Genomic DNA, 257,580 nt, shown 5'->3' with positions numbered 1-257,580 from the left:
TGCCTTCTGCTTGTTGTTCGGGCTCGACCGAAACACACTCGCTGGGTTTCACAGTGAGGTGTGCTCCGAGACTGGGGGGCCCCGCGGCAGCAAACGTCAGAGGCTGCGGGAGGCCACTCAATCTATCACCCCCTTAGACAGGACACAGGATAACAGGAATGAAACCATTTGATGAGGAAGTTTGCTGCTTCAGATTCTCAGCCTGCCACGGCTACATCACGGAACTCGCATGGCCAATTGGCTGGGACATTTTACTCCTCTGCTAACTTGATAATTCTGTTCAAAGAGGCACCTAGAGGCTAGCATGACATTTTCTTAAAAAACAAAATCACACAAAAAAACCAACAACAACAAAACCCAAATGCAAACCTTAATTAGAATCTTTCTTGCTCAATCTTCTCTTTCTCATGCATGTTCTGGACAGAGTGTATTTGCTCCAGAGAAGAAAGGAGTATTTGAGCGGAATCCTTGGAGACAAATAGCGGCCCACCTTATATGAATGTGTGTTATACTTCACGGGGTCCTCAAACTATTCAGCGTGACGGGTTCCAGACGCACGAGGTGTCCTCTGCGAGGTGTGTGGCAGCAAAGGCTCTAGCCTGTGAGCTTTTCAGGAGCCAGGCTCTGCTTCCTGAAGGATGTTTTCTTGTGGCTAGGATTGTAAACCGTGTGCTGCAAACCCGCTTCAGGTTTCAGCGGCACCTGTCAGCTCCTTTCAGGCAGGCAGAGGACAGGCGGTGGACTGTAAACGCCTGGGAGGTATTTTGTACAAAAACACCTGCTACTCCTGCTCGGGAGGACCCCGGGGACTCAGAGCCAGTCTTCTGGGCAGCCGAGCTGCTCGCACAAATGCGGCCTTCCACTCCCAGCTCAGAGCTGAAGAACAGGGCCAGAGGGATGACTGTTGCTGGTAGCTGTCCTTGAGGCAGCTCGGTAGTCATGACAACCCCACACCCAACAAAAGGCTGTGATCCACAGGGTCTTCACTGTCTGGTTTTCAGAAATTAGCACCAGACCTTTCTTCCTTAATCAGTCCTGGTTTGGAAGCTCCTCTGGAACCTAGCCAATCTCATAGCGACGTACACGCCTCCCCGGCTGCCCGTGAAGTGAACCCGGGTGTCGTGCATGGGAGGCGAGCATGCTGTCCTTGGCTCACGTATGTCTCTTCATAGGGGACTAGCACATACCAGTCCATCTGTTGCTTGTGAGGCGGTCTGCATGGCCCTCAATGGAGCGGGCTTTCGTGTGGAACCTGCAGCTTTGGCAGCTTGAAGACTTGTGACAGATCATTTTCTACATTCTAAAAACCCCAGTGCTTTTCAAAATGACAGCTCTAGAGATCATGTCCCATTTCTTTTCTTTTTAAGAGTCAGACTCCAGATCATTTTGGTGTTGCTTGTGGTGAGGTGCTCTTCAGGCCCTTTTCGCCCCTAGCAGGCCTACATGCAGAGTTGGTGCCTGCTCCCACACCAGCCTCCTGATTGTTGTCACGTTTGGCTGCAGCGACGGTGTTGATCCATCTAGTCCAGGGTCTTCCTCGTTTGTTGCTGCCCCTCCGCTTTACCAAGTATGATATCTTTTTCCAGAGACTGGTGTCTCTTGGTAACATGTCCAAAGTTCATGAGATCAAGATCCACCATCCTCCTTCGAACAAGCATTTTGGCTGTACAGAATTGGTTGGTTTTTTGGCAGTCCATGGTATTTGCCATATTCGTCACCAGCACCACAATTTAAATGCATGGATAGTTCTTCAGTCTTCCTCTCCTCCACTTCAAAATACTAGAAATAATTCTTTTAGAAAGAGCATTTTACTTATTCATCATTTGCCTTTTCAGCTCCCTTTTATTTATTTTTTGAAGTTGTCACAGATTTCTTTATTTAGATCTACACAATTAAATTAGATAGTGTATTGCATTGGACAAATTTGTTGCAAAAGAGCTTTTTAAAGTGGAAGACCAAAAAGAATTGATGCATTTGAATTATGGTGTTGGCAAGGAACATTGAATATGCCATGGACTGCCAAAAGAAAAGACAAATCTATATTGGAAGAAATAAACTTGGATGTCAGGATGGTGAGATTTAGTCTGAAGGCGTTGGAACCTAATATTAGGAGGAACCAAACCCTAAATAAGGACATGACATCGTGCTTGGTAAAGTAGAAGGTCAGGAAAAGGAGAAAGACTCACAAATAAGATGGATTGACACAGTGACTATAGCAATGGGTTCACACATAGCATTGACTTTGAGGATGGCACATGACCATGACCAGGCAGTGAATGCTTCCTTCTGTACAGTCAAAGTCAGTCAGAACTTAACAGCAACACTCCTCTAACCTTCTTCTCAGAACCAGTCCTATGTCTTTTTAAAAAAAATCATTGTACTGGGGGCTCGTACAATTCTTATCACAATCAAACATACATCCATTGTGTCAAGAATATACGTACACTTATTGCCATCATCATTCTCATAACCTTTGCCTTCTACATGAGCCCTTAATATCGGCTGCTCATTTCCCCCTCCTCCTCATGAACCATTCATAATTCATAAATTATTATTTTGTCATAGGTTACACTGTCTGACGTCTTTCCCCCCACCCCCCACCGCCTTCTCTGCTGTCCATCCCCCAGGGAGGAGGTCATATGTAGATTCTTGTAATCGGTTCCCCATTTCTACCCCACATTCCCTCCACCCTCCAGGCATCGCCACTCTCACCACTGGTTCTGAAGGAGTCATCTGTCCTGGATCCCCTGTGTTTCCAGTTGCTATCTGTACCAGTGTACATCCTCTGGTCTAGCCAGATTTATAAGGTAGAATTGTGATCATGATGGGGGGGGGGCATTTAAGAACTAGAGGAAAGTTAGATGTTTCATCGTGGCTACGCTGCGCCCTGCCTGGCTCATCTCCTCCCCACAACCCTTCAGTAAGGGGTGTCCAGTTGGCTGCCGATGGGCTTTGAGTCTCCACTCTGCACTCACCCTCATTTACAATGATCTGATTCTTTTGTTCTCATCCCCCTTTTAACTACAGGAATTTAAGCTCTTTTCTAATCTCCTCACTCTTTCTTTTGGATCCGGAGCCCCATGCAAAGCTATTGTCACTTCTGCCTCCTCACCAGCATTTATGAGGAAACGAAATGTGTTTCTAAAGACCTGGATTTCAAGTCTTCTAACCAGACACATGGGTTCTTCCTGCTGCCGAATATTTGAAACTCATCTCTGTATTTTTCAGGGGCTTTCTTATTTCTCTCGGAGGCCCAGCTGCCTCGCATGCTCCCATTTGGCGTAACTCCTGCATAGAAGTACATAACTTTTTTATCCTATTGAAATTGTATAGAGAATATAATAGTTATAGTTGTCCTTCCTAGATAAGTGCCCATTGATGTGTCTGCAGATGCCTTGACTTCTGCTACGGAAATAATTTACGCTCCATCCTTGAGCTACAGAGATGTCAATAGAAATGTACCATGTGAGGAATAGGTCCATGCACATTTAGAAGAAAGGTATGAGGAAGGGAATAAGTGTAATCAGAAGACGGTGAAAAGATCCCCAGTGTACTACCCAGCCTTTCCTGCGCTACTGTAACGAATTACCACAAACTTGATACCAGAAAACAACATGCTGTATATACTCGTGTATGAGCCGAGTTTTTCAGCACAGAAATGTGCTGAAAACTGGGGTTCAGCTTATACACGGGTCAGTGGTACCCCAGCAAGGTGTAACATCTCGCTACCCCGACCCCTTGAGGTAAGGGGACGAGCGCCCGTTATCTCGCAGGTGATTGCCATTTCTCCACTGTTCATTCAAAGCCCCCGCTGGCACTTCAGGGCTTTGAATGTTTGTTTACTCACATCTAACCAATCAGAGCTGTCCTATGATATGGACGGCTCCAATTCGCAGAAGCACCCGCTGGCAGCTGAACTGGTAAGGATGTGTCTGTGGTTGCGCTCCGTCTCTCCCCTCTGGTCTCTGTGTTAATTCACATCCTGCATCACCTGCCCGCACAGACTCCCCTCCTGTCCTCCTGGCTAACACGTTGCCGGGGTGGGGTGGGGAGGGGGGTTGTGCGCGGGCATTACCATGAAAGTCTTTTTTTCAAAGTCTTGTTTTTTTATCCTATTAGAAATGGATACTCTTGAACCAAAACAAAAACGCTGGTCATATGAGGCTGGTTTCAACATGAAGGTTGTGTCAAGAGCAGAAGAGAGCAATAACAGTATTGCAAGTAGGGAATTCTGTTTTGACGAAAAGCTACTGAGGGAGTGGCGGAAAATGAAGGCTGACTTGGAACAGATTCCAAAAGCTAAAAAAGCTCATCTTGATTTAACGTCTTTTTATGGGGCTCTAGAGAGTGAATTGCATAAATGGGTTATGGAGTGTCGTCAAAATAGTTACTGTGTAACACGCATGGGAATCCGCATATGTGCTCTACAAATGGCTAAGGATGACAAATATAAAGCACCAGGCATTGAAAAATTTGCTGCGTCAGCAGGATGGTGTACCTGCTTCATGTATAGGTTTGGCCTACTATGTTTGAGACAAACAACAAAGATTTCCCAGAAATTGCCACAAGAACTTGAAGAAAATATTATGTCATTCCAGTCATATATTATAAAACAAAGGATTTATAATCATGACCTGGCAGATATTGGGAATATGGACGAAAATGCCATGACTTTTGATCTTCCAAGCAACAGAACTGTGGCAAGTTTAGGAGAAAAAAACATTTTTCTCAAAACCACAGGAAATGAAAACAAACACTTTACAGTTGTTCTATCATGTTTGGCTAATGGAATTAAGCTGCATCCTGTCATTATTTTTAAAAGAAAGACCTTGCCTAAAAATATCAATTTCCCACCAAGAATTACTGTGCGTGCACATGTTAAAGGCTGGATGGATGAACACTGAACCAAAAAATGGCTGGAAGACATTTGGAACCGACGACCAGGAGCAGCCTTAAAGAAAAAGCCATCGTTACTTGTTTGGGATATGTTTAGAGCCCACCTATCGAATGACATAAAAAATGGGCAAAATCTAGTAAAGTTACTTTAGCCGTTATTCCAGGTGGGTTTACATCTGTATTGCAGCGTCTGCATGTATCTTTGAATAAGCCTTTTAAAGACCAAGTGCGAAGGATGTGGCATGAATGGATGTCATCTGGTCAAGCCCGACTAACAAAAGGAGGAAATCTCATGAAGCCTGACATAGAGTTAATAGCAAAGTGGGTTCGAGATGCATGGGAAGACATTCCAGAAGACATGGTGCGATGTGCCTTCCAGAAATGTAGTATTAGTAATGCTATGGGTGGCAGTGAAGACTGCGCTTTGTATGAAAATGACAGCAGTGATGGTGATGACGGCGATCTCAGTGAGGACAGCGTCTATGATGACCTCACACCAGCTGAACCTCTGCATTGGGATACGGATAATAACAAGGAATCCAGTTTTGAAGGATCTTAACTCTTTACATTTTAGCTCGGTTGCTGATTGAGCTCAGGGAATAGTACTCTTAAGGTATCATTGTTGATACCTTATTGTTTTTGTTGAACCTATTTTCCACTTACTGTGCTGGTTTACTAATGTTAAATGACTTGTTGTCCTTTTATTTATGCTTTTTATTTAAAATAAATATTTAAATACTTACCCCACTGATGTCTCAATTTTTAGTAATTTTATTTTCATTTGTTTTGATTATTGAAACTCACCAATAGCTTCTGCCTTTCCACCCTAGGCTTAGACTCGAGTCAATCAGTTTTTCTGATTTCCCAGATAATAATTCGGGTTTCCCAGTCAATCAGTTTTTCTGGTTTCCTGGCTTATACTTGGGTCGGCTTATATTCGAGTATATACGGTACATATATTTTCTTAGAATTGTGGAGGGCAAATGTCCCAAATCGGGGTATTGGCATTGGCTGGCCACATCTCTTCTGATTGCTCTTGGGGAGATGCTGTTGCTTACACTTTCTGGCTGCTGATGGCTGTCAGCATTTTAGACTTGTGGCTGCATCATTTTGATCTCTTCCTCAGTGGCTTCTGCTGCCACCCCCTCTTCTGTTTGCTGAACATCCCTTGTGTGTTTCCAGCGAGGACACGTGTCTTTCGATTAGAGTCCACCCAGATAATTCAAGATAGTCTGTTTATTTCAAGATTCTTAACTGCATATGTAAGGATCCCTTTTTCATGCATAATAACATTTTTCAAAACAATATTAATTAAAACCAAATCCACTGTCATTGATTCCAACTCAAAGCAACTCTGTAAGACAGAACAGCACAGCTCTTAGAGTTTCTCAAGCTGTAAAACTTGACAGAAGCAGACAGCCTCATTCTCTTCTGGTTGGGCAGCTGGTGGGATTGAATTGCCAACCTTGAGGTTAGCAGCCCAATGATCACCCCCAAGACATCACCAGGGCACCTTGTAACATTCACCAGTTTGCAAAGGAAGGAAATGGCCTAGGCCATAAGGATATCAAAGACCCAACCAATCTACATGAGCTGGAAGATTACCTGTGGTACTGGATCCTGAAATTGCTGGTTAAATGTGATGGGCATATAGATTTGGAAAATGTATTTTATTCATGTGAAACTACTTTCATGATTTTGGATTTAATCCTTTCATAGGGATCCCAGAAGTCCATGTTAATGTGCTTCTAGGAAGTTAGGAAAAGATTTTCTAAACTCACAAGTTAAAAAAATGGTATAGGTAATAGTAAATGAGGTAGAAACTTAGAGCTGCCATGGAAAACAGTGAAGGAAGGGGTTTTAATGCCAAAATGAACAACAAAAAACCCTTTCACAAAATACCAGCAAGCAGAATGTGAAAAGGATTACACATTGTGACCATCAGGGATTTACCGTATTGTAGGAATTCAAAAGTGCTTCACCATATGGAAATGAAGTAATACACTCTATCAATAGAACCGGAAAGGAAAAAACCAGCAAGATCATTTCAACTTACACAGAAAAGGCATTTGCCAAAATTCAACACCCTTTCAGGATAAAAACACTCTCCCTAAAGTAGGAATTGGAAGGAACTTTCTAAACAGGATGAAGGGAAATTTTGTAATGCCTGTAGCTGTAGCTAGCATTGCACTCACTAGTGAAAGCTCTTCCCCGATGATCAGGCACAAACAAGGGTATCTCATCTTACTACGTCTAGTCAGTATTGTACTAGAAGTTCTGGCCCGAGAAAATAGGCAGAAAATAAAGGAAAGAAAATATATCAGAATTGGAAATAAATGAATAACCAATTCACAAATCACACGATCCTATGTGTAGAAAACACGACGGAATTCACAAGAAACATATAAGAGCTAAGGAATAAGTTCATCTGAATGGCAGGGCACAAGATCAATACATAAAAACCAGTTGTGTTGCTATACTCCAATAATAAACCATCTGAAGAGCAAATTAAGAAAAAGAATTCCATTTATAATAGTTCTAAAAGAATAAACACCCTAGGAGTAAATTTAATTAGAGAGATGAAACACTTGCTCATTGAAAATTATAAAACACTGCTGAAATCAATTATAGAATACATAAATAAGTGGCAAGGTGTCCCCTGGTCATGATGTGGATTAGTTAATATTGTTAAGAATGAAAATATTACCCAAAATAATCTATAGATTCAATGAAATCCCTATAAAAATTGCAACAGCTTTTTTCCAACATGGAGAATCTAGTTTGCTAATCCATATACAAGGGGCCTCAAACAACCAAAGCAAGTTTGAAAAAGAACAAAATAAGAAGACTTACACTTTCTAATTTCAAAAGCGACAATACTCAAAACAGCATGGCACTGGTATCAGAGTAGACATATAAACCAAATGGATCAGAAATGAAAACCCAGAAATAAACTCCTGCAGATGATCCATGGCTTTTGACAAGGGTGCCCGGTTCTTTCAATAGGGAAACAGTCTCTGAATGCCTGGTGCTGGAACAGCTCCATCTCCACATACGAAGAGGGAAGTTGGACCCCTACTTCATGCCATATATGAAAATTAACTCAAAATGGATCCGTGATAAAGATGTAAGAACTAAACCCATAAAACACTTAGAAAAACAACAATAACAAAAATGTTTGAGATAGTGGATTCATCAATACAGCACCAAAAGCTTAAACAACAAAACAAAGTATGTAAACTACATTTCATCAAAACAATATGAAATGATAACAACAATATACAATTGATCAAGGATTCACAAGAGTGGAAGGGTGGTGGAGGGAAGGGAAAAAAGAGGAGATTATACCAAGGGGTCAAGTAGAAAATATTTTGGAAATGATGATGGCAATATACCTACAAATATGTTGGATACAATTGATGTATGGACTGTTAGAGAACAGTAAGAGCCCAAAATAAAATGATTTAAAAAACAAAAACTAAAAACTTTGGTGCATCAAATGACTTTATCAAGAATTGAAGCAACAACTCACAAAATGGGAGAGAATATCTGTTACCATACGTCTGATAAGGTTATAATGTACAGAATATATAAAGAGCTCTGGTAACTCAACAACAAAAGACGACCCAATTCAAAAATAGGTGAAGAACTCAAGCAGGCGTTTCTCCAAAAGAGACAGCTAAGATGATCAATAAGCACCTAAAAACATGCTCAATGTCATTAATCGTTGTTGTTGTTGATTGCTCTTCAATCCACTGGTGATCTTATATATAATAGAACAAAACATTGCCCGATCCTGTACCATCTTTGTGCTATTGGTATTTTCCAGTACATGTAAATCACTGGGGCCATGCAAATTAAAACTACAGTGAGTGCTACCGCTTCACACCCACTAATGAGGCTAGTATGAAAAACAATGCAAATAACAAGTGGTGACAAGGATGTGGAGAATTTGAACCCTTGTTCACTGCCGGTAGGACTATAAAACAGTATACCTACTGTGGAAATCAGTCTGGCAATTTCTCAGAAAACTAAACACGAAATCACCATATGACAGGGCAGTCCCACTCATAGGTATTGACCCAAACACTCGACAGCAATGACGGAAAAATACTCACACATCAAGTTTCGCTGCGGCGTTTTCATAATCTCTGAAAGCTGGATGATGCGAGTGGAAATGACAGCTGTTATTATAAAATGTGTACTGAGCTTCTAAGGTTAAAAAACTATTCAAAAATGTGAAAATGAGGATTGTTGTACATCATGGTGAATTTAACTACTGTCGCTAAATCATACACTTAAAATTATTAAAATGACAAATGTTTTATTATACCTACATACCATCACAATAAAATAAAACAAAACTAGAACTAAACAAAATTACATCTCAGAGAGGAATAGTCACTGGCTTCTTCACCGGAAGATCAAGGCCACCAAGGGCTCTGAGAGAGCACGAGGAGGCTCTCTGCCCCAGTACAGATTTATAAAGTCACAGAAACACCATATAAGGCTGATCTGAGTCAGAACTGATGAGATGGCAGTGTCTAATTTGAGGACTGAAGACTGAAGAGAAGTAATCATACTATCTCATTTAATTCCTTAGCAAAGTCCTGGCAACATCTAAAATATCCTCAGGAAAGAGTACTGAAAAATCAACTGAATAGAAGCCATAGTAGCAGGCAGGTGTGGGATTTTTGCTAAAGCAGATTAACATGGCCTCAGAACCCTAGGATGTGGTCCTTAATCCCATCCGATTTTTACGTTCAGGAGAAGGACCAGAAGTAGTCCCCATTCACATGGGTTACCAATGGTTTGTATTTATGGGTTTGCTCTGGGACTATGTTACGTAACTCTTCTACCCTGGTTTGCGTATATGGGAAATGGGTCGTCTGGACATTCCACAAGAACATCACATTAGTCCACTCTTGTGGAATCAAGTGAGCTGGATGAGAAAACAGTGACACATGTACTTCACAGACTGATAGATGAGCCCACAGGGATCCCCAGCACTAGTACAACTATGGCCCTCCCGTTGCCTAGGGCAAATGCTAGAAAATGTCCAGAGCAACGTCCGTTTCTGTAAGTCCATCTGCATTGGAACACAGCCGTGTCCATGCGTGTGTACTGTACATACAGTTGTCTTTATGCTCCAGTAGCAAGCAGCCTTGAATAGATGCAACCGAGATTGTGTGGCCCACAAAGTCTACAATATTTATTCTCTGGTTGGGAACTCTGCTCTGTGGAGCTTACGTAAGCTCTAATAAGAAAAAGCACATACTCAGATTTTAGAGTAAGGCCATACACATGTGGCATAAAATTATGCACCATTTGCAAAACAGCTCCAGGTATGCTACGGGGAGCTTGGTAGAACAGAATCTCTGACCAGGGGACATCTAGGGACCTTGGGGCAGAGCTAGTCGTCATGAGTTCGGTGGTCTCATACACCCTAGGGAAAGGCATGGAAGAAGCCCAGAACCCAATACCAGGAATCCAGTGAGAGTGATTAAGATTTTAGGCCACAAATGATTTAGATTTAGGCCAAATTATTCTCAAAACAACAAACCATCTGTTCCCAGCCCATTCCACAGTCTGAAATCCTAGAACATGTATACAGGAGAGATAGTCAATGCTGTGAGACACAAAAATCAAATGATGGGATTCTTAGAAGACCATAGGGATTCAGTGCATCAATAAATGTCTATTTGGAGTTGTTTACATGTGAGGCAATGGGAGTCAGCAAGGTTGAGAGTTGCCCCAGGTTGTGCTGGGAAAGCAGTAGCAGATCTGGGACTGGAACTCAGGTCTCCTGACTCCCAGTGCTGTGTTCCTGTTTCTTTCCCAAATGTGATTTCTAGGTCCAAATTTCCTTTTTTTCATTGCATATTAGACTAATTTGAACTGACTCTACATTTTGGAAGCACTCCATAGAGAGGGGTGACAAAGAGCCTACCGACATTCTGGTGGCTGAAGAAGTCACCTTAGCATTAAAAACCTCATTATAGAACTCTGCCCAAATAGGCAATTAGGCACACCAGAGTCAACTTAATTGGCTCAAATTAATTGATGCAATTCCATTCAGAATTTTTTAAGTTTTAAATTTAGTTTTTACTATTTTTGACTCACACATGTCTTCGTTAAAATCCAAAAGATAATATTAGAGGTTTCCCTTCCATTCGTCTCATAAAACAATTTTAAATGTCACTGAATGGTCATTTTGGACTGGGGACAGGACATATTTAGAATTCATCAAATGCTTCAAACTAAATTCTCTACATCTTTGGAGACCAATAAAAATATGTGCATCTTGCTCAGAATATTTCCCCGAACTCAGTGTAATACATTTTCAAGGAGCTTAAATAATGCAAATATTTTTGTTTGCTTCATTGATTTGTCCTTACGAGGATACAGCAGCTGTTCTTAGGTGCCATCTAGTTGGCTCCTATGCATAGCGACTTCATACCCAACAGAGCAGCACTGCCCAGTCCTGCGCCATCCTCACCATCGTTAGGTGTGAGCCCGTTGTTGCTGAAACTGTGTCGATCCACCTTGTTGAGGGTTTTCACTGATGCTCGACTTTGCCATGATAGCCTTTTCTAGGGGCTGGTCTCTCCTGACACCTGTCCAAAGCATGTGGGACCAAGTCACACAGCCTCACTTCTTAGGAGCATTTTGGCTGTACTTCTTCCAAGACAGATGTCTGTTATTCTGGCAGTCCGTGGTACTTTCGATATTCTCTGTCAACACCGGAACTCAAATGCAGCCATTCTTCTCTGGTCTTCCTTGTTCACGGTCCACCTTTCACAGGCATATGACACCATGAAAACCGTCATGGTTTGGGCTGAGGTTCCTTAGTTCTCAAAATGGCATCTATCCTCTTTAACACTGTAAAAAGGTCTTGAAGGAGGTCCTGCAGGGAGTTGTGGCCAAATGATTCAGTTCTTGTTCCTGGACTGCAAGCGAACGTTCCACACGGAACAGGTGTCTTGATTTCCCTCTCCCTCTCCTTGGTTGGAATACAGTGATAACTGGTCGTAAGGCAGTTACCTTGGGCCTCACAGGCAGGTATGTGTTAAAGATGGTGGAGTAAAACACTAGAAGACGGAGTCTGAGAAACCATGCAGGCCCCACACTGCTTACTTTGTCACTTCAACAGATGATAGAGAATTAGTGTTTAAGTCGCTGCTCTTTGGAATTCCAGGTGAACACTAACCCTAACCTATAGATTAGATCTGCACTAACGTAGTTGAGATGGGCCTCATGTGCGTTATGCACACTAGATTCTAAAGACATAGTGAGATGGTAAATATCTCATTAACAATGTCCTATGAAGTACAAGTCAAAAGGATGCCATTTCAGATGTATTCTTTTACATACATACATTATTTAAATTAACCTTGTTTCTTTTCACCTTTTATGTAGCTGCTAGAGAAATTGTGAGTGGCTCACAATATGGTTCTATGGGAGAGTGCTGCACTAGGACTGCTCTCCTCTGCTCTGTGAATGCACCAGAGAATAGAGAAGTCTAGAGCCAAAGAGGAGCCACCCCACCTCCTCCTGCCCCACATCAGCTCATGGTGGGGCTGTATGCAGCTTCATGTCCCCAGCGCGTTCCCTGACTGCATGGCCGGGCTTCTCAACTGAGCTCATTGGGTTTTAGGCACAGAAAGGAGAATCCTATACCACTCACAAATTCCCAAAGGCAGACTCTTCTGGGGCTTAAAGAGTTTTACTGGGTGTTTCTCAAAATGCTGATAATCTGATGACTTCTATAAAATTAAAATCCCATATTTCCAGCACAAGAAAATAGAATGAAGACCACTTGGAGGTAAAAAAGAGAAAGAAATGAAGTGAGATGTATGGCCTGACTCTACTACCCTTAATTCAGAGAGGATTCTATCATTGAGAATTTTGCTATCGATGCGTCCCACAGATGGCAGAGCTGGGGAACCTCACAGCAAATCTTCCTTGGTTGCTTTACTTGAACTTTCTGGAAGTTTAAGAACACCTGTGACAGAATAGAGCCCATGGGTGGTGGCGGTGTGCTAGGAAAAGCTATCTCACAGCTGATTTCCCTTTATCTGTTGCTTAGCTAGCTATCTGCCTTGGGCCCTGGCCTCCTCTACGAGTGCTAAGTATGTTCAACATGATTTCCACCTTTACTCTCTCACCTCTTTCTCCCCTCTGCTGTGATACAGGCAGGTCTGCCCATGTAATCCACTCACAGTAGCGCGGCACACTTTCTATTTGGAGATTACCTGGCAACGTCAGCTTTTCTAGATCTCTCCCTACAGGGGATTACAGGAAGGCACACTCTTACCTACTTGTGGCTCAGAGGCATAGATATTAACTACCGGCTTGTGGGTAGTCACAGACTTTACTGGCAGGACCCTCCATTGTCCTGCCCCAGGGGTAGGCTAGAAATAGTTCTTTTCATCTTCACGTGTTTTCGAGAGATAAGACAGTCAAGCCACCAGATGAACATGGACACAATCATTTGAATCTCTCTCTCTCTCTGTACTGCCACTCCTGGCCGGAAGTGGTACCCAGGCTACTTAATTGCCCATGGAGCTGCGCGTGAAACTAACGAGCTGTTCATCGCTCACTCTCTCCTTCCTGTGGCTTCTGTTCCTGCTTTAGAAACAGAATTAACAAGTTTTCTCATAAGAGGAATATTTTTCCTGCTGCAGTCAGCTCTTTGAACATTGAACTTCATCCACCAAATCATTACCGAAAACATTTAATGGCTCTGGGCCCAGACCTGACCCCTGCAGATCCCATTTGCCATGACCATCAAAGGCGATGACTCACCACCAGTAAGTACTTTCTGCATTTGGCTTCCAAATACGGAAGTAGTTGGGCAACTGTGGGTTGTTAGACTTTTCCAAATTAAATTCCTCCAAAGATATATTTAACGAATACAAAGAGATGACAGCACATGCCCCTGACAGTGTACAATAAGCTCAGAGAAAAAACCAAAATGAACTATGTTCACATAGGATATTTATTGAAAACAAACCAAGGACACAGTGTCAATTGGTCTTTTTATTCAAATTCATCATGCCCACTAAGTATAAAAAATGATGTTCAAGTATGCCTCATATTCCACTGCAATAGACCAGCTGGTTTTTTTTCTCAACTAAATATGCTTGTTATCTCTAGAGCTTGAATTAACTTACTACTACCAAGAGGTTGTCTGGCTGTTCTTTGCTTGAGGTCTGAACCAAACTCACTGCCATCGAGGCAATTCTGGCTTACAGCAACCATGTAGGGCAGGGTAGACTTGCCCCTGGGGCTTTCCAAACATGTAACTGTTTAAGGGCATAGAATGCCTACCATCTCAAATGCTTTCGGAATCTAGACCCTTTAAAATTGTGAAGTTTCTGGTTGTAGGATAGTGGAGCATGAAGAGACTGTAATCTATTGGAGCTTTGGATTCCCGAAACTGTACATCTTTACAGGAGCAGCAAGCGTCCTTGTTCTCCCTCAAAGTGGACTGGTGGTTCTGAACCACTGACCTTGTGCCCAACTTCAAACCCACCAGCCCCCATTCAACAGTTTCCACATAAACCTTGGTTACAACATAAGGTGGCATCGGGCCATGTTCCTTCCCACTCGTACTCCTGGATGTGCTGCTAGTTACAGACTCTGATCACAGGAGCAAGACTCCAGTGTCATCTGAGAAGGAACCAGGGGTCTTTGATTTTCCCAGCTGTCTGCAGACAGAGGCTGTTACCGGCTGAATTTCAGATACAGTTGGCTTTTGAACAACACTGGTTGGAAGAGCACGGGCCCATTTAAATACGTGGATTTCTTTTCCTGGTGTGTTATTTTGGGTTAAGTAAGTGCTTCCAATACTGGAGCTCACCACAATAGCAAGAGGAAGTTGACCACCAAGTTCAAGGAATAACTACAAATTATACTCAGATTTTTTAGCAGTAATTGGATACCCCTTCTCCCCAGGTTGTTCAAGGTTCCATTGTAACGTATTTCCAGGCTCCCTTTGTGGTCTACTTCGATCACACTGCTCTTCCCCGGGGGCGTACAAATGAGAACATCTACAGTGATTGCCAAGCCGCTTGGGCCTTTCCCAGGAGACTAAGTCAGCAGGCTATCTATAATTTGGTCATTTTGCCCAAAATCTGTCAACAGAGGCTGAAGCAATGATTCGACCTTTTTCTGTTTGCTTTTATCATGTTTCTTCTTCTTCTTCTTCCATTAATAAAGCTGTCTGAAGATTAGTTGAGTTAGGTTAGCGCTAGTTAGTGAACAAAATTTCCTAAAGTTGTGGGAAGTTTGAGATGAGGGGTACCCCTGTCTGCATCTTTAAACTCGAAACCTTATATCAAAAATATCTCCTGAAGTTTTCTTTCAGCCAAACAGTAGTTTAGCTGAAGGAATAATGAATGCCTGCCTTGAGCATTGTGTTCATGTGAGAGTAGCAAAGCGAGAGTGTCACTAGGACACGTCAGGGGCAGTACGTTTATGAGAGTCGGGGAGGAACAATTCAGAGGAGGAGTGTGAGAATCACTGAGCAACTTGAGAAACCTAATCAATCTCCCTGAAATGTACATGTTGAATTGGTGTTATATCCTACTGGGCGCATTCTAAACAACAATGATAAAAAGTCCAGAGAGTGAAGGGAGTCTGAGGCCAAGCTCAAAGGTGGAGAGATGCAGCTTGGAGCGCACAGGGACTGGCAGGCCACGAGGAGCGCAAGGTGCCTCCCAAACTTCCCTCTCCTTCACCTACAGAGTAGGACGACTTTGGAATTGCACTTGGGCCACCAAGAAAAAGAACGATTTCACAGCTCCCATCGCCATGACGGTGTGTCCATGCAATTGAATTCTGATCTATAAGACATAAGGAAATATGTAGAATTTCCTGGACGTGTACTGAAACGGAGGCGGCATATTTCTGTAGTTCTCTCTCTCTGGTGGTGGGAATTCAAATAGTGATGGTGAGAATCTGAGCAACTTTCTTGGGATATGAAATTAGGATGTCATGCATCATGGCGCAAAAGACAGGAGGAACTTACGTCCCTGGCATCACACGATTCCTGGAGGCCCTCGTTGGGCATTCCGAGCGAAAGTAGCAAGCTTTGGTCTTGTTTCATTACCTGGTCTAGGGAAGGCACTTAGTTTGAGCAATTAAAGCCACATCTACTACAGAAGCTATCGGGGATGGGGGGGGGGGCACAAAAGCAGGAACCAGATTTTTCTCACATCACTATTTTACTATTGGAACACTCCTTCACAAAGCTAATTAGGGTCGATAATCCATATTCCTTATCTTTGATCTCTCACCCCTCTGCCTACAAGGTCATCTAGCCAATAAGTCCTTCCATTTTAGATAACTTCACTCGCTGCCATTGAGTTGATACCGAGACTCATAGCGACCCTATAGGGCAGAGGAGTAGAAAGTCTCATCTTCCCTCGGGGGCAGCAGCTGGTGGTTTCAAACTGCTGACATTGTAGATCACAGCCCAACACATAACCACTACATCACCTGGGTTCTTCCTTACACTGCTTATATTCTGCCTTCATTATTTCTTGTGTTTGGTGCCTCAGGTAGACTATGACAACTTGGATGGAATACATCTCTTATTACTCCATCTCCCACTTATACTACAATACATTCTTTTAATTTCAGAAATGCCATAAACCCCATAATGAAATTAACTTGGATTGCATTTTTGAGCCCCATGGATTAGCTATACAATTTCCTACCTTTTTTTTTCCCACTCTCATCTTCTATCTTCCTGTTCTTTAGAGATGTTATCTCCACAGGGGAATGAATTACACCCTCTAAAATAGAGACTTACTGAGGAGCTTGAAACTTCAGGTAATCCATGAAATCTCTGAAAACTTTTGTATGTGGAAGTATGAATTTCTGGTCGAAGGAGAGGTTTATCACTTTCATCATAGTTAACAGACAAAGCAGCAAGGAACCCAACTAGCCTAAGGCAAATAAAGAATACTTGGCTAAATCAGTACACTCAATTGTTGAAGGGAAGACATAAGAAATCCTTGGGTGATTCAATTTTAAAAGACCATATCCGTGTATCCTTCCCCAGCACAACCCTGACAAGTTGCCCCCCCCCCCCGCCCCCAGCCAATTGCAGTTCCACTCAGATGGAAATGACCCCTGTTCCACAAAGTTTTCAAAGTAGAGCACAAGGCTTTTCTTTTGAGCTGGCTCTTGGCTTTGGATTTGAACTTGGTTGAGCATCCCAACTTTTCAGGTAACTGTTGAGCATGTCAACCATTTTCATCACCCATAGAGTCCAAAGCTACATATCAAAGCAAACCCATTGTTGTCATGGAGATTCTGATCCATATTGACCCTAAAGGGCAGAGTAGATGGCCCCACAGAACTTCCAAGGCTGTAGTCTTTAAGGAATCAGATTGCCACAGTGTCTCCCTGGTGGGTTTGAACTGCCTACCTTGAGTTTATCAGCCAACAGATTAATCACTGCACCTCCCCCCTCCACAAACACACAGGCTCACAAATCCACAGAGATTGATATAAATTTTACAGCTTCAATTTTGGTTTGGTTTTCTCTAAAAGGATGAATTTCCATCCAGTTTCAAGGAGAGAAATAATTTCTTAATCCCACTAAAAGCAACCAAAATATCAAAGGGACACTGAGAATAAATTGAAGCAATGCTTTATTGCAACCACAAAGCACCAATTCAACAAGGCATTGACACACAGATTGAGGAAATGTCTCTTTGAACAGAGATGTAGATGGTCCACTTTTTCAAGTTCTCATATAAACAAACACTCAAGCAAAGTATCTGAACAATTAAAAAAATATTACACCATCATGAAGATATGTATATATAGATATAAAAATATTCTGTATTAGGAACAAGGCTTTTTGAAGTGTAACATTTGGCAACTTTCTTCAGAAGCAAAGTATTATAAACACAGATCATAAGGTGAAAAATGCTTTCTTCAGAAGCAAAGGACCAATTTAAAAGCAAATCTATGCAGAAAATACCATGATCCGCCCTGTGACAGCTAGCTGAATGTGGATGAGAATCCCCAGTACCTCAAAAGAGGGCTCTCTTTTCAGAGCTATGGTTCTGCTCCTGAAGGGCATTGGTTTCAAACATCACAGCAAATCCCAATGAAACTTAAATAAGGTCAAGTGGAGGACCCTCGATAAAAAGAGGGTGTGGGCAATTCCATCTAAGGAACACAAGCTCAAATGAGCAGAGGAATTTGGGGAAGACACACAGCTCCTTTCTGTCCCCCACCCTCCGCCCACCAAGTTTTCTGGCTTTTAATCCTAAGTCTACAACAACAAAAAAAATTCATTAATTTTTTAAGAAGGATTTTGTGTAAGCAACCCATGAAGGTAACCATTCTGATTTCAAAGTCTTTGTTGGGGAGATGCCTAATCATGTCAAAGTTCATTCTCTTTGACAGACTCCACAGGAATAAGCCCTTCAATCCACATTGTGTCCTTGCTCCTGAGCTGAGTGCCAGGCAGCAGATGGATTGCCTAGTCTATCCAATAGGATAACATCATTTGTATAGAAATTCTTACATATACACATGTATGTATTCTCCTTACAAAGTTTCATCACATGAAACCAAATTATGTGTTTATTTTATTTTTGAGGCTAAGCCCTCAATTTGACACCGCTATGAAGAACTGTTCTTTAAATGCTTTGTCTGCAGAGGTTTTACATGATACTCATAGATTTTCAAGGCAGGCCCCAATTTTAACTGAAGTCCTGTCAACACATCATTCCTTGTCATCAATAGCAGGGATTTTCCATCAATTTCCTGGAATATAAGCAGAGGGTATAGCCAACATTTAAGTCCCAAAGTGCAAGGATAATGAAAATAAAAAGTCTTTCTTTTGAAGTTCCAAGGAAAAAGTCAGAGCATCTTTAGCAAGCTAAAAACATAATTTTCAGTTGTGCCAAAATTAAACAGAAAAAAGGATCTTCTATTTTTATTTCCCATCTTCTACTTGTATTTTTAAATTAAATATAATCTATAGGTGGTCCAACTTTCAGACACAAGAATATCATATCTTAAAACACTGGTGGCAAGTTTAGAACAGATATCCTAAGGATAAAAACATTGCTTCTAATAGGAATAGCATTTGTTATTTCTAAAAGATGTTAAGGCATATTCAGAATGTCTTGCCTATTTCTTTCCTTAAACAACTCTATGAACTAGAAAGAGTAGAGATTATGGCCCTTATTTTACATGCAAATCAAGGATTAAGCAAGAAATTAAATTTTACCTAAGCTAAAGGAAAAAAACCCCGTTTATCCTAGTTAGCAAAAAAAAAAAAAAATAGCAGCATAGGTTTTCCCTGAGTACAACCAAAGCCAGTGCTAATTTCATAATTCCCTTCTGTTTCCCTTGCAATTAGAAGTATGTGCTGGCTTATCTAGTCACACTGGGAATAAAATTTCAGGTTTTCTGGAATTTCATCAATCATAAAAATGGACACTTGAAAATTTACCCTCCTTGAGTTTGTTTTTTTTCTTTAAAAGGAAAACCATCCTGCCTCAACCTCAACATCAACTTCTTTATGCTTGAGAGTCAAGGGGCTCTGGTGGCATAATGGTTACGCATTGGGCTGCTACCCCCAAAACTCAACAGTTGAAAACTTACCAGCCACTGCTCAGGAAAAAGATGCTGAAAGTCCTTACCCATAACTTTCTCTCACTCACCACTCTCTCTGTGGATCCTCAAGAAATGCAACATGGGCATGACAGCCACATAATTCCCTCCCCTGTTCTTCTACTCTGCTCTCACACATTTCTCAGGCACCTTGGAGACTGCAATGTTTTGGGGCAAAATGAAGACGGGCGTGTTTCATGAAAGAGACGAGCATGTCAAATATACAAAGTGGTTTAAGGAAGCACTGAATGCCACTGTGGCATAATCTCGTCAACTTTCCAAGGGGTGGAGTCTAGCCTGTCATTCAGCCCATAGCTAATGAGGTGCCCGTGTGGGCCTAGCCTTCTCCTGCATATTCTGGCAACTCCTATATTCCTCCCTGGAGGCGAGAGGCACTCTCTGCTTCGTCTTCCTGCTGACAAGGCCACATGGAGCTATACTGATGCAGCCAGACCTGGAACTGGAGGACCACATGGAGACCCATGCCAGTGCTGAGATGCTTCCACCCACTGGCCGGTGATCTTCCGGCATTCAGCATCATTGCATAGCTGCGTGTGTCTAAAGAGGAATTTATAGACTAGTATTGACATATGGGCTAATATGGGACTTATGGACTTGATCTGAACTGAACTGGGATGTTTTCTCAATGTAAAATTTCTCTTGATATCAAGTTCTCTCTTGAACATATGAGAGCCTCTGGGTTTGTTTTTCTAGTCTACCCAGAGTAACACAGCTACCTTATTTTTGTTTACTGTGAAGAGAACTGAACTGATTCTTAGGAGACCTGGGTCCAAGAGTAGAACTAGCTGTGTGTGGTGAGTCTTGGCATCCTTGTTCATGATTTTACTCACATATTTCTGGACCCATCTCCTCTACTGATAGACAGGTACACAGAGTGCAACTTCAAAGAATACCTATTGTTTAACCTTAGGCAAGTCCCTTCCTCTTCTGTTTCCTGGGTGGGTGTGGCATTTACATAATCTCCTGACAACTTGAGAAGGGGTGGAGTCTAGCCTGTCAATCAGGTCATAGCCAATCATAGCCAGTCATGGCTTTTTTCCTGAGGATTCTGGGAACTCCTGTTTTCCTTCCTGTAATTGGGAAACTCTCTGTTAAGACATTTAGAGAGCTTGATGAGCCATGTGAGGTCCTGTTCCAGCATTTAGATGCTTCCATTGCCACTGGATCCACAAGACTGTCTGCCCACTGGCCTGTGATCTTCCTGCATTCGGCATCATTGCACATGCTGCGTGAGTCTAGAGAGGAATTTATGGACTAGTGCCAGACTTATGGACTTGATCTGGATGGGGCTGGGATGTTTTCTCAATATACAATTGCTCTTTTATATAAATCTCTTACTTATACACACACGAGTGTCTATAAATTTGTTACTCTAGTCAAGCCACACTAACACAGTGAGTATTGTGGGAATTCTGGGATTCTGAACGGATTCCATGAGATACCCCTTTTGCAGATAATCCCTCTGCTATAAATTTTACAACTGCTTGGCAGTATCCTCTCCATCATCATTGACAGGATTATGGTCTTCATTTCACTTTGCCCAGACCAGAAAAACAAAAATTACTTTGAACTGATCTCCAATATTTTTGAGCTTTGGAAACTTTTATCTATTTAGTTGACTACTAGAAGACAAAAGTCATATTAATTTGTGAGAGAAATCTATTCTAAAGCATAACATAGAAAGGCTGATAGGGGAAGAGTAAGATAGGGCAGGAGTGGGGAATTATTTAAGGACATAGGAATTGACCTTTTAATCCTAGTGAGGGTTTTTTGGTGGTGTGTTTTTCACTTTTCACTTCTCACTCCCATCAAGTCCATTCTGACTCATAGTGACCCTACAGGACAGGGTAGAACTGCCCCAGTGGGCTTCCAAGGTTATTCTTTTCAGGAGCAGGAAACCCCTATTTTTCCCCCCTCTCTGAGCAGCTTTTGAACCTCTGACACTGCGGTGAGGAGTCCACTGAGCAACCACTACGGGGCTATACTTTTTTTTTTTAACTTAGGCAGCAAATAATGCTAAAGATAATCCATCAGTGAAAACTGTAAGTCTGAAAGAGGGCCGAGGGACTTTCGACAGCTGGACATGAATGCACAAGTCTGAAGGCATGGAAAGGCCAGAGGAATGTGAATTTTAGGTACCTACAAGTCTCTTTATATACAAGCCTCCTTATAGTCAAGACTTCATCCCACATACTTTGGACATGTTATCAGGAGAAGCCAGTCCCTGGAAAAGAACATCATTCTTGCTACAGTAGCAAGTCAATAAAATAGGGGAAGAGTCCCCACAAGATGGGCTAACACAGTGGCTACAACAATGGGCTCAAAAATAATAAATGTGAGGCTGGCCCAGGACTGGCGGGCAGCCTCTCACTCTGTTGCCGTGGGGTCGCTCTGAGGGGGAACTGACTGGACAGCAGCTAACACCGCCACAAGCAAGGCTCATGGCCCCTCATCCTGAGCATCGACATGCACAGTTTCACTTGGAATACTTTTTTTAATGGTAAAATTCTTCCTGCTCCCCTTTCCATTGCTCATACTTATTATCTGTTTTAAGCAGGCATCAAGAAGAGATGACACCACTTTCAATTTCACATAATAAGAAAGCAGCCCTGACTAATGGAGAAAGGAATTTAAAACTCCTTCTACAACTCAGCATTTTTATTAACAGCCAAGTAATTCTGTGAAAAATGCTGAAATTTTGATTTTACTTAAGAAAACATGGAAAATCATGTTTCATGCTCCACTTTGATTTTTCCTTTTGTTCGGGGACACACTGCAGTTCACTTCAGACCAGGGTTGATAAAAGAAAATTCCATCTAGAAAATCCTCATTTGAGAATCCTTGAAATGCATTTTGTTCACTCACACTTACCACAAAGCCTTCTTCTTTCACCATGATGACAGCAGCTGAGATTGTGGGCTGGAAGATGGGGTAATGGGAATGGGAGGCAAGACTGAGGGAGGCTGAATCGTGTCTCCCCAGGGGACTAGGTGAGGTCCTGGGGAAGCTCTTCAGTTTGCCAGAGCCTCGGTTTTCTCGCTTATACCCCTTCAGGAATTTCAGAGATTGGAAGTGATTCATGTCAGGTACTTAGCACAATGTCTGACATATAGGAGGTACTTGATTACAATTAAGTGGGAATTTATAGACTTAAAAAAAAAAGAATGTATTCAGTTTCCAAATCTGCCTTCTGCTCCCTTTCTGGAAGTGAGCTCAGTGCGTGAGTGCTATCCTTTGCCAGAGGCATGCATGAATATTCTTGTTCAAGTTCAGAAAATTTAATGAGCTTAAAGAGGTTCAAAGACTTCATAAAACACTTGTCTCATAAAAAATATGAATGTAGGAAAATCCCTAGATTAAGAAATCTAATAATTTATTACAATATTTCAGAAAAAGATTGTGATGAGAATGAAAGCTAAATTTGGCCAGAGAGTCAACGGGGTACTGATGGTGGAACTAGAGTGAGCACAGGAAGGGGAGTGGGAGACAAGTGGGTCTAATGCTGTCTGCGTCTCACACTGCCCTCCAGACTTCAGTCTGCTTACTGTACAAGTGGAGGGGCAGGCCTATGACCAGGTCCACTTAGTAATAAAAAAAGAACCCCATGATTCTGCATGTGTACCATGTTACAGCCCAAACAAAAAGTAACTCGCATTTCAGGGACCCTGTTTATTTTCTGTTGAGTGAAATCTTTGTGAAAGCGAAACTTTTTACATTGATTTTATCGCTTGACTATGTAAAACATTTACCTTTCAAGTTCCTGTTGGGTAATAAGATACAGAATGTCGGCACAGTTAATAATTTCCAAAAAGGACGCATGCATTGATGTTAGGTTTGGAGATGGTGCCTGTAAATTTCCAATGAGGGCAAGATACTAGATTTTACACTAACAAATAAGTGAGATCCACAGATATGACAGTTCAGTAGACAAGCCGGCACCTGAGAGTAGCCTGCTGTGTTACCAATGATTAGCTGGAGATTGGGGCCAGGTACTTATTCTCTCTAGGCCTCCTTTCCTTATCCACACAGGCGAGGAGGCGAAGAGGAATAGCAAAGGCACTTCTTTCCTGAAAGAGTCACCGAGATAACACGGGTTAAGTAGATGCCTGACATCTACTGAGCACGAAATGAAGGGGGAAAAAATCAACCAGTTTAACATGTACTCTTGTCTCTGCCAGCATTACTCCCCACCTAGCTATCTCTTTCCACTGAGCGTGGAGTGTCGGACAGAAAGGGACAGTGGGAGAGAAACAAGTGAAAAGAGGCGAGTGGATATTGAGAAAGGGGTCATTAGGAAACTGAGAGAGGGGGCGGGGGTGTAACTCCGAGAAGGAAATGGGATTCATGATGATAGGGACTGCCACAGACTCTTAGACAGCCTTCTTTGGGCAAGATCTTCACGATTCCTCATGGGGAGTAGGAGAAACACGGCTCAAATCAGAGTGAGAAGCCTTGAGTTGGTAACCCAACTCGGCTGCTTGTGTCAACATCTGGTTCATTCCTCCCCTCTGTGAAATGAGCGTTAGGGAGCAAAGTGACCTCTTTTCTATTCCAATTCAAAACACTCTATGTCTTTGACAAGCCTCAAGACTCACCAGCTTCATAGGAGCCTCTCTGTAAAAGAACACAGCAGCATCTACTTGTACGTAGCTGAAGTCATCGGATGAACTCTTCTTTCTCTTTTCATTTCAATCCGCCCCCTTTACGTTCTCCAGCACCTTCTTTGTGACAACTCTTTTGCCATCGACAATGTGGCTGCACGTGGTGACCAGTCGGAAGTTCCGCATTCCACTCCTGACGAAGGGCACAAACGTGTTGGAGGAAGCGGGACTGGGTCCAGAACCCAAGGATACAAAAGTGGAAAATCCCGTGTCCAACACCGGGGTCACATTAAAGAAGGAGTGGAACCTCCTGGCCCTGTCCACACGGCCAGCGGGGAAGCAATCTCCAGAGAAGAGGGCTTCCCCGGCAAAGCCATTCGGCCTCTCAGAACATAGTTCTTCCTCCGGGTGGATGTCCTCACAGCTGTCACCCCTATTTTTCTTACTGACGAGATTCCCTCTGCAGTTGTCATAGTTACTGCGTTTCTTGGCATCAGATAACACTTCATAGGCCTCTGCTACTTGTTTGAATCTCTCCTCGGCAGCCTCTTTGTTCCCGGGATTCTTGTCTGGGTGGACTTGTAGTGCTAATTGGTGATAAGCCTTCTTAATATCAGCAGAGGAAGCATTTGGAGGGACTCCGAGTACTTTGTAGTAATTCGCCATTACACTTCGCAAGGCCTTCCCTCTCACGACACAAAGATGGCTTTCTGAAGAATCCCCACATAACGTCAGAAAGGAGGACGATGAGCAATTTAAGGCTACCCCCAAGACCCTCTGAACTATATCACATGGTTCTTGGGGTCAAGTTTCTCGTGGGGGGAGACAGGCTTCCTTCTCAGTCCACCCACTCTCGCACTGCCTACCATAGCTCATGGTGGCTGGAGTGATTATGATCTCAAAATGTGTAGCCAGTGACTCACTGATGACATACTTGCCTGGTGAGCACATTGGGGATGGGAATTATCCCTATTTAAGAGGCTTCCTCTGTTTTAAACTTCACGAAGAACAGTTTGTTAACAGAAATAACTGTTTGGTGTGTCTTTCCCTTACGTGTTAAATTAACCAAAACAAAACACATTCCCATCGAGTTGATTCTCCCTCAGAGCGACCCTCCAGGACAGGGTAGAACTGCCCCCGTGGGTTTCCACAGTTGTAGCTCTTGCCGGCAGTAGAACGCTTCCCTTACGCCCTTAAAGAGGCTGGTGGTGGTTTCAAACTGCTGACATTGCGGTTCGTGTCTCAACGTCAACCCCTATGCCAACAGAGCTTCTGGCAAAGTAACAAACCAGAAAACCAAACTCACTGCTATCAAGTCCATGCTGACTCATGTGACACCAGGAGTAGAACGCTGCTGGGGATGTCCAACATGTCAGCAGACCGTACAGACAGATTGCAGCTCAGTGCTTCACCACCACACCTCCAGGGCAGACGCACGTAAATCGGGTACAGAATCCACTGTGACTCTCTGAGAAAGTGCCTGCCTGCAGAGATTTAATGGGTGTGTCTTTGTGTAACAGCGTACTGTGTGTTGCTGGCAAATGATGGAGCGTAAAGGGGCTGTATTAGCCATCTTGGAAAGTCCTGCCTGCTAACTGAAAGGTCGGAATCTTAACCCAGCAGCCACTAGAAGGGAAAAATATGGGTCAGCCTGCTTCTGTTAAGATGCATAGATGTTTCAGGGGTTTTTTTGTTGTTGTTTTTTAAGTGAAGGGGAAACACACGTGAATTAAGCCACTGGTGGACCAGGGATGGGAAAAGCCTTACTAACATGCACAACGCGCTGGAAAGTGGATTGTTGCAGATGCGGTTAGCTTAAAACTTAGCACCCTGTCATTTGATCTCCTTTATGATCCAACTAAAGTTGTTCAAGTTCTAGTATTTTCTGATTTCTTTTCAAATGAGGCTTTTATCTGCTTCACTTTGCTATTCTTTCAGGGGTTTTTTCTCCTTACAATGTCTCTCTGCATGTGAACTCCAGGATAGGTAATTTACAGAGACAGTAACTGGATCGATGGTCCTTGGGGGATGGCAGGGAAAGATGGTGGTGGAGTAGCTGATGACGGTGAGAAAAAGCTTAAAGAAAATGCTCCAAAACGGGTCGTGGCGATGATCGTACAGCTCTTCTTGACATGACTGAGCTATTCAATTGCACAATATGTGAACTATATGCCAATAAAACTGTTGAGAAAAAAGGATGTATAGGCTGGAAACCATAGGTGATCATAGTTCTAAGCTGTGTGCCAGACTTAACTCAATGGTTGCAGAGTTTGTTTTAGAACCTTGTCCTATGGCATCTTCGACCTGAAGATTCCTACTTCTGAAACTCTGAAAGTTCAGTATCCTATTTTCTCTGTCATTCCCCACTTTCATTAAACCCACATTTTCTTTTCAGCTCATCTGAAGTTTCCGTCAGACTCCTCCACATCTGCACCCTATGGCAGACCACGGAAACCTTCCTTTAACTCACTCTTTCAAATCCCTAGGTGCCTAATCTTCCACTTCACCTACTCTACAAAGCCCCCCAGAGGAACAGTCCAGTAATCCAGCTTCTTTAACCCCTATAACCAGGACAGCTGGAAGAAGCAAAATCAAGTAACCACGAAGGAAAAGCCTTCCATATTTAAAGTGTGCCGATCTCAGTCGTTTCAGCAGATTACATCAGCAATTCTTTTATTTATCCTTAGTCAGCTCCTTTTCCCATTCCCTCTGGTAGCCAGTCTTGAGCTTTATTGCTCTCTGCTGTGTTGTTATTAGGGGTGCCATTGAGTTGCTTCTGACCCATAACAACCTCAGGTACAACTGCACAGAATGACTTCCGGCCCTGTGCCATCTCACAACTGTTCTCATGCTTGAGCGCACTGTTGCAGCCATAGTTCCACTCCACCTCCTTGAGGGCCTTCTTCCCCTTCACTGTGCCTCCGCTTTACCAAGCATGATGTCCTCCCCCAGGGACTGGTCTCTCCTGACAACATGCTCAAAGTACATGAGATGAAGTCTCCCCATCCTCGCCTCTAAGGAGCACTCTGGCTGTATTTCTTCCGAGACAGATCTGTTGGTCCTTTTAGCCATCCGTGGTACTTTGAATATTCTTCGCCGGCACCATCATTCAAATGTATTGATTGTTCTTCACTCAACGTCCAACCTGCAAGTGCAGATGGGCAACTAAAAATACTATACCATGGCTTCGGTCAGGTGCATCTTAGTCCCCAAAGTAACATGCTTGCTTTACAGTGCTCTAAAGAGGTCTTATGCAGCAGCTTTACCAATGCAACTCATCTTTTGCTCTCTGGACTGCTGCACCCATAAGCATGGATTGTGGATCCAAGCAAGACAAAATCCTTGACAGCTTCAACCGTTACTCCATTTATTATGATGTGACCTGTTGGTTCACTTGTCTATCATACTGTGATGGCTTGTGCCTTTATGTGATGCTGGAAGCTATGTCATGGTATTTGAAATGCCAGCAGGATCACTCAGAATGAACAGACTTCAGCAGGGCTTCCAGACTTGAAACAGACAAGACAACAAAGAAGAACTCAGCTCCTCACTTGGGAGGAAGAATCTGCCATACTGCTTCTGGGTCGGGGTTTCGTACGTAGCAGAGCAGCTCCCTCGCTGCGATCTATTGAAAGTCAGCCCTCAACACAAGGGTTTGTAAATAAATAAATAAATAAATAGATAGATAAAAAAGAAAAGAAAAAAAAACCAAAAAAAAGAATATAAGAAAAAAAAAAAGAATCTGCCATAAACCTTTAGCATAGCTTCCATGTCCTTGCAACTTCTCTCCTCTAGTTCCTTTTAAATCTCTACCCTTCTCTGTCCACTGCAAGCAGAGGGAATTGCCTCCTGTTTAGCAAAGGAAATATACGTTGTCAAGAGCTCCCTCAAAATTTTCTTGCCTCTAGCAGATGGACATTGGACCTCCACTCAAGTACTTACTCAATGAAAGAACACTTTGTTCTAATAAACTGGCATTCAATGATGCACACCTTCCCAATATGATCACTGAAGACAAATGTGTGCATAAGAAAGTGTGGTGAAGAAAGCTGATGGTGCCTGGCTATCAAAAGATATAGCGTGCAGGGTCTTAAAGGCTTGCAGGTAAACAAGCGGCCATCTAGCTCAGAAGCAACAAAGCCCACATGGAAGAAGTGCACCAGCCTGTGTGACCACAAGGTGTGAATAGGATCAGGTATCAGGCATCAAAGAACAAAAATCATTTATTTGTACATGGGGGTGAGCATAGAGTGGAGACCCAAAGCCCATCTGTAGGCAGCTGGACACCCACTTACTGAAGGGTTGTGGGGAGTTGACGAGCCAATCAGGTTGCAGAGTAGCAACGATGAAACATACAACTTTCCACATTATGATCCCAATTTTACCTTACAAATCTGGCTAGACCAGAGGATGTACACTGGTACAGATAGGAACTGGAAACACAGGGAATCCAAGACAGATGACCCCTTCAGGACCAGTGGTGAGAGTAGTGATACCTGGAGGGGGGGCGGAAATGTGGGGTAGAAAGGGGGAACCGATTAAAAGGTCTACATATAACCTCCTCCCTGGGGGACAGACAACAGAAAATGGGTGAAAGGAGACGTCGGATGATGTAAGATATGACGAAATAATAATAATTTATTAATTATCAAGTGTTTATGAGGGAGGGGGAATGGGGAGGGAGGGAGGAAAGGAGGAGCTGATATTAAGGGATCAAGTAGAAAGCAAATGTTTTGAGAATGATGATGGCAACAAATGTACAAATGTGCTTGACACATGAATGTATGTATGGATTGTGATAAGAATTGTATGAGCCCCAATAAAATGATTTTTAAAAAATTTTCTTGCCTTTATTTTTTAAAATGTTTTATTGTAAATTAGGTGAAGGTTTATATCCTCAGTTTTACATTCGACAATCCATGCATACTTTGTTAAACTCATCCACTGCAATCTCTGTAATGTACCATCCCTTAACCCTCTTTCTTCTCTGTTTCCTGCTTCCCTCCCTTCCATTTCCCTAAATCTCTGAATTTTGCCATTGGGTAAATGCTATGTTTTGATTTTAAGTGGCTGGCTTTTCTAGTACATGGTTGAGTTTAGTTTGAGACCTACAGGCAGATTAAGGGCCACAGTCCCAGGGGTTTTACTCATCTCCATCTGAACAATGCACCTGGTCTGTTTTACAATTTTTGAGCTTTTGTTCCATATTTTTCTCCTGCTCCAGTCAGGATTTCTAATGTCATCATGTTCAGGGCAGTTAGTAGTGGTAACCAGGTACATTTAATTCTTTTGACCTCAGGGTTGTAGAGAGTGATGTTTATGTGGTCCATCAGTACACTGAAACCATTGTTTCCATGTCTTTTGAAAGACCCAGAGTTGCACCTTAGATGGTAATTTATGAGCTTTTAAAAGACCCCAGCCAGGAGCAAAGTAAAAGGGAGAGACAGAGAGAGGGAGACAGAGAGAGAGAGAGAGAGAGAGAGAGAGAGAGAGAGAGAGAGAGAGAGAGAGAGAGAGAGAGAGAACACCGCATCCTGGCTCACCACAAGACACAGCTTCCCCTTACTGACCCACAGTGCTGTGGGGGGCAGCACCGGAGACACAGTGTGGAAAATGTGCCTGGTGTGACACCCCCCCACCCCACAACCAGGGCATAACACAAAGGGAGCGCAACAGAGCAGCAAGGGGAGCAAAGCAACAAAGTCCCCGAGGAATTCTAAAAGTAGACTACGGACTGGAGGGTAGGACTTGGTACTGCATCAGACCCAATCAGAAAACCTTCTTAAGTGTCAGCAGACAGACCAGGAACTGTTCGTAGCCTTCTTTCTTCTTCTTTTCTTTCTTTCTTTCTTCCTTTCTTTCTTTCTATTTTTCTCCTGTCTACCTATATAAGATAGGCAGGATAAACAATCCTGAGGAGAAAACAACAGGACTCACAGTTCCAGGGAGACAGGGAGGAGCCAACAAACCCAGGGGCAACAACAAGAGATGTAAAATTTATGGTGAGGAGGACATAGAATGCCTGGTGGGGTTTGATCAAGTGCAATGTAGCCAAAAGGAAGTGTAGAGAGCTGAATGAAGGTCCAACATGATACTGGGGCAGGAGGAAGGTAAAAGGAAACATAGGAAAGAACTAGGAGGCAAAAGACATTTATATAGCTATAAACATAGGCATGTACATATGTAGATATATTAATATATAATGATAGGGATGTAGGTCTATGTATATATATTTATAGGTTAAGTATTAAGGTAGCAGATGGACATTGGGCCTCTATTCAAGTTGTCCCTCCAGCCAAGATCACTTTGTTCAAATAACCTGGCATTCTGTGATACTCACCTTTCAGACATAATCACTGAAGCTAATGTGGTAAAGAAAGCTGATGGTGCCCAGTTATTATAAGATAGAGCATCTGGGGGCTTAAAGGCTTAAAGTTAAACAAGCAGCCATCTAGCAGGGAAGCAACCAAGCCCACATGGAAGAAGCACACTAATCCGTGTGATCACGAGATGTCAATGGGATCAGGTATCAGGCATCAGAAAACTCAAAACAAACAACCATTTTGATGCAAACAAGGGTGTTGGAGTGGAGACACAGAGCCCATCTGTAGACAATTGGGCATCCCCTCACAGAAGGGTCACAAGAAAGGGACAAGCCAGCCAGGGTACAGTATAGCATGGACAAAACACACAACATTACTCTAGTTCTTTAATGTTTCCTCCGCCACTATAGAACCCCATTTCTATCTTACAAATCAGGCTAAACCAGCGCATCGTCAGTATGAATTTCTCCATACTCTTCATCTCATCTCTTTCCATCTCTGCAAAAACCTTGCTTCATTTTAGTGTCCCAAATTCCTAGCAATTTTTAACTTGTCCAATACACTTGCTCTGGTGGTGCAGTGAGTTAAGTATTGGGCAGCTAACCTAGAGATCAGCTTGAACCCCCACCAGCCACTCCAGGAGAGAGACGAGGTAATCTACTTCTGTAAAGGTTTTCCTCCTCCGACACCCGAGGGAGCACTTCTTCTGGCTTCTCTGGGGTCACTGTGAATCAGAAGAAACTATATGGCAGAGTTTTGCATTTGTTTTAAATGCTTTTGACGACTTTCCTGCCTATAAATGAGTACCTCTCGCTTAAAGAAGAGTAACCCTGTCTATTGGTCCTAGAACTACTGATTTCTCCTCACTCCCCAACTTGGAGTCAAGGATCCTCTGCTTCCCAAACAGCAAACTTCATCATCGATCTATTAATTTTTGCTGTTGTTGTTGAAGTATTTGGTCTTATTCGCTGTAGTGGGTTGAATAAGTGGGCGTGTTCTCCAGATTCTTGACCCTCGGGAATCTCACAATACGACTTTATTTGGAAATGTACTGTTTGCAGACATAATTAGTGAGGAATCTCAAGGTGAAATCATCCTGAATTTGGGTGGGTCCTAAATCCAATGAGCCAATATTCAGTGAAGAGGAGGAGAGGACACTGAAAAGACACACAGAAAAGGTCCCTGACCCCGGAGGGAGGCTGACACAGAAGTCCTGCTACCACCAAAGCCAGGGGAGAGCTCGGGTATTAGAAGCTAGAAGCAGCTTCCTTCCCTAAAGGTTTGGGGCGCATGCCCTGCTGACACCTTGATTTTGGACTCAAGCACCTACAGCTATGAGAGCATGCATTCCAGTTGTGCGGCCCTAGGAAACGAATTGTTGACCGTTTCATTGCTCTTGACACACTCTTCTCCGCTGACTTCTGTAAAACCTTTCTCATGGGTTCTCTTCCCACCACTGTGTGCTCCTTCCCTGTTGATTTTGCTAGCTGTGTTTTCTCTCCTCACAAAGAAACGTTGGGGTCCCTCAAGGGACTGGTCCCTAGGGGTGTTGTCATTGACCCTGCTTTCTTCTCTTCTCTCTCCTTCTCAAGCACTCTTAAACTACTGATGCTTCTCAGATCTCTGTTTCTGCGTCTCATTCTTTCTTCTGAGATGTCTGCTACATGTCTTTACTTGAATGTCTTACCAAAGCAAACACCAAACCCAGTACCAGTGAGATAATTTCAACTTAAATCCTCCCTATACAGGGCTTTTGAGGCTGTAAATCTGTATGGAATCGGATAACTTTGTCTTTCTAGCGGAGCGACAGGTAAATTCAAACTACTGACCTTACAGTTAACAATCCAAAATTTACCTGACAGGGCCACCAACGTCCTCAAATTTAATATACCCCAACCTGTGCGCTTTATCTTCCTTTTAAAATTTACCCTCCAAAAACGTTCTTATCATCCTGGCTAGTGGAGCCACCTTACAATCAGTTATTCAACCTGAAGATCTGGGAGTTATCTACATCCTCATATTGGGCTCACTGCTGGGATTGTCTCAGAGAAGCAAGACAGAACAAAACTTCACCCTCCATTGCCAATCATTCACTAAATTACTTTGAACTTCATCCCCAAAACTTTCTAATCTATCTCTTCTTTCCAGCATCTTTCTTTATTACCAGACTCCTTGTTCTTCCTGCCACTTTCCATACTGCAAGCAGTATAGAAAAAACACAAGTTATTCAAAAATGCAAATCTCACAATACAATCTCAGGCAACGTCTCTCTCCTGACAGGAAAACCAGACCTCTGTGCTCTGGGCCTCAGCCTACCTTTCTGTCTTTTTCCTCGGAACTCCCTGTTTCACAGGTCCTACTCTAAGCAGATTAATTCCCAAGAGAAAGCATGTTGGTTCACATCCCCATGCCTTTGTATCTGATCTTCCCTTTGCCTGGAATCTTCTGAGCTTCCCTCTGACAACTATAATATAGGAATGAACATTATTTTAATACTATTTTATTCTAATCAGCATTAGAACAAGTTGTGGTAACTGCAGAAACAAATGGGTAAGCCAAAGAGCACTGCACACTTGGGCAGCATGGAAGGTCCTAATGAAATGATCTATACAACCATTTTGGCACTGTGTGTGTGTTTTCCAGAAATGCTTTCCCTTTCAGCAAAAAATTTAAAAAGATTCCTTCCTTATCAGTTTTGTATTCATTTCTCGGGGCTATTTTACTGTTGTCAGCATTACCTGTTTGCTTGTTATTTTGACTCTTTTTTCAATTTTCATGTGCTGAAAGAACACATCAGCAGAATTTGAAATGGCACATTTCCTGTTCAACATGCTATAAAATATTTTAAGCACTTTCATAGCTTCCAATTTTAAAGCATCTTGAATACTGGGTAATATTAAATGCTGATAAAGCGATGTGATCTGTAGTCTCTGAGGTTTTGATTTGGTCTAATTCACCGTAGCAATGTTGTATTCGTAATTTTGTAATTGTATAAGCTACAGCAACCAACAAGTCTGCGTTTTCCCCAGGTCTACTAAGAAATATCTATCAGAATCACTACACTTGAAAGACACCCTGTGCTCAGAGATGCTCTGACAGGCCTTCTGTGTCCCCGCCACTCACAGTCACTTGAGAATGCATAGCAATGAGAAAGGTTGTCTTTAGTAAGTAAAAAATAAGCGTTAAGTGCCCCCCCAATAAAGTGTCAATCTTTGCACTTCAAATCAGTGTTTAAAATGCCAGATGGGCATTTGAGAGTAAAATAGTGTTATCATTCATGTTGTTCTGCCATACAAGGAGATTATACAGTAAAATTAATGTATCACCATAAGTTGTATATTATTTTTGCACAATCTTCTGAGGGGGAAAAATCTCAAAATACATTTGTTCAAGAAATAAACTTGATGTCACTCACTTGTTATGTTCAAGAAAACTTGAACATAAATTATATGACTGATTAAATAGAAGATCTTTATCTGTATCTTCTTCATGTGCAGTTGGAATCGATGTGGTAAGCAGACTGAGGTATAACAATTAAGTGACTATGACATCGCAACAGGCAGAATTGTCTTTGTGACCTACAAGTAGGGTTTGCTTCGGGTGGTGCAATTAATCTACTGGGTTGTCAGAATCCCTTACCTGGCAGTAAAGCACTACCAATAGAAACAGATTCCATCAGATAATGTAGCTCATTTAGCTCTCAAGTCTAAAAAAACACAACTTTCCCTGAACGTTTTCTGTGAGATGGTGGAAGATGCTTTTAAGTAAACAGGGTCAAAGGTTCTTTCTTAAAAGTAAAGCTCTTCACAAAGTCAAATTCCTGAGGCACTGTGGACTTCTGAAAACCAGCCAGTCCACATGACAGACAAGTGCCAATTCTTTATCATCTCTCAAAGTAATTCACACTCTTTACAAAACCTATGGTCTCAAGTCATGTTTGTGACATGCACCATGAATTAAAGTCTTACTTCAATAGAATCAGTTTTAAAAGAGCATTTTTTTGGCTCAAAGCAGGAAGGTGGTCAATCAAGTGTTTGTTGAACTCAGCAGTCACTATAGAAACCTGAGTCCTAGGAGAGAAAATTGTACAGGATCATCAGTGACCACAAGTCAATTAAGAGAATAAACGACAAGTTCTGGTTCTCATTAACATTATTCACCATAGGCTGAAAGAACGCACTAGGCAAAGTAGCCACCCTGCCACTGTGTAGATGGAATGAAATTGCTTGTCGTGACTCTTTATCCACAATCCTTGTAAGTCCCACCAAGCGACTGGTGGAGTGCATGCAATAAGATATAGAGGCCTCTAACTTGGAGATGTCAGTTTTATTCTTCTTCTGCGTACAAAGCAAGCCATTTCAGGAGCAGTGACAGAGAATATTACGACCTTCAAGAAAAAAGAGCCAAGAGCGGAATGCATCTAAGATCCTCCATGGAGACCCGCAGTGGCACGCAGAGTGGCACGCAGAGTGGAGGTCTCCCAAGTCACAGAACCAGCAAAGCTGAGGGCCTTCGCTCAGGAGGCTGGCTGGCAGAGTGGAGTGTCCTTATGGAATTTAAGAGCACTAATGGAACTTTGTAAGACTTTCCCAAGCAGGGAAGAGGTCAAAGGGCAGCATGGCTGTGGGGTCAAGGACCAGACAGAGAGACTTTCCTGTTGGCACAACTGAGAAGCCATCCTGAAGAGCAAAGAACTGTATCCGTAATATTTCTGTTCCTGGCTTGTAATCTGTTAAATTCCCTAATAAATCCCTATGATCATGAGCATAATCTGTAGCTTCTGTGCTCTGTAAACACTCACCCATTGCTTTCTCTAGGAAGGATTCCCACTGCCTCCTGCTCTTAAGGGGCCAAAAAAACCTAGTTGGGGTACCATTTTAATGAGGCCAGCAAACCGGACTCCCTACTGGACAAGCTGTTTCACAGAGTGAACAGTTTCAGCCTTGGTGACAGACACTACAGGTCAACTGAGGTAGAGAGACATCATTGTCAATCAAAGGAGACTGATTAGAACAGTAAAATAATCCAAGTCCCAGACACACTATTGACACTGGGCCACTCACAAGAGGCTGTGCAGGGATTTAGGTCTTTCTACTTGGCGTGATAGTTCTTTAGGCTTGTAGTTGGGTGGCACAGCGGAGACTTGGAAACAGGTTTGCTGGGGGTAAACTAGAAGAAGATAATTAAGCTGCCTGCCTGCACAATTCAAAACTATGCCTTCAGAGGGAAAAGGAGGTTATGCAAAGATTACCAGCTTAATACAGCTGTGCCTCCATCCCCCAGGAAGACAGGAAACCATTCCTGCCCTTTGGACAAATCTTGCTCAGTGGACTAACATCTTCCTAGGGCACATGGCTAGAAAGCTAGATCTGAGTCTGGTTGCTACACCAACACAGCATCCAGTAATGTACTGTGAGACCAGAATGTAAGGACAGGCACTCTCCTGAAAGCTGGCCCATCTGATGGTGGATGTGTCTGGCAGCAATCTCAGTCATGAAGTCATGCAGCATAAGCTCCCTAGATCACTGGTCACTGAGCTGCCCTTTAGGCCCTGCCCTTTTCAGAGCCACAAAGTGGCAGGGTAAAGGATTTAAAACCATACACACTCTGATTGCTCTCCAGAGCTATGACCCAGAAGTGTGACACGTCTGGGGTTGCGCTCTGGTTGCCTGAGGTCTGAAGTCATCCCCGGCAGGCTGTATCCGGTGAATGATTGCCAACTGCGGGGAGACTGCAGGGGCAATGGCGGGAAGACCCTTGGTGGTGAAACAAACCCTGTACCATGATGATGAGAGGGGAAGGGAGAGGGCCTGCTCCTCCTCCTTCATGAAAATCACGGTACCTACGCTGCCTTGGTCACCTGACTCTGAACCGGGCCTCCCTTCTCCCCATCTACCTCCCTTAAAGTGAAGAGAGAAACCTGATGGGGGTCTCATAGTGGAAGAAATATTCGAGAACAACTCAAGTTTGCCACTCCCCCCGTGTTCTAATCCTTCCACGAGAAAGAAGACATTTCAGCTGCCGGGCTATGTTTGTGAAGTCCCCGTCCCCTGAGGATTCATTTCTCAGGCTCTGAACCGGCACGCTCAACACAGAAACTCCTTTCCCCTTCTGATGTTTGCGACAGGCCTTCGGAGAGTTTGCTCCCCGTTAACAAGATTACTCCTTTCTCTGTGCAGAGCAAGGTCTGCACAGAATCTGCAAGGTCCATGGAAGCTCTGCCCATGTCCACCCCAGTCTTGGGTGTGTGCCCCAGAAGAGTCGGAACCAAAGCTCAACCTGGAGGACCTGCATGGTTGGGAATCTGGCCAAAAGACCAGTTAGTTCAGTCAGTCCCTTTTTGTGCTAACTTTTCACAGTATTCTTAAACTCAAGTTTAAAAAGGAGCTACTCAACTGCACTGACATAAATGGCATTATACAATAATCTCAACTGCAGTGGCATAAATGGGATTATACAATAAAAACTAAAATGAAATCTGTTCCAGTAGGTCCACCGGCTATTTCCCAAACAAGGCTGTGGTTTATCTCTAGCCTTTTTGTTTTTGATCTTTATTTATTTTTTTAATTAAATACTTTTATTGGGGGCTCTTACATCTCTTATCACAATCTATATAATCATCCATGTGTGAAGCACATTTTTACATATGCTGCCATCATCATTTTCAAAGCATTTTCTTTCTACTTGAACCCTTGATATCTGCTCCCCACTTTTCCCCTCCCTCTCCTGCCCTCCCTCAGGAACCAATGATAAATTATAGATTATTTTCATATCTTAAATCATCCTCTGTCTCCTAGTCTTTTTATAATAAAAATTCTCAAACAAGAGGAAAATTTGTACAGAATATTTACAGAGCTAAGCACCTATATTCCCATCATGTAGATTTTCCAATCAATATTTTAGTGCACTTACTCCGCCACACATCTATCCCTCTAGTCATCTTTCCAGTCAGCCATCAGTCCCTCGTTTTAAAAATAGATTTCAAAGAAAGCTATACACAGTATTATATTTCTCCCTAACTACATCAGCTTGCAATTTCTCTGTATGTGTTGGCCATTCTTTTCCATTGGAGGTACAATGACTGAGATATGTAATGCACAGATCTTAAGTGAACGAAATGCCCATACAACTGTGGACACACAGTGGCCATTGCCTCCACCTGTAACCTGCACCCTTATTGAGAAGCGCCCTCGCCTGGAGAGCTCGCTCATTCCCGCACCCTCCTATGTTCCCATCAGAGGCAACTCGTGTTTCCATTTCCTTCCACTATTGAGTCCTTTCCTCTTCTAAAACTTGTCAACGGAACCATTCAGTATCTTTGTAAGGCTTCTATCACTCCACTTATTTTTGAGATTTAGCCATGCTATTGTAAATATCAGTGGTTCACTTATTTGTGTCCACATTCCTTGGAGAGGTGCAAATGGCTAGGCATTTGACTGCTCACTGGAAGTGTGGTGCTCTGCAGCCGTCCAGAAGTGCCTCAATAGAAAGGCCTAGCCATCTGCTTCAGAAAGGTCACCGCGTTGGAAACCCCCCTGCAGCAGGTCTACTGTGCACACATGGGGCCGGCAGGGACAGGAATTGACTTGAAGCCACCTGGCTCGTTCGCTTGGTTTCGGCACATTTACTCTCCTACTGATGGACACCTGGGTTTCCAGTTTCGAGGTATTTTTGCTTGTGCTAATTTTCCACAGTACAAATGAAAGCTCCTAAGAACAATCCTGTACAAATCACTTTGTGGTCATATCTTTTCCTTCTCCCTGGGTAATGCCCCGGGGTGACATTGCTGGGTCGTGGAGATGTATGAGCCTGCTTTACCTTCCCACCAACACTTTGTGGGAGTTCCGGCTGCTCCAGAGCTTCATGAACTTCTGGAGCTTATCAGTCTTTCTAATTTTAGTTGTTCTCGTGGATATGAAGTCATTTAAGCTGTTATTTTGGCTAATTTTCCAAACCAACATAGGAAATACACAAGAATTTATTTGGAGGAAAGCTACTGATTGGCAAATCCAATACTAGAAAACATTATTTTATTCAAACTCAGATCAGGCAGCCAATCACACAACAGAATAATAAACAGCAGAAGGAATGTAGAACAAGCAGTCAGATCAGCCTCTCTGGTCTATAGCTCCTTCAACGGTATTATAAAATTAGAAAAACAAAGTTGGTGTTTAAGAGACTACTGCCTTCATTAACAGAGAGAAAAGCTTTTTCTACAGAGCTAGCTCTTGTAGAACACAATGTGTTCCTCAATTTGCCCCTTCTTGCTCAAGCCTCTTCAGCCTCATCCCTACCTCTATTTTCCACTTTCTAATGGGTTTCCGTTGAGGACAGAGCTGTCCGCCCGAGGTCCCTGCTCCCCTGCAGCAGCGGCGGCGGCGGCTTTTGCCAAGATGCAGCTACAAATGCACTATATCCCTCCTCTCCGCAGCGGTGACCATGTCTAGGGCTTTGGGCTGTCTTTCTTGCAAGAGAGTCATTAATCTGTAACTTTCACCCTCCCTTTCCCAGCCCCAGCAACCGCTGCAGTCCTGGCATCAGCAGGAGTAAAGTGGAGGATGTGGAAGAACAAGGGCACCAGTCCCGTCTCTCACTGCTCCTTCCTCATGCCCTTCTTCCCTCGGCCGACAGGTAAGCGGACAGGTCCATCACCATTGGACTGACTTACCTGTTCTTGAAAAGCTCTAGCTTGCTCCTCAAATCCCACTGTTCGGAAATAGTTGACGACATCTATCACAGCCCAGTCTGCAGGGTCGGGTGGCCTTCCATTCTCCATGGAACTACAAAACAAGCACGGCAGAGGTTGTAGTAGACCACACATTCGTTCCAATTCACTGAAGCCATGACCCTCGTTTCCCTCAAGGCCCAGACCCCAGACTGCCTCCCTTGGGACTATAATCATTTTTGTGTTTCTTGGGCTCAAGTGATCATTGCTCTCGTTAGCTCAGTGATTGCTTTCGTATTAAACTATTAGACCTTTTATATACAGTATTTCCTCAGGGACAGACTTTTTATCCAGTGACAATGAGAGCAACTTCTGGTGGTCCAGAATGATAGCCATACTTCTACTTCAGTGGCAAGAACACTAGGCTCTTGACAACATGGATCAATACAGTTCTCCTTTTCTCCCTTTATTAGCCCCACGGCTATCCATCCAGTGCCAAAGTCATGCTATCCCAGGCCCTTCCATGGCCCTGGGCCTTTACTTGCCTGCATCTAACAAATGCTACCATCTCTGGTTCTGACGCCGCCTCCTCTATTGGGCACTTTTTAGACCCACCAGACAAATGCTTTTGTTATAAGCTGTTCTAAGTTATTCTAGAACTTTATTCTAATATGTATTACAAAGCACAGTGTATTTTATTCTAATGTGTACCATAGGACAGGCCTATTAGGATGACCTTTGCTAATTAGACAGCCTTCCCACCTCAGGCCAACAGGCCAACAGCCTGAGCCAGTTCTCATTTTATTATTCCTAACATCAAGCACCATGCAGGATTTGTTCTGTGGTGCACAGGGTTGCTATGGGTCAAAACCAACTCGATGGCACTGAACATCATCGTCATCAAGAACACTAGTACAAATGCAACTGCTATTTCTCAAATGGTTGTATGTATGATAATCAAGCACCTGTTGAGAGGGTCTGTGGCTAACTTCCCTCACTTGCTTGGCAGAGGAGGGCAGGAGACGTGGGAAAGAAAAAGAATGGCAAAGCTCTCCAGTTAGTGTAACTGTGCTTTACTTCTGTTCAGAAGTATTTGGCTGGTTTCTATTTTATATAACTTGTTTATGCCTAATCAAGTCAAGGGATCTCTTCAACATAATTTCAGCTGGAAGGACTCAGTCCAGGTTTGGCTCTGTCACTCACTGACTTGGTGACGCTGGACTTTGAACTCCTTCAGTTTCCCTCCTGTAAAATGGTAGCAATCGATCAGATCACAAGTCTGTGACTGACTTATAAAGCATGTTTTCTACGAAGACAATCCTTCTTTACAGGCATCTATTTAGTACATGCAATCAATAAATAATAAACATTTACACATGGAAGGCAATAGTGATAAGACTCCCTGGCACATAATTCATGAGTATCAAATTGTTACAGGTGTTATGATAGAGAGGGTGCAGGAAACATAAGCGCTACAAGGAAGGGCTGGTATGTTCTACATTGTATGAGTGAGAAGGTGGAAAAGAGGGGAAGGGAGGGGTCAGGTCAGGGGAAGCTGCTTGGAAAAAATTTATTTGGTGTTTGGGAAATATATTTCATTTTTCCAGGCAGAGAAGGTTGCCTGAGAAAAGTTACTGTTGTTTGTCTAAGAAAAGAACAACCAGGCATCTCCTTATCAGATGCCTCCCAGAATTTTGATTTAGCCTCTGGTTTAGGGCCTTTTCACTCAACTCTTCCTCTGGATGATCTCATTTGCCTCCTTGAGTACAGTTACTGAAATCTCCCCCTTGGGTCATATACACAAGAGCCCACTTGTACTTCCACTCGGGTTCTTGTCATGTGCTTTTGGCCCAGCATGCCTAGTGCGAAATTGCCTCCTGTGCTCCATCTCCCTCCTCCCCAAACCCATTCATCACCAGTTTTCCCAAGTAAATGTCATCACCTGCTACTCACTACTCCAAACCAGAATCGCAGGGTAATCTCCTCCCTTGTCTGTTACTTATATCAATCAATATATCCCCCCAAAGCCCTTGAATCTGTCCCATTTTATCCACCAAATGCTGTCATTTATTTTGTTCCAATCCTGTGGTTTACTGTGTAGCCTCCTATCTTAACCTCTTCACCACAAGACTTGCTCGTTTTCTAGCATTTCTAGACACCCCATCCAAGTTAAGGATTTGTCTCATCCCATTGTGCGTCTGCTTAAAATGCTTCCTTTTGGCCATAAGGTAAGTTCCAAATAGCTTAATCTGGTTTAGAAGATTCTTTAGGATAAAACCTAGCCCATCTTCGAGCCAGGGAATAGACATCAGCCAAATAATCAGACAATCATCAAATGTCTACCTGCATATTGTGGTAAATGGTATGAGGAACAAGCAGACAATGCTAGGGAAGGCTGGTACACTTGGATACAGAAGGCTAGGGGAGGTTTTTTTGTAGACATTTCATTTGAGGTGAAGTCTAACTATATGCAGCTAGGAGCTATCTGTATGTAAATGTCAGGTGAAGGTTATTCCAGAAAGGGCTATGTAGAGCAAAGAAATCACGCAGGTCCCAAAGGCCACATTAAGGATTCTGAATTTTTGTCTAAGAGCAATAAGAAGCTGTTGAATAATCTTACTTTAAAAAAAAAGAGTGACCAAGCAGATTCACATTTTGAAAAAGAGGGTATTGTACAGAAACAAGAGAAGAATAAAGGCTACCAGTTAGAAGTCTATTCAGCCATTCAAGCAACAGATTACAGTGTCTCATATTAGAGAGGCCGCTATGGACAAAGAGAAAACTGTGCGGATTTTGAAGATATTTAGTAAGCAAAAATTAGCATGACATGGAGAATGAAGGAGATTGGCGAGCCAAAGACAGAGTTTAGGTATCCCATTTTTGGAACAGGATAGATGATATTATCTTCACTGGAAGGGTAGCACACGACTTCACTCAATACACTAAATTTGTGGTACCAGTGACATTCGAATAGAGCTTTAAGATTCCAGCTTCAAAGGAACATGGCATGAAACATGGGATATTATTGAAGATGTCAGGTAGATCTTGGCTGAAAGCAGAGCATACCAGAAAGGTTTTCCTGTATATTATTAACTATGGAAGGCATTCAACTATATGGATCATAAGAAATTTTGGATACCTTTGCAAAGGATGAAAACCTGTATGTAAGCCAAGAGATGGTTGTTCAAACAGAAAAAGGGGGTCCTGTATGATTCAAAGTAAAAAATATGTATATGTGTGCCAAGGCTTTATCCTTTTGTCATAATTACTCAGTCTGTATACTGAGCAAACAATCCAATAAGCTAGGTTATATGAGTAAGAATGGGTCATCAGGAATGGAGGAAGACTCTTTGACAAACTGCAGCCACGGAGGACAGAAAGAACCTTGCTTGCTGAAAGTTAAGACGACTTGAAGCATTTGCTGGTTAAGATTACAGACTTCAGTATGGATTACACCTCAACATAAAGGGAAAAAAATTCTCACAAGTGGATCAATAAGTAGCATCTTGATAAATGGAGAAAAGCTTGAAGTTATCAAGAATTAATTTTACTTGGATCAATAACCAGTGCAGTCAGAAAATCAAACAATGTATTACATTGGGAACTATCTCTTTAGAATCCTAAAAAGCAAAGCAGCCACCTTGATGACTAAGATGCACATGACACAAGCCATGATAGTCAATCACCTTATATGCTTGCAAAAGTTGAGCACTCAAAGATGACCAAAGTCTTGAATTATGGTATGGGTAAAGAATACTGGGTCTATCATGAGGTGCCAGCCCAAACAACACTGGCTTGGACGAAGTACATAAAAAATGCTTCTTAAAGTGGATGGCTTCCATTTGCTTACTCTGGACATGTTTTCAGGAAGGTCCCAGTGCTGGCGAATAGCAATAATAACACGTGCTATATTGTAATTTGGGGAAGTAAGGGTTTTCTTATTCTTCTTGGAATGAACAGAATCCATCAGGGAGGAAAACCCCAATGGGGTCGATTGACACAGTGACTGTAAGAATGGGCTCAAACATACTTACCGCTGTGAAGATGGAGTAGGACTGGGCAACAGTGCTTCACGTGCTTTACATTAGGTTGCCAAGAGTCAGCATCAACTTGGCAGCACCTAACAACAAGTGAATCCCAAATTCAAAGCATAGGAGTGGGCTAGAGATAAGACACTTGGGAGACAGAGCTATTTAGATGGTAACCAAAACCTTGGTAGAGGTGAGAAAAGATAGGCCTAAAACTAAGCCTTGGGAAGATGTAGCAAATGTTGAAAAGATTCATGTTACTTTCAAGGACATTTCACAAATTTGGGGATTTCTGAAGGTCTTCAAGCATCCAAAAGTCAATGGTCTAGCCATTCTTAAGCTTCACTCCCAGCAAAATGTTTTGCTCATAACAGGACACTAATAATAATATGGCTTTGTCATAGTCAAAGAAAAAGGGAGCCACTGATCAGGTGGCAGTCATATTTGTCTTAAAACATTTATAGTCAGTGCTTACTAGTAAAAGGTGTTTTCCATTTTGGGAATAGAGGCTGTGAATCTGACAATGCTGCATACATCCTCATGTACACACACACACACATACATACACACTTATGCATAGATATACACTTCCCACTTAATAGGCAATATTTATTGTGGACAAAATAAAATTTCACTCAAACATGACCAAGTATTTGATTATCTATTTTGAAACCAAAAATTATATTTAAAATTAACACCAACTCAAGTTTTTAAAGACTATCCACAATCTGGATTTTTCCATCATCCCATTAACATAGGCAATCATGGGAAGACATTGGGGATTCCCTTCAGAATAACACCTATCTTCCTGTGAGCCTAGAGGATTCCCAGGAAACATCTGTAATTGATCTCTCTGTGGTTGACTTCAGTTTGCTGCCTTTCCTCATAAAGAGTCACAATTTGACAGTAATAAGAACACATGTTATAATGTAATTTGAGTATGCAAGGCTTTCCCGATTCTTATTCTTCTAGAAAATAAAATGATAATTTCCATAATCCTTAAAGTACTCAAAGTGCAGCACAGAGTAGATCTATTGACTAACTGTTGGCAGTGTACCATAAAGAAGAGAAATTCCAAACAGAGTCCTCCCATGCTCTGGGTGAGGGAATCCACCCAGAGAAGGCAAAGGCTTAGAAAACAGGGAACACATTTAATGACTGACCCACCTAAATTCAATCCTAGAAGCAAATTAACTTAAAAAAATTTCATTAGACCCTCATATCAGAAAAAGGTGAACTTTCTACTACCACAAAGAGTTATAAACTTGATGTGAGGGTAACCTGGCTGCGATTATCTGTCACCCCATTGATGGCCAGGGTTGATTCAGCTGATCTGGCTAGCTAGGCGGGTGTCCTCTTCCTCCCTCAGCACTCTGTGTGCATCCCTCCCAAAGCTGCACATGCTCTGTGGAAGTGGATGACCTTCCCAGATAGGAGGACTCTCCTTTGGTCAAGTGTATATGAGTAGCTACACTCTCCTCCTAGAACCTCCAAACTAGAGTTACAATCTTAGAAAACCAGAGGGCATTTCTGCTCTGTCTTATAGGGTGTCTATAAGTAAGAACCAACTGGATGGGAGAGAATTTAAGTTTGAGCCTAACAAAGAATGGCCCTACATCTCTGTCACTCTCCAGCACCTACCAATGGTCTGTTAAATTCATGTGCTACCCACCCGAGAGTACTTCCAGACTCCAATACACTTTTCACACATTAGCCTCTCAAATCCTGTGGACTGGCCCCTGCAATGCCCTTTTGGAGATGAGTAAACTAAGGCTAAGAACGGTTCGGTGACACACCTCAAATCACACAATGATAAAGCCAGGCTTAAGAACCCAGGTACACTTGACTCCAGTGCTATGCTTTTTCTGTTAATCACAGATTCAAGAAATATTTACTGAAAGTCTACTGTTTCCATACTGCGTTAAGCGCAACCGCGTTAAAAGGGTGGAGAATGCACGGGCTCTGTCCCCAAGGAGCTGGGGATCTGGCAAGGGAGAGTAAACACTTCCAGAAGTAATGAAGTCTCACGAGAAGTAAGGGGAAACCAGGTGCAGTTGACGAGGCACACCGCCAAGGGCCCAGTATTGCAGGGATTTAGCGCAGCACGTCCACACTGAAGTAGGCCCTGGGAGGAGGTGGGTGGCTTGCAGAGCCACATACGTGCAGGAGCGCATTGTCTCGTTCTGGTTGTCTATGTTAATGTATGATGAATGATTTTCTGGGTCCTTCCAATGTTTTTAGCAGCAGTTTTAAGGAGAAAGCTTAAGATTAGCTAATGGATCATGATGGTGGGAAGACAAGGGGAGCCAGAGTATCATAGAAAATTTTGGAGGTTAGAGTTTAAGTGTCACCTTGCCCTCTGGGAAAACAACAAATCTCCTCAAGGGCCAATTTTGTGGCACTCTGTTCTATAAATGGACATGTCTCTCCAAGTAGCTTTTATAACGTGTGCACGTCAGCTTCCAGAAGGAATTTTCACAGTGCTGTTTAAAACTCCTCCCAATCGGTGATTCCATTGTGGCTACTAATTTGTCACGGATCAAATGAGTTAACAGATGTAAAAGTGCCATTGTCACTTAGCATTTACCATTCACAATTCTTACAGCAAGATGTTTCTAATATACAATATAAGCATATACTTAGTATTCAAAATGGTAATTTAGGGAATCTCTTTTAAGGTGCAGATTGTTAAAATAATTTTGTTTTTTTACCTTATTACAAAAACAAAACTAGCAAGCTATCACATCAGTGTTTCTATTTAACCTAATCATCTATTAATCCCTGCATACATGGACAAAATGAAATCATGCATGCATAGCTCACGCTAGGAGACAATTCCATCCCTCATCTGTGAAGTGAGCTGTCAGACTCTGGTAGCTGACAGGTTGCGATGATGCTCGAAGCTGGGCGCCTGGTACCAGCAGGTCACCTATGGTGGGCAGGGTTCAGAGGAGTTTCCCGACTAAGACAGACTAGGGAGAAGGACCTAGCAACCTCTTGGTGTAGCAATTGGCCAGTGAAAGCCTTATGAAGAGCAGCAGAATCCTGGCGTGTGCTGCATCAGCCTGGTGGATGCTGGAAGCTGAGGTGGAAGTCACCCAACTACAGCTGGAGAGAGCTGCTTCCTCAAAGTAGAATTGATCTTGATGTGAATAGAGAAAAGCTTTCAGGATCTGTACTTGCTGATGTGGCACGGTGCAAAATGAGAAGAAACAACCATGAAGAATCAGAACTTGGAATGTACAAAGTGTGAATCTAGAGAAAGTTGTAAGTCATAAAAAGTTCAGCGGAACAAATAAATCTTGATGTCCTGTGTATTAGTAAGCTAAATGGACTGGTATAGGAGAGTCATTGAAAAATAAGTCCTCAGGAGGGACTGTGGGGTGGAAGGGGGAACCGATTACAAGAATCTACGTATGGCCTCCTCCCTGGGGGATGTACAACAGGGGGAGGGGCATCGGATAGTGTAACATATGACAAAATAATAATAATTTATTAATTATGAAGTGTTCGTGAGGGAGGGGTGAGTAGGGAGGGAGAGGGGAAAATGAGGAGCCGATATTAAGGGCTCAAGTGGAAGGCAAATGTTTTGAGAATGATGATGGCAACAAATGTACATATGTGCTTGACACAATGAATGTATGTATGTATTGTGATAAGAATTGTATGAGCCCCAATAAAATGATTAAAAAGAAAAAGAAGCCCTCAATGAGATGGATGGACACAGTGGCTTCAACAATGATGATTATATATTAGTCCTGGGCAGTATTTCATTCTGTTGAGTTGAATGAACTAGGATTTGAACTGACTGAATGGCATCAAGCAAAAGGAAATAACTCTCTTAATTAAACAATCACTCAATTTAAAAAGAAAGCTCGAGAGACACCAAAGGACCCTGGAGGCATGGCAGGTGAAGCAGTTGGGCTGTTAACTGAAATGCTGGTGGGTGGAAACTGCCAGCTGCTTTGTGTAGGGATCCGTAGACCGTCTATTTCCGTAAAGATTTACAGCCCTGGGAACCGGACGACTGAACCGCTCTCCTCTGCCCTACAGGCTCACTCCAAATCTGACTCAAACTGAAGGCAGTGGGTTTTGTTTGTTTGCGTTTAGGGGAACACACGCATGGGGATAGAAATGCAACAAATAACACATTTGGCAGATGTATGCAGATGATTTGGGGCCGTGTTATGAGTGTTTTCATGCTGGCACATTATAATTTTAAGTGTTAACTGCAAGTCTGTTTTCTTTTCATTCTAAACTTAAGATATGCATCACACATGAAGTCCTGGCTTATGTGTTCAGCTGCTAACTGTAAATTCAACAGTTTGAAACCACCGGCCACTCTACGAGACAGATGGGGCTGTCTATAGACTGTACAACCCACAGGGCACTTCTACCCTATCTTGTAGGGTCACAATGAGTTGACTTGACTCAATGGCAGTGAGTTTTGTGGTTTCTTCTTGAGAGTTTATAAGAATCAGTAAGGGCAAATGGGAAATGATTAAAACTCTTCTCCAAATAAACCAGGTATAAATTTCATAATATTTAGGACATTACAGAGGAGCCCTGGTGGCATAGTAGCTACATACTGGCCTGCGACCCACAAGGTTAGCAGTTCAAAATCACCAACTGCTCCTCAGGAGAAAGATGGGACTTTCTATTCCTGTAACAAGTTACAGTATCGGTAACTCACAAGGGCAGTTCTACCCTCTCCTACAGGGTCACTATGAGTCAGCATCAACACAATGGCAGTAGGTTTGAATTTTCGTTTATTTGTTTTGGGTTGGGTTTTTTTGTTGTTGTTGAAGATATTAAGGATGCTAAGGATTGATCAAAGGAATGATCAAAATAAATATAATCCATATGCAATGTCAGAGCTGCATTTTATTCTTTCATTGCATTCTTGCTTTAAAGTTCAGAGCACAAGTGATTTTAGATTTCCATATATACTCATGTATAAGCCGAGTTTTTCAGCACATTTTTGTGCGATTTTTGTGGTAAAATCAGGTGCCTCAGCTGATATTCGGGTCAGCTTATACTGGCGTATATATGGTACTAGTTAACATACTATAATGATATGTTTGTCACATCTCTCCTTTTATAAAAATAATCCGTTACTTTATCTTCAGAAGTGCACTATAACTGGTTGCTGCATTGATCTTTAGAACTTATTTTCAAAATCAAATTAACCTATTCTTTGTCTCCTGTCTTAAAACAACCTTTGGCTAATGGCAATTTAATTGATTCTAATACATTAATATCTATCTCTTTGCTTGTGACATGGTTAAGAAAGATCCAACCAAATGAGGTTTAGTTTTACCTTATCCTTTCTCCCTCTCCCTTCATGCTAACAAACAGAACTCCACCTACAGGGCTCCAAACGAGAGGGGATGCTTCAAAGGAGCTTGACAGGATGCTTTTCCACTTTGGATATTCAGAGGGGTACCGCTGCCTGCATCTAGCTGAAGCACGGCCGTGGGGGAACGCGAGGAACTCAGAGCACTCTTCTTCTGCATCTTGGCAGTCAGAGGCTTGCCTCAAATGTAACCTTTGATGCTTCCTTCCTATTCCAGTCTTCTGAAATCCAACTGGACAACACCCTGTGTTTTCCCCAAATCCACAGTTTGGTCACTCCAAATCATGTCTAGGATCTTCCACTTGTTTTAAAACACACCCGTTCTACTACCTGCAACTAATCTTTTACTCTAATCAAGAATTAACTCTTAACTTGCCTACTATGTATGAGCCATGTACTTGATAGGAACTCCGTATGGTGAAGAGTATAGTCTCAAATCAACAGTGAGAAGAGGAAGGTGATGCTTGTTTCCTGCTTTATTCCATAAGGGAATAGAGGAATCCAGAGATGGAGAAAGGAGGTTGCAAAATGAAATGAGCATAACAAGGCAAGCAAGGCTTTAGTAGGTGTGTGCAAGGAGCAACAGCACAGGAGCAAGTGCACAGACAGTTGGGGACACCCTCCTGTCGACTTTCTCTGCATTGGCAGTGTGCCCTGCTGTACCACTACCAGTGACCATCGAGCAGATACTGACTCATGGAGACCCCATGTGCACAGAGTAGAACTCCACAGGGCTCTCAAAGCTGTGACTTTTAAGCAGTAGATTTTCGGGCCTTTTTTCTAAGGATGCCCCTGGATGAGCTTAGATGGCCACCTTCCTTTTTTATTTTTAAGGAAAAAAATATCATTTTATTGGCATATACTTCACCTGTCATGAAATTTCATCATTTAATTATATTAAGATTTGTGCCATCATCAATTCAACCAGTTTCAGAACATTTTCTTCTCATTCTTGCTAGTGCCCATTTTCCCCGCATCCTCTTCTGCCGTAGTCCTGGGTAGTTATTAATCCAGTTACTGTTTCTATACATCTACCTATTCTGGATTGCAGAGACAAAAAATAATTCAAAACACAAACAGAAAGCAAGCAAACAAAAAACCTAACACCAATGATCATTTAAAACATACAAAGGCCTCAATGAAAAAGAAAGCAGAAACTATTAAAAACAGAAACCATTTTAGAGTGGGTCAAAGGGAAATAAAATGTTTAGGTATTACATTTTAACCTAACTAAATGGAGGCCTGGTGTTGTAGTGGTTATACGTTGAGCTATCTATGAGACCAGCCGTTCAAAACCACCAGCCACTCCTTGGGAGAGAGATAGGGCTTTCTACTCTCATGAAGAGTTACAATTTGAGAAACTTCCTGCAACAGTTCCACCCTCTCCATAAGGTAGCAAGGAGTGCTTTGACGAGGGGTGTGTGTGGGTGTGTGTGTGTGTGCGAGAGAGAGACAGACAGACAGACAGAGAGGTGGCATAATTGACCATCGACATTACAATGATCTCTTTTGGTTAGTATTCCAAGCACTTAACATTTTTCAAAACCTAGTGGTGTCCCAACATTAGACCATGGAATACCTCTGTCTATAATATCTCCCACTTCATCTTTTTTTAGGGGATAAAAGTGTTTGCATCTGCGGGTCCGGTCCCAATACCACCCTGAGAAGAATGCACTTCAGAGGATAGCACTGGAGCTACAGCTTGGGGAGAGGGGCACATCGGATTAGAGCACACGGGAGAAACGAAATGGGTTGGAGAGGGGTAGAGGAAGGACATCCTGGCCCGCCAAGCACCGAGGATGATGTTGTTGCTTGGAGCAGACAACGCACAAGAAGGACTGTAGGGCTGGTCCCACCAAGGGACACAGCATCCCTCACCGAACCATGGTGCTGCCGGGAATAGCACTGGAGACACGGTGTGGGAATAGTGCACGGTCTGGCCCCATCACGCTGGGGCGAGGCACTGAGGGCACGCAGCAGAGCAGCAGGGGAGCAGACTGATGAAATCCCCAGGGAATACCAAAAATAGACTTTGGAGACAGAATGTGGCTCCCCATCAGACTGGACTGGACAACACTCGTAAAGTCCAACAAACAGACCTTGAACTATTTATAGGCTTCTCCGTTTTTGTCAGTGGCTTTCTTTTTGTTATTTTTATTTTGTTTTTTGTTGTTATTGTTTAATTGGTTTTGGCTTTCTTTGTTGCTTTATTTGGCTTTGCCTGGTTTTTGCACTTATTACTGTATCTTCATGTCTGTCTAGATAAGATATGCTGGGAAATTATTCGGTGATGAAAAGAACAGGACCAAGGGTTCCGGGGCGGACACGGGAGAAGGGGAGGTGGGAGAAAGAAAAGGTGGGAGCAAACCAACCCAGGGGCAAGGGAACAAAAAGTGAACTAAAATCAATGAAAGGAAGGTAGTAGGATGCCTAGTGGGGCTTAATCAAGGGCAATGAAGCAATGAGGAATTACTAAGCCCAAATGAAGGCTGAACGTGATGGTGAGACAAGAGGAAAGTAAAAGGAAATAGAGGAAAGAACCAGAAGGCAAAGGACATTTATAGAGGCCTAAATCCAGGCATGTACATATGTAAATATATATAATGAGAGTGGAATAGAACTATGTACTCATATCTATATGTCAAGAATCAAGGTTGCAGAAAGACATTGGGCCTCAACTCATGGACTCCCTCAATACAAGAACACTTTGTTCTAATGACCTGGCATTTTGTGATGCTCAAATTCCCAACACGATTGCTGAAGACAAAATGGGTACATAAGCAAATGTGGTGAGGAAAGTTGATGGTGCCTGGCTATACAAAAATATAGTGTCTGGGGCCTTAAAGGCTTGAAGATAAGCGGCCATCTAGCTGAGAAGCAACAAAGCCCACATGGAAGAAACACACCAGACAGTGTGACCAAGAGGTGTCGATGGGATCAGATATCAGGCATCTAAGACCCAGGACAAAACTATACCTAGTGTGAATTGGGGCAGGGGGTGGGGATGGAGTAGAGACAATGCCTATGTGTAGAAAATTGGACATCCCCCTCACAGAGGAGTCACAGGGAAGAGATGAGCCAGTCAGGGTGAAGTATAGCACTGATGAAACACACAACTTTCCTTTAGCTCTTTGGTGCTTCCTTTACCCCACTATCATGACCTCAATTCTACCTTATAAATCAGATTAGACCAGAGCATGATTAGACCAGAGCATGCACACTGCTACACGTAAGAGCCCAAAACACAGGGAATCCGGGATAGATAAACCCCTCAGGGCCAACAAGGAGAATAGACATACCTGGGGGATTAGGGGAGGGTGGGGGAAGAAAGGGGGAATCAATCACAAGGATCAATCTAGAACCCCCTCCCAGGGGGACGGATAATGGAAAAGTGGGTGAGGGGCGATGGAGGATGATGTAAGATATGAAAATAATAATCTATGACTTATCAAGGGTTCTTGAGGGAGGGCAGGTGGGAGAGGGAGGGGGAAGAAATGGGGAGCTGATATCAGGGGCTCAAGTGGGAAGAAACTGTTTTGAAAATTATTATGGCAGCTATGTTCAAAAGTGCTTGACACACTGGATGAATGTATGGATTGTGATAAGACATGTAAGAGCCCCCAATAAAAGTATTTTGGGGGAAAAAAGTTTACAATTGCTTCCTCTCCTATCTGCTAATTTTCTAGTAAATAAAGTCCTATGAGCTAGTATAAATAAGGACACTGTTTGAAGAGACTCAAAGACATCTTATTCATTTTATTCTCTCTCTTACTGCCATTGAGTCAACGCTGACTCACAGAAACCATACAGGAGAGAGAAGAACTGCCCCCGTCGGTTGGCAAGACTTTACTAGAAATGAAAGCCCCTTTTCCCGCAGAGTATGTGGAGTGGCTGATTGTTTCGAACTGCTGACCTTAAGCTTAGAAGCCCAACGCATAACCACTACGGCACCAAGGCTCCTTCAAATAAAGTTCATGTGTGCCAAGTACAAACTTATTATGAAAGTTTCATATCCTAATTATGAATAATAAGGACAATGGCCTGAAGAACTTTCCTTCCCTGCTGAATGACATCACACTGTTCACCATTCCATAGGACTTAGGTGTGGCTTTCGTGTTCAAACACACTTGCTTTTCATTCTGTATGGATCTCAGTAGCAAGACAAAAATTACGAGAAAACAGAAAACTGTCTGGGCAGCTAACTGACATATAAGAGATCTGTAGTGCATGTCTGGAAATCCTCTGGCATCGGATTTAAATTCCTTTTGTTTTCCCAGCTAAGATATAGTGTCTGTTAAGAGGCCTATCACACCCTATCATTGTGTGCATTTAACACTTGAATTTTAGAGCATTTGACCATTATGGCAGTGGACAAAATGGTATATATCAAAAGAGGAAACAGATTCCATTCTTAAACAAAATGATCACTTAAGGGAATAATTAAACAGTAAGTTGTTCATCATAGGACCACATATGAGAATAACCTTAAAAGAAAAAATAGTAAATTTTAGCTAAGAAAAATAAAATTACAAGTTGCAACTATCACTGTTAATGTTGTTGTCGGGTGCCATCCTGTTAGTTCCGGATTCAGTGACCCTATGTAGAACAGAATTAAACGGTGCCTCGTCCTCTGCCATCTCACAGCTGCTCTTCTATTTGAGCCCATGGTTGCAGCCATGGTGTGTGTTCATCCATCTAATCAAGGGCCGTCCTCTCTGTCGCTGCCCTCCACTTTACCAGCCATGATGTCCTTCTCCAGGGACTCATCTCTCCAGACATATGTCCAAATATGTTAGTCTCACTATCCTTGCCTCTAGAGAGCATTCTGGCTGTACTTCTTCCAAGACAGATGTTTGTTCTTTTGGCAGTCAATAGTACTTTAAATATTCTTCTCCAACACCATAGTTCAAATGCAATGATTTTTCTTTAATCTTCCTTATTTAATGTCCAACATTCAAATGCATAGGAGGAAATGGGAAATACCGTGGCTTTGTCAGGTGAATCTTAGTCCTCAAAGTAACATTCTTGCTTTTCAACGTTTTTGAGAGGTCTTACACAGACTTACCTTGACTGCTGCTTCCATGAGCATTGCTTGTGGATCCAAGCAAGACAATATCCTTAACGACTTTAACCTTTTCTCTCTTTTATCATGATGCTGCCTATTGGTCTAGCTGTGAGAATTTTAGTTTTCTTTACATTGATTTATAACCCGTACTGTAAACTGCAATCTTAAAGTGCTTTTCCACTTTCAGCAAGCAAGGTTGTGTTGACTGCTTATCGCAGGTTGTGAATAATAAACCTTCCTCCAAACCACATGCCACATTTTTCATCATTTAACCCAGCTTCTCTGATAAACTGGTCAGCATACAAATTAAAGAAGTATAATGAGAGGATACAACCCTGACGCACATCTTTTCTGATTTTAAACTGTACAGTATTCCTTGTTCTGTTTAAACAACTGGCTATTGATGCTTGGGCAAGTTCCAAATGAGTAAGTACAATGTAGTGTTCTGGAATTCTTGATATTTTCAAGGTTACTCATGGTTTGTTAAGACTCACACGGTGAAATGCCTTTGCATAGCCAATGAAACACAAGTAAGCATCTTTCTGGTATTCACTGCTTTCAGCAAAGATCCATCTGACATCGGCAATGATATCCCTTGATCTCTGTCCTCCTCTGTATCCAGCCTGAACCTCTGACAATTACTAGTGCAACTGTTGTTGAATGATCTGCAGCACAATTTTACTTGTTTGTGATATCAGGGATATGGTTCTATAATTTGAGCATTCTGTTGGGTCACCTGTCTGTGGAATGGATATAAATATGGATCTCTTCTAGTAGGTTGGCCAAGTAGCTGCCTTTCAAATGTCTTAGCAGAGGTTAGTCGAGCATTCCAGTGGTTCATCAGCTGTGGAAACATTTCAATTGATATTCTTCCATCACTTCCTGGTGTCTCATTTTTTAGCTAATGCTTTCAGTGCCATTTAGATTTCTTCCTTTATTACCATTGGTCCTCGCTCATATGCCACTTCCTGAAATTGTGGGCCTTAGTTTACTATTTCAATCTGTTTTTGATGCTTCACGCATCATTCAATATTTTTCCCATAGAATCTCTCAATAGGTCAACTCGAGGCCTCTTTTTCACTTTTGCAGTTTCAGTTTAAAATATACTGCGCATGTTCTTCCTTGTTTGTTTCCTAACTCTAGAGAGATGCGCATTTCATTATTATGTTTTTACTTGTTTCCTCAGGTTGCCCTTTAAAATTTTCTGTTCACTCTTTTACTTCATCATTCCTTCCATTGCATTTTCTACTGGATGATTAAGACTGAGTTTCAGAGACTCTTTTGACATCCGCTTTGTTTTTTTTTTCTTCTTTCCAGTTTTTTTAATGACCCTTTGCTTTCTTTGTGGATGATATTCTTGGTGTTATCTGATAGCTCATTAGGTCTTCTGTCATTAGTAGTCCATGCATCATATCTGTTCTTGAGATGTCCTCAAAATTCGGATGGAATGGACTCAAAGTCATATTTTAGCTCTCACGACTTGTCTTAATTTTCATCAACTTCAATTTGAACTTGCCTATGAGTAATTAATTGATGGTATGGTTCCACAGTCAACCCTTGGATTGGTTTTACTTGCTGATGTTGAGCTTCTTCGTCATTTCTTGTCACAGATGTAGTCAATTTGATTTCTGTGTATTCCATCTGGAGAAGTCCATATGTATAGTTACCTTTAGTGTTGTTGAAAAATGGTATTTGCAATGAAGGCGCCGTTGGTCTTGCAAAATTCTATCATGCAATCTCCAGTTTCATTTCTATCACCAGGACCATATTTTCCAACTACTATTCCTTCCTTTGTTTCTAACTTTTGCATTCCAATTACCAATAACTAACAATCCATCTTTATTTGGCCATTTTCTGATTGTTGATAGAGTTTCTGATTGTTGGTAGAGTTCTTCAGTTTCCACATCACTAGCTTTTGTTGGTGCATAAATTTGAATTATAGTTGTATTGACTAGATTTCTTTATATGGGGAAAAGACTCCTATTGCAGACAACATTGTACTTTAAGACAGATCATGAAATGCCCGTTTTGAAGATTAATGCAATACCATTCCTCTTGATTGTGACATTCCCAACAAAATAAACCATGATTTTGTTTCAAAACAGCTAGTATCAGTCCATTTCAGCTCACTGCACCTAGAATAAGGATCTTCATGTGTACCATTTATTTCTTAATGACTTCTGCCCTTCCTAAATTCATACTGTGTACATTCCAAGTGCCAATGATTCATGAATGTTTGAAACTACTTCTTCTCAGCTGGAGTGGTGCCAGTGCAGGACGTGCAGGCTCCCCTCCCTCTGTGTCACTATGGTCGACTCGACTTTGAGGGCTAGAGTTTCAGTGCCCCCAACCCGAGGGAATGTTCTGTTCCTGTTCCTTTGGTTTTCACTATTAATACCCACATAGTATCCACAGTCACGAATCCATCTAGCTCTGTAACTATCCCAGCAAACGCTGCTGCTAAAGGGTTACCTAAGATCGTGAGTAGAAAGACTACGTTAAAGGAATTCTTGTCTTCATTTACTTTTTTTACACCTTCCTTCCTTCCTTCCTTCCTTCCTTCCTTCCTTCCTCTCTCCCTTCCTTCCTTCCTTCCTTCCGTCCTTCCTCTCTCCCTTCCTTCCTTCCTTCCTTCCTTCCTTCTTGTCTTCCTTTCCTTTTCTCCTACCTCTTTCCTCTCATTAACAAACTACCTGTTAAGAGACATCTAGTATCAGCCATTTTGAATGTTTTGCATTTCATTAGTCTAGAGCCTCCTCACCACACCACCATAAGAACGGTATCCGGCAAACCATCAGGTCACCTCTTGCAGGTGAAGTCAGGAGAGTGTGGCGATGGGGATGTACTAGGGAACAAATATGGGATGGTTGAAGAGTATATGGACTATGAATATGGGCACAAGGGAGGGGGAGCATTCAGGAAGTAACAAACAAGCTGTATAAAATCCCCAGATGGTATTGTTTTCAAAGAACATCATTCGAAGACTTTTGATTATTTATGTGATGTGTCAAGGGGACAGGAGTAGGTGTAAACCAACAAGCTGAAGTCCCCATGATCAAAAACAAACCAACAAGCAAACATTCACTGGTGTCAAGTCGATGCTGGCTCATCGCAACCCAAAGGTCAGGATACAACTTCCCCTGTGAGTTTCCAGGACTATCACTCTTTACAGGAGTGGAAAGCTCCATCTTTCTCCCACAAGAGCAGCTGGTGCTTTCTATCTGCTGACCCTGTGGCTTGCTCCTTAACTTGTAGACCACCAGGGGACCTGAAACCAGTGATCAGACCTACATTATGCCTCCTTCACTTTCCCATGCCTGCTTCCTCAAAGGATCAGAGTAAGGCTTCCAGGAAAAGATCCATAGATCTTGTGAAGTTATTTACACAACCTATATAAGCTTTTCATTTTTCAGTTGTTCTTTGTGGGTGTAGGGTTAAATGATCACTTCCTGAGGGATGGAGACCTAACTTATGTGTGGATTGCTATATGTATAAACATTGCTGTTTTTTATAAGTGGTTATGATCGCCATTATTATTGTTATGTGAAAAGCTCTCTTAAGTAGTTCTACAATGAAGTCAGAGTTTTGAAATTCTAGCAATACCAAGAATAGCACCTAACTAACCCTACTGTAATATTTTACTTCCACCATTGACCATCTAATCATCTCATTCATATGGAAAAATTTAATAAATTTTAACTTCATAGCTACATAGTTTTACAGTGATAAGCCTACAGAAGCTATTTTAATAACTTAATGTTATAACTTTAATGTAAATTTAAGTTTGTTATACTTATAGATACAATATTCAATACCCCCTCCAAAACAACAACAAAAACATCAAGTATTGCTTTGTCCATTAGGAGTGGAATATTAGTTCCAACAAAAAGGAAACATTTGCTTCATAATGAAACAACAATCGCCAACTGAAGGCTAAGGCAAAGGGATACGGTCAGATATGCATGTTGAAGAAAAGATGTGACATTCAACAGAAATAGCTTCTTCTCAAAGCCCTTGCTAAATTCTGTTCTGTGCACTTCCTATTGTGGTGCAGCATCTCCACTGAGGGGGCGAGGGGTGTGGTGGCGGTGGGGAGATAAACCTCTTCCTGTTGAAAGCTGCTAATATATTATAAGCATCTATCATGTGGGAAACATGGGTTCCTCTTTCTTCCTAGGACAGAAGGAACAAAAAGACCAGCTGATGGAGAAGGAAGGGAAGGAGACTAAGTGACCACCAGAGAGCCCCACAATGAGTGTGTGTGATTTGTACAGAGATGCACGTCCTAGAATATGTCAAATGCATAGGTCTCTTTTTTAGCAAGTAGTCAAACTAAAGATCAAACAGGAATGAAGGGTTATGATGAATCCAAAATCTGTGGATCTGAAATCCACAGTAGAGAATATCATGACCCACTTGTTAAAAAATGTCCATTTATATGTGTCCCTGCAAATAACTTCACATAGAGGTGGGCGTATAGATTAAAATGTCTAGGAGGATATGTTGCAAACCATAAAAATATCTCATTCTTAGCTAGTGTTACTTATTTTTAATATATAGTATGCTGCCACCAACCCATCAGGCAAAAACAAAAGCTGTATTTTGGCAATAAGTACATCTATCCCTATGGTTCAACTCCCCATCCCTGCTTCCTCTACCCAAGGTAATCGTCATCTTAAAACGCTGCTTATTTTGACTTTTCTCCTAGTGCATGCGTGTGAGTTCCTCTTTGGTTTATCCTCATGACACTCAATAGGGTCGCCATTAGTCACATGTGAAGAGCATTGAGCTAGTAGTTCAAAGGTCATCAGTCCAATCTCACTAGCCTCTCCATGGGATTAAAATGAGGCTGTTTATTCTCCTAACAATTTACAGTCTAGGGAGCAGTTTCCCCCTGTCCTGGAGGGTCACTATGAGTCAGAATTGACTTGACAATGGTTTTTGGGGTAACCACATGTGCTTCTGAAGCATTTAAAAGTTGACTAAGTTACTGGGTTTAACTGTTCAATTTAATTTTGATGAACTTAAATTTTAAACCACAAAGCAATATGCAATGCTTCTGTGAAGTACAGCATCACTGCCTCAGTATGGCTACACTTGATTTTCATGTTGCATCACACTTACGACTGTTGAGCTGTAGCTCTGTCTTCAAGTGTATGTACCATCCTCGGTAGTCTCTCACAAAAACATACTGTTAATCTAGTTAGTGTTATTAGACTGACTCAGTTCAAAGGATGTTTTCCTATGCACCATATCATATGAAACTGTGTTTGTAGAACAGTTCATGTAGACAGCACAGAGTATGGGGATTCACTTTTATATTGTAACTGGTCATTAAATTGACATTCTTGTTATAATTTAAAACAAGTTAAAAAAAGAACCTAGATAAATTTTAAAATTTAAAACAGTGCTGAACCTAATCGAGATGTAGAAAGGAGTGTCTGGACCGGAAGTCTAAAGGTAAAAGGGAAGTGGAAAGGTATGTTGCAAACATCACCAGAGATGGCACATGCAGCTTTCCAGAGCCACTCTCACTGCCATCCAGGAGACGCTGACTCATGGCAACCCTATAAGACCCCAATAAAATGATTTAATTATTTAAAAAAGGATAAAAAGAAAACACTTAACCATGTGTGGAATTATTTGGGCATGTGGTTCTACTTTTTTAACCGTAAAATTTATTAATGTAAGTTTTATATCTGAATTGACATATTTTCTAAATATGAAATATTTAGAATGGTTTAGAAATTTGGTTGGTATGGATATGTTAAATACTTCACTAATGTGTTATATTGACTACATGTTGGTAACATTATGGACACAATTGCTAGCTAAAATTTATTATTAAATTAATCTCATCTTCTTAATTTACTTTTAAAAATATTACTAGCAAATTGAAAATTATATACATGGTTCAAATTTTATTTATGAGCAGCACATGTTTATATCTAGAAATGGAGTGGCTTGGTTATGGAATATTTAATTGCTCTACTCCAGAAGCTAATGACAAACTGTTTTTTAAAAGTTGCTGTACAATTTGCACTCCCACCAGCACTATAACCTACACATTTTTGTACTTTCTAATGATTAGTATGAACAGATTCTTAAATATTTGTTAACTGACCTTGAATTGCCTTTTTTGGGTCACTAGTGATATTAAAAGAAGATCTGGTGGCAAAGTGGTTACAATGCTTGCCTACGACTGCAAAAGCTGGACTGCTTGAACCCATGAGCATCTTTGCAGGGTGAAGAGATGACACACTGCACTCACACAGGGTTACACCCTTGGGAACCCTGGGGCAGTTCTACTCTGTCCTATAAACACAACAACAAACTGTCACTGCCACCAACTAGCTCCTACTCATGCACTGCCCCTGTGGGTTTCTGAGATTGCAGCTCTTCCTGGGGGTAGAAAGCCTCCTCTTTCTCCCAGAGAGCAGCTGGCGGTTTCTAACTGCCACAGGGAAGCCCTCTCCCCTTTGCCTGTCGTGTTCACTGAAAGGCAGAATGCACTTGGCAGCAACAGGTTTGCTTGCTTTGTTTGCTTTTGTTCATGACCTTCAGTAACTCTTCACATGGTTATTGGTCAAATGTGTTTCCTCTTCTGTGAAATATTGGCTCATATATCTTTCCATTTTTCCATGGGGTTGTTTGTGCTTTTCTAATTGATTTGTTGCTAATCACTGTTGAAGACCCTAAAATTAAAATTAAAATATTATTTACAATAGTATAAAAATCCTGAAACATTTAGAGCTGCATCTGAAGACAGACGCACAAGCTGTATACACTAAAAACTGCAAAACATTGCTAAGAGAAACTCAAGAAGAGCTATGGTCCATTCATGATGGGTCGGATGTTGATTTGAGTGATATTGGTGTGAACAGAAACAGAGAATCATGGAATAGAGCACAGAGAGACTGATAACTAATTTTTGCAAAAGTGTGAGAGGGTAGTTTTAGCAAATGGTGCTAAAATAAATATCTGTAGGCATAATAACAAAAATGAAACAGCAACCAACACTTTAATCCTTACCTCATTCCATACATACAAATCAACTAAAAACCATAGATCTAAATCTAAAACCTGTAAATATGAAAACTTTAGAAGAAAACATGATATATAAAATCTCTGTGACTTTAGGACAGATTTTTAATCATTACCCACAAAGGAGAAATTGATCAATTAGATTTTATCTAAATTAAAAACTGTTATACTTTGGAAACCACAGCAGCACAAATGAAAAGACAAGTCATGGACTAGAAGACATTATTTTCAATCATTTGTCTGATAAAGGACTTGTATCCAGAATATATAAAAACTTACTACATTGTCTAATAGAAAAACAAAACAATAATGAGTAGGCAATATGTCATCCAATCAGATGTACAGATGGGAAATAAACACCTAGAGCTGCCTTCAGGAGCCAGCCATTGATTCTGCTAACTTGTATGTGGTTCTGCAGAAATCTAGAAAAAGCTGGCAATAGCAGTGAGGCCATGTTATGAGCCTTAAGGATAACTGAGATCATTAAGGTCCCTGAAAGTGACTACATTATAAAAAAAAAAAAAGCTATCTTCAGACACTAGGGAAATGAGAATGAAAACCACAAGTAACATAAAGAAAACTTTGAGGAAGACTGATCATACCTGTGTTAATGAGGTTAAGGAACAACTGGTGAATTCGCATACTACCGAAAGGGGTACGACCAGTTTGGGAAACAGTTGGGCACTTTCGTAAAATGTTAAATATGTACTGGGCATCTGGCCCAGCCCGTCTACTCTGACATACTCACCCAGGAGAAATGAGGACATATCTATACAGGACCTGTGAACAACATCCAAAGTGGCTTTGTTCATAATAGCTAAACATTAGAAACAGCAACCAAGTATGTGCCGACAAGTAAGTAGGTGAACAATAAAAAATTGTTATGTCAATTAAATGAAACATTATTGAATACTAAAAGGTAATAAAATATGGATAAACAAAATAATTCAGATGTGAGGCCAAGAAAGGACAGGAAGAGCTATCAGAAAGAGGGATGAGGAAACTTTGGGGTAATGAATACATTCATTATCTTATGATCAAGGTTTCACAAGTGTGCACAAATACCAAAGCTTTTCAAATTTCATGCTTTAAACATATGCACTTTATTCTCTGTTAATTATACTTCATTAAAGTAAAAATTGGCCAAGATGTATTGAAAGTTTAGTTCATCAGTTCCCCCATTTCCAATGGCCTCATTACACGTTTTCAATGGCCGCTTGTGGTAGCGGCTACCATAGTGGACAGGACAGGTATAGAACATACCTATCATGACAGAAAGTTCAATTGGACAGCACTATTCTAACTCAGATATCAAAAGCATTTTTTTCTTTCTTTCCTCCTACATCTGCCTCCCCCAAACTTCAAGACCATGGTGGGAATCAGTGATGCAGTAAAGCACGAGTATATAAACTGAGGATTTTGAAAATCAGGGCCAAGTTTATTCTAATGTGACTTTGCTTGGAAATACAATATTCCTTTTATTCGTAAACATACTGCATACTATCTCCTTAATTAGATGTCACAGTTTCTATAGATTATATTTAATTACTTTTCACCAAAACTCAAATGGAGGGCAATTTTAAATCAAAGAAATTGGGGAAGATATGAAGCGGTTGGAAAAGCCTTCGATTACATTGGCTATAGTTTCCATATAGTCCATAAGAGAGAATATAAAGTTTTTCATACATTCAGTTAAGTGATCTTCTGGGTTTCAGAATATTGTACATTGTATATTGCATACATCAAACATATTACAACCAGATTTTCCTATTTACAATAATCAAGCACATAATCCTTATACAGAAAAAAATCAGAAGCCTCAAACGTAAGAACAGACATTATAAAATAAGAACACTACAGTACTCTAGAGTGCACTGTTTAGTATAGTACACTGCACTATCATACTATAGTGTAAATATATATGTGTGTATATATATAAAACAGACTATTATAGCATGAAACATTTCACGTTCAACCAACAATTTAAAAAATTAGAACAAAGAAGTTATTTAACTTGGTGTTCTTACTACAGCTTTTTTTTTTTTTTGGTCTTCCTTTAGTGTAACTCTCAGTTTTGAGAGTTTTGGATGATTTTTATTTTCACAAGAACCCCAAACTCTGTTTTCTGTCCCAACCCTGGTAGCCTTGTGGACGTGAAAGGCAGAATCTATGCTTGCTCTGTGCTCAATATGCAGAATGCAGGGCTCCAACTCACAACTGCCCTGGCAGTTCCAAAGCTTCATCTACAAACCGTGCATGCACATTTTGGCAGCTGAGGAATGGAATCCAGAAAAAGGCAAATGGAGTTAAGGGGAGGAGGGAGGTTGGTGGCCAGAGCAGACCAATCAAGACAATCCCCACACAATGTATTATCGTAGATGAGAAGAAGAATAAACAGATACCAAGTCCCTCTGTTATTTGCAGAGGCAGAACTCAGAAACCAGTTGCACTTACTTTTTTACACCGACAGAGCCATTTTCCTTGTTTTCCATGTCAACAGATAGCATGGGAAGGCTGCAGGGTTCCTTTACTTCCGCAACTAATCAATAAGGGAGAAAAGCTCATATTTAATGCTTAGAAAGTGAGAGGATCTGTATTCTATGTCGGAAACACAATGGTGGCTTTGCAGCTTCACACCAGTTCACGGATGTTTGTTTAAACCTCCAGTTCCCTCGGCGATTGGCGAGATGTGATTGAACCTACAGAATTGGAGGAGACGGACGGACGGGGTGCTTTCAGATGTGCTGGCACTCCCTGCCTCAACAAAAAGCATTTGCAAATGAAATCGAATCCCCTTTGAAAACAAGTGCTGTGTGAACTGGGCACTGCTTCCTGTGGGTGCCAGGCTTGCCCACCGAAGACACTGCAACTCATAAATGAGTGAAAGTAAAAAATCAGAACAAAAAAGGCACCCTGTTCCCCCAGCCCCTCCACGATGGGCTATGATTTGTTTTTTCTTAATGCACTTATTTTCTTGACCGGTCCCACTGCTTCTATAGTTTTCCATTACAATGCAGAAGGGCACTTAAACCTTTTGTCAGCAAGTATTTCCCTACCTCACCCGTTTTCAGGGAAAGCCTCAAAAGCCCGTCTGTGAGATGGTCATGCTGTAGCAAAGCTGGACGCCTACAAAAATGTCAGATAGTCCTTAGCACAGAAAGGTGGTGCTGGGGTGTGTGTGTCTGTGTGTGTGTGTGCGCGCGCGCGTGTGTGTGTGAGAGAGAGAGAGAGAGAGAGAGAGAGAGAGAGAGAGAGAGAGAGAGAGAGAGAGAGGCTGACTCTGACTTACAAGACTTGTGTAAAAATAATCAAAACATTCAAGAAGATATGGTAGTATCCAAACATCTATCACTTTGCTTATTGTTCAGTAGGATAAGGACTGTGAAGAAATAAAAGCCTCCACAATTAAGATGCAATTAGCAAGATGAAAAAGCTCTGAACAAAACTGCTTTAAAGAAAGAAGAAGAAGAAACTAGTCCGGAAACGTGCTTGCTCTTCTACAGCTGAAGCCATAAATTAAATACATTTCCTCTCAAATCACTTTATATCCCGGCACTCCTTCTCTGGGGTTACTCTGACAGCACAAGCGCATCGTTTAGCATAATCACAAGATTGTACCACGGTTGAGAGAAGTAGATGATTAACAAATAACACTGGAAGTGTGGGATAATTTTCACTCAGGTACACACACACACACACACACACAGAGAGAAACTTCCAGCTGCTAAACGGCCGATAGAGAAACTCGACATTTACTCCCCACAGAGATATTCACATACATCCACACCCCGCTACAGAGTCCACAAGAAGCCTGTGATGCTGCTCCATGCCAAAAGAATGATTTCACTTCAGTTAGAAACTTACACAGTCACCATTTTCTAAGCATCTCAGCAAAAACAAAACCAAAAGCACAATGAGACTCTGCAACATCACACTACATGGTCTTATTGTTATTTTGGTGGAAGAGTAAAAAGAAAACCTACCTATAAGCAACTAAAACATATTTTTATAGGCTTATCAAGAATAGCCAAAGAAACCCCAATGTTTTCTTTCACAAAGTAGGCTGGCAAAGGAATTCAATAAGGAGGTACAATTTGACACAGTGAAATAAAACCAGGCTGGCTCTCAGCCAACATGACGTTAGGAATCACATACAAGCTGCACCAACAGCCTTCTGGTTCATGGCTGACTTTTTAAAGCTACAGTGTGCCTGTTCACTTTTGCTAACTATCGTCAGCACAATTAGTGGGAGTGAATGAATCCCCGGTCCCAAACCCCAGAATTCCCTCTGCACCTGTCTTGTACAAGGAGCAGCAAGCTCTATGAATAGAGTTGTATTTTCTCCCTCCCCTTCAGGGTCGCAGCATGCTATGGTTCTGCTGTTGTTCTGAGCATGAATGTCATGTTTCAGACTATTTCTTCCCCTCTCTCCCCTGTGGTAAAAATAATAGCAGGAGCCCAGTGCTCATCAGACTATGACCAGTGAAGGCTCAGAGGCTGTATTCCCGTGTTACTCTTTATTCCTCATAGAGATTTGTGGAACAAGTTCCCAGGCCTGGCTTCTAAGTAATGTCTTGGTGGGAATAAGGACAGCACTGCCCACAAGAAAAATCCTTTTTGCTTCCTTATGCAGGAGGTAGCATAGTTCAGAGTGGATGCAAAATAGATGACCAGCTCTCCTGAGGACGCCCACATGATTTTACTTTGGCATTCATCCGACTAAATGAAGTCAGTAGAAATCCAAACAGAAAGAAAACAGAAGTATTCTAAAAAATGAAAGCAATCTATTCTGGGAGGTTTAATTTTTGGTGTTTATCCAGTTGTTTACCCAAAAAAAGGCATAATTCAACCTACATTTATTGAGTACCTATGAGTTCCTGGTACTGTAGCAGTGAACTCTAAATGAAAAGACATCGTGTCATCTGAAAAGTCATCGTGTCCATTCAGGAAACTGGGAGACTGGGTCAAGCGGCTGGTCAGGATCTTTTGATTGAGAGCTTCCAGGCTATCTGACTGTCCTCTTGCTTGGCTGGGAACCAGTGCTGAAGAACATTCCCACCCCATAAACACTCCGCACACGCATAGGAAACATAAACGGAGCCTCTTGATTGAAATAAACACCAAACGTCCAAAACTCCTTGGCCAAGATGTCTAGCAAGCCACCCAAGCCAGGCCAGAGAATGGAGGTTCCCATGCAGGACCCTGGAAAAGGTACCTGCTGCTGCAACGCTGTGTGGAGTTCCGGCAGGGCTGGAACACTGCTCACCTCCCTGTCATCTGGAATGTTTAAGGGCACCAAGAGATTGGTAACTGTCATCTAAATTTGGAGTCTGAATTTCAAAGTCAAATTTTGCATTTTCTCTCCCTACTATAGAGCAGGACTATTAGGTGATTTGTCATCCTTAAAACCACCACTGAGAAAGAGAAGCTTTCCAGGGTTCTCTCTCCTTGTATTTACTATTGTCAGGCTAGTGATATTGACCGAGGAACAGATTCTAAGTGCTTAGGGGCTTTTCAGTATGAAACCCAAACCAAACCCCCTTCAATGGAGTCTGTACCAGCTCTTATCAAGTCTATTTAGGATTTCCACAGCTGATCTTTACATGAGCAGCTTCATCTTTCTCCTGAGAGCAGCTGGTGGGTTTGAACCACTGACCTTGCCTTTAAAAGAAGTTCAACTCAGGCATTAGAAAAAAAAATCACTGCTGTTGATTTCTTCTCATGCAGACGCTGGGCAGAGTAGAACTACTGTATTGAACACAGTTCCGATTCTCCTGGTTTTATTGGGCTTTGCTTTGTTGTACTTCACCAAAACCAAACTCACTGTACCGAGTCCATTGTGGCTCACCGAGAGCCTGTAGGGCGGGCTAAAACGGCCCCTGAGTTTCTGAGACTGTAAATCTTTATGAGAGTAGGAAGCCTCATCTTTTTCCTGCAGACCAGCTGATAGTTTCCAACAGCTGACCTGGCAGTTAGCAACCCAACACTTGACCACTACCCCACCAGGGCTCCCCTGGTGTACTACACTGGTACTTCATTTTTCACAGTTGGAAGGTCTGTGACAACTTTGTGTGGATCAAGTCTGTTGGCACTATTTTCCAACAGCATGTGCTCACTCTCTGTCTCTGTATCACATTTTTTAATTGTCATAATATTTTGAACTTTTTCATAATGCTATGGCACACTTAATAACTACAGTACAGTGTAAACATTATTTTTAGTGTGACTTGTATTGCAATATTCGCCTTATTGTGGTGGTCTAGAGCCAAACACACAATTGTTTCTGAGGTATGCCTGCACTATTTTAAAACATAGGCCACCCAAACAGATCCTTATAGCAACACTTATTAATACAGAGCTTGCTCGCCAGCAGATCCCATAAAGTCTTTCTATTTTATTTAAGAGTCCTTCATGGGCTCTCTAACTAAGGGGCCCTGGTGGCATAATGGATTGCACACTGGGCTACTAACTGCAACATCAACAGGTCAAGCCAATCAAACACTCCGCAGGAGAAGGAAGAGGCGTTCTGCTCCTGCCAAGATTTACTGCCTTGGAAACCTCCCAGCCTTGTCCCCACCCCCTGGCCAGCCCCCAAATTAAAACAAGCTCACTGCCATCAAGTTGAACTGCCCCTGTGGGTGTCTGAGACTGACTGAGTCTTTAAGGGAGAGGAAGCCTCATTGTTCTCTTGCAAGGTGACTTGTGGTTTCAAATGACTGGCTTTGTGATTGCCAGCCCAATGCACTGCCAGGGCTCCTTTGGAAGCCCAAGGGGCAGCTCTATCCTGCCCGACAGGGTTGCTATGAGTTAGAAGGGCTCAATGGCAGTTCGCTTGGTTTTTCGATTTTGGGTTTTCTAACTAAAGTCAAGTGGTGGGAGCTGGACTTTGAATCTTGAAGACAGGCGGGTGGGTAAAGGAGTGTCCTGACAGCCTCTCCTCAGAACAGGATCGTTTCCATGTTCAGCTCACCCCTCTGGAGGAGAGAGGTGCCGAAATGCAGTTACAGCCAGTTCTTTCTGAGACACACTCAGAGGAAGGATTAGCCAAGTTACTGTGCACGTGGAGAAGGACTTCCCCTCCCCTCTTCCATGCAGTGAACCAAGTTTGTCTGTTAGGCGCGTGCGGGGGGCCTGAGACGGTGTAGGCGGGAAATCAATCCTGTTCTATAAAATGGGAGCCCAAAGCATTCTCAAATTGTGATAACAAGACGGCTCACTTATCCGCTAGTTTCTGACTTTGATGATAAGCTGATGTTTACATATATATTTATATGTTGACATATAGGGAGCGCTGTGGGCAAATTTGGGGATGCATTTGGCTGCTAACTGCAGGAACCTCTGTTCAAACCCACCAGAAGGAGGCCATTTCCTCGGTAAACATTTACAGCCGCAGAAACCCGGTAGGAGATCCCTGTGACTCTGAGTGCACTCAGCAGCCCTGAATCTGTCCCTCAATACCCACTGCGTCAGACTGCCTCACATCAACTGCCTTGTTTAAAATGATGCTGTGTGCTGCGTTGCTTACGTGAATGTGGTTTGCTTACACAGTGTCAGGTGTGTATTTTATGTGGTATGTTGGTGGCGCATGTATTCTCTATCTGCCCGGGGGTGTTGCCCATGGTGTTGGTGGAATGAGTAGTATGTGTGGTATGTTTGTGGTGTGTGTAGCGGTAGCGTATGTGGGGTGTTTCTAGTTTTGTGTGGTGAGTGTGAGCCTGTGTGAGAGAGATGCAAACATGCTAGATTCATGGAATGTGCCGAAAGGCCTCTGGAGTTCCTTGGGGCCGCCGGGTGTGGCCTCAGGTGAGGAGAGGCGGGGTTGCCCATAGGGGGCATTATTGACTAGTGCCCTCCTCCAGGCAGGACTGCATGGCAGTGCACTTGGTGATTGGTTTTCCAAGCAGGAAGGAGCCCTGGGGAGGATGGGGGTTATCGGCCCTCCCTAAGAAGTCTCTCTTCCTAGATGGCACCCAGACTTGGGTGCCTAAGGCGGCAGAAGCAGCCTCAGGAAAACCACTGAGGCGCAGGGCCCATCCACGCTGATAGGCGTCGCCACACGGAGGAAGGAACCTACCGGAGAGGGGGCGGTGGGGGCACAGGGGGCATCTCTCTGCCTCTCCCTGCGGCTCCAGCGACAGAGGGGCTTTGACTTGGGGGTCTTGGAGGCTGGGGGCCCTCCGGGAGCTGGTTGGGGGAAGGGCTGTGTGAAAGCTGTGGCACCTGCCAAGCTGCGTCACCCCAAGGCCCACTCGCGAGCGCAGCGGCTTCGCCTGGGCCCCCACGGCCAGTCGGGCTACCAGTGCACGTCGTGGGTGCCTCACGCGACGGGGCGGCGGGTGCCCGGCAGAGCGGCGGGCCGGCAGGGCGCTGAGTCCCGACTGCGCTTTCCTCTGGTGCCAGGGAGGGGGCAGGCGCGCCGACTCAGAGCGCCGCCGCACCAACCGACCACTTACCTCCCGCGCGGCCCCTGCGGGAGGATTTGCCGGAGCCGCTGGGTGGCGGTCGGGCGCAAAGCCCCACGGGAATTGTAGTCCCCGGCGGCGGGGCGGGGCCGAGGGGCGGGGCCGGGGCGGGCACAGCGGCGAGGTGTGGGCAGGAAGGTCCCTGCGGTGCGAGGGAGACGCCGGGGCGGTGGCCATGGGAACCTGGGCGAAGTCATTTGCCAGAATTGAAAACCTCCGAGGAGCCGGTGGAATGAAAACACTGTTAGACCAGATTTTAACATTGGTAACGCGGGCCACCATTGATAAAACTCATATCTCCTGGCGAAAGAGCCACATGGCAGCCGAAAACCGTATACCCTAGCTTGTCGTGCATTCTTTCCAAAAATCGGGACTTTTTTAAAATGCCGCGGGTCGCAGGAAAAGTTGTTCAAAATCGGGACGTCTGGTCACCTTATTTTAGAGGGGCTTCAAGTGCGGATCGTGATCCAACTCTGCTGTGGCAACCCTGATGGAGTTTTCCCGGAAAGTGGAGATTCCCTCCGTCCAAAGGAGTGCTATTCAGGGCCCTGCTCTCCCTCATCCGCTCCTGCACACAGTAGCGATAGCATCTCTTGTTCACCGGACGACTCCCTAGAGGCTGTGAGCATAGAAAGGGAGCACTTTAGAGTTGACAAAGCGCCTTTTCACTGAATTGGTTCATCCTATTAGAATTGTTAAACAACACTGTGAATTGGGGGGAGGGAGAGAGAACTAAAGATACAGGCAGTTTTGTGTACCTGTAAATGCAGAGGTTGGGGTCCTCGGCAATCTTTATTTCCTTCTCTATTTGAACAACATTGGCAGCTGGGAAGAGAAAGTTGGGAGAGGGGGCCCCTGAGGACAGATGTGGGTGAACAGAAGAAGGGGAGCCTCCTATGCAGGACTTCCTTGAAATGGCAAGTGAACTTAATTCTTTTTAAATTGGGGAGGTAAGCAAAACCAAAAGAAATAGCTTAGGGATTGGAAACAACGGGACTTTTAAAAGCCAGTAAAACATGGAATTCGGGTGTCACTTCTGAACTACCTCTGTGACCCTAGATAATTTGCACAATTTCCTTAAGCCTCCTTTTCCTCATCTTTAAAATGTACATAGTAGTTTCTGCTTTATAGCATGACTTCATGGATTAAAAGAGATGGAAAGCACTCAGTGTAGTGCATGGCCCAAAAGAAGCGCTTATTTTTAGCTCCTATCATTAATATTATTTGGAGAAGTTCCTTGTGTGACTATATAAAAAACATATTGGAGCATAAGTACCCTTGGGTGGCTGTGCCAATATTCTAAGATATTTGTAACAACCACTTGAACTATGGAGCTACAAGATACCTCAGAAGGAAACTGGACCGAGCAGTACAATCCATTAGTTGTGGGCAAGGAGGAAAAGGGATCCGAGATGGCTGCCATTTTGAAAGGGAGTAAAGAAGGATGTTGCCCTTCACGTACATACAAGTAGACACGACTGCAGGACTAACAGGGTTGGGAGGACATAGATTTGGGACATAGTTGTCTTGAGGCTTCCTGTTAATGACCAAGTGGCAATTCAAAATGTGGATTTGGATATTGTGGTGGTTAGATATGTCGACTAGACAACCCTGACCAGGGACCTAGTTCAACCCGTCAGTCAGGTCATAGCCTGGTGATGCTTGCTTGGAGGTGTGCCCTTTTTTTTCAGGGTAAAACTGGGAAATTCCCTCTTTCTCTCTGCCCTGTTGTGTCCCTCCTTCACTGGGGCTGTGTCTGCCTGCAGGGGCAGCCTCATGTGGACCAGCAAACCCTGAGCACTGTGGGTGCCTTGCTCTGTTTCAATAACCTTGAATCCTTGCAACTCTGCCCCCACCAGCCTCTGATCATCCTGCATCCCACTTCACCTTTCTGGGTCATCAGCTCACCACCAGCCTGTAGCTCTGTGAGACTGAAGAGGACCTCAGCTAGCAATGGACACGTAGACTTAAGCTGGACTGGGCTAGGATGCCTTCTTAATATGAAGTTCTTCTTTATACATCTGTGACTGTCACTGATTTATTTCTCTAGACTAATCTCTGCCAAGAAATTTGGAAAACAGTTATCTGGCTGACTAACTGGAAGAAATCCATATTTGTATCCATTCCAAAGAAATGGAGTTTCTTTGACTCATCAGAATGTTCAAATCATAGGACAATCTAATTTCTCTCAAATGCAAATACAATGTTGCTGAAGATCATCTCACAATGGTGGCAGCATTACGTTGACAGGGAGCTGCCGGAGGTTCAGGCTAAATGCAGAACAGGGATATCATTGCTGATAGCAGATGGATCTTGACTCAAAGCAGTGAATATCAAAAAGATGTTTACTTGTGTTTTATTGACTATGCAAAGGTTTTTTTTATTGACTATGTGGATCATAACAAAGTACAGATAGACTTGAGGTGAATGGGAATCGCAGAACACATGCTCTTGCAGAATTTGTACATGGATCTAGAGGCAGTGGTTTGAACAGAACAAAGGAATAGTGCATGATCTTAAAGCAAGAAAGGTGTCTGTCAGGGTTGAGTGCTGAGACCATACTAAATGGATGTAAATGCTAAGCAAATAATTGAAAAACTGGATTATAAAGAAGAGGCTGTGGCATCAGGGTTGGAGGAAGGTTTATTAACAACTTACAATATGCAAATTTCAATTAGCAACACACTCTCACTAGCTGCATGTGAGGAGGGCTCGAAGCACTTGCTGATGAAGATCACAGAGTGTGGCCTTTAGTGTGGATGACACCTCTATGTAAGGAAGACCAACATCCTCCCTACTGGACCAGCAGATAACATCACAGTAAAGAGCATAAAGCAGTTGTCAAACTTTGTCATCTTGCTTGCCAGATTTCATTAGTGCTTGTGGAAGCAGCAGTCAAGAGATCAAAGGACACATTGCACTAAGTTTGCCGAGCAAGCCCTCTTTAGAGTGTTGGAACGCGAGGATTTTACTTCTAAGACTAAGGTCCTTGGGCCATGGTGTTTTCAGTCACCTTACATGCAGGTAAAAGTTGGACATTGAAAAAGAATATAGGACAAGAATCAATGCATTTGAATTATGGTGCTGGTGAAGAATATTTAAAGTATCATGAACTGCCAACAATCTATCTTGGAAGACTTTTTCTTACCTACTTTGGCCATGTCAGGAGAGACCATTTATTGGAGAAGGACATCTTGCTTCATGAAGTACTGTGACAGTGAAAAGGTGGGAGACTGATCCAGGCACTGCAAGGATGGGCTCAAACAGGAGAGAAACCGTGAGGATGACACAAGATTGGGCAGGGTCTTGTTCTGTTGTACATTGGGTGGCTATAGGTCAGAACTGGCTTAAGGGCACCTGACAACAACAAAAATGATCCCGCCACTCCCACATGAATGCAGATTCTTGGACAGGATACTAATTCATTGCAACAATGAACTAAGCAACAATCTGAAGTCTGCCTACACACCATCAGCATGAAAACATCCATGTGGCTTGGTCAACAGGACAATACCAAGCAGGGACCCTCCCCTGTCCCTTGGGGCTGGCTCTGGATATAGGCATTCCTGGATGGCCATATTATCTTACAATCAAGCAGGCAGGTATATCAAGGGCAACCCTACACCCCAAGACCATGTACAAACATTTACCTGTAAAGCCCAGCAATTGGGACACATTTAATACTACATATCACCAAGAAAACTTCAGGGCTTGGCAGTTTTGCCTCCTTAACGTTTTTCTGCCCTGCTGCTGTCTGTGTCTGCTGATGTTGGATGGTAGGTAGAGACACTGACCAAGTACAGGGCTGCTGCTGAAAACCAGACTTGACCCACACCGACCTTATTACCCAAATAAACCAAACAGTGCAAACTGTAGTGTTACCAAACTGTATGGCATTAAATATTTTGACTGCTGTCCAGCGGGAACGCTGGCCTCATCCATGTGGAATGTTCTGTGGATACATACCCTCCTGCAGCCACACCATTTCCCAAGGCCTACAGCAAAGGCAGGGCCACCTTTCTACCATTTACCAATTGTTGGTTAACCCATTTTGTAACTGGCTTACTGCTTAATCCCTTCGTTGGGGAACCGCCCTAGTATCTATTGTGGGAACTCGGCATTGGAATGGTCTTCCATTGCAACAATTATTGCTCTCACAGTCCCTAGCTGCAAATCTCTGATGCCTACGTCCAAGAAACAATGCGAAAGACTGGTAATAACACTGGAAAGGCCATTTAGGGCCATTGGAGAATAGTGTAGAAACACGAACTAACATTCCAAAATGGCTGAACTTGAGCTCAGTGTTCAAGTTGGACCCCTCCCCACATATAGTCAGGCTGGAGCACAGCCAGACATACACATACAGGAATGATTCCCTTTTCTCTGTTAGCACAGAGGTTACATTATAATGTCTGTCTCTCTCTCTCTCTGTGTGTGTGTGTGTGTGTGTGTGTGTGTGTGTGTGTAGAGATGGTGGGCAAACTATAAAAAAATAAAATAAAAGATATAATCCAGTGCACACAATGGCAGTAATTTAACCATAAATTCCAGGTCTCTAAAGCACTAGTGCAAATAATTTCAGTAAACTACCTCACTCAAAGTTGTTTATTAACTAGTATAAAAAGCACCCTTATTGATTCCCCATTAATGAATCCTTTCCTGTGCAGCTGGGTGCCACTGATTCAGAACTACTTTCCAGGCAGGTGAGCCCCATAATACAAATAGATGGCTGCTTCTTAATTTGCTCCAGATCCATGTAGCAGCCTCGCAGTCTCTACCCAATGGGAATCTCCTTCGTTTGAGCTTGAGCCCAAACAAGAAGTAAGGAGAGGGTCAATAGTGTCAAAGACTACAGAGAGGTGGCCAAGGACATGAGAAAAGTCGCCTCCAGAGTTGCAGTTTAAATGTCATTTATTTCCCTATGGGTTTACACTGGGGTGGAACGGCCCACAGGGAAATTTACCAGAATGGTTTTACTTTTCATCATGACCGTAGAGGCTGCGGGGACTGCTGGCTTTTAGTTGGTGGGGCCAGGGTTAGCAGACATCTTGCGGTGACTGGAGAGTCCAGGCCCACAGAGAGCTGTACGGCGCCCTGTGCAAGTTCCGACTGTTCCACCGCCCATTTACAGACCCGCTGCTGATGAGCTAAGGGTGTAATCTGTTGTAAGTGGATTCTTTTAAGATGGAATTTTCCTGGGACGCAGCTACCGTATGGATTGAGGGAAGCATGTACTTTATTTTGTGCAGAATGTGACCACTCCCTTAACTGTAATGTCTATTCATGGCATTTGAGTCACCAGGGCAGTCCATTCTCTGAGACATGGGATTCTACAGAGGGATACAAACGTCTGACTGCTTCATTGTATCTTTTCCGCTGCCTTATTAGTTTCATACTGAACCATGCATTATTTTATTATAAATTACTTCTTTGAGCTTGTCTTTTATGTTAAAGTTAAATCATTGTTTTGATTAAAAAAAATCATATATATTAGTAGGTTCTGACATGTTTGTTATTTTAAAAAAGGTGGGAGGGACACTGGGTTTGACAATGCTCAAAACCATTTATTCATTGACTTTAAAACTATCTTGAGTGCCTATTCTGTATTGGGTGCTATTGAGATCTTCAACAAGCAAAACAGAAAAGGTTTTCTGCCATTAGGGAGATTATATTCATGTGTGTGTGTGTGTAACTATAAACAATAAATATACACGAAATAAATAGACTGTAGCCCCACTATATTAGTGATTAATGCTATGCAAAACAGAGTCATGTGAAGGGATTGACGGAGAGGACAAAGGTGGAAATTTAGTTAGAGTGATTAGGTCCAAGTTCACTGAGAAGATGGCACTCAAAGAGAGATCTGAAGACGGTAAGAGGATGGCCTTGTGGATATATGAAAGAAGAGTAATTAGGCATAGGCACAAAGTTTTCAAGAAACAGCAAAGTCTCCAAACCAAACTCACTGCCATCAAGTTGATTCCCCCTTAGAGCGAAACCCTCTAGGGTAAGGTAGGTCTGAGACTGTCGCTCTTAATGGGAGTACAAAGCTTCCTTTATGGCCTCAGGAGTCACTGGTGTACCTACAATGCTACCAGGGGTCCAGCAAGGACTCAGAACCAAACTCACTGCCTTCGAGTCGATTCTGGCACATGGTGCCCCAACAGGACAGGGTAGAACTGCCCCTGTGGGAGTCAGAGACTCTAACACTTTAACGGGACTACGAAGCCCTGTCTCTCTCCTACAAAGTGGCTGGTGGTTTCAAACTGCTGACCTTGCAGTTAGCAGCCCAACACATAACCACTACAGCACCAGGCCCCAAGTACGTCTCAATCAGAGTGAGTTAAAGGAAACAAAAAAACCAAACTCCTTGCCACTGAGTCGATTCTGACCCACTGAGAGGGGCTCGTGATGGAGGACTTGCAGGGGATTGCAAGGACTTTGGTGTTTACTCGGAAGGACAGTTTGGAGCAGACACGCCTTGACATTTTTAAGGGCTTATTCTGGATGCTTTATTCAAGGTAGGTCATAGTGAGTGATGGAAGAGTAAGCAGAGTGCTAAGAATCCAGGCCCGCGACAATAGTGAGCTGGACCGTTAGCAGTGAAAAATGGCCTCACTTCAATCTGGCGACGTGGTGGGGTGGACATGGGAGAGGAGGTCATAATTCTCTGCACATGGTGGTAGAAGGGTTTCAGAATTAGGGAGGGGAGGAAGTTGGAGATAGATTTAGGGGTGTGCAAAGCCTTGTGGGAATGAGTGTGGGAATGACCACAGAATCTGTGGTGATTGACACAAACAGACAGTGCAATGAAGTCAGACTCGGAGGAGTCAGGATGACAGGAGATGTAAGTGTGGAAGGAAGGAGGTTGGCGTGCTTTCGCTCCTTGACTCTGTGGCTGGAGGTGAAGAAGTCTAAGACTTAGATGCACTCCTGGTCCATCTTGATGGAATGTTGAAGGCCTGGGGATGGGGGTTGTCAGTCCCAGCTGTTGTTGTTAAGGGCCATCAAGCCAACCCCGACCCATAGCAACACGACGAACAAGTGAATGACGCACGGCCATCCTCACCGGTGTTCCAGTGCCCCATTCTGTTGTTGCCGCCACTGTGCCCATCCATCTCACTGAGGGCCTTCCTCTCCTTCACTGCCCCTCCACTTGACCCAGCATGATGCCACCAGGGACTGGTTTCAGGGGTACTGCTCATCCATGACTCATCCCAAGAGAGAGGGTGGTCCCTGCCCCTCTGCCCCTCTGCCCTTGATATTTTTTTAATGAATTTTACCTTTTTGATGGAGGTCATAATTCAGAGCCCAAGCTGGTAGTTGCGCTAAGCACAGAAGGCCATAAATGCTGATACAATAATGTGTATGTATATCTAGAACATAAATGGAGGTGAATGACAAAGTATGCAAATGAAGGGCTCGGATTACTTGACCAACAGGAGGAAGCTGATGCTCCAGGATTGGTCATAGGGAAAGGTGTCATTGGTTAGGTGGCGTGAAGAAGCCAATGGAAGCAGCAATAGGAACATTCAAACTCAAGAGGGTCACTCGCAGAGTAATATTTTAGAGACAACGGAACAATGGGGCCATGGTTTATCCCTGGACTGAAAGTAAACCAGTTCTTAGAAGAAAAGCAAGAAAAGAGAATGAAAATTCAGGGAATGGCTGAAGGCATGAAACACTTAACGTTCTTGTCTGTGCACCGTGAAGGCAAACTAATCCTGTGGTAAAATTAAAACAATAAAAAATAAATAGTAGAAAGTGAAAATTCCCAAGAAATTCTCGCTAGGTAAATGCCTGCTAAATGTTTGGTGCATATTGTCTGTCATTTTTCCTGTGTGTGTGGTTTTGTTTTGTAGGTTTGTATGAGCACGTTGCTAGAGTGGTTTGTCTTCACGGAGCCTGTGCCTGCTGTTAGCTGCAGGCGACAGAATCCTGATTCACGACAGTCATCGTGGGGATGGCGCAGGGTTGGGCAGGGTTTCCTTCTGTTGTGCGCGGTCACCATGAGTCAGAACTGACTGGACAACCACTAACATTGATCCATTTTTCCCTCTCTCATCTACTTTTGATCCATGTTTTTACCTTGTTCTCTATCGTGTCATTTGTGTTTCTCTGTTTTTGTTTTGTTTTGATCTTCTTTGTGCTATTTAACTATTGGTGTATATTAAAATAAAAAGCACGCCTTTATTACTCCATATTTTCTGTGAGTCTGGAATCCTAACATGGGTTAGATGAAATCCTGGGCTTCCAGGTTCCTCACCAGGCTGTAGTCGGAGGGTCGGTCCAGGCTGTGTCTCAGCTGAAGGCTGCCCTGGGGAAGGACTGGTGATGGAGCTAGCGCATGTGGTCCTTGGCAGACTGTAGTTCCCTGTGGGCCGCTGAGCGCAGGACCTGCTCCATGCCATGCAGAAGGGCAGCGGGCAGCTGGTTGCCTTTGAGCAGGCACGTGGAAAGGGCTGGGAAGTGCCAGCCAGACCGGTTAGGGATAGCACTACTTTTCTTCAATATTCATGAACCAGTCTTTCATTTTCTTTCAATATTGGCTATTGCTTGGGAGAAGTCTCATTTCCTTGTTTTTCAAGACTACCCTTCCCCGTCCGGATGACCGTAAGGTTCTTTTTATTTTGTTAATGCTTAAAGTTCTAGGGGGAAAGTCTGTATTAAATTATAGTGTAGTGGGCACCTATAACCGGCAGTTGTAAGGCTTTCTTTCTTTAAGGAAAGTGCTACATTATGAAAATTCCCAGCTCCATTTGTTCCTTCTCCTCTTCGAAGGCAGCAGTCATCATGTGGGGCCTTCTGTTGTGGACGGTCCACTGCTCCCATCTTCTCGTTGATCACCTTCCCGCCACAACGTGCTATTTTCCACAAAATGCCATGACTTTTTCACAGCACGCCCTCATATCAAGCTTTTCACAGTTTATGTCCCACTCTTTGGCCCCCCCTAAGGTGACTTTTCATTGATCTAATATTTTTCTCATTTATTTAATCCATTTTTCTAGTTTGTTTTATCTTGACAGTGTCTCTCTTCTTGATCAATTGGATTCCTTTTTAAAAAAATCATTTATTGGGGGCTCTTACAGCTCTTATCAAAATCCATACACACATCCATTGTGTCGAGCACATTTGTACATATGTTGCCATTATCATTTTCAAAACATATTCTGCTTGGGCCCTTGGTATCACCTAATTTCCCCCCTCCTTCCCACTCCACCATCATGAGCCCTTGATAATTTATAAATTATAAAATTTTAATCGTTTTTTAGGGGCTCATACAACTCTTATCACAATTCATACATCAATTATATAAAGCACATTTGTACATTCATTGCCCTCATCATTCTCAAAACATTTGCTCTCCACTTAAGTCCCTGGCATCAGGTTCTCATTTTCCGCCCTAAAATTTAGATTATTGAAGTATTTTTTCTATTTTCTGGAAATAGTACCTTCCACTCATTCATTATTTCTCATAAGCTATTTTTCTTCTTTTCTTGGTTTTGCATAATATTTTTGCGTGGGTCCTAGGAAATTTGTTTTTCTGCAATTATGTATATGTGTATATAATTAATACATGTGACTTTAAAAATTGTGTGTATCTACATATATCTCTAATTGAAGAAAATCAGTGAGGTCTGCTTGATATGCTTAAGATTAATCTGATGATGCTCGTGCTCCTCTCTTCTTAATTAGAAGAAAAGATGCAGATACATAATTACAGAAAATTAAAAACGCAGCTACGTAATTGAAGCATTCTACAATATTGCTAAAATGAATTTATGGGTAAATTTTAAGCTTCCTGGCAACCAATTCAAGACGGAAGAAGTTGAATTAGATATGCGATTTTTATTGCCCTGTAAAGCAAACCTTCCGGTTATTGATGGAAAGAAGCTTTGAACTCTTGGGGGGTGGGGGCGGGGAACTCCCTGCCATCAAATCAGTGCCTATAGGAAAGGGTAGAACTGCCCCTGTGAGTCTCTGAGACTGTAACTGCTTAACGGAGTAGAAAGTCCCTTCCTTCTCTTTGAAACACCTAGTGGTTTCAAACTACTGACCTTTCTGGTAACCACTACCACACTGTGGTGGAAATGTGTGTGTGTGTGTGTGTGTGTGTGTGTATAAGACCCACATATATAGGTATATTATATATATAAACCAAACTCTGTGCCATTGAGTGAATGACAACTCAAAGCGATCCCCTGTCGGTTCCTGAGATTATAACTGTTTACAGGAGTAGAGAGCCCAGTCTTGCTCCCACAGAGCGGCTGATGGTTTTGAACTGCCAACCATGCAGACCACAATCCAAAGCATAACCAAAGTGTAACCACCACACCACTGGGACTTCTTATAATATATATAGATTGTATATATTATATCTATACCTATGTATGCACACATATAGAAGCATATGGGTATATATAGTGTGTGTGTATACACACGCACACACACACACACACACACATGGAATTGAGTTGCTCTTTAATGAACTTGATTAGAAAATGCAATAGTCACTCATTAAGCTATCCTCACAGCCTTAGGTAATGAAAGCTGAAAACCTCCCATGGAAGCTATCCAGCTGAAGCAAAGTCGTGCAGTCTCAAGGCAGCATGATCCAAGTCTGTTCAGAAGATAAAATCTCTCTAGAAGAAAAAATGGTATCTTTTCCTTCAACAATGCTTCATAAATTTCATATGAGTTGGACAGTAAAAGTTTGATAAGAGAATAAAATAGGTCTTATTTTATATATGCTGCTATTGAGAATGGATCTCTATGCTTGAAGTGAGAAACTTGGAACTATCAGTAAGGTTGATAGCGCTTTGTAAACATTGCAGCACATGAGATTCTCCTGGGATGCTGGATGTCACACCTACATGTTGAGGATGGCCCGCAGTAAACATATTTTAACCATGTGAGATGTTTTATCACATGAGATACATGAGCGTTGCTGAGATTATTTAGTCTAGAAGGTTTACAAAATAGGTGATACGTATTCCTTATTAAAATAGCTGTTCTGGTACATATTTGTTACCCATAGATCAGCTTTTACAATTTCAGACCATTTTAGTTGTTGATAGTATACCAGGGTTCATAGCAATGAGTAGATGTTGGGACCAGGTGTTGGTTGAAACTATCCCTGATGGGAGTGCGTTTGACCTCTACAGCAGGAGGAGATATATATATATATATGGATTTTCCAACCACTGTCTTCCATCTTTCTTTTTCTTCTTCCCAAACAGATTTTTGTTTCAATTCCCCAATAGATGGTATTAAATAGCAAACGTTTGTACAGTCTAATTCTCTTATCAAAAGGTCAAACTTTTGGACATTCTCCAAAATACAGCAGCAGAGTTAGGTCTATGAGAGTTAGAAATAACAAGAAGATAAATAACCCCTACATTTAAAAACATGATATTTCCAGTATAAGGATGATCAATAAAAGACAAGCAAACCAGCTTGGTGCCTTCAAGTGAAAATTGCCTCATGCTGACCCCTGTGGGTTTCCGAGACTAACTGTTTAGGTGAGTAGAAAGCTCAAGTCGTTCTCTGCCAGAGTTGCTGGTGGTTTCGATGTAGATCACAGTCCAACACATAACCACTATACCACCAGGGCACCTCATTTATACTGTGGACTTCCCAAACACAAATAAGTCTGACTTGGAAGAAGTACATCCAGAATGTGCCTTAGAAATGAGGATGCTAAGACTGCATCTCATGTGCTTTGGACATGCTTTCAGGACAGAGTCATCTGGAGAAGGGCATCATGGTTGGTAAAGTAGGGGCTGATACAAAGAGGAAGACTCTCAACGAGATGAATTAGCACAGTGGCCGCAACAGAGGAACTCAAGCATAGGTCTCGAACATCGCTGGGATTGGAACAATGCCCCCCCACCTCTAAAAACAAACCAAAACCAAGTCAACCTCACTGCCATCGAGTCAATGCTGACTCATAGTGACCCTTTTAGGACAGGGTAGGACGGCGCCTGTGAGGTTCTGAGACTGTCACTGGTTACGTGAGTAGAAAACCCAGTCTTTCTCCCACAGAGCTGCTGGGGGTGCCAAACTGCTGACCACGTTCATCGTAGTCCCAAGTGTAACCATGGCACCAGACTCGGTAGAAAGAGAAAGACACAGTAAATAGTAGATATAGGGTTGTGTTGGTTTCGTTACAATATAGGTATTCCATAGTTATGAACCCAGAATCAGACATTTGGGGGCAGGAAGAGAGCCATACATAAACACCTTCAGCCTCTACGAAGGTAAAAACAATTTAATAAAAATAGAAATAAAAAATACAAACGACTTGTGCTTTAAAACACTTACCCTATGTGACAAAAGATATAAATCATTTAAATTCATGGATAAATTTAAATAAATAAAATAATTAAAAAAGCAAAGTGTGAGGAAAGAGAACAAAGTATAATTCTACCAGTGAATTAAAAATTAAGTGAAAGAATTAACAGTAGAAAAGACCATACAGCTAAAGAAAGAATTCAAGACCTCTTAAGTATATATGTGGTCAAAAACATACCAATAATCATGAAGCTGGTGCATATACATAAATTTGTCAAGAATTAGAGAACCAACTTGAACAAGGCATTTACCAACAACATGAAGTAGAGACCAGAAAATCTTACCCAGAAAGAACAGAGCTGAAAAACACCATGTTAAGAGTCTTCAATAGAGTTTCAAGAAGTTCAATGTTTTGATAACCAAAATGATAAATGATGAGAGAGGAAGGAAATCCGTAATACTTGAATGGACAGTGAGCGAGACATTTTTTATTATTGATGAAAGATAGTAATTTCAAAGTTCCCAAACCAAAAGGATCCCCAAAGATACCAGTTTAAACACACATGAGCTCTCTCTCTCTCTCTCTCTCTCTCTCTCTCTCTCTCTCTCTCTCTCTCACACACACACCCCTAAATAATTTTCAAATTCCAGAATGCCAAGACCAAATATATTAAAATGTTCCCCAAAAGTAAAACACACAGAACCACTGCCACTGAGTTCATTCTGACGCTACAGGACGGGGTGGAACTGCCCCTGAGAGTTTCTGAGGCTGTGAATCTTTCCAGGAGTAGAAAACCTCATCTTGCTCCAGCAGAGCAGCTGGTGGTTTTGAACTGATGACCTTGCTTTTAATCCCCAATGTATAGCCCAGTATGGTACCAGTGCTGCCTCTAAAGAGAAACTATAGGTTTTTAATAAAAGAATGCCAATTAGTTGATTTCTAAGGAATAAAAATAATAATTTAATGGGTAAATAACTTTATCTTATAATTGTTTTAGTAACATTACAAATACTTTCCCATAATCTTTGTCTTACATTTTTTATGCTACAAATTTTAATTCTAAAATTTCTGTGACTTAAAGTAACAACCCATCCACATTATCCATGCAGGGTGGCTCAAAGGGAGGTCTGGTCCACAATGCTTTTCAGGGATGCAGGCTTTTCAGGGATGCTCAGCTCTTTCCACCTGCATCAACTGGAGCTACATGGCCTCAGAAGCCCCTGCAGAAGGGAAATGGAGACTTGGAAAAACATAGACTCTAATTTATCCCCCACTGGTACTTGTCACTTCTAACTGCAATGTCCAAAATTAACTGCGAGGAAGATAAGCAAACGTGGAGCATCGTACATCGACTGTCTAATGCATTCTGGAGGTCAAGCACAGAAAGACAAGAAAAGGAATAACAAGTTAAAAATTACAAGATAAAACAACAAAAGCAAACGCATTGCCGTTATGCACAGATAATGTAATTATCTATATAGAAGAGTCAAAAGAACCATGAAAAATGTTTAACAACAAACCAAACTCGCTGCCAACCAGTCACTAGTGACTCATAGGGACGCTGTTGTTATTGGCAAGTGCCACCAGGTTGGCTCTAAGCCACAGCGACCCTATGTACAACAGAACCAAAGCCTGCACCATCCTGCAGCCCTCACAATCGTGCCCATGACTGGGCCATCGATGCAGCCACTGTGTCCATCTATTTGTTGATGGTCTTCATCGTTTCCACCACACCTCCATTTTACAAAACGTGATGTCCTTCTCTAGGGACTGGTGTCTCCTGCCATGTCCCAAGTGTGTAAGACAAAGTCTCGCCATCCTTGCTCCTAACAAGCACTCTGGCCTTACGTCTTCCAATACAGATCGATGTATTTTTTAAACAGCCCGTGGTACTTTCAGCATTCTTCCCCAGCAGCACAATTCAAATGCATCTATTCTTCTACGGTCTTCCTTATTCAATGTCCTACTTCCATATACATGTGATGCCGCGGAGAAGACCACCACTTGCTGCACTGTGGCAGCTTGTGTGTTGGTGTGATGCTACAAGCTAGCTGTCTCACTGGCATTTCAAACACCAGCAGGGTCACCCAAAGTGAACACGTTTCAGCGGAGCTTCCAGACTGAGAACAGACAACAAAGGACTTGTCTCCCCACTTTGGTGAAGAGGCTGCTGAAAACCTCATTCATGGTTTCAAAATAGACCTGAGCGTGTATGGAAACTTGAAATATAATGGAAATGGCTTTGAAAATGAACGAAGTTGGCACCAAGAAGGCCAATTATCCATGTGGAGGAAAAGAGAATGTAATTGGATTTTTGCCTTAAGTCATAGAAGAAATTCATTTCGTGTAAATTTAAAACACACATAAGCATAGCAAAATTAAATTTTCTGGAAGAAAATTTGAGATGTTTTAATGCCCACAAGATAATAAAGGATTTTGTAAGGCAGACACAACAATGTAATTTATAAAGAGGAATATAGAATAGACTTGATTGTCATAAAATTAGGAACTCTGCTTCTTCAGAACACATCACAAACTGGGAGAAGGTATTTGACAACACTGTTAGTATCCAGAAGAACTGTAAACTATAAAAAAATTAAACTAAGCAACCAAATAGAAAAAATAAGCATTATTAGAAGAGGAAACCATAAGGCGAATAAACATATTAAAATACTCAAGCTTGTTGTCATTATAATCAAATCCTAAAGTACGGTTTTATACCCACCAGCCTGAGTAAACTTTAGAGTCTGAATGCACTAAATGTTGGTGAGGCCATTGGTTTACCCTCCTGGAGGGAATGTAAATGAGTTTGATTGGTTTGGAAAAGCATTGGCATTGCCAGTAAAGTTCAAGATCCACGTTTTCGCCTTCATTCAGAGCCTCCACGCCTGTGGGAGACAGAAAGATGCCCTCCCTCCCCACATGTGTCCACAGCCTAATCCCCAGGATGTATAAATATATTAGGTTATATGGCAATGGGGGATTTTTGACAAAGTTTATATTATCTCTGATCTCAAAATCATTTTGTTCCATGGCACACATTGTTCTTGTCGTTAGGCCTTGTTGAGTTGGTTCTGTCTCATAGTGACCCTATGTACAACATAATCAAACATATACTCTTCTGTATGTTAGCTATGGCGGGCCCACGCCCTCCTCAAAATTGTTCTTATATTTGAGCTCATTTTGCATCCAATATGTCAATCCGTTTACTAGAGGACTGTCTTTTTTGCTGCTCCTCCGCTTTCCCGCACATGAGCTCCCTCTCCGGGGACTGGTCTCTCCTGAGAAGCATTCTGGCTGTACTGTCAGGGGAGCCAGCCCCTAACAAATCATCACAGGCCCGGTGATAATAAGTAAAGATTAAAGTCATAGAGAATAAGAGAGATAGAAGAGAGATTGAAATAATGGAGTCAGACACATTTCATGGTAGCATGCTCACCTCAGCTCCTCTTGATGGTCCACATGGAGATGGGAGATGAGGGCAGGAGAGAGGGGTAGAGGGAGGAAGACAAGGGGAGGGGGACAGGGGAGCTAAGACAGTGGAGGGGGGGCAGGGAGGGGAGGCAGGAGAGCACAGGGGAACAAGAGAGGACTTTATTTCTAAGCAAGGCTTATATATCTTTTGGGGGGACATGCAAATCCCCTAATTACAGGTAAAGACATATGTCACAGGAAAGGGTTATACTATAAGTGATACAGTAATTGGAGGGGGACAATCTAGGGGTATACGTGCAATAGGAAGAGGAGGGATTAAGGGTATACATGTGACAAGATGGGTGGATCCTTGATTCATGATGGTGGCCTAACCTTGATTGCCCTTGAGCTGGAGACTTTATTTAGCCTAACTTTTCAGGGGAAGCAATCCACTGTCCCTAACAGCAGGGAGTGAGCCCCACCTATTGTGGAATAAACAATGGTGTATGCTTGCTCAGGATGGCTGGAGTCTTCAGGGAGATAACTTGACAATCAGTTACCATTAGTTGCAAGCAGTGTCCTAGGTCTGACATGCGTATTTGGGGGAGTCGAGCTGGGGAGCAGTCTCTGTATATCCCACAGCTGTTCTTCTTCCAAGACAGATTGACTAGTTCTTTTGGCAGACCATGGCAGTTTCACCATTCCTCACCAGCACCACAGTCAAAATGCACTCATTCTTCTTTGCTCTTCTTATTCATTGTACAACCTTCACATGCATGTGAGGCAATTGAAAATACCATGGCTTGGGTCCGGTATACCTTAATCCTTAAAGTATCATCTTTGAATTTCAACACCTTAAAGAGGTCTTTTACAGTGGATTTACCACCGAAAGTGCCTTTGTGTGTTTTTGTTTTTGAAGTCACCCTAATGAGACTAAGATGGTGTATTACTGAGAGAACTTGTCATCCACTGATCACATTGACCTGTTTTTTAAAGTTTTGTTTGGAACAGACCCCTAGTGGCAATACAGTTGGCTTACTCTCATAAATGAAAGCAAAGCAATGGCAGACACATCATTAGACTGAGAGGTAGCTTCTGGTGGGCATGTTAGGCACACACATTGACTGGGCCAACTAGGGAGCTTCCACTCTGATGAAGCTCTGACACAGTGGCTGGGGTTTGTTTCATTGTTATGGTTTGTAACATACATAAGCGCATATATTGCATATGTTATTGTGTGGGGGATGCAAAAGGGTTTTCCCCTAGGTTGTACTCCAAATATGTGCCAAACCTAAGAGGCTGCTTGCTATTTTTTAGTGGGTGGTCTGCTGCTTTGAAGTTTTCTCCCTGAGGGTATCAGCCATTTAGAGCAATCAGATCCTATTGTCTGTCCCACCATAGGTGGGGCCTATTTCCAGGAAGAAGAGCCCAGAAACAAGGTAAAGCCAACTCAAAGGACAATATTTAGGCTAGAATGCGCCCATCTTGTCACATATGTACCCCTAGCTCACCCCCTTCCTGTCGTGCTTACACCTTTTAGACAGCCCCTTCCCATTATATGTGGGATTACCTAGAATCGGGGGACTTGCATGCCCCCAAAGTATGTATGAGCTTTTGTTAGAAATAGACTCTCTCTCTGCATAGGCCTGGCTGCTGAGATCAGGTCCCAGAGGTGAGCATGCTACTATAAAATGTGTCTGACTCCTTTATTTTACTTTCTCTCCTGTCTTCTCTGACTTGACTATGATCTTTATATATTATCACCATACAATCGTGCTTACACACCCCTCAGTTGTCAGAGACTGGTTTACTCTGACAATTGTGTAGACATCAAACATCTCATATCAGAAAAAAATAAGAAAAAAGTTTTAAAAAAAAAGAAAATCTAAATATAGCTTTGTTTATGGTGTTTGGAATAATTAACTAAATTGACTGAGGTGTTACATTACAATGAACCCTGATTCTCGAATTAGTATTAAAAATGCAATTTTTACATAAAATCAGTAAAAATTTTATTTTAAAAATTTAACAGAGTGTTAGGTGGCAATTGATCCTTGTCCATTGTATATTGTATCAAAGCCAAGAAATGCACAAAGATAGTATTCTCATGGAGATTACCCTGAAGGTCAAGAAGGATTTCTAGAATCAACTCTGCTCCTAAATATGGACAATTTTCTAGTGCAAATAGCAATCTATGTTCTAGTTACATAGAAATCCCCACAATCCTATGAAACAGGTACTACTATTATCTCCATTTTGCACACAAGGAAACTGACACCCACAGAAGATAAATCCATTACCCATTGTGTTAGGCCAGGTTGATTAGTGACACTCATGTATGTGCTTTATATGGAGATGTAGTTATATATCAACACAGTCCAGATCAAGTCCCTAAGTCCGATACTAGTGCATAAATCCCTCTTCAGACTCACACAGCCACAAGCAATGATGCCAAATGCAGGCCCGTGGATGAAAAGTCTTGTGGCTCCAATGGCGGTGGAAGCATCTCAGCACAGGCATGGGTCTCCACATGCCTCCTCCAGCTCTCTGAGTGTCTCAACAGCTGGAAGGTGAAGCAGAGAGGACTCAGAAAGTCTCTGAGTGACTTGTAAACAAGAAGGTAAAGACAGAGAGAGAGAGAGAGAGAGAGAGAGAGAGAGAGAGAGAGAGAGAGAGAGAGAGAGGTCAGCCTCTAAAAAGTCATTTATCTCTGTCACCCTCCAATCAAAATGGGACCTGATTGACAGGCTAAACTCCATGCCTTCACTCTTAATACTACACCCATCTAGGAAGTGGCAGAGCTTTGACTGGAACCCAGACAGTCTAAACCCAGAGTCTGTCTGTTATTATGACTCTAGTTCTTCCAATATAATCACTCTATGCCTGGAATTCACATTGTCGATAAACAACTTAATCATTGGCTACTGGTTTGGTCTCTATGTGATTTATTTCTCTCAAAAGTCTGAACATATGCTTCTATGCTTAAATTTCTCCCATGTTTTCCGACAGTATTAAGAATCAAATTCAACCCTCTTAGCACACAGGATCTTCTTGCTCTGGCCTTGACCATCCCTGTGTTAGTCTGGGTTGACTAGAGAAACAAATTCAGACACTCATGTGCATAAGAAAGAGCTTTATATAAAAGAACAATTGTACATTAAGAAACCATCTCAAACCAGATCAAGTCCATAAGTCCAACATTAGCCCATATGTCCAATACCGGTCTATAAATTCCTCTTCAGACTCATGCAACAAATGCAAATAATGCTAAACGCAGGAAGATCACAAGCCCGTGAGTGGAAAGTATTGTGGATCCAGTGGCAGTGGAAGCATTTCAGTGCCTGTGTGTCTCCAAATGGCTTCTCCAGCTCCAGGGCTCTGGCTGGGATCAGCATCGCTCCATGTGGCTTGTCAACAGGAAGATCAAGCAGAGAGAGTGTGTGTCCCAACTCCAGGAAGGAAAACAGGATTTCCCCAAATCCTCAGGCGAGGCCATGCCCACACAGAGGCCTCACTGGCTATGACCTACCTAACTGACAAGCTAGACTCCACCTCCTTGCAAGTTGACCGGAGATTATATAACTGGCACGATTCCTTAGTGTCACATCATTTCTCTCCCCAAATCCTTTTTGCGTGTGTGTGTGTGCGTGTGTGTGTGTACTTCCCAAACTATCCATAATGGAGTTTCAAGTCACCTTTTATGTCTTCGAATATTCTCATTTTTTTCTGCCCAGAAATGCTCTGCATACCCTTTTCAACTAGCTAATGCCTACCAACCCTTCAAAGTGCTGGAACTTCATTTTGCATATTCCCTCAATATTGTTCTCTGTAATAGCTCATGCTTCCTTATACCATGGCATGAATAAACTGCACAGGAACGTGTAGTGTATTTCAATGTTTCCTCTTCGAGTACTCTGCAATAACAATGAAGCGTTATACCGTTTATCTCTAATTCTCAAAGACTTCTCCAGAATGTACCACTGAGCTGAATTTTAAGGTTGGAAAAAATTGAGGCTTAAAGGATCACATCTGATTTTATGATCTCTGTAATGTTTATCTAAGCCTGTCTTCCCTCTTACAGTGCCTGTACTTTCCTCCTGAGATGTATGTAGACAGGTGAATTGTGATAAATCCTGGTTTATTAGGAAGAAAAACAAGAGTCATATTGAGAGTCAGAGTGAGACCAAAAAGGCCTGTATTTGATGTCTGCCTTCGCCTCTAACCAGGTGCTATGATAGAAACATTACAAAACAGCTGAGCACAACCAGAGGTGATTAGCGTAGAAAGCAGGATTGAGAAGAGTTTGGCACAAGAGCCTGTAGATCAACAGGGAGGACAGAAGAGGATCTCAGCGCAGAGGCAGATGCCATTGCAGCAAGTTTTCTTTGCAGAAGGGCTCTGTTGTCATGTAGTAGTTATCTTGCTTCCTCAGATGGGCAGATAGCAATTTGCTATCTCTGTGTACAGCTGTGACTAGAGAGATTGATGTGGGGATTGGGTCTCAGTGCATGTACTCCACCTTCCTTTTGGCTTGTGTTCAAGGTGGCTGGTTTCTGAAAATAGAACCCGATGCTGCCTCTGGCTCAGTCCCTTTTCACCTCATGTTCTTTTGTCTAATTGATCTAAGAGAATCAACTCATCTCTGATTGCTTGCATGTTAACATGCCAGTTTGTACAAAAATTCTGAAATGTGAAAATTATTGCCAAGAGATTTGAACTTTCCCATATTAATGAAAGAGAATCATGTGAATCAAGGTAAATATGTGTGTGAATGAAAAGGCTTTAAAAAGTTCATAAATAATTTCATCATGTTAATAACTTGACTAGGCATTTATCTCAGTGATCAACCTAGGTTAACTGCATTTGTGGGGCAAAGGATGTACCCAGGGCATAGCATAATTGAGCCTCAGTTTTCTGAATTTATGCTTTGGGAGCCTAAGATACTTGCGCCCATCCATGGAGCTTTCCAAAATGAGAGACTCCTGTGCCTCGTCGCCCCAACACTGAGTCAATAGATTTAGGGTAAGGCCCAGATCTTGATACTTTCTAAAATAACATGCCTGATTTTATGATCAGCTCGATTTGAGAAGGCCAAAGATGAAAATCTTCTGGCAGAATTCTATTTGTTTAACTTCCCCTTTCTAAAGAAAGGCAGCTGGGAGGGTGTTGGTGATCTTTCCTGCTGCAGAAACGACCAGTCTTAAGCAAGTGTGCTTACCAGACATTGTTGCTCCTCGGTCGCTGGTGGGCTTCTGGGCGGCACACATTGTCCAGCTCTCAATTCCTAGCGCCGAGGTTGGTGCTTCAAGCCTTCCTTGACAGCCCTCTGGAGCAGTTCTCCTCTGCGCACATGGGATTCCCATGAGTTAGAAGAGTTTCCAAAGCAACTAACAATACAGATAAAATATGGGGTGATCTTCCTAAGTAGGGAGGAATTCTGATTTTGTTGATCCTGAATCTTCCACAATCTGGAGAGTCCTGGTTTAAGGAAAAAGAAAATCAAAATGCAAAATTAAGTACATCGCCTAAGAAGAAGCTCATGTGAGTGAGAGATCTTATACGTTTAGAAAACATACCTTTATGGAAGATCTGTACAGCTTTCTCATACTGGAGGAAGTCAAAAGATTCTGTTACTTGACGTATTTTATTGTTCTTAGCTGCCATCAGGTGCCCCCCCCATGATGTGTCCATGCCCAAGGGAACTAACCACTGCCCAGTCCTGCTCCATGCCCATGACCAGCTACAGATCTGACCAATGTGATCTATAGGGCTATCACTGACTACACCTTTCTATATGTCAAACAAACAAGCAAGCAAGCCTACTGCCATTCAGTTGATACCAACTCAGAACAGCCCATCAAGGGACACCAAGACATTAAATCTTCGGGGGCAGTAAACAGCCTCTTCTTTCTTCAGACGAACAAATGAACTGGTTCGTTTGAACAACCGACCACTCTGTTGGTAGCCCATCGCCAGGCCTACAGTGTTACCAGAGTACCTTTCCTTTTTATTAGGTCAACTGACTTGGGGAGGAAAATGGAATTTAATTTGGCACTAAAGAACCAGGGGCTGAGTGTTTAATCACAAGATAGTGCCAAAGGGTTTGTGGCTTGTTTGATTGCTGTTGCTGATCTTCCTGAAAGTGTGGAAGGAACATCAGGGTTCCTTCACCAGCACATGCCCTCCTTCCCTGCGTCTCCTCAGGCGCACGGGCTTCCTTGCTCTTTCCAGAACATGCCCAGCACGTGCTCCCTCAGGCTCTCTGCACTTGACGTTCCTCTTCCTTGGGGACGATAGATCCTGACATGATCTCCCTCCATTCTACAGAAATGACCCCTCAGGGTTGACAAAGCTAAGTGTGTTGACCGAGTGATTAAAAGCCAGGAAAATATCTTTTCAAAAGGTTCCTGAAGAAAGTCCATCATTTTTAATTCAATTTGTTAACAAACTATTTGAAAACCTCTTACATAGTGTTTTATCCATTAACCTCACTTTTGACTCCCCTTTCCTCTCATACTCCATCCAATCTGGCAGGAAAACTTGTGGGCTTTACCTTCCAAACACATTTAGAGCCAGTTCTCCCAGTCGCCACCTTACCACTAGGTGGGGGCTATCAGCATGTGTTGCCTGAAATGCTACCACAGCCTTCGACCCGGCTCCCTACTTTTCCCTTTGGCCCTGTAATCTATTGCAACGCAAAAACCAAAGTGGTCCTATAAACATATAATTCACATCACACCACTTCTTTACAGATAACCCTACAGTGGGTCCCTATTTCCTTCATAGTAAAAGTTAACGTCCTCCCTAAGGCCGGCAAAGCTATACAGCGATGCTGTCCAATATAGTTAACTGCTGGTTTGGGATAGAAACTAGTTTATTTATTTGATTACCCCACATACATTTATTCATCATTACTATATATAAATACATGTGTATGTATGCGTGTGTGTGTATACCTCACTAGTTTTGTTCTCTCCTGCTCTCTCGTCTCACACACACACACACACACACACACACATACACACACAGAATTATAGAAATACAATTGTGTGTCAGATGCCAGGCTGGAGGCTTCTCCTGACTCAAATACCTGAAGGGGCTGAGGACAAGAATGACAAAGTCACACAGCAGGCTGTAGAGGCAAATGAGCCCAAGGTCAGCAGTAACATGACAGGGTCAGTGAGCAACCTGCAGACTACTGGCTCAAATCCAAAGAACTCAGACTTGGGATGGAGACCTACCATGAAGGAAGCAAGCTCTTCCAGAGTGTCCATTTAGTTTGGAAATTGACCACATCCTAGAGAGGATCTCATCACGGGAGAGATTACCGGGTCTTAACTTAAAGTCGAAGTTCAGAGAAAAAGAACACCTTCAATGAGATGGATTGATGCAGTGACCAACGATGAGTTCAAACCTAACACCAATGGTGAGGGTGGCACCACCCCGGGCAGCGTTTCATTCCGTTGTGCCTGGGGTCACTCTGCGTCAGAGTGGACTCGAAGACACCTCGGAGCAACAGCAACTGCCAATCTGCTGAGGATGGCGGCCCAGGGCGGTTGACACACAACCTTCCCCAGGGCACGCGTGGATTATACGTTGGGCTGCTAACCACAAGGTCAGCAGGTCGAAACAACCAGCTGCTCTGCTCGAGCCTTTCCACTCCTGTCAAGCTTAGTCTCGGAAGCCCAAGGGGTCAGCGTTGGAACTGACTTGACGGCAGGGAGTTTTCTTCCATTTCTGCGGTACACTTGGTTTGTAGCCCTTTCCTTCGTAGCCAAAGCACATTGCTCAATGTCTGCGCCTGTCCTCACATCCCCTTCTCCTTTTGCTTGGATTCCTCTCTTATAAGGACAACTGCTATTATGTCAGACACACCCAGACAATCCAGGATAGTCTCTCCACCTCAAACAGTTTAACTCCCTCACATATGTAAAGTCACTTTTGCCATGTAAACATGTTTGCCATCAAGTCTGCTCCGATTCACGGAGACTTTGTATATAGCAACCCCAAACATGGTTCTGTCCTGTGCCATCTGCATGATTCTTGGTGTGTTAAAAGTCCACTGCCATCAAGTTGATTCTAACTCAGTGTAAACCCATGAGACAGAATAGAACCGCCCATAGGGTTTCCAAGTCTGTACATCTTTGTGAAAGCAGGTTGCCAGATCTTTCTTCTGTGGGGCAGCTGCTGGATTGACCTTTCAGTTAACAGTCAAGTGCTTAACAAGTGCACCACTAAGATTCCTTGGGGGGCACTCTTCAGCATAACACCGTGCACAGTATGACAATTGCCATACTATAGTCAGTACCAGATGCAATATATGCACAAATGACAGGGATTATGGGCAACAAGGGAGGAGTAGGGTGTTCTATAAAGTAAGGGGCTTTTGAGCTAAGGCTTGCATGGTGGAGTGAGTGGTTAAGTGTGGTTGCGTGTAATGGAAAGGAAATATAAAGAGGGCATCTGCATTAGTTATTTATTCTGTGACAACAAATTGCCCCAACGTTCAATCACTTAAGACAACGAATATTTACCTTCTCACCCAGTTTCTGAGGGTTAAGAACGCAGGATCTCCTTCACTGAATGGTTATATCCGAGGATTTCTCAACAAATTATAGTCACATACATATGCTGCAGTCGTCTGAGGGGCTGGAGAATCCGCAGCCAGGCTCACTACTGTGACAGGGGGCTTCAGTTCTTTGCCACACGGACCTTTCCATAGGGTTGCTCACAAGACATGGCAACTGCCTCTCTTCGATCAAGTGACCTAAGACTAATCCTGATGTACCGCGGAAAGTGAGTACATACGGATAGGAGCATCAGGTGGCAGGGATTGTTGAGGTTCATCTTAGAAGCTGGCTATTATTGCTGGAATTAAGAGCAATTCCCCAATGCTGGAATGTAGGGCAATAATGCAGGACTAGTAGGAAATTAAGTTGGCACAGGAAGGGATAGCTAGAGCATGATGGGACTGTACACTTGGACAAGAAACTTGAAGGTGATATTTTCAGTGACAGGAAGCTATTGCCAAGGCTTAGTTGGTGGGCTGGAAAAACATCTTTGCTGCAAACAGAAAGGTTGGTGGTTCAAATCCACCCAGAGTCATCTTAGAAGAAAGATCTAATGATCTACTTCAGAAAAAGCATTCACTGAAAACCCTATGAACACAGTTCTACTCTGCTACACCGGGGCTAACTTTAAAGTGTAATTCACTTATCGGCAACAGGTGGTGGTGATTAGTCAAGGAATTTACATGAACACATGACATTTTAGAAGGATCTCTATGATAAGGCTGTAGATGGTAGAGCAAAGAGAATTGGGAGAGAGAATGACTACAAAGAGTCATAGATAGATAGATACATGATTAATGATTAAGAGATGATGGATAGATAGATAGATATGTAGATAGATAGATAGATAGATAGAATTGGTAGCATAAGAGTGTATTCATGAGGTGGTATGGTTAGAGAGGCAGAAATATCTTAGGATGACTGCCAGATTATTGGAATAACTAACATTAAATTAATACTGAAAGAAGGGCAAGGTTGGCATGGAGGGTGCACAGAGTTAAGATGTTCAAATTAGGCTACACTGAGTCTGAGAGGCCTTTGGGACAGAAAGAATGACTGGACCGTTAGAATGGATTAGACTTACTGGTTGAGTGCTTGACTTCGAGGCAAAGGTCAGCAGTTCAAGCCCCCTCAGACCTCCTCAGATAATAGGCCTGAGGCTTGCTTAAGGACAGCCCCAACCTTGAAAACATTGGGGAGCAATTCCACTCTGCACGCATGGGGTCACCATAAGTGAGAGTCAGCTCAACAACAATTAACAACAACACAACTAACTGCTCAAACTCACTGCCGTTGAGGCAATGATAATTCACAGCAACCCTGCATGACAGGGTAGAACTGTCTCTGTGGGTCTTCTAGACTCTACTCTTTAAGGGAGTAGAAACCCCATCTTTCTCTCTCTTAGGGCCTGCTGGTTTTGAACTACTGATCTTGCGGTTAGCAGCCCAATGTGTAATTACTAGGCCATCAATGCTCCTTAGGACTAACCACGGCAAGGGCTTTTAAATGACTGTCAAGAGGGACTGTGCACTCAGGTCAGAAAAGAGTCTCTCTGTGTTGGTGCTTTGTTCTGAAATCATGTCATTTTCTAGACACCATTGTCAAGTTATCGTCATCACTGAAATGACCGTCAATTGAACGTTTGTGTGAATCCCACTGAACAATCACTCTGCATCTGTCTATGGCCTTTCCTCTTCCCACTGACCTGTGAGATGTGCAGTGTTGTTATCCTCATTGTTCAGGTGAAGACTCAGGCTGAGGTGGCTTAAATACATTGTTTCTGGTTAGATGGATAATAAGTGACGAAGACAGGTCTCACACTGGGGTCTTTGGAATGTAGACCCTTACCCTTAGTTGAATAGTCCCCTACTGTGTGATTTACAGAATGGCAGACACTTCCCAGCAGGGGTGGAGTGGCGTGGGATGATGGTTTACAACCTGATATATGCGAGATAGCAGATTAATAAACTAAGAGCAAGGTCAAGGTTCACGTATGTGGTGGTGTGAAAAACACTGCAAAAGTCCTCTTCCTGTTTAGTACATAGAGAACTTAGCATATTTGCAATGTTTTCCTGACCCCGCCCCCAGGACTTTCTTCCTGTTTTGTTTTGTTTTGTCTCGGATTTCTGAATAAAATGCGAGGAATTGCTTTTATTCACGTGTTGAACATTTTTAGTTTTCTTGTCATAAGAAAGTGCCAGTGTCCTGTCTTGGCCAGATGGCTTGCCAGCGTTGGCCTCTCCTCCTAAGGGAGTTGTACCTTAGTGGCATTTTCCATTAGAAAGGCAAGAGGAGCGTGGGTGGCAGAGAATGTCAGGCGGAGCCAGTCTTTCTCTAGAGTGGGTTCCCACAAAGGCAGAGAGATTGGTTTGGAAATAGCGATCAATCTTTTTTTTTTTTAATGTCAAACTCAAAAGTAAAAAGGAAAACAGGAAGGTTCCCACAGCCAAGGTTACACAAGTTCTGTAGGATTTAAGAGAAAATAAAGAGACCAGTCATACAAGCTTTTGTAAATGGCTGCTAGACTAGCCTCCATCCAGAGAACATCCATTCACTGCACCCCCGGCTGGGAGCCCAGGGTCCCAGGGTCCCAGCACCAGGCAAGAGAACCTTCACAGCTTCTCTGCAGTTGTCTGGAATTTCCCGAGAAGGCAAAAGATAAGGCTAAATATAGCCTTTCACCTTGAAATGTCATAATAGTAATAAAAACAGGGCATGGTGGGTGGTGACAGGTTGGTTTGTAATGCTCCCACTTGACAATTTATGTGGGTTTCCAAGCAACAGAGCTTTTTGAAATTAGAGAAGTAGAAAAGTGAGTGATGAGGCAACCAGGCAGAGGTTTTCCCTTTGCAGGCATCCGACACCTTTGGACACAGAACAGCAGGCTCCATCCCTGCCCCTGCTGTACAGTGAGACCCATCTCCCTGGCAGATCCTGCCACCCTCCACCTTTATCTGCCTCTTCATCTCGACCCCACAACCTCCAAAGCCTTGGGAAATCCGTAGCACAGATTAGCCACCCAATCTCTACTTGTTTCCTTTTCTGTCCTATCTGTACTATCTTACTGTATCCAGCAGCCAGTGTTAGTAGCAAAATTTATTTCTTCTTCATTTCCTTCGTTATATATTGGGTAAGTAGATAAAGTGGCTCAGTTTAGGGGAGGCCTATGTTCTAGTTAAGCCATGATTCAACTTTGGGATACAACTCTCCCTGTGGGGCATAGTCAGTTAAACTCAACAGAGTTTCTGCTTCCATTATAGGGCTATAATGCATTAGTGCTTAATTAATGCTGTGATGTGTGTGGGCATGGTCCTCCTGGCTGTCCATCACTGGGATGAACCATATTATCAAATATTAAACAAAAACTCCCAGTAGGTTGAGTTAGAGATTATTATGTTTCCTCTTCCACCACCTGTCTGTCACTTGGCTGTTCTTTGGTGGCTTGCATGCTATTATGATGCTGGAAACCATGTCATTGATATTTCAAATACCAGCAGGGTCACCCATTTGGAAGAAGTTTCAGCAGAACTTCCAAATGGATACAGTCTAGGAAGGCAAGTCTGGCTTCAGGAAAGTCATGTAAAGATTCCATTACCTCTTAATTCCGTGTTTCCATGAACGGTTTGGAGTCCCCTTATACTCCTGAAAAGTGACCACCCTGAGGATCACAGAATATTGTTCACATTTGGACTCACTTATTGGAGTGCATCATCAGGAAGACGGGTCACAGGAGGATGGATTCGTGTTTGTTACACTGGAGGGCCCGTGAAAGCAAAAAGACCCCTTAGCACAATGGATTGGCTCCACAGCAACAATGGACTCAATAATATCCACGCCCATGGAGATGGCCGGGCCAGACAATGTTGCGTCCCAAATTTCCACTCGACAGCTCTTCATAACAACCCCTTCACCAACTCAGATTCTTTTCCTCAATTAATTTTAAACCACGCTTTTTAATGTTCAACTTGCATTTTATCATTAAAGAAAATAGATATTAAAAGAAAGAAAAATGATAAAATCTCTACTCTCAGGATTAGTGAGTAATATGGTACTTAGGTGCCTCTCATTATATTTGTTTATAGGAAAATTGTGAAGATGAGTTGTTTCTCAGAAATGGGATAAAGGAATAAACCCAATATTTATATGCTTACCTAGAAACTAACCTGCAGCGCAGGAGGACCACAATAGTAAAGTCAAATACAAAATATATGTTATAGGATGTGTTAACACATGATTCCCACAAATTATGTTCGTAAACCAGCTATGGAAGACTATTTCAGTGGGCAAACTCAGTCCTCCTGGGGCACCGTTTAGGTCCTGGTGGTCAGTGGCCATGGGGCTGTAGGATAAGGCTATTAGCAAGTGTTGCCAGGGTTCAGCCACTTTGAGTTTATTTTTTAAAAAACTGAGCAAGAGATAGTAACAATTTTTGTTTGCACAACTTGTTCATGTTTTCTTTAATTGATCATCTTGCTAGTATAAACTTTCCACTGTCCATCTGTCACTTGGCTGTTCTGCCATGGCTCTCTTGTTGCTCTGATGTTGGAAGCTGTACTAGTGGTATTTCAAATACCAACGGGGTCATTTACGGGGGAGCTCCCAGACTAAGCCACTAGGAAGACCTACTTCAAAAAAAAATTAACCAATGGGAAATCTATGGATCAAGACAGCACGCTGTTCCGCATCATGCAGGCCGGTGAGCCCCATGTCGCCACAACAGTGCTCTCACACATACCCCGTCATTATGAAAAAGGCAAAGGGCCGGGCGGTGTTTCATTCTACTATGCATATGGTCACCATGAATTCGGATAAACTCATTGACCACTAAGGACCATATTATAAACTTATCTCAGGGATTTGTAGGGATCTATGATGGCGTCAATCCTCCCTCTTCTTAGAAACACCTCCATCCCAGGGAGAGGTAGCACCAGAAATACAGACCTGGGAGGAGTAACCAGGTTGCTGTTTCATGCTTCTGAGTTCCAAATGGAACAAGCTAAGCCATAGAAGCCTTCACACCTCACTCTGCTCTAATTTAACTCATATTCTATTTCTGGGTTGGCATCTTGTTAGTTTTTCCAATTGCAGCTCTTTTCCGACGGATGAGTCAGTCCCCTTTGCTGCCTTCTCTTCTAAGGACTGTTTGGTCTCCCCTTCCTCGATCTTGATAATTGACTTCTTCTGCTCAGCCCAGGATATCTCTGCCATTTCCCCTTGGTGTCACTGCTGCTGGCCCACGTCAGTGTTTTATGGACTCCTCTGCTGGTTCCTGGTTGGGGAATTTTGTACTCTCCATGGTGTTTGACTCCTAGGTAAGACATCACATGTTCTATCAGTGGTCTTCCCTCTAACCAGCTAAGTCCAGAAGGAAAACACTCACATGTAGAAAGATTTCTCTGCTCAGAAAGCATGGTGGGACACTGTTTGAGTTGGGCCGATGTACCACATAGGTTCACTGGTACACATTGTAGTCTAGGAGATAAATTCTCACCTGGCCAGTCACCAGCAAGGTGAGGATTGGCAGAGAACACACAAGACCAGAAGAAATACCGAGAGCCTTTATATTGCCATTTGATTCACTTTATCACCTAGAGGAGTCGTGACATCATCATGGGTTAAGCATTTGATTCCTCTCAGAAATGTTAGTGGTTAAACCCATCAGCATCGCTGCAGTGGGAAGAGGAGGGTGTAGGCTCCTGGCAAATCTAAAGTCTCAGAAACTATAAGTAGCAGTTCGACTTGGCCATCTAAAGTCACTGGGAGTCAGAATTGGCTTGATTGTAGTGGGTTTGCTATGGGTTTTGTTTTATCATCTAGCTATTTTTCATCTCCCTCTGATTTCATTGCTTATGAACTCCTTAAGTAACAGAGTAATCTGCTGCTAGTTCCGCCTTCAGATGCCTGCTCGGCTGTCCTGGGCCTGCTGACAAAGACGGTCTCTTTGTTTTCTGTCCTTGATGATCCCAGATAATTGCTCTCAGGTTTGTTTAAATGGCCTCCTGGCTTCCCATACACATCGTTTTGAATGCAGTGGTAGAAATTATTTTCTACTTCTATATTCTCTTAAAGGGATTCCATGTCCACATCTTCTCGGCCTGCCCTACAATAATGACCATGTGAAAAATTTCAAAACCCTATAGTTAGCCCTATAATATAAATAATTCTACCAACTTCTTCAGTTTGAAATTGAGCAAACAAGCGATCAAGATGCATTGATAATTATTGGAAATTGGAATGCAAAAGTTGGAAACAAAGAGGAAGGAATAGTAGTTGCAATATATAGCTTTATATATAAGCAATAAATAATCCAATATAGCAAATATATAGCCTTATATATAAGGAACAAATAATCAAATATATATTATATTTGATAGGAACAAAGCTAGAGATTGCATGATAGAATTTTCTTTTCTGAATCTCCCACTGCTGTTTCCAGCAGGTCTTTATTCAGAATAAGCGTCCAAAGACAACTTCCCAGGTTAATCACATGGAAGTGTTTACGCAGCGGGCTTCTTCTCTGCCGTCTGCTTCTTCTCAGCAGCGGGTTTCTTGCTAGCTGCAGCCTTCTTTCCTGCCACAGGCTTTTTCGGCTTCTTCACCATGGCTGCTTTCTTGCCCCCTTTCTTCCCCACCAGGGGCTTCTTGCTGGGAGCTCCCTTCTCATCCGATTTGACTTCTAATGCTGCTTCCGCCTTAGCCACCCTGACCTTGTGGTTGCGGGCTTGCCGGAGAATGGTGTTCCTGCGCGTGGTCTTTGCATATGGATTGAGCTTCAACATAATTCTCCGGTTTCTCAGTGGGTTCTTCTTCAGGACTCTGCGATGAATCTTCTTGCGTGGTGCTCGGAGGGCTCTTTGAATCTCAGGGCTTTTCAAGATTCTGCTAAGGTCTGTGTCGGTCATCTTGTGCATGGGGAGGTTACAGCGGCTCTTCAGGGAGGCGGCTTTCCTCCAGGTGCCCTGCAGCTCATCCAACTTGAGAAAGGCACCTTCAGTCCAAATGAAGAAACGCCCCACATGCCCACCAGGAGCAAGTTTCAAAACGTTCAGTTTGCTGACATTGAGCAGAGTAATTCCGGGAATGTTGCCTTCGTTGTAGATAATGCTTGGTCCCCTGCGCTGGATCCACCAACGGTTCCTCACTGTGCCCTTGCCCACTCTCATTCTCTGAGAGGCATCGACCTTCTTGATATCATTCCAGGCCTTAAGTTTCTTAAGAAGCACAATTGCCTCTTTGGTCTTCTTGTAGCTTTCTACTTTGTCTTCGACCACCAAAGGAAGTTCAGGAACTTCCTCAATACCATGCCCTTTAGACATGACGAGGGCGGGCAAGGCAGAGGCAGCCACGGCCGAACAGATGGCACAGCGCTTCTGAGTTGTGTTCACTCTCCGATGCCAACGGCGCCAGGTTTTGGTTGGTGCAAACATGCGACCTCCACGACACATAGTTCCAAAAGCACCTTGGCCAGAGCGGCGGGTCCACCACCCCGGACTCTAGGAATTCTCGCCACGGCTTGGTCAGTACCCCAAGCCTCAGCACTGGTCTGATGACCTGCCAGTTCGCTGACAGCACAGGGCTGCCTGTTCTTGCGCAGGTTGGTGTGAACAAAATTCACGATATCTGGTCGGATGGGAGCCTTGAACACAGCTGGCAAAGTAACATTTTTGCCAGATGATTCGCCCTTTTCAGAGTACACTGATATCAGTGGACGAGCAAACGCCATGGCGAAGAGAGAAGGCCACGCTCCGATAGAATTTTCTAAACCAGCAACTTGTTCATAGCAAATACCTTTTCTCAGCAACACAAACTGTTATTCTTCACGTGAGCTTCTCCAGATAGAATACACGGGAGTTAAATTGAGTACATCTGTGGGAAGAGACCATGGAGAAACTCAATATCAATGCCAGAGATTCAAGCCAGAAAAAAGAAATAAAGACAAAACTCAAGCCTCAACTGCAACACTGAAAGAGTCTACAGGCAGAATACTGAATGGAGCAGGAAGCATCAAGAGAAAATGGAAATAATACACAGTCACCGAACCAAAAAGAACTAGTCAATCGCCCACCATTTCAGGAGATAGCCTATGAGCAAGAACCACTGGGGCTGAAGGGACAAACTGCACGAAAAGCATTATCCAAAAACAAGGCTCCAGAAATTGACGGAACACCCATTGAATGGTTTCAGAAAGTTGAAGAAGCACTAGAAGTACTCACTCGTCTGTGCCAGGGAAATTGGAAGCAAGCTACTGGCCAATTGACAGGAGGCGATCCATATCTGTACCCATTCCAAAGGAAAATGACCCGACAGAATGCTCAAAGTATAGAAAAATATCATTGGTGTAGCATGCAAGGTAAATTTTGCTGACAATGATCCTCCAACGGTTGGAGCAGTACAGTGACGGGGAGCTGTGACCTTCAGGCCAGATTCAGAAGAGGATGGGCATATCACTGCTGACAGATGGGTCTTGGCTGAAATGAGAGAATACCAGAAAGATGTTTGCTTGTGTTTTATTGACTCTGCCAAGACATTGGACTGTGTGGCTCATAATAAACTACGAAGGACCGTGATATAAGTGGGACTAGTAGAACAACACCTCATTGAGTTCCTGCAGACCTGCACATGGGTCGAAGGACAGTTTTAGGAATAGAACAAAGGAATATTGCATGACTTAAAGGAAGAAATCTGTGTGCCTGGGTTGTATCGTCTCACCAAATTTATTCAATGTATATTCAGAAAAGATAATCAGAGAAGCTGGATTATAAGAAGAAGAATGGGGCATCAAAATTGGAGGGAGATTTATTAACAACCTTTGATATTCTGATGACACAACATTGGCTAAAAGTGAGGAGGACTTGAACCACTTGGTGACAAAGACCCAGGACTGTAGCCTGCAGTATGGATGACAACTCAGTGTAAAGGAAACCAACTCCTCAGAGCGGGACCAGTAGGTCACCTCATGGTAAGCAAAGAAAAGAGTGACGATGTCAAGGATTTGTATCTTGCTTGGATACTCAATCAATGCTCCTGGAAGCAGCAGACACAATGTCAAAAGATGCGTTGGATTGGGTAAATCGGAGACCTCTTCAAAGTGTTGAAAAGCAAGGATGTTACTTTGAGGCATATGGTGTCCGTGACCCAAGCCATGGTATTTTCAACAAGTCATATGCATGTGACAGTGGACATTGAATAAGTAATACTTGCAAGGGATATCACGAGCTGTCAAAAGAACAAACCACGTACTTATAGTCCCACCAGCCGTGGATGAGAGTTCCTGTCTCCCCACAGCCCCTCCAACACTTGTTGCTTTCTGATTTTTTGAATTGGGCTACCTTTGAGGGTGTCAGGTGGTACCTCATTGTTGTTTTAATTTGCATTTCTCTTATGGCTAAAGATCGGGAACATTTTCTCATATGTTTGTTGGCCATTCGGATTTCTGTCCCTGTAAAATTTCTGTTCAAGTCCTTTGCCCACCTTTCAAGTGGGCTATTGGTTTTTTTCCTTTTGGAAATCAATCTGGCGATACCTAAAACAGATGAAAATAGAGTTACCATATGACCCAGCAATCCCCCTACTGGGCATATACCCAGAAGAGGGAAGAAACAAACCAAGGCCAGAGTTGGAAGCAACCGAAATTTCTATCAACTGACAATTGGATTAAAAAACTGTGGTATATACATACAATGGAGTACTACGCATCACTAAAAAGCAGTGATGAATGTATGAGGCACATAGCGGCATGGGAAGAACTGGAGGAAATCATGCTAAGTGAAGTAAGTCAGGCACAAAAGGACAAGTACAACATGAGCCCGCTGAGGTAAGAATTAAAAATTTTTAGAAAAAAGTAAAAGTGGCATAGGGGAAAAAGCTACTGTATACAAACATTTGTGGGGTGAAGACTGTGTAGTATGGCAGAGACCAGACCAAAACCAGGGATGCACATGGTAGACAATGGTGGAGGAGGTGGGGAAAGGAAAACAAAAGGATGAATATAAGGAAGAAAAGGGAAGTGGGGGCATGGGGCACTAATCCACCCAAGGGGAGGGTATTGTTTATATCTCCACAGGGAAAGTGGGACCAGACTTCAACCCAGTGCCGCAAGGTGTGAATGCAATATCCCAGCGTGGAGTAGGGAACCAGTGGAGAGGTCTGGGAGGCTGGCCCCAGCACCATAAATTAAGTGGATTCCTACCCCTCCCCCGAAAAGAATTTGTTCCAAAGGACGACATTGACTCTGAAGCTCCGGGAGATGGACATATCTGATCAGAGCACATGGGAGCAGATGAAGGGGCAGGAGGAGAGAGTGGAACACAGCCTGGCCCACCAGGCCGTGAGGAGGATGTTCCTGAGTAGAGCAGCCAGTCCACAGAGAGAACAACATGGCTGGCCCCACTATGAGAAATGATGACCCTCAGTGACTAAGGGCGATACAGGGGACAGCACCGGAGACACAGTGTGGGAATTGCACCTGACCTGATCCCACCACACCGAGGCAAAGCACTGGGGGAGTGCAGCAGAGCAGCAAGGGAATGGAGTGGCAAGGTCCCCAGGGAATGCTGAAAGTGGACTTTGGGGCCAGGGCGTGGTGCCCCAACAGACTGGACTGGAAAACGCTCCTAAGGGCCAGCAAACGATCCCTGAACTAACTACAAGCTTTTCTCTTGGGAAAAAAAAAAAAAGAACAAACCAACCTGTCTCGGAAGAAGTATAGGATACGTACAGAATTCTCCTTCGAGGCCGGGATGGACAGACTTCTTCCCATGTACTTTAGACGTGGTATCAGCAGAGACCAGTCTCTGAAAATGGACAGCATGCTTAGTAAAATACAGGGGCAGCGAAAAGATAGCTGTGTTGACAAAGTGGCTGTAACAATGGACTCAAGTATATGAACCCGTCTGAGGATGACGCAGGATAATGTTCTGTGGTACATCGGGTGACTGACTATGAGTCGGAATGGAATTGACAGCACCCAACAACAGGAAGTGATGTGCATGGGCTACCAATCCAGGCTTTATCTTCCACATCTTTTTGTCCCTTCTTAAAACAAGTCTGCAGCACTGTCACCATAACCATCATAAATTTGCTGCTGTTCTTGCTTCAATTTTAGTATAATTCATGTTGTTCTGATAAGATCTTTTACAAAGTAGACATCTCATCCTTCATAGTGCCTCAAATCAGATCCCGTTCAGACATGTGATAACTGGTTCCCAACTCAAAATCACTGTCATTGTGTCAATTCCGAATCACAGTGACTCCGAAGGACAGGGCAGAACTGCCCTGGTGAGTTACAAGACTGCAACGCTTTACAGGAGTAGAAAGCTCCACCTCTCTCCCTTGGAGCAACAGGAAGTTTTGACCTCCTGACTTTGTGCTTAGCAATTCAATTTGTAAGTACTATGCCACCATGGCTCCTTATGACAAGTTAGTATGAGTTTATTTTGGTGCAAAAATATCGAAACTATTCATTTTTAAAATAAAGCACATTTTCAAGAGCCCTCTGAAACACTCTTAAGACATCTTCTTGAGAGTGATCTGTTAAAAGAAGGTTGGTGTTATGAATTGAATTATGGCCCCAGATAAAGATATGTTGCAGTTCAACCCCTGTATCTACGAATGTGAACATTTTTGGAAATAGGCTCTTTGAATAAGTTATCAGTTAGGTTAACATGAGTTCATATAAAAGTACTATGGATCCTAATCTTATATGTCTATTGTCCTTACAGAAAAGAAGCAGGGAAACAAAGGACACCATGTGACCTTGAATTGGTCAGCTAAACAATGCCTAGAGCCGGCAGCAGAGAGGCCTGGAAGAGGTGATCATTCTCAGAAAGACTCACAATGACTAATCCAGCGAACTGAGCTGTTAGCCTACAAAATAGTTAAACAATCAACTTCTGTTCTTATAAGTTACCCGATTTGTGGTGTTCTGTTATGATAACATTGTACTCCAAAGAGCTGGACAGCCACAGCTCAAGAAAGGAGAGAAGCGGGACGGAGGGGTTGGAGGAGCCCTCTGTTCTCTCATCTGCTGCTCTCGGAAGCTTTCTCTCTTTGCCTCTGTCCCTGTCTCCCTCTCTCTGTAGCTCATGCTCACGCTCCACTTTGCTTCTTGGTTTTCAAATCTCCATTCGGAAAAGTGATATAAGTACTTCTGGGCGTGGCCTGTTTCAAGATCAGGCATCATAGAGAAGTCCTCGAGTGCTAGTGGAAAAAGACATCTTCCAAATTCAGGGAGAAGGTTCCCTTTGTTCCAACTTGACTTTGGCTTTACCCCTTGGCCAACGAGCTAAGGATCTGGGGGGACCCTGACCGTTAATACTGTCTTGGGGACTCTGTCGTGTCTCATAGGCATAGCTGGGTCATATGGAAGTCTGAGGAAGGGGGAATCCTAGCCGAGGGGTGCTGGTCATTCAGCATAGTAGAGGCATCATCTCAAATGCCTAATGGACGGACAAGTGGTAGAGCTGAGTCCTGTAGGCTCGGCATAAGACAATAAAGAGTGGTAGGTATTCTGGGAAACAGGAGTTGAATCTTAAGAGCCACTTGATACTAGGGTCTAGTCGTTATTACTATGTGTATCCCGGTTTGGTGACTCTACATTTTAGTATGACTGAACCTTTTCTTTTCCCAAGAGAAAATAGAAATCTAATTTTTAAAGGGGCCATTCCTAAATGTTAAGTCCTGGTTACTCATTAAACATTTTACAAATGCCGTGGATACCAAAATAAATCACATTGTGGGGTGGCTCTGTCCTGGGGTTCCCAGTTTCCCGCTCTATGTCAGGGGGGTATGGCAGCACTGAGGAGACTGTCGAGAAAACCAAGCGTGGTGGGGAGAACCAAATGATGGGCGTTTCCATTAAGGGCCTTCACCATTTAATCAAGTGGTGCTTTCCAGAGTCCAATTTACTTCCTCTTTATGATTAAAATAAAAAACCCGTGCTTGTCAATTAAAGACAATGATATATTTGGCATTATTTAAGGGAAGATCTCACCTGGTGACAAGAGGCAGTGAAACTTCCTATCAGTTAAATGAGAGCTATTAACGACCGTACCACTGCTTTAAAGAAATGTTGTCTTACTTTATTAGACATTTTTAGTATTCTTTAAAGCAAAAAAACTTAGAAAAGTGAGAAGAAGCCTTATTTCTATGAGCGTTAAGAAGTCACTAAGCTCCTTCAGGAACTAGCTTCGTTGATGCTCTTTTAATTTCCTAGGCCAAGTTGTCTTGAGAAATAAATCCAGTGACACTCATCTATGTATAACAGAGTTTTAAACCAAGAAGCAATTGTACATGAAGAAGGCACCCCAGCCCAGGCCATCTCAGGTCCTTAAGTCTCATGCTAGGCCCTCTTCAGTCTCATAGCTGTATGCCAGTGATGCAGAATGGTTACAGACTGGTGGGTGCACAGTTGTATGGATCCAAGGTTGCTGGAAACTAGGCAGGGTGCCAACAGTGCTCAGGCTGGGTGGCAGGGGCCAAGCAAGCAGGAAGACAAAGAGGCAGAGAGAGGGAATTCCCAGTTTCCTGGTTTCTTCGAAGGTCCCACCCCCAAGGAGACATCATGAGGCTGGGAGCTGATTGACACGTTGAATTCCACCCCTACCCTTTCAAACATTTTCAGGATGCCAGGCAATATTCACCCTCTGTAGCCAAACCCAGAAAGGTGCTCTGGTACTTTAGTGAGGTCCATGTGGGACTGCTTACTGCAAGATCAGCAGTTCAAAACCACCAGCCATTCCACTGGAGAAAGATGCGACTTTCTGCTCCTGTAAAGAAGTGCAGCCACAGAAACCCTATACAGGGTTGTTCCAGGTGCTCTTCAGCCCTCTATAGCTCTATAGCTACCACAAAGGCAGAGAACCAACCCCCTTTTAAATCCTTCGAACAATGCACGGACGCAGAAAACATTGTTTGCAAAGTCACCCATGTATTTTCTAACTTCATTATTTCCCAGGGCTCCCTTATCCATGTACAATCAAATTCACCGGGTGTGTTAGTTACATAATATGGTGTCAATTCTGGACTTGAGAGGATTAAGAATAAACGGGTGGAGTTTAGCCTGTCAATGAGGAGATCGCCAGTGAGACCCCTTTAGAAGCATGGGCTTCTCCTGAGAATTCTGGGAACTGCTGTATTTTCCCACTTGGAGACAGGAGACACTTCCCTCTCTCTGCTCACTCCCTGGGAAACTTTGAAGCTGACAAGACACATGGAACTGTGCTAGGGCCCTGAGCCAGAGAAGCCACGTAGAGACCCCTGCCCGTGCTGAGATGCTTACTGCACCACTGGATCCAGAAGACTTCCAACCCACTGGCCTATGATCATCCTACATTTGGCGCCATTGCATGTGTTTTGTGAGTCTGAAGAGTACTTTATAGATCAGTATTGGACATATGGGCTAATATTGGACTTATGGACTTGGACAGGACTGGGTTGGGATGTTTTCTTAATGTACAATTACCCTTTATATAAAACTCTTTCTTATACACATATGCGTGTTTACAAATTTGTTCCTCTAGTCCACCCGGACTAACACACCTGGCTAGCTTCTAATGGCACTCCTTCTGTCTCCAATTGTTTAAAATCTGGAATTTCTATTCCACTATGGCCATGTCTACACCCATGTCCAGGGTCCATGTCAAGATGCACTATGAATTCAATCCTCCAGCTACTGCTCCACTGGAAATGGCTTCTTCTTCTTCTTTTCTTGTCAAAGAATATTCATTTGTAGAAAATCTGTTGACTCACTGTTTACAAGAAGAAGGAAAAATTGTACCTGGGTCTGAAAGTATATTAACTAGATAAGTCAAAGAGAGATGGGGCCACTGACCTGCATCGTGCTGTCATCTCTTTCAGCTCCTCCTGAGAAAGGCACATCAACCAGGCTCCGTGGAAATGTCCTGGACTAGAAGGCCCTGGGACTGATTTCTGTCCTTTCCACTGTATTGCTGTGTGTGCTTCCAGTTCTGAGCTCAGGCTCTTCCTCTATAAAAATGGACCTAATAACACCTTCTTAGTGAAGTTTTCAAAGAATTGAGTATGATTTTTTAAAGTTATATTTAAAGGTAATGTTTCCTGCAGCTCTAACTTCATTTGCCCAGCTGCCCTCGGCCGGCCGGAGGTCCTGATTTTGGGAAGGAGTGACACTTCTAATGGTGTTTGCAATGAACCTCTTTTGCTATTGTGACTGAAGCTCCAGGGACTATGGGCCTTGCCCTTTGGAGGCCACTGACACTTGTTTCTGCTGTGATCATTATTGCCCTTGACATTCCCACTTGGCAGTGCGAAGGTCTCCTCCTGGCTTCTTCGTGGGCAACAGTAACCCCTGCCTAACCCCTTCCTGCTGAAAGCACTGCTGTGATGAGCTAGCACAGTGTCTGCCTTTGCTAAAGACACCAGGATCCTTTTATTGGGGGCTCTTACAATGCATAACCATCCATACATCAACTGTATCAAGCATATTTGTACAAATGTTGCCTTCATCATTTTTTAAATATTTACTTTCGATTTGAGTCCTTGGTATCAGCTCCTCTTTTTTTCTCCTCCCTCCCCCATTTTCATCTTCTTTGTGACCTCTTGGTAAATTATTATTATTTTCATATCTTACACCAACTGGACGGCTGTCTCCTTTCCCCCGTGGTTTCTGTTCTTCTTTCTCCCTGAGGGGTGGAGTGGGGTGGTTATGTGTCAATCATTGGGGTGGGGGGGTGGGGAGGAAGTCAATCTCTTGCAATATAAAAGAGACTAAACAAGCCAGCAGGGCAGAGTGGGGGTGGGGGTGGGGGAGATGCTAAGCAGCAGATAGGTAGCCTAGTAGCAGAGACCCCAAGAGACAGGGATCTCCCTTTATAGATCAAAGCGAGAGGAAGCTTCCCGTAGAGCCCGTCTCCTGAATTCAGACTTCTAACCTCCTGAACTATGAGAAAACAAATTCCTTTGTAGAACTTCTCATTTGTGGCATATATCTTATTGCAGCACTGAATAGCTAAAATATCTCTTTTCATCTCTTTCCTGAAGCCACTGCAAGCTGACTTCTATTGCATCTACTTCAACACTGTCATAGTCCCATCTGACATCAGTGACATAAAACCACGTGGTCAGCACTTTCTGTCCGTCACTCTTGAGATTGTCTGCACAGCCCATGAGCCTCCTTTTGTCACGGGCAGTAAGATGTCCTTGGAAGTCTCCTGCATCCTCCCTCTGGATCTCCACTTAGAACTCTTCCTCTTATCGAAGTTTCTGTTTGGATTTCTGACCTTCCAGGAACAGAGTTTGGGGAAATTACACACGCACACATACACACACACACACACACACATACACACTCACACAAACATTCTGTCCTTGACCTTTGCAATTTGTCCCAGATGGCGCAGGAGGCTAGGTTATCTACCATCCAGGGTGTCCGAGGCCCACGCTGATGTCACGTCCGGAACCACGGCATTAGGCAAGGGGAGCATGGCTATGGGGCTCAACCCTCCCCCGAGACTGGTGCTTTGGGGCTCAACAAATGTCAGAGGACAGTTTCTGAGGTCAGCCAGTTGCTGGGGTCAACCAGAATAGTCTCTGCACTTTCCAGGATTAGGACTGAGTTGGATTTCATTTTAGTTGGACTAGTGTATCAATAGGAGGCACAAGGAATTAATATAATGGATTTTTACATTTCAAATAGGCTTTCTTCTCTTTAAAGGCCACAAGGAGTTATAAGCAAGGGAGAGCGTAGGTCCACAAGGATACAGTGCACATTTATCCGGTAAATGCCGGGTTGTTCCAGGCTGTGGTGCTCCACCCTGGATGCACATGAGAACCATGCCATGTGTTATGCTGGGCCTGGAATTTCTGCCACTGCCCCTGGGTGATTCTCATGTGACCTTAGGTTTGGACATTATTGTGGCAGTTTGCCCTTTACCTTCAGAACTGGGCATAACCTCTCAGTGTCACCAACTGCGTAAATTCTCCTTTCCTATTTGAAAACAACCCACTTCTTGCTTGTATAACTGTGTCCCCTTGTGGCGTTCTCTCTTTTTCTTTATATATCAAAATTTCTTTATTCAGCCTTCTTTTTAAAAAACATTTTATTAGGGGCTCATACAACTCTTATCACAATCAATACATACATCAATTGTGTAAAGCACATCTGTACATTCATTGCCCTCATCATTTTCAAAGCATTTGCTCTCCACTTAAGCCCTTTGCATCAGGTCATCATTTTTTCCCCTCCCTCCCTGCTCCTCCCTCCCTCATGAGCCCTTGATTTATAAATTATTATTTTGTCATATCTTTCCCTGTCCGACGTCTCCCTTCACCCCCTTTTCTGTTGTCCGTCCCCCAGGGAGGAGGTCACATGTAGATCCTTGTAATTGGTTCCCTCTTTCCAACCCACTCTCCCTCTACCCTCCCAGTATCGCCACTCACACCCCTGGTCCTGAAGGTATCATCCGCCCTGGATTCCCTGTGCCTCCAGCTCCTATCTGCATCAGTGTACATCCTCTGGTCTAGCCAGACTTGCAAGGTAGACTTCGGATCATGATGGGGGTGGAGTGGGGCAAGGAAGCATTTAGGAACTAGAGGAAAGCTGTATTCTTCATCGGTGCTACATCGCACCCTGACTGACTCATCTCCTCCCCTAGACCCCTCTGCAAGGGGATCTCCAGTGGCCGACAAATGGGCTTTTGGTCTCCACTCTGCACTTCCCCCTTCATTCACTATGGTAAGATTTTTTTGTTCTGATGATGCCTTATACCTGATTCCTTCGACACCTTGTGATCGCACAGGCTGGTGTGCTTCTTCCTCGTGGGCTTTGTTGCTTCTGAGCTAGATGGCTGCTTGTTTAGCTTCAGGCCTTTAAGACCCCAGATGCTATATCTTTTGATAGCTGGGCACCATCAGCTTCCTTCACCACATTTGCTTATGCACCCGTTTGTCCTCAGCAATCATATCATGGAGGTGTGCACCCAATGATATGATTTTTGTCCTTTCTCTCTCTCTTTTTTTTTAACCTCAATATTTTTCCTGTCCTACTCCTTTTGCCACCTATTGTGTATTATTTTTATCTTGCTGTTATCACAAAGGACTTCAAACTTAGTATGCTGCTTCAAATTTGTTGTTTATCCTTCTGAAGGCAGAAGTTGAAAATTCATCTCACAAGGGTCATCGGAAGGTATCAATACTCTGAACTTCCTGGAAACTCCAGGGGAAAACTTCTTTTTCCTAAATTTTTCAAAATTCTAGCTGCCTCCATCCCTTGGCTTGTGGCCTCCTTCCATCTTCAAAACCATCAATGGCTGATTAGGTACTTCTCAATTGTTTCACTCCGATATGTGTCCATCAACACAAGGTTTTCTCTGGTTCCACTCTTCTCTCCCTCTTCAGCTTTTTTAGGACTTGTGTGATTATACAGCACCCACCTGGGTAATGCAGGATAATTTCCTAGTTTAAGGTCAACGATGGGCAACCTCAATTCCTCTTTATCATATGATGTATAGTTCAAAGCTCATGACTTCCAGGGACTGAGCAGTAGCCATCCTTGTGGGGTCCTTGTACAGCTACGACAAGCTCTTTGGTTGCTGAGGCTCTGTGGTCTTTTCTTGGCTAATTCAGGGGGCGAGGATAAAGCTGCTCGGGAGACAAGAGTGGAGTCTCTTTTGACAGAGCAGACTGCCCCATAGAGTTTTCAAAATTGTAAATCTTTATTGAGGCCGCCCGCTACAACTTTCTCCTGCCGATAGCTGGTGGGTTTTAGCCATGAACCCTTCAGTTCACAGCTTAGGGCTTAGCAACTCCTCTACCAGAGTCCACTCCGGCTCATAGCAATCCTGTTTCAAGTTTCCAAAACAGTAAATCTGTAAGGGAACTTCCAGCCAATCGCATCTTTCTCCCCTGGAGGTATGAAACCACTGATTGTGGTAATCAGCCTAACACCTAACTCTAGCCACTAGGTCTCCTTCAGGTAATGATTGACCTTGGCTAATTATAGCTATGTGAGATGTGGGCCCAGTGTGCCGTATCTGGACTTTTTTCCCTCAAGAAAAGCCAGAAATTTAGACTTTCTTCTTGTAAATGTTGGCAACAGTTTAACGTACCACCCAAACCAAATGTAGGAGAGATCTTTTAAAAGTTTGTAATGAATTGGAATGAAATGATAATGCAATTTTTCTGTGAACTTTTTAAATTCCTCTCATGTTTCACCTTGGGCTTCTATTTGGAATCTCTGCTCTCTCTATTCTCTCTGAATGATGATCTCATTCTGTCCAAGCATTCAACTACTACATCTGCTATTACTCCTGAAGCCTATAGGTCCATCCAGACCCCTGTGATGACCTGAGAGCCTCTCCAACTGCATGCTAGCAGGCACTCAGACAGTGGAAACCTGCTTCCTAAGTCGAAAACCTGAGGGTGCCTCACCTTCGACTTCAATGGCCACAGGTCTACAATCTGCTGCCTCCTCTGCACTGCCGTTGCCTCTTTACTGGACCATGACAACCCTCCTTTAACTCATGTCTTATAGTTAACTTTTTTCAATTCCATTCTAGTCTTTAAAATGCAACTCATGGGCAATGAATGTACAGATGTACTTTACACAATTGATGTACGTATATGTATGGATTGTGATAAGAGTTGTATGAGCCCCTAATAAAACAAAAATAAAATAAAATGCAACTCAGATCAGATTGTGTCTTTATTTTACTTACCGCTCGTCAATGGTTCAAAGTCCTTGCAATCACATATGCAAGGAACTAGTTGGAGATCCTGCCCCCACCTTTGCTTCTTATCATGTTTGAATCATAAGCACATAGCCTGGAGCCTTCGTAGCAGAAACACCTAGTGGTATTTCTGAACAAACACATGTGTCAGTAGAGCAGCCTTGCCAGACAGATGGCATCTGTCCTATTTGTCATCAACATTCTCCCCAAGGAGTTGTACTTCTGTGATGGGGTCCTTGATTCTCTCTCCAAATAAGTTGCTATTTTCTGCCAGCTGCAGAAGCTCTTTGAATGAAATGCAGGATTCAAAATTGACTGTCGAGAAGCGTTACTTCATTTCCTTTCTAGAATCATGTGATTTTTCCCATCACCCAGCCAAAACAACAACTCTTGTCTAGTGTTTCATGACAATAAGATTTTTGGGGGGGAGAGGGGGAGGAGAGGGTTAATAGGAGCTTAGCTTTGCTGGTTTCAGAGGTCTTCCTGGGAGCTTTGCAGGTGTCCTGTCCAGCTCCCAAGCCTCCTGGTTGAATGCCTAGAGGAAGTCTACACTAGGCCAGGTTTTAATTGCATGATGATGTGTTAGCACCGTGGAAACCTTGCAGGCTCCTGCAATACAATCACAGATCCTGGCAGCGACAACAATTTATAAGGCATTTCTCTCTCAGACAGCAAGCAGATTAGTCATCTTTCTGAAAATAGAAGGAACAGACACAAAGGGGCACTTGACCCCAGGAGGAGCGCAGCCAGGAAAGCCTGCTGACCAGCTAGGAGAGTGGGGCTGCTCTTTTTTGTTTTGCTCTATTTTATTTTATTATATTTTTCTTTTAAAAACATTTTATTAGGGGCTCATACAACTCTTATCACAATCCATACATATGCATACATCAATTGTGTAAAGCACATCTGTACATTCTTTGTCCTAATCATTTTCAAAGCATTTGCTCTCCACTTAAGCCCTCTGCATCAGGTCCTCTTTTTTTCCCCTCCCTCCCCGCTCCCTCCTCCCTCCTGAGCCCTTGATAATTTATAGATTATTATTTTGTCATATCTTGCCCTATCCGGCGTCTCCCTTCACTGCCTTTTCTGTTGTCCGTCCCCCAGGTTCCCCCTTTCCAACCCACTGATCCTCTACCCTCCCAGTATCGCCCCTCACACCCTGGTCCTGAAGGTATCATCCACCCTGGATTCCCTGTGCCTCCAGCTCCTATCTGCACCAGGGCACATCCTCTGCTCTATCCAGACTTGCGGGGCTGCTCTTCACCTCAAAGGCTGCCTCATTCTCATTCACAGCCAGCCTCACTGGAGGGCACTTAGTCAACAGCACAGCAAAAAGCCAGCCCAGTTCCCCAGCAATTGCTGGCGACTCCTTTATCTGGGCTCGGTTGGCGAGTGCTCGCAGCTTGTGGAGGGACAGCGCAGCGGAACTGCCGGGCGGGTTTCCCAGACTGTAACTGTGGAAATGGAGAGCCTCCTCTTCAACTCCTTCTCCTTTTGATGAATACTTCGTTTGCTTTCTCCTTCTCCTTCTCTTTTTAATTACAAATGATATTTTGATGTGTCTCTTAATCTCAGGGCATCAGCAGAAGGAATTTTAGTAGAATTTATCAGTTAGCCTTCCAGCATAGTTAACTAGCTGTCATATGAGAGCTCTTCAAGGGTTCGTGGAAAATTCCCTCATCTGTCCCAAGAGCCAAAGATGAGATTCTCAATCGCTCCATGTCTTTACAGCACATACATCGTGAAGCTGTTCAGATGTGTCCTACTGCTGTGCATGCGAGGAGCCCTGGGGCATGGTGCTGACTCCGGGGGCTGCTAAGAGAGGCTAGTTTCAAGCCACCAACCTTTCCGATGGGGCTTTCTACCTCCCAGAGGAGTTACAGTCTCAGAAACTCACAGGGGTAGGTCTAACTTGGCATCCTATAGGGTCACTGGGAGTCTGAATTGACTCGATGGCACTGTGTTTTGAGAAAGTGCATGCTAGAATCTTCCTGTGGTTTTAACCATTGTATTCATAACATTTATATACTGCTGTATAATCAGCACTTCCAAAATGTAGCCTCTTAAAACAACTAGTTTATCTGTTTTCATGGATGAGAAATTCAAGCAGGGAAGAGTAGAAATGGCTTGCCTCTTTGATGAGATGTCCGGGGCCTCAACTGAAAACAGGTACAGGATGACTGGACGGATGGGAGCTGGAAACATCTGGGCACTTGCTCACATGCATGTCTGGTGATTGTTCCATATTGGCTGTCTATGGAAACCTCGCCTGAAAATACGAACGCAAACACTTACTTGTCTTGTCCTCTCTAATTGTGTTCTGCGCTTCCTCACAGCCAGAGGACTTCAGAGAGCTGAGCTTCTTACATGGTGACTCAGGACTCAAACGAGGTAGAAATTGCTTTTCCTTTTATGATCTAGCCTTAGAGTTTCCCACCCTTACTTCCACTGTCCTACATTGGTTAGAAGCCAGTCACTAAGATAAGGAGAAATTCAAAATACCTATGGAGACCCTACTTCTCAGTGGGAAGAAGGTCAGAAAACTTGTGGACATATTTAAATTTGCCTGAATACTCTAAATGTGATGTTTGTTTTTTGGCTTTTTGTTTTCTTTTTAATGTTATAAATAAAATAACATTAACAAGGTGGAGTTTGTTTTGAATAACATTCTTATATTAATTTCATGAGCTGGCTCTTTGTCAAATTCCATATTTTATTGTTCCAACTGTATTATGTCTCTAAATGGTTTATTGAAGTATGAAAGTAGTGATGAAAATGACAAACTAAATAACCTCATACATCAAACTTCTAAATTGTGATTTGAATTCTAGCAAGAATATTAATATTATATATTGGGACAAGTAAACCTGTTAGTTTGATGATTTCCAACAAGCAGTTGACAAAATAAATGTGGGAAAAGGAAAATAAACAATAAATCTTTGGATGCAAGGTTTTGCAGGATTAGTTGATTAGCAGCTCCTAGTTCGTGGGGTGAGGAGGCCTGGTGGCATAATGATTACCTGCTGGGTTGCTACTTGCAGATCAGCTGTTCAAAATTACCAGCTGCTCTTCAGGAGAAAGATGAGGCTTTCTACTCCTGGGAAGATGGACAGTCTCCGAAACCCACAGGGGGCAGTTCTACCCTATCCAATAGGGTCACTAAGAGTCCGAATTGCTTTGATGGCAGTGCGTTTGAGTTTATTAGGATCATTTCCTTGGGTGTGGTGTGCTGAAAAAACCAAAACTACACCACCAAGCTGAGAAACAGGCACACAGAGAGAAACCCTAGGATCACTGGAAGAGGAGCGCCTTTGTGCTTTGTCTGAAGTGAGGCAGGCGGAGAGCAGAGGCATCAGAGACTATGGTTCAGAGACAATTGGTGATAGCAAAGGATCTGGGCAAAGACCAGAGGCCGAGGCAAGAAAACAAAGAGGCAGAACAAAGGGCATCGCTTAGAAGATTCGACTGCTAGGCAGGTAACAGGTGGGCTTCCTGGTCCATGGAGGCAGAGGCCAAGGGGCTATATGTCTGAGAGGCTGAGGCCTGGAGAGAGACTTGATTACTAGATGCTAAGGACTGTATTCTTACTGATCCTGACTTTTGGTAACTTGTTAACTTCCCTAATACCAAAATCCAAACTCACTTCCATCGAGTCAATTCTGAATCATGGCAACCTTATAGGACAAGGTTTCTGAGACTGTAGCTCTTTATGGAATGCAAAGCCTTATATTTCTCCCATGGAGCAGCTGGTGGTTTTGAACTGCTGAGCTTGCGGTTAGCAGCCCAACGCTTAACCATGAGGCCATTGCAACAGAACATCAAACCCCGCATAGAAATAGAGTGCAGGATAGGGTAGAGAAGGATGGAGGATCAAGGCATATCTCACCCAGCACGTAGCACTAGGGAAGCCAGAAGAGGTCAGATATGACCCATCCTTACCTTTTAGATGATAGCAGCCAAGAGGCTCTCTCTCCTTAGCAAATGGCAGACAAATGAAGCAGTTAACTTGCCTAATCTGGAAGCCTCAGTTCCTGGTGGCATAATGGGTAGAAGTTAGCCTCCTAACTGCAAGGTCAGTAGTTCAAACCTACCAGCCACTATGTGGGAGAAAGATGAGCTTTTCTACTCCCATAAAGATTTACAATCTCTGACCTTATATGGTCACTCGGAGTCAGAGTTGACTTGATGGCATGAGAGATAGATAGAAATAAAGACAGAGAGGTTGAGAGTCCCACTGCTTCAAGAAGCGTGTAAAAGTAGACGCCAAATAAATGACAAATATTATGCATGGGGGTGGGGCAGGCAAAATGAGCAGAAAGAATGCCAGTGACATGCAATCGGGAGAACCATGCATTTTATTTTAGGGTTTGATGAAATGACTGATGAGTTGTTTTTCTGAGAATCCCTTCCCTTCTTTTCTTTTGTGTGTTTACATGTTGAGTATCTGCAAAAGTCCTCTGCAGCTCCTGTTTATCACATGCAGGAACATTTCATTCGGTTAGTGACTCTCCTGAGCCATAGTGGAATCTGAAATGAGGTTATCAACTGACCAACGGGCAACACAAGGAGGACATGACCATGTGAATAAAAGAGGCTTTCTGGGGATGCCAGTTATCCACGCTGCTGCATTCAGAGCACAGCTACGTGCTTCCCGACTGTGACTCAGTATTAAAGAACACAGGATGAAAGTGAACAGCAGCGCAATTTGGCTGTGATCACTGAGTCTTCAGCATACTGAGCTGAGAGAAGATAAGACATGAATACAAGAATCTTTCCCCCATCCAGTCGATCATAGACTGGCTATTGAAAGGAGCAAGTTCCTTTCAATAAGGATGAAGGGAACAGCATTTTATTGCGGCAATGATAATGCAGCAAAGACATTTCCGTGATACCTGGTGGCTCTCTTAAGGACATATCTCAGTGATACAATATCTCATTTGCAATCCTGAAAGGGTTGGGATGTCTTTTTATTTTCTTGTTATGCAAGTGCACAATGGCATTAATTATGTGCAACATGTTGTGCAACCATGACAAATGTCTCTTTCCCCACGTTTCCTCACCCTTCCTAGGAACTCCATGCTCCTTTGTCAGGTTGTCCCTATTTCCCCTTTTTCCTGGTCATCATAATTAACTTTAGTGTCTATGTTTATTGGCCTACCTACATATATGAGTGGGATCATACCATAGTTGTCTTTTTGTGCCTGGCTTAGTTCATTTAGCACAATGTCTTTAAGGTTGACTCATGTTGTAGCAAGCATGTACCAAGACTTAGTTTTTCTTTATGGACCGATAGTATTTCATTGTCTGTATGATGTGTTAGTCTGGGTAGACTAGAGAAACAAATCCACAGAAACTCATATGTATATAAGAGAGAGTTTTATATAAAGGGTAAGTGTATATTCAGAAAGCTTCCCAACCCAGTGCTGGCCAAGTCCATAAGTCCAACATTAGCCTATATGTCTGACACCAATCTACAAAGTCCTCCTCCTTCTCACAAAACACACACCATGACTCCGACTGCAGGAGGAAAGTTGACTCAGTGAACATGTAAGCATTTCCGTACTGGCAGGGGTCTTCACATGGCTGCTCCAGCACCCAGGGCTGCATCGGGGTAGGTCCATGTGGCTTCTCCTCAGGGATGTCTCACAGGAAGTGAGCCTTGCCAGCTGAAGCAGGGAACTGGCTAAGGCAGCTGCACCCTGGTCCAACCATCACAAAGCAAGAGACCTGAGAACTAGAAAGGCAGAGGCTGACTGAGCCATTTATCCCTCCGCCCTTCAATTAACCCCACCTGTGTTTATTGGCCAGGTTGACACAATAAACCTATCTCAGTATGTATCACATTTTATTTATCCATCCATTTTTTGATGGACACTTGGGTTGTTTTCATATGTTAGCTATTATGAGTCATGCTGCAAAGAACATTAGCGTCTGTCTTTATTTGAGAGAAATTGGATTTCTTAAGAAGAATAAACTTTGTAAATGGCTTGCTTGCTAACAATAGAGTTCTTGAAATATTTTATTTTAATTTTAATGGATAAAGACAACAGTACTATTTTACTGAGCTTATGCATTTTATTTTTTATGAATTATCCAATTACAAAGAATACAAGCAATTCAGCAAAGTATAAAAAAGAAATTCTAAAATAACCCCAAATAACCCTTAGTAATATCATTCCAGACTCGGAACAATTGTATGATGCCATGTTAATTTTACTTTCAAATTTAATTTACTAGTAAAAACAAACAAAAAGAAATGTGATTGATGCTAATAGAAGACAAAGAAGTTGAAAGGAAAATTAAAATTGCTGATTAATGTTCTTTTCCCACAAAAGAATTCCAAAACTACGTTAAGAGGTTAGAATTATTATATTATTAAACCACATGTAGATACACCATGGACTGCCAGAAGATTGTTAAATATGTCTTGGAAGAAGCAGAGCCAGAACGCCCCTGAGAAGTGCAGACGGTGAAACTTCGTATGGTGTCCTGTGGACCAGCCCTGGAAAAGCACATGGGTGGTTGCTAAGTAGAGGGTCCGTATAAAAGAGGGAGCCCTTGCATGAGCTAGACTGACACAGTGGATGCAGCAGTGGGCTCACACATCGGGACAATTGTGAGGAAGGCACAGGACCATTGTGCATGGTTTCATACTAGTTGGAATCAACTCTATAACACCCAACAATTAATTTCAGATTAAATTAGCTTTCTAACATATAAGGTAAGCAAAATTAGCAGTCATGACTTTTGTTACTTCCCTTACTCTGTTTTAATTTTATTCATTATTTTTATGAAAATTTGCCAACGCTTATAACATCTTACATATAATATTTACCACCACCCCCAAAATTTAGACTTCTTGCTATCAAGCAAATTCCACCTTACAGTCGCCCTGCAGGACAGAGTAAACCGGCGCACAGGGTTTCTAAGGCTGTGTATCTTTGTGGTGCAGGCTGCTGCAGCTTGCCCCTTCTGAGTGGCCTGTGGGTTCACCCCCATGTTTCGGCTAACAGTCCAGCCTTTAGGGTTACCACAGTTGTGTATAATTCATACAAATTTAGGCACATTTGTGTCTATCCTGAGGATTTCTATCTCAATGACAAAGTTCTTCATTTTGACTGCTGCTTAGCTGGGTGTAAAGGGCCCATAAGACGTCTTCTCCTTTCATCGGTTACTTCAGGGTGGACGCCTGTGCCTTTCATTTTAATTTTTAAACTTGAAATTTAAGCACGTTGCCTTTTGGCTTTGAGGACTACTGTGTGTGATATTTCTGAAGCCAGCCTGATTTCCCTACTTTGGAGACAACCTTATTTTTTTCAAAAAATTTTATTGTGATATTCAAGATATAAACATTAAACTTCATTTTAGCCACTTTTAAGTGTGAGATACTGTGGCAATCATAGGGTTTATAATGTTATGGAACCTTTACTGTCATTTTTTCCCAAAACTGGTGAGTTCATTCCTGTGCATGGACTTTTCATCATTGAAGTTCCGCACCATTCGGAAGCCATGTCTTGGTGTGGATAGTTCAGTGTCCATTTTTCCTGAAGAGTAAATAAATAAATAAAACAATGGAGTGTCCTTTCTTCATGTAAATCTCGATCTGCTTTTACTTTAGGGAAATGTTTCTCTGTGATAAATGGGATCTATTTTTCCTATTTCATTGAGTGGGCTCTTGATCTCAGGGCACCAGTAATGGCTTTTCTTTGTCCTTGGTGTCCATTTTCATTACATGTCTGGACTTCTTTGACCCTCTGAATCATCCATTACCCTCTGCATTCCCTATAATGAGACCACCTGAGTAACAGCCTGTTCTCCTGGTAGTAAGCTTGTGGCTTTAGTGCTCCCTCACCTTGCAGCTTTCCATTCTGTTTCAGATTTGCGGAGATCTTGATCTTCTTTGGGATACAATGTATGTCCTTTGAGATACTTTGAAATATGCTCTATAACTACTATTCATTTCAGGAGGAAGGTTGGAAGGAGGAGAAGAGAGCTTTAAATTTTCAACCCCGCAACTCTCTTTTAATTTTTAAAAGCTCTTGGTGTTTATCTGATTTCTTATTCCTAATGTTGTTTCTAGTAATTTATTATTCCTAATAATTAGGAAGATATCTACATGGTTAGCCTACTAAGGTGAATCCATATTTGTGAAAAAGTGAAATAGAGAAATTTTCCAACAATATCATCAATATCACATGCAAGTAAATTTTTGGTAACAATAATTTCTAAATGGTTGCAGCCGTACAAAACAGAGAACTTCCTGAAATCCACAGTGGCTCCAGGAAAGGATGTGGAACCTGTTATCATTGTTAATGTCAGAATGATCTTCACTAAAAGCACGGAGTTAGGGAACAATGCTGACTTGTGTTTTGTTGACTATGCAAAGACTTTGTATGGATCATAACAAATTATAGATAACATTTGCAAAATTGGAATGTGGAATCTGTGCACTGGTCAAGGGACAGGTCTGAGAACACAGAACTCTGTGTGGTTTAAAAAAGATGTGTCAGCTTTGTATCCTGTCACCATAGTTACTCAATCTGTAGACAATGAAGAATGTGGTATCAGGATTGGATGGGGACTCATTAACAACCTTCAATATGCAGATAACGCAGTCTTGCTTGCTGAAGGCCAAAAGGACTGGAAGTGCATATTGACCAAGATCAAAAGATGACAGTCTTAGTATGAATTACACCTCAGTGTAAAGAAAACGAAAATCTCCACAGCTGCAGCATTCAGTAACATCAAGATAAATGGAGAAGAGATGGACATTGTCAAGCATCTCATTTTTCTTGGATCCATAATCAATGGATCAATAAGCATAAGCCTTATTTAAAGTGTTCAAAAACAAAGATGTCGCTTGGAGGACTATGGTGAGCCTAAACCAAACCATGGTGCTTTCAAGTGCCTCGTTCATGTGCGTGTGCAGACAGGACAGTCAGACAGGAGACTGAAGAAGAATTGATCCCTGTGAATTATGGGGAAGAAAAGTAGTAGACCCAGGGCCTCCAGAAGAATGAACAAATCTCTCATCGAGAGTACAGAGAGGATGATCCTTTGAAGCGAAGCTGGCGACACTTGGTCTCACATCCATTGGCACGTTACCAGGAGAGACCAGATGCTGGAGAAGGACATCATGCTTGGCAAAGTCGAGGATGAGCGAAAAAGAGAAAGACTCAGCGAGATGGTCTGTCATAATGGCTCCAATCACGGGCTCAGGTAGAGCAACAGGTAAGCTTTCATTCTGATCCACCTAGGGTTATTCTGAGGTGGTGCCAAGTTGAGGGCAGCTAACACCAACAACAATGATGCTTACAAGAAATCTGGTGTCACAGTGGTTAAGTGCGCAGCTGCTAACAGTAACATCAGTGGTTCAAACTCACCAGCTGCTCCATGGAGAAAAGATATGGCAGCCTGACTCTGCAAAGATGAAAGCCCGGGACATTCTATGGGCCAGGGCTACCTGGTCTTATGAGGTTGATGAGTCAGATTCAACGAGACGACACTGAGGTTAATGATGTTGACCTTGGGACCTGTGGTAGTTGCACAATTTCAAGTCAACTTGATAAAAGAATAAAAGGGTGGAGTCTCATCTGTCAATCAAGCCAGAGCCTGATTGGTCCCTCCTTGTGGGCGTGACCGTCTTATGAGGATTCTAGGAACTTCTCTCTCTCTCTTATTTCTGCCATCAGAAGAGGCGGGCTGTAAACAAGCTGCCATCTAGCTCAGAAACAACAAAGCCCACATGGAAGAAGCACACCAGCCTGTGTGATCATGAGATGTCAAAGGGATCAGGTATCAGGCATCAAAGAATAAAAAATCAAATTATTGTGAATGAGGGGGAGTGCAGATTGGAGACCCAAGACCCATCTGTAGGCAACTGGACATCTCCTTACAGAAAGGGTCACATGGAGGAGATGAGCCAGTCAGAATGCAGTGTAGCAACGATGAAACATACAACTTTCTTCTAGTTCCAAAATGCTTCTGCCCTACCCCCATCAAGATCCCAATTCAATTGTACAAATCCAGCTAGACCAAGGATGTACACTGGTGCAGATAGGAACTGGAAGCACAAGGAATCCAGGGCGATGATCCCTCAGGACCAGTGGTGAGAGTGGCGATACTGGGAGGCTGGAAGGAAGGGTGTGTGGAAAGGGGGAACTGATTACAAGGACCTACATATAACCTCCTCCCTGGGGGATGGACAACAGAAAAGTGGGTGAAGGGAGATGTCAGACAGTGTAAGATATGACAAAATATTAATAATTTATAAATTATCAAGGGTTCATGAGGGAGAGGGGAACAGGCGGGAGGGGAAAATAAGCAGCTGATGCCAAGGGCTCAACTAGAAAGCAAATGTTTTTTTTGAGAATGATGATAGCAAACAAATGTACAAATGTGCTTGACACAATGGATGTATGTATGGATTGTACGAGCCCCCAATAAAATGATTAAATAAAAAATACACACAAAATGAAGAGGTGGGTCACTCTCTTTCTCTCTCAGCTTCACATGCCTGTTGACAAGCCATATGGAGTCTTACTGATGGCAGCCAGAGTCCTGGAGATGTGTCCACCACCATTGTATCCACAGGACTTTCCACCCACCGGCCTGCGATCTTCCTGCATTCGGCATCATTGCATTTGCCTGCGTGAGTCTAAAGTGGAATATATCGGACCTATGGGTTAATATCAGACTTAAGGACTTGATCTGAACTGGGCTGGGATGTTTTCTCAATATATAATTGTTCTTTGATATAAAGCTCTCTTGTACACACATGAGTGTCTCTGGAATTGTTTCTCTTGTCTAGTTGAACTAACACAGGACCGTTTTTCTTTTTTCATTTCCTTAGACTTCTCAAAGTCAGACTCCTTTGATCCGTCCTGAAATAAAGCAGATTTTGGTTTTATTCATGAGTGTGCCAGTGTCGGTCTGCTTACGGCTCCTCATTCCATTTGGAACTACTGCCCCCACCAACCCCACTTTCAGAGAACAGCTGAGTAGTTTGGTGGATGCAGTCATCATTGGGCCTGACACCTGGCGTGCAAAAGACTCCGGCTTGACAAATAATAACCTCTCAACGAAACAGTCAGCTTTTAAGATTGAGCAATGTAAACGAAATGCATGACATTCAGTTTGTGCAGGTCAGGGCCGTTCACAACTGGTCCTTGGAGAAAAGAGCACTTTGTACTTGAGTCTCAAATCTGAGAAAATAAACGTGTTTTTAGTGTGTGTGTCCCTCGTCATGGAAATATCCTGGTTGCAGTAATTGAGAATGAAGCTAACCATGAATAGTAGAGGCAGTGAAAGTAAATCCTGACTCCAACTGCATATACCTATTTAGCCAGTAGGCGCCCTGGTGGTGCAGTGGTTATGCCTTGGGTTGCTAATAACAAAGTCAGCAGTTTGAAACCACCAGCTGCTTCTCAGGAGAAAGAGGAAGCTTTCTATGCCCACAAAGCCAAAGGGGCATTTTTACCTTGTCCTGTATGGTCACTATAAGTCAGAATTACTCAATGGCAGTACGTTTGCTTGCTTGTTTGTTTTTTATCTAGTTGATATCTTTTGATCCTTAATTCCTTGGATTTTCCTAAAATTTCTTACATTTTCAATTGGTTTTTAGTCTTTCTTATGTGCTAGTAAATGTTTTAAGGAAAAACTATTTTCTTTAGGCGACGTTTTTCCCAATGTCATGACTTTTCTTCCTCTAGTGCAGCAGTTCTCAATCTGTGGGTCGTGACCCTTTGGGGGTGGAAGGACCCTTTCACAGGGTTTGCTGACTCATAACCGTAGCAACATTATAGTTATGAAATAGCAACGAAAATAATTTTATGGTTGGGGGGGTCACTACAACATGAGGAGCTGTATTACAGGGTTGTGGCTTTAGGAAGGTTGAGAACCACTGCTGTGGTGTTTCAAAATGAGAATTCTTTCTAAGGCACTGTTTAAGGAGTCCCCCCCCACCTTTTTTTTTTACTAAGGAGCCTAGTGGTGTAGTTGTTTTAATCAGGTTCTGCTTAACATTTTGGCATGTTCATGTATAACGGAGTCTACGATTCATCCATGCCTAGTTCCATCTCAAATAATACAAGGACCTTCACATGCCTGTACTTCCGCCACAACGTGCTCTTATGTTTCGGTCGGCATCCTTACCCCAACGCCAGCCAAATCCTGGCGATTGGAGCACTGCAGTTTCACGGAGTCAATGTGGGCTGGAATCCACCGCATTTCTGAATAACTATGTTCACTAATGCTCCATTTTGGAACTTTTGTCCTTGTTCTCCCCAATGAACATACCTGTTGGTAGAAAAGTTTCCCAATTTAATTTAGTTGAGATCATCATTATTTGACTTTAAAAAAATTAAAAGTCCATTTTATTGGGGACTCTTGCAGCTCTTATAATCGATACATCATTTGTATCAAGCATATTTGTACATATGTTGCCATCATTATTTTCTAGACATTTACTTTCTATTTAGTCCTTGGTATCAGCACTGCTTCCCCCCCCCCCACTGCCTCACCCTCATGACCCCTTGATAAATTATAAATTATTATTTTCATATCTTATACTGACCACTGTCTCCCTTGCCCCATGGTTTCTGTTGTTTGTCCCCCTGGAGATGGGGATGATGGTGTGGTTATGTGTTGATCATCACGATTGGTACCCCCTTCCTCCTATATAAAAATAGAGGTATTGGCCTCTGTACATATGTTCATATGGCAATACACTGAGGTAGTGGACGGACTTCGGGCCTCTGCTCATGCCCTCGCTCAACGCAAGAACACTTTTTTCTAACAATCTGTCATTCCGTGATGCTCACTCCCCCAACACAATTGCTGAAGACAAAATGGGTGCAAAAGCAAATGTGGTGAAGAAAGCTGATGGTGCCCGGCTTTCAAAAGCTAAAGCGTCTGGGGTCTTAAAGGCTTGAAGTTAAACAAGTAGCCATCTAGTGGGGAAGCAACAAGCCCACATGGAAGAAGCACACCAGCCTGTGCGATCATGGGGTGTCACTGGGACCAGGTAGCAGGCATCAGAAGACCCAAAACAAACTAACAAAAAACCAAACAAACATTGTTGAGAATGAGGGAGTCAGGACAGAGACCCACAGTCCATTTGTTGACAGTGGGACATCCCCTCACAGAGGAGTCACAGGGTAGGGGTGAGTCAAGCAGGGCGCAGTAAAGCACTGATAAAACACATAATAATCCTCTGTTCCTTGAGGTTTCCTCGCCCCCCCCACTATCATGACCCCAGTACTGCCTATCACTTCAGGCTAGACTGGAGCATGTGCACAGGTACCGGTAAGAAATAAGAGCTCACGACACACGGAATCCAGGAACAGGAATGGGAGGAGCGATTATTTGGCTTTTAGGATCACTGGGATCACTTAGTACAAGGTAAAATAGAATTGGTGATAATAACAGTACAAATCAGGGTCTAGTCAGGAAAATAGAAACCATTTTAGGTAGTCAAACCGATGAGATTTAATAGAAGAAACTGGTTACACAAGTTAAGGGGAAATAGAGAGCCAAAAGCCATAAAAAATAAGCATCAGGCACATTATTACTAAGAAGTTTAATAAAACCAGGCGAACATAATGGCAAGTATTGGGATGGTGAGCACCCTAACACAAGGACTGGAAGAAGAAAGGCAGAGCAGGGTTCGCAGGACCGGAGCTGGTCTACCAGAGGGACATGAAGGCACTACAGCAGCCAGGAGTTGGGGCAATGGGAGAAATTGTGCAGAAGCAGAAAGTGGGAGAAATGGTACAGAAAGCAGAAAGTGGGAGAAATGGTACAGAAGCAGAAAGTGGGAGAAATGGTGCAGAAGCAGAAAGTGGTAGAGAAAGAAGCACACTAGTGCTGCCTTTCTCTTATCCTCTAGACAGGTGGTTCTCAACCTGTGGGTCGCGACCCCCTTGGGGGCTCGAAGGACCTTTTCACAGGAGTCGCCCGATCCATAACCATAGCAAAATTGCAGTTATGAAGTAGCAATGAAAAGAATTTTATGGGGGGGGCGTGTCACCACAACACGAGGAACTGTATTAAAGAGTCGCAGCCTTAGGAAGGTTAAGAATCACTGCTCTAGGCTTCTACCACTACCTCTCAGATGGCCAGGCTTATCTGGAAACTAAAAGGTCAAGGTCCTTGGGAAGTAGAATTTCTTGGAAAAGAAAGCAGAACAAAATAGGGTGGGAAAAATCTGAGAGCAAAGGGCAAATGATCTGCATCCTTTATCATTCCTTTCCTGGAAATATTTTTCAAACGAATCTGTTTAGATAGCTGACAACACCTCCCTTTTTTTTTCCTTCCCCTCTTCTATGTCCTCAAAGAACTGTCCTTTCAGGTCCCCCCTTCATTCACGGAAACAAAAAGAAGTCACACGGAGTGAGATCAGGTAAGGTGCACGCTGTTTTTTGCCAAAAATTGTCGCACTGAGATGGCTGTGTGAGCAGGTGCACTGTCCTGGTGGCAAAACCAGTCCCCCGACTGCTGCAATCAGACCTCTTGGCTCACATACTGTTATGCAATCTTTTCAGAACCTCTAAAAGGAAAGCTTGATAAACAGTCTGACCTGGTGGAATGACCTCCAAGTGCACTACCAGTCAATATTTTTGTCCATTCAGGAAGTTGACGGACATCAGAACAAGGTTTGTCATCAAGTGGCATTTCACCTCTTTTGAAACAAGCAAACCACTCGAACACTTGAGGTTTTTTCAGAGTGCTGTCCTTGTAAGCTGGGTTCAACATCGTGACAGATTCTGCAGCATGTTTCCCAAGTGGGCAACAACATTTCTCAGCCTCACACGTTTCTTAAATCGACCCTCACCAAAAAGCGAGGTTCGAGTGACTCTGCTTTTACGAAAAAATTCACTGTGACCAGAGAGAACCTTCTCAGGTGACGCCACTTGGTGTATTACCTCAGAGCGAGTTGCTTGATGCTACAGTGCATCCAATGAAAGCTCTGCTCGGCCCGCACAATTCCAGGTTTGGGGTGCTCATCCTCACGGAGGCCGAGTGCCACAGCTTTCTTCCAGCGAATCTCTGACCTTTCAGTTAGCTTTAACCACTGTGACGCCAGGATGCCTGGTTTTAGGTAAGAGGGAAATATTTGTACAAACTTTACTATAGCTGCCTCCCATGACTATACTACTAGGAACATAAAAATTATGTTTTTTTTTACCACCTGGGATGCTGAGAGTTGGCCAAAAATGGGATAGGTTTGTCCTATTTATTACATCACCCTGGCAGCAACACACCTCTGCATGTCACGATTGATGGTTTTGTTCCTGCTACTGCATTACGTTGGGGGTTACTCCGCCCACTCTTGCCTAAACGACCACATCAGGCCTGATTTTCCTACAAAACCCCGGAGGGATCATTCTCATCTTGAAAAGAGAGATGGCAATCTTAATAGAACACAAAATTCATAAATGAGGGAAGAAGGGGGTTAAGATGAAACTAAGTAGCAATTTTGTCCCAAACTAGAAGACCCATAGTCTTTGGGTGAACTAATGTGGGGCACAACACACCATTTACAAGTAAGAGTGGAGGTGGCCTTGCATTGCAAACACTGAGAAGGTTCACGGTGGAGAAGAATTTTTGTGGATTCCTAGTTTAATTGAAAATGAAACAAGGAGAAAGTGAAGACAGTAATTAGGGAAATAGCAGTAGAGCGATGAATGGTTTTGATTTTTTATTAGACCGAGGTGGACTTGCAGGTTGTTCAGAGGCCTGGAACTTCTTGAAATTTAGGAATTTTTTTAGACTTGTCCAGTGAAGGTGGTTTTAGAATAAACTTTTGTGAAAATCATAGTTATTCGGAGAAAGTTCCCCCATTCTTGATTTACCACTTACTTCTTGCTTCTCTGTGAACCCCTTCTTTCTACTATTAGGCTCTCTGAGCACACCGCCAGGAAAAGGTAATCCTGTATGAGTCAATAAAATAATTGAGGGCAACAATATCAGCCTTTTAAAAAAGAAATAGGATTTAGAGTCATATTTGCTTGTAAATAACCAAACCCAAAAGTTCCTAGTTCTTCCATTTTTGTTTTCACCTGGATTGTATTATATATTTTAAGAACTTGCAAACTCAAAATGATTTTATTTTTACTGAAGTTTAGCAAGTACATTTTAACAAAGGTGTACTTTAACCTAATATATGGCAGACCAAAGAAACAATACATGTAAGATTCTAGTTTCTAACACACTACTGCATTTTTTATTGAAAGACAAGAAGCCAAGCGGAACTGAACACGAACGACGACGAGTTGGTTATTGTAACATTACTTTAGCCATGAAGACCCGGATCATACTCTTGGACGGGCCAATCTAGCGCAAGAACAATGTTTACATCATTGCTCTGAAATGCACACACACATTCTTTTTCTAACTTAATAAAAATAATATCAATTGGACATTTGCTTCAGTAAAGAAAGCGTTGCTGATGACCACATTTGAAATCACTCCATGGTGAACAGTATCAGAGACACACTGGAATCCCATGTCTGTAATGCCAGCGGGGACCTTTCAGGCCGAATAAGATTGTGCTAAACAGTGCTACTTACCTCCTTTAAAGAAAGAAAAGAAGTCAGTGTTTCTGAGGAACAATACTGGTATGTGCTAAAAAGAGAAGACGCCGATCTTCAGAAACGTACACTGATCTCCCAGGCTTGATATAGAATTGGTACAATTCACACTTCTGAGAATGTCTGTATATTAATCTGTGATTTTACGAAGATGCTTCAAGCTTCCTGCTAACGCTTCTGGTCTTCCCTCAGCAATGAAGACATCAAAGACTCAGAAGGGCTTAAAAAAAACCTTAAATGTTTATAGTTATCTCTATTGTCAGTTTTCTGTTTGTATATAATAGTGCATTTGATATTCCCATGACTTACCAAAATAAAGGAAAAGGAGTAGCTGATCAGGATCTAGGACAGTAACTGCTTTGTCCATTTAGAATTTCCTTTCCCCAGCTTACCCCTGAGGCTATGTATACCACATGAAAAAAGATTATTTCTGAGTATCATTTTAACCAGTGTGTTTGATAAACTGGTGTAAATATTAATGTTGTCATAAAAATGTCATCCTAAAAATGTTTTTCATCTATAGAAAGTTTTACTTTATTATGATTATTCCACTAATTACTAGAGCAATTTTTAGATGAAATTACTTTATGGCAAAATGATTTCATATATATAAAAATAAATTTATTTTTGTTTAACTGCCTCTACCCTTATTCTAGAAAGAAATTAAAAAATATTGATAGTGTTTTTTTCTTTTTTATACTTTATTTGTATTTTTATATTTAAAAAATCATTTTATTGGGGCCTCATACAACTCTTATCACAATCCATACATCCATCCATTGTGTCAAGCACATTTGTACATTTGTTGCCATCATCATCATTTTCAAAACATTTTCCTTTCTACTTGAGTCCTTGGTATCAGCTTCTCATTTTCCCCACCCCCTCCCTCATGAACCCTTGATAATTTATGAATTTTTATGTCTTACACTGATTGATGTCTCCCTTCACCCACGTTCTGTTGTCTGTTCCCAAGGGAGGGGGTTATATATAGATCCTGTGATCAGTTCCCCTTTTCTCCCCCCAGCTTTCCCTTACCCTCCTGGTATCATTACTCTCATTATTGGTGCTAAGGGTTTATCTGTCCTGGATTCCCTGTGTTCCCAGTTCTTATCTGTGCCAATGTACATCCTCTGGTCTAGCTAGACTTGTAAGGTAGAATTGGGGTCATGATAGTGGGGGGGAAGAATCCTTAAGGAACTAGAGGAAAGTTATGTTTCATCAGTGCTACACTGCACCCTGACTGGCTTGTCTCCTCCCTGCGATCCTTCGGTAAGGGGATGTCCAGTTACCTACAGATGGCCTTTGGCTCCCCACTCTGCGCTCCCCCTCATTCACAATGATTTTTTGTTCTTTGATGCCTAATACCTGATCCTATCAACACCTCATAATCACAGGCTGGTGTGCTTCTTCCATGTGGGCTTTGTTGCTTCTCAGCTAGATGGCCACTTGTTTATCTTCAAGCCTTTAAGACTCCAGATGCTATGTCTTTTGACAGCTGGGCACCATCAGCTTTCTTTACATTTGCTTATTCACCCGCTTTGTCTTCAGTGGTTGTCAGGAAGGTGAGCATCATGGAAAGCCAGGTTAATAGAAGAAAGTATTCTTGCATTGAGGGAGTACTTGAGGCCCAATGTCCTTCTGCTACCTTAGTACTAAACCTATAAATATATGCACACAAATCTATTTCCCCATCACATATATATTTACATATGTACATGCCTTTATTTATATCTCTATAAATGCCCTTTGCCTCCTAGCTCTTTCCTCTATATCCTTTGACTTTCCTTTTGCCCCACTATCATGTTCAGCCTTCATTTGGGTTTCAGTAATTCCTCTTGGTTACATTGATCTTGATTAAGCCCTACCAGGCCTCCTACACCCTCCTTGCTATCGGTTTTGCATCATTCGTTGTTCCCTTATCCCTGGGTTTGTTAACACCCACTTCCTTGAAAGGAATTTTTAAATAGATATTGCATTCTTTAATTACTGTTCTTGTGCTTATGAGATCATTATGCTAATAGAAACTTGTTAGACTGTCAAGCCTATGAATGTTACCTATCTTTGCTGTTTGTTTTACTGTTTTCAGTTGAATGTTTTGTGTGTTGTTTTTTGCTTCACTCTGAAGTTTATATTTGTAGATTTAAAAATGTATCCTATTTGAATTGCCTTTCATGATTCCTAGAAAAATTTCAGTCATTATCTTAAATACTCCCTCTTTCTCTCATTCCTCCTTCTAGATCTTAGTTATTCACTACAGTTTATTTTTCTATTCCTCATGTCTTTCAATTCTTCTTTCATAATTTTCATTTCTGTGCTATATTCTGAAGGTTCTGTAGAACCATCTTCCAGATTACTAATTCTCACTTCAACAATGTCTGCTCCATTGTTAAGCCCATCTATTAAGTTTTCAATTTCTATGATTAGATGTCTTGTTTCTCTCATTTCTATTTTCTTCTATTACATATCTTATTACTTATGATTTATAGTTGTTTGTTCCTTGCACACAATTTCAAAATTTACTTTTAAAAATTAAACATTGCAGTTTTATAATTTGTGTCTAAAATTCCAATGTTTGAAATTCTTACAGGTCTGTTCTTTAAAAATATTTCTTCCTTGATTTATGAAATGCTTATTTTCTTTAGAATGTTGTTTGTAGATTTCTTTAAGGCCAGAGAAGAGCGTGGACCCCCTGAGAGGTTTTCCCTCTAGATACCCATAGGTATTACTAGGTATAACCTAAGGTAACAAAATTATATTTTGATCTTGGGGTCAAACCACCTAATGGTGCCACAGTCTTCCCCTGTCTATAGTCACTGAAGGATCATTGGTGATGATGTTGGGTAAGCATTGGATGGCTAACCTCAAGGTCAACAGTTCAAACCCTACCGCTACTCCATAGGAGAAAACTGAGGCTGCTCCTATGAAGATTACGGCCTCAAAAACCCATACAGCTTCATTATGAGTTGAAATCAACTTGATTTAATCCCTATGATTCAGAATTGACTTGACAGCGGGTTTTGTTTTTCTTTTTCACTCAATGAGTCTCACAGCCTGTCGGACAGGGCGGAACTGCTCTTAAGAGTTGCTGAGGGAACCCCTTTACCAGAGTAGACGGCCTGGTGTGCCTCTCTCCTGAAGAGTGAATGGGGGTTTCAAATGGCCTGCCTTGCAGACTGCAGCTCAATGCCTAACTCTCAACAATGAGGGGTGTGTTCTTTGCTGTATATGAGTGATGGGAAACTTTCTGGTTCACGTTTACACTAAAATTGGACTTTATGAATGAGAAACTTTTATTTCCAATTGTGACTAAGAGCACTTTACTCCATTGCTCTGTGAGGCTTTTGAAGAAAAACTACCTGCCCAACTCCAGTAATCTGGCTTCCTTCCCTCCAATCCTCATTTATCTTATTAGCCTTGAGAAATCCCATTCTCCTGACAGATTATAGTAATTAGTTTTGATTTTGTTATCCTCTTGTTTTTAGCTGATCAGTTCATTTGCCAGGACTGACATATTATTGGAAATAAAAGTCCTTTTTATTTAAGTTCTTCTATATCTGTCTCTGAACAACTATAAAATTTGATATCCTTGAGGTTCTAATTTTATCATATGCATATATCATTTTTTCTTCTCTGCTAGTGTTTCATATAATTTTAAAATTTTATTTCTGAACCAATGTACCATTAGCTAAATATGAAAGTCTTCTTTCATTCGTCTTCAGAGCAGTCTGATACTAATAGTGTGACTTTTATTTTCTATTTAGTCCTAAATGCCTGCAATATATTTTAAATTTGTTTTCAGTCTTTGTGTGTCATATTTTAGACATACATCTTGTAAAAAGCACACACATATCTCTATAAAGGCACTCAGTATTTTAAAAAGAATTTAAAAATTTTTAAATAAAATAAATAAAAATTTCTTTGAATACTGAGTTGATTACATTAAAACATTCAATCTATCTTTATTGAATTGTTTAAAAACTGTTTCTTATGCTTTTGAAGAAAAAAAATTAAACGGTGGCCCGAATCTAAGTTTCTTAATGTATTTTAGGGCTAAAAGGAGCAAAATTGTGAGTACACAGTGCCACGGGGTCTACATTACCTTCACATATATATTTGGCTACAGTGCATCAGTTCAGGTACCCGTGGGTGGTGCAAGGCACACTCGACTGTGGAAAGGTAAGAGGTGTTGAGTCCAACCTTGGAAAGCCCAATGTAATAGCTCTACCCTGATACACCTGAGCATGCTTTGAGTGGTGTTGGTTCAACTGCAACTGGTTTAAATTAGTTCAGTCTAAGCCAAGTGTCTTTGAAGAGAAACCCTGGGTTATGTCGGCTGCTAACTGCAAGGTTAGCAGTTTGACCCCCCGCTGCTCCATGGGAGAGAGGTACGGCTTTCTATTCCCGTAAACAACCAGTCTCAGACCCACGGGGTCTGTCCTTCAGGGCTGCTCTGCGTCACAACCAACTCCGTGGCAATGAGCTTGGAGTTTGTGGAAGGCTTTGAAGGGGGTCAAAGCAAGCCATTCACCATGGCTCCTAGCTCAGAGACACAGGCTGCTAATATAAGGCCTACAGAAAATGTAGCTAAATAAGTTGCACATGGTGAAGTAAGGACATGCCCAACTTTCAAAGAAGAAAACAGGAAGCACCATTTTGTAAAATCCGCCAATATTTGTGTTTACAATAACAATCAGCAATTAAACAAAATGGTAATTTAAATTCATTATCTTTAAATTTTTATTTCTTGAGGTTAAGGAAAACTTTAGAAACATACACTAATCAACCTCACTAAAACTAAAGTGCGCCTCAAAAACACTTCTGAGGAAAGCAGCAAGAAGGTATAGTTCATTATTACCATATGAGGGTGAAATGTCTTAACAGAAATTCTTTAAATATGAGTAATTTCAACATGATAGGAGTAACTTAGACCGACAGCATGGAGAATGAGGAGAAATTAAAAACAATCAAACTTTGGCCTGAATCTAGGTTTTCTTAGTAAGTGACGCATTAGAGCAGGTTGGTGGACACCCCCCGCCCCTCCCTATTACTCTGCTTCTACTACCACAAAAACCAATCAAAGTGCAGAAAAACGAACCATCTGCACTATTAGTAGAAAATCTGATAAGGGCACCAAGTAAAAGTCAGGACTCAATAAATTATTTTATCCTTCGAACGATACTTTAATTTTGCATTTAATGATTAATTAAAAAACACAGCTGTTTTCAGCATTTCCTAGCTATAGTAGTGTGCATAGGAAATGCCATTCTGAACAAGAAATAATTAATGAAATAACAATACACCTTAACATTTTACATTGATAGGTTACAGTTTACAAGGTGCTTTCACATACATTATTTCATTTGATTCTTACAAGCAGAAAAAAGGGAAAAAAAACCGACAGTGGGAAAGAAAAATGATTTTTTTGTCAGGCTTACAATGAGTATTTTTTCAGGCCAATGGGCAGTCAATACAAGAACATACCACAACAAGACAGCAATACCCACAAGGCGCAGTTATCGTTTGGTCGGTTGACAATTTGATACCATTGGGTATTCAGCATCAGAGAACAGGTGAGAATTGGAACAGACACGCGTTCTCACGATACTTAAAGGATTATAAGGACACTGTCAGAGAGACAGAGGAGATGCCCTACAATACTGCCTCACCGTGACTCACTCCAAGCACATTGCCCCTTCAAAACGTCAAATAAAACACAATCTTGTCAAGCATGTGAAAGCTAGAAGGGACCTTACAAACTGCCCAACCCAAGCCTTCCATTTTACAGAAGTGACCTGCCGTCAGATCACACTCACAGTGACACCTGACTCGACACTTGGATGTCTCAGCCTGCAGGCTAGGGCTCCTTCCTCTGTCTGCACTTACTGCACAAAGAATGCAATTTCTTCTGCTTTTGATGATGTAATTTGGAGTTAAATACTGATTCCTGGTGTATTTTTTATTCAAGCTTTTATCAACATTCTTGGCTAAATTGTGGCTGAAATTAGAAATTTTATTTACTTAAAATTAATTTTGTGTACTTTATTGGTTGGAAAGACTCCCTTGACATAATCGAAAGCTTATTCGTATCCAGCAACACAGAGTAAAATGGAATGACTGAAGAGCCCTCAAACCCTGTGGCTGCCGAGGGGTCAATTCTCATAGTAGGATCTTTGGGGTTGAATTACCTAACACAGATTCTACAGCAAGTTGTGCTGGACACTAGTAATTTTGTAGAAAAAAATATTTTTAGAATTCATAGAAATCTTTCTCAATTACTGAAAACTAAAATGTAATAATCAAATTGTCATCCTCATGATTTATTAAAATAATTTTACAATAATATACAACCAAGCTACCATAGAATTTATAGCATAGATAGGATACAATGATCAGCATGTTCTTGAGTCTACATGTAATACAAAAAAATTAATTAAAATATTTTATACAAATGACATTTTAAATTTATTAACATGATGATATATATATTATATATAGCTTTGTTGCTTGCTACAGCAAAGAGTTTAATGTTTTTCTTGAACATTTTAAATACAGGTGGACAAAATGCAATTAGCATCAATCTGTATAGGACATGACTGGATGGAAACACTTCATAATCAAAAGAAAGACAGGTTGGTAGCCCTCGAACATGTCAGTCAGGACTTTTCCTTGTCTTCAAAGGTTTTACAAAGATGATATGAAGTGTCAGTGACCTACTACACTGACAATGAAGCAAATAGAATAGTTATCTAGATGATCACTTGATTAAAAACAATTTTTATGCACGTAAATTGATCATTTAAAAAAAGCATTTCAAACTATTTTGGTGTGCTGTTTTAAGACAGGTCACTGAGTCACAGAGGTAAAACGAGATAAGAAAAATTAAAAGTAAAGAAAGCAAAAAAGATAAGAAAAATGAGTTAAACCATGGATTCTCGACAAACACTGAACTAACTGTGCAAAAATGCTTGAAATTTCCATAAACAGCAATGATATTTGAGTCAGTTGGCAAAAGTATTAAAAATCCAACCAAACAAAAAAAAACATCAAATATTAAATTATACCTGCAGGAACATACATTTTGTTTACTGAGAGTAAAGAAATGAGACATAATGACATATCTAAAAATATCACACCTCAAAAGGAAAATACAATTGTGGCAGTTTTATACACTTCATCTCCTTTCTTCAGTGACTGGCCTGGGGAGGAAGGAGAAGCCGCACCAGCACTCCCACACACAGTAGGCTCACAACACAGTGCTCCAGAACACAGACCTGGCCACAGCCTCTCTGGTTCTGAGAATTCCATCACAAAGCAAAACAAAACAATAAAAACACTGGAAAGAAGGCCTTAATCTTCGTTTGCAATAATCAAATCAATTGTTGGCTTAGCAAAGCGTGTCTCGAAACTAATATTCTTTCTAGCTTTTATTTTCCTTTACAAATTTTACAGTGAGACTATCTTAGAAACTTTAAAATTTGTCACTTTCATTTTAGCCCTTCTAAAATACTGGCTAAAACTCAATTCTTACGGAGCAGTTCAGGTTTAGAAACCTTAGAAGTCTTCTCTAATTCCTACAGAAATGCTGGGACCAGGAGAGACAATCTGGGGGATGATCCATATCATTGGTTTTTCCTGCTAAAAGAGACACACGTGTCACATCACACAGGCTGGTCACTTAATCACTTCGAGGAGATGCCAGGAAGAGAGGTGACGAGGGGAAGAGAATTTAGCATCTACAGGAATGCAAACAGCCGCACCTAGCCATTCTATTACTCTATCCATTCCCCCAAATAATGAGTTCTAAGGAAGTTATTGTTTTAAATTAATTTGTAGAAATTTCCTTTGTGATTAAATTATATCCTTAAAGAAAACTACCATTTGTTTTGGCAGAATTGAGTCAGAACTATTCAAAGTAAAAATAATTTTATGGACCGACAGCCTCAACTCCCTGACCGACACAAATATTGGCCCGTACTACTGAGAGAAACACATTGCTCCCGTCCAATCACGTGGCCGGACACTGCCCATCGGAGACGCAAACCAAAACGGAGCACTGGTCGGAAAGAAAAAATACACCAACTAACGAAAAGGGAAGAAATGTTTGCAAGGGGACCGGAGAAAGACCAAAGAGCGGTAGGAAAGTGGTTTAGCGCTGTGTCACAACACAGACAATGCTTGCTTAGCGGCGCCTTGTTACACAGGTGGATGCAGCAGCGCACACACAGATGATGGCAATAAAGATCTCACTCAATCGTTCAAATGAAGGTACTAGGTAACCGCTTCAACACAGGACGGTCTCAGCTCCACCTTCTTTCTCAACAGAGTGCAAAGATTGAGGGTGAGCTCTCATATCATCTTGTTGCTTATTTTTAAAATTCACCAAATTCTTTCCCACATTTTTCTGTTATAGAGACACGGATATCTTCTTCTTCATAGTCATCAAAGTTGCTGGTGTCTCCAGATCCTCTGAATTTTGGTATGAATGGAGCCTCAACCTATCATTGGTATACAGAGAATAAGAAACAAGAAAAAGAAAATCTCCATTATGATCTCACACCAGCATTTTAATTATGTCATTAAGTCCTTATCAGATAACTGCATTAGAAGAAGCCACAAACAGTAAATTTCCTCTTGCACTCAGCATTTTCATTCAAGGCAGGGAACAACTGATGCTCACTTGGTGAATGAGTATGATGGCCTTGCTAAAACAGTAAGTGTGCTGGTTCAGGTCATCTGTCCTGAGCATCTATTAGAATGGTTAATGAAAGTACCCTATTTAACTAGTCATGTTCAAGTTAGCTGTGAAATGGGTGAAGGGCTCAGTAATCCAACAAACATCCAGTGGGCATGGCAACAACCCTCAGGCTCCTGTTGCATGCTCACAGGCAGCATTTTAATAGAAGCAATATGCTGAGCACAGAAGCAATAAGGAAAAACACCCGGGCCCCGATGGAGGACTTGGAGAAAATATGCTAGTGGTAACCCCTAATCTGGTGTCTAGAGAAAGCCTTTACAAGTCAAGGGGAAAACTTTCACAAAGGTAATGAATGCTCCCAATTTTGGAAACATTGAGTCAAGCCACCAAGTCAAGATAAAAATTGAAAGACATCTATTGAATCTAGGAATTAAATGATATTAAGTCTGCTGTAAGTTCTTGAAAACATATGTAAACAAAAAATGTTTGCTTACATACTGTATAATGTGGCTTTCTGTCAGTTTTGAAACTTTAGCCATTAAAATATTGTTTAATGCTATATAAATGTCATGGTAATTATAAGGTAAGATATTTGAATAGGAGAAATTTAACAAGGCAAACCTTTCAGATAAATGGTCAGAATAGAATATGTGCTGCTGCTTTTATTGTGGAGAAATTTATGGGCTATACGACATTTTATGCTTGGTACCAAATTAATTAAAGTTTAGAAAAATTACAACTACATTAAGTGGACACTATTGCTACTATATATAATTTAAATACCAATCTTTAAAAAGCTTTTAATTGAAAAGCAAAAAAAAAAAAAAAAGACTTACCTTCCTCTGGTAAATAGCAATCCAATCTGTTGTGGCGAACCACTTATGTGTTTTTATATCACTCACACCATTCTTTAGATTTCCAAACCGCTTTGTCAAATCTACCTGGAGCAGGTTCCGTAGCAGGTCCTTGAGATCTGAACTGAAGTGAGATGGGAACCGGACCTACAAAAACACAAGCACACCATGCAGTAAAGCACACATTCCAAGACCTATCGGGTGATACTTGTTTTCATTTTCGAAGAGACTTTTTAATTTTGTTTTTAAAGTAAGTGGATCACTACATAAAAACCTGCAGTGATGGCTTTCAAATACTATTAACGACATGCGACAGTCCCCACAGTAATCTGAGAGAAGAAAATTATTTGGGAATGATCTAATACTGTTTTCTAAGAGTTTTGTTTTGGCCATATGCCCGTTTTAAGGACTTGGGTTCTCCCCAGACCCTGCCCGAAACACGTGCATCCAAATACAGCTTGTCCACCCATGTCAGGAGGGTCCACATTACAAGCTCCCAGGGAAGCGTTCACTGAGTCAACGGATCATTGTAAACAGAACTAGCACCGCGGGAAGGACATCAGTACGAACATTTTTAGAGCCACCCATCAAGCAGTACGACTAAAAAGGATGCTAAACCGGTACTTTGCACAGCACTGGGAGCGCTTTGCCTTTACCAGCTGACTGCTGCTCCCTCTCCAGATCGCCTGCAAACGCAACACAATTCTGCTATGACGTCACAATCTACACACTACCACCATGGTTTAAAAGAAGAAGTTATGAGGCACAGGGCTGATATGAGTTGGAATCCCCATGACAGCAATGAGGTTACTTTTGTTTTTGGTTTAAATTATGACAACTTTATCATTTGTTCTCTGGCTGCCTGCCTTAAAAAAATAAGACCAAAAAACCCACACTTATCACTAAAGCTGTTTATGTTAGGCAATTGATAAAATTAAAGCACCCTCCATAAAGTTTACCCAGGTTACTTTTGTTTGATTTTAATCTTGCTTTATGTTGTTGAAAAAACATGCTTTATCTGCCCAAACCTGCCAGTTCTTATCTTTTGATTATTAATAAGTTCTGAAAAGTTGGGTACTACTAAGGGACTCATCAAGGAGGGGAAGACGCGGCTACCCTTCTCACATTCTCCTTCAAAGTAAGCTCAACCGTCTTCCAGTTTACTGGTGAAACAACGTAAACAAAAAATAAGTAGTTTGCCCTAGATTACAGAGCTAATAAATGGCAGACACTAGAATTCCAAAGCAGATATTCTGACACGAGTGTGTCTTTTTTTATTATTCTATACTTCTTTCATGATTAGGTATCCTGAATATAGTTATTATCAGGGGACTTCTAAAATTTAAAGTTTCATGTAAAAATATTATGCTGCACATTTCCTCATTGATATTCGCTTGGGAAATATACTAGAAAATAACAGGTGTTCAACAGATATGTTGTCAACTTTAAAAATAATGACATTTTCCCAGGATATATTCTAAACTGGTTTAGAGTCCAAAGAAATAACTGATTCAAAATAAATCCACCTTTGTTAGAACAGAGTGCATTGAACTAGTCAATGCAGTGTGCTGGTTAGTCTCTCAGGACGTCTAGAGTAAGAGAAAGCAATCACCGTCTGAGTTTAAGCAATGTGCAACACAGTCCAGGCAGAATATGAGCGCCTAAATAAAATAGCTAATTATTTTATAATGCAAAAAAAAAGATGGTCTCGAATCACTGTGTGTGTGTGTGTAGGTTTAACCTTCGGAACAGGGATTTTCAAAAAGAGAGTGGTAGGGCTGTGATAGAGAAATCAGAAATCAGAATCATTTGCGAATTACTCAAATTATGGAGATATCCTCCTCATCTCCATATCGCATGCTCTTCCCAGGGGCACCAATGGGAATACCACACTCTCATCATGAGCCATGTCAATGATGAGATCTATCATTCAAGAGCATAGGGGGAGTTAAAATCAGAATCACCACAGAAGTGTTTTCCACCAGCTGGTTTGAAATATAATCTGAAATGTAGTTGCTTGATTGATAGAACTTTCTGAAGAACTGTTCATTTAGCAGTACTAGGGTTCAAAACAAAACCAAAAAATAATTTAAGTAAAATAATGTTTTAAAGATAAGACAATTATATATATCAACCTGGAAACACCAAAGATTTCTATAAAGGAAAGAGAAATTCGAGTTTTCCTTCAAAACGGCATCCAGAAAGCTATTTTTCTATCATTATTAGCAGCTGCAACTGCTGTCATGAATGAAAAGGAGTCCCAGTGGCACAGTGGTGCGGGGCTGCTACCTGAAACCATCAGTTGATGCGCAGCAGAACGACAAGGCTCTCTACTCCTATAAAGAGTTAGTCTCGGAAACCCACCGGGCAGTTCTACCCTGTCCTACTTAGTCGCTGTGAGTCGGAATCGACTTGATGTCAGTGAGGACAGTAACTGAAATCAGCACCCTAGAATATTGGAACTAGGAATCTATAGTTTGATTTAGTCCAAACCATCAACTTAAGTTTAAGGAACCTTCATCTCAGTGAGGCCATCTGTTCAGTCACAGACATCTTTGGGACAATGACTTAAGGCTCCTGACTTCCACACCTGTGTACTTTCTGTAGAGTCTAAGTCTAAATCTTTAGGCTCGAGAGATTAGGAATCACGCACAGGGTGATTATGTAGTACACATTTTCTAGAGTGCTTATTTTTGGCGGGTGGGAAGAGTTGTCTCTTTTCCTTAGAACTAAGTTAGGATTCTTTTATTGTTGCCGTGACCAAGTTACTTCTGAGTTTCCTAATGACATAGCCTTGAAATTCTGGTTGTGAACAATCAATTTCACAGTATTTAGGATACATAGGACTAGTATATCCTATCACAACCCAAACTTGTACCAGAAACTTGTGTAGTTATTTACAGTGTGTGTGTGAAGAAGCACAGAAGATCAACTGATTCAGAATCTTTGACAATCTGACACTTGAAGGTAAAGTCTACTTTATGAAATCATTAACCAAACCAATGTGCTGCACAAAGACATAGAACTGGTCTGGTATATATATGAGGGCCCAATGGACATTTGATGCATATCTTAGCCCAGTAAACAAATACTGATTGGATGCCTAGTAGATGTCAGACACGGAGGTGCTTGGGATAAACAGAACAGGACAACAATGTCTACCTGCATGGTTATGGTGAGTTCTAGTGGGACAGGGAGGGGACGAATAATAACATCCAGAGTGTCCCTTTAAACAGGTTAAGTTACCTTCCATTTTCCACAAAACTCTGCAATATTAAAGTCTTTGATTTTTATTCTAAAGATAATGGGGAACCATTAAGAGGTTTTGAAAGGAGTAATAGCATCTGATTTTGAATATTTAGAGAATTGTGCTACTGACTCAGTGGTGGTAGCAAAAAAAAAGTGGTTGGATTCTGCATATATTCTTTTTAAAAATCATTTTATTGGGAGCTCATAGAACTCTTATCACAATCTATGCATCCATCCATTGTGTCAAGCACATTTGTTGCCATCATCATTCTCAAAACATTTTCTTTCTACTTGAGCCCTTGGTATCAGCTCCTCATTCCCCCCCCCTCCTTTCCTCACCCTCCCTTCGTCACGAACCCTCGATATTTTATCAGTTATTATTATTTTTCATGTCTTACACTGTCTCATGTCTTCCTTCACCCACTTTTCTGTTGTCCATCCCCCAGGGAGGAAGTTATATGTAGATCATTGTGATTGGGTTCCCCTTTCTCCCCCATCCTCCCCTTCCCTTGCTGGTATCGCCACTCTCATTACTGGTCCTAAAGATTCTGCATAGATTCTAAAGTGAATCAAGTTGAGTGTGTGTGTGTGTGTGTGTGTGTGCATGTTTTCTTTGCGCTGGCCGAGTACTTGGCCTAGCAATTTAAAGTATAGACTGTGATGGATTTAGTATAGACCGTGATATAATTTTAAGTATAAACTGTGATGGAGGAACCTATGGGAAGTATAGATTTACTAGGAAGAGTAACGATCAGTAGCTTGACTTTTACACAGGTTGAATTTGAAGTATTAAACATCCGCATGAAGTTTAGAAGTAAGACATGATTCTGGAAATCAAGAGACAACAAACAGGGCTAAGTCAAGGAGCTTAAGAAGGTAAAACCAGTAAAGCAAGAATGTGAGGAGTCACTAAAGCCAAGTGAAGGGTCAATGAATTAATCATCAGACTAGATTCAACTCCTTGCTTTGCCACAAACTACCTTTTGTCGTTGGCCAAATGAGGGTCTTGACTGGCCAACATATGAAAAATAATGCAACATCTTGCATCTCAAAACTCCTACCAAGCTATTTCCTTAGTAAAAATAATTATTTGGATCCCAATACCAAACCCAGTTACATCCACACTCTACAAACTAACAACAACACATTTACCTTTCTCAGTTTAATTTTTCTCATTTATAAAATGTTGGCAGGCATGAAAATGGAGTTAGGCAACATGAAATTGCCTCATACCATGTCTTCTATCTTGTGGTAGTACTAACACAGCATATTTTAAAATTTGTTCACTTTCTCATTAAAATAATATTTTAATAATCTGAACCTGAATCTTGGACTCAAAGGGGAAACCTGAAAGACAGTGATATCTATTCTTGATGTTTCCAGCATGCCTAAGGACAATCTGAGCTAGAAAAGTCATTTGGAAAGTGAGAGATTTCCTCTTTCCTTTCTTTTAAAATTAAACATTTTATTGGGGGATTCTTACAAATCTTATAACAATCTGTCATTCAACTGTATTAAGCACACTTGTACATATGCTGCCATCAACATTTCCTAAACATTTTCTTTCTGCTTGGGCCCTTGATATCGGCTCCTCTTTTATCCTTCCCTCCTTTTTGTTTCATGTTCAACTTGGAAATTAAAGGAATAAATTCTTCCTAAAGTATTCAGATAACTATCACTCTGTTTATAATCTACCTTGCAAGTCTGGCTAGGCCAGAGGATGTGCACTGGTACAGATAGGAACTGGAAACACAGGGAATCCAGGGCAGATGATCCCTTCAGGGCCAGTGGTGAGAGTGGTCATATTGGGAGCATGGAGGGAGGGTGGGTGGAAAGGGAGAACCGATTACAGGGATCCACATATAACTTCCTTCCTGGGGGTCAGACAACAGAAAAGTGGGTGAAGGGAGACGTTGGACAGTGTACGATCTGACAAAATAATAATATGAATTATTATTATCAAGGGTTCATGAGGGAGGGGGTAGCGGGGAGGGAGAGGGAAAAAATGAGGAGCTGATACCAGGGGCTTAAGTGGGGAGCAAATGCTTTGAGATTGATGAGGGCAATAAATGTACAAATGTGCTTTACACAATTGATGTATGTATAGATTGTGATAAGAATTGTATGAGCCCCTAATAAAATGATTTTAAAAAGAATATCACTCTGAATATAGCTGTTACCTGAAACTTATAAAAGCTATACAATTAATGTTAAAAACCATAACCATTTTATAGTAGAGAGCATTGTAAATCATCCCCCGAGGCATAAGGTAAGCCTATTGATGGTGATATTAATTTAACCATTGATAAAGAATTTAAAATACTTTTGAGAAAATGAAATCTTACAAGTATAGGCTGGCTTCAGACCATAATACATGACTTGTTGACTTATAGAGATTAAACTCTTACGTGACTGGACACCACTTATACAAACAATAGAGGTGGGTGATAGAGTAAAGCTTTCAATAACATTTATTCACAATCAGCTACAAAGTGACTTGGAATTGAGCAAATCCATTCAAATATTGTGTTTTCAACAGCAGACTACAAAGTATCACATACTTTGGTTTTAAGAATGACTATTATTTTCTAAAAATTTAAAAGAAAGTTATAACCAACCAACAAATTAGTATATGTTGTCGTGGTATCTGTACTTGGTGATATAAATTAATTAGCTTGTTTTTTTTGATACATCTTTCCTTTTTTCCTTTGGTAGGCTAATTATAGACATTACAAAATAGAGTTTTGACTGAAAAAAAACAGAAAAATTGCACTGCTATTTTTCTTTAATTGTCAGGGAAGGGATTGTTTAGTGACATTTTCTTTTAGGTGCTGAAACACAATTTACTGGACTTAAATTCAAAAGAGTTTAATACAGGCAGTATGCAATAATTTACTAACTACTAACCACAAACATATTGGAATACATTTTAAGAAACTCTCTCAGTTAGGTACAGGAATTTCTTAAAAAGCAAAACAGGTATTCTAGCAAAATATGTATATATGAAGTTTTCAAAAGGTTTAACAACTTTTCATATGTTATGCTTTGTGCAGATATGGTGCCAAGTTCCAAACTGCCCCAGAGAAGTTTTGATTCACCTGGATCTTAATATATATGAACTAAGTCATTTAAAAATACTTATAAATATTGGGGTTGGGATCCGATCTGTAGACGCTGTAATTTGTACTCACCTATGTAAAAATAAAAGCAGATCTAAAAAATCCAAATAATGCAGAGGGTTATGTTATGAGCCCACCCTCAATCCTCTATACTCAAGTGCCCACCCATATCTAAAACAAGGACCCAGTGTTGAAATCATCTGTCCACAGGACTAACAGAATAAGGGGCTGTCTTGAAGCAGGTATGAGGGAGATTTTCAAATGACCACAGCAAGATGGTAAAAAATGGCCTTTCATATTTTCTGACAATGACTTCTGAGTACTTCTAGGTCTCTTTAACTATAGCCACAGTCAAATAGAAAATGGTATTGCATTTCCCAAAAAAGAATTAACACTAGCAAATAAAAAAGTATAATATGTGTATATTATTAGAAAAGAAAAAGTGTGAAGAATTAAGAAGGCAAACCTGAGACAATTGGGAAACATTAATATAAAGCTTTCTCTAAAAATAAGACAGCTCCACTGTACCCTGGCTGTTTAAACAACAGGGCTTATGCTGAATATCTACTTTACATTTAGAAGTTTGGAATTTTGGTATATGAGGGAGTCCCTGCCTCTTCCCACAAAATTGTTTTTAAATTTTCACAGCTATGTATTTAAATTTTTTAAAAACAACCTTATCAGCTTCATAGTACTCCCCATTTCACTTAATACATTTGTCAAATCTGCGAGTCCATTCTTGGGAAACATTTTTCAAGCTCATCTGTTTAGATGTTTGACAGCACCTCCCTTGTTTTTTCTTCACCTTTTCTACATTGTCAAATCGCTGTCCTTTCATGTGCCTCTTCAAAACAAAACATAAACAAGTTGCAAGGAGCACGGTCAGATGAGTCAGGTGCGTGGGCAAGAGAGGTATGCTGTTTTTTGCCCAAAACTGGTACACTGAGATGACTGTGTGAGCAGGTGCACTGTCTTGGTGGCAAAACCAGTCTCCTGCCTGCCACAAACCAAGCCTTTTTGGGTGGCATGCTGTTATGCAATCTTTTCAGAACTTCTAAATAAAGAGCTTGATTAACAGTCCGACCTGGTGGTGTGAACTCCAAATGCACTAAGAGTTGACATTTTAGTCTGTTCAGGAAGTTGGCAGACTTCCACAACAAGGTTTGCCATCAATTGACATTTCATCTTTTGAAATGAGAAAAGCACTCGTACATTTGAAGTTCCCCATGGTACTGTCCTTGTAAGCTGTGTTCCACACCACAGCGATTTCTGCAGCACTTTTCCAGAGCAGGAAACAAAGTTTCAGATACATGCTGTTCTCTTAAATCGGCCATCACAAAAAGCAAGGTTCAAGCCAAACTGCCTTGATTAAAAAATTCACTGTGACCACAGAGAACCTTATCAGATGGTGCCACTGGGTGCACTGAGAACAACCGTTCAATGCTTGCCTAACGGTAAAAATGAGTACTATGAAAACTCTGCTCAGCGCAAGACCAGATACTTTTGGTGCCCCTCCTATGTGTTAGGCAGAGGATTCCTATGTGATTGCATAAAATAAAAACTTTGGGCACTTCCTCTCTCTAAGCAGCTCCCCTGGTAGGTAACATTTCCAACATTATCAGTTTGTTGCTAGAAGGATTCTGTTTGTCCCCTGTGATTCTGCAGGCGGACGCAGTGCTCTTGAAGCGGGCTTTCTCCAGACTTCACTCAATGAGCCTTTCTCCGCTGCTGATTTGGCTTTGGATATTCTCACTGCAATAAATCTCAGCTCTGAGTACAATTAAATGACGAGGTCTGTAAATCCTATTGGATCACCAAACGTAGGAATGGTCACAAAACCGTGGCACAGAACCAAATTGCCTTTTGGTTGTTAACCCATTACTCTTCCATGTTTATGCAGAGAAAAATGAAGTAATTCTCTTATAATTCAGTATAAACCTGTTTACAACCCTATCTATTTTTATAGTATCTGCTTGTACATTGTTATGGTTCCCACAACTGTTACTTGGTTGCTTTATTTGCAAGTTAATAATTTTGAATACAATATTATCATTTATATTTCCATGGGTAATACAGCCAGATAGAGTTGCTGTGGAAACCATAACTGATTCTTGTCATATAGTACATAGCACTGAGCAATGAAATTTAAAGATTATATACAAAAACTCTTCATGTGTATTACCAGGATAAAGTGTTCTTAATATGAGACTTTGGGACTATTCGGTAAACTATGCACTTCTAAACCGGAACCTTAATATTGCGTGCATAATTTGACATTTAAATACCACCTCCACTTTTTTTTTTGAAGGCAAAATATGTGTAGGAGAGAATCTAAGAAACTGATTGATCAGCTTTTTTGTGCACTTAAAAAGGCCAGTTTTGAGTTAAAATACTGTAATAGAAAAGGTTTAAATAACCCAATATTCAAATGTAGGTAATTAATCACTGATTAAATACATGTCAGAGTAAATTTGATAAGTCATTGGTATTGGCAGTTTCATAGCATGGTTTCAGAATGAAAATTACAATCAATAAAAATGTTTTATATACATTGATAATATGCTTTTAAAAATCAGAAAAATAAATCTGAATTAAAGATATAGTTTTAAATGCAAATATAAAACCAGATTTAAAATTTTAATTGTTAAATATACATATGTATGTATATGAACTACTTTGTAATAAAAAACCCCAAACCAAAAAACTAGTTAACCATTTACCTGGCTTTTACCTACTAAGAGAAAATAGAAATATTTTTGTAATGTACACAGAGTTACGCTCTAATTTGAATGTAGGTGTTGTAATAACTAGTTCTGTCTGAAAATATAGCTTTTCCCTTGTGCAACACAGATCTGGACAATCACGTAATGATAACAACCTGCTGTCGTAGAAATTATTTTCTAAATTAGATGAAAAAAAAGGAATGGAATGGAGATAACTTTTAATCCAATCTAGGGAAAGATAAGTCAGCACTCCACGTTCTTGTCATGATACTAAACGAAGGAAGAGGCAAACACGGAGCAACTCTGTGACGGCAACGTTGGACGCTGCCACTGTCCTCTCTGCGGGGATGAGGGTTAAAATCATTAAGAAGGTTTAAGCTCAAAGTTATTGTTGGCTAGCAGGTTTGATAGGAATTAAAAGTATATCCATACGTGTCAGCTAAAGAAAAATTAAGGGAAAACAATTGGCAAATTGAGGCCAATTCAGGGATTAAAATACATGTACTGTAGATAATGCACTTTTACTTAAATGAATAAAATTTTAGTTGTGACAGTATCAGGAAATTTGATTTATCAAGAAGCTAGGTACAAATAAAAGCAATACACTAAAGATTCAGAAGCTTTATAATTAACTCAAATTAAGTTATTTGAAAATACTACCCCAATTTCTACATTCTTAGTTCTGATGTCAATGAAAGAATATTATCCCATTCAGTTAACGAGTGTTAGTTCTCTTGCTTTTCATATGATCTTTGGCTATTTTTCTCTTTTGAGATTTTACATGTTGATTTCTGAACTTCTTGAAAATCTATCACTGCCTTGGTTTATTAATTTTTTTATCCTTTCTTTTATTTACCTCAAAAATTATTTTACTGTGGCTCATACAACCCTTATCACAATCAAAATATACACCAATTGTGTAAAGCACATTTGTACATTCCTTGCCCTCATTTTATTTATTTTAATCATTTTATTAGGAACTCATACAACTCTTATCACAATCCATACATATATCAATTGTGTCCCGCACATTCATACATATGTTGCCATCATCATTCTCAAAACACCTGCTATCTACCTGAACCTTTGGCATCAGCTCATTTTCCCCCCTCCCTTCCCATTTCCCCCTGAACCCTTGATAATTTATAAATTATTATTATTTTGTCTTATCTCACGCCATCCAACACCTCACTCACACACTTCTCCACTGTTTATCCCTCAGGGAGGAGGTTATATGTGGACCTTGCAAGTTGTTCCCCCTCTCTCCCTTACCCTCCTTCCCCACTCCTGATATCACCACTTTCTCCACTGGTCCCGAGGGGTTCATCTGTGCTGGAACCCCTGCATTTCCAGAACTGTGCCAGTTCTGTTTTCCATGGAAACAGGGACTACAAATGTAACATGTAAAATGCTAGTGGAAAGCAGGGAAGACATTTAAAGCTTACAGACATACAAATGTAACAGGAAGAGCAATGCCAATGAATTCAACTATTTATTCTGTCCTCCTCTATTATTTTGTCAGTATAAAAAATCTTTCAATACTAAGCTTAGTTCACTTATCTGTAAGAGGTGCATGTATGCTTTTACCTTTGACATAAGTGCAGATATGCTCTATTTACTAATTGTCATATTGCCATAACATAATGCTTCCCCTAAAACTGCTGTAATATAAAACCCTGCTATAAAGCTTTCTCCATCAAATAAACTGCTTATGTACTGTGAGATTTGGGACATCAGTTTTAAATTAAGCTGTGGCATCTAGGTGCTTGGAAAGGCTCATTCTATTCCTAAAGGTCTTGTACCTAGAGTCAGTCCAGCTGTATAGCATCCATGACTTAAATTGATTCCTTAGCAAAAAGAAAAATTACCATATTACATATTCATGGTACCTTGTGAGCCCCACTGCAATCTTGTTTTTGAACGCCAAAATTAAACTATCAAACTAGATATGGAGATTGAATCTGGCTGGGATACAAAGAAAGAGACTTTCCCTTTATCCCCCTCCAGAGGCTTTAGGATGATTACATTTATTTTTATCTAAGAAGGCCAAAAGGCACAGAGAAGTCAACTCCATCCAATCTCAGGATAATGTTATATTAGGATTGGTAAGTGTATGATCACCCGATCATACTTTAAATAGGGCTGGGTGGGAGGGGGTGCGGGGTGGGGAGGAATGAAATAAGAAGAGTTTTCACCACAGAAAATTACGGCACACATCCGATTCCATATAGTCTATTATAAATGTAAAGAAAGCCTCCTTTTGGGAATGTTTAAGTCTACACTTTCTTTGCTACAAGGTGGGAAGAATCAGGTTCACCTCTACTAAAACAAATTGTAGCATTTTAAAAGGTATTTTCTGAGGTATGAGCAAGGCTAAATCAAATGATGCCACGCAAAATAATTTTGACATTAAAATAAGAATTATACATGGAAAAGAAGGAAAGTTTAAAGAGTAATTAAATAATATAAAATGTTCAAATGTATAATTATAGTGAATTTGCTCATGGGGGAAAATAAGTGTTACTAGCTGAAAATCTATTATAATCACAATAAACATGAACAATTCTGTTAAAATAATTTCTACCTTAAAAATGCTTACCTATTTTATATTTACATCTAACTGTATTGTTCGGAATAAACTACACAAGAAGCTTCTTCTGGAAAAGCAGGGCATATAAAAATAGCCTCAAAAACTCCTCTCCAAGGCTCTATCTTACAAGAAAGAACCAACGATTCTCCTGTTTGAGGGAATGTTGAAAATGAGAGCTCTGCTCCTATGTTTACGGATTTGTTTATATAACAGCCTTTTTTTCCTTTAAGGGATTTTAATAATTCAATACTTAAGCTGCTGTATTTAATGGGTGATATGTACAAGGGTAAAAATGATATGTTTTCCTCAATTCAGGATACTAATAATACATTTTTAAATATAGGGGTTCTGTCTAAAATGCTTAATATTTATATATAAAAATAATACAGAAATGATAGTATATATCACTTACCTTTCCAGAAACAATCTTTTCATAAATCTGAATTGGTTGGTCGGCAAAGAATGGGGGGTAGCCAGCTGCCATTTCGTAGATGAGCACGCCCAATGCCCACCAATCCACTGCCTTATTGTAGCCCTTGGAGCACCCAAAACAAAACATCCACCATGACTTCACTTAGAAGAAAATGAACTTAGAAGCAATTTTACAATCATTTTCAGACATGAAACTTTTAAAAAGACAGTTTCTGAGGAACTGTAAAGTAGATATGCTGGAAGTGGTTATCAGGAAAGATTATTATGATTTTAAAACAATTTTGCTGGCATTTACTCCACTTACCACATAATTCATATCAAGAACAGTTGCAAAACCATCACCACAATCAATGGTAGAACACTTCTACTTGTTGTTAGTTCCCCACATTCTCCCAAACTCTTCCGCCATACCACCAAGAAACCATGAATCAAGGTAACCGTCTCTATAGATTCATCTTTCTCTGGCGAAGCGGCTGGTGGATTTGAACCACCTATTCTTAGAGTTAGCAGCCCATGCCAAACCCACAGAACCATCAGGGCTCTTTAACCGCGTACAGGCTGTCCACGTCTCAGTTATTCAGCGGGTACTGTATTCACTGTGTGGACTATCAAAGCACATCTTCTCCTTTCCACTTTCCTGTTTCTCCTATGTCCAGTTACTGTTATTTCCAACATTTTTGTTTTCACCACTACAGACCAGTAGAGGGAAGGAAAATGGACAGAAATCATACCATCCTTTCAGATATAATTATAGTTTCTCTAACCACCTTTCAAAGTTTGGAAAAGCAAACTTTGTTATTAAAAAGTTATTTTTAATAACAGCAACTAATCTTTTGCTGTAATTCCCATTACCACCAAACTAACCCCACAGCCATTGAGTCATCTCTGACCCGCATCTCTGACTGTACCTGGGGTTTGCAGACTGTGACATCTTTATGGGAACAGGCAGCTTCGCCTTTCTCCCACAGAGAAGCTAGTGTTTTTCTTCAACCCTGAACTTAGAGTTAGCAGTCCAACACTTATCCCATAGAGCCACCAGAGTTCCTTAGAATTTTCATTAGATCAACTTAAGAACTATACTCAATATATTTTTTTCTTTTAAGTAGGAAATGCAAAACAAAGGAATAACTAATAATTAGAATGTACTGTCTCTTGGCTTGCCGGTTGGCATAATTCATAGAAAAGCTTCCCTATCTTATTTCTTTTGTTGGAAATAATTACGAGAAGGCTAGGCTTTTGGTATGGATCTAGGAGTCACATTATTTACACACTTTGCCTAAGATCCAGAGTTATAATTGATAGGTTATATGATTTATGGTAGACTATAAATAATCAAATGCATTTAAATTCTTAGATTAAATAAAAGTACATAAAATTAGAACAATAAAGTTTTTACAAAAGTTTACAGTGATCAATGCTCCATATTTCTAATTCTTATATAATGTAAGTATGAATATACCTTGCTGAGAATTATTTCTGGAGCCAAGTACTCTGGAGTACCACATAATGTCCAAGTTCTGCCTTTAACTCTTTTGGCAAACCCAAAATCTGTGACCTATAAAAGGAAAAAGAATACTGTGAACATTTATTATTTCAATTATTAGACCTATATTTGAAATTAAAACTTCAAGGCTAAACTTAAAACCAGGAAAAGAAAAAAAACAACAGGAGAGAAACTAAGTCAACATGTAATTGAGACTAATACATGAAGTCACTAGTTAGTGATGAAGGGGCTAAAAAAAGACCCAAGCTAGAGGGTGCTTCCTCCACCCAAAAGAAAGAAATTAACAACAAAAAAACTTCTTCAATTAATAATATAAAATTATAGATCCAAGGAATAAAAAAAAGTAAAGAACTAGTTTTTTTAGAAACCAAGTAATTGACTGCCATGCTTGTCCCCAGTCATTAATGGTTCCATCAAAAGCACCACTGTGAAAATGCTGTTGATAACAAAGTAGGAAGAGCTGCTTCTACTGTAGTAACAGTGAAAACGGAAAACAAAAGCAAAGCACACTGGTACTGGGGATTGTTTTGCAGCCACATCGTATGGGGACAAACATGGTTTATGGAGACAGACTGGATCCAAATCCTGAGCATCATTTATTGGGATGCACCCTTGCTGTGCCTCCGGTTTCCCTGGACTTAAAACAAAGATTACAGAACCTACACCTTATAGGGTTGTCAGGATTGAGTGATGATACATGTAGAACACTTGAAACGTTTCTGAAAATAATGGGTGCATACAATAAAATATTTTTTGTAGGACCCTGTGCTTAGTTTATACATATCGATTATTGGAAATACAACGAGGTTCCATTTTTGATAGGGCTCATGGCTGTTTTTCAAATAGTGGCAGAATGATGAGTTCAATTTAAGTTTTCAGAAAGAAGCAATTACTCCCCTTAAAGAGAAACATGTATCAATATTGTATCAACACATACAGTGATTTATCTAGTATTTTCTACTATAAAGTATATATTGTAATGTTTGGGTCATACCTGGATATAACCTTGATGGTCAATTAAGAGATTTTCAGGTTTCAGATCTCTGTAGATGAGGTCTAGAGAATGGAGGTACTCAAATGTCAGCACGATCTGAGCGGCATAAAAGCGTGCATGAGGTTCACTGCAAAGGAAACAAACATCAATATTCTGAAAAATGGGAAATATATAGTAAGGAGTACATAATAATACAACATTAACCCAGGATAGAAGCATTGGAGCAAACATATTATTTTCTTTTAAGCATATGCAAAGAATTTTAAGAGTGCCAATAAATTTATAACCATCTCACAATTGTCTGAAATATTTAAGAGCAAAGTATGTTCAGCAAAAATAAGGCTATAACATAACCATCTTAATGAAATCATATTTCTCATATTAGAGGATTTTTATATAATTATGTCTGAAAATAAGAAAAACTGAAAAGCAAAGGTGTCAATAAGATTGTGGACTTCACTGTTACTGTTGATGGGCTTCATCTACCTTTCTCACATACACGTCATGTACACAAAGAATCTCACTACCTAGAAACTCTTTACTTTAGCCTGCAGATTAATATAATCAAAATCTAAATCAACTATTAGAAAAATAATAACATACTCTTTATAGGAAAATATCTTAACACATTACTGAAGAATAAAGAACACTGATAATTCCACCCAGAAGTCCTAAGTAAACTCTTGGCATTTGAGTTTCCAGAGTTTCTACTATGCATATTAATGCAGACACATAGACATATGTATAATCCGTGTGTTTGTGTAAGCATGCAGTGTTTGCCATATAGATTAGATTGATATATTAGTGTTACCTGGGTGCCATTTCGGAGTATTAATCCCCCCAAAAATGTACTGATTTTCTAATTTGAGTTTCTAATTCACCTTCTAGCAAATTTCGATGAATTTTGCAAATTTATCTTATAAGCTTCAGTGATTTCCTTATTTGTATCAACAGTGAACAACCTTAATTATGAAAACAATTTCTCATAAGATCATTTGATCTGGTAGCCCCAGAAATAGAAATTCCAAGAAAAAAAAGTAATACATAGTTCCTATATTTTCCAGGTGTTTAATAAATACGTATTAGTAGAATACATGTGCACAAGAAAATACTTTTGAGGGGGACATTTTATAGTACCTTCCATTTTCAGTCCTATATCTACTTGATATGGTAATGGTAGGGGAACATTAGAAAGAAATATTGGGAGAATCATCCTGGTCACTAACATTTAACCTTAATCTTGGAAAAGTTTGAGCTGGGAAGTCCCCTCCTACTTTTTTCCAAGTAAATCCACAGCATTTTATACTTATTTTCACACAATAGTGTTTGGAGAAAACTAGAAATTACACATAGATCCATGTCAATATGCAATTGGGAGCCCTTGTGGCGTCGTGCATCATATATTGGGCTGTTTTCTAAAAGATCCGCAGTTCAAAACCATCAGCTGCTCTACTGGGAAAAAAAGATGAGATTGTCTAAATCCATAAAGAGTTACAGTCTCAGAAAACTGCAGGAGATTGCTGTCCCATGGGATTGCTCTGAGTCAGAATACCCCGTAGAAATAAAATATATCCAATTGTGGAAAAACAAAAGCAAAATATTTCAACTGCAATTTGTCATTGGATATTTCTCCATCATTTTAAGATTCTGTCAGAAGGTGGAATAAAGATTTAATGCTGTAGCAGCTTAAAGTCCAAATACTAATTTAAGAGACTCATAATAAGTCCATTTATTCCAAATAAAGCCATGCTCAACAATAACTCAGTATTCTCATTATATCTAAGTTTCCCTGCCCCTTCTCGATACATTTAAATAGGGAGTGTATATATAGAATGTGTGAAATGTTAGAAAAGATAGTATCTTAGTGTGAATTATGTTAATCAAACTGCTTTCCTTCTAGTACCAAGCCAATTATTGGAAAAATGAGAGTGTGGGGGGAGAGCTGCAAAGGAAAGAAGTTAATTATAGAAAGTCACCAAAATATCTTTGGAGGACAGGTTTATGTATGGAACTTCAGTATAAAACTTTTAATGAGTATAAATCAATCAATATGATAAAGCGGGCCAGCTTGGACAAGGGATGGTAGCAGAGATGGCAGTAAGAAGTACAAGAAAATCATTGGAGGCAAACTAAAGTTACTTTGTATCAGCACAGTGCCTGACATCTATAAAATACACTATACATATTACATCAATACAACAGTCTTAGGCCCAAAGTGACTAAAATGTTCATTTACCACTGATTATCATTTTATGATACTACAGTTATCATCATCTCTATAAAGACTACATTGCCACCATCATTTGTTGCTGTCAACATTTAGGAGCACTAAATTTGAAGCAAAAAAGTTTCCATCACCATTCTCATTTCAGAATATTAATTTTATCTTTAACTCAAACCTTTTGCATAAAATTGTATTAATATTTGTACAACATACATATGCATTACATTTTCCCATAACATTTTGCATGCTATGAATCCTTCACTTAATAGACTCTCACAATTAATTAGGGCTGTCTTCAAATAATGGGCTCTACCATTAAAAACTATTTAAATTGGTTCATGGTATTTTTATTTGATTTTTAAAACTTACATGTGGTGGACTTCTTTTAATGTTTCTATCTAACGTTTCCTATTACTAAACACAAAGGCAACAAATAGTCCGGGAGCAATCAGCACAAAATCACTAAAGGAAAGGAAGACACAGGGTGCTGCACAAGAGTTTTAAACAACAGGGTAAATGCGGCTATTCCCAAACTTGCATTATCAGTGATCTACGTAGGCAGACAGACAACATGTACAGAAAGGAATAAGTCAAAAGGAATTAAAATCACGATCACACATAAGTTTGGCAGAAAATATGTCTATATACATATTTATATGCTCTCTAAGTTTAAGTATGTTCATAATAGAACAAACTAGAGGCAAAGGTAAGGTATCTAATCTTCTTAGCCATAACCAAACACCTTGAGGGAGTAAGTGACTGAGACTGGTGGCTTAGGACCATAGTCAAAGTCATGGCGTAAGATCATCAACAAAATCAAGTTCTACATCCTACTTCGGTAAGTTGCAACTGGGTTTTAAAAAATTATGTGAGTGACCACCTAAGGTACAACTACTGGCCCCAACCCACTCAAGGCAAAGAAAGTGTAAAGGAAATCAAAGATGCAGGGAAGCAAGGAATCCTAAATACTAATGGACTTCAGCCTCCAAAACCCTAAGACCAGAAGAACTAGATAGTGCCTGGCTCCCACTGTTGACCACTCTGAAAGGGAACTTGAATAAAAGGTCCATTAAAGATCAAGAGAAAACTATGAAACAAAACTCAAAATCATAAAACAGATCAGGCTCACTGGTCTGAGGGAGCCTCCGTGGTGAAACGCCTGAGGCCGAAGACCTTGACCACTCTTCAGTCCTAGAACTGACCTTGCCTTCACAGCTCCACTTCATGGAAACAACAGACAGACCCAAGGGTGCACAGTAACACAAGGGAGGGATGCATTCCTTAAAACAACTATCTGAGCTCAAGACAGAAGCCTCTATCCAAGGATAATGCGTAAAGGCAATAATGGATAGGAAAAAGGGACAATGGAAACAGACAGGAGGAAAGTGGGAAGATAATATTGAAGGAATTTTAATTTCAGTGTCATGAAATAAATGTGTATGAATAATTAATGAAAAAATCTGCTGTATAAACTTTCACCGAAATGACAATAAAAACTAAAAAAAGAAAAAATAAGCCAGAGTTTCAAAAAGTAAACACCCTATATTCCTCTGGTTCCTTGAGGCTTCTTCATCCCCCACTATCATGACCCAGTCACGCCTTTCACTGCGGGCCAGACCAGATCATGTACACAGGTACAGATAAAAGACAAGCGCTCAGGAAACACAGAATCCAGGTAGAGGAATGGGAGTAGTGATACCAGGGGGAAGGTGGGAAGAGGAGGGGAGGAAGGGGGAACCGATTGCAATGATTGACACATAACCACCACCACTCCCAGGGTGACGAGCAGAAACCTTGAAGGGAGATAGCAGTTGGTGTAAAATATGAAAATAATAATTATAATTTACCAAGAGGTCACGAGGTGGATAGGAGGCGAGGGAGGGAAGAAAGAGTGGATACCAAGGGCTCAAATAGAAAGTAAATGTTTAGAAAATGATGATGGCAACATATGTACAATTGTATCATAGAAATATGCTTGATATAATTGATGTATGGATTGTTATAAGAGCTGTAAGAACCAGGAATAAAATGATCTTTTAGTAAAAAAAATGTTAAAAACAATTTATAGAAAAATTCCGTGATCGTTTAATTACATTTTTCTACAATGTTTTGAAATCTCCCTCTTATATTTCTAAATTTAATAAAAATTTTGGCATTGACAATAATTAAAATTTTTTTGTCTTAAACAAGCACAAAGCAGATAAATATTGCAAAGAGGAAAGGCATCGGTTACCTGAATCTTCCAATTCTCCTTAGATGTGAAAACATTTCACCCCCAGGGACATATTCCATAACCATGTATAAATTAGAATTATCCTATGAATAAATAATAAGAACTAGTAAACCAAATTACGTAACATAGATTACTTCTTAAAAATAATTTTAAGATAGTAACCTGTTCAATTTGAAAATGGCAAAATTTAAATCTATTCGGTTAATATTGGGAAACAATCGGTGGAAATTACTCTAGCTTTTCTATACTGAGATACTCGTGTTATATTCTCATCACAAATTAGAATGGGTCTTTTGCTGCTTCTGCACTTGCAGAGAACACGTAAATTCTCGAACAAATAAACACAGGCATTATGTAATACTAAAACATATAGTTCTATAATGCATTCAAAGAAGTAACAGATAAAAGCATTTTTAAGCAGTTGATATTATCTACATCGCATGTATTTGATCTGAAAGATTAGTTATTTTAATGGGATTTTAAATATCTCCATCTTCATTAGTCAAAGGGAAACAAAAATGTTAAAATAATTCAAGTGAATAAGTACTACAGAACTGTCAAGTGTTAATCTAATCTATATAACTGAAAAGCTGCTAATTTTAAATACACGTTTTTGTGAAATTTTATGAGGCATATGAACAGTAGGTCAAAGATTATTCTGCTCATATACATGAAAAGACTATAATATAAATTACTAATTAAAAAAGGTAATATAGTAGCAGAAAGTGCTTAATGAAAACTAAGGAAGGCGTGTAAGTGTACTCATTTGCATGAGTATAAGAATCTCTTAATAAAATATCACCATGATTTCTGATAAACTGAAACATTAGATTTTATAATACTGTCTCATGTGTCACTTTGAACAATTTCCCCAAGGACAATTAAAACCTTTACAAACATTGACTAAGTTTATACATACAGTAGGATTAAATGATATATTTTATAGATACTTATTTGGAATAAATTACCAAAATTTACCTTAAAAGAATATTCCAGCCGAACAAGAAAAGGAAAATTCACAGCCTGTAATATTCTTTTCTCATTCAAAGTATGCTCTATTTGCTTCAGTTTAACAACCTACAACAGAGAAACATATTTAATGTATTTAGACAAAATAACAAACTTATTATCTTAAAACAAGTAAATTGTTTTCCGTATGATAACGAACTTGAAATCCTTCAGAATTCATTTCAATGTCCACTGCAGTTGTAGTTTGTGCTAGACCCCCACACGTCGTCTATGATCTACTACTCTGACTTAGAGTGTGATACACAGGGGTACATGGTACTGTGCTGTGTGCAATAGCAAAGCTGATAATAATATAAAGTCTATTTTCATTATTAATAGGGGAAAGTATACAAAGGTATGTCTGAGCAGTGGATCCATTTGTCTATAGCTTAGGGAAGTTTTTGTTAATATTTTTTATTAAGTACCCATAATTGACAGAGAAAAACTAATAAATATAACCTCTGGGAAGTGTATTCTGCTTTATTTTCAGAATTAATATAAATTTGGTATTGTTTCTTACTATTTCTCTTGGTTTCAGAATATATATTTAATAAATGGCTTAAATTGTCACTGATTTTTTCTTTTTTTAACATTTGAGAAGGTATTAATAGGGGAAACAGGCCAACTTCCCTACTCCACCCAGCACCGTCCTGTGAACCCCTGTGCATCATGCTCCAAGTCAGAACAGTAGAGCACAGAGGACATGTAGGGTCCAGTATGAGTTAACACTGCAACGGAGACTGGAAGAAAATAAGGGAATCCAAAATAGGTTGAAGAGTTCTGACTTCATTTAGGAAATGTAAAGAAGTATTTGATTGGGCGAGTGAAATGATATATTAAGAAAATTTCATTGGTAGTAAGAAGGATGCATTAGTGAAAGTGAAACATTTGGGTCTACAGATATCTATTAAGATGTCATTAACCCATCTACAGATGGAGCTGCTGGCAGATCCACTCTAGGCAAAGCAAGAGTCCCCAACAGCCTTCCTATCAGGCAGAGAACTTTGTAATTCTGATTATGTGGGATGGAACCTGGTACAACACCAGTTGTCCTCCCTATAGACCATCCTGAAATTAGGACTGGGTGCAAGCATCTTTTAGATGTCCCATGACAGAAATTTCTTCCCTGGCTTTGCTTAGGCATCATTTGTATTTTTGCCTTTATGCTAATATGATCTTATCCTTACTACTTTAGTGTGATTTTTCTTTCACTGTTTTCTGTTGGGTTTCCCAGCTATGAGCCACAGGAGGAATAGATGCATGATGATAACTCATACAAAGCATTGTGGGGAATGCAGGGGTGGAGGATGGGCAATGGGAAGGGAAGGGGATTTCATGAGTGAATAGCAAGGGCGGGAGAGGGGAGGGAGCACTAGAACTGAGAGTAATTGCACAGCTCAGTCTGAAGGCAATGCGACCTGGGGAGGGGGTGTGTGTCTTTAAGATAGATGTGGTGGTGATTGTACAACTCCCTTGATGTGATTACATGATCGAACTGTGATATGTAAATTATCTGACAATAAAACTGTTAGGGGGGTTAAAAGGTGTCATTATGAAGTGCCAATTGTTATTAATGAGGGATCAAGCCAGAAATAACAATTATATGTGAAAGGATGATAGGAATAGATGTCCGACCAGATAAAGTCATATTCTTGGCTTAGCTTACATGTTCAACTTAAAAAAAAAAATGGATACGTTGTTTATAAAAAGAGATTAATGTTATACAATGTTGTGAAGATTCAGTGATGTAATATAGAACAAATACTTAGAAATGCTTAGCTCATAGTACTGAGTGAAGAAGCATAATTTCTTTCATTTCTACCCTGATTTTCTTTCCCTTATCCCAAACACTCAAAGAACAGTCAAAATAAATTTAGCTAAAAATTTTGTGGATTTATTAACAGAAGAGGATATAATAGTTTTGTTTCATTACTACCTGTATAAAATTTAGAAAAAATTAAAATATAAAATTATTCATTTGAAGACTAGGATATGCGTGACCATGGCATTTTCAATTGCCTGTACAAAAAAGCAGGACACTGAGTAATGAAGGCAAAAGAAGCGATGCTTTAAATTATGCTGGTATGATTTTAAATATATTATGGGCTGCTGGAAGAACGAACAAATCCGTATCGGAGGAAGCACAGCTGGAATGCTCCTAAGAAGCGAAGATGGTGAACTTCATTTCACATACTTAGATGCTATCAGGAGGGACCAGTCCCAGTGCTTGTAAGTAGACAGTTAGCACACAGGAGGAAGACTGTCCATGAGATAGACTGACACAGTGGCTGGAACACTGGGAACATAGGAATGATTAAGAGCATGTAGCAAGACTGGGCAGTGTTTTGCTCTGCTGCACCAAGGGGTCACTGTGAGTTAAACCTACTTGAAAGTACCTAACAATAGCAACATGCATAGATCTGGAATGTTGTTGTAATACAAATTATTTTTAAAATAGCAATTATATGGGAAACAACCATATGCCAGTATTTTTCAAGAAGTAACTTTCTCAGTAATTTACTTAACAAAAGGAATTTAAACTTCTTTCCTAATACTATTTTAATGCATGAAAATAGAGTATTTTGTAATCCTCTTAACATTTTATGAGTAAAGAACATTCTGTTCATTCCTAAAGAAAGATAACATAAAAGATCAGGGAGTAATACAGACAGCAACCATTTTAGTGGCAGGTTTAATCAAGAAAATAAATTAAATTATTTTATTGTTGCTGACCTCAACTAGCAAATGAAGGAAAGAACTAGAGTGTCCGTAAGAGCTCTAAACTGAGACGACACATGCAATTTGGGCGTAGAGCTCAGGAAAGCACTGCAACTGTGAGAGAATAGCACACTACGAGAAGGTACAGACTAGGAAAAGTGGAAGAAAGACTAGTCCAGAGGCCTGGAATTACCAATCTTTACTGGCAGAGCAAACAACTCAGGAAAAGGGCTACGAGATAACAGCTCACAGAGGAGGGGACAATCAGGAGAACATGGTATGCAGAAGTCCAGGGAGAAGTGGTCAGCAAAGGAAGTGGTAAATCAAGGAAGTGGTCAGCAAAGTCATATGTTCTAAAGAAGTAAGAAGATGAGCGAAAAGAGTCTACTGACTTTGGCAGGAAGGTCACGTGGTTTCCAGACCCTAGGCAGAGTCTCACCTCAGTATTACGAGGTGAGAGATAGAGGCAGCCAGCACTGGAGGTTCAGGAATTAATAGGAAGTGAAGCAGGGGGAAGCAATTGTTTTTTTCAAGAAATATGCTTAGAAAATAAATGTGAGCCAGGGAATAAACATTACACAACACGCATGCAAATGTGCATGCATACTGAATATTAAAGAGACTTAAGACATTGTTCCCTTTCCAATTAGGTTAATTTTCTTTTCACTTTTGTTCTAATAAGAGGTTATATTACAAGTATAAACTATGTATCAGGTTTTGGAGATATAGCCTAGAAAAAAGTACAACACATGTCTTACACAAAAATATATTATTCAAATTAACCTCACTTCTTTCTTTTAACACTTTTTATGTGGCTACTAGACAGCAAAATTAAAAGCATGTGGCTCAAATTATATGTCTACTGAATAGCACTTGTGTAGACATTATATCTATTCCACACTATTATCCAGTACTATTTCTACCACATTTGGATACTTACCCCATAAATCACCCACTGCTTCTCACCAAATCATTCTTGGGACATAATTATCTACATTACTATATCAAGATTTGTCATTTTTTCTTCTCCTTCCCTTAATTTTAAGTAAATGCTATGCAATTAGAAGCTTAATATTTAAGGAATAATTAATTCATATATTCTGATCAATGGGGTATACCATTAAGCATGTAGGCTTTTAAAATTTTTCATTGCTTTAACTGACAAAACTCATTAAAATAAGATATAACTAAAATTAGTACATATCTGTTATTTATTAATTGGTCCCTGAATTTTTCTATAAGGCAGCATGAGTAGCACTGCTTGTTCTTTACATGTTTAATTCAATTTTACAGGTAAAATGTTATAAATACTGAAATAATATCTCTCCATATACTAAAACTGTTAACTATATACCATGTAGTCACAGCGAACAAGAATTAAAACAGAATTCAAAAATAAAATTATTTAACACTGTTAATCGTACAGCATTATATTTTATCTTTTGTATATGCTACCAGCTAGAATCTAGACAATAAACGTAATTTTCTCTGTAGGTTAATAACAAGCATATGCACAAACCTTCTGCTTATCCAAGATCTTCATAGCATAATACTGTTCAGTGGCTTTATGCTTCACCAACATGACTCTTCCAAAGGAACCTGTCCCAAGGGTTTTTTTCCTTTCAAAATCCTCAAGTCCGGCATTATTCTGAATATACATGGAAAAGTAAAATAAATCAAAATGAAAGTTCTTTTTTTTAATGAAAGTTCTTACAAAAAGATTTTAATCATACATAGGTTAGTATTATTTAACCAGAGGGATCATTTAATTTACAACTTAGAAAAATGAGAAAACTATGGAGATCCCAGGTTATTCATTCTTCTTTATGTTTTAATTCATAGAATTTGTTTTCTAATAAATCAGTTATATGTCTTAGTAATTACAAACTAACTAGAAATACACTGAAAAAGATAGTCATGTAACTCATACAATCTTAATGCACTTGCAACTAATTATGATGAGCAGATAAACCGAGATACATATAAGGAAAGCACTTTAATTACAACTTCATATAAGTTATAGAACTAAAGAGCAGCATGTAAGATCCTAATGGCTTTCTTCAGCTGATGTTATAATAACCCTGTTTAACTAAAAACAGTAACAATAAAGAAGGAAGAGTTCCTCATTCCCACCAAGATAACCAAAAGTCAGAGTCCCAGAACAATAATGAGCCTCTTATTCTCACTGAATAGAGGTTTTGTTTGGAGCAAACATCTTTGTTCGGCTTTGACTATAGCACAGAGACAGAGTTGGAGGCAGCAATCTTTTAAATTTGTTGCTGCCACAGCAAAATGAAAATTACTAGGAACAAATTATCTAAGTGCCAGACAGCAACAAGTAGTAATTGCTGATCCATTTGTTTAATATGTTTTCATTACAAAAATTTCCATGAGAATCATGAACAAAATGTTTCTAAAGACCAATCTATTAAGTGCTTAGCATGAGAAAATGTGGTGAATATGGTTTTTTGTGTAAATTAGGAATCAAGATAACTACCGGCATTCACTGTTGGTGGACTTGCTATTTACTGCAAATCAAACCTTGCCTTTGGATATGAAAACAGCTTTTTGTTGGATCATTAAAGAGAAAACAACTCTTTTAGAAAAAGTTTTACTTATAATACCTATTTTCATCAGACTTTAGTTTCACATTCCCAATAATTTAATATTACTGAGAGTCTATCAATGCAGAAAAAGTGCTCATAAAATTAGAACAGATCGTTTAATTTTAGATTAATATTTAATGTAGTTTTATTAACATATGAGAGCTGAAAATGTTAATACAAATTTTATTAGTAGACAAGAAAGTATCTCTCCTGGTAGACATTTGTTTTGTATAATAATGAAAAATAAGATGCCGTCATTCACATCTCCATTAGTGCTTCATGGCACATAATGCCTATTTTTTATAATCACTATAGAGATTCTATTTTAATTTACCGGTCATTCTGCAGCTTGGTAAGGGGCTAGTGTCACATGATACATTTCATTTATTTTGAGTTAAATATCCTTTAGTGAAGTTAAAAAAAAAAAAGAAAAAGAAAGAAAAAATGTTCTAGAGAATATCCCTTTCAAAACTTAATTTATAATTAAACATCATTAATTATTTTCAACTTGGGGGAAGTATAGAAGTTCTTTTTATGTTTAAAATTTTTTAAAATCTTAGTTGAAACCTAAAGTATTTATAATATACTGAACTTACCCCCTAAAATGTTTGCCAAACAATCTTGTACATTTGATGCACTGTTAATAACCTAGTATTTTTATTAAGAACTTGAAACTGCACAATAGTATCCCTAATGTTGCAATTAATAAAAAAAGTATGCTATCAAAGGCATAATTCAAAATTAATATAATATTAGGATACTTGGAGTTTGTGGCAACTTGGAATTAGTACTAACATTTATAATGGGGCATTTAACTGGAAATTAGTTCTTTTCCTAATTTAAGTGTACATATATAACATTATTATTTAGTGAATCAAACAATGCTAAGGTAAAATTTTTATTAATACTACTTGAAAAATAATTTCTGAAGTGGTAAATTACTTAGGCAAGAATCATGATTTGACTTAACATAGGATTTTTAAATCATAGAAAATTTGAAATATTTCTTACCTGAGCAGGATTTTCCCACTTTTTTAAAAAGTCTTCTTTGGCTTTGGCTAGGAACTCTTTCACTGAAAATACATAAAAAAGTTTTGTCTGATAAGAATATTTGTATTATGTATAAATAAACTTACTTTAAAAAAACAATTCCCAAGGAGCTGGTGCCAGGGGTTTAGGTGGAGAGCAAATGTTTTGAGAATGATGAGGACAAGGAATGTACAAATGTATTTTACACAATTGATGTATGTATGGATTGTGATAAGACTTGTATGAGCCCCAAATAAAATGATTAAAAACAAAAACCAAAAATACAATTACTATTGCCATAGAACATGTATCTTTCAGCAGCCATGATACACCAGAGAGCTAGGTATTTTCTAAAGAAGAAGCTAATATCATCAATCCCATCAAGGCCAAGGGCCTATGGTAGAACAAACCATCAATTGCTCAAATGAAAGTTCAAGTTAATGCTGACAAAAAGTAAAATAAGTGCATAAGAGCCACAGTAAGACCCTGAGTATATTCCACCTGAGTTTGGAGATTCTCTCAAGAATAGACTTGACACACTGTAAATAAACGGCCAGAAAAGTTGTGGGGGACATCAAGACATTATACAAGTAAAGGCAAAAGATCTTAAAAGACGAGGAGAAAAGAACAGAACAATTTAGATATCAAGAAAGATGCTGAAACTTGCTCATGAACACTAAGAAGCTAAAATGAATAGAAGAAATGATGAAGTAAAAACATCGAATAGAAGATTCCAAGGGTGGCTAGCAAAGTCTTCTGATAAAGTTTTAAAAGGACTGGAACTAGAAAACCAAAACGGGAAAATAAGCTTGATGTCTCACAAGCTGAAAGAACGAAGAAGAAACTCAAGCATCAAGTGACAATACTGAGGGATCCTACGGACAATATACAAATGGAACACGATAGGACGCATTAAAAAGGTGAGGCAGGGAATACAGAACCACCATACCAAACATAATTTGTTGGCATTCAAATATTTCAAGTGGTATATTTGATCATAAGCTGATGGAATTGAGAGAAGTTCAAGCTGCAATAATTAAAAAGAAAAACAAAACTCCCTGCCATCAAGTCACTTCTGACTCCTGGTAACTGGTGGGGTAGAGTAGAATTGCCCAGCTGGGTTCTGAGACTTGAACTGGAGAGGAGTGGGCAGTTTCATCTCTCTGCCATGGAGCACCCGGGGGGTTTGAACTGCTGGGTTGTTAGAAGCTCAATGTATAACACACTAGCTATCAGAGCTCTGGGTTGCACAAAGGCACTGGCAAAATACAAGGGAGTGGCAGGAAATTGGGTTGACAAATCAACTAGAAAAGCTCATTACAGAGAAAAGTAACCAAATACTAAATATAGCAATTACTGAACAAAATCATATACAAGTCATATTTTACTGAAGAGAATTTAAAAAATGGTTGCAGCACTACATTGCCAGGAAACAACCATATATTAAAGCTAGATTCAGGAGAGGGTATGGGAAGATGGATCACTGCTTACATCAATGGATCCTGGCCAAAGGTAGAGAATACTAGAAAGATGTTTACCACTGTTCTCAATGACTTTGCAAAACCAGATCATAGCAAATGATGGATAACGTTACAAAAAAAGGAATTCCAGAATACTTAATTGTGCTGAATTGGACCTGTACATATATTAAGAGGCAGTCATTCAAGGTTGTATCCTTTCACCATACTTACTCAATCTGTATGCTAAGCAAATACTCCATGAAGCTAGGTTATATATGAAGAACATGGCATTAAGGTTGGAGGAAGACTTGTTAACCACCTGCAGTCTGAGTACAGATGACAACCTTGCTTGCTGAAAGCAAAGAGGGCATGAAGCACTTCCTTATGCAAAACCAAAAACAACTATAGCCTTCAGTATGGTTTACAAATCAAAATAAAATGAAAATCCTTAGAATTGGACCAAAAAGCAACTTAGTGATAAATGGAAAAAATACTGAAGTTTTCAAGGATTTTATCTTATTAGAATCCATAATCAATGCTCAGGAAGCAGTGGTCAATTACTCAATGTATTATAATGGATAAATCTGTTTTACAAGACACCTTTGAAACGTTAAAAAGCAAAGGTGTTGCCTTGAGAACTAAGGTGCACCTGATCCATGCCATGGTATTTTCACTTGCCTCATATGCATACAAATGATTACAGAAGACCAAAGAAAAATGGGTACATTTGAATTGTGCTGTTGGCAAAGGATACTAAATACCACAGGGTTGTAGGAGGAACAGACAAATCTGTCTTGAAAAAGACACAGTCAGAAAGCTGCTTAGAATGGAGAGTAGCAAGAGGTGCCTCATACACTTTGAACATATTTTCAGGAGGAACCAGGCCCTGAGGAAAGACACAATATTTGGCGGATTGGAGGGTCAGTGACAGTCAGGAAGATCCTCAAGCCTAGTAATTGTGAGGACAGTGTAGGACCAGACAGTGTTTCTTTCCATTTTCGACAGTTATGAGTTGGATGGGACTCACTGGTCTCTCACAACAAGAACAAGAAAGTTTACTTGCTTAGATTTCTAATGATCTCTACTAGCTTACTTCCTAAGTTTTCCAGAACATTGTTCTATATAGAGTTCTCTTTGATACTTTCAAATCTAATGCATGACTATTCCTGAAAACAAATCTAAAAGTGATCTTAAAAAGTTAAAAATCAATCAAGTCAATAATACAGAATATAAATAACCCAGCAGTAACAATAAGCCTTTTAAACATGAGAACTGAAAACTTTGAGAGGACAAGAATCTACTGATTGATGAGATTTTAAAAATAACTGATTTTCATCAGAGGCTATCTGTCGGTACAAACATCTATGTTTATTAGATTGGCGTTCTCGTTACTAAGAGCAAGAGAAAAGGGAAACCACACACACACACACCAGCACATAAATGATATTCACAAAAACTATATAAAACTAAACAAAACATCACCTACATGAACCCAAACAGCTTAAAAGTCTTATTCTAGAGTTGGAAGACAAAACTGTCTGAAGGCCTAATTTTAAAAGTACACGAAAGTAATGCTTTTCAAACCAGCTGTTTATCAATTGATCAATAAGTCACATTATTTTATAGCTGTGATTTTACATTTTAGACTTTTAAATTATAATTCAATTACAGTATTCTTTCTTTTAAACTCTTCACACAAAGCTATTAACAATGTTTTTTGTTTACCACATGATTGTACACATTTTAGGAAGAAAAATTCAGAGAGCAAAAAGGATATGAAAATGTGTTCTTGTTCCTTTAGTTAAATGTGAGAATAAAGCCAAAGCACAAAAAAGGTCATTATTTTAGTGTGTTTTTTTTTTGTTTAGCAAGTTCCCAATACTCCTGAATAATGACTCTGTAAATAAAGAGGCAAATGGTAAGAATAGGATTTAAGTAACGTTAAAATAGTAAAATGCCAACAAGGAAAAATTACTTTGGATATTAAAACTTGGAATTTAGAGTAGACAGCAGAAACCTGAAGCGGCACACTTACATTTATTTCAGAAATGCCAACAGTGATGATGATAATACAATTGATTAAAAGCAGAAGTGAGGAACTTATAAAATAATGTAATGATCAAATAGAAGAATTTTCAATGCTAAATGGATTGAGGGGGAGGAGGGAGAAAAAATTAATTGGTCAAAGGAAGAACTGGTAGTAATTTTCAAAAATGATAACTTGAAGAAATACTTCTTTCTCCCTGCTAGTGATTAAGCTAGAGAAAATAAAAGTATGTGTTAATTTCATTCCAAATAGTCCTTTAATGATCTTTCGTGAAGATTATCAGATGCGTTTATGAATTAAAGATATTAATTTTGTGAATTACTTCAACAAGTAACGGGAAGGCCTCCCTTATAGAAAGAGGAAGAACACTAATGATGTCAACTAAACCATCCCATGAAAAACTGCTCCTGAATCACAAAAAATAATGTAACTGTATAAGCAGACACAAATCCTCTAGCTTACATGGGCATGCTGAATTATGAGTAAGCTTAAAAAATAATAGGCAATCCAGAACCATATATATTTGCTTTGAATGTTAACTTTTTAAACATGGATGGATTTCATTTTTAAAGCCATGTATTTATTTATTTTTTATACAAAACAGCCTTATCACCTTCAAAATATCCTCCATTACACTTAATACATTTGTCAAAGCTGTGATACCACTTTTTTAAAAATTGGATTTCATTTTTTTAAATGCTCTCGGTCATTTAAAAAAGAGTTCTATTCACTATCAAGGTGTAGGCACTATGAGTCGGAATCAATTTGACGGCAGTGAGTTTGGTGGTTTTTGTTTTATTTTGTATAATCCATTGTAATGGAATTATCATTCCTTCCTTTACCTAACAGTTAAATTCTGTGAGAAGCACAATTTGAAGGGACCTCTTTGTTTTCTGGGTAGCAAGTTTTCCACCTTTGACACTTTTATTTCTACATTTAGTGAAAAACGCAGTAATTTTCGTACTTTGACAGGCTCCACTTTACACAGGAGGTTCTGGAAAAGAACTTATTCTATTGGAATTTTAAAAATCACTAAATTTCTTCCGTACAAATGAGTTATTTCTTCCGTACAAATGAGCACATAAGACTAAAGAATAATGGATACATTTTAATTATGCTGTTGACAAAGAAAACTAAATATAACATGGACTGCAGGAAGAACAAATGAATCTGCTTGCAAGATGTAGTCAGAATGTTGCTTGGAAGTGAGAATGGCAGAAGTGTCTCATACACTCTGGTGTCTTTCTGCTAAAAAATGTTTAGTGTTTGTCAGGAAATAATCCAAGATGGAACTTGAGTTAAATTACTTATGAAACTACCAAGAAAGGGGTGCAAAGGGGAAAAAAGAGGAGCTGATACTAAGCAGAGGCTCAATAGAAAGTAATTGTCTAGAAAAGAATGACAGCAACATATGTACAAATATGCCTGATACAATTAATGTACGGATTGTAATAAGAGGTTTACGAGCACCCAGAAAAAGAGCTAAAAAAAAAAGAAGAAAAATAAACTACCAAGAAGGACGATCAACTAATAACTCATAGCAACCCTGTAGGCAGTGCAGAACTGTCCCAGTGAGTATCTGAGACTCTACCTCTATATAGGAGCAGAAAGCCCCATTTTCTCCTGCATAGGAGCGGATGGTTTCAAACTGTCAACTTTGTGGATCTCAGCCCAACTCATAACCACCACTACACATCAGGGATCCTTAGAAATGACAGGTCTAAATAACCTTTATTACAGTAACTGTGTTTATGTAGTTCAGTGGATGGGGCCATACCTACTTTTTTAAATCCACATATCAACTGGTCTTTGGACTTGGAAATTTAACAGGCAATAAAAGCTAAATATTCTACCATATTACAATAGTTATTTTATTCTTCCTTACCTTGTATGCTTTATTATTAGCTAATTCTTAAAGTCTTGTTTATAAGTGAACAGTATTATTGATGATCTTTTTCACTAAAGTGTTAAAATATGAAAAGTTTTTATGAGCTATATTTAAATAGTATCTCCATGGACAGATGGACTTCTATATGTATTCACTCACAACGAATCACGTGCGCATACTTTCTTACCAAACTTGCTCTCTGAAGATGCTGGGGGTTTTCTAAGGCATTTAAGCCATACGTTACTGGAGACGTTCCCTACCAGATTTTATACTGTAAATTTAAACTAAATGAATGTATCATCAGGAACCTACCGACTCAGATTGTCTTTGAAATGTTCCTTCAAATGAATTTTACTTCTTCTTTTTTAATCATTTAATTGGGGACTCATACAGCTCTTATCACAATCTATACATCCATCCATTGTGGCAAGCACATTTGTACAGATGTTGCCATCAACATTTTCAAAACATTTTCTTTCTACTTGAGCCCTTGGTATCAGCTCCTCATTTTTTCTCTCCCAACACTCTCTCATAAACACTTGATAATCTATAAATTATTATTTTTTTCATGTATTACAATGACCGATGTCTTCCTCAGTGAAGCTTTCTCCTAGAGAATTACTGTATCTACTACAATCATGTGTCATAGAATTTTTGAGACAGTTCTGAATTCAAATATTGTTTTGTTGTCAGACAAGAGTCACATGCAGATTCCAGACAATAGGGGGTGTATTTCATTTCAACTTCGCTAGGTAATGACAAATGGCTCAATAAATGGTCGTGCCAAAGTACATTTCCATTGTAATGAGGTCTTGATGTTCAATCTTGTCATCAAAATGCATCATTGTGATACTTGCTAGTTTCTGCTGAGAGACTTATAAAATCAATCTTCTTGGTAAAGACAAGGTAAATATATTAGTATTTTTTTCTTAAATGTTTTCTACATATTTTATAAGACTTATCCTTTGTGTTTTAAGGCCTTTGGTTGCTATTGTAAATGAGAAGATATATAAATTACCTTTTCTGCTTGCTGCTGATAAATAGAACAAAATTAATGTTTCTATATTGATCTTGAAATTGTAACTGGTCATTCTGATTCTTATTAATTAAAAAATAACATTTGTAGACCCTCTCTGGATTGTTTATGAGACAATTCCAAATCATGTGTGAAATGTGCCAGTTTGTTCCCTCCATCTTTGTGGTCTTGTGAGGAGATAACCATTATTATTTTTAAATGGCAATGATTATCCAATTCCAAACTTCAGAGAAATTTTTTCTAAACAATTTTCCTGCCTTTTCCCACTTCATTTGTAAAGCTCTAGTAGACTCAACACGTACATTTGATATTTCTTCGTTTTCATTTATCTGGAAAACTTCATGTAAGATAAAAACTTGTGTGTCTTAAATGTTTCCTAGAACTGAATTGTAAAACCATCTAGGCCTAATTTTATCTGCCATGTTTGGGTAAAAATTTTAGCTGATTTGATTTTTAACATCGTTATAAGAACAATTAGTTATTTAAGGTGAGTTTCCCATGAACTATTCTTTTGGTTTTGATGTATGTTTATTTTCCATTCCATTAATTTTTGCTCATATCTTTGTTTCTTCTTTTGAATTCACCATGTTCTGCTTTTCCTTAAGTTGTTTACAAGAATCCTGGAATCATACATTCTGTTGTTCTCCTTTATAATACAAGTATTCAAAAAATTATTTCTAAAAACATGGAAGCTACACCCCACCTCTTTTGATATATACTCTAATTATAAAGTTATATTATCAGTTAACTCTTAAGCTACAAGTTACGTAAAAATATAAAGCATATACATTTTTGTGTTTTTCATTTAATTTTAATTGGTTAAACTTAATTATCTAACTATAATACAATTAAGTTGTGTCACTTCTTTGAATTTTGTTGAATATATTAAGCTTACAATCAATTTGTAAGTTTTCTATATATTTAAAAGAAAAGTCTTTATTCTCAAACATACTCTTTCACTGAAGTTATCATGCTTGGAGAATCATGGCTTTATGAAGTAGCCTAATAAACTCAAGCCAAATGGATCAAAGAACTTGCCTTCTGTCTGGAAGCATGAGAATCTCTTCGGGATGGCTGAAGCCTGCTTGCCTCCTTATAGCTCTGGTCTTCATTTGACCCTTTACTTTTTGGACTGTAAGGATATCTAGTATATTCTCTAGGAGCCCTGCTGATGTAGTGGTTACACGTTGGGCTGCTAGTCTCAAGGTCAGCAATTTGAAACCACTAGCTGCTCCTTGGGAGAAAGGTGAGGCTTTCTACTCGTAGAAAGAGTTACAGTCTCATAAACCCACAGTTCTATCCATATCGGGTCATCATGAGCCAGATAGCATTGAGTTTGATTTTGGAATATAGTCTCTTTAAGTTCAGCTAGTCTTTCAATGGGATGTGTAGTAGTCACATAATCTCTTGTCAGCTTGAGGGTATTAAGAGTGAAGGGGTGGAGTCTAGGCTATCAGGTCACAGCCTCCTTGTGGCCTTCTCATGAGGATTCTGGGGTACTTCCTATCTGTCTCCCTAGAGGGAGGCCACATTCTCTGCCTTTGTCTTCCTGTGGACAACCCATGTGGAGCTGGGTTGAGGAGCCACACTCTGAGAGCTGGAGGAGCCACATGGAGGCCTGCGCCCGTACTGAGGTGCTTCTACCTGCATTAGATCCACAAGACTTTTCACCCACCAGCCTGTGATCTTCCTGCATTTGGCAGCACTGCATGTGCCATGTGAGTCTGAAGAGAAATTTACAAACTAATATTGGACATATGGGTTAATGTTGAACTTAGGAACTTGATCCAGCTTGGGTTGAGAATGTTTTCTCAATATACAATTGCTCTTTTATGTGGACCTCGTTCTTACATACACATGGGTGTCCCTGTATTAGTTTCTCTAGTAGACCTGGTCTAACACAGAATGTTCGTTATATTTTATTTAGTCTTTCTGGGTGCCCTAGAAGATTTTTCAAACTAGCCTCTCTGAAAATTCTGGCCTTTTTCTTTGTAAGAAAAGCTTCATGTTGAATTGTAAGATACAGAGAGACCTGTGGAATTTCTTCTTTTTCCTTCACATTAAACAAGTTTCCTCAAAATATATTGGTATTTTCCCAAATGCCTGTCAAAACACAATGAGTTCTTTCAATTTACAGAGATTCAGGTTTTTGCTTTAAATCATGTTTTATTATTACTTCTGAGTTATTATCTGGGAATGTTTTGCGTTTCATTTGAAGAATTTCCTACTTTCACCTATAAATTTTCCCTTCATAAATTTTATCCAATTTCCCTTACATTCTGGGAGGGCTTATCAGGCTAGATCTACACATCGTTAACACCTTTTCCTGCAGTGACTGTTCCGCTCTTTACTGCTTCCACATCTACTTCACAGTCTGCAAATGCAGGTGTAGTTCCTTGTCATTTCCCACATTATGTCATCATGCTTCTTTCTGTCCTTGTCTCTCAGCCAGCTCTCCTTTCACCTGCCATTGCACCTTCTCTTCCAAGTCTTATGCTCACTTGAAATATTTAAGAATTCAATAGAGGCTACCAATAATTTATATTCACAGCTTTCCCCCACAAATGTTTTCTAAAAGCAAGTTTTTTTTCTTCTTGAAGGAAACCTTTTTATTTATTCTTTAAATGTGCATAATCTCCTTAATAGGTATTCTGTCCTCATTTTTGTGTTTGCTCAATCATGAACAATGGGAAGCCTTTCCAGAGTTGATCAATGCCTCAAACAAGGTAGGTACTGTTAAAATCACCTTCTCTGATCTTTAATTAACACATACTTATATCATTAGTTAATTAAGTGGGAATAAAGCCAAGATACAGGGTTCCTTCCAGGTGGAGTTGCCCACTGTGTGGCAACTAATAACAGTGTGATTATTTCCATATCACATTAAAACTTGAGGATATTAAGAGTAAAGGGGTGAAGTCCAGTTTGTCAATCATGTCACAGCCTGATGATGCCTACTTGTGGGCATGGCCTCCTCGTAAGGATTCTGGGAACTTCCGCTCCTTCTTCCTGGCGGCAAGTCACACTCTCACTCTGCCTTCATCCATGTGGAGCTATGATGAGACTTGAGTAAGCCATGTAATGAAAACTCGTGGAGACAGCCCTGTGATGCTTCCATTGCCATTGGATCCACGAGAGTTCACTCACTGGCTTGTGACCTTCCTGCATTTGTCATCATTTCTAGTGGTCACGTGCATCTGAAGTGGAATTTATGGACTAGTATTAGATGTATGGGCTAATATCGGACTTAGGAACTTGACCTGGCTTGGTCTGGGGTGTTTTCTCAGTATACAGTTGCTCTTTGACAGAAAGCTCTCCACATATATGAGCGCTTCTGGATTCGTTTCTTTAGTCAACTCAGACTAACACACCCACCAGAACAGGGCTGAGCCCTGCCATATCTGCAAGAAGAAAGGCCTAACTTTTAACTTAGAATTAAGAATAGCCTAAAAATGCTTGTTTATTCCAAAGCAGTTGAGAATGAAAGTGATAAGCAGCTTTGGACCTCCCATGAAGCTATTACCTTTTTCTTTTCCTTGAAGACAGGTTACTCAAAGCAAAATGGTTAGACTTTAGTATATAGTTTTCAATTTGATCCTATACATTTCTGGGCAAGTGTCCTTCTTTAATTCCAAGATTGATGGACTGTTTTCTGTTTTATAGTCTTACAATAATTTCAATCAGGATCTAAAAACGGAAAATATTTTAATGCTTGTGCCCAACTATGAAATTATCCCTGCAATCTAGAATAGACTGATGTCTTCTGGGATTTGTCCTCAACAATAGTTGGGTCAATCAGAGCTCTAACCTGAGTTTTTTATATAGTGATGGTAGTTATGTTCTGATAAACTGATATCTAAAAGAATATATAAACTCTCAAACTGTGGAGTGACTGAACTACATGTGTGCAACTAGGAGAACAGTCTATTTCATGTAAAATGGGAGCAAAAAAGAGGATAAAGCAGAGAAGTAGAGTAAAATTAACATTTAGTCCAAGGGAAAAAACTGAGAAAGATTGGTCTCTGTCAGCTTTCCAACTCCCAGCTCTAGTCCCTGATAACACCCAACTCTACTATCTGCCTTTGAGCTCATGAGATAATACCGCATCCTGAAAACACATGTATATTTTTCTGCTTAAGACCGTCTGAACCATTTTCTAATACTTCGTTAAAGGGCCATTAGGTAATTACACTGACTTGTAAAGAGATTCTTTTAGTATTTCTATACAAAAATGGTATGACTAAGAAAAAAAATTTAGAAAGAAAAGGTTCTTTTCACACTAAAAATATATATCTTAATAGTAGAAATATATACAGTATATAACTGATAGTTTTCACAGGTAATATAAGATGACCATTTATAGTATGTAAAATTTTGATGTTTTTTAAAAAAATCCTTTATTTATTAGGTATAGTTGAGCACTGGGGTTAACTACTGAAAACACACAGATGTATAAGGTATGCCTTCACTTAAGGAGTTCAGAGGTGAGACTGGAAGCAAGTAAATAAATAATTTCAATACCACAACTATTATGGCGTAGGTTTGCTTAAAAAGAACCATTACTGATGAAGCATTTTTAAAGCATGGTTGGTCTTCAAAATTTTTATGATAACTGACATAACTATAAAAAAAGATAGCAAGGTATATATGTAGGACAGCATGGTTAGATCAGAGAATGTTGTGAAATGGATGCAAATAAAACTCAACAGATAGGCCACTGATCTAATATGCACTATATACATATATACACCACTGCAAGTTACAGCCTGTGGTTGAAATAACATACCAAAAAATACCACTTGCTTATTTTTCTGAATAAAATCACATTTTTACTTGTGATTTTCCATATTCTAAAGTGTCTTGGCCATTCAACTATTTATGGCTAGAGTTAGCATTATTTGCAGTTGGATATCCTTTAGAAAATCAGGTGTCTAGCTGTGATTATATTGACTTTGATAGAAAAAGACTATAAAGCCATATTGATCTGATCAAGTATATAAAATGCTATCTGTATAATCCACAGTGCTTTTGGAGGTAAACCCAAGAAAAATATAACAGAGAAATAGTAGTAATTTTCTGTAGCTGAAAGCAACACATTCTATTTTAAAACCTACAGAATACCAAGGGGATAACCTAAAGATTCTATGGCATATGGCAAAATTTTCAGTGCGAAAATGCCTGTTAGTGTGATTCAATGACATTTTGATATTTTATGTATGATTACCAGACATATCCAGCTTCTATATTCATAAAAGTCCCATGGAATGGCAACACGTTTATCTTATAACATTAGTCCACAAATTAAAACACTAGATCAGCTAACTCTATTTACTTTGATAACAGGAAAATAACACTCCATATAAAGTCTTAATATCTTACAAATAAAAATGCTACCCTAAAATCTGATATATATTTTTTAAATCTGATATTTTATAATCAAATATCTAACAGTGAGTTGAAGAGTATACATTGTGCTACAGAATAAAAAATACTTATTTTTTAAATAAGTGACAATGAAGTATATTCTGTTATGAAAGAAAAGGTTCATGTACTATTTTGAATTCTATCACTCATTGTATAGCAAAAATTCACATTTCTTGAGTTTTCAATTCCAATAGCTAAAATTTTCATGTATACTGTTATCAGAGAAACCATAATATTTCTCCTAAAAAAGATATCTGAACCAAAGCTTAATTTATAAACTCGGCTTTTTAGCTTAGCAAAAATATGCTAATGATATATGCTCTAAGCAAATATTTCTCACTCTATCAACAGGATATCTATTTTTAGCTACAGGTTTGGCTTAAAGTGAATAGATCTTATCCTCTGGTAAACTGCAGTATCTACTGTAGTTCATTTTCTCAAAACAAAACAAAAACTGTTGAAATTGGCTAGAAAAACACATCTTACCTAGAATACAAGAGAGATTAATTATCACAAATACACTCATTCTAGGATCTTAATTCCTCCAAAAATTTGCTTCTTAAAATTTTTAACAAAAGCTCCTAAGACCAAAATGCATATATTTTTTTCACTGTTAAATTCCTATTTCTCATTTAATTTTATTTAACGGCAACCAACAAATGGACAGCCTATTGGTTTCAAGATTAGTATTTTTTATAACCATAAAGAAGATAATAAAAATTGTTAAGGATAACAAAGCTAATTAAAGGCAAGTTAGATAAATTATCATCTGAACTAGACCCTAAAAAACCTTTTTTATTATGATGGGTCTTTTACTCACTAATTTATAACACAATTGATAACAACAGAACCTAAAAATATACAATAAATTAAACCATGGAGAAACTGATGACTACTATCAACTATTATTACTATTAATTATTTACAGTTGTTAATGGCTTTTAGAAGCAGTTTACTATAAGGCTAATGACAAAAGCATCAACATAAAATGTAACATATTGTCCTAGCTTTACCACGGTCCCTTTATAAAGCTTTTTCCCTCTTAATGATAAGTATTTTAAAATTATACCGTTTTGGAGTCTTAGAGAGCATACTTACCACTCATGATGAAAATCAACCTTTCCAAAACATATTGTTCAAAACAATCCAACAGCAAAGGGAGTTATGCTAATCTCTAGAGGTTGAAGAACCGATGGTGTAAACACATACGCTGGAACATGCAGCACAGCAAATGAAAAGAGCTTTCTTTTGTTTAAAAAAAAAAAGCCCTCAGAAGGAAAGCCTAACTGCCCAGCCGGAGGTATCACTAGTAAACAACAGATTAATACGAGAGAGGTACAACTCGATTTCACAACAATTCCTTTCAAGCTAGCTGTCCTTTCCTCCTTCATATACCACTACATCCGCTCAAAATGGCAGGGAGAAAATGCTCAAACCAGGATGTATAAGATGTTCTCAATTATAGCAGCATGAGTTGTTACCACGGCAACATTAGACCAGAATTATCGGTTCACTTGTAACCAAGGAGTAGCTTTTCTAAAGCTTTAATCAACCAAGATAAATAAAATATAATTGTTTCAGAGCCATGTGACTTTACTATTCTCACATTTCTTAAATTTAAGCTCTGATACACCCTTTTACATAATTCACAGATATAAAAAATTGCTGTTTTCTTCAAATACTCACACAATCCCATGTCGAACCCGGCAGGAACAAACAGCAGAATGATTGCACCCAAGCGTCTGCAATCACAGCAGCTCTCACTGCTTGCTGTGGACCTCACTGATCTCAAAATGCTGTGTGCTGTTGCTAGTGACTATTGGCGATGAATGTTATTGCTCAAATCGCTGATAGCCTTCATTTTTCATGAGCCAGAAGCTAAACTATACTGCAGTGTAAATGTTACCCACTTAAACATCTTGTTTTATAGAAGAGAAACAATATAATACTATTTAATCCAGTATATACAATGATATAAATTAAACATTCATTTAGAAAAGCAAAACTAAATTCACTGCTGAGGGGTCCAATAACTACTTATTTTACACGGAATTAAATTCATGATTATAAACAGGGTCAGATGTCATTCACGTAATGTTCAAAAGAGGAAAATGTATTTCTGAAAGCTACTGGCAATCACTGTTAAAGTATAAAACTCCTGACACCCAAATAAGATTAAGATGACAGATTGTACATCAAAGGTTGTCATACTGGACAACAGGGTAAACAGACTGTTTTAGTCCCTCAGAGATCCAAAATTTGTACCAAAATGATAACACTGATTTATAAAAAGATGCATCATACAGTGGAACTTCGGCAAGAGAAGTTGCCATTTTCAAAGCTGACAGGTGAGGCAGGACTTCCGGTAATGGCAGAGTGATTAAATCAGCAAATCATCTCCCTAATAACCAATAAACATTGGATAAAATTATCAAAAATAGTGATTTCATGGGTCTAAAAACTGGGCAATTACAATCAACAAGCTAAGAAGCATTTGCTCATAAAAACCTGCTGACGTAAGTGCAAGAATTTGTTGTTAGGAAAATTACTAAATCAAATCTTTCAGGTAGAAAGAAAATAATGCTAGGCAAGAAAGCCTATCTACAAGAATAAATGAAGAGTACAGGAAATGGAAATATATAAGTAAACAATGGGTCAAATATATTTTTTGTTTTCTTTGAACATTTTAAAGGCAATACTATATATATCAATATAACATTGTATTGTTGATGTAATATAAGTGACAACAAGACATTGGAGATGAAATGAAGCTATAGTAGATTGAAGTAGCTATATTTTACTAGAGAAAATCTGTATAATTCTAATACAGATAAAATAAAATATATTACAACACTAATACAACTTTTAAGTAAATAACTTTTACGTTAGTTTAAAAATCAAAGAATTAAAATGGTATAGTATAGGTATTTGTTTAACACAAAAAGCCATTTGAAGAGGAAGTGGGACAACAACAAAGCTGTGAGATACACAGAAAAGCAACAGTGAAATATGAGTAATGTAACTCCAACCATATCATTAATTACATTACATGGGAATGGATAAACAAATCCAAAGGCTGAGATTGTCATCATGATAAAAAGGAAGGTCCAACAAGATGCTTACAATGAGAAAAAATTTAAAAATCAGACACAAAAATAAATTGAATGTAAACAAAAAGATATAACATGCAAAAAGTCACTCTGAAACAGCTAGAGTGCCTACATTAAGATCTGATAAAATAGGCATTAAGAGATATTAGAGGAAAAAATGACACTTCATGCTGATAATGTGGTCAATTCACCTGGGAGGTAGACAAGTAGAAATACATATGCAGCTAACCAGTTACTGTTGAGTCAACTCACACTCATATGTGCCAGGATAGCACCGTGCTTAATTGGGTTTTCTTTCTTTCTTTCTTTCTTTCTTTTTTCAAAAAAGATTGCCAAGCCTTTCTTCCGAGGCTACTCTGGGTGGATTTAAACTACTATATTCCGGTTAGCAGTCAAGCACATTGACTGTTTTCAATAGCTAGGTACTTAACAACAACCAATTAGAACCCTCAAGATATTAAATAATAACTAATAGAACTGAAGGGGAAATATCTAATCCAACAATTATAACTGATGTTTCAATACTCTACTTTTATAATTAATTAGAAAATAGCAAGGATCTTAACACCATCACAGAAAATTTAACATTTATAAAACACTGTTCCCAGCAATAGCACAATAGTTCATATATGGAAATTCTTGGTATTAACCAAATGATATATATATATATATATATATATAGTGCCAGTTCATTTGAAAAAAATGGTAAAAACTCAAAAATACGTTCTCTAATCATAGCACAGTAAAATTAATAGTCAAAATCAAACTGAAATTTTGGAAATCTCCAAATAATTGGGTATTTAAACCACAAAGAATTTCCAAGGGAAATTAGAAAATGTTTTGTGAAAAACAACATGATACATCAAATTCACAGGGTCTTAGGTAAAGCAGTACCTAAAGAGAAATTATAAATAACTTTATAAAGAAGAAAGAAAGGCAATATCAGAGTATCAGAACAAAATTCAATGGAATAGAAAATAGGAGAATGTAGAAAATGAAGACAATCAAGTCTTTTTGGTAAACCTTTAGCTAGATTGACCACAAAAATCAAACCAACAAACAACAAAAACAAGAAGACAACAATTACCAAAATCAGAAGTGAAAAAGAGGGCACTAGTGACCCTAAAAAATTCTGAGATTTTTATTAAAGTAATATAGTAATAGAGTAAATTATAATATACTACAAGTACATTACTCACAGGAAAGAATTTTATGCCAACCATATCAGACAATTATATGAAATCGGCAAGCTCCTAAAAAAATACAAATTACCAAAATTAACTCAAAATGAAAATGTGCCTAGACCTAAATTGAATTAGTTATTAAAATTTTTCCCACAAGAAAGCTTAGGTCCAAATGGTTTCATTGAGGAATTATCTCATGCTCAAGGAGAGAATACCAATGGTACACAATCACACTCAGACAAGATAGGAAACACTTCCCAGTCTGTTCTGTGAAACTGAATACCAGAATTGGAACAAAATCAAAAGAAACTACAAACCAACAGCTTTCATAGTACTGATGTCAATATCTATCAAATATTAGCAAAAGAAATACTTAGGCATACTTTGGTTTAGTTATAGGTTTTGTGTCAACTTTGCTGGGCCAGGATTGGCAGTAAGTCTGTGCTAATAAAGTGCAGTCACAGCCTGATAACGTTTCCTGGGGGTGTCATCTGTTTTTATATCTATAAAAGACACTGAAGGCACCTGGTGGCGCAATGGGCTACTAACTGCAAAGTCAGTGGTTCAAAGTCACCAACTGCTCCATGGCACAAAGAAACTTTCTACATTGGGAGTGTGCATACAGACCCCATCACTGCGCACCAAACCCTGAGGGCAATGTAACCAGGAGGAGGAATGCATGAAAGTTTAGGCTACAGGGCAGGCCCAACCAGAGCCAAACTGACCCCCTCCCTAGAAGTATGTGCAACAGAGAACAACACTAAACCCACAGATTGGGGTGAGGGGCCAGCATCCCATGCCCTCACGGAAGCAAACCAAGAAGGAAAATGAGAGGGACATTCTGTCTAGGCCCCATATTGGCACACCAAACGCTGAGGACGATATCTCTGCACGGAGCTGCTAAGACAGAGAAGACTGTAGGGCCGGCAACAGCTCATGACATGGCCCCTTACTGGAGCATAATGTGACTAAGGACATTATTGGGCACACATAGCAGGGAGGTAGTGTAATCAGTTACCCCCCCCACCCCCAACCTGTATGACATGTCCCCTTACTGGAGCATAATGTGACTGAGGACAATATTGGGCACACATGGCCGGGAGGTACTGCAATTAGTTACCCTCCCCCAACACCCGACATAACATGTTGTCCCCTTACTGGAGCATAATGTGATTGAGGACAATACTGGGCACACTTAGTGGGGAGGTAGTGCAATTAGTTACACACACACACACACACACACACACACCACTTCCTGGCAGCAGGGCAAATCAAGAAGGGAATATAATAGATCAGCAACTGGAACAAAGCCAAGCCACAAAGCCCCTAAAGAGCTCCCCCCTCCCCCAAATAGACTTCCTTCAGGCTAGGAAAGGTAGCTCCTGGAATTGCCCCAGGAACAATGGAGAGATAGGCATAAAGGTCAGTGGAAAGACCTGGAATTACATGTTTTATTTTTTCTACCCCCTTATCTTTTTTTCAATCCTTTGTTTTCTATTTGTTTTGTCTATGCCATTGTTGGTTTGCCTACTTACATAGGACAAAAATGGGAAGAAAGTGCAAGGAGAAAGCAATTAGTCCAATGGTCCTGGAAGGGCTTGGGGGAAGAAGGATGAGGGAGAAGGGTGCATTGAGCAAACAACACCATAGACAAGGGAACAATGGGAATTAAAATCAACAACCAAAAGGATATAAAGATCCTGGGGTGTAGGAGCAATAGCAATCTAGCTGAGAGGAAGTACTATGAGGCAGAAGGAGGGCGAGCATGATGGTGGGGAAGATGGAAGGTAAAAGGAAACAGAGGAATGATCTAGGAAGCAAAGCTATGGCTAGAGATATAAGCATAGGTGTATCTATATATAAATACATTAATCCACAAAAATGACAGGTATTGGTATATGTACACATATTTATATGGCAATACACTGAGGTAGTGGATGGACTTCATGCCCTCCCTCAAGACAAGACTGCTTTGCACTAACAATCTGTCATTCTGTGATGTTCACCCTCCCGGTAAAACCACTGAAGATAAAATGAGTGCATAAGTAAATGTAGTAAAGAAAGTGGATGGTGCCCGGCTATTAAAAGATGTGGCACTTGGGGTCTTAAAGGTTTGAAGTGAAACAAGCGACTAATCAGCAGAGAAAAAAGCCCCATGAATGCAGCACACCAGCCTGTGCAATCATGAGGTGTCATCAGGACCAGGTAACAGGCATCAGAAGACCCATAACAAACAAACCATGCAAAAAACATATTGTGGAAAACGAGGGGAATTGGAGCAGAGACCCAAAGCCCATCTGTAGCTCATCCTCCCACAGAGGAGTCACAGGGAAGGGATGAGTCAAGCAGGGTGCAGCAAAACACTGATGAAACACACAATATTCCTCTGGTTCCTTGAGGCTTCCTCACCACCCACTATCATGACCCCAGTGCTGCTTCTCACTTTGGACTAGATTGAGCATGTGCAGATATAGATAAGAGTTCAAGACACACAGAATCCAGGAACAGGTATGGGAATAGTGATACCAGAAAGGTAGTGGGACGGTGGACGGGCGAGGGGGTGGGGGAGGAAGGAACGGAAAACTAATCATAAGGATAAACATATAATTACACAGCCCCTCCAGGGGGAAGAAAAAAAGAACCATGGAGGAAGGGAGACAGTGGTCAGTGGGGGTGGGGAGGGGAAGAGGAGCTGATACCAAGGGCTCAATATAATAACTGTCTAGAAAAGAATGATGGCAACATATGTACAAATATGTCTGATACAACTGATGTATGGATTGTAATAAGAGTTGTAAGAACCTGCAATAATATGATCTTTTAATTCAAAAAAGAAAAGCTTTCTATGTACATAAAAACTTTCAGTCTCAGAAAACCATAGGCACAGTGCTACTCTGTCCTATAGGGTCACTATGAGTCAAGACTCAACTTGATGGCAGTGAGTCTGAAGTCTTCCACGGAAAACTGGCTCTCTCTCTCTCCTTCCTATTGGCACGGACCCTATGTACGGTTTCTTGGGCCATGTGCTGGACACATTCAATATTGCCTGTCAATCATGGGGGCTATCCGCAGCCAGCCTGCCATAACATCTGTTCTGTTTATTTATCTCTGCCTGCACATGCTTCTGATCTCCTGGTGTCTTCCACCCCTGGCAGCCACGCCAGTCAGGAAATGCTTCCACCATTAATATATGACAACCAAATGGGGCAACCACTTCTTAAACTGTGTGTCACTTTTCTTAATATAAAATTCTTTCTTTAAATACATATTTGTATCACTGGTTTTGCTTCCCAAGAGAGCCTTGCTTAACACACTGTTCTTCACTTTATTTATGGCACTTCAGAGATAGTGCTTTGTTACAAATTGAAGGTTGTGGCAACCCTGCATCAAACATGTGCTCTGCCATATTTTAATAATTCCCACAATATTTGAAACTTTTTCATAATGCTAGTGAAAACTTCATAAACTACAGTACAGTATAAACATAACTTTTATATGCATTACCAAACAAAAAATATATTCCTGTGACTCATTTTATATCACGGTGGTCTGGAAGAGAACTAGCAATGTCTCTGAGGTTGGTCTGTACAAATAACAGAATGCGGTGAAGGGAGACAATGGACAGTGTATGATATGAAATAATAATAACAATATATAACTGATCAAGGATTCAAGAAGGTGGGTAGGTGAGGGAGGGATGGGAAAAAAGGAGATTATACCAAGGGCTCAAGTAGGAAATGTTTAAGAAATGATAATGGCAACATATCCACAAATATGCTTGGTCCAATTGATGTATGCAATGTTATAAGAGCTGTAAAAGCTTCCAATAAAATGATTGAAAAAAAAAAGAATTACAAACCACGGCCATTAAGATTTATGAAAGCAAGATTGGTTTAAATATAAAAATAAATTAATGCAATACTTCCTATTAATAAGATATAGGACAAAAACCACATTATCACCCTACAGAAGCAGAAGCATTCCACAAATCCAACACCCATGAAAAAACTCTCCGTGAACTAAAAAGAAACTTTCTCAACCCAATGAAGGCATTTAGACGAAATCATGAAAACAAAACCAAAAACCTTCAACAGCTTGTGTACTATATTGGCACTGAAATAATGAACAGATTGATGCTCAGGTTTGGAATAAGGTAAGTAGTCTACATTATGCAACTTTATACTGCAGCTGCTTGTTAGTGCAATAATTTTTTGTTAGGTATATAGAGTGGTAAAGAATAAAAATAATCTTTATTTATAGATTTTATCTTATATGCTAAAAGGACAAACGGATCTGTCTTGGAGTGCTCCTCAGAGGAAGGATGGCAAGACTTCATCGCGTACATACTTTGGACAAGTTGCCAGGAAAGAACAGTTCCTCGAGAAGGACATCATGTTTGGTACAGTAGAGGGGCAGCAGGAAAGAGGAAGCTCCTTCCAGGACATGGGTTGACACTGAGTAGCAACAATGGGTTGAAGCTATGGGGACAGCTGTGCAGCTGGTGCAGGACCATGCAGTGCTTCTTTCTGTCTTGCATAAGGTCAACATGGGTTAAGACCGACTGGATGGCACCTAACAACAACAACAACAACATCCTATTTTCAGAAAATTCTAAAGAAGTAACAAGCTATAGAACTAATAACCAAGTTTAGCAATACTTAAGATATAAGATCATATGAAAATCAATAGAGGTTTTTATATATCAGCAACAAGCAATCCAAAATTAAATTAAAAAGCAATTTCCTTCACAACAGTAACAACAGATATAAAACACTTGTGAATCTTTTTAACAGAAGTATAGGCTTAAAAAAAATACAAGTTTAAACACCGAAGAATGGAAATACTTCACACCACCCGGATGGCTATAATCAAATAGACTGATACTATTTTATTGAAGAGGATGTAGAGAAATAAACCTCTTACATTGCTGGTGTAGATACAAAACTGTACAGCCAGCATCTTGGCGAAAGTTTGGCAGTTCCCAAACTTCCCACATGACCTAGCCATTTCAATTCCAGAGAGCTGCCCAAAATAAATGAAAGCATATGTCCACATAGACTTGTATACAAATGTTCTTAGCAGTATTATCCAGATAGCTAAAAACTGGAAACAATGTAATATTTATTAATTGCTACATGGACAAAAAATGTACTATGTCCATATTGCATTCTACAATTCAGCATTAAAGAAAAACTATTGATATATTCTATAGCATGGATGAGTCTCAAAAGCATTAAGTTTAAATATTATAACATTTATTACATTTATATAAAATGCCCAGAAAAGGAGATCTATAAAAAGCATATCAATGGTGGTCTGATAACCGGATGAAGGTAGATATCAACAGTAAAAACGTACAAAGAAGTTTTGGGGAGTAATGAGGGTGATGAATTGTTAGTAAAACTGAATTTTGGTGATGGTTTTCCAACTATTTAAATTTACTAATAATTAAAATTTGTATCTATAAAGTGTAAGTTTTATGGTGTATGATTTATTACTCAATTTAAAAAATAACTTAGAAGAAATGGATAGATTTCTTAAACTACTTAATATAAATTACTTACATTATAGATTCAAAAGAAATAAAGAACCTCAACAGTCCCATAAAAATGAAGGAACTAAATAAACAATCGCCATAAAAGGAAAAGCCCTAGACCAGATGGCTTCACAGGGAAATTCTAAAAAAAAAAATTTATACATCTAAAATATAATTTATAAAGGAAAAACCTCTCCCCCCAAAAGAAGAATCACTACATCCATTTTACAGAACACTGTCATTTTGTAAGGTACGTATTACACAGAGATGAAAACCAGATGACATAAAAAGAAAGTATTCTACAGCCCAATATCCCTAATTAAATAGACACAAAAATAATCGGCAAAATACAAGCAAATTCCAAAACATATTAAATTGATTGTATACTCTACTAGTGGCATACTTCAAGAATGCAAGGGTGGTTCAATATTAGAAAAATCAACCTATGTAATATACCACATTATAAAAACAAAGAAAAGCAACCATAACACCATCCTACTCCATACAGAAAAGGCACCTGATAAATTCAACTCGCTTTCATGGAAGAAACCCTACAGAGCAAGAGAAAAACATGCTAGAAACACTAAGTATGATAGAAACAGAAGGAAAATTCTTCAATCTAATATAGAATTATGGAAAAACTCACAGCCAATATTATATTCCACGGAGAAGGATTAAGAGTATTACCAGTAAGATTAAAAGTAAAACAAGCATATCCACTCATGACTACTATTGAACAACATTTGGGTGTCTTAGCTAGGACAATTAGGCTAGGGGGACAAGATGGGGATAGTTGCATCTGAATTGGAAGAGAGAATAAAAGCATCCCTTTCACATACAATTTGATTCTTTACATAGAAAATCCCAAAGAATCCAGAATACAAAATTGACATATATAAAACATTTAGGTTTTTACATGTAAGAAATGAGAAAGATGAAAAGAAAATCAAGGAAATATTACCATAGAAGCTAAAATAATAAAATATCTGATAATCAGTTTAATTAGGAAGAGTGAGAACCTGTATTCAAAAGACCTGTATACAGAAAATTACCATGAATGTTAACGCATACTATCCTAGAATGCTCTGATTCTCGCTGCAATTGAGTTTGGCAGCTAACATTTGGGCCAGATCCCAGGCCCTTTAAAAAAACAATTTTCCCCCTTTCTTTCTTTCCTTCCTCTCCCTCTCTTACCGCTTCCATGCCTCAATCTTTGTTTGTTTTTGATTGGGTTGAGTGAGTACCCAACCTCACTACCTGCCCATTCAGTAGCAGCCCCCTTGACCCAGTAGAGCACAGCCTCACAGGATGCACATGTTTTCACTACAGTCCTTTTAAGCAGCTAATATCAAAACTGTGTCATATCTATTTTAGTTGCTTCTTTTTCTCTTTCTTTTTACACCTTCTTCCCTTTCCCTTTTCCCCTCTTCTTGTTCTTTCCCATCCCTCTCAACATGCCCCCCCACCCCAAAGCCTACCACCCCTCACTCCACCCAGGTTTTCCATATTTCCCCAGCAATTATAAGGTCAGAAAATCTTCTGGAGAAAGAAATGCTTTTGGGACTACCCAATAAAGAATTCAATGGGATTATATTTAGATTCCATCAGTGAATGTAAAGTTCAACGACATCACACACACCTTCAAGGAAAATACTGACAAAACTCTAAAATAATTTTTGAAAAGCAAAACAAAACTATACACAAAAATCAATAGACAAATAGAAAATTAGAAACCATACAAAAATAGCAAATAGAAAACCATACAGTAATATAAAAATGTCAAAACTAGATAATATGCTAGAAAGATAGTGGAGTAGAAATAAATTAATGAAACAATTAGTGAAACTGAAGACAAATCTTTTAAGACCAAAGTGACAGAGAAGCCACTAAAAAAAAAAAGCCTAAGAAATATGTAAGACACCAACAAGATGACTATGATCAATATCCCAAAACAGGGAGAGAAAAAACAAACAAACTCAAAAGAGTTGTCAAAGATTAGTTGGAAGAGTTCTCATCATGAAAGATGAGATATGCATTCAAGATGCTCAACAACTGAAAAATAGGATAGATCATAAATCATTGAAAAATCACTGAAAAAACTATAATCAAACCTTTTAGAACCAGAGACAATAAATTTCAAAAAAGATAAACAAAATACTACATACAAGTGTGAATCAATATGAATAAATTCTCATTTCTGAACAGAAAACTATGTAGGAATCAATGCCATGACATATAAAACTGAAGGAATTAAAATAAAACAAAAACATTGCCAACCAAGAATAACATACTAGGCAGTAGCCAAAAAAAAAATCCTGGAATTGCACTGGATGGAGTGGAGCTTTTGTAGTATGCATTTCCCCTTAGTCAGGCATTGAGCAACTCCGTCTGTTAAGAGTACCCAGTGGCATCACCTGGGAAGGTTCTCTCAGTACAGAGTGAATTTTTTCAAAAGAGAAATTTCACTTGAACTTCACTTTCTGTGATGGTTGATTGAAGAGAACAGCATGTGGCTGTGAAATTTTGTTGCCTGCTCAGGAAAAATGCCACAGAAATTGCTGTGATGTTGACCACAGTTTACAAGGATAGTGCTTTGGGAAAAACTCAATGTATGAGTAGTTTTCTTGTTTAAAAAAGGTGAAATGTCTACTAATGACATACCTCATCAACTTCCTGAAGAGAAGAAAATGTTTACTCACAGTGCATTAGGAGAGTTTGTTCCACCAGGTCAGACTGTTAATCAACCTTTCGATTTAGAGGTTCTGAAAAGATTGTGTAGCAGTGTGTCACAAAAAAGGCCTGATTTGTTACAGACAGGGGACTGGTTTTGCCACCACAACAATGCACCTGCTTATGTAGCCATGTCAGTGCACCAGTTTTGGGCAAAAAAGTATACCTCTCCTCTTGCCCCTTGCACCTGACTCCTTGCAACTTCTTTTTGTTTCTAAGAATGCAGAGGGACATGAAAGGACAGTGATTTGAGGACACAGAAGTGAAGGAAAAAAACCAAGAGGTGCTGTTAGCCATCTGAGATAGTTAACATATATTGTGCCAACCTGGCCGATAAACATATGTGGGATTAATTGAAGGCCGGAGAGTTAAATGGCTCGGTGAGCCTCGCCTTTCTTGTCTCTCGTTCTTTGATCATTGGACCAGTGTGCACTGAGCCATGTGTACTGTTTTATAATTTAATTAACTGTTTATTTCTTATGTTATAAATCTATCTGTATAAATACATATAAAATTATTAACATTCTGGTTTTGTTTCTCTAGAGAACCCTGTCTAATACAGTCATCCAAACAGATGAGTTTGAAAAATATTTCCAGGAATGGAATAGCAGATTTGATAAATGTATTAAGTGTAATGGAGTACTTTGAAGGTGATAGGGGGTATCCTCTCATATCTAGCAAAATTGTCTATTTTTAGGCAAATGGCAAATTGACATTCTCAAGTCAATAGAAATGTGTAAAAAGAGATGAACCTTACAAGACATGCTACAGAGGAACCAACAATAAAAGGCCACAAGTGGAGAGTAAGACAATGACAACATCATCTGGAATACAACCAGACGTGTCATAACAAAACAAACCTGCAAGACAGTGAATTGAAGGTGACAATTTGTCAATTAGGATGACTACAAAGCAAAAGAGGAGTAAATGATGTAGCTACAGAACTTCTAAATGGAGAGAACTAAAAAGGACATCAAGACGGAACCAACTACATCCAAACTGGAAAGATGTAACATTAAATTTCAGGGTAATCTCTAAGAAAGTGAATAAGCCTCTTCACCAGAATAGAAATGAAGAACACAATAGTCTCAGTAAACACTACAGCAACAGCAATGGATAAGAGAATCTGTGCACAAAGAGACCCACATAGAAAACTACATTGAGCAAAGAAATCAGCAACACTACACAGACACACATACAACACTCACAGCAGGAAATTCATACCTATTGATAATTACACCAAATGTAGATGGAGTAAGTCCCTAGTCGAGAGACAGATATAGCAAAATGGGTATGAAACCATGAAGCATCAAAATAGTATCTACTAGAGACACACAGACACACAGACATAAATAAAAAACAACGTAAAAATCAAAGGATAGAAAAATATATATTAAGCAAACAGCAACAAAGAAAAAGGTGGCAGGACAATATTAAATTCTGGTAAAATAGATTTTAAGGCAAAAGAGAGTAGAAAGGACATTATGTAATCATTAAAAATTCAATAGAACAAGAGAACACAAGCAAAACAAAGACCTATGCACCCAATGAGAGAACCTACATAAATCAATTCCAAAAGAAGGAGAGGTAGCTTTATACTAATAATAGGAGACTTTAATATAATACTTTCAATAAAGGACAGAGTAACTAGAAAGAAAATCAATTTAAAGGGGTGAAGAGACCGGAACCACCGTCATATACTGCTAGTGGGACTGTACAATGATGCAATCACTGAGGAAAGTGGTATGGTGTTTCTTTAAAATATTGAAAACAGAACTATCACATGATCCAGCAATCCCACTATTAGGCATATAGATCCTAGAGAGAAATGAAAGCTGGACATGAACAAATACTTGCATACCCATATTCAGCACTATTCAAAATGTGGAAACAGCGTAAGTGCTCGTCAAGAGATGGATAAACAAACTTCGGTACGTACATGCAATGCTACATGATATTAAGTAATAAGAATGGATTTGTTAAACACAATAACATGAACGAATCTATAGAAGACATTATTGCCATTATACTAAGTGAAATTAATCAATCACAAAGGGTGACTATTGCGTGAGAACACTATCGTAAAAAGTCAAGAAAACATTTACACATAGAGGACACATTCTTCAATGGTTCCTAGTGTGGGGAAGGGAAAAAGTGGGTGAAACAATAACTAGAAAGTAGACAAGTATTATCTTGAATAGAGGGAAAGATAAAATACAATAAAAAGATTAGCACAAAGTGATCAAGGCAAAGGAAGACACTGGGAGAACAAGAGTTTAAAGCAACAAAACTAAACACTGTTACATAACAAAACCAACTAAACCCACTTCCATGGAGTCAACTCCAACTCTTATTACTTTACAGAGAATATCCTGAAACACAGAAACAAGAAGTTATGACTGAATACTTAAGCCATTCGATTGAACCAAGATGGGAAGATGAATGAAACTACACATACAAATATATAGCGTTCACAGAGCATATTCCTGCATATATATTTAATTTGACTATAAATGTAACCCCATAAATATAGCAGAGTCTTTAGGAGCTTTGAATGCACAATGAGCTAGTTGTTGGACTGAAAATTGCAGTTTGGTTATTCACAGCCACCAGCTTCTCCAGGGCAAAAAGATGAAGCTGTCTGGCCGGTAAATATTTGCAGTCTTAAAAACCCAAATCAGTAGTTCTACTCTATCCTATAGGGTTACTATGAGCTGGAATCAAACCAATGGCAAAAGTTTTGTTGTTGATGTTTCACATAACAAGGAGTAAAGTTATGAAAACCTCTTAGTCACAGCCAAATGCCCTGAGGGAATGAGTCCCTGGGCCTGGGAGCTCAGGATGATCGTTTCAGGGGTCCCAAGGTCAACTGTTATAACACAAAGACAGTATTTTACAGGCTATCTTGGCGAGTGGCAAATGAGGTCATCTAAGTTATGAGCGGTCATGTAAAGAGTGAAGAAAATCCAAGATGAAAGGAAGTCCAAAGGACTAATAGACCACACAAACTATACTATCCACAGCCGTGACAAAAAAAACTAGATGAGGCCTAGCTACCACTGCTAACTATTCTGAAAGGAATCCACATAGGAAGTCTGAGAGTAGGGAAAAATGTAGGATCAAAACTTAAAATCACAAAATAGACCAGACATACTGGCCAAACAGAGACTGGTGAACCCCCAAGACGATGGCCCATAGATACTCTTCAAATCTGGAACTGAACTCAACCCCAACACTCAATTTCCAATCAAATTATAGACCTATATATTAAAAATAACACCAGCAAAGTAGGTTCACGGTCATTAGAACAATATCATGGGAGATAAAGAAGGTAGCATATGCCCAGTGGTAAAGCTCAGAAGGCAAGAAAGGATAAGAAAGAGGAAAGAAAACAGTAAATACTGGGAGGAAGTAGAACAGTAGTTACATTTTGGGCATTGCAACTTATGTTACACAATAAAATGTCTCTAAATTGTTGTATAGAAAACCAATTTGTTCTGTAAAGTTTCACCTAAATGACAACAATATAAATATTACTAATATAAAGCTATTAAACAGTCAGTCCCATGGTTACACAGGTTGGACTAATGGATAACTCCAACTTGCCCGTTAGTGGTCTGTAAATTTGACCTCATTTTGAAACAATTGAAAAAGTGCCTACTTGCAAGAAATTTTTCATCAAAATAATCTTCACTTGCTTCCAGTGCAGTTTTTACAATTCATTAAAAGGCTTTCAGCCCTTTCTTTCTTTAAAACAAGGCTACATAAAAACTACAGGCACCTGTCTTAAACACAAATTCCATGTAAAGATTTAAAGACACAAGACTGGATCTCATTTAAAATTCAAGGATACCTACACGTAAAACAGATGGGCAACAGGATAACAGACACACAGACTAATGGAATCGAACTGATGGTCCATAAGAAACCCATACATCTCTGGTCAGATCAGAGGAGCACTGGCGGTATAGTTAGTGGCTGCACACTGGTCTGTTAACTGCAAAGTCGGAGGTCTGAAACCAGCATCCACTCCTTGGGAGAAAGGGCTTTCTACTGCCATAAAGAGTGACAGTCACAGAAACTCATAGGGGAGTTCTATACTGTCCTTATAGGGTAACTAGGAGTTGGCATTGATTTAATGGCAGTGTGGTAGTTACATAATTTCATGTCAATTTGATATACAGAATGTAGAGGTGGAGTCTAGCCTGTCAATCAGGCCACAGCCTGATGGTACCATATTGTGGGTGTGGCCTTCTCACAAGGAGGATCCTGGGAACTTTCTCTGCTTCATCTTCCTGTTGGTGAGCCACGAAGCTGAGACCTGCCAGAGCTCTGGAAATGAATCCACCTCCATTGGATCCGTGAAACTTTAATCCACCAGCCTGCCTGTGACCTTCCTTTGCAGCACAGCATGTGGCTCATTGAGTTTGGAGGGCCTTATAGACTAGTATCGGACTTTATGGACTTGATTTGAACTGCGTTGGGATGTTTGCTTGATATATATCGTTACTTCTTCATAAAAAGCTCTGTCATACAGATATGTCTCTAGATTTGTTTCTCTAGTCAACCTCTAAACAGGCAGCGAGACGGTCAATAGATCTAAGGCAAGGATGATAAAGGTATCCAATAAGAATGGAAGATGTCCACACTCAGAAGAATGAATCAAGATTTTACCTTAACACTCCATGCGCCAGGGCACACACACATACAAATTTTTAATAGATTAAGGACCTAAATGAGACATTCAAACCCATAAAATTCTTAGAAAAAATGTGTGGACAAAGCTGTATGATGTGAATTTCTATGATGGCTATCTGGACAATAAAAAGCATGCGCAGCTAAAGACAGAATAGACAAGTAGAGCCTCATAAAAACTAATATACTTCTGTGCATCAAAGACATTAATCAAGAAAGCTAAAAATAGTGGGAGAAATTTGGGGGGAAACTCATGTATTAGACATGAGTTTAATATATAAAATTTATAAAACATTTCCATACATTAACAAAAAGATAAGACCTAATTTAAAAAACAGGCAAAGGATTTGAATAGATATTTCCCAAAGGAGAATATTCAAATGGCCAACAAGCACGGAAAAAGGTATTCAAAGTCATTAGCCATTTATTGCTGTTCTTAGTTGCTGTGGAATCAAATGCCCTCCCTTGCAAGAAAACTCCCACAAAAACCAGACATAAGCATATCAATATCCATTGCAAAAAGTTACAGAATAGCTATTGATAGAAACCGGAATGAAGAATGAATAAAGAAAATGTTATATTTACAATGTGCAATAGGTTTTGTGTCAACTTGGCAACCTCTCGCTCAAGTCATTTGTTGACAACATCTCCTTGGGGATGTGGTCTATTTAATATCTATAAAGAGATGTTGCAAAGAACCCTCCTCTGCTTCTTCCTAGTGCCTTAGATCCTGCATATGGCTTCCTGGGGAGCTGTCAGTGACCTGCCATGTGCTCTGCCATGAGTCCAATCAACTATGTCCCCTCTGCCCCACTACTGGTCTTTCCACCTGCTGCTTCATTTTCCTGGGTCACCCATTTAGCAGTTGTGTGAGTCAGGAAGGGTCTTCACCAACATCTGATCCATGGACTGGAGTTGGGCTGGGTTTGCCTGCTCTGCACTTGTGTGGGCCACTTTGTTGATATAATTTCTTTACTAATATAAATTTGATCCATATATAAAAATGAGCATCCTGTTTTTATTTTTCTAGAAATCCCAACCTAACAAGCTAATGGATTTGGACACAGACCTTATGGTTATCAGTCTAATGCTTACCCACAAGTTCCACGGGGGCTTCTGATAAGCACACTAGCTTTCCTTACGTATTTGAATAACGGTTCAAGGTGCACACTTAAACAAAATAGTAATTAAATAAAAGATTCACTAATATGGTTTTGTGTCTGCCAGAAAAATAGCTCATCAAACCTTGGAATAAAAGAATATGTAAAGTATTCGATGATATAAAACTATTTAGTCCTCAAAGTGTTATTTATTATAGCATAAGGCTGAAAGTATATAGTATATATGTGGGAAGATATTCATTATTGCATAGTCTATCACCCAAACTTCAGTCAAGTTCAGCATCACAGAACTCAACACACAATTTATGATCAAGATTCAAAAGGTAACCATAATAAATTCACTATAAACTGAGTTCAAGGAAATGTCAATATTCCCATTCATTTCAAGTCAGAGCATAAAGTAAAAGCCTTCCATGAATTGTCTTTGAACCTGGTGGGCTTACATGCACATAGAATCAGCTCTTAAATATCCTGTTATAAAACAGTAATTAATATTATCTAATTTAGAGTAAATGATAAAACACAGTAAGTGCACCTAAAAATCACTCTGACCTTTATTCTGCATCTCTTCATATATATGTGTGTGTATATATTATATATGCATATATTCATATGTATATATGTAAATATATATGACTAATATAACCTTGGGCTAATGCATGTTACTATTTCCTATCTTCCTAAGTTGGTAAATTTTTACTCAATAGTTCATGAACCTAATTTAAAATAAAAGATTACATGTAGTTTCTATGCTTAGTAGATTTCCTAAAATAGCACTTTTGGAACAAGCATATTTAGAGTGCTTATCTTCAAGAGATGCTACGTTCCTTTTTCTTGTCAAACAAGTCATGCATGTCAACTGTCTTAAGGAGCTTTTTAAAAATGTGGTCTATATGCAAACTTCATACAGTTAAAACTTCTTTCGTATCTCAAGCTACAAATGAATTTAAAAGGTGTTTTTTACCAGAAAAATAAATCTCAGAGTTGTGAAACAACAGGATTTCTTCATTTCTACTCTATCTGTGTTTTCTCCCGTGTCAATACAGTCCATAGAAGAACCTAGAGCCCTATGCTTCATGTCCACAACACTACTTCTACCCCTCCCCCAAACCAAAATAACTCAACAATTAAACCCACTGTTGTTGAGTTGAATTCTGACTCATCCATACCCTAGAAGAGAGTGGAACTGCCACCTGGAGGTGTGTGATATTGTAATCTTTTCAAAGAAAGACTGCCATGTCTTTCTCCCACAAAGCAGTGGGGGCTTAACCTACTTACTGGTTAGCAGGCAAGGACAAAGTCACCGCACCACCAGAGCCCCTACACTTTTCCTTCCAAAGCCAAACTCACCGCCACCAAGTCGACTCCGACTTACAGACACCATGTAGGTAAGGGTAAAACTTCCCCTTTTGGTTTCTGAAACTTAAAAATCTTCCCGAAAGTGGAAAGCCTCATCTTTCTCCCATTGAGCAATTAGTGGGATCAAACCAGACTTTGTGGCTAGCAGCTGAATGCCACCAGAGTTTTTCATTTTCATTTTATACATATAAAATTGTCTTTTATAATATCTTGAGATAAAAAAGTGGGAAAACATTTGGTAAATGCACATGCACTCAAAGCATTTCCTACACTATGCAATTTTTATGAGCTGGAATGGACTTGACAATGGAATTGTGTTTGTTTAATGACTATTATTTGCACGGGGCTACAAGGTTGCTCCCAATTTTACTGGTGAACAATGATCCTATTTATGCAATTTGGTTGCTTTATAGTGAAATTAAAAAATAAAACAAAACATTAATTTAGCAGGATGTATGTTTTTTTTCCAAAAGAAATCAAAGCTCATGATCCTAACTTCCATTGCTCTAATATAAAATATGTAGCACAAAATATCAAAGGCCCTATACATCTAAAAGGAAATAAGATAGGGCTTTCTACTCCCACTAGTATTTACAGTCTCGATAACCCTGTCCTACAGGGCCACTATGAGTTAACATCGACTTGATTTTTAGTTATTAAAAGTCCATACCATTCACTTTTGTACTTATTGAACACCTATCATGTAGGGATAGTATTTTTTTGGTAGGGATAGTATTAATGAAACAAATTAAACACTACCCTCTATTCTCATTTAATTTGACATTGAAAATCTTTGAAATGCATAAAAATCATGAAGAGTCTGAAATTTAACAGAATATGGCAAATAGAACAAACTTTTGTTACACAATAAATTTTTGTAATATACCACTAATTCAATATTTAATAGTTCATTAACTTGGAGATATTGAAATTCCCCACCTGTCAATTTTCAATATACTAAGGTCTAACTATAAATCATCAAAATGTTTGTAATCAAAATAATTTTATACAAATTTATATTCTTTTTCATGTTCTCACATAGCTTGAAGAAAGTAAAAGAAATGCAGTAAAATGTAATTCAAATAGTTTTTATAGAAATATGAATGTGCTACATAAACTAAGTAATAAACTTTGAAAAGTTTTGTTTTCTTTTTCTTTCTTTTTCCCACATGGAGCTATCTTCCTTAACTGCTAAAGAATATATAAGCAAAAGAGGCAAACCCTATTTGATGATCAAACAATGACAAAAAAAGGGCAAAAGTACCAAGGGTAAGTCTATTGTTCCTTTAATCAGAATTACAATAATGCCTTGAGGAGGGTGCAATGTGAAATGTGAAGCGGAGGCATTCATATGGTTTATATGTGATATTTGTCTTTTATAGTAGATGTCCCCAAAACTGTCTCATATCCCCATGTCGTCTAAGCGCTAACTCCAAACATTTTAATATGTCTAGAAAAATGTGATGCATGCATAACTATTTTTTTCCTTTATAATTATAAATTACATAAAATTCAATGATGAAATATTTTAATTCATAATGTTATAAAGGAGATTTCACACAGGATAATCAAACTATGCTCTTAGTTTAGAAAATCCAGGTTGCTAAACTGAAATAACTCAGATGCACATCTAAAAATAAAATATAGGAAGCATAATAGAAATTTATAACTTTAGTGTCTTCTTGTTTCTTCGAGGTATAGGAACTTAGATTGAGTAAACTGACCATCGTTTCTAAAATTTATATATTTAATTTTTACATAAAATCAAAAATAAAATCCAGTAACATAGTCTAGAAATTATGTGAGAAATTTTAAAGAAAACTTTCCAACTGATAATCAACTTAGTTTTATATATCTATATAAAAGAAAACATTACACTAGCAGATTCAACTCAATGTAAAACTGAAGGTTATTCTTTCATCTTCATTTTGTAGAATATCCTATGCAAACCGTTGAAAGACAAAAGTGTAAAAAAACAATCTTTACGCTTGATTCTAAAGCTCTAAGGACTCTTTTAGCTAATTATATCACTTAAAAACACACAGCAAAGAAATCAAAATAACTAAACTTACTTGCTCTCTCCCATGAGGCAGCCTGTTCAGAGATAGGAAGACTGTCATTTTCCAAAGCTGCTTTCTGATCATGCACAGCACCTTTAGAGTGTCTGTGGAACAATCGGCTAGCAAAGCCTTCTAATTTCTGAAGCGCAGTCGTGGTACTCGCACACTGGTTACAAGGTAGTTCTCGATAAGTTGCCATTCATGTGCACTTACTCTTTACTTAAAGTAACTGAAAATATTTCCAGAAGGAACTCAACAACTTCTTACGCTGAAGCAAAGAGCTACGCATGTATCAAACTTCCTGTTGGCAGGGTATTCAAATCACTTGTGCTGTTCTATTTCCTGTTAATATAAAGCAGCACATTACGAAGCTTTTCTCAGCAAAACTTTTCATCTCAACTTGAGATGACTTTTAAACTGCACTATTTACCTAGAGAGCAAAGCAATGCCTATAATTAGCAGTGTTTTAGTTTTAATCTATAAGTCAATTAGAGTATTAAGTATAAAGCTTTAAATACATAGTAGACTGCAGGTTGAAGTTACTCCAAAAGGGGGGAAACTATGTGTAGTACAATCCTACAACCTTATAACCGAGAGTCAAACTACCCTCCAAATACAACAGGTTCAAATAAAAAGTTTTATTTTTTTCCCCAAGATATTCGCAAACATACAGATTTCGGGAAGGCTCTTCTCAGTTAACTTTGAAACTAATATGAAGTGGATATGACAAAACTCACAAAATAAAATTAGAGCACACATGCCAAAATCTTAACTGACAAAAGAAATGTTGCTAAATCATTCCCTTAAATGTGATATATGCGTCAACTACAAAAAGTAGGTCAGTATTGCTTATAACATAATCTGCTAACAAGTAAACATTAGAAATATGTATTTAAAACATTCTAAAATGTGGAGACAATATTTAAGATTTAAAATTGACTGTAGCAAGAAATTTCAATTGCAAGAAAACAATGGTCTTACATTGAAACATCTCCTATAAAATAAAGGAAACTTGACCCTGCCCATTTACGGAAAAATAAAAGGAATCTATGGACTTTCAAGGCTTGTCTTCTGAGACTAACAAATTAAAGGACATAAAATGTGTGCATTTTAGTGCTTGGGCTCTGAGTAAAGCCTGTACAAAAATAAAGACAATTTTTTTTAATCTGAGAAATGTATTAGTAAATTATAATTTGTGTACTCATATTTGACATGAGGCTCGCATAAAACAGATGCCAAATAAGTGTATGCATATTTTAATAAACATTTTCCGAGCCCAGACTGACTCTGTGTGGTAGTGGATAAATTCCTTAATTCCTTTGTCTTGCTCTCCTGGGGAAAACTTTGCTCATCCTCAAAATTCACCACAAACATCACTTCTTCACAGTGAAATCTTTTACATACTTCCTAGACAAATAAGTTATTCTTTCTTGTATTCCTATAGCTCTTATCATTTTTGCTAAAATTTGCTGTTTACGAATATCTTCCTAAATTTTGAGTAATTTGAATTTATAAATGAAATGCATGTATTAGGAAATCAATAAATACATGTATTTAGTTATTCAACAAATATATCTTGAATTAATAAAGCATACATTTAATTCTAACAAATAAAAACATGGTTTAAGTAATCACGCATTTAAAAATGTTTTAATCTTATTATGTATGTGTATTTGTAAATAATCCAGTAACCACTAATTTTCTTATCTACCGAGTCTCAGTAATCTGTAGAATACTGAACTTCTTTTACTCAATATTCATTTACTAATTTTTATTCATTCTGAACTCCATTATCATTTATTTTTATAAACATGGATTTCTAAAGTGATCCATTTACAGTCACCCCTTCAATCATTCATTCTTTCGGCTACATCCATTCTTCCAAAATATTATATTCATAATATTCCCTTGCCAAAGCACAAACTAATCTTTAGCCCATCCTATTAATTTTTAACACAAAATAGCTTAGACAGACTTACATTTAAAGTTGTTCAAGTTAGTTATAAGAAATTTCAGATTTCTAACTTGTATTGAGATTATTTAAGATAACATAAAAGCTTTACTTAAAAGTAATTTCAACCGAAAACAAAAATATTCACTATACAAGCATCTCTAAACTTCATCTGAACTCTGTACATGCTTTCAATAATTTTGTTTCCACTTGTTAGTTCCTATAGAAAGCAGAATATTTAGTGTCCTCAGGGCAGTATTTCTATATATGGTAATATGATCAGGAAGCTGTGTTGTAAAGGAAGTTCTCAGGCAGTTTGAATGTTAGTTGGGAAAAAAAAAAAGACAAGGACTCTACTGGCATCTACTGCTAGAAAGAAACAACTACAGCTTTAATTAAACCGAATTCTTTCATAATTTAAGTTAATGTTTAATACATTGCTTGCTACTCTTTCTGATATTCAGACTCTTAATTTGTTCTAGCTATGTGCCTAACTTTTTCTGTAATAGGCTCTCTATAAATAGTTTAATTAAATAATGTAATGATCCCTTATATTTGCAAAACACTTTGAAAAATACAACGTGGTCTCCATGGATTCATCAGATCCTTATAAATGAAGTAAATGGACAGATACTAGTATCATTTTTTAGGATAAAAACTTACAAACATTAAGTGACTTGTCCAAAGTCACCTAGGTTTTTTAAAACCCTAGATCAAGCAAGGTGAGGCTCACCGAGCCATTTATCCCTCCGCCCTTCAGTTAATCCAACTTGTGTTTATCGACCAGGCTGGCACAATAAACTATCACATCTAGATTTAAAAAAATATATATTTTTTCAAATGCAGTAATATAAACAAGGGTGTAAGAGTGTGAGTGAGGGTGAAACGAAGGGGAAGTCAGTCTTTGAATATATCGACCCAGTTGTAAGACTATACTATGAACATGTTTACATTCATAAAGACTGATTTTAAAATATATTATATGACACAGCTACAGTAATCATAAAACCTGCTCTTGGTTTAATGATAAACAGAAAGGCCAACAGAATTGAACTGAAAACCTACAATAAATGTAAACATCTATGGTCAATTGATTTCTATGAAGGAAACAAATCTATTAAGCGCAAAAGGAACAGTCCTTTACAAATGATGCTGAAAATACGAGATGCCCACATGCTGAAAAATGAAGCAAGATCCATACCTCAAGCCATACACAAAAACTAATTCAAGATGGATCAAAAACCTAATAATTACCCCCAAAGCCATAAAGTACCTGTACAAAAAATACATATACATATCTTTGGGTCTAGTTTTTTTGTTAACGATATATTATCAAATACGATGAATGCACAAAACAACAGAAAACAAAATTGATTCTTCAGACCTTTTAACAGTTAAATACTTAGGTTCAAAAGACTATCAAAAGAGTAAAAAGACAACCTATAAACTGGGATGGGGGAGTAAATCTATGGGGATAAAATAATCAATAAAGATCTGTATTTATAATATCTAAATCTAATATACAAAATTATTAAAAGTATACTTATTACTGGGATACCATAGAAACTTTTATTAAACAAAAACATCAGAATGTGAAGCTACTGTTTCTCCACATAGCTCCAAAGTACGTCTACATACATCTGAAGGCAGTGTTTCTATCTCTTTAACCCACATCAAAAAAGTCTGTTCTCTTCAATTTACACCATGTCAGAACATCAGTTCTGGCTCTCATTTTCCGCAGATGTGTTCCTTGAGTTTGGAGAACAAAAAGAAGTCTCAAGGTTCAAGATCAGGGCTGTAGAGTGGATAGGGGAATATTTTCCAATGAAATTCTCACAGAGGATCCCTTACTACACTCTAGAATAAGCAGGTGAATTGTTGTGATGGAAACAAACTCAATGCAATTTTCCAGGCTTTTCCTGACCAACATGCTTTGCTGGAATCTTAACAAAATTTTTATTAAATAATTGTAAAATTAATTGCTGAAAGAATATGTTTTACATTTAAAGAAAATACTCTGTAATTTACCAATTGTCAGTTGATTTTGACACATATGACTTTATGTGATTCAAAGTAGACTTGCACATAAGGTTTTTAATGACCACTGACATTTTGGAAGTAGATTGCCAGACCCTTCTTCCAAGTTATATCTGGACACATCTGAACGAGGTCTTTACTGTTAGTTTCCTAGACAACAAAGCAAAATTATTAATTATTTTCTTTATGATATCACTGATTTTGTATGTGGTTAGAACAGATGATATGAGAAACTGCTTTGTAGACTTAACATTACAAAACTGTAGGCTAGTATTAAAATAACAGCTAATTAATAACCATATAGATATTATTTAATTCAGATGGAAGAAAATCAAAGTATAATATATACTCTTAAATCTTATTCACTAAACCCATCAATCAACCAAATTGCTCAATGAAGATTTTTTTTTGCTCACTGTAGATTGTTTGAGTATGTCTGTCTGTTTTTAATGCTCTATTGATTTGCTAATGTCAACAGTTCAAAACTACTTGCTGCTCCTAAAGAGAAAATTCAGTCTTTCTGTTCTCATAATGATTTACAGTCTGAGACCCCAAAAGGCTGTTCTACTCTGTTCTATAGAATCATTATGAGTTGAAATCAACTTGATGACAGTAAGTTTTGAGGGTTTTATTATAATACTGAAATGTGTCTAAGAGAAAGTAGTGAGTGCACTAACAGAAAATTTATGAAATTTGGCTGGAATGTAAAAGATCTTAATGGGCAATCCCAGTGACATCAAAACAGTATTATTCTGAAAGTATCAATAGTGTCAGTTCTCTCTTAAATGACCTTATATATTTTATATTTTTAAAATAATTTCTTTTGCAGCTAAGATAGCTACATTCTGAAAATAACTTTAAATGAAGAATAGACACTGAACAACACTAGGTAAAAGTCTCCTTTAACATTAATAAGAAAATTTTCAAAGAAATCTCCTTTAAATAATGTATTAAGTATATATTTATATTTAGTATAAGTTTCTAGCTTAAGAGTAGGAAATGTTATATTTTCTTAAAAATTTTAAACATATTACCCAAGTACACAGTATTCCAGCAGTCACTGGAAGTACATTTAAAACAAAGTAAACTTTCAATAGCAACAGTCTATGCACACAATTAAAAATGCTTTAAAAATGACTTCAATATTCAAATTCCAACGAGGAGTAAGAGGAACTCAATTTGATGCCTTTAGCTATCAAATGCAGGAGGTAGATGAGGTTTTCTACTACCACGAGGCAGTAAGTTTATTGTGCCAACCTGGCCAATAAACACATGTGGGGTTAATTGAAGGGCGGAAAGATAAATGGCTCAGTGAGCCTCGTCTCCTCGTCTTACTAGTTCTTGGGTCTCTTGCTTTCTGATGGTTGGACCACGGTGAAGCTGCCTTAGCTAGTTCCCTGCTTTAGCTAGCAAGGCCCACTTCCTGCAAGACATCCCTAAGAAGCCACATGGACCTACCTCGATGCAACCCTGGGTGCTGGAGCACCCATGAACTGAGATGCTTACACATTCACTGACTCGGCTTTCCTCCTCAGTTGGCATCATTGCATCTGTTTTATAAGATGGAGGAGGACTTTGTGGATTGGTGGAGGACATATGGGTTAATATTGGACTTGTGGGCTTGGGCAGCACTGGGTTGGGATGTTTTCTTGATGCATACTTAACCTTTATATAAAACTCTTACACATGAGTTTCTGTGGATTTGTTTCTCTAAAGTACCCAGAATAACACAAATATAAAGATTAATAGTCTCAGAAACTCACAGGACACCTCTAAACTGTCATGCAAGGTCACTAAGAGTTGGAATCAACTCAATGGCAAGGAGTGACAGTTATCAAATATAAGAAAAAGAAAAACATAAAATTCTATTATTTCATAGACACAGTAAAATAGTATAGTACATACACCAGAGATAATTGAACATTAGTGATGAATGATTAATTGTTCTGACTCATGCAGCTTTACTTAATTAAGTTTAACTACTAGGTAAATTAATTTCATTATTTTTTCTAGAAATACATATTTTTAATATAGAGTTGAGTATAGAGTTTAACAGCACAGTTTTTGTTTCCAGTGTTTTGTTATTCTTCTAAAAAACGACAGAATGTCAATGTCTTGTAGCTATTTTTAAAGAACTGGGAAATTTCTTCATGCTCACTAATAATGTATTAAAATCATTTTTCAGATCTTATTTGCTAGATTACTACTTTCTAACTGTTCGACTTAGCTTTTTCTATTGTTGGGCTGGCTTTCCTCTCTAACTTATTTTCTTCTCATACAAATATATCCATTCTATATTGTACAGCACACCCCCCATTTCCCAACATCCACTCAAATAGGACATGATTTGAATCTAGAAGATTATATTAGTGAACATTCAATTCCTTTGTATGAATAGTCATTATTTTGATAAATAGATTAGCTTTTAATAAATTATTAACCCTTTCAAAACCTACCCAATCAAAGTCACTGTCACCAGGTTGAGTCCAAGTCACACTGATGCAACACAGGGTTTCCAAGGTTGCAACTCTTCACATGAGCATACAGCCTCATTATTTTCCTAAGGAGTCAATGGTGAGTTTGAACCACAGACCTTGTAGTTAGCAGCTCAACAATCTTTTAAAAATGCCTTTGGTATTGATGCAGACTCTTCATTTAAAGATTTAAGTGAGTGCCAATAAACTTAAGTTATTGCAATGGAACTAGGTATTTATTCTTAATCTAGTAAACAATGCAAGAAATAGAGAATATCCAAACCCAAACTCTTCTAATCAATCCCAGTTCATTGCAACCCTACCCCATAGGCTTCTTAAAGTAGCAAACCTTTAATGTAGACTGCCACAGAGTACTCCCACTGGGTGGTTGTTGTGGAGTGGCTAGTGTGTAGGAACCACTGACCTTTCCAGTAGCACTGCGCTCTTAACCACTGTACCCCCACGAATACTCAGAGAATGGCAATGAGAGATACACAAACAGGAGCCTGGTGACACAGTGGTTATGAGTTGGGCTGCTAACTGCAAGCTCAACAATTCGAAACTCTTCAGGAATAAGATGAAGCTTTCTTCTCCTGCAAAGAGTAAAAGTCTCAGAACCTGAACAATTCTACTCTGTTCAATTAGGTTGCTGACTCAGAATCGACTCAATGGCAGTGATTTATAAATTCTTTCTTCTAATGTAAGTCAATGGCAACAAACAACAACATATAATCAAATACTTAACTGTAGAATACAGGCAAAGATGTCTATAGAGCTAACTTGTTATAGATTATAAAAAAACAAATCCTTTCAGAAGTTAACCCTAATGGCACACTAACACAAACATGTTAGTGAAATAGTTCTTACATACCTAGCATCCCTGATAATTAGCATTTTTATTTAAGAAACATTAAAAATTTTAACGTTACAAAGAGGAGAAAGGGAACTTCAGGGTACACTATTAGAGAATGTGTTAAAGTTAAGCAGGGTTTGGGGTGATATGCAAGATTTAGATAAGTCAGAGAAAGTAACACAGATAATTCAAGAAATTATAGGTAATTATAGATAATTCATGAAATCATAGGAATGAAGGTTTAAAGATGAGAATAAATAGGATGTCTGGAGAACAGAGGTGACAGCCTTCTGGAAAACAAACAAAGAACATACTAGGGAGCTTCAAAAAGTTCACAGTAAATGGAATTAAAAGATAGTCGAATCATTCCATGAACTATCTGAAGCCCGATCATATGCTGGTAATAGTAGAGGGATTGTATAAGAGTATGACAGAAAGTATTGTTACCAGGTTTCTAATTTATACATGCACTGGTTTATTTCAAATAAAATGTATTTCAACAAGTAGCTGAGAGCAGTGTTTGGCTACAGAGTAGTTCCCTCCATAAGACACCTTAGTCCCACTAAGATGTCTTCAGAAACAGGTCCGATGAAAACAGCAGCTTCCCATTGATTTGCTGTACTAGTTAAATACGAAGTACAGATGTCAGCTCAGAAGGTATAGAAACTATTTTTGTTTGTTTGTTTATTTGGAGGGGTGGACGGGTTTAAAAAAGAGAAACTGGATAGATTTTCTCAAGGAACATTGGACAATAACAGGAAAGAATTTTAAGAACATTTAACTCTGCAATGGTGTGGAAAAAAAGCCTGGAAAGTTGTACTGAGGGACTGTTTTCCATCATGACAAAGCATCTGCTCACTCTTCAAGGGTAGCAAGAATTTCCTTGGAAAACCTTACCCCCTCCATCTTACAGCCCTGATCTTGACTCTCAGAGCTCTTTTTGTTCCCCAAACTTAAAGAACATTTCAAAGGAACACACCGAGTCCCTTGAGGATGCTCAAACTGACATTCCCACATGGAATAAACTGAAGAGTACAAAAGGCTTTGGAGAAGAGTTGTTGTTCGGTACCATGGAGTTGGTTTTGATTCAGTGGCTATTTACATGAAGAGTTGAAAAATGGAAACAGAAATATCTTGTCTTCATAAGTGTATAGACCTACTGAAAATATGTCTGATAGAAGATATATCGAGAAACAGTAATCTTACATTTTAATAGCTATTTAAGAAAACGGTTATTCTTAAGTTATTCTTTAATTAGCCAAGTCTGATTTTATAACAATACTTTTTAATTTATGCTTATATTAGGTAAACAGGACAAAATTATGATTAGATATGACCCAGCCATTCCTTTGTGATGTCTTCTATGACAAGCTCTTACAAGATTAATTTACAGTGTGAAGTGTGAGATCCAGAACTAAGCAGGGCAGCTTTATTTTCCTGGGGTTCCCAAGTTTTCCTACATTGAAAGAGCACAGCTTTACCACTTTGTTATCACTTAACTTAGTGAAAAATATGTGTTTCCCTTCTTTAACAAGTTTCCTCTTCCTGGTTTTGGCTTTTGCAAGCTCTACTGTGCAAGTTTTGCTTTATAAAAAGTTTTTGTTTGTTTGTTTTTACCCATGACACTAAAAGTCATCTTGTTAAATGTTATAAACCTATGTACTTTATAATGTTGATGCCTATAGTTATACTTTGAACTATAACTAATCTTTAGAAGTAGCTTGTTAATTTTTTTTACATAATTGTATCTAAATGATCAGACTTACTGAAACCAAACTGGGGCTAGTTACACTATTCATTAACTTTCACTTAAAAGCTACTCTTTCAGACAATAATCAAAGATTAATGAAATAGTCTCCAGAAGTCTTAGAACCATAGCTCAATGACCCATTACGCCACAAGAGGAAACTTATGTTGCGAAATGATGCTTTGTTTTGTTAAAAAAAAAGGCAGGGTAAGGGAGAGATTTACGAGCCCATGGGAACAGTAAATTAAAGACCTTCAGAGAAGAATAAGGTGCATTCTCTTTCTCCAATTATAAGCCAACTATTAGTAATACAAAGGCGCTCTGGTGACAACGGGTTATCCATGGGCTGCTCACCTCAAGTGGGCAGTTGGAATCCACCAGCTGCTCCATGGGAGAGGAAGTTCTTTACTCTTATTAAGACGTACAGTCTCTGAAACCCAAAAGGAAAGTTCTACTCTGTCCTGGGAGGCCATTATGAGTGAGAATTGCCTCAGTGGTAGTGGGTTTGGTGTTTGGAGGTTGAGGGTTAAAATCGAAGTAGAGAAAAAAGACCTACTGTGAGGTCCCGGCAAAAAATGAACGACAATTTGAACTGAGATAAGATATGAAATATAATAATAATTTATAAATTATCAAGGGGGGGAGGGAGAGTTAAAATGAGATGCTGACACTCAGGGCTCAAGTGGAAAGAAAATGTTTGGAACATGATGATGGCAACACATGTACAAATGTGGTTGACATAAGGATAGTTGTATGGATTGTAATAAGAGTTGAAAGAGCCCCTAAAAAATGATTTGAAAAAAAAAAAGAACTGGCAGACTCTGGATTACAAACAAGTTCTACTTATAAATCTGTCTATAAGGCATATTAGTATTTTAAGTCAAAACAGTTAGGTTCATATCTAACATTAATCAAATATTTATCTTAATATGAGGATAGTATATAGTATAGTACATTTTCTATGCATTAAGAAAACATTAAAGAAACATTTCTCATTATTCTAAAACAACTTAAATCTAATACAGTAATAATGCTTTGATATATGCAACCAAGTAGTGACCAGTTGCTAATATGAACCAATATTTTAATGTAATAGGCTCTATGAGGTTTGATTCATAATTATGAGCTGTAAGTTAGTTGTTTGTAATCTTGGGCCTGTCTGTATATTACTTAGGTGCATGTGTAATGCTAAGCTGCTAACTGAAAGGTTGCCAATTCAAACCCACTCAGCACCTCAGCACATTAACTGCCTGGCAATCTGTTCTTGTAAAGATTATAGCTTAAGCAAACTCTAACGGGGCAGTTCTCTGATTCTGAGTAGGAATCGACACAATGGCACCTGACAAAAGCAGTACCATATCAAGGTCAGTAGTGCTTCAGTGGGAGAATTCTTACTTCCCATGCAAGAGACCAGATTTGATTTGCAGCCACCACCTATTTGTTATAGAGGCTTGTGTGTTGCTACAATATTGAACCGGTTTCAGTGAAGCTTCCTGAGAAAGACTCTAAAGAAATATCTAGTGATCTACTTCTGAAATCAACCGATGAGAGAAAATCTATAGATCACAAGGATCCAATGCACAACAAATGGCTGACCTGATGATGCTTGATAACAACAGTTATCATAATTGATGATCAACTTGAGAAAAATTCTTTTTCCTATCCTGCTGTGGACTCAACAGTTTAGAAAGCTTAATATTCATAAATGAATGCTTCTACCACGGGCCATAACAATGAACCTATGGGACTGGAAAAGAGTGGTATTTTGATCTCCTCATTTCACTGAAATAAAAGGCAATAGAATGAAGGAGTTCTTATTTTGGCTTGCGTAAGTCTTGAGATCCCAAGTCACAAGTTTGTGCTAATAAAATGGCAACAGAGATATCTGTCTGTACCTGGGATATCCAGTGGAGCACCATCGTTTAACTTCAGTAACAAATGGTATAAAGAGATTGTTTTGATAATCTTGTTCAGGAAACACTACTAAGATCTCAGTGACTCAAGAAAGATGTCTGAATTTACTGTCATGATAAAGAAACCCTTCTAGATAATATGCTAGAATAGACAACATGGAATGAGCTGTTACAAATGAGCAGGAAAAATTACAAATAATAACTTCTAAGCAGAACAAAGCTATAGCATATGTATGATGAATGCACATGTATGTATGCAAACACATAGATACCTTTCCTTTCTCCAGTAATTTTACACAACAGTTATGTTTCACTTCATAATTTAGCACTAGGACCACAGAGTATCAAGCATGTGGTTGAAAAAGAAAATGAATGCGATAACGGCACAGATGAGACTTGGGGTTTCCTTTTGGACAGAAGTTGAATGTGTTTTCATTTGCGTGAAGGATCGTTTAAAATTAAATTAGGTATACACATTATTACTGTCATCACTTGTAAGTTTAAACATCAGTGAAAATGAATAAACCCCAAAGACATTACTGTCATATTGGTTCAGACACACAGTGTGGAACTGCTCTATGGGATTTTCTTTCCTATTAGCTCTATGGAAGAAGGTCACTAGCTCTACAGTGCTGCCAGATGAGTTGAACACACCAATCTTGGCTAGTAGTCAAGCTCAACTCATTTATGCCACTCAGGCACTTTTAAGCATGATGAATATCTAAACTGATTGTCCCTTCTATATAAATATGACATCCTGAAATATTATGAAATTTATGTTTAGGACTCACTCTATCCCAAGTTTAGGATGCAAGTAACGTTCTCCTTATTAGATGAATATCTATGAAAAAAGAAAGATAAAAGTGTGACCCTTTCTAAATATTTCTGATGCCAAGCAGGATCATAAAAACAAAGTTTCCAAGAAACAGTATTTGAGTGACAGCCACCTCCAGCTTTTGATTAATAAAAAAGATTTTATCAAAACTCTAAGATAGAGTGAAATGAGTGTCAAAAAAAAAAGAAGAGTCAAATAAGAGACTAAAAAGACAAGAAATCAAGGTCAGATAAACCCCTCATCAACAATACTGAGAATAGTGATACCAGGAGAAGAAGGGGTAGAGAGAAACCTATCACAATGATTGACATATAACCCCCTCGCAAGTGGGACAGACAACAGAAAAGTGGGTGAAAGGACAAAGTGGCTGGTGTAAGATGTGAAAAAAAAACAACAAATTATCAAGGGTTCATGAGGGCAGAAATGGGGGGGGGGGGAATGTGCTGATACCAAGGGTTCAAGTAGAAAGAAAAAGTTATGAAAATGATGATGGCCACATAAATACAAATGTGCTTCACACAATGGATGTATTGGATTGTGATAAGAGCTGTCTGATTTAAAAAAAATTAAATCTCTATTAAAAAAGAGAGAGACACCCTCCCCCAGAAGAATTTATTTCAAAGGATAGCATTGAATTTGTAGCTGCTGGATAGGAACATATCTGATCAGAGCACACAGGAGCAGAAGAACAGGGGTGGGGGGTGGGGTGAGAGTGGAGCATATCTTGGCCTACCGGGCCTTGAGGATGATGTTCCCCATTAGAGCAGCCAGTCCACAGAGAGGCCACACTATGAGACATGATGTCCCTCACTGACCAATAGCCCTACAAGGGACAACACCAGAGACACAGTGTGGGAATTGCGCCCGATCTGATTCCGCCACACAGAGGCAAAACACTAAGGGGGTGCAACAGAACAGGAAGGGAATGGAGCAGCGAAGTCCCCAGGAAATGCTGAAGGTGGACTTTGGGGGCCAGAGTGTGGTGCCCCAACAGACTGGACTGGAAAAGATCCTAAAGGCCAAAAAAAACCAAAAAACCAGTCCCTGAACTAACTACAAGCTTTTCTTTCTTGTTGTGGTTTATTTTATTTTGTTGTCATTGGTTTGCTGCTGTTGTTGTTTTGTTGTATATTGTTGCTCGGTCATGCTCTATCTTGCTTTTGTGTATGTTATTATCTCTGCAAGTCTAAGATAGGCTGGATGAACAATCTGGAGGAGAAAACAACGGGACCAACAGTTCCAGGGAGACATGGGAGAGAGGGAGGTGGGGGGGGGAAAGGTAGTGGTGTTAACAAACCCAGGGACAAAGGAACAAGTGATCCAAATCGGTGGTGAAGAGGGTGTAGGAGGCCTGGCAGGGCATGTAACCAAGAGGAATTACTGAAACCCAAATGAAGACTGAGCATGATAGTGGGACAAGAGGAAAGTAAAAGGAAATAGTGGAAAGAGCTAGGAGGCAAAGAGCATTTATAGAGGTCTAAATAAAGGCATGTATATATGCAAATATATTTATATATGAGGATGGAGAAATAGATTTATGTGCATATATTTATAGGTTTAGTATTAAAGTAGCAGAAGGACATTGGGCCTCCACTCAAGTACTCCATCAATACAAGAATACTTTCTTCTATTAAATTGGCATTCTATGATGCTCACCTTCTCGACACAACTGCTGAAGACAAAGAGGGTGAATAAGAAAATATGGTGAAGAAAACGGATGGTGCCCGGCTATCCAAAGATTTAGCATCTTGGGTCTTAAAGGCTTGAAGGTAAACAAGCGGCCATCTAGCTCAGAAGCAACAAAGCCCACAAGAAGCACACCAGCCTGTGTGATCATGAGGTGCTGAAGGGATCAGTTATCAGGCATCAAAGAACAAAAAAATCCTATCATTGTGTACTCACCTCCATGATACGATCGCTGAAGACAAACGGGTGCATAAGCAAATGTGGTGAAGATAGCTGATGGTGCCCAGCTATCAAAAGATATAGTTTCTGAGGTCTTAAAGGCTTGAAGGTAAATAAGTGGCCATCTAACTCAGAAGCAACAAAACCCACATGGAAGCAGCACACCAGCCTGTGTGATCATGAGGTGGCAAAGGGATCAGGTATCAGGCATCATCAGAACAAAAAAAATCTTACCATAGTGAATGAGGCGGGGAGTGTGGAGTGGAGACCCAAAGCCCATTTATAGGCCACTGGACATCCTCTTACAGAAGGGTCTTGGGGGAAGAAACGAGCGCATCAGGGTGCAATGTACCAACAATGAACTTTCTTCTAGTTCCTAAATACTTCCTCCTCCTCACTATCATGATCCCAATTTAACCTTACAAATCTGGCTAGACCAGAGGATGTACACTGGTACAGATAGGAACTGGAAACACAGGGAATCCAGGATAGATGATCCCTTCAGGACCAGTGGTGTGAATGGTGATACTGGGAGGGGAGGGGAGAGGGAGGGTGGGTTGGAAAGGGGGAACCGATTAGAAGGATCTACATGTGACTTCCTCCCTGGGAGACAGCCAACAGAAAAGTGGATGAAGGGAGACGTCAGACAGGGAAAGATATGAAAAACTAATAATTTGTAAATTATCAAGGGTTCATGAGGGAGCAGGGAGTGGGGAGGGAGGGGAAAAATGAGGAGCTAATGCCAAGAGCTTAGGTGGAGAGCAAATGTTTTGAGAATGATAAGTGCAATGAATGTATAGATGTGCTTTACACAATTCATGTATGTATGGATTGTGATAAGAGTTGTATGAGCCCCTAATAAAATGATTTTTAAAAAAAGAGATAGAGACAGAACAATCTGATGATGTCATTTAAAGTCATATATTTCAACTGTTGATGCCATTCCCAACAACTCAGAAACATTCAAAATAGAAAAATCTCTAGTTTTATATGTGACATGTCAGAAAATGAGAGTTGATGAAGGAGGTATAAATATAATTTACACACCAGAAAATTCACCTGTGTAAGTATATAATCCCATGATCTTTTAGTAAATTAATGGTAAAGTTGAATAATCAGAATAATCTGATTTTAGAATACTTATCACCCCCAAAATAAACCTCACACCATTTGCCATCATTATACATACACTCATCTCCAGTCCTGGGCCATCACTAACTTACTTTTTGTCTATCTAGATTTGCTTTTCATATAAATGAAATCATACAATACCTGGACTTTTTTTATTCTTATATTTAGGATCTGGATTCTTAAATTTAGCAGGTTTTTTTAGGTACATCCAAGTTGTAGTATATATCAGCACTTTGTTCCTTTGTATTATTGAATGGTATCCTATTGGCATATAATAGATATATAACATTTTCATTCATCTGCTGATCGACCTTTGTTGGCTTCCCACTGTTTAGCTTTTATGGACAATGGTATTATCAACATTTACGTAAAAGTCAATATATATTTATTTCTCTTGGAAACATTTATAAGAGTAGAATTCCTGGATCACATAAAGATTTATTGGATCTTAATATTGTTGAGACACTGTCAATCTCTTTCAAATTGGCTGCACTATTTTACATTTCTACCAGCAATGTGTCAGTTTCTTTTTCTCCAAATGCCCATCAGTATCTATTATTGCTTGTTTACTCTTTAAAGCCCGTTTCCTTTTGTACATGTGTTAGTGTCCTGCACATGGTCATGTATCGTCTCTTTAGAAAATATATTTAAAAGGGAATTCTTTTTAATTGTTTAATACACTTTTTGATGGTTTAATAACAATACATTTCCCCATTTCATTGGGAGCTCTTACAGGTATCAGGACAATTCATAGTTCAATTAGATCAATTATTATTGTACAACTGCTGCCACAATCATTTTCAAAACATTGTTTTTCTTCTTGCACTCTTTGATATCAGCTCTCTTTTATCCCCACCCTACCTCACCCTATCCACTAGGAACCCTTATTATATTAATTATTATTGTCATTCTCCACCCCCCCCTTATCTTACAGCATCCAGTGTGTCTGTTCACCTACCATTCTGTCTTCATTCCCCTAGAGTGTTCCCCTCAAGTGGGGTTAGTAGAGTGATATAGTCATTTTTGCTAACATTTCTCCCTTTATCCTCATGCTCCGCTCTCTTTCTGTGTCCTCAGGGAACCATTATTCCCATTACTATCCCTGAAGGGTTTATCGATCTTGGATTTCACGCATCAATTTTAATTATACAAATAAACATACACAGGTCTAACAGGGTTAATGAGGTGAAACTAAGACCATAATAGGAGGAAGGCATATTAAAAAACTAGAGGATAGTTATGTGTTTCAATAGTGCTATACTGCACCCTGGATATCTCGTCCCTTCCCCATGGCCCTTCTCTGAGGGACTCTCCAATTATTTTACAGGTGGTTTTGGGGTCCCTAGCCTATGTTCTGTCATGTCATTTTGATTGCTTGTTTTAGAACTTCGGATACCTGAAAGGGAATCCTTAGGTCAGTCCCACCCTGTCCATTAGAGTTGCTAGGGGTCAGACTCTACTCCAGGGCATTGAGAGGAAGAGGTATGTATGAGAGAACTAACTCAATGGCACCTAATAACAAACAATTACTAATGAAGTAAAATATCTTTTCAATGTATCAACTGATCTAATTTTCATTTCTGGTCATTAATTCATATATTTGCTATCTTATATTTTACTACTTTGGGATTCCTTTTGTTGATTTACTATATGCTCTGTTATTCTACATATTAATCCTTTGTTAGTTTTCTGCATTGCAAATATTCTCTGATAATTTCCTTGAGCACCATCTTTTTAAAATAAAGATTTATTTTTATCATTTAAAAATCATTTTATTGGGGGCTCATACAACTCTTATCATAATCCATACATACATCCATTGTGTCAAGCACATTTGTACATTTGTTGCCTCATTATTCTCAAAACATTTGCTTTCTACTTGAGCCCTTAGTTTCTGCTCATTTCCCCCCGTCCCTCTCCCCTATTGAACCCTTGATAATTTATAAATTATTATGTCATGTCTTACACTGTCCAACGTCTCCCTACACTCACTTTTCTGTTGTCCATCCCCTAGGGATGGGGTTATATGTAGATCCTTGTAATCAGTTCCCCCTTTCTACTTCACCTTCCCTGCACCCTCCCAGTATCGCCACTCTCACCACTGCTTCTGAAGGGTTCCTCTGTCCTGTATTCCCAGTTCCTATCTGTACCAGTGTACATTCTCTGGTCTAGTCATATTTGTAAGGTAGAACTGGGATCATGATAGTGGGGTAAGGGGGGGAGCATTTAAGAACTAGAGGAAAGTTGTATGCTTTATCGTTGCTACACTCCACCCTGACTGACTCAACTCCTCCCTGCAACCTTTCTGTAAAAGGATGTCCAGTTGTCTACAGATGGGCTTTGGGTCCCCCACTTAATACTGTCCCTCATTCTCAATGTTTTTTTGGTTCTTTGATGTCTGATACCTCATCCCTTTGATACCTCGTGATCACACAGGCTGGTGTGCTTTTTCCATGTGGGCTTTATTGCTTCTGAGTTAGATGGCTGCTTGTTTACCTTCAAGCCTTTAGACCCAAGATGCTAAATCGTTTGATAGCCAGGCACCATCAGCTTTCTTCACGTTTGCTTATGTACCCATTTGTCTTCAGCAAGTGTCTGGAAGGTGAGCATCATGGAATGCCAGTTTAATAATGTGTTCTTGTAGTGAACAATGTGTTCTTGTATTGAGGGAGTACTTGAGTGGAGGCCCAATGTCCACCTGCGACATTAATACTAATATGTCGCATATTAGTATATGCACACAGAAATATATGCACACAGATCTATTTCCCCATCCTCATAAATATATTTACATATGTACAAGTCTATAATTCGACCTCTATAAACGTCCTTTGCCTTCTAGTTCTTTCCTATTTCCTTTTACTTTCCTCTTGTCCCACGATCATGCTCTGCCTTCATTTGCGTTCCAGTAATGTCTCTCGGTTACATTGCCCTTAATCAAGTTCTACCAGGCCTCTTATACCCTCCTCGCCACTGATTTTGGATTTGTTGTTTCCTTGTCCCTGGGTTGGTCCCTCCAGCCTCATTTCCTTTCTCCCACCTCCCCTTCTCCCATATCTCCCCTGGAACAATTGGTCCTATTCTTTTCATCTCCGAATTATTTATCCAGCATATCTTATTTAGATAGACATGCAGATACAATAAGTAAAAAAACCAGGCAAAGCCAAAGAAAGCCAAAACCAACAAAACAATAACAAAAACAAAATAATAACAAAAAGAAAGCCACTGACAAAAACGGAAAAGCCTATAAATAGTTCAAGGTCTGTTTGTTGGACTTTACGAGTGTTTTCCAGTGGAGTCTGACAGGGAGCCATACTCTGTCTCCAAAGTCTATTTTTGGCATTTCCCGGGGATTTCATCAGTCTGCTCCCCTGTTGCCCCGCTGCATGCCCTCAGTGCCTCGCTTCAGAGTGATGGGGCCAGACCGTGCTCTATTCCCACACTGTCTCCAGTGTGTCCCCCGTAGTGCCATGGCTCAGTGAGGGACGCCGTGAGCTGTGGGGGGCCAGCCCTACAGTCCTCCTTGTGCATTGTCTGTCCCGAGAAGGAACATCATCCTTGGTGGACCAGGATGTTCTCTCCTCCCTCTCCATCCTTTTGTGCTTCTCCCGTGTGTTCTAATCCAACATGCCCCTCTCCCCAAGCTATAGCCCAGTGCTGAAGCACCATGTTTAAGAGTTTATCTACATAAAAGCATTTCTTGATTCCTGTATCAGTGTGTTTAATACCTTTCATTGGTTTCAAGGGGCCTTATCAAAGAAGTATGCAAATAGTTGCCTTTCTTAGGAAGGCATGAGAATTAAACATCCCTAGTGATGTACTGTAGTTAGGCAAATATTTGGATTGCTTACCAGAACGTCAGTGGTTCATACCACCAACTCCGTCAGATAAATATGAAGTTATCTGCTCCCTGATGAGGGTAATGAATGTACAAATGTGCTTTATAGAATTGATGTATGTATAGATTGTGATAAGAGTTGTATGAGCCCCCAATAAAATGATTTTTTTTAAGTTAAGCAAGAAAAAAAAAGATGTATAGCCTTGAAAACAATTTACAAGGTCCACATGAGTCGGAAACAACTTGCTGGCAGTGAGATTGGGCTTTTGGTTTTATAACCAATGGCATCCCGAGTGGTATAAATAATTAATGCACTCAAACGTGAAGATTTGAGTTCATTCACTGACACATTGGAAGAAAGGCCTAGAGATCTTTTTCTGAAAAATCAGAAATTGAAAATTCTGTGAATCACAGTTCTACTGTGACACACAAAATTGTACTTTCAGAACTGATTCAATGGCAAGTGGTTTTGTTTTAGGACTTTTCAACACTGAGATAATAGTTAATTTAGGAGAAGAGTTTATTAGATTAGTATATTACAGAATTAGTATAAAGACTAAAATGCCAGATGAGGGCAGGAACCAAAGAAAAGATTATCAGTAAGAAGCAATCCATGTAGGGTATTGTTTATATTGTGAAATGGATACTTAGGTGCTAATGGCAATGCCATTAACGGACTTTCATAACTGTACCATTATATTCACATAACTATATTCTGAAACCGGGGTGGGCAGGTCTCCATTTGATCCGTTATTTGTGAGGTATCTCTCCCACAATAATCACCGCCAAAAGTCCCCTGCACTGTTTGGTGCCTTCATTTATACTAGTTCTCCTAACTACTTAGATATCAGAACTAAACTACAAGACTTAAAGGCTAAGGCCATAATTTTCAGGCAGCATTCAAGTCACTTGTCAAAACACAGTTCATAAAGGTAATTTTCCACATACTAGTCTGGTGAAAAGGCAGGATCTTAAAAGCTTGGGAATAGACATCTGGTGATGTTCTCAGGTGTTTTGAATTCAGTTCCAACTTACACTGACTGTACAATAGAACGAAACAACAGTTAGTCCTGCACCAATCCTACAACTGTTGTTATCTTTGAGCCCATTTTTGCATCCGCTATGTGAATTCATCCTTGCCAAGACTCTTTTTCTTTTATACTTTTTCTATTTCACTAGCATAATATTCTTTTATAGGGACTTTCTCCCTATAATGTGTCTCTAAAGCATGTGAGACATAAGTCTAATCATTAGTACTTCTTTTAAGAAAGATGTGTTTGTTCTACAAGCAATCCCTGGTACTTTCAATATTCTTAACTAACACTATAATTCAAATGCATCAATTCTTCTCTGGCCTTCCTTACTCAGTGTCCAGGTTTCACATGCATATGAGGTGACTGAAATATCATTGCTTGGGGCTGGTAAGTCAGTCTTCAAAGTAACATCTTTTGTTCTTTCACATTTTAAAGAGGTTTCTACAGTAGATTTGCTCAATGCAGCATGTCTTTTGATTTCTTGGTTGTTTTTATTAGCATTGATTGTGGAACTAACTAAAATGAAATCCTCGTCAACCCAAATTTTTCTGCTTTTATTGTGTTTCTTACTGGTCTAGTTGTGAGAATTTATTTTGTATGTTTGTTTGATATTAAGTTGTATTCCATACTGAGGGGGTGTATTATTTAATTTTCATCAACAAATGGACTTCAAGTCCTTCCGACTTTTAGAAAACAAAGTTGTGTCCGTTCTGTATTTAGCCTATTAACAAGCCTTCCTCCAATCCTAATGCCAAATTCTTCTTCATATAGTCCAGCTTCTCCAATTACTTGTTCTACAGACTAAAAAAATATGCTGAAAGAATATAACCCTAATGCACACGTTTAAAATTTCAAACCATGGTCTGTTTGAATATTTGCCTCTTGGATCTACATACAGTTCCCACATGAGTACAATGAAGAGTTCTGGAATTCCAATTTTTCCCAATGTTATCTAGAGTTTTGTTAGGATCTGTGTGAGTCTAGGTAGACTAGAGAAACAAAATTCATAAACATTTGTATTTTATAAAGAGTAATTGTACATTAAGCATACCAACCCAGTCCAGTTCAAGCCCATACGTCCAACATTTAGACGCTAAGCCAGACATCAATTTACAAAGTTCTCCTCAAACTCACAAAACACACACAATGACACCAAGTGCAGGATGAAAGCCGAATCAGTGAGTGTGGAGACCTCAGCACTGGCAGGGGTCTCCACGTGGCTTCTCCAGCACCAAGGGCTGAAAAAAGGTAGGCTTCTCCATGTGGCTTCTCCTCAGGGATGTCTCACGGGAAGTGTGCCTTGCCAGCTGAGGCAGAGAACTAGCTAAGGCAGCTGCAACTGGTCCAACCATCAGAGCAAGATCTAAGACAGGTGAGGCTTACCGAGCCATTTATCTCGCTACCCTTCAATTAATCCCACATGTGTTCATCAGCCATGTTGGCACAATAAACCTTAACTGTCACAGGATCCACACAGGCAAAAGACTTTGCATAGTCAATAAAAACACAGGTGAACATCTTAGTTATTCTCTTTTAATCAAGATCCACTTGAAATGATATTCTTAGTTCCGTGCCCTCTTCTGAATCCTGCTTTAATTTTTCTTTTTTTTTCTTAAAGTTTTATTGGCACTTCATCCACATATCATACAACTCAATGATTGTAAATATCTAGCAGCTCCTTTTCAATGTACTACCGCAGGAATTTTAAAATTACCCTCAACAAAATTTTACTTGCATGTGATATTAATGTTATTGTTGGATAATTTCCACCTTCCGGTGGGTCATTTTTCTTTGGAATGGGAACCATGTGGGTCTCTTCTAATCGACTGGGCAGGTAGCTGTTCCAAATTTCTTGGCACAGACCAATGAGGCCTTCCAGTGCTGAATCAGCTGGTTGAAACATTTCATTGTCATTCTGTTAATTCATGGAGACTTGTTTAAGGTTAATGTTTTCAATGAAGTTTGAGATGTTCCCTTCAATTCCATTGGTTCTTGATCATATGCTAGACCTCCTGAAATGGCGGAGTCAACTTGTTTGTTTGGGACTGTGACTCTATGTATTCTTTCCATTTTCTTTTAATGCTTCCTGCCTTGTGTCCATATTTTCCTTTAGAGTGTTTTAATCCTGTAACTCGAGGCTTCAGTGCTTTTGTTAGTTCTTTCAGTTTAAGATCTACTTACTGTGCTCTTCCTTTATGGTTTTCTAGGTATTTGTACATATCACTCATATTTTGTCTTCTTGAGCTGTCCTTTGAAATATTCAGCTCATCTCTTTTATTTCATCAGTTCTTCCATATACTTTAGCTACTCTATGTTTAAGCTATGTTTAAGAGTAAGTTTTGTAGTCTCGTCAACATCCACTCTGACTTTTCTTTCTTGCATTTTTTTCTTAATGACCATTAGTTTATTCGTGTATGATATTCTTGATGTCATCTGACAGTTCAGCATGTCTTCTTCACTGGTGTTCAATGCATCAAATGTGCTGAGATGTTTCCTAAATCCAGGTACGCATCCCCCCCCCCCCCCAGGTCAGCATCGAGCAACTCTCTCTGATCTAGTGCACCCAGTGGCGTCGGCTGGCAAGGTTCACTCTGGTCACAGTAAAGTTTTTCATAACAGTAGTTTTGCTCGAAAATCTTTTTGGGTGATGGCTGATTTAAGAGTTCAGCATGCAGCTGTGAAATTTTGCATTTTGGCTCGCATGGACATTTATTTTATAGTTTCAATGACACTTCTTTCAGATATCAGACAACTCAATCATTTAATCATACCAAGAAAAGTTGTACAATCAATTAACATTTTAGTCTTCTTGTACTCATTATTAGTGTAGTTATTTTAACTATGGCAAAAATATATGCAACAAAACATTCTCCAATTCAACATTTTCAATGTGTAAAAGTCAGTGCCATTGACTGTACTCTGTTGTACAATCATTATTGGTATCCTTTTCCATCATTCCACCACTATTAACATAAACTCAATGCCCTCTTAAGTAGTACACATTTTTCTCACTAGGCCAGCATCAAACTACAATGCCTGAGTTAGTTAGTACACTCAGTGGCGTCACTTGGGAAGGTTCTCTCTGGTCACAGTGAAGTTTTTTGTTCAAGCTGTTTCGTTCAAACCTCTTCTTTTGTGAGCCGATTTAACAGAACAGGGTGTAGCTGCGAAATTTTGTTTCCTGCTCAGGAGAAATGTCTCAGAAAATGTTGTGATGTTGAACACAGCTTACAAGGACAGCACTATGGAAAAACTCAAGTCTACAAGCAGTTTTCTGGTTTTAAAAAGGTGAAATATCAATTAATAAACCTTGTCTGGACGTCTGCCAACTTCCCAAACAGACAAAAATGTCCACTAGTAGTGCATTTGGAATTTGTTCTACCAGGTCAGTGTTAATCAAGGTTCTAAAAAGATTGCCTAACAGTATGTTACCAAAAAAGGCCTGATTTGTGGTAGATGGGGGATTGGTTTTGCCACCATGACAGTGAACCTACTCACACAGCCACCTCAGTGCATGAGTTTTAGGCAAAAAAACAGCAAGCCTCTCTTACCCCACATACCTTACTTACCTGACCTTGCTCCGCATGACTTTATTTTTGTTTCTGCAAATGAAGAGCATGAAAGGACAGCAATTTGACAATGTAGAAGAGGTAAAGAAAAAAATGAGGGAGGTGCTGTCAGCCATCCAAACAGATAAGTTTGAAAAATGTTTCCAAGAATGGAATGGCAGATTTGACAAATGTATTAAGTGTAATGCAGAGTACTTTAAAGATGATAAGATTGTTTTGTAAAAAAAAATATAAATACAGAGCTTTGAATAAAAATGCTGGTTGTTTTTTTTGGGGGGGTGTACCCCCTCCTACATCATCACAATGTGTTCTAGGGCTCCCTCTTCACTTCTGCATCCATTATTAGCTTCCCAATTCCCCTCACCCCCAACCTCTTACCCCCTCTCTCCTAGATAAACCATTGCACCAGTTATTGTCTCTATGTAGCCAGTTTCTGTGCTTTATAAACTGGGAAACCTACCACAAGCAACAAAAAACAAAACAGAAAGAAAATAATAATAATAATATACAGATACAACTAAAAATGAAGAATAAGAAAAAGAAGGACCACCAGCAATATTTAAAAAGCCGGAGAAGAATTTCTGTTGTGGAACAAGCAAAAATATTTAAGCTTAGAACAAATTCAGGTTGGTTCAAGAGGGAGGTCAACTGACCAAACAACAGATTATACCATGGTTCGCTCCACCCTAATCAAGTTTACAATAATCTCTGTCGGACAGTAGAGCTGTTTGCGTCCCTTGCCTACGTGGCCAAAGGAGCTCTACCAGAGGCTTCATCTGACCAGCTAGTCTGCACGTGGATTTTGAGCCCCCACTCCTGCTGAGCCTTCTACAAATGGGGTGTTCACATTTTAAGATCCGACAGTCTTCCCTACACCATATTTGGATTTTTTATGTCATCTTTGGATCATACAAGCTGGCGTACTTCTTCCATATGGACTTAGTTGATGCCTCACTTAGATGGATACTTGTTTAAATACAAGCCTTTAAGATCCCAAACACTATCTGATTTCAAATGATACCCAGGCACCATCTGCTTTCTTCACCACACTTTGCTGTAGCACCCTTATCATCAGGGATCATTTCAAGAAGGTGAGTATTACGCAAGGGCTATGCTATCAGTACTGCTCTTGGATTGGAGCTCGAATTAAGTGGGAGAGCAGATTCCATATGCTTGCATGGACATGTTTTAATTTTCTTCAACTTCAATCAGAACTTACATGTGAGCAATTGATGGTCTGTTCTACAGTAGGCCATTCGCCTTGTTTGGGCTATGATTTTGATCTTCTCAACGGAAACTTCCCACCGATGTAGTCCATTTGATTCCTGTGCATTCCTTGGGGTAAAGGCCATATGAAAAGTTGCTAATTATGTTATGCGAAAAGCTTTTGCAATTACAAAGTCATATCTTCTAAAATTCTATCGTGCAATCTCCTGCTGTTTTCTACCACCAGAATTTTATTTTCCAAATATTGACCATTCCTATTTGTTTCCAACTTTGGCATTGAGATTGCCAATAATTATCTTGCATCTTGACTACATGATTAATCAGTTTCAGACTGAAGAGGTTGTTAGGATTCTTTCATTTCTTCATCACTAGCTTTAGTGCATGAGTAAAACTGAGTAACAATTATATTAACTGGATTTCCTGTTTGCATATAAATATACTACCATAGACAGCATTATACTTGGAATGTTCTGAGATCTTAAAAGTTTGCAAGTGGATATCTAAGAAGCAATTATTGGTCTCTTCCCACCTAGAGCAACAGAGAACAAACAAATCCCACAAAAAGTAAAGACATGAGAAAGCAATTAATTCAAAGGGTTAATGGCACATATGAACCAAAAGTGTTTTCTAACATGATACCAGAAGAATTATATGGTGCCAGGCTACCACTACCAACTACTATGATCAAGACCATAATGAAGGTCCTGGTTAGACTGAATAAAATATGTTTAACAAAATTTAAGTATAAAAGGAATTAAAAAAAAAAGACCAGACTTACTGATCTCAAAGGGACTAGAGGAACTCCCAAGACTATCACCTTGGACAACCTCCTAATTTGAAACTGAAGACACTCCCTGATGTCACCTTACAGCAAAATAATAGTTGGGCCTATAAAACAATACTATTCATGAAGAATGTGTTCCTGGCAACAATTAACTGTATGACACTTGCGCAAAACCAGTAAGAGATCAGAGGGGGGTGGGGAGACAGGGATAATGAAAATATGGAGCTGGGAAAAGTAGGGAAGAAATACAGAGTATCTGCCACGTTTGGGGGATTATAACCAATGTCATGGAACATTTACAAAGTATCATTTGGAAAACTAATATGATTTGAAACTTTCACTTGAAATAAAATAAAGAAACCAATAATGTGTCTTAGAGTCAGATAGGAATTAGAAGTTCCAAAACCAAATATCCAAAAGAAAGATGTTCCCAGGACAGAATTCTGCTCTAGAAACTGGACAGAAAACAGAACCTGTCAACAATGCAGCCAGAGAGAGCATTCTGAGGCTATGAGGATTAAATTGTTTATCTTTTCTGTTGTGAATTATATAAACTCACTCCTGAATTTGCTTTATGTAATTTCCAGCCAATTGCACTTGCTAATTAAGTGCTTTTGTGTGAGAGATTTCTGCTAGGGAACACTGCAGAGGGTCACATTTGAGATTTTTTAAACTAAAGAATAGTATCTCAGTTTGTATTATTAGTCAAGAATGAACTTACAAAAATACTCCAGAAGAATAGAAAATAGCGTCTAGTTAAGACTCTTCAGCCCAGAACTCCTGCTGCCAGACCAGAAAACTGAAAGGTAAGGTGAAGGAAACTGGGAGGTGGAGTCCTGAAATTAGAACTAGGGTACTAGGCTCTGTCCTGAACCCCCCTTTTTTGTGATTTCCACTCACAAAGCAAACCAAGAACGCACTAAATTGCTCTAGGTTCCACAAGCTGGGCTCCCAGGCTTCAGCTGAAAAGCTACCCGGCCCTTTAGCAGAGAGTAGCGATTTCTCCAGGCTGACGCCCTAAAGGGAACAAAATCCCAGACAAGAGGAGAACCCCACACCAGAGCTCTCCACAGTTGGCTGCCTTGAGCTCATAGCCTGGGGAATGGGACTGGTGGGTAGCCATAATTTGGAGAAGAAAAAGCAGAAATTTACCTGAGGCAGATCATGGTGTGGGAGAAAATAGGCAGATAGTCATAGTCCAGTGGGTGAATTCAGTTCCAGTTGGCCGAGAAGGAAATAAGCCCCCTAACAAACTGGATCTCCCCCTCTGGGGGTCAGTGTGACAGCCCCCAAATCAGGGAACCTCACAGCATAATATTAAAAAAGTGTGAAAATATATATTCTTGGTAAAAACTGAAAATCCCAGGCTCATTGCTCAGCTCCCAAGAAGCACACAGAAGGGGTCTCAACATAAATCAGCATAAGGAGCCCATGCTAAGGAATGCCCATGCTAAGGAATGCCCATGCTAAGGAATGCCCACGCTAAGGAATGCCCACGCTAAGGAATGCCCACGCTAAGGAATGCCCACGCTAAGGAATGCCCACGCTAAGGAATGCCCACGCTAAGGAATGCCCACGCTAAGGAATGCCCACGCTAAGGAATGCCCACGCTAAGGAATGCCCACGCTAAGGAATGCCCACGCTAAGGAATGCCCACGCTAAGGAATGCCCACGCTAAGGAATGCCCACGCTAAGGAATGCCCACGCTAAGGAATGCCCACGCTAAGGAATGCCCACGCTAAGGAATGCCCATGCTAAGGAATGCCCATGCTAAGGAATGCCCATGCTAAGGAATGCCCATGCTAAGGAATGCCCATGCTAAGGAATGCCCATGCTAAGGAATGCCCATGCTAAGGAATGAAGCTACAGGGTCTGGAGGCTAGCTGCATAACAAAGACCAGCTAAAGCTAGTCTAAGCTTCTAACAAAGCGCACAGCTAGATCCTAGAATCAGGGGACAATTTACTTCTATTCTAGCTGGCTAGGGGGGTGCATGGGGGAGAATTGAATCCTCTATCTAGTAGGGCACCAGCAGTCTAGATAGGACAATAAGCCCAACTGCCCTCTCAGTGATCCTACACGCAACTCGGGAGGTCGGGCCTGTCCTGGGGCCTTACACAGGGCTGAGCTAACACCTCCCCCGCGCCACCCCACCCCCCACACATACCCTGCTGGTACACCAGAGAACTCCAGCTCTCAAATCCACAGTGGGAACTGACACCTGGCCGCTGTTGCCATCTTGCCTTAGAGAGTAATCCCACCCTGCATCTGTGGAACCCCACCTCAAGAGGGCATACCACCCCGCTAACTTGAGGAAGAGTTGGAACTCCTCCAGCCCCACAGTCAGGTGATCAAGGCTCAATTATCTCTTTACTTAGCACTCTATTTCTTCCTTCTTTATTCTCTCGCCCTTCTCTTTCCCACCGCAGTCAGTCTCAATGGGCTCAGGTTTGTTTTGTTTTTTTTTCTTTCTTTTTTCTCTCCTTTTCTGCTTTTTTCCCTCTCTTTCCTATCATACGCCACTGCTGGCTTCCAGGACATTACTCTCCGCCTAGATCAAATCAACCCAAATAGCAGCGGGAACTCCAGCCTGCCCTCTGCGGGAGTGCTGCACACCACACAAGGCAGTGGTGGGCAGTCATCTACAGCGCTCAGCGCAGCTGAGGAAACCTGTCAGACCTTCGCAGTACCCATTCTAAATGATCTATGAGGCTGGGCAGGTGATGCATTTTTCCTGCATCTTAATTTCTGCATTTGTGTTTCAGTTGTCCACAGCTATAAAACAAATTCCAAAACCTGGTGGATTAAACTAATAACCATTTTATTTTGCTCACAGTTCCATGAGTCCAGAATTCAGCAAGACACAGTAGGAATAGCTACATATTATTCTCCATGACATCTTGAGTCTGAGTTGGGTGGCTCAAACAACTGAGAAATGGCTCTAACAGCCCAGCTAAGATCATTTATTTATCTGGGACCTTGTTGGATGAGTCACTCATCTGGCTTCAGCTTAAGACCTATCTGACTAAAAGATTCAAGAAAGTTACACTTAAAAAAAAATCATTTTATTGGGGCCTCCTACATCTCATCACAATCCATATGTCCATCCATCATGTCAAGCACATTTGTACATATGCTGCCATCATCATTCTCAAAACATTCTACTTGAGCCATTGGCATCAGCTCATTTCTCCCCTCCCTTCCCCACCCTCCCTCCTTCATGAAGCCTTGATAATTATAAATTATTTTTTTATGTCTTACACTGACAGATGTCTCCCTTCACCCACTTTTCCGTTGTTTGTCCCCCTGAGAGGGGGCTATATGTAGATCATTGTGACCAGACCCCCTTTATCCCCCACCTTCCCCTTATCCTCTTGGTACTCTCGTTATTGGTCCTGAGGGGTTCATCTGTCCTGGATCCCCTGTGTTTCCAGATCTTAGCTGTACCCGTGTACATGCTCTGGTCCAGCCAGATTTGTAAGGAAGAATTGGGGTCAGGATGGGGAAGCATTAAAGAACTAGAGGAAAGTTGTATGTTTCAATAGTGCTATACTGTACCCTGACTAGCTCTGCTCTTCTTTGTGACCCTTCTGTGAGGGGATGTCCAGTTGTGTACAGATGGACTTTGGGTCTCCATTCTGAACTCCCCCTCATTCACATTGATAAGATTTTTTGTTCTGGGTCTTTGATTCTTGATACCTGATCCCATCGACACCTTATGATCACACAAGCTGGTATGCTTCTTCCATGTGGGCTTTGTTGCTTCTCAGCTAAATGGGCACTTGAACTATTTTCAAGCCTCAGCAATGTAATCGAGAGGAATTACTGAATCCCAAATAAAGGCCAAATATGCAGTGAAACAAGAGGAAAGTAACTGGAAATAGAGGAAAGAACTAGGAGGCACAGGGCATTTATAGAGGTCTAAATACAGGCATGTACATACATAAATATATTTATATATAACAACAGGGAAATAGATCTATGTACATATATTTACATGTTAAGTATTAAGGTAGCAGACAGACATTGGGCATCAACTCAAGTACTCCCTCAACACAATAATACTTTGTTCTAATAACCCAGCATTCTGTAATGCTCACCTTCCTGACAAGATTGCTGAAGACAAAATGGGTGCTTAAGCAAATGTGGTGAAGAAAGCTGACGGCACCTGGCTATCAAAAGATACAGCATCTGGAATATTAAGCGCTTTAAGAAAATTCCACTCTTACACCTGCGTCCTACTCCAATTTGCCAATCTTTCTCCCAGTAGCTAGTTGGCCTTCTCAACATGCTGGTCTCAGAATATTCAACTTTCTAAATTGCAGCTGGGTTCCAAAAGAAAGATGCACAAGTTTTGGTGCTCTTAAGGCCTAAGTCTGGTAGCCCAGCACTACATTTGTTATTTTATTGGTTAAAGCAAGCACAAGCCCAGACAAGATTAAAAAGAATAATGATGCCTTTGAATAAAATGACGGTACAAGAATTTGTACCCAACTTTATTTTGCCATAGTCCACCTTTTGACTGTAATTATTTTACATTATTTATAAACACACTCACCACAATTAAGACCTCTAAAAGTTTCATCCCATTGAAACATCAGCTCAAAGCTCAAACTCTATTTCAAATCAGATTGAGCTATAACTGAGACTGCTCAGATTCATTTTCTTAAAAGTAGCTCCTTGGTTAAACTCCATAGTAATCCTAAAGCTGTAAGCCAAAGGGGAAAATTACCTCCCCAACATACACATAATACATAATGGTGTAGTAAAAAATTAAAAATAAAATGCATAGTCATCAAGTCAAAGTTGACTCACAGTGATCCTACAGGACAGGTTAAACTGCCCCATGAGTTTCAGGGGCTGTAACTGTTTAAGAGAGTTTCCCTTCGAGCAGCTTGTGGTTTTGAATTACTGACCTTTCAGATTGTAACCCAGAGAGTAATGCCACCAGGATTCACATAATGGTGAAGTAGAAATGGGCACTCTCATTCAAAAAAAAACAAGGAACATATAATAGTTAATACAACAATTCTGAAATCTAGCTGGACACATGTCACTAGTTCATTGATTAGGGTTCAGTCATGGTCCCTGATAGTGGTCTTCCATGACTCTTAGCTACACTATCCTTATTTCTGGGCTGCAACCTGCGTCAGCCTTCATTTAGCATAAAAACAAAAAACAAAAAACAAACCCAAAATCTTTGTTTTGGAGAGCTGAGTAGCTTCTCAGCCTGATTTTTCCAATAGAGCATTAAGGGCTCAGACAGTTCCTTATAAACTGTCTCAGTCTCTTGCAATCTAAATTGATAGCATTCCCTTAAGTATTTTCTTATGTACTAAATTATAATCAACACCAATTGCCCTTTTGTGTTGCGCTTAATGTGAGATGTGAGGCTGCTATGGGAAATGTCCTTAAGATTTGTAGAAACTCCACGTCCCCCACCTCATCCCCCAAAGAATACACTTCAGAGGACAGCACTGAAGCTACAGATTGGTGAGAGGGGCAAGTCTGATTAGAGCACTCAGGAGAAAAGAAGAGGGATGGAGAGTGAAGGGAACACATCCTGGCCCACCAAGCCCCGAAGATGATATTCCTGCTCAGAACACACAATGCACAGGGAGGCCCATAGGAGACATGATGTCCCTCATGAGTGCTACAGGGGGACAACACTGGAGACAGTGAGGGAATTGTGACCGATCTGACCCGATCACACTGGGGCAAAACACTAAGGGCATGCAACAGAGCAGCAATGGGAACAAAGTGATGAAATCCCCAGGGAATACCAAAAATAGACTTTGGGGAAAGAGTGTGGCACCCCATCAGATTTGACTGGAAAACTCCTAAAAAAAAAAAAAAAAAGACCTGAACAATTTATAGGCTTTTCTGTTTTTGTCCTTAGCTTTCTTTTAGTTGTGACTATTTTGTTTTGGTTGTTTTATTGGTTTCGTCTTCCTTTGTCCTTTTGTCTAGTTTTTGCACTTATTAATGTCTCTCTAGTTAAGGTAGATGGGATAAACAATTCAGAGCCAAAGACAATGGGACCAATGGTTCCTGGGGAATACTGGAGAAGGAGATTGGAGAAAGGAAGGGGGAGGTAATCAACCAACGCAGGGACAAGAGAACAAGTGAACTAAAATCAATGGAGAGAAGGGTATAGGATGCCTAGTGGGTCTTAATCAAGGGCAATATAACAGCGAGGAATTACTAAACCCACATGCAGGCTGAACATGATAGTGGGACAAAAGGAAATAGAGGAAAGAACTAGGAAGCAAAGGACATTCAGAGAGGCCTAAATACAGGCACGTACATATGTAAATATATTTATATATAATGATAGGGAAATAAATATATGTACTTATATCTATATGTTAAAATTAAGGTAGCAGGTGGACAATGGGCCTCGACTCAAGTACTCCCTCAACACAATAAAACTTTGTTCTAATCATCCGACATTCTGTGATGTTCACCTTCCCACACGATCGATGAAGACAAAATGGGTGCATAAGCAAATGTGGTGAAGATAGCTGATGATGCTTGGCTATGTCTTAAAGGCTTGAAGATAAACAAGCAGTCATCTAGTTGAGAAGCACATCAGCTTGTGGAAGAAGCACATCAGCTTGTGTGATCATGAGGTGTCAATGTGATCAGGTTCCAGGCATCTAAGACCCAGAACAAAATCATAGCAATGTGAATTGGTGGGGAGGGTGGGGGGAGCATGGAGACCCAAAGCCCATCTGTAGACAACTGGACATCCTCTTACCGAAGGGTCAAAAGGAAGAGATGAGCCAGTCAGGGTGCAGTATAGCACTGTTGAAACATACAACTTTCCTCTAGTTCTTTAATGCTTCCTTCCCTCAACTATCATGACCTCATTTCTGCCTTACAATTCGGACTAAGCCAGAATATGTACACTCCTACAGCTAAGAGGCCACAACACAGGGTCAAATGACACTAGAGAAACCAGGAGGAAAAGGGGAAGGTAGGGGGAGAGACGGGTAATCAATCACAAGGATCGACATATAAGCCCCTCCCAGGGGGAAGGACAACAGAAAAGTGGGTGAAGGGTGACAGAGGACGAGGTAAGGTAAGAAAATAATAATCTATAATTTATTTATCAAGGGTTCATGAGGGAGAGAGGTAGAAAATGAGGAGCTGATATCAAGGGCTCAAGTAGAAAGAAAATGCTTTGAAATTGATTATGGCAACATATGTACAAATGTGCTTGACACCATGGATGAATGTATGGTTTGTGATAAGAGATGTAAAGGCCCTCAATAAAAGTATTTAATAAAATTTAAAAAACGATTTGTAGAAATTCTAATTTTTTGAGTTACAGAAAGATTCTTATAAGCCTTTTAGTCTAGTATTTAATACTTTATACAACCAATTATTTCAATGCAAAGTCATGTGATTTCTTAACTGCTGCTTCCATGGCCAATGACTGTGGAAATAAGTGAAACTAAACTTTTGACAACTTCGCTCTTTTCTCCTCCTATCTATCATGTGACACTTTTCCTTTCCTTATGTTGACTTGCAATCCGTACTGAAGGCTGTAGTTTTAATCTTCATCCGGAAGTCCTCTTCACTTTCAACAAGCCCAGTTGTGTCACATGCATATGGCATGTTATTAATGAGTCTTCTTCCAATCCTGATGCTGTTTTCCTCTTTATATATCCCAGGTTCTTTGATTATTAGCTCAACATACAAATTGACTAAGTGTGATGAAATGATAAAATCTGACACACACCTTTACTGATCACATAGTATCCTTTCATTGTAATGAAAAAGACAGCTTCTTGGTCTGATGGTGTTTTCTTCTTCATATAACCCAGGTTCTTTGATTATTAGTTCAACATACAAATTGATTAAGTATGGTGAAAGGAAACAACCCTGACACACGTTTACTGATTACATAGTATCCTCGCATCCTAATAAAAAATTATGTATGTAGACAGCCTCTTAGTCTACATACATGTTCAACATGCAAACAATTAAGTGCTAAATTAGCTGATCCCAAATAAAGCAGATGAGCTGACCTTGTTGAGTTCAAATTGCTTAATCATGGGCAAAATAAATGTTGTCATTGTTCTAAGCACTAAATGTTAAAGTGCTTTATGATATAGTAGTATGTATAGTATTAACTATAGTTAATAATATGTAACTATGACTGCAGTAGAAAAGGAAGTATTAAAGGCATGAATGTTTAATAAAAATATGTTCAAGGGGTTCCTATTTAATAGTATTTATTTTGTTTGTGAAATAAGAAGTGTGATCATCTCCTTAGAATGAGAGTGCTAACAGAGCTGTGAGAAATGTAAAGAGGAAAGAATGAAAAATAAATTGTGAGGAATAAGAAAGGCAACCACAGAAATGTAGTAGAATTGTCAAGTTGACAGTCCAGTTGAAGTTAATCCTGGTATGACTTTCTCCAACAGTACTGAGCTGCTCAGTGAAAGCATTGAAAGAATAACTGAGTTTATAAGTTATTTTTTGTCAAAAGATAGGATAAAAAGATAGAAGTGCCAAGCAACCATGCAATCTAAACTAGTTTATTAGAACAATAAAGAAATTACAAGGTTGAGATGTTCTGATGAAAAACTATACTAAGAAAAGTTTGAAAGTAGCAAATAGGCTGAAGTTTGGTTATCAGATAAGAACATGCATATATTGGAGATTTTAAGCAGTTTTATGAATAAAGATTTAATAAGACTACATATCTGAAAGGAAGTGGTGGGAAGGTGACAGAAAACAGCCTGGGCAAGAAACTGAGGTACGTGGTGATGGATGGGCCATCACAAAGAATTGGAGGTTACACAGGATGAATAAAGGGATTGGAGTATAGAGAAAGATTATGACTCAAGAGCCACATATTATTTTTATTTGTTTTTTTAACTATTTTAAGAATCAAATATTTTAATGACTGTGAATCCTGACCAAGACATTGGTAAATTACAACAAAAAAGATGAGAACATGGTCATACAGCTGAAGTACATAGGCCTAAAATGAGTGGTAATTTTAAGGAAGGAGCATACGTTTTTCCTAAACCAGTGGCCTATGACCCATCTCTACCAATTAAATCTAATATACTTTTGATATATAAAAATTTGTTTCATAAACTTCATGTGCTGAAAAGGAAAAGGCACTTCCTCTTATTAAGTAAATTAGCTACTATCCCCAAATAATCAATAGTAGAGAAAGTACCTACTTAGAGTACACCACACACACTTAAACATACTCATACACATATATACATATACCCAGTATATCTTGTGAAAGATTTATCTCAAGTAAATGGCTCACATGGAGTTTGCAAGCCTAAGTCTGTGGGTGGAATCAGCCTGGAGGTTTCTCTTGACTCATGTAACTTGCAGGGGGTGAAACACTCAAGAGAACTTTTAAAGGTTTGTGGGAAAATGGAATGAAAAGATAATGGAATTAATATTTTCCAAGTACTTTTGAAGTCCCCACGTGTGCAGCAGGAGGCAGGAGGGGAGTTCGGTAGGCATAACCCCTGGTGGTGGTGAGTTAGGCAGTGGGTTGTTAATGGCAAGGTCAGCATTTCAATCCCACCTATTGCTCAGCAAAATAAAGATGAAACTGTCTTCCTCCCATACTTACTTATTCTCAGAAACCCTAAATAAGGCTACTACAAATCAAAATTAGACTCAGTAACAGCGAGTTTGGTCTATATTCGAGATATGTATGTCACCAGATTTGCTCCTTTAAAAAATCTATCCTAAGTCATTTGGCATCCAACAACAGTCCCAGAGGAACAATATTAGTAGGATGAGTTTTCTGAACTGGTTCTCAAATTTCAACTGCCTTACAGTCATAAAGACGGCACTGCTAACCTATAGCCTGAGGTGGCAATAGAAATATTCCCACCAATGAGTCAAACATTTGTGAAACACCAGGCTCTGGGTGATTACATGTTCGATAATATATTTTCAGAATGTGAAGTACAGGTATGTATTACTTAATGTACACAATTCATTCTGTGAAATATGGTCTTATATGACTTAGATGTTGTATGAACACAGTATTAAACCCATATTGGAGCCCACTTCTGGTTATCCTTGTCTTTGCAGCTGCTACTGCTCTGGACTCCTGGCAGAGGCCCGTGAAAGGGCAGCAGCAACAGTAACTAACAGGGTAGTGGCTGGAGCAGTGAGAAGCAGCACATGGGAGGGAGTAGAGCGATCCCAGCTCTGCCAGCTCTCTGTCCACCAGAACCGCAGAAACAAATCAAGCACTGCAGTCCTACTAGCCTATTAGAAAGACAAAGCCTGAGATCCCAGGCCAGAGCCAAGTCCTCTGACTCACCTGCCTGTATCCCCAGTTGTCCAGTACTGCAAGAATCTTGGAGTCTTTACATCATTCTCACTGCTATGGAGTCAATTCCAATTTACAGCAACTCTGTCAGTAGTTTGAAACTATCAATTGCTTTGTAGGGGAAAGAGGGAACTTTCTAGGCTTATAAAGATTTATAGTCTCAGAAACACCCTGAGGCAGTTCTACTCAGTCCCATGGGTGGCTATGAATCAGAACAGACTTGATGACAGTGTGTTTGAGAAGTTTCTTTTGTTTTGTTTGTTTGTTTTTGTGGGATTAGAGTCCCATAGACATTTTGTTTTCAAAAAGAAAGTGAAATAAACTAGAAGAGAGTAAACTACCCCTGTGGGTTTCTGAGGATGTAAATATTAATAAGAGAAAGATGTCTTTCTCCCAATAAAGTTAGTAGATCTAAACTGATGACCTTAGTTAGTTTTCTAAGGTGTCACCCGCCATGCTGTTAGGGGGAAATATTAAATAAATATGGCCACTTTCCTCATGGGACCCTACCACCCCTGCCCCCACCACAACAAAAATCTCCAAACTCACTGCCATCAAGTCAATTCTGACTCATAGCCACTCTAAAGGACTGAATAGAAGAACTGGCCTTGTGGGTTTCTGATACTGTACATCTTTATAAGCACAGAAATTCTCATCTTTCCCCACAAAGCAGCTGGTGGTTTCAAACTGCTGACCTTGCAGTTAGCAGCACAACATATAATCCGTGAACCTTTATTTAATCCGATGTTGTGTAAACAGATGCTAAGCAACACATCTATATAAGAAAGAATGGTTGATCCTGCTTTTTCTACACAAGGTGATAAAAGAAAGAGGTAAATTCAGCGCTTCAGAATCACAGATAAAGCACTACATAAAAGACCTGAAAGTTGCCATTTCTGCCATATGTCTTGAAGCAACATTGTTGTCATTACCAAACACTACACACAGATGCTTATCCTAAGAATGACTGAATAACAAAGCTAGTAAGAATCTCAGCTCAAAATGGATCTGAAGTTAAAGTGAAGTTACTGATGGGGAAGGAATGAGATCTAAAACTTAGGTGGTGAACTTATAGATTAAAAAAAAATCAGGAAAATAATAAATTAAAAAATAATCAGGAAACAGGACAGTGAAACCTAAACTTCCATTTTATTATTTCGACAAACAAAACTGGCCCTCTAATTTCCATTTGAAAAGATTAATCAACGTGACTACTAATCCAACCATCCCTAGCAAAATCATTATCCCTTATACCAGCGTCTGCTGAGAAGAGCTACAACTGAGGAATGTCTTACTGAGATCCTTGACTGAGGAGTCTTTGAGAAATCTTATGGATCAAGGCCTGGAGTGTTGCCTGAAGCAAATGCCTTAAAAATCTTGTTGAATGTCTCCAGGACCCACCTCTCCTGCCCATTCCTGTTTCTAAATCTATTAAATTTAAGACAGAGCAAGGCACAAGTGGTTAAGGACAGAGTGTGACCCAGGAGGAGATATGCTATATTCCAAAAAAACTGCTTGATTTTTCTAATATACACCAAGAGAAACCTGGGGCATATGTGTGAAATAGCTATTAAGGTAAAGCAACGGGGGTGTGGTGTGGCCAACTCCATGGTCCGCAGTTTGAAACCACCAGGTGCTATGAGAAAGAAAAATGAGGCTTTCTACTTCTGTAAACTAGCCTCGGAAACACATAGAGGAAGTTCTACTCTGTTCTATTGGGTTGCTTTGAGTCAGAATTAACTTGATGGTAATGTTTTGAGGGGATTTTTTTTTTATATTAAGGGTGTGGAATGATAGTTCCAGGAAAGTTGGTTCCGTCTACATTTATTGATATGGGCTCACTAAGCAGTTTCTTCATTCAATGTTTTAGTTGGTTTTCTTCAAGCATGGATTAAGTTGTGGCATACAATAAATAAAGCTGAGGTACCAAACCTGCCTTGGTATACTAAGAAAGTAAGTATAAAAAGTCTTAGGGAAATTGGCATGCCAGAGTGAATTTATAAAGTTGGGTCCACAGACCACTTACAGAGTGCCCAGAAGACACACCTTTTACCACAGTGGTGAGAAGCACATTTAGGACGGGAGCCTCGGCATCCTTGGAGACTGCAGTGACAGCTATTTTATTTATGTCAGATATGATGGTGGTAGCTACTCTAACGGAATTAAAACACCTAACCACAAGATTGGCATTTCAAATCCGACTACACTGGAGAAAGAGGAGGCCTTTTGCTCCTGTAAAGACTTCAAGTAGGCTCTGACTCACAGTGGACCTATACACAGCAGAAAACAATGCACAGGGCTGGGCTTTCCTTATAATTGTTCCAATGCCTGAGCCCAGGGTTAAAACCATTTTGTCATTCCCTCTCATTGAGAGCCTTCCTCCACTTCACTGCCCCTCCACTTTACCAGGAATTGGTCTCTCCTGGCAATATGTACAAGATATGTCACATGAACTCTTGACACCCTTGCCGCCAATGGCAGTACTTCTTCCAAGACAGAGCAGTTCGTTCTTTTAGCAGTTCAAGAAGCTTTGAAGCTTTTCTTCTCCAGCACCACAGTTCAAATGCATCCATTTTTCTTCAGTCTTCCTTATACAATAAACTTTAACAAGCATATGAAGCAATGGAAAGTACCATGGCTTCGGTCTGGCACACTTTAGTTCTCAAAATAACATCCTTGCTTTTCAATAGTCCAAAGAGGTCTTGTTCAGCAGATTTACCTAATGCAACACATGTTTTGGTCTCTTGACGGCTGCTTCCATAGGCACTGACTGGCGATTCAAACAAAACAAAATCCTTGACAACTTCAACCTTTTCTGCATTATCAAAATGTTACCTGTATGTCCAGTTGTGGGGGGTTTGGTCCTTACATTTAGTCTCAGTCCATACTGAAGGTTGCAATCCTTCATCAGCAAAAATTTATTGTCTCAGAAATCCCAGGGTGCAATTCTACTCTGCTATGAGTTGGAATAGACTCAAGTGATAGTGGGTAACTAGAAAAAAACTAATTGGACCCCATGGTAGTAGTGGTCTAGTGGTGGCACTTAATCATGAAAGGTAAAGTGTGTGTGATTACAGTGATGGACAACAAAGCCAAACAGTACTCAGAATAGTCTGACTCATATGGATTTATGAGTTTGGCTACTTATTACTATGTCCTTAGATGGGAAATCTACTAAAGATTTACTTGGCTTGTATAAGCAAAATAATCCTAGGTCAAGAGAATGCAATAATTCAATTCATCAGAATAGAGTCACAACCTATGAGAGTTAAATTAAGTTTGTGTCAACATGGCTGTCTCAAGATTCTCTGCAGTTTGGCAGCTAAGGCCTGGCCATGCTCTGGGATGTGACTTATAATCAACTCCAAAATGGGATCTGCTATGAAAAGACTAGGACTATCGAGTTTCCTTAGAGGTATGGTCTACTTTCAATATTAATAGAATCTGTAGAGTTAATTTATTCTTGCTGGATCTAGGCCCCACAACTGATTCACTGACCCACAGTTCTTTGAACTTGAGCTAACAACCATCTATTCACATTGCTTGCCAATCCTAGTTACTAACAGTGGCCTGCCATCTAAACTGCAGACTTGGATTCAGTCAGTTCTGCAGCCACAAGCCTGTCTGCTGACCTCAGATTCATCTGATTCTGTACCCATCACCCTGTGTTCTTCCAGCTATATTTTCCTGCTTCCTAATTTCTCAGGCCCTGCAGCTACATGAGTCAGGAGAGGCCTCCAGTTTAATTTATGAGCCTCTCCCTGCATGACCCCCACCCCACCTCACCTTGTGGTTAGTAACCCAATACCTACCCAATAGCACTGTCTAAGTTCCTTTCTAAAGGTCAAGCTAAATTTTTTGTGAAGTTATAGAATTAGAACCATTAGGAATTAACCAGGACCAGAGACAGGTATGTCTGCTGGCATGATTAAGAAGAGGCACTCATGGCCAAAGGAATGTATCCTGATTATTCGTAATACCAAACTGTAGCCTGCTAACTTACCTAATAAACTCCATAATTTTGAGAATGGCCTGTGGGTTCTGTATGGCCACTGTAATGAAATGTTAAACTCAGCACAGAACTAAGGGATGCCATGGGAGGGCCAGTTGGTGTCGGGACAGATATGGAAGGTTGGCGAGTGAAGGCATGTCTGACCTCTGCTTCCGAGAAATCAGCCTTGGGCTGAGTTTTATTTTTTGTCCCTCTTGTGAAGTCAAAGGAATTCAGACACCACCACCCACGCCACACACATCATTTTTACATGGATATGGAGGTCAGATCGTTAAGAGCAGGGGTCCTCAAACTTGTTAAACAGGGGGCCACTTCACTGTCCCTCAGACCCGATGGAGGGCCAGACTATAGTTTTAAAAAAACAACAACAACAAACTATGAACAAATTCCTATGCACACATCTTATTTTAAAGTAAAAAAACAACTGGGGCAAAAACACCCAGCGGGCTAGATAAATGTCCTCGGCGGGCCGCATATGGCCCTTGGGCCATAGTTTGAGGACGTCTGGTTAATAGAGTTGTAGCTCACGTCTGTCTCAGTGGGGCCAGTGTGTCCTCAAAGGTATTCTGTAGTGATTTACTCAGCTCCAAATGCATAATTGAAATAGCCATACTAAGTAGATCCTCCACATTATATCCCAGGCATGAGGGTTATTATAATAGAAAAAGTCGAGCAGAAGCTATGAGAGCTACTTTTGACTAGCAAAATAGTAAACCCATAGCAATACCAGATTCCTGAAGGGATTTCAGAGATTATTGCCACCATCAGAAACTAGAAAACTATATGGACCCCCACCACATACTCATCCAACTCTCTTATTGTGCAAAACACAAATGTATTATTGCAGAAGGATAATGGATTATCATAAACTTAACCAAGCATCACCGCAATTGCAGCTGATGCTTAGATGTTTATGGTTTCATGGCTTGAGTAAATTACCCATCTCTGGGCACTGGTATATAACTCTTGATGTGACTAGTGCTTTTTTGCGTCCAGTACTGTTTGGAAAGATCACCAGGCACAATTTGTCTTCAGCTAGAAAGGCCAGCCATATGCCTGCACTATCCTACCTCAAAGGTATATCAAACTCTCAAACCATGATATAATTTAGTGCACAGAGATCTATCCTGACATAATTTTCCTTCCACAGATGTCACAATGGTCTCATTTCATTAATGACATCAGGCTGAGTATAAATATATCTTGACTTACTGGTAAGACACTTGTATGCAAGAGGGCAGAAATTAACCCAGTAAAAATTTAAATGCCTTCTACCTCAATCAAAATTTAAGTCATCTAGTAATGTAGGACATATAATGATATTGCTTCCTAAAGTGAAATTATTGCACCTAGTCCCTCTTACAACTAAAAATGAGAGATAACACATGTTGGGACTCTGCATTTTGAAAACATCTCCTTCATCTGAGTATGCTACTCTGGCCAACATATTAAGTGACTCAAGACTGCTTCTTCTGAGTGGGCCCAAATTTTAAAAAGCTCTGTTGCATGTTAAGCCTGCTCCATCACTTGATCTGGGCATTTGACCTGGCTGATCCAATGGTGCTTGAAATGTCAGTAGCAGTCATATCTGTCAGGTCCTTATTTGTGAATCACAGTGCTGACACGTAGGACCTTAGAGCAAAGTCCTGATATTCTCCACACATTACTGTCCTTTTGAAAAACAGAATTTAGCTTATTACTGGGTTTTAGTAACCATGGGCCACCAAGTCACCATGCAGCCTGGGCTGCCCATTATGAATTGGGCATTGCATGATTCACAGAGGCATTAAGTTGGACATGTTCATCAACATTCCATCATTACACAGAAATGGAATATACGAGATCAGGCTCAAGCAGGACCTGAAAGTAAAACTAAATTGAATGAGAAAGTGACCCAAATACCCATAGTCTGCACTCTTCTCATAACATCGCTCATCTACCGCCCTGCCCCTACAGTCTCATGGAAAATCAAGTCTGATCAGTTTACTGAGGGAAAGAACACTTACGACCAGTTTATAGCTGTAGGAACCACTCTCAGAAGCACACAGCAGCAACAATGCAGACCCCTTCTGAAAGCTCCTTGAAGGGCAAAGCTCAAAGTGAAACCCTCCCAGTGTGCAGAACTTTAAGCAGTGACCTTGGCTGTTCATTTTGCTTGGAAGGAGTGACAGCCATTAAATATTGATTAAATACTAATCCATCCATTGTGGCCAATCATTTGGCTGACTGCTCAGGGGCTTGGAGGGAACATGATTGTAAATTTGGTGACTGGGAGGTTTCAGGCATGAGGGCAAACCTCTGTGAATAGGCCTTGCCTCATTGCTCATTGGGCTCATGAACAAGGGGCCATATAGGCAAGGATGGAGGTTATGCCAGCAACCAGCAACATGTACTTCACTCAACAAGGCCAACTTGGATACAGCCAATACTGAGTGCCTAATCTAACAAAAGCAGAGACCAACACTGAGCCCATAATATGGGATCATTACTGAAGATGATCACTTAGCAACCTAGTGGCAGGCTAATTACTATAGACTGCTTCCACGATGTAACAGGCAGTATTTTGTTCTTATTGAGACAGATTTTCTTGTTGGATACAGATTCACCTTGACTGCATGCAATGATTCTCCTCAAAACTATACCCATGGATTTACAGAATGCCTATTCACCATCATGGTATCCCAAATAATATTGTCTCAGATAAAAAAAATTCACAGCAAACGAATGGCAATGGGCCCATGCTCAGAGAACTCACTGGTTTTACCAGATTCCCCATCTTTCCGATTGCAGTGGCTTGATAGAATAACGCAATAGCCTTCTAAAGACGGGATTACAGCACCAGCTAGGTCACAATACCTTGCAGGGTTGGGCAATGTCCCGGAGGCTGTCTTTGAAAGCTGTCTGCACTCTAAACGAGCATGTAATATAGTCATCTTTCTCTAAGGGCAAGATTCAAGAGTCTAGTGTGGCACCACTCACTATTATCCCTAGTAACTCACCTGCTGTTTTGGAGGTGTTGGATACAAGTGAAGGAATGCTACCACCTAATGACATAACACTGATTCTAACAATCTGGAAATTAAAAATTCTACCAAGCCACTTCAGGCTCCTCATACCTCGAAAACAGCAGGCAAAGAAGGAAGTTACGTTATTAGCAGGTATGACTGATCCTGATTATCAAAGGGAATTATTATGGAAAGAGAAGCAAATGTCTAAAATATAGGAGATTCCTCATGGCACCTCTTAGTACTACCATATAATGTGATTTAACTCAGAAAAACTACTGTAACTCACTTAGAACTAAACAAAGAATGGTCCAGACCCTTCAAGAGTATAGGTTTGGATCCACCCCCCCACTACACAAAGAACCATGACAAGCTGAAATGCTTCTTGAGGAAAACTGGAATACAGACGGGTAGGGAAAGAATGTGGTTGTACACATGTATTACAACTGTGAGATCCTCTGCACAAGTGCGATTCTTACACATATTGCTTCATTTTATTAAAATATATACATATAAGGGGTACTCCCCCCCCCAAAAAAAACACAAAAAGAGATGTGCTGGACAGAGCTTTCCTAGTACTCATTTTCCCTGCTACAGGAGTATCCAGCAACTATGAAGTAGTGACCCAGTGGCATGTTGCCTGGTCACAATGAATTTTTTCTTAAAAACAGTTTTACTTAAACCTTGATTTTGGTGATGGCTGATTTAAGAGAACAGCTTGCAGCTGTGAAATTGTGTTTGCTGTTTGGGAAAAATGCCACAAAAACTACTGTGATGTTGAACACCTCTTACAAGGACAACGCTATGGGAAAAACTCAAGTGTATGAGTTGTTTCTTTTTAAAAAAAATCATTTTATTGGGGGCTCATACAACTCTTATCACGATCAATACATACATCAATTGTATAAAGCACATTTGTACATTCGTTACCCTTATCATTCTCAAAACATTTGCTCTCCACATAAGCCCTGGGCATCAGCTCCTCACTGTTCCCCCTCCCTCCCTGCTCTCCCCTCCCCCCTCCCTCATAAACCCTTTATAATTTGTTATTATTTTGTCATATCTTACACTGTCCAATGTCTCCCTCCACCCGTTTTTGTTGTCCGTCCCCAGGGAGGTTATATGTAGATGCTTGTAATTGGTTCCCCCTTCCCACCCTCCCCTCCCCTCTACCCTCCCAATATCACCACTCTCACCATTGGTCCTGAAGGGATATCTGTCCTGGATTCCCTGGGTTTCCAGTTCCTATCTGTACCAGTGTAAATCTTCTGGTCTAGCCAGATTTGTAAGGTAGAATTGGGATCATGATAGTGTGTGTGTGTGTGTGTGTGTGGGGGGGGGGTTGAAACATTTAGGAACTAGAGGAAAGTTGTATGTTTCATCGTTGCTACACTGAACCCTGACTGGCTCGTCTCCTCCCTGCAATCCTTCTATAAGGGGATTTCCAGTTGTCTAATGATGGGCTTTGGGTCCCCATTCCGTACTCCCCCTCATTCACGATATGATTTTTTGTTCTTTGATGCCTGGTACCTCATCCCTTCGACACCTTGTGATCACACAGGCTGGTGTGCTTCTTCTATGTGGGCTTTTTGCTTCTGAGCTCGATGGCCGCTTGTTTACCTTAAAGCCTTTAAGACTCCAGACACTATACCTTTTGAAAGCCAGGCACCATCAGCTTTCTTCAGAGTGGTTGTTTCAAAAGAGGTGAAATGTCAATTGATGACAAACTTTGTTCTGGACGTCCACCATGTTCCCAAACAGACAAAATATCAACCAAATTTGTGCACTTGTGCTCGAAGACCGACATCGGACCATTGAAGAGAGATGGGAAGTTATCTGGACTACCTTGGAGCTCGGTAGAATTTCAACAGAAAATTTGGGTCGCTGCAAAATTTGTGCTTTGGGTTCTAACTGACCAGGAAAAAGAACATTGAATGGAAACATGCCATACTTTGAAAGAACAGCTCCAAAGCATTCTTATGACACTGAAAGCAAACATCAATCAAGTCAGTGGAAGACGACATCGTCAAAGATCAAGATGATGCTCATTTGTTTTTTGGATATGAGGGAGATAGTGCATTTGGAGTTTGTTCTATTTTCTATTTAGAGATTCTGAAAAGACTGTGTAACCGTGTGCAACAAAAAAAAGCTGATTTGTGGTAGATTGGGGGACTGGTTCTGCCATCACAACAATGCACCTGCTCATCTCAGTGTGACAGTTTTGGGCTAAAAACAGCATGCCTCTCTTGTCTCACGCACCTGACCTTGCTCCTTGCAACTTCTTTTTGTTTCTGCAAATGAAGAGAAGCATGAAAGGACAGCGAGTAGATGACATAGAAACGTGAAGAAATAAATGAGGAGGTGCTGTCAGCCATCCAAACAAATGAGTCTGAAAAAATGCTTCCAAGAATGGAATTGCAAATATGACAAATGTATTAAGTGTACTGGAGAGTACTTTGAAGGTGATAGGCTCTTTTGTAAAAAGAAAAGAACAACAAACAAATACATAGCTTTGAAAAAAATTTCCAGTTTGTTTTTTGGGGCACTCCCTTATCTATATATATTTGCTATTTGTGTATATACTCATATAATTTTGTTCTCTTCTCACATATCCCATTATTTATCAAACATATGTAAGTGATGCCTATATGTTTCCAGTTAAATGCTTGTTAACTATATCATGTAAGCTACAAGTATGACTTTATTATTTGTAAAAACATGTTCTCTCATATTTGCGGCTTAGAAACCACAATGGTCTGCTGATATCACATGGTCATTGTGGTAGTTGGAAACCATCAACCAGACTCTCCTGGCTAGGGGTGCAGTCAAACCTGTCAATCAAGTGGTAACTTCAGTACACCTCTTTGGGGGTATGGCCTTTTCTAGAAGAGTGATGGACTCTGAGAACTGTTCTGTGTTGCTCTGCCTTCCTGCTTGCATAGACTGTCACTGAACCTCAGATATGTCAATGCCCTGCCATGTTTCTACTGACCTTGGGTCCACGAGACTCTGCACCCAACCAGCCTGTGATCTTCCTGCATTATTGCCAACAAATATGTGAGTGTGAAGAGGGACATGTGGACTAGCATTCACCTACAGACTTGAGTTAGACTGGACTGGGATGCTTTCTTGATATAGTTATTTCTTGTATATAGAAAAGTGTCACTGGATTTTTTTTCTCTAGACAACCTGGCCTAATGCAGACACCTACTTAAGAAGAACATGGTATAGAAATTGAATTCATTTTACTAAGTAAGACTCTAAAATAATCAGATCTTAATTCAGTATTGTTAGATTTTGAGGGTAGTGGGGAAGGCCAGATAGAGAAGGCAGAGTAACCAATGACTGAAAAATTTCTATTTAACAACAGTCCTATAAAACATCAAGCTCCCTGAAGTCACTGAACAGTTAACAATGTATGAAGAAATAGGTAACAAAAGATACAACCTTAAATCATGTCCATCAAGCCTGGGATTCTGTATGCTGCTACCATAAAACAGGTAAAGATATGGCATTCATGCCGAATTTTCTAGGGGAAGTGAGTTTCAATTATGCTACTGTTACCAACCAATAGAGCATTTCTCTTTTGAAAAAGAATCTTAAATAACTAAGAAAGCCACAGGATAGATATAAAGTATTACTAGATCTAATTTATATTACAGAAAAATAAAAAATCAAGTAACTACTGAAAATATGCTGTATTTCCTAAAACATTTTCATAACTTTTCTAAATCTTCCACTAATGTGTGAAAATACTTGAAGGAATCTTTTATTTCCCACCGCATAAACCACGAAATAAAATGAAGACACGAATTACACATTTAAAATGCATAAAAGTGCATTATTTACCACTTGTTTTATATGAGCAAATCTCAATCATCAGCATATCAAAGACCTATCTTATTAATATTGATCATTCTCTTGGAAGATTTAGGAAGTGGAGAGGATAAAAATCCAATAAAAGGTTTTTTTAAGTATGAAAAATTTTAATAAAATTTTACATTGCTTAGACTCTAGAAACATAAAACACATGTTTTCACCTTTAAACATAAATGATTCCAATCAATTAAAAATGTATCTATTCTGTTTTTATTAGGTTCCTTGGAGTTGGTTCCATCTCATATTGATCTGGTGTACAACACATTGGAAGTACTGCCCACTCCTGTACCATCCTCACAACCAGTGTGCAAATCAGCTTCCTCTCTTTTTACTGACCCTTTACTTTACCAAGCATGATCTCTTTTTCCAGAAACTAGTCCCTCTTGATAACATGTCAAAAGTACATGAGATGTGTATTTATTCTTTTAGCCCAGTTTATCAAGGTGTTAAGGTACCGGTTCTTCTTTTTTACAAGTTTTAAGTACTAGCCCATGAGTTCTAGTATTTTAAGTTTAGAACAATAGTATATTTCACTCTCTGTGTTATTCATTTTTATATATTTCAATCACATAATCCTTATTATTCTATATTGAAAACTTTCAATTAGTTGAACTTAGTTCAACTCCATACAATAGGCTTTCCATTCTCTTATTTCTACTGACTCATCCCCTTTCACTGAACACAAGTGTATATAGTATACTAACAGTTTTACATAAAAGCAGAATGTTTTATACTTATTTCCAATACTTTCCTAATCATAAGTATTTAAATTACCTTTTTACCTACAGTAGAATATGAGAATATCATCAAAGACCAATAAAATTGATCAAAAGTCTGTTTCTTAGGTCATAATTCAGAGATTATAAATCTTTACACACATATTTTTTAATTGTCTTAAATACCTTGTCTTATTTTTCTCACATAGGGGCTACTTCCTTTCTCACATATTTACTGGATTGTAAGGTGATAGGGACTATGTAGTTATATCTAAACCCTAATTGTATAGCACATATGGAGATATTATAAAAATTTATCCAAAGCGAAGTATTAGGATATATTAGAAAAGAAAATTCCGATTTCTTTTACTCCTAGTCTATGTTTTATAGTTTAACTTTTTAATATTAATTTTAAATCACTAAGGAGTCCTGGTGGCATCGTGTTGTGCACTGAGCTTCAGTTCAAAACCACCAGGAGCTCCACTGAAGACAGGGCTTTCTACTCCTGTAGAAGTAGTCTTGGAAACTCACGGGCGCAGTTCTAGCCTCTAAGTAGGCATCAATTCCAAGGCAGTGAGTGTTTTTCTTTGAAAAGGAGCCTTGGTGACGTAGTGATTATTGTTGGACAAGGTCAGAAATTCAAAACCATGAGCTGCTCCTCAGGAGAAAGATGAGGCTTTCTATTCCTCTAAAGACTGTCTTGAAAACCTGTAGGAGCAGGTCTACCCTGTCCTAAAGGGCTAGTATGAGTTGAAATCAACTAGATGAGAATGACTTTGAATATTATAAATTGCTCTATGAAAAGAAAATTGAGATTTACATAATTGACATGTCTAACTATTCCTTGTAAAAGAAAAGAGGGCTCGGAAGAAGGTACTGTGTTTTTTCAATCCTCTTTACAGTTTTTTAGTTTGTCACATTAAATGCTCAATTATCTATTATAGTACATAATGCATGATATAGGATAACCTCAAAAGAATGTTTTTTAAAACCCACAATAGAATACTGTCTTAGGTATACTTATCTCCTACAAATTATGCATTTTTTGTACTAAATGTTTTTCTTTAATAACTTAAGATTTCATCCTCTGAGAAAATCTGGTCAAATATGTGTCCTACTATTTATTATCATCTAAATAACTAAACTATAGACAATTTCATGTTGCACTATTTTTAAAAAATCATTAATTGAACTGAATGTCAGACTGAATTATGGTCAACTCAATACCTTAATTACCTGAGAGCATCTCAGTAACTATCCTGGCTTACATAGAATCTTTCCAAGGACAGCTTCTCTGACTCAAACACAGCTTAATTTTCTCAGGTGGCATTCTTGTCTTTTAGCATCCTGCTATCTATAACCTAAATAGAGGACAATGATTAGGAGAATGGGAGAAATGGTTCCTGAACATGGGATAATTTTATACAACATGGAATCTCACAAAAAGAATCACAGGATCATGTAGCTGAATGACACTGCATTTGTGTAGCATTTGAATTGCACACTGTGTTGTTCTGACTTTCTTTTTCCTAACCCAAGCAAGGCTACCACTAAAAACTTCTGTCACACTAGTGGATTTGCAATAAATATCTGCTTGTTGAACAATGTGAAGACATGAGAAAAATAGAAGAAATCACTAGGTGTGTCCCTAATCAACATTTATATCTACTATACATTTTCAATAAATATATCCAGTGTGAGTCAGTGTTTAAGAAGAAATTTTTAATTCTAGTACAATTTAATATATAAATTAATTTTGTAGTTAATTTTGATTATACACAAGTAAATAAACAAATATAATAATCTATTCTCTAAATATATAAACACTTTTTTGGAGGACTTTCCCCCCCCCCAAGTATGAGGAAGGAGAAATTCAGTATATTTATTCAACTGTACATTACTTATTAGGATTCCAAAATTACTAAAACAATAGAACCTGATACACTTATGGGTCCCTTAATTTCATTACATTCTGTGAAACAGGACGTTTTATGAAATGGCATGTACAAACACGTTAATATACACAAGCAGTCTCCAGTTTATGAATGAGTTCCATTCCTAACCCTGTCTAAAATTTTAATAGATTTGAAAGTAAGCCAGAACAGTTAGGTGCAGTTAATATTAAAGTCGTTCAAATATTTGTCTTGGTATAAGGTTGTTAAAAACATTTATGGAAAAATTCCATGATCTTTTCTTTCCATTTTTCCAAAAACTTTTTAAACATCCTGGCATATTATTTACAAGGGGTTACACTCCCCAAAACATATTTTCCCCCAAAGCTATGTATGTAATTAAAAAAAAACAACCGCCTTATCACTTTCAAAGTACTCTGCATTACACTTAATTCATTTGTCAAATCTTCAATTCCATTCTTGGAAACATTTTTCAAACTCATCTGTTTCAATGGCTAAAAGCACTTTTGTTTTTTCTTCACCTTTTTTATGTTGTCAAATAGCTGTCCTTTCATGTTCCTCTTCATTTGCGGAAACAAAAAGAAGTCACACGGAGTGAGGTCAGGTGAGTAAGGTGTGTGGGGCAAGAGAGGCATGTTGCTTTTTGCCAAAAACTGGAGCACTGAGATGGCTGTGTGATCAGGTTCATTGTCATGGTGGCAAAAAAACATTCCCCCATCTGCTGGAAATCAGGTTTTTTGTCACACAATCTTTTAGACCCTCTGAATAGAAAGCTTGAAAAACAGTTTTGCCTGGTGGAGTGAATTCCAAGTGCACTACAAGTTGATATTTTCATCCATTAGGGAGATTGACAGATGTCCATAATAAGGTTTGTCATCAATAGATATTTCGCTTTGTTGGAAACAAGAAAACCACTCATACACTTGAGTTTTTCCCAAAGCACTGTCCTTGTAAGCTGTGTTCAACATCACAACAGTTTCTGCGACATTTTTCTCTGAGCAGGAAACAAAATTTCAGTTACACACTGTTCTCTTAAATCAGTCACCACAAAAGTCTTGATTGACATGACTTTAAACTTCTTCAGATTGTACTCTCACTTTTTTCCATAGAAAGTCATGTTCTGTTGTTTTACCATGTCCAAAAAATATGGAGATAATAATGGATAACCCCCTTTTGGATCTTGGTTACTCCAGAAAGTGTCTTACTTTAGGTGCAGAGGGATAGGTTTTAATAGACACCAGATGATAAAAACTAATATTCTCAACAATTATCTTCATACCATCATTCTGCTGGAATTTTTAGAAATAAGCTGTAGAATTACCTACACGAGACTTAAATGACCTAAGATTTAACCAGCTTTCAAATTCAAACATTTTCCTGTTGGCAATTTTCAGAATTCTAACTTCACTTTTTTTTATCTTAGCACTTATTTGGCATTTCATTTAACTTTTATATGTATATCTTCTTTCTTATAATAGATGGTAATTTAAAATTTTACTTATAGGATCTTCAATTAAAATTAGTACACTTGGTGTACACTTTGAAAATGTACTGATTATTTAATGGCTGAAAAGGAGGTCACAGAATATATCCTACTACCGACTCCGATGTTTTGACCACTATAAAGCTCAACTCTTCCTTTCAAAGGTCAGGTTCTTTGGGCTAATGTCTAAAATTTTTTCTTTTCATGTATCTGCTTAAATTTAAAAAACTAAATTCAAATCTTAAAAGGGGTATATCTTCAAAAGTAGACAAACCAACCACAATTCATGTATAGAACAATTATGTATGCATGGCAAGAATTGTTCTTTCATGAAACTTAAAAATGCATCAATGTAATTTTCTTATTACAGGAGCACATACCCAAGAACATCGTAACAATTACTGCCACAGACCAACATATAATATTTCAAATAATTATCCTACGAGACAAAATTTGCTATTTTCTTTTGTCATTTTACAAATTTAAAATTACTATAATGACCTTCTATTTCTGTTTATACACATTCATAAAAATCTAGCTAATCTATTTAGGAACAAGGTTGTAACAAGCATTAAGGAAAACTTAAACTCGAACCCAAACTCGGTGCCACTGAGTTGATTCTAATTTTCAGTGAACCTACAGAACCAGTCCCTGTTAGTGTCTGAACCTGTAACTCTTTTTTGGGTATCCTTTTTTAAATTTATTACTGGGGGATCGTACAACTCTTATCACAATGCATACATCCACCCATCGTGTCACCCACATTTGCACATTTGTTGCTATCATCCTCAAAACATTTGCTTCCTACTTGAGCCCTTGGTATCAGCTCATTTTGTCCCCTCCCTCTCTGTTCCCCTCCCTCATGAACTCTTGATAATTTATAAATTACTATTTTGTCATATCTTACACTGTCCGACATCTCCCTTCACTGACTTTTCTGCTGTCCATCCCCCAGGGAAGAGGTTATATGTAGATCCTGTAATCGGTTCCCCCTTTCTACTGCACCCTCCCATTATCACCACTCTCAGCACTGATCCTGAAGGGATCATCTGTCCTGGATTCCCTGTTTCCAGTTCCTATCTGTATCAGTGTAAATTCTCTGGTCTAGCCAGATTTGTAAGGTAGAATTGGGATCATGATAGTGGGGGAATGAAGCATTAGAGATCTAGAGAAAAGTTGTATGTTGCATCATTGCTACACTGCACCCGGACTGGCTCCTCTCCTCCCCACACCCCTTCTGTAAGGGGATGTCCAGCTGCCTACTGACGGGCTCTGGGTCTCTACTCCACACTCCCCCGCATTCACAATGACATAATTTTTTGTTCTTTGATGCCTGATAACTCATCCCTTCAACACCTCGTGATCACACAACAGGCTGGTGTGCTTTTTCCATGTGGGCTTTGTTGTTTCTGAGGTAGATGGCCACTTGCTTATCTTCAAGCCTCTAAGACTCCAGATGCTTGTGATAGCTGGGCACTATCAGTTTTCTTCATCACACTTGCTTATGAATCCGCTTTGTCTTCAAGAATCCGCTTTGTCTTCAGTAATCGTGTCGGGAAGGTGAGCATCATGGAATGGGAATGCCAGTTTAATAGAACAAAGTATTCTTGCATTGAGGGAGTACTTGAGTGGAGGTCCAATGTTCATCTGCTACCTTCATACTAAACCTATAAATATATGTATATGCACATAGATCTATTCCCCACCATCCTATACAAATATATTTACATATATACATGCCTTTATTTAGACCTCTACAAATACCCTTTGCCTCCTAGCTCTTTCCACTATTTCCTTTTACTTTCCTCTGGTCACTATCATGCTCAGCCTTCATTTGGGTTTCAGTAATTCCTCTCAGTTACATTACCCTTGATCAAGCCCTACCAGGCCTACTACATCTTCCTCAACACCGATTTTGGATCACTTGTTGTTCCCTTGTCCGGGGGTTTGTTAACACCACTACCTTTCTCCCACATCCTCCTCTCCCATGTCCTGCTGGAACCGTTGGCCCATTGTTTTCTCTTCTAGATTGTTTATCCAACCTATCTTATCTAGATAGACCTGCAGAAATAGTAACATGCACAAAAACAAGACAGAACAAAACAAAGAAACAAAAGAAAATAAAACACTAATGACAAAAGAAAAGCCTGTAAATAGTTCAAGGACCGTGTGTTGGCCTTTAGGAGTGTTTTCCCTGTGGAGGCTGATGGAGTGCCACACCCTGTCCCAAAGTCTATTTTTGGTACTCCCACGGGACTTCCTTGTTCTGCTCCCCTTGCTGTTCTGTTGCACACCCTTAGGGTTTTGTCTCGGTGTGGTGGGGTAAGATGGGGCACAATTCCCACACTGTCTCCAGTGTTGTTCCCTGTAGGGCTATGGGTCAGTGAGGGATCTGAACCTATAACTCTTTATGGGAGCGGAAAAACCTCATCTTTCTCCCATGGAGCAGCTGGTGGTCTCAAATTGCTAATCTTACAGTTAGAAGCTCAAGACATAACACACACAACACATGGCACCAAGGTTCCTAGGAGATATTTGATGGCAATGGTTAAGCACTGGGCTACTAAACAAAATGTGAGCAGTTCCAACCCTCTTGCTACTCCGAGAGTCTAGTTCCTTAAAGACTCACAACCTTGTAAACCCCTATGGAACAAGTATGAGTTGGAATCAACTTGCTGTGGGTTTTAGAAAATAACTTAATCTAGGAATACATTAGATAGTTCAATAAATATTAATGTTTTTATTATCCTATAGCTATGAACTTTCAAATTAGTATTAACGGAAAATTGGCTTGATAACTTAATAATGAAAATATACAGATCACAGAAGAGTGCTGTCATTACAAAAAATATAAACACAAGCTAACACTTTCTAAAGAAAAGCACTGAACCCATTCAATTACCAAGTACCTGCTTTTGCAACATAATTGGCACATTTTTACCTTTAAGTTTTAGTAGGACAATGAGAACTCATCAGACACAAAACGTTATGTATACTTTCTGGCAATCTTTACATTTTCTATAAAGTTCGTTATTCCATGAGTCCCACCCAAAACCAAACTCACTATCATGGGGTCCATATGGCCTCACGTGTCCCTGTTGGGCAGGACAGAACTGCCCCTGTGGGTTTCCGAGTCTCTGTCTGAGGGACCTGAAAGCCCCCTCTTTCTCCAGTGGAGCCGATAGTGGTTTCGAACTTCTGTCCTTGGGGTTAGGGACCCAATGAATAACCACTACATCACCAGGGCTCAGTTGTTTAATTAAAAAAAAAAGACAGTAAGTTCTACCTCTACCTCCACATTGGCTTTTTAAAATCTCTGTATCACAAACTACATTATGTTCATTAGTATTTTATATGCCAGCACAGGACATTTTTCTGGAGCTCCTGAAAATTAACAATAAAGCATAACTGGCAAAACAGACTATAAAAGCTGCTCTCAATATACTTTTACAACAAAATGAATGGCAAAATTTTTCTAAATCATTTCTGCTTTATTGATACAGAAAAAAACACTTGGTTCCTGCCCACCAAGTTACAAAGCTAGCCTTATTCTTACATTACCAACAGTGAAATACTCCAAAATAAAAACTATTTACATCAATCTAAACAAATCAGCAGGCATTCCCTCAGATGCTGATGTGTCATTTATTCATGACGGTATAGCAAAGAATGGGTTATTGGCTCATCCTGAATGAGAAATCCCAATGTGAACCTTACCATGGCAATCCAATTCCTCACAATCACCAAGCAGAACTTCAATGTTCTTTGAAAACAAAACAACGCTATTTGGTGTAAAGCGTGGCGTGCCCACACTTTCAGCTGGCGGATGGAAATCAACAGTGTTGTGGAAGCACTTCCACGCTGAGTGACCTCTATGTGTTCTAGGCATTGGAGCGGATTCTGCCCTGTTTTGTGTTTGTTTTTGAATCCCCCTAAACGATAATGCTGCTGTTTAGGATTACACTTTCCATTCTTAAGGTGAAGAGATGGAGGGCCTCTAAGACCTGGGTGTCATCTCACAGAGCGCGCCGCAGGGTCAGGTCCTCTCACCTTGTGATCAAGTCGGGTTGGCCCCTGAGGATGGCGGGAGAAGGGCCCACTGGGCCCACGACGCTACCTGTGGCTCCCACAGAGGGGCTCCGCGGGCGAAAGCAAGGGCTGGGATGGCACGAGGCTTCCTCCCGGGACCACATGAGAGAAAGTCTTCCAGGACCTGCGCCCGCTGTTAGGAACGGGAATTGCGGGCCCGCTCTCGGCCCAGGCTCAGCCTTCACCCAGGAGCTCGGGGAGGGCTAGAGAGGTTGCCGGTTCCAGGCTCCCCGGGAGCGGCTCGCGCTGCTAGGCCTGAACTCTGCCCGCAACCTCTGGGGCCCCGAGCTCCAGGGGTGCGCCCGGACCGGTGGCGGCCCACCCGGCGGATACCCGTTCCCGGACCCTCGACTCACCGCTTTCCACTTCGCTGCCTTTCTTGGCGGTCGCCGCGTTCCCCATGACTGGGGAGAGAGAAAGAAGGGGCCAGGAAGGGCAAGGGAGCCGGGGCCGATCCCCGGCCGCTCCAAGACGGAGGCAGCTCCCCCTGGGGCACCCCTCAGTGCGGCGCTGGTTGCCGGGGTCCCTGCGAGAACCCGGGGGCTGATTCTGAGGAACGGGTGTCAGGGAACTCCACAGACCCAGTGGCGAATTTCTGGCGGCGGCGGCGGCGGCGGCAGCGGTGGACAGACACTCCCCCTTCCCCTCCCCGCCCTCCTCGCGCGTACCCGGGCAGCCGCGCGCCCAGGCCCGGGCCCCTATCCGCGGGTAGCCGCGCGCGCCGGAAGTGACGTACGGGCTCCGGACGCTGGGGCCGGGCCAAGCCCGGGCTGCAGGCGGGGTTAGCTGGGACCAGCCTCTTTGACCCCGCCCAGGGTGACGTCACCGCCCGGCTGCCTATCGGATGCCGGTTCCAGAGTTGGTGGGAGGAGACCCGAGAACCGTTAAGAGCAAATCATCTGCACAGCCAGCTGCCCCCATGCCCTGGGACGGGGCGCTGAAGCCTTGTGGATGCATTCTGTGCACCCTTCAACGCACGACTCCTCAAAGTCGCCTCTTCCCCACGGCCGCGGCTGGACCACTCCATGGGCAAGATCGCACCCTCAAGCAGGAAATCGGACTCAAGAGAATCTTCTCGTTTTCACTACTGGTCGAGGGGATAACTTTGCCACTAATCATCTTCGTGTTTCGGGTCGCGATACACGATACAAATACAGGTATTTGCTTAGCGTACCTACCACGTTATCCTGACATTTGTTAAGGCTCCAGTCACAATCCTGGGATATTTCCAATATATTCTACCGGATCACTGTTCAGGTTTTGTCAGACATCCCAGGATAAGAAAAATATGAATGCATTTCTTCCTCGTGTTTTCCGAGGTGCACTTTGTATTTAAGCATCATAAGTTTGTTGCAGCAATAGAATTAGCAATGAAAAAGAGGAATAATTTGCTGTAACAAACTTGTGATATTTACAAGAGGGCCTGGCGATACAGTGGTTAAATATCGAGCAGCAAACCAAAAGATCTGGGGTTGGAACCCACAAGCCAACAAAAGGTAGAACGCTGAGGCTATTGCTGTCATGAAAGGTCACTAAAAGACCAAGACCACAGCGCTGGGTATCGTGTGTGCTATATCAAGTGCCATAAATAGAGTAACTTATTTGAACCTCACTAGAGCCCTATGAGAAGCAGTCTTAATATTATCTTCATTATGAGCAAACTTAGGTTCAGAGAATTTAGCAACTTACCCCAAGGTGAGAATATACAAAGAGTCACTGTACAAAAAGAACTAGTCAACAGTCCATTTCAGAAGGTAGGATATGAGCAAGAACCAATGGTGCTGGAGGACGTTCAAGTGTCACTGAATGCATTAGCCAAAATCAGGGCTCCAGGAATTGATGAAATACCAAATGAAGCACTGGAAGCACTCACTCATCTATGTCAGGAAATTTGGGAGACTGATATTTGGCCAACTGACTGGAAAACATCCATATTTGTGAAGAATATTGAAAGTACCATGGACTGCTAAAAAGACAAGAAGATCTATCTTGGAAAAAGAATGGCCAGAGAGCTCCTTAGAGGCAAGGATAGTGAGACTTATACATACTTTGGACATATTGCCAAGAGAGACTAGTCACTGGAGAAAGACATCATGCTTGGTAAAGTGGAGGACTGCCCTCCACAAGATGGATTGACACAATGGCTGCAACAACGGGCTCAAGCATAGGAAAATGGTAAGGGTGGAGCAGGAGCGTGTAATGTTACCTTCTGTTGTGCATAAAGTCCCTATGGGTGGGAAAGGACTCAGTGGCACCTAACCATAACAGAAACCCAAAGTTACAGGCAGACTTCCACATGGTCACCACATGGCAAAGCATGGGTTCAGGTTCAACCTAAGCAATTGTCTCCAAAATTGATCTTTTAGTCCTAATGTTCATGAGAAACCTGTGAATAGTAACGTAAATTGTTTTCCCTCTATTTGAAATCCCTTTGAATTTAAAAGGTGACTGTGCAGTGAATAAACTTGGGGAAATCCTATTGTTTTCTGGGCTTACTTTAAATCTAAGTAAAATAGGAAGAAAGGAAGAAATAGATGATGTGAGGGTTGTGGTGATCCTAATAATGTCCCATCCAATCACATTTAGGTTTATATTTTAGACAAAATATTTTTACCCTGTGTACAATTCTCGATGCCATCGAGATGATTCTGACCCGATAGGATAGTGTAGAACTGCTCTGGTGGGTTTCAGAGACTGTAACTCCACAGGAGTAGAAAGCTTTGTGTTTCTCCTGCAGTGACTGGTGGCTTCAAACTTCTGACTTTGCATTTCACAGCCCAATGGGTAACCACTATGCCACCATGGCTCCTGTATACATAGGTCCAAAACAGCATCAAAGTATATACAAGAGCCTTTAAAACTTTTGTGAAAAATTGATTGAAAATAATGGAATTTTTCCATGATGGTGTGTGTGTGTGTGTGTGTGTGTGTGTGTGTGTGTGTGTAAGAGAAAGAAATCAAAGACAATTTTCTGGTGTATTTTGGAGGAATCTTTTTTTATATAAAAATTTCAAAATTTATTGGGGGCTCTTACAGCTCTTACCATAATCCAGCCATCCATGTGTCAAGCACATTTGTGCATATGTTTCCATCATCAATTTCTTTTTTTTAACATTTTATTAGGGGCTCATACAACTCTTATCACAATCCATACATATACATACATCAATTGTATAAAGCACATCCGTACATTCTTTGCCCTAATCATTTTCAAAGCATTTGTTCTCCACTTAAGCCCTTTGCATCAGGTTCTTTCCCCCCCCCCACTTTTTTCCCCTCCCTCCCCACTCCCCTCTCCCTTATGAGTTGGAGGAATCTTTCGAGAATCCTGGAATATTCATACACCTTCATTGGGATACGTTTTAAAATATATGTGTCATTTTCTGAACACAAAATAATCTTTAAGTCTAGGACTATTAAAAAGGGGGGGCATCCATCTTCTTAACAAGTTCTTAATTTCCACAGAAGACCATTGGCAGTTTTAACAGAGTTAGATTCATCCAAACTACATCTGGAAAATTAGTAAGTAAGTAAAACA

General features: G+C 40.0%; 2 protein-coding genes, 1 non-coding gene and 1 pseudogene across 4 annotated transcripts; 1 reads left to right on the top strand and 3 right to left on the bottom strand.

Annotated features, from left to right (window-relative positions):
- Positions 1 to 18,466: 18,466 nt before the first annotated feature.
- Positions 18,467 to 64,834, bottom strand: SAMD13 (sterile alpha motif domain containing 13). Its single transcript, XM_075538504.1, has 4 exons — positions 64,807 to 64,834; positions 63,106 to 63,190; positions 39,162 to 39,273; positions 18,467 to 18,693 (listed from the first exon to the last, which is right to left on the bottom strand). The coding sequence occupies exons 1-4, from the start codon at positions 64,832 to 64,834 to the stop codon at positions 18,550 to 18,552; spliced, it is 369 nt and encodes a 122-aa protein (XP_075394619.1). The 3' UTR covers positions 18,467 to 18,549.
- On the top strand, positions 61,028 to 61,161 carry LOC142437836 (small nucleolar RNA SNORA33). The gene has a single exon (XR_012782346.1). It is a non-coding gene; the product is annotated as a small nucleolar RNA SNORA33 (small nucleolar RNA).
- Positions 64,835 to 99,889: 35,055 nt separating the features above from the next.
- Positions 99,890 to 101,133, bottom strand: LOC142433706 (large ribosomal subunit protein uL4 pseudogene; annotated as a pseudogene).
- A 33,710-nt stretch (positions 101,134 to 134,843) lies between these two features.
- Positions 134,844 to 254,693, bottom strand: PRKACB (protein kinase cAMP-activated catalytic subunit beta). Of its 2 annotated transcripts, none has more exons than XM_075557664.1 (10): positions 254,399 to 254,693; positions 165,648 to 165,709; positions 163,550 to 163,678; positions 159,283 to 159,381; positions 158,305 to 158,387; positions 153,848 to 153,974; positions 152,809 to 152,904; positions 151,330 to 151,452; positions 139,219 to 139,383; positions 134,844 to 138,182 (listed from the first exon to the last, which is right to left on the bottom strand). In XM_075557664.1, exons 1-10 carry the CDS (start codon positions 254,442 to 254,444, stop codon positions 138,057 to 138,059), a joined length of 1,056 nt encoding a protein of 351 aa, XP_075413779.1. In that variant the 5' UTR covers positions 254,445 to 254,693; the 3' UTR covers positions 134,844 to 138,056. The 2 variants fall into 2 exon arrangements, with proteins under 2 accessions (XP_075413779.1, XP_075413784.1); XM_075557669.1 differs by lacking the exon at positions 254,399 to 254,693 and adding an exon at positions 223,822 to 223,916.
- Positions 254,694 to 257,580: the final 2,887 nt, after the last annotated feature.

The sequence above is a fragment of the Tenrec ecaudatus genome, chromosome 1, assembly GCF_050624435.1.
Source record: "Tenrec ecaudatus isolate mTenEca1 chromosome 1, mTenEca1.hap1, whole genome shotgun sequence".
NCBI classification, from domain to species: Eukaryota; Metazoa; Chordata; class Mammalia; order Afrosoricida; family Tenrecidae; genus Tenrec; species Tenrec ecaudatus.
Note: the sequence above shows the minus strand (reverse complement) of the source record. Positions and strands in the feature narration are given on the sequence as shown.

Excerpts from the sequence above, each read along its gene's own strand:
- SAMD13 (XM_075538504.1), bottom strand. The coding sequence starts at position 64,834 with ATGAACCAGAAGGCTGTTGGTGCAGCTT. Across the intron at positions 63,191-64,806 it reads GAAGGCTGTTGGTGCAGCTT|TTGCGGAAGTAAAGGAACCC; the intron begins GTATGTGATTCC and ends CTTATTGATTAG. Across the intron at positions 39,274-63,105 it reads GGCTCTGTCGGTGTAAAAAA|TTCCATGGAGAATGGAAGGC; the intron begins GTAAGTGCAACT and ends CTTGTTTTGTAG.
- PRKACB (XM_075557664.1), bottom strand. The coding sequence starts at position 254,444 with ATGGGGAACGCGGCGACCGCCAAGAAAGGCAGCGAAGTGGAAAGCG. Across the intron at positions 153,975-158,304 it reads AGGAGAATTGGAAGATTCAG|TGAACCTCATGCACGCTTTT; the intron begins GTAACCGATGCC and ends TTTCCTTTGCAG. Across the intron at positions 151,453-152,808 it reads CAGAAATAATTCTCAGCAAG|GGCTACAATAAGGCAGTGGA; the intron begins GTATATTCATAC and ends GGGTGCTCCAAG.